Source organism: Chaetodon trifascialis, chromosome 21 (genome assembly GCF_039877785.1).
Source record: "Chaetodon trifascialis isolate fChaTrf1 chromosome 21, fChaTrf1.hap1, whole genome shotgun sequence".
NCBI classification, from domain to species: Eukaryota; Metazoa; Chordata; class Actinopteri; order Chaetodontiformes; family Chaetodontidae; genus Chaetodon; species Chaetodon trifascialis.
The window spans coordinates 18845381-19126556 of record NC_092076.1 but is presented as its reverse complement, the minus strand read 5'-3'; the positions used below and the strand labels follow the sequence as shown (position 1 = coordinate 19126556).

At 42.5% G+C, this 281176-nt stretch overlaps 22 protein-coding genes and 2 non-coding genes across 40 annotated transcripts; 11 read left to right on the top strand and 13 right to left on the bottom strand.

Moving 5' to 3' along the window:
* Positions 1–20509: 20509 nt before the first annotated feature.
* spag9b (sperm associated antigen 9b) lies at positions 20510–60867 on the bottom strand. 3 transcript variants are annotated; one of them, XM_070990069.1, is made up of 30 exons: positions 60068–60867; positions 50595–50715; positions 47279–47349; positions 46250–46353; positions 39929–40076; positions 38137–38214; positions 36387–36810; positions 35352–35445; positions 34069–34193; positions 33491–33548; positions 33069–33221; positions 32916–32973; positions 32513–32643; positions 31668–31724; positions 29287–29466; positions 28194–28323; positions 28004–28093; positions 27471–27632; positions 27186–27357; positions 26818–27027; positions 26383–26539; positions 25819–25947; positions 25650–25730; positions 25466–25533; positions 25216–25364; positions 24502–24673; positions 24249–24362; positions 23714–23905; positions 23134–23265; positions 20510–23048 (listed from the first exon to the last, which is right to left on the bottom strand). In XM_070990069.1, the coding sequence occupies exons 1-30, from the start codon at positions 60365–60367 to the stop codon at positions 22930–22932; spliced, it is 4179 nt and encodes a 1392-aa protein (XP_070846170.1). In that variant the 5' UTR covers positions 60368–60867; the 3' UTR covers positions 20510–22929. The 3 variants fall into 3 exon arrangements, with proteins under 3 accessions (XP_070846170.1, XP_070846168.1, XP_070846169.1); XM_070990067.1 differs by lacking the exon at positions 38137–38214; XM_070990068.1 differs by lacking the exons at positions 38137–38214; positions 46250–46353; positions 47279–47349; positions 50595–50715; positions 60068–60867 and adding an exon at positions 42243–42840.
* A 664-nt stretch (positions 60868–61531) lies between these two features.
* daglb (diacylglycerol lipase, beta) lies at positions 61532–69353 on the bottom strand. Its single transcript, XM_070990922.1, has 15 exons — positions 68569–69353; positions 68288–68439; positions 67688–67862; positions 67331–67598; positions 67066–67188; positions 66778–66905; positions 66557–66683; positions 66345–66428; positions 65007–65084; positions 64830–64910; positions 64183–64310; positions 63853–63921; positions 63374–63446; positions 63036–63289; positions 61532–62608 (listed from the first exon to the last, which is right to left on the bottom strand). Exons 1-15 carry the CDS (start codon positions 68661–68663, stop codon positions 62413–62415), a joined length of 2031 nt encoding a protein of 676 aa, XP_070847023.1. The 5' UTR covers positions 68664–69353; the 3' UTR covers positions 61532–62412.
* A 210-nt stretch (positions 69354–69563) lies between these two features.
* Positions 69564–69635, top strand: trnaq-cug (transfer RNA glutamine (anticodon CUG)). The gene has a single exon. It is a non-coding gene; the product is annotated as a tRNA-Gln (tRNA).
* A 171-nt stretch (positions 69636–69806) lies between these two features.
* On the top strand, positions 69807–72090 carry mrpl58 (mitochondrial ribosomal protein L58). The gene is made up of 6 exons (XM_070990796.1): positions 69807–69970; positions 70357–70381; positions 70483–70542; positions 70711–70793; positions 70974–71143; positions 71225–72090. Exons 1-6 carry the CDS (start codon positions 69809–69811, stop codon positions 71307–71309), a joined length of 585 nt encoding a protein of 194 aa, XP_070846897.1. The 5' UTR covers positions 69807–69808; the 3' UTR covers positions 71310–72090.
* Positions 72091–72489: 399 nt separating this feature from the next.
* trnar-ucg (transfer RNA arginine (anticodon UCG)) lies at positions 72490–72562 on the bottom strand. Its single transcript has one exon. It is a non-coding gene; the product is annotated as a tRNA-Arg (tRNA).
* A 603-nt stretch (positions 72563–73165) lies between these two features.
* On the bottom strand, positions 73166–84656 carry LOC139349935 (cerebellar degeneration-related protein 2-like). The gene is made up of 6 exons (XM_070991005.1): positions 84261–84656; positions 78219–78331; positions 77526–77674; positions 77276–77440; positions 76945–77152; positions 73166–76749 (listed from the first exon to the last, which is right to left on the bottom strand). The coding sequence occupies exons 1-6, from the start codon at positions 84337–84339 to the stop codon at positions 75982–75984; spliced, it is 1482 nt and encodes a 493-aa protein (XP_070847106.1). The 5' UTR covers positions 84340–84656; the 3' UTR covers positions 73166–75981.
* Positions 84657–95341: 10685 nt separating this feature from the next.
* Positions 95342–112797, top strand: sap30bp (SAP30 binding protein). 2 transcript variants are annotated; one of them, XM_070991434.1, is made up of 10 exons: positions 95342–95452; positions 96112–96221; positions 99572–99616; positions 102601–102640; positions 107316–107404; positions 109416–109507; positions 109785–109897; positions 109974–110032; positions 111254–111344; positions 111957–112797. In XM_070991434.1, the coding sequence occupies exons 1-10, from the start codon at positions 95353–95355 to the stop codon at positions 112133–112135; spliced, it is 918 nt and encodes a 305-aa protein (XP_070847535.1). In that variant the 5' UTR covers positions 95342–95352; the 3' UTR covers positions 112136–112797. The 2 variants fall into 2 exon arrangements, with proteins under 2 accessions (XP_070847535.1, XP_070847534.1); XM_070991433.1 differs by having other exon boundaries at positions 111954–112797.
* Positions 112798–115064: 2267 nt separating this feature from the next.
* itgb4 (integrin, beta 4) lies at positions 115065–144489 on the top strand. 5 transcript variants are annotated; one of them, XM_070991456.1, is made up of 43 exons: positions 115065–115083; positions 122952–123034; positions 123755–123837; positions 124386–124487; positions 124616–124817; positions 124896–124992; positions 125123–125294; positions 126268–126531; positions 126652–126741; positions 126864–126986; positions 127486–127653; positions 127760–127836; positions 127963–128171; positions 129198–129301; positions 129393–129488; positions 129662–129794; positions 129914–130039; positions 130658–130776; positions 130863–130896; positions 131001–131195; positions 131297–131400; positions 131491–131549; positions 131689–131712; positions 131821–131969; positions 132125–132304; positions 132453–132601; positions 132931–133138; positions 133789–134106; positions 134290–134462; positions 134568–134748; positions 135337–135474; positions 135555–135737; positions 135829–135957; positions 136809–136964; positions 138726–138893; positions 138988–139137; positions 139554–139688; positions 140924–141073; positions 141483–141671; positions 141805–141960; positions 142122–142286; positions 142985–143104; positions 143204–144489. In XM_070991456.1, exons 2-43 carry the CDS (start codon positions 122959–122961, stop codon positions 143332–143334), a joined length of 5985 nt encoding a protein of 1994 aa, XP_070847557.1. In that variant the 5' UTR covers positions 115065–115083; positions 122952–122958; the 3' UTR covers positions 143335–144489. The 5 variants fall into 5 exon arrangements, with proteins under 5 accessions (XP_070847557.1, XP_070847556.1, XP_070847559.1 ...); XM_070991455.1 differs by lacking the exon at positions 115065–115083 and adding an exon at positions 120057–120528; XM_070991458.1 differs by lacking the exons at positions 115065–115083; positions 136809–136964 and adding an exon at positions 120058–120528.
* A 65-nt stretch (positions 144490–144554) lies between these two features.
* On the bottom strand, positions 144555–150433 carry LOC139350221 (erythroid membrane-associated protein). The gene is made up of 10 exons (XM_070991466.1): positions 150280–150433; positions 148613–148704; positions 148375–148473; positions 148188–148295; positions 147681–147839; positions 147315–147455; positions 146984–147035; positions 146646–146672; positions 145887–145913; positions 144555–145796 (listed from the first exon to the last, which is right to left on the bottom strand). The coding sequence occupies exons 2-10, from the start codon at positions 148673–148675 to the stop codon at positions 145237–145239; spliced, it is 1236 nt and encodes a 411-aa protein (XP_070847567.1). The 5' UTR covers positions 148676–148704; positions 150280–150433; the 3' UTR covers positions 144555–145236.
* Positions 148943–155643, top strand: LOC139350220 (uncharacterized). Of its 5 annotated transcripts, XM_070991462.1 has the most exons (17): positions 148943–149540; positions 151120–151275; positions 151572–151679; positions 151948–152023; positions 152224–152380; positions 152567–152612; positions 152731–152789; positions 152978–153013; positions 153193–153245; positions 153350–153482; positions 154216–154430; positions 154524–154569; positions 154653–154718; positions 154830–154889; positions 154981–155066; positions 155292–155386; positions 155479–155563. In XM_070991462.1, the coding sequence occupies exons 2-17, from the start codon at positions 151239–151241 to the stop codon at positions 155511–155513; spliced, it is 1308 nt and encodes a 435-aa protein (XP_070847563.1). In that variant the 5' UTR covers positions 148943–149540; positions 151120–151238; the 3' UTR covers positions 155514–155563. The 5 variants fall into 5 exon arrangements, with proteins under 5 accessions (XP_070847563.1, XP_070847561.1, XP_070847564.1 ...); XM_070991460.1 differs by having other exon boundaries at positions 148943–149731; positions 155292–155643; XM_070991463.1 differs by lacking the exon at positions 155479–155563 and having other exon boundaries at positions 148943–149731; positions 154981–155435.
* On the bottom strand, positions 155602–157590 carry LOC139350222 (histone H3.3A). Its single transcript, XM_070991467.1, has 4 exons — positions 157515–157590; positions 156625–156762; positions 156396–156549; positions 155602–156313 (listed from the first exon to the last, which is right to left on the bottom strand). Exons 2-4 carry the CDS (start codon positions 156750–156752, stop codon positions 156185–156187), a joined length of 411 nt encoding a protein of 136 aa, XP_070847568.1. The 5' UTR covers positions 156753–156762; positions 157515–157590; the 3' UTR covers positions 155602–156184.
* Positions 157591–157823: 233 nt separating this feature from the next.
* unk (unk zinc finger) lies at positions 157824–166569 on the top strand. Of its 2 annotated transcripts, none has more exons than XR_011603466.1 (15): positions 157824–158177; positions 158712–158921; positions 160402–160578; positions 160678–160808; positions 162356–162491; positions 162583–162700; positions 162793–162877; positions 162975–163282; positions 163426–163491; positions 163692–163875; positions 163976–164077; positions 164183–164368; positions 164452–164637; positions 164781–165041; positions 165340–165540. XR_011603466.1 is itself a non-coding variant. In XM_070990454.1 (15 exons), exons 1-15 carry the CDS (start codon positions 158029–158031, stop codon positions 165493–165495), a joined length of 2451 nt encoding a protein of 816 aa, XP_070846555.1. In that variant the 5' UTR covers positions 157825–158028; the 3' UTR covers positions 165496–166569. The 2 variants fall into 2 exon arrangements, 1 of the variants encoding a protein (XP_070846555.1); XM_070990454.1 differs by having other exon boundaries at positions 157825–158177; positions 164452–164633; positions 165340–166569.
* A 696-nt stretch (positions 166570–167265) lies between these two features.
* unc13d (unc-13 homolog D (C. elegans)) lies at positions 167266–178887 on the bottom strand. The gene is made up of 34 exons (XM_070990453.1): positions 178774–178887; positions 177835–177861; positions 176844–176900; positions 176714–176770; positions 176528–176635; positions 176354–176413; positions 176080–176146; positions 174669–174849; positions 174534–174578; positions 174375–174446; positions 174225–174294; positions 174026–174130; positions 173721–173813; positions 173518–173618; positions 173257–173374; positions 172560–172681; positions 172377–172467; positions 172236–172292; positions 172036–172133; positions 171691–171742; positions 171433–171563; positions 170750–170867; positions 170506–170658; positions 170321–170416; positions 170029–170235; positions 169836–169910; positions 169667–169746; positions 169420–169534; positions 169033–169104; positions 168828–168911; positions 168618–168738; positions 168405–168528; positions 168076–168296; positions 167266–167391 (listed from the first exon to the last, which is right to left on the bottom strand). Exons 1-34 carry the CDS (start codon positions 178831–178833, stop codon positions 167279–167281), a joined length of 3351 nt encoding a protein of 1116 aa, XP_070846554.1. The 5' UTR covers positions 178834–178887; the 3' UTR covers positions 167266–167278.
* Positions 178888–181489: 2602 nt separating this feature from the next.
* On the top strand, positions 181490–187039 carry wbp2 (WW domain binding protein 2). Its single transcript, XM_070990426.1, has 8 exons — positions 181490–181732; positions 182873–182981; positions 183115–183250; positions 183363–183455; positions 183572–183718; positions 183842–183964; positions 184932–185008; positions 185618–187039. The coding sequence occupies exons 1-8, from the start codon at positions 181674–181676 to the stop codon at positions 185663–185665; spliced, it is 792 nt and encodes a 263-aa protein (XP_070846527.1). The 5' UTR covers positions 181490–181673; the 3' UTR covers positions 185666–187039.
* A 304-nt stretch (positions 187040–187343) lies between these two features.
* Positions 187344–192682, bottom strand: trim65 (tripartite motif containing 65). Its single transcript, XM_070990425.1, has 8 exons — positions 192587–192682; positions 191631–192082; positions 191452–191547; positions 191118–191348; positions 190060–190228; positions 189862–189951; positions 189394–189611; positions 187344–188896 (listed from the first exon to the last, which is right to left on the bottom strand). The coding sequence occupies exons 2-8, from the start codon at positions 192057–192059 to the stop codon at positions 188588–188590; spliced, it is 1542 nt and encodes a 513-aa protein (XP_070846526.1). The 5' UTR covers positions 192060–192082; positions 192587–192682; the 3' UTR covers positions 187344–188587.
* Positions 192683–193127: 445 nt separating this feature from the next.
* On the top strand, positions 193128–196810 carry mrpl38 (mitochondrial ribosomal protein L38). The gene is made up of 9 exons (XM_070990949.1): positions 193128–193223; positions 193824–194012; positions 194136–194267; positions 194364–194566; positions 194701–194773; positions 194874–194919; positions 195238–195396; positions 195764–195900; positions 196029–196810. Exons 1-9 carry the CDS (start codon positions 193139–193141, stop codon positions 196163–196165), a joined length of 1161 nt encoding a protein of 386 aa, XP_070847050.1. The 5' UTR covers positions 193128–193138; the 3' UTR covers positions 196166–196810.
* Positions 195143–216574, bottom strand: fdxr (ferredoxin reductase). Of its 3 annotated transcripts, XM_070990946.1 has the most exons (13): positions 216150–216574; positions 213780–213889; positions 211148–211243; positions 210183–210305; positions 209877–209990; positions 209668–209769; positions 208623–208730; positions 206225–206309; positions 203903–204102; positions 203637–203808; positions 203374–203547; positions 202323–202477; positions 195143–196117 (listed from the first exon to the last, which is right to left on the bottom strand). In XM_070990946.1, exons 1-12 carry the CDS (start codon positions 216229–216231, stop codon positions 202347–202349), a joined length of 1497 nt encoding a protein of 498 aa, XP_070847047.1. In that variant the 5' UTR covers positions 216232–216574; the 3' UTR covers positions 195143–196117; positions 202323–202346. The 3 variants fall into 3 exon arrangements, with proteins under 3 accessions (XP_070847047.1, XP_070847046.1, XP_070847048.1); XM_070990945.1 differs by lacking the exon at positions 195143–196117 and having other exon boundaries at positions 202256–202477; XM_070990947.1 differs by lacking the exons at positions 195143–196117; positions 209668–209769; positions 209877–209990 and having other exon boundaries at positions 202256–202477.
* Positions 197888–201853, top strand: LOC139350053 (polysialoglycoprotein-like). The gene is made up of 6 exons (XM_070991146.1): positions 197888–197961; positions 198063–198257; positions 198498–198548; positions 198620–198706; positions 198945–199102; positions 201848–201853. Exons 2-6 carry the CDS (start codon positions 198140–198142, stop codon positions 201851–201853), a joined length of 420 nt encoding a protein of 139 aa, XP_070847247.1. The 5' UTR covers positions 197888–197961; positions 198063–198139.
* A 323-nt stretch (positions 216575–216897) lies between the features above and the next one.
* LOC139349926 (uncharacterized) lies at positions 216898–219005 on the bottom strand. The gene is made up of 4 exons (XM_070990992.1): positions 218842–219005; positions 217832–218209; positions 217588–217712; positions 216898–217471 (listed from the first exon to the last, which is right to left on the bottom strand). The coding sequence occupies exons 1-4, from the start codon at positions 218915–218917 to the stop codon at positions 217328–217330; spliced, it is 723 nt and encodes a 240-aa protein (XP_070847093.1). The 5' UTR covers positions 218918–219005; the 3' UTR covers positions 216898–217327.
* Positions 219006–223209: 4204 nt separating this feature from the next.
* narf (nuclear prelamin A recognition factor) lies at positions 223210–230175 on the bottom strand. 2 transcript variants are annotated; one of them, XM_070991400.1, is made up of 12 exons: positions 229860–230175; positions 229098–229169; positions 228941–229006; positions 228402–228530; positions 228161–228293; positions 227742–227876; positions 226841–226959; positions 225890–226019; positions 225287–225359; positions 224804–224941; positions 224497–224654; positions 223210–224347 (listed from the first exon to the last, which is right to left on the bottom strand). In XM_070991400.1, exons 2-12 carry the CDS (start codon positions 229152–229154, stop codon positions 224100–224102), a joined length of 1386 nt encoding a protein of 461 aa, XP_070847501.1. In that variant the 5' UTR covers positions 229155–229169; positions 229860–230175; the 3' UTR covers positions 223210–224099. The 2 variants fall into 2 exon arrangements, with proteins under 2 accessions (XP_070847501.1, XP_070847500.1); XM_070991399.1 differs by having other exon boundaries at positions 223220–224347; positions 225890–226022; positions 229860–230156.
* A 410-nt stretch (positions 230176–230585) lies between these two features.
* cybc1 (cytochrome b-245 chaperone 1) lies at positions 230586–234047 on the top strand. 2 transcript variants are annotated; one of them, XM_070991043.1, is made up of 6 exons: positions 230586–230762; positions 231421–231508; positions 231669–231710; positions 231793–231963; positions 232046–232190; positions 232997–234047. In XM_070991043.1, exons 2-6 carry the CDS (start codon positions 231421–231423, stop codon positions 233151–233153), a joined length of 603 nt encoding a protein of 200 aa, XP_070847144.1. In that variant the 5' UTR covers positions 230586–230762; the 3' UTR covers positions 233154–234047. The 2 variants fall into 2 exon arrangements, with proteins under 2 accessions (XP_070847144.1, XP_070847143.1); XM_070991042.1 differs by lacking the exon at positions 230586–230762 and adding an exon at positions 231306–231333.
* Positions 233968–238396, bottom strand: hexd (hexosaminidase d). The gene is made up of 12 exons (XM_070991041.1): positions 238040–238396; positions 237845–237946; positions 237610–237725; positions 237279–237366; positions 236979–237143; positions 236708–236891; positions 235956–236027; positions 235635–235833; positions 235251–235412; positions 235047–235154; positions 234523–234612; positions 233968–234413 (listed from the first exon to the last, which is right to left on the bottom strand). Exons 2-12 carry the CDS (start codon positions 237929–237931, stop codon positions 234242–234244), a joined length of 1443 nt encoding a protein of 480 aa, XP_070847142.1. The 5' UTR covers positions 237932–237946; positions 238040–238396; the 3' UTR covers positions 233968–234241.
* A 30-nt stretch (positions 238397–238426) lies between these two features.
* ogfod3 (2-oxoglutarate and iron dependent oxygenase domain containing 3) lies at positions 238427–260374 on the top strand. Its single transcript, XM_070991075.1, has 9 exons — positions 238427–238616; positions 239498–239724; positions 241619–241694; positions 241823–241865; positions 242998–243062; positions 243712–243768; positions 244202–244355; positions 249646–249769; positions 259567–260374. The coding sequence occupies exons 1-9, from the start codon at positions 238549–238551 to the stop codon at positions 259701–259703; spliced, it is 951 nt and encodes a 316-aa protein (XP_070847176.1). The 5' UTR covers positions 238427–238548; the 3' UTR covers positions 259704–260374.
* A 6692-nt stretch (positions 260375–267066) lies between these two features.
* Positions 267067–268187, bottom strand: LOC139349985 (urotensin-2 receptor). The gene has a single exon (XM_070991074.1). It carries the CDS (start codon positions 268185–268187, stop codon positions 267102–267104), a length of 1086 nt encoding a protein of 361 aa, XP_070847175.1. The 3' UTR covers positions 267067–267101.
* Between the last annotated feature and the right edge of the window lie 12989 nt (positions 268188–281176).

Here is a 281176-nt window from a genome sequence, read left to right as displayed (position 1 = left end):
GCAGTGATGAGCCCATGGGGAATCCTCGCCGACTCTGCAGATCTCCTTCATTGTAAAATTTTAGCATCTTTCAGCTCATGGTTTTGGTTTTATGGCGTGCGACTACACCGTTTGGTCTCATGTCCAGGAGCGGCCTGCAGCTGTTGTCAACTAAGAAGCTCAGATGAACCCACTATTCACTACCAGCCCAGCATCAAATGACAGACAAAGTTAGTGACTAGCTGGTAAAGGTAGTGGAGCATTTTGCAGTTAAAGAGCCTGATATTGGATTAGAGACCCAACTAGCCTGAAAGCAGAGTGATTGTTAGACTTAAATGTGTCAGGTGCGTGCCAGAAATACAACTCCAACTGATTTTAAGATTGCTCCTTGTGTGTCGGATGTGCAACCATTTGCCAACACATTCATCCTATCCACTTTTTAAGTAGATGTTATGCCAATGTTTTCTTTACAGTTTGTTGCACTGCCTCCAAGTGGCCAAAAATAAATTCATACAGGATTAAAATGGACATCTTTTATATTTCTCTGGCAATGAAGCAGTTGTGACTTTGTAAATAATGTCTCTGAGAAGGAAGGGCATGTGCAGTGTGATGTTACAGTGCCACAAGATCTCTTTGAGGTGTTTGGTTGGTTGACATGTAGCTGACTTTGACCCTGGAGATCACTGTTCATGCTCCCACCAACGATGAACACTGGTTCCTTTTTACCATGACCATGGTTTTCTCTAAATTTTTCAACAAGTTTTGGTCAAGTTTTCATTCAGTCAATTAACCAAACCTTGATCCACAACAGTGGCAGATCAGAAATCTAGTTTTGGAACGTAATGACCTCCTTTGTTGTTTAAACTGGAGCTTTGCCAATGTTGCCATGTTACCAGACCTAAGCAATTTAGGTTTTAGAAGATTACAATGACCAAACCTATGAAAATGGGATCCAAATTGTAATAAATCGAAAATATCCTTCGAAGAAAGAAAGATGAAGACAGAAAGTGGAATGGAGAGCAGAATGAGGCAGCATGTGTTGATACAGTATGTGTGTTTGTGTGTGTGGAAGGGTAATTCAGTCAACTGTATCTCACCCTTAGCAACTGTCCCCACCAGAGACAAGTCCCCTCGCTGTCAGCCTGTGTAATCCTCAGCCAGTGGGAAGAGTAGGATACCATGCTCGCCCCAGCGTCATTACTTTGTGACCTGGAACTTTTTGATTGACCTCAGGGGGATTTGGGATTAAAGTGTGGTGTAATATGTGATGGGAGGCTGAAGAGGTTGTGTGTGTGTGTGTGCATTTGTGTGTGTTGTGGGGGGTGATCTGGGTGTTAAGGTAATCCTGCTGGAATCTGTATTTAAAACCCGGATGGATACACACTGATGGCCAAGCAGAGGCAGACAGAGAGAGATGATTGTGGTCACGTGGAAATATTAAGTCAGAAGTTATGTAAGAGATACATGGACATACACACCATCCCACTTTCACTATATCTCACTTTCTTTCTCCCTCTCTCTCTCACACTCCTACATGTTCAGAGTGTGCAAGACCTGAGGCGCTGAGAGAGGTTAATATACGATGACCGATCGCCATTCCAACCTACACATATACCTCAAATAGACTCAGGACTTCTAGCATGTGAATGTTCCAAGAATCACAGCCGAATGGACGCTACAAGTCTTGGAAAGATGTAATTATTCGGCTGCCTTCTATATAAGAACACTTGGAAACACTGAACAGAACAGGACTGAACACTGGGAATGACAGGTTGGTACAAGATAGAGAGTGTAATCCTGTCACGCACCAACTGAATTTGACGATGAAACTTGATCTTTATGAATTGGTCACTCTCCGGCAGCAAGGGGTGTTAATCTATTTATTGATCTCTCGCTCAGTCCACCACTTTGGTCCAAACTGAAATATCTCAACAACTGTTGGACTGATTGTCATAAAGTTTTGTATAGGCAGTCATGGTCCCCAGAGGGTGAATCCTAAGGATCATCTAACCAATGCAACCAGCAGCTCAGGGTTCATTTATCTTAAGAATTATCAACATTTAAAAAATGGATTGTCACCAAATTTCGCACATTCCTACTGACTTTGGTGATCCCCTGACTTTTCCTCTTGCGCCACTGTCAGGTTGACATTTATGTATTTTTTTTTAAATGTCTCAACAACGTGGGGGTGGGTTGCCATTAAATTTGCTGCAGATATTCATGTTCCCTTAAGAATGAATTGTAATACCTTTGATAACTGCCTGACTTTTCTTTTACCATCAGGTCAAAATTTCAGTTGTACCTTGTATTAGCAAATGGTAGCATGCATGATGAACATTACGCCATCTCAACATCAGCATGTTAACGTTGTCATTATGAGCATGTTGGAATGCTATTGTTAGCAGTTAGCTCAAGGCACAGCTGTGACTGAATACAGCCTCACAGAGTCGTTAACATGGCTGTAGGGTCTTGTTACTGAGATATTCATTTATTTTCAGCCAGAGCTAAAACGAAGCACATCTGAAAAGTGGATTTGTCACATTGATATCCCAAACATCAAGATTAGACTAGACAGCTTTGCTTATTTCATCAGACCAATCTCAAATCAACACTGAAAATATCTTTTTTATATTTTAAACTGGTTAAATCCACAGTCTTTACTGAATAAACAACCAAATACGGTGCAGTATGCTTTATAGAATTATCTTATATTGAGATACTTACTGTAGACTAATACTGTAGACAGACACAGTTCTAGATGATTACATCTGGTGGAGGAAACCTTATTTAAAGAGAGCAGAAATCGTAGGTAATTTTATGTTTTCAGGTCATATATTTTTTGTCATCCTGTTTTAAAATACTAAAGGCCCTGCACACCCATGGTTTGACTGACATTGTCTTAACTCTCAACTTAGTTTCGTGACAGCATCTAGGGTGGAACAAACGATACCTTAACTATACCCCTACTCTTATTGGTTCGTCAAGTCTGGTGATTTCACGTAATTGCCATCATAGCTCTGCCTATCCTCTACCTGAGCAGAGGTCTAATCAGCCCGAGTAAACAAAAACACCTTTGAGCATTTGAGTGAGACCATGTAACCTTGGCTAAAGAGCAGCTGCTGTGCCCACAAGTAGCAATAGTAAGATAGTAGTATTACATGTTGTGTACTTGCTTGAACTGAGATACATGTAAATCTCTGTCAGTGTCTGTCATTTTACCTCACTGAACACGAGGATGGCAGGCTCAGAATCAAAACTAGATGATAAAGTACAGTCCAACATTCTGAAATGTCTGTTTGTTGCCAATTCAAGATGTTATTTTCAGTATCTACCCTCCACTAATAGGCTGATTGGCATGCTGGGAGACCAAACAGATGGCTGGACTTGGTCAGTAGGGTCCACCATCTCTCCCACAGTCCCATCTAACTTTCTGTGGAAAATACCACCAGTTTGTGTTAATTCTAATGTCACAGATTTTAAGGTAATTAAATGTTTTTGTCTTTCTGTCTTGATGCTGCCATCAGCAGCCACTAGTTTTGGTTTGTGCTTTTCTCTCTCTGCAAGTGTGTGTGCACTGGGGGGGGGGGGGGCTCACATGCCACTTAGCAAGGTAGCCTAGTGATGCTTTGAATCTCTTACACAAGTCCTTTAGCGAGCTTGTGTGCACATACACACAGACACAGACACACACACACACACACACACACACACACAGGGATTAGGTGTCGTCACACCAAAAGGCGACCGTCATGGCCGCTGGAATGTTGACAGGGTTTCCTCATATGACGCAGCTTAAATTAGGAAAGGCAATGAGAAGGGAAGTCAGGCGGAGCTGTGGCTGAAAGGTCAAAGACACGAGAGAAGCCCTCACTGAAAGACAGCCTTGTTTATGATGCACGCAGAGCAGCTGTGCATCACAAACAAGCATCTAACCTTCCCTCAAGCTGAGGGGTCAAATCAGAAAAGAGGTGATGCACACACACAGAAGGTCACACTTTCAAATCTTATCTTTGGTTGTGTAATCATGTGCGTCAATGATGTCACTGTTTTAATAAACTTAGCAGAGAACAGCCTCCGTCTGAGCTGATAGGAGAGTGACTGCAGCTTTTGTCCTGCAGCTCTATACAGTGCTTGATATCTGCTTGTGTATTCAGCAGCAGCTCCTCTTTCTCCACTCTGCGCCTTTGAGCAAGGTGAAACATGACTTGATGGGATTTTCTATCTGTCTGCATTGGACTATCGAGGCAGCTTGTAGGTCCAGCTAACTAGCATGGATGCAGCTCTGTGTGGATGAAGAGACACAGAGCAGGGGAAGAATGCTGTAGCAGCAGGTGGATTTTAGCCTCAAACTCCACATCAGATGAGTAAAAGAGCTCCAGTAAAATCTACACTGCATTTTCCACACTGCCATCTCTGTGATTTACCGCACTCACCTTTGGGTGCTACATTCATTCTGTCATTGGCTGAGAAGCTGCTCAAGAAATACCTCACGTTGCAGTCTTCTCCCAGAAAAATGACTTTTTTCTACTCACTCGACTGCTCTCTCAAACTCAAACTTAAATCTCCTTCATCTTTCTTTTCTAACACTTTGTTCTTTCATGATTGTTGCCATGGGAGTATTTTAGGACATCACAGCCATGAGCTTTACCCTCCATATACTGCTTCCTTTTAATGTCATCTTATTCAGGTTTGCACTCATTCAAAGTTGCCCTTCGTAAGAGTAATAGTTTATCAATGCAACTCACATTTTTGACCTTTTTTTGCAACAGCTAAAGAAAATGGTGACATTGTGTCATGTGACTTTCAGTCAGATGATTGCATAAACAGTAACAAAGGAGGGTTTACAGTGTAACATGAAGCCGCAAAAGAAAGAAATCATCATGGTGATTTCAGATGAGTGAATAATATATAGATTGAATAATACTCTTGATAGATGAACGTTATTATTCTTACTTCTTGCCATAATCCTGGTATTTAAAGGTTTAGAAAACAAAAAACAACTAATCAATTACTGACAGACAAGTAAACAACAAGAAATTTCAATATATGAAACAAGAAATTTGCACTAAAAAAAGATTTGAGGCTCTTCTCAGTTTTATGGATTTGGAAACTGATTATTTTTTGTTTTTGGACTGTTGACTGGATGTCACTTTGGGGCCTAGGAGCAAATATTTTTCACCACCTATTGATATTTTATTGATTAAATGATAAATCTGTGAGTCGAAAACAATTGTTACATTAATCAATAATTTGATAATATTTACTTCCACCTGAGGCTGGATGGCCTGGGTTCACCTTGTGTCAATCCACAGCGAGTGAGAGAAACAGCAGTCAGTCGGGACCACTGCTCCATTTGCTCATAGCAGATTAATCCAGCCGTGGTTGCAGTTCATATATACATAGAGTTAATTTAACACTGGCTGTCACCTGGATTAACTCCTGAATTACATTTATGACAGACATGAGGTAAATTAGATTTCATTTTAAAGAAAAATGATCATGCCTACATGTATACAGTAACATAAGCTTTATCATCATGTACCACACAGTAAGTTCTTACAGCATAGATTTGGATGTTTCTGAAAAGTCTAAATCTAAATCCAATATCTATTAAATTATTGTTCAATTTTGAAAGAGTTATTGGTCGCTGTAACCATGGATCCACATGTCCATACATGTGTAACTCTGTTAACACATGATGTTCATGTGAGGACGGTATTAGGAAAGATTTAAGAAAAATCAAAACATACGTTTGAATGTGGTCTTGACTGTGTTTGAAGTATCAGATGAAAGAGTGGTCCAGCTGGCATGAAATGTGAATGAAATCACTTACACATCTCTAAAAAAGATGATAGATTGGATATGAGCTGCATGACACGTGGTTCACATTGAAGGAGATGAAGATACTGTAGGCCTGTGCAGTCTGTTTTGCCCTGTTTTCTCTGACCTGCTATATAAACAGAATGGTTGTTGGAGGCAAGGCGGGTCCCAGATGCAGGGGGGTGGGGTGGGGGGGGGGTGGTTGGGATGCTGCAGCAGTTTCCCGACTCCTGGAGGACAGCACGAGTCCATCTCATCTCTTAATTACTGACGTCCCTGAGACCCAGCTGGCTAATAACTGCCCCGCTACTGCAGCGGGCTGGAGACTCCACTGAGCACGAGCAGATGGAGGGAGAGAGAGAACCTCTCAGCTTCACAGCCAGCCAGAACAGATAGGGCTCAACTAGGCCTATCTTGACCATCTGGGCTAATATGAAACGCAAGGCCCATACACACAAACACACACACACTTTATTTTTGTAATAACACAGGCCATGCTACGCCCTGTTCCCAGTCACAGCTGATTTGTAAGAACATTTGTCATCATCATCCCCTCCGAACACCTCCATTAGAGACGCCCTTGTCACAGAGCCAGCAGCACGGCGGTTACCTGGTAGAGAAAGTACAGTACATATGCTGCTGCACGCCCGACAAAACAAGGAGCGGTATTAGTGTTAGGCCTATTACTGTACTGTGCTATACATGGCTTGCCAGATAAAGTAGCATTCGCACTGTAAATAGCAGTGCATTACTGTAAATACACACAGCTTTAACCTGGTTAGTGTACGTAACTGCTTTGGCACTTCTCTGTCTGGGAACATATGGGCTGATGAGGATCAATGGCAGATATGGGCCAGTATTAGCACAGACACTGACACGGCTAATCGCCCTAACTTTCTAAGATGTTCTTCTCTCTGCTGTGGACAAGCACAAACACAAACACACACACGAGCTGACCTCAATCCTCCCTCTCTGGGCCTGTGGATCCAAGGGCACAGGTCTTCTTTCAAGGCACTCTTGATCAAAGTCTGGCGAGCACACCACAGCCAAAATAGTGTGGGTTTGTAGCCAGCCAGCGACCTTTTCCCCCCCTCGCGTCCTTGGCAAGATTGAGACAAAAGAAGCACATTTATGTGAGGAGAGTCTGCAGGTGAGAGAGGAATACTGTAAGCAGTGTGAAATACTGCAAGGCTGCACTGAAGGGTTTCATCTCCATCAAAATACACACGATCCACAATATTTACAATGTGTGAACTTGATCCAGACTCTAAAAGGGAACAGCTGTCTGAAAAAATGTGACGGTAAAACTTAAGCTTGCTGCTATAAAATGTAAAGTGCACAAATTTGATGCTTGAGGCAAATCAATTAAGAATAATTAGTCCTTCCCTTTAGTGAGGGAGGGTCTTTTCCACTGCCTTGAAATGCACACGAGATCAGTTCGGGTCAAACTGTAGTTAGCAGTTTAGTTGTTGGTCAGAGTGCAGGTGATGTCACTGTGTAACGTACGTGTGTAGTCTCAAGAATAAAACATTGTTATTGTCTTTGTGTGTGCCTAAACACATACTACCATTAAAGCTGATAACATACAAAATGAAAAAAGTAGTTGTTACTTGAACTGGCTCATAGGTTTTTATTTCACTTATTGGATTTTTTTTCCTAACAACATAATGGTACTTTTATCTCGTCATCCTGAGCAGAAAGAAGTCAAACACAGAGCCAAAGTAAGCCTACCCTCTTTCATATTTTGCTACTTTGTGGTAGCAAAATATGGGGCCATTCACATTTATTCTCACAGCACAGGGTGTGTTTGTCATAGAATTCACTCAAATCACTCAAAACAAAACACCTAAAGCCTCAAAACCATCTCTTCTTCTTTCTGCTCAGCCCTCTCATAAAGAAAACCAAAGCTGCTTTCTTTGGCAGTGCAGGTTCATCTCTGCTCGTTATGCACAACCTTGATCAAACTATCAAAATAATTTATAAGACCTGGCAATCGAAGAGACAATTTCACAGACAGAGCCGCTTTTATTTTCCTTTCCAGTGTCAATCACACCTTCTGAAGAATTCACTGTTTGCTATTTCATCTGATGTCAAGTCATCTGTCAGTCTGCTGCGATTCCTAAAGCTCACACTGTTTGCCAGCCACTCTCAATCCTATCCTGAGTGAATACGACGGGAGCTGCAGGTAGCATCAAGTGCATTGCAATATGTGTTTTCAGCACTTATATCCAGACTCAGTTGAAACTGCTACCACTCATTTATATGAATGTGGTGCTTTCAACGTAATCAGCAGAATTAAAGGTGCTCTTTGTATTTTGGGTTGAGATTTTCCCATCGACAGACTCTCTAAATTGTGGAAATGACAAAAGTATAACCCCAATTCCAAAAACAGAGAAATAAAACAGAATGTGATCATTTGCTTATCCCTATTGACATAATTCTACTCAATTGAAAGCAGCACAAAGACAATATTTGTAATCTTTTACCTTTTTACCTTTTATCAATTTAATTTTGTAAATATGTGCTCATTCTGAATTTGATGAAAGTTCGGAGAGGAGCAGCTAAAGACTGGGAAAGTTGTGGAATGCCAAAAAAACACATGTTTGGATCATTCCACAGGTAAACAAGTTCATTGGTAACAGGTGATAGTATCATGATTGGGAATTAAAGGGGCATCCTGGAAAGGCTCAGTCGATCACAAGTGAGGATGGAGAGAGGTTCACCACTATGTGAACACATGATTGGATAAAGGGCTCAGAACACTTCGAACAACTGTTGTCAATAAACACAGTTCACAAGCAAATGATAACATTCTGTTTTTATTCTGTTTCCACTGCATCTGAACTTTTTGGGATTGGGTGTGCATGAGAAACATGCAGCCAGCTGCTGTGCGGCACTGTAAAGCGGGCCAGTATCTCTCAGTTGTATTGAACCGAGCAGCTGCTGCAGACTAGACAGAACAGAAGCATCATCGGTGACAGAAACTCGATTGCAGCTCACCTCGACCCACCTCACACACACAAACAGTGTGTGTGTAAAAACAACAGCAGCCAGAGTTAATGCAGATAAGTCCCATTAACCTTTGTGAGCTCACACTCTCCGTCTCTGCCTCTCCTTCTGTATCCCTGGGTCTCCACTGTCCTTCACAGTCTCTCCATCTCTCTCATGAATGTTTGATGGTGCTGCCAGCTGCTCTCTGAGTCTGAGGGCGGCACGTGTTCTTTCTCACAAACACAGGCCCCACATTGTTTTTGCCCTCAGTGGACTTTGAAAAACAAAAGCAGCATGCATGTGTTTGTATGATGGTAAAAAAAAACACTTTCATGATAAGGGTTTGGTTAAGGCGGAGCAGCATAAGTGCAAAGACAGCGCTATTTTAGGTGTATAGGAAAGTCTTTGTTTTGTGTCCAAATGCAGCAAACAACAGCGCCTCAGTCATTTCAAAAATCTTTCACAAATGAAGTGTGGGCAACTTTCCCTCCCACACAAATCTCCCTGACTGTGTTTTTGTGCACAGACATTTCATTTTCTGCAGCCTTCCTCTTCTATTGTGTGAGATTTTTTTCAGAGCGAAGCATCCTTAATCATAAATTTCTGGACAGCAGTTTGCCAAAACATATCAGTTGAGGATGGGGGGAGGCTGTTGACACATACATACAAACATTTCTAATGTGCGTCAGCGAGCTCAGCTACATAAAAGGACTAAAACATCTCTCTCACTTTTTTTTCCATCGTTGCACAGACGCAGCGAGAGCTTCCACCTATCCTGACACCCTGAGGATTCTCTGAAAGAGCCATATGTCTCCTTTGCGTCGTCACAGCAACAATCTCAGGACCATCATGCACTCCTCTCTTATCATGCAAATGAAGCAAGGATCCAGACCAGTGCCCTGCAGACAGACAGATAACACAGGAGAGACTCCTTACAACACGGACCAGCTGCATAATGGGCAACTTCTATATTATTTGAAAGGGTTAATTCATCCATGATGAATTATACACCCAAATAAAGGTGCAGCTTGCTCATATTAAAATCATTTATTGTGCATCTTTTGTATCCTGTGGACATTTATTTCATTTTCATGCTTATTTGTAAAGGGACCTATGGATTTAAGCATTTGTGGATGAGTTTAATCTTCTTATTTAAATAAACAATCAAAACTTATATATATTTTCTTAGGAGTATGGCAGTGGGGAGATCTTATTGGCTCTCCATCCAAAAGGTTTATCAGATACATTTATCACCGTATCATCCACATACATCAGAAAATGTACACCAAGACGTGATTCTGATAAGTTATTTATCCACAAACTGAAAAGAAGTGGGCCAAAGATAGAATCCTGTGATTTTCCTTATTCCTTATTGCTTAATAATTCTGGATTAGATTTGGGTTTTGTAGATTTTCTGTTTTTGTCAATAACAGCTGTGTTATCCATTTCAACAGCCCCCAGAAGTAATATACACTAAATACTGCCTTCTAAATATAAGAATGAAGAGCTATGGCTTTTCCCATCTCCTCACTGGTTTTGTCCGCTTACACTGAGCTGGTTTAGATGCGTAACGTCTAAATACTTAAGAATCTCCAGGTGGAAAAGTCTGCTTGGTTTTATTTACAAGGAGTGCTTTGGACATTGATATTGGCTCCCTGATCATTTTCAGGAGAGGAAACTGTTATAATAATTTATGAATGTGACACAGTAGCAGTTGCCAGTTTGAGGGAAATTAATGCAGCAACCGCTGCAAAAATACTGACTGAATTCATATCCTTTGAAAGGAGTAATAAGTCACCATATAACTTTTTATGGTTTGAAGTTGTTAAAACTCTTAACATCTCTCATACATGTTTGTCGAGGCCAGACTGGATGAGGTAGGAGCTGGTGTGCTCAAACTCCACCAAACTCTAAAGTCAACCTGATCTTGTTTTCTCCAAAGACAGTCACTTATGTCATCTGTCCATCTCCTCTCTAGTCATCGTCCCCTCCTCCAGCACTGTCCAGGCAACATGCAGACAGAACTGGGTCATGGCGAACCTGAGGCCAGCAGCTCCCATTACTTTCCTCCAGAGTCAGGACCTCGAGGCCTTGAATGGGAATCAAACATCAAGCTTTGGCTTAGACCACAATGTATCACCGTCAGCAGAGCTCGTCGGCAGAGCTGCTCTTAACCAACAGAGCAGTTAATATAAATGATGAGTTTTGGACTCACTCATGGGTCAATAACACATTTTTCCTACTCTGGGCAAGTGATTACATAGTGGCTCAAAATGCTGATTTGAGTTCAGTGTGTTTATGTGGGTCAAAGTTGTGCAAAGCGTTTGCTGTGGGCTGCAGTTGGTCTGTTAGTGATGGATTCAAAGGACCAAAACTTTAACATTTTACTGCCTCAAAGCAAGTGTTGGAGGATAATTATTAAAAAGCAGTACATAACTACTTTTACTGTTTTCTTCTCTAACAGAGTTAAGCACAGCAGCACCATCACAACAATTCACGAGTGCCTATACGTCATTAAGGAAATACCACGATGAGATATAATGCACACAGGGATAATAGACACATGAAAAAGTGTTAAGAAACTGTAAATGTGTACTTAAAGATGCATTTCAATCCATTTGCAAATGTTTTTGCTATTATTTGACCTCATTCTTGTTTTAGAATTGTTTTAGGATGTAAGGCGTATCATACACTGAGGAGTAGCTACTTCTTTCACAGTTGGTAAAGAACTGACTGAGAAAAGTGGGAAAACTTCAGAGAACTCCCCCAACACGCTTGGCAGTGTAGTGCACATGAAACGCTGCACATATTCAGAAGAGGCTTACATTCAGGAGCTCTCTGTAAACTGGAGCTCAAACAGGCATTGCTTCAAATATGGGAGTCTAAGTGGCCGTTAAAAAAGTCTTGTAACGTTTCCCAATCAGGTAAGCAAGACATCACTGAGACTCAGCTGGCAAACATACAACTGGACATTCTGACATGATGGTCTGTGGTCTGAACATCAAGTATCCACAAGACTCTTTACATTGTTATAAGAAGAGTTTCACTGTAAAATCAAAGGTTGCTCGCATCAATTAACCTGTCAGTCTCCTTTAGCTTATTTTTTTTTACTGGTTCAAAGCTTGTGGTCATGCTCAGCTCCCTCTAGCCATCCTGAAAAACATATTTTACACACAGTTCTGCACTGTATCTACACCGTAATACCATTTCCCTTGTCTTACAGCAAACATCCATGGAAGATAGACTTCCCTTAGACAACCTTACAAATGTCTTTCTCTGGTGACACACACAGAGGATTTATCCTAAACATTGCACACTGTTTTCAAAATAAATGCATTGCTTTCGACCTTCAGACTGCAGTTGAAAATGGAAACAGGAGAAACTGTTGGTCTTACACTAATGGGGATCTCACAGAGCCCACAGTAGTGCCTGCAAGGTTCATTTCAAAAGGGACAGAGCTTGTGTATGTCAGAGCACACAGGCCTCTTTTTTATTTATTTTCAAAAAGATATGCAGGCTGTTGAAATGCGATATTTTCATCTGAAATGATGTCTAGTCACCTGATCATTGACAGCTCTTTAGCCCTCTCAGGTTTTGTTGCTACACTTGTGAAAAGCAGTTTACAATGACAACAACCATATTCAACCAATTTCAATAAAGAGAAGGACAGAGCTGCTAACATTAGGCATTAGCATAAACCCTGCCAGCGTCCAGAAACAGCTTCTGCACACTGAGGACACTGAACCGAGCTGAACTGCTTTTATTTATGTAACCTGTAACCATACTAAGTCATGTAGGCAGATCGTTCATGATGTGCTCCTTGTTCTTGGAAGTATCACTTGGTTAGCAGTGTGGGTAGTAAGCTAATCAGTTTATGTTAGAGCAGAAAAACACTGTTAAACCCATTTGTTACACTTTATTTTCTCTCTTAGAGCCCCATAAATATGGCTTCAACATGTGGAGGAATACAAACTTGACAGGTTTGCTGCATCTACAATACTTAGATTTGCTCAACTATGATTGGACATTGCTGCTCAGGGGAGGGATTTAGCAGCTGGTTAAGACCTGGTGTGTTATAGATCTTCAAACTGATTATTCCAGTATCCACCACAATTTTTTCTGACCCACTGAAGGAGACTAAACAAGGACACAGGAAGTTGAAGTGGTGGACCAGGGGGATAGAAGGCAAAGGGCCAGACAGGAAGGCCAGGTACACACAGACACACACACATGCACACACTGAGTATTTGGCTGAGAGGAGTGTGTCTCCAGGGTCTGCAGGCCTGAGGTAAAGAGAAAGCTTTTTTCTTCTCTTCTATCCCAACTTCCAACACAGCAGTGCTCCCTGCAGGTCGCAGCAACACCTCAGTGTGAAGGCAAGGCGCATAAAAACCACACAGCAGCCACACAGAGGCCTTGAAGGCACTGAATACCAAACAAAGCAGGAAGTAGAGAGCACATTTGATTCTTTTTTTTCACCTTGAACCATATACCATGAACGGCTTCAGAGCCAGGTGTTATGAAGGACATCCATTGTGGGTCGCTGCACTGCCTTTGACCAGTCTGCCTCCTCCGCTGTGTGTATTTTTGACAGCGTACAGCGCCATAGGACGGGTCAGAGAACAAGTCAACATGGTGACGGCATCCAGGGCTCGAGTGAGTGGATACATTAGTGACTCTGTGTTGAACTCCAGTTAGCCTGAGGACCTGCTGTGGTCAGTACATCTATTGCCGTACCTCAACAGCATCCCCATGAGGACATACAGTACCACATGTGATGTGATGCGACTGTCTGTGATAGAAACTCAATAGAATGATATTCACGGTTTAATGTGGCTGAAAATGAAAGCTACAGGAGTGGGAGAGGCTCATCTCTGCTAATGAAAGGGACTTGGCCAGATGTAATATTTTGTGCTTCATGGTCATGTGGTGCATCATCATTACATTTGGTCACAGTCACACTGTGAATGACAACGCAGGGCAAAGCACCACAATAGCACTTTGTACAGCTGACAGGTTGAGTGCAGCTCTTGTGCATTCGAGCATGTGGACAAAGCGTGGAGCGGAGTAAGAGAGCAAGGGCGGCGTGTGGGAGAGGCTGAACTGGTGTGTGTGTGTGTGTGTGTGTGTGTGTGTGTGTGTGTGTGTTTTAGGGTGAAGACCCTGTTTTAGGGTTAGGGTTAGAATAAGTTTAAGGTTACTTTAAGGGGCAAGGGAATGCATTATATTGAGCCCCACACTGGGTTCGACCCCCATTGAGCCCAGTGTGTTTGGGAGGATGGTGTGACTCATCCCACCCTCTGGCTCTGCTTCTCAAAATACATCTCTGGCTCTTTTCCCTTTCTCACCTTTCTTCCCTGTCTGTTCATCTCATCTCATCAGCGCACTTCACATTTCATTACTGCAGAACCGATTCCAAATCGACTTTCCACCTCACAATGTTAAGTATGTATTTCCACTTTTTGAAGGAAGAAAGACGAGGGCTGAGGATGACAGAGAGCTAGGAGGACAAGCAGACGGGCTGACAGACGAGCAGCAGCGAGGGCAGAAAATGGAGCAAATGCTAAGGCTCATTCATCCTGACAGTGTTCATGGCACCAGACAGGGGATCCAAAAGACAGAGGGAGGACAGGCTGTACTCGGTGACCAGCATCAACTCTTCTGTGAAGGCAGCAGGGGCCGCATAGGAGGCCTCTTAGCAGTCCATCCCCAAATAGTGGCCCCTGAGCAAAGACCACAAGTTTTCACAGACTTTGGTGTGTTGGTCATCTTAAACAATATCTGAAGCGATGATTGGCGCTGACATCCTCTCTGTGTCCAGTGGACAGTAATGTGACAGCATTTGCTTTAGGATAAAATAATTTGCAAATTGACAGCACACACACTGTCAGTCATGTTCTAACATATTTACTGTATTAAAACACATCAGGTATTGCATGCACTCTCACTTGTTTTACTTGTGACAGATTTTCCAGATAAGTGGCAAAAAATATCCAAAATCACATACAAGATAATATTTTTTCAGTGCAATTCACTATGTTCCACTGCTCTGCATTATATCACATAAAGCTGCTCAGACACACAGAAAGACAACATTTTAATATAAATATAAATAATAAATTGGAAAACACATTGTTAAAGCCAGCTTTCATTTAATGTCTCACGCTGATTTTTTTTCACAACATCACAGTGAAAATAAATAAAGTTGATTGATACTGAGTAAAATATAAATAAATGAGAGCACAGGGATACAATTTTTGTTTTTTCTGGAACACTGTCAGATCTGTAGTCACCATTTTTCTTATTAAATCCAATACTTAAATCCAATACTGACACTCCTGTATTGTACATACAGGACTCATCTTTTATTATTGCACATAACCCACATATGGTCACAAGTGTAATTGCTATTATTTTCATACACACTACATCTCATCTTTAATAGTTTTCTTGTAGACCTTATTTTCCATAGTGAAAGGCTAAAAATGGTGCATCTGCAGTCAGTGCCCTCTAAAGTCTACCAAGACACCAATTTACTCTGTCACAGCAGATGGCCTTGACATAGCATGATCCTATTGAAGTTCTTCTTACTGACTGACACTGAAAACATCCATACTCTGATATATGTTACATTCATACATTAAGCACTAAACATTAGCAATTTTGCCCTTTCTGCTTGTCTGAAGACCCACTGCTCTAATATGGTGCTCCATCATTCATCATTAAAGGATAAGTGTACACACACAGTTTAGTGTTGTAGCTCAAATTCATGCATTTTTAAATTTTAAAAACATGGAAGAAGAAATGTTATTAGGCCGCTCAAGCAGACTGTAGGGATGGGATACCCTGGCCATGCTTAAAGTCAGACTGGATTAGAAGATCGATGCTGCTCAAGCTGCTCATATCTGTCTTTAAAGATGGAGCTCGAGCCAGGAGGCAATTAGCGTACTTTAGCACAAAGACTTGGAAACGGGGGGAAATGGCTAGCCTGGCTCTTTCCAAAGGTAACAAAAATCTCCCTGCCAGCACCTCATTAACACTTTTTAGACGGTGTTGATAATTCTGTCCACAAAACAAAGTATAAAAATGTGTTTTAATACCTTCTTCTTGCTGTGCTAAGCTCACTCTTCTCATGTGGCTGTGGGGCAATACATCTTATGGATATCAATACAAAAAATAAAATGGGCTGCCTAAAAGACATACAGTGTTTTTAAGATACAACTAAGGGCCTAATGGTTAATCAAACATTCTAATACTTTATAGATCAGTCTCAATCCCTCTAAAAGAGTTCAGAGAGTTTGGGGCTGCTGTGCTGTGTAAAAATCCCTCTTGCTGCTAAGAATCTTCCTCCAGCCTTGTCTTTTTATGCAGTTCTTTAATTCATCTGGAAGACCAGGGCATCCACACCAAAATTCATTTATCGACAACCTATTAACATTTACAGCTCTAGACTTACATGCTCAGCAGCTGTTAGGACCTTGGGAAATAGAATACAATCTAAATTTGCCAAGACGAGTTGTTTATTCATTTCTATGAACTAAAGGCCAGTTAAGGAATTTATTGCTCCTTCCTTCTTTTACCTCACTGTAGAATCTGTTTTTGTGCTTTTAAAGCAATACTTCAACATTTTCAGTTTGACCCGCATATTGTCTGGTATCTATGAAGTTGCAGCTAGTAACCACTTAGCTAAATTTAGCACACTGGCAACAAGCAAACAGCTAGCCTGTTAAGCTAAGCTAAGCAGCTGCTGGCGGTAGTTTCATATTCAAAAGGCAGATCTGAACGTGGTATAAAAAAGGGCATATTTCCCCCAAAATCAAGCTATTCCTTTAACACATTTGCTCATATAAGATACAGAACATATATTTTCAGAGAGTGACAGTAATAGCACAAGTCGTCAATACAATTTTAAGATTATTATTTGGCCATAATTTAGTTATCATGGCGATAACTAACATGGCAAATATGATGATGAAGGAACCCTACACCCAAAGAGGACAGGCTGCTAAAAGAGAAATAAGTGTGTGTAATCAGTGTCTCTGCAGTGTGTGTGTGTGTTTAGTTGTGTTTATGTGATGTGTGTAGGCCTGACGAAGCAGTTCAAAGCATCAGGGTGACTGGAAATGGAGAGCAGGCAATGTGCACTCAGACATAACTTTTAATATTAGAGGTTAATGAGGACAAAACAAAGATGTGTGCTGGAGCTGGAGTTTTATGAGTCTCGATAGCTTCACATACACTGTCAGCTCAGCTCTAAGTGATCTAAGAGTCTCTCTCTCTCACACACGCACACAAAGAGAGAAAAACCCTTTGATGACAGAGATGATTGTCAGGGGAAGGGGGTCCTCACATCATATAAGGACAAAAAACAGAAGGGGAGACATGGGCTGACAAAGAGGAGGCGAGAGCAGAGTGTGAGAAGAATGGTGAGAAATGATGAGGGGACAGAAATAGATGATGTGTGTGAGTCGGAGGGGACTCCAGCTGTGTGTTTTTCCTGCACCAGGGAAGACTGTGTCGAGCCAGCTGAGACGACAGCGCAGACGAGGCCTGTGACATGCAACACAGATGACAGGCTGCGTAAACACCCACTCAGAGGTGTGTGCTGTTTCTCTCCGGGAGTGTGCGTGTGCATTTGTGAGTTTGCCATGATTCATGCTGAATAGATGCGCCACAGCAAATCTGTCTTGAGGAGAAGGTGAATGTTCTGTGAGCAGCGATTTCTACCTCGTGCGTTTGCCTTCTCGTGGTGAAAATGTGGCGTTCAGCAAAGTCAGCATCCGCCTCATTTCACCACTGTGACCTTCTGTTAAATATACAAGACCTCACAAACACACGCACACACATTCAGCCTCATTTTACAGCATGTTCTTTGCAGGATTTTACCCCAGAGCAACACAGCATTACTGTAAACAGACATGTGGTATTAGTGGTATTAGTAGGTCAATTAAGCGGGAGCATCCTGGGAAGCAGTTTCCTCAACAGGACCAAGAAGTCATGGTCATGGTGGCGCCTGGATACCGACCCCCACCCCACCCCACCCCCCTTAAAACCCTGGAGTCACCATCTGGCTATCTTACATAACTGCACAGTAGACTGTACAATGGTGCTGGTAGGTTATGCAAACTGGCAGAATAGATTTTTCTCATTCTAACCAGGCAGGTATAAATGTTTCTGACTATAAGACTACGCTACACTCAATGGTATAGAATGTTAAAAGGATGCAAGTTATTAGTTACACGAAAAGAAAATTCAGAAAGCATCACCTTGATGTCCTCAGCAGGAGCTACAGCCCTGAATCTTATAATGTGGGCTGCTGAGTCCCAAAGGTTTAGATGTTTTTTTATTCTGGAGGGTTCATGAGCAGCACGGTTAAGAACCTGTTTACTGCAAAATAATCTTCAAGTGAGACAAGTTTTTAGAGGTGAAATTCTTCTCCTTCATCTTTCAAGTGACGCATTGAGTAGCTAAGCCATAAAGCACACCTGTGCTCATTTCAGTAGAGGTTTTGCAGCTGCAGTCTTGGTCTGATATGACTAGTAGCTTATGATGGCTAATGTTAGCTAAATATTGCTGCGTAACTGACACTAACTGAGTTGTTTTGTGATGTTTGTATTTGGCTATATATTATATTTAGGATGCTAAATGACAACACCCACCCCGGCCACAGCCTGTTTACCCTGCTGTCGTCTGGCAAGCATTACAGAAGTATCTGCTGCTTCTTTCCTTCACAGACGCTGCACATAGCCCGCTGTACTGTACATGATTTCTGGGTGTATATGCATAGAGGTTTGTATGCATACATAAGTAACCCTCATTTCATTGTGAACCTGGACACTTTGATTTCCCAATATGTCAAACTATTCCTTTAGATTATTTTGTCAAATTAGTGTTTTTAACATTCAAAACTAATCTTTCATGCTCAGCAGTTTGTAGCTGCTTGTATTGGGGTCTTATGGTGATCTCTGACCTCAGTTAAAGGACATGTACCTCTAAGGGTTAAAAAAAAAATTGAGTAACCCAGGCAGACCATACTGCTCTGTGTATCTATTACTTAACCTCCTACTCCACTATCATGACTGTGAGCCAGGTTTTCTCTAAAGAGCTCGGGAAGAGATTAAAGCCTCTCTATCTGTCTCTCAGCCTGCTAAGCACCAGTTCAGCCTGTACAACGGGCTGAAATCGAGGCCTTGAATAGAACAGTGGTGGACCAATCACAGGCAGGGGAGGGGTGCTTCTGTCCTTCCAGTAAAGTCACTGGGAGAACGGTATCACAGGCTAGGTCAAGCATGCCACCTAGTGTTAGTAAAGAGAGTGTTTAGGTCCTTCAGGGTGATGTGATCGGGAATGTGTGTGTTTAAAACCTGCTACTAATGATGCACTTATACTATAACATTAGGTGTTCCTTTATTTTATAGCAACAAGACGAAATAATTAACATTTTCAAGAAAAGACTCATTGAGATGGATTTTTCTACTGAGTATTGTCTCCATGTTGGTAAAAAAAAAAAATGTAATTCCTGCAGATTGGCTGTGTGATCCTCTTGTATTTTAATTGACAAACATTATTGCTGGTTAGTTTTTTCATTTTATTTAAGACATTTAAAGAGAAAATGTGAAAAATACTGCTCACTATGCAGCTGAGCCAAAGTTATTTTATTAGCTTTACTGGAACTGCATTGCATTTAAAAGCACCTAAGTTGACTGGAATACAGTCTAGTGATAGTTTAGTGACATAAACCTGGTTTAACTGGTAAAGCTTTTGGTGCGTCAGAGATTGTTTACTACGGTGCTGGAAGACTGGAGTCAAAGATGGCAAAACAACCTTCTGAAGAGCTTCAGCTCTGAAGTCCATCCCAAAATCTTAAGACGAGCTGTGGATCATTTCTGATGAAGAAAACTCACAGGCAGACAAAACTTGCCCACAAAAGTTGCTTTAATTGACTGTTAAAAATAAGTAAGGCTAGAGATGCTGTAGAAGTACAAGATGGTCTGTACCGCCACCTGGGAAGAGAGAGAGTCCCTGCCAAGTTAATGACACGTGTATGCAGATGAGAGGGCTGATGCAGACCTGTGGAGGAGGGCGAGACTCTCCATCACGCTGTGGTGGGACCAAGCTGCCCACTTGCGGACTTCAGTTTGAGTTTTTCCTGCACTAGAGCTGAAAACTGATTGCATCGGGGTCTGTGGACAGGCTGCGGGGTTTCTACTTTAAAAAAAAAAAAAAAAAAAAACAGACCTGAAGCAACCCCCCTCCCCCACCTCCTCTCCCCTCACAGACATAGTGCATAGCTGAGTAAGGTTAACCCCTACAGAACAAATTCATATCATTTCAACAACAACTGTTGTGAAAACATTAAGCCCAAGCCATTTTCATGTTTCATACACATGTAATCATATATATATATATATATATATATATATATATATATATATATATATATATATATATATATATATATATATATATATATATATATATATATATATATATATATATATATTTTCAATGTACAAAGATACATTCTGAATTGCAAAGGCTCAATCATTGTAAATAAATACTGCAATGGCTAAACTGCAATAACATCTCTCGCTTCTCCTGGAGAGAAGAGAGAGACGCACGCACGCACGCACGCACACACACACACACACACACACACACACACACACACACACACACACACACACACACACACACACACACACACACACACACACACACACACACACACACACACACACACACACACACACACACTCTAATGATGAGGACAGGCCTCCTCTGATATTGTTCAATACAAAGAGGACAAAGCAAAAAAAGAACATACCAGTGCAGTGTGCTGGTACACAGAGGCCAGACATACACCCAAATGAACATCTTGTGCACTGTACTCAGAGACTTCAGTCTCAAAGACACCAAAAAAAAAAAAAAAAAACAGTTCAATAGACTTAAAACATTTTCTGAAATAATCAGTTTTCTGTCAGGAGGGGATATCACTGAGAACTTCAAATAAACATGTACAGAAGGGGCAGAGCAGTGCACCGAAAACGAAAATGTCAGTGTTAGAATTTTGACCTCTACGTGCCAAGATAAGGATTAAATGGGGGGGGGGTGTTATATAATCCTCAGTGTAGCTGCTTGTTTTATCCTCTCATAGAACAGGTCCAGCACATTCTCCTCTCTCACCCTGAAAATATTGCATTTTCCTATTATGAAAGTCGAAAAATATATCTTATCTATACATCAGGATTTCTGTTACAAAAACGTGCACGTTATGGACACGGAGGCAGACTCCAACACGCTGCTCAAAGGTGCCATGTTAGATGAGACACTGGTACTGTTTCAGCATGTGGCAAACCATCCATCTTTAATTCTTTATCCTTTGGTAACAAACAACATTCTTTCCAGGAAAAATAAATACTTTGTCACACTTGAAAAGCCGGCAAGCTAGTCCTTTCAACCCCTGACACCTAAGGCATATTTTTAAGTGACTACAAGCTGGAGCTGGTGGGTAGACTGACAGACACCTCATGGAATATTGGATTAAATACAGGTCTGTCAAACTTTCAGCATTGCAATCAAAACTAACACAAAGGAAGGCAGGATTTACAGTATGTAGCAGCAGCTGCTGCTGCTCTTCATTTCCTAATTACAGGTTTTGTGAATGGAATTTGGCCAGTGAGTTAGGTAAGCTCCAGTTTGTGCTGATTATGTATTATAATTATATTCAAGTTACAGAGCTAAGCATCTGATTTTCTGAAAAATAATCACCCAGAGATCTTTTATCAAGATGAGCAGTCTAGAGCTAGCAACTAGCATGGTATAATGTTTGTCACGCTGTCTTAGTTTAACGTGTTAGCATGCTAATGCTAATTACAACTTTTTCCCAGCTGAGGCTGATGGGAATGTCATTTGTAGGTGCTCAGTCATGAGACTAAGTGTTGGAAAAGATCAAATTTAGACCTGATGATGGCGCTAGATGAAGAGTCAAAGGGTCGACAAAGTAATTCATTCATCCTCAGGGGGAGGGAGCCTTGTTGAATCTCTCATAGTTGTTGAGACAACTGGACTAAAGTGGTTGACCAGTCAACAAGACACCATCATCCACACAGCCAGGCTGCTGGCATGGCTGAAAAACCAGGAAGTAATTTAACAACACTGAATACTGCTCTGAGGGAGTTGCCAGAATTGGAAACAGGTTAAAAATCTTTTATATCATGTAACAGATGGTTAAAAGAGTCTTTGAGGTTTATGGGAATGCATACGTTACTTACGTTATTGAACAACTCCTGGTTTTTCTAAACATTGGTATTTATTTTTCAGAAAAATAAGATTTCTTACTATAGCTCTGTGACTGGAATGTGATGCACGAGAAGCGTTAACTGGGCTACCATTGTTACATCTTGAATATTAAGATAAATATGGGGCCATCCGCTGCTCAAACACATACTAACCAGATGAATCTAATGTTTTGCATTCAACTTTAACAAATCCTGATCTAGAGACAACGAGCGATCAGTTAAATTCATCTTGCATACAATCAAAAGCCGAGTTCTCAAAGGATGAAACATCATAAAGGATATCAGAAATCATATGATTGGCTCCCACATGCCTGCCCCAGTCTTACATTACTGAAGGGCAACAGGGGAGCTCACAGGTGATTATTTTGTTTTTCAACAGATTTAGCATCAGGTCGAGTCCAGCATGGGCACACAATAACTGAACCAAGTGAAGAAAAACTCATCGTATTTGCTGCGCAAATATAACAAAAAATGTTCAGAGTTCTGTATCCAAGAACAGCTTTAGCTCAAATAATATTAAAAGAGAGAGAGGCATTATGACAGATTGAAATTCAAATCCGTAAAATAAAAAAAATTTAAAATAGAACAAATAAGAGAAAATGACTAATAATAAAACAATGACATGCAGTTTGTGTGAATGTGTATGCACTGCTCCAGTCCTGTTTACCACTGAGTAGGCTCTCGGAGCAGCTTTTGCTTGTTTCATTGTTCGTTCAGGTTCGAGGAAGAAAAAAGTGCTGATTAAACTCGTGCCTGTGGAGGCGAGCAGACTCCTCCTCCACGGCAGAAGAGTTGAGAGAAAAGGCAAATCAGGCCTCGGGCGTCCTGAGGCCAGAGTTCAGTCCTCGCTGCTCATGACCTGCCACACAATGAGGTGGCTGCGCTCGGCTTTAGCCAGGAAGGGCTGCAGTTTCATGGGAGGGTCGTCACCTTCCTCCGCATCGCCGTCCTCATCACCTGTACAAAGAGACACCGCATTCGGCTCTAGATCTGCCGCAGTGATGACAATGACGTTTTAATCTGCTGCACGTAGCAAACTCACCCATCCTGAAGTCGATGTAGCCTTCTCCTCCGCTCATCACCAACATGGACTTGGTTCCTTCCTGAGTTGCGGCATCTGTCGCCTTGTCACCTGCTGCCTCTCCTCCACAGGACGCAGATGGAACTGTGTGACCTGAGAGCACAGAGCCACAAACTGTAAATAACACCAAACAAGTACAGATTGTGTTTTTCTGCTCCAGACCTTCTGCAGCAGACTTCATTTAAATGAGATGTCAACTCTGTGACTCACTGGGTTTTAATCTGCATTCCTTAATATGAGAAGCAAACAGGTTTTTTACATTTTATTCACATTAAATATAGACAGTCTGCTGCGAGCCATTTGCTTTTACACAAAAATATTTTTGCATATCACAAGAGTATGGCACAAGTATGGCAGCAGCAACTAAAAAGGCAATGTTTACAACACTGCGCAACTTGTTTAATGAAAAAATAATATCCAACAAAGGAGAGATTTGATACATCCAAAGTATTTGATAAAATCCAAAGAGTTTAACAGCAGAGTTAAGACATAACAGAAATTAAAAGGTCACACTCCCGAGCATGCGGCCTGGTTTGTTTACCTGGGACAGCTGTGAAGAACTTGACGGCATCTCTGTGGCCATGGAAACAGAGCTGAGCGTGAGCCATGGAGCAGTACGGAACAAATGTCCCGGCTGTCACTTTGTCACTGCTGTCATCGCCGTAGACACGAACTGCACTTCCTGGCTGGTTACCTGTTGCCTTGGTTACCTTGTTGGCGGCTGATGGAACGGCTGCCGAGAGAGAGAGAGAGAGAGAGAGAGAGAGAGAGAGAGAGAGAGAGAGAGAGAGAGAGAGAGAGAGAGAGAGAGAGAGAGAAATGGAGGAGGCAAATCAAAACAGTCAACGCTCCAGTCCACCTTCAAGACACTTAGAATTCACTTTGTTTCATTACTCAGATGAGGTCACTTGTGTGATGCTCTTGTTGAATTCATTCTACACAAACAAACATTCAGTATTCATTTTGAGCATTGGTTTGTTAGTAGTGGTAGTGAGTGGATGGATGCACTCAGAGATGCATGGCTGAAAAAATGTAATCACAACTTATATATATATATATAAAAAATGTAAACTCACTCTCTGTCAGAGGGATGGAGATGATAACTCCATTTCCAGTGCCAATCCACAGACGACTACACGACACCATAAGAGCTGTGATTCTCACAAATGAGAAGCCCAGTTTCCCTGTACCTGAGAAAAAGGTATAAAAAGCAAATCTGAGTCACAAATGAAAGTCTGTCAGCTCCTCACACGTGTTTTTTGTGCTTCACAGAGAATGCATACTCACAGAAATCCTGTTGAAAAAAAAAAAAAAAAAGAGTGAACTGACCCAGCATCTTGCTGACGTAGGGCTCGATGTCGACATCCTGAAGGTGCTGGAAGGTGTGAGCGTGGAACAGCCTGAGAGTGGAGTCCAGTCTGATGGACACCCAGATACCATCGCCATCCCAGGCCAGCTGACGTACCTGGCTGTCCTTACGGGGGTGGGCATCAAATGACTTCTGCACAGGAGGAGAGAATATGGAGATGTGAGAAAGTGTAAGAGGAGTGCAGGAAAGACATCTCGTGGCTCGAGGACAAAATAACTAGCACATGACAAAATCCTTCCTGCTTCAAACATAAGTGAGGAAATTATTCTCACTGCTTTTGGTTTCTAATCGAGCTTTCTAACTGGGCCAGAGTTCACTGAATAAGAGTATTCTCTCTCCAACTGCCAATCGCCTGCGTCGCTGCATGTCACGTGCTGCAGGTAGATACAAAATGCCTGTTGGGAAGCTGAAAGAGAGACAGAACAAAGCCTGTGCCTTGTATTAGCTTGGAAAGCTAGCAGTCAGTAAAGGCTTAAATAAAGCTAAAACTGAATCCCCAGCGATTCAGGGAAGGACACTGAATTGTGGAAACATTACGAGCTGAAGTTCAGGCAGGTTCAGTTGGGTCTGGTTTGAAAGATGTGGGTCCAGATCGGGTTTGGGTGTTTAGAATTCTAAACTGAACAAACTCATTTGTATTAAAGTAAATGAGTGTGGGTGAAGTCTTATTATACCTCTATCTTCATGGCTTTGGGCTGCACCACACAGATCTTGTTCCTGAAGCCACACCACACCTTATCGTGCACCACAGTCATGCAGCGGATGGAGTGGTGTGGTCTCCCCAAGTCCAACAGGTGGTAGTTGGTCAGATCCCACTGTCCATCTGACACAAACGGAAGTCAAGATATATGGTCGGATTTACAGAGAAACCTCACATGAGGTAGAGTTCACTTGTTCATGTGGAAAAGGTGTGCGTCCCCTCACCTACTCCTCTGTGGAAAATGGCTAAAGTGCCATCAGAGAGACCCACCAGTACACGGCCTTTCACATGCCTGTGGGAGAGAAACAAATGTTTTCTAAAACCATCTGTTACACATTCAAAGAAGAAGCAACATGAAAGAGAAACAGAGAACGGACATCCATCATTTCTTCGAATGTATCTACTTACACTATGCCGAGCACAGAGTCCTTCAGCTTTATAGAATGGAGACACTTCTTCCACTGAGCCACGGACGAGTGGACGTACACACTAGAATCAGAAATGCAGATTTCTTGAATTCTGGCCGTATACATACAGAAGTGTGCTGGGCAAAGAGAGACAAATGTTCAAAGCTCACCATCCGTTCTGTGCGCCCAGCCACATGGTGGGCAGAACACTGCTCATTTTCTGAGCCTCTTCTCTCATCAGGTCCTGCTCCTCTGCGTCGGGGTTTGAACTCACTCCATCCTTCAACAGGTCACTCTCCCTGGTCATCAAGACAGCAAGCGTTACTAGAGCTGCTGCATTGGCCCAATTCTACCTACCACCAAACTGAATAATTCCCCACCTGATGTCACAACAGTCAATAAACAAGCAAACTAAAAGGAAGTCAGATCTAGCTATAAGCCTGAAACACTGCTCCAGCCTATTTTTCAGAGAATAAGTGGGAACTAACAGTAAAACGCACACAGCCAACCAGCAAGGCAACATGGCTTGAAGGATAATGCAGTGCAATAATAATTTACCATCACACAAACATGTACCTCGGTTTCACTGGTTTCATGACAGTAAAGGGCTTTACAAGCATTTCACGTTGTTGCTCAGTGGGTTTGTTTATGGCTGTCCTGATGAAACTGGCAGTTTTATTGGAGGGACTGACTTGTAATGACGCTGTGCTGGGTAATGGGCCTCCTGATGTTACCTCTGAGAGTAGTTGGCAAGAGCCTCTGCAGTCTGCTGAGCTCCCAGCGGATCAGTGAACACGTGTTCGGTGTAGGCTCCCCTCAGGCTCTCTCTTTGGTCAGCAGGCCCTGCACTGGCCTCTGTCGCCTCTGTGGCTTCCTCTGCTGGTCTGGATTCTGTACGGAGGATCATCTCTCTCTTAATATTCATGGTGTCATTTTAGCTTTGGTATATACGATATGTTGACACAGGGATTACAGATTTTGTCCGTCCCTCACTAAAGACTGTCCTGTCTCTTACTTTTTAGGTTGCTTAGAACTGTCAGTTATCACATCATAGGAAGACAGAAGTAGGCAGGAGTGTTTCTCAGAGGTTTGATAAATTTGGGCCCTGATCACCAAGAATGCGTGCTAATGTCACATGAAAAAGGGATCAAACAGCAAAGATCTCTCACCAGTTTCTCTGTCTGTTGCTGGACTGACTGCTGTCTGAGGGACAGCTGCTGCTCCCTCAGCTTCACAGCCGACGACGGTGATGCCTCCCAGCACGCCGTCGCCACCAGCTGAGCTGCTGTTGGTTGATTGTGAGCTGCCATCTCCTGCTGGTACCGTCTCAGAGTTTGAAGCCACTTCCTCACCGGCTGGGTAGTCCGTCTCTCTCGCACCTAAATAAAAACATGCATATATAAACACAAATGAGAAAACATGCTCGTTGTGATTGATGTGATTCCTCTATGGGCCACTGAATGTCAAACAAGTTCTTTCCATACAGATGTCAGTAATAAAATCCTCTCTTCATGTGGACATATATTCATCTGCTGACCTGGTACACTGGCGATGCAGAGGACGTGGGCGTTGCACACAAAGAAGCTCTCCAGGATGTGTCCGGGCTGGTTGGCGTCAATGACGACAGCTTTAGTGGTGGACTGGGTGCTGGTGCAGATCCAAACCAGCGATGACAACTCTTCCTGCTGCCGCAGCTCCTTCTGCTGCTCCTGAAACATTGCGTGTTAGTAAGTGCTTTTGTAGCTACAGGTACCTCATGTCCTTGTGGGATGGGATATGGGGTTATAAATCGTAGATAAGTAGAACCTGCGTGTGTATTTACCTTGAGTTCATGATCCAATTTATCCAGGCTGCTCTGAGATCCTATTTTCCTTTTCGGGCTCTCTGGTACAGGCACGTCATTGTAGAACACACTGGCTCCTACGATGGAGCCGCCGTCTCTGGTTTTCCCTCCGGAGAGGTTCACACCAGCAGCACACCACAGCTGAAGATACAGTCACAGCAGTCGAATGCAATGAGACATGTATGAGATATTATCAGTGCATTCCTGTCACAAAATACATGAAAGCCATCAAGGTGGAACGGGTCATTGTTTCTATGTTATCATTACATCTGCAAGCTATCATATGACATTTATAAAAGAACATGAACGTTTCATTTAAAATATTTCAACATTGAAGTAACCTATTAAACAGAAATGTCATTAGCATCTGGCTAATACTGGGCTATGAGCCGCTCCAGTCAAACATACATTAGTCTTCCCATAGCTGTTAAAATTTTGGCAATTTAAGATATGTATTTAATGTTTAGGATGAAAGCTAATGAGATGTAGCGCCAATGAGCTGGAGGAAATACCTTCATAGAAGCATCCTTCTCATCCAGTGGCCTGAGGAAGACAGGAACAGGCAGATTCTTCATTTTACTCTCTGCCTGACCACCATTGGCCTGGAAAATGAAAAACAGCACCATTGCTCGTTTCTGTTCCAACTTTCATCACAATAGTTGCACCATCATCTGAAGAGGCCCACATCAGTCATCTCCTTACTTTGTGTTTCTTAGGCAGACTCCAGCCGTAAGCCTGCACTCTGCCGTCCTCCTTCTGGACGTGGGCTTTGACCTGCTGGTACTGTGCTCTCTTCTGTTCTCGCCTGGACACGACACTATTGGCTGCCACTCTGCGAGACAGAAAACAGCTCTCTGACACATGACACACATCTTGGGCAGTTAGGTTTTCCACTAAAATAAAAGAAACTTTGATAGATAGTGTGAGCAATGTTTTGAGGGGGACTTTCACGCCTGTAGTTCACATCATTTGGTCCACAAAAAATGATTGTTGCCTTTCAGTTCTAGTCCAGTTTGTATTCACACTGACAAAAGCTGTTACCATTAAGTTATACACACTGAAAGGTCTTCATTACTTGATTAGACTTGACATTGATTCATTGGTAAGTTTTAATGATGCCATCCTGCATCACCATCATCAGCGCTACGACCCCGATTCCAAAAAAGTTGGGACGCTGTGTGACACTTAACAACTTTCCCAGTCTTTCATTGCTCTTGTCCCAACTTGTTTGAAAAGTGTTGCTGCATCGAGTTCAGAATGAGCATATATTTACAAAAATTAATGAAGCTGATGAGTCTTCGCACCATTTCAAATTGACAATTTGTCAAAAAGGATTAGCAAATGATCACATTCTGTTTCATTTAGGTGTAACGGAGCCTCCCAACTTTTTTGGGATAAGGGTTGTGCATAGACCCTCGTGTGGAAATCAAATTGCAGTGACAGCAAATCATGCTGCACTTCAGTGCTTCCAATGTGTGTATTTGTCTTGTCCAGAGTCAAAGAGACCACAAAGAAATGACTGATTATGAGCATTATTAGTCAGGACTGGACCAGGAGCTCATATATCATATCATCCATAAACAGGGATGATAGAAATGGGAAAAGACATGAGTATTGTGTACCATAATATTATGGAGATGTTATTGTTTGGTCACTACCCTTCACTCGCAAAATACTCTGTAGGACACAAGCTCAGCACAGCCCTGGTTTAACTGCTATTCTGATGTCAGGATAAATATATGAAAGTATGAAATGGGTTTGTCTCAGCATCACATCCTTTCATTGAGCGACTTACTCCTCATTGAGGAAATCAAAGGCTTTGCTCTTGTCACTCGGTAGCTGCTGCAGGGTGCTGCTCTTCTTCTTGACGGACGGCTGAATCTGTGAGGTGGGTGCGTTGTACTTGACGTTCACCGGGGCCTCCACCGCCGGTTTCTTGGCCGCCCCGCCCGACGAGCTGAACAAACGGCTGAAACTGGAGGTGTAAGGGTGGGGAAGTGGAAAGGAAAGAGAAAACACACACAGACAAACATATAGAGGGGTGGACACAAGCAGTAGCTCCAGCGGCAAAGGTAGGGCTCAACATTTAAGGGCATAAAGGTTTCTCTCCCATGCCAACACGCCATGCCGGCTTTCATACAGGTAGCAATCACACATTGATGTGCATGTTCCTGTTAACTTGCCAAGATCCAATTGACCTGTATCCCAAACAGCAAGTATTAGAGCAGCTGTCCTCCCAAGGTACTGGAGTGCAGGAGTGCGGGAGTGCAGGAGTGCGGGGTTAATATTGTGCACTGACTAGGACGTTAGTCAACAACACAGAACACAACAGGCCTGGACAGAAACACGTTTCATTCCCCCTCACTCTACAGTACACTGCACTGACAGCTTATACACTGTATGGCAACACATATTTAGCATGTTTCTATTGAATACTTTTATAGTAGATACTCCAAGTCTGTAACTATCTATAAGCATATTTGCTTTGACCAACACATTCCACCCATATTCCTGTCTTCCCTCCCATCTCCATAGCAACCCTCCCAACACACCTCCTGCACACAGACATCACAACATCAGGCAGAATATAGAGGGACACACAGGAACAGGGCAGGAGAGATGGTGGATTTATCAGATTTTGCTTCTCTTCTACACACATCTGCCCCAGTGCTGTGGCCAAAAACCTTGCCCACAGAATGTCCTCCTTCAGTCCAACCCAAACACATTCCTTATGACAGTCAACAAAGGAGAGCCACATGCACATCAGATAATAGAGTTAGTCTTCCAGATTTAGTTCCTTCGTGAGCAAACCACTGCTTCCTCCCAATCTAAGTTCTCTCAGAGACTTCTGTCACGCTTGATGTTTAACTTTTAATAAACAATTAAGACAAATGTACCAGCGAAGCAGCTCAGATCTGAGATCAGAGCCACTGCTTGCTTGCTGGATGGTAGAATTGGGCAGTAATAAGGTATCCTGCAGTATCTAAAAATAGCAACGGTATCAGTATCATTACCGTCATTAAAAAAAAGATGCGCATAGGTCTATAGGGGTCTAACATAATTGTAGCATCGTCATGACAAAATTGAACTCTGTTCAATGTATCAGGTTGAATTTTTACTCAAGAAAAAGGTGACAGAAGTATATGCTAAAAAAATTAACCTGATCAGTTTTACAGATTTTACAGTTTTAACACAGGCATGTCCAGACACTCATTTAGGCGCACCTGGGGAGAGTACCGTTATCTCATCCAAGCATACGGAGAAACTCCTCTGTTGAAAACACTTTTTCAGCCTTTTTTCGGCTTGCTATTGTTCTTAGCTCTCATAAAAGGACAAAATGCAAATAAAACAGTAAAATAACACTTCGGGCTGCTCAGCAGAGTCCTCTGTCGGCACTCTGCTCATTCATGAGACAGTGCGCTGAAACTAACTGCGTGGTTAGTTTTTTCGGGCTGGAATATAACTTTTGACCACAAAACAGCAAAGATAAGGCATACTGTATGATTTAGCAATTTTTTTTTTTTCTGCTACTTTTTGGCTGCTAGCTTGCCGAGTTTTCGTCGCACAGTGAGGAGGCAGACATCTTCGTGATCATCAGACTCTCTGCTTTCATATGTTATCGGGCTTTAATGGTTCGCGTGAAGTGGTGAAATCAGCAGATGCCGTACCTTTGACGTGCGCTATTTTCGTGTTTTTGTTACATGCACATATAATCTCTTGGTGTAGGAATTATGTTTCGTTTAGGTGACAATGCTTGGTAGAGGCTTTTAGCTGAGTTTCTCTCCGTCATTCTGGTATGCTACAAGTTAGGATTGGTGCTTCTCATCATGTGCATTGACCGTCTGAACTGCGCGCATGTCACGCTATCCTGCAAAGTGATTTTTAATTAGTCACGGTATTACTGTATACCCCGGGAAAATATGGGGAAGGTTTGACGGTATCAAAATCTGGATACCGCCCAACTCTACTGGGTGGCTCTCCTCTGTTCAGAGTTTTTTGTCAAAATGAAGCCAAGTCAACACAGACACCATTAACATGTCAACGATTTACCTACATCCTGGAGAAAACAACCATTCAACATGGAATACAAAAGAAAAGCAAAATGAAACACAGAAACACCACAGTCGTCTCACTGTTGAATCTCAGAGCTGAAGTGAAAAGAAAAGAGGAGCTTACAACTGCCAGAGGCTGGATTTCTTCTTCTCTGGAAGAGCTGGGTTCTCCTTTGAAGCCCTGAGAGAAACAATTCACTTTGAATTAAAATGAATGCTTGAAATAGGATTTTACTGTCAGTTCCTCCGTTTCTACTTGAAACATCAAACCACACTCAGCCAGTTTTCTTTGGATAGCATAGCTTTGTATTTTCCCTTTGTGGATGCTTTATGTGTATGTGCGTGTCAAGGATCAAGGCAAGGAAGCCGGGGAATTGTACTCAACCGCAGCAGCACTTCATGATCAAATTGCAGTCATGTACAGACAGTAATTAGGCAAATTATGCAGAAGAAAGGGGAAATCAGATTTACTCAGCAGTAGCTAATTAACGCTGTTCTGTGAGCTGGAAACGCAGCAGCAAAGAAACCTCGGCTGTTGTTTCGTTGATATGCTCTCTGCATGCTGGTGTCTGTGCTACTGACACTTGGCCACAGATGGTTTTGTTGAAGAAGAAAAACCACTACAAGGGGTTGTGTGCTGTGTCTTTTTGCTGTTTCTAAAAGACTTTCGACATGAACTATCTGAGTGATCTCCTCACATCAGTTCAGTAGCTGTCGAACAGATATCAAACAGGAACTTAGCAGCACTTTGTCTCATCACATCTGCAGTATACAGCTGCTATATAACACATCACTGAGTAAAAGTAATGTGAGCTACATGTAGAAGCTTTTCTTTAGGAAACTAAGCACATTGACTTTTCTCTCTATCTGAACTGACCTCAACAACAAGCTTGTTTTATCTGATTCTACTTATGGATGGTGCGATTACAACTTATTACTGGACCACAATCCTGCCGCCTCCTGTCTCACCGGATCATCTCTGTCCATCTGACAGCCTCCTGCAGCTCCATCAGCCTCTCCTTATACTGGTTCCTCTCCATCAGGACCCTGGCCATCTCCACCCTGGTGAAGCGCTTCCTCTGTGCTGTCGGCACATCGCTCTGCAGGCACAACACCACCATGACACCACTGAACCACCACTATTCAAAACATGTGCAGCTTATACATGACGCACGCTCATGCTGACCTTTTACCTAAAATCAGAGGAGCAATATGATGGCTATGAAGCTTTTTACATGGAACAATAAAGGCTTTACTGCCATGGAAATGGTCATATTTAGAGATGCTTAAAACAGGTTCAACATTTAGGTAGCATTTCTCTTTTCCATACAGGTGTATCACACACACTCAAACATAAATATGCAGGACTCACATCATCCTCATTGTCATTCTTGACCTTCTGTTTAGCGTCCTCAAGCTCTGATCGAATCCTGCAAGGGAGCACACAAAGTCTTTAGCCACCGTCTTTGTACAGTGTACATTAAAATGCAACATGTAGACCGGTGGGCTGTCCAAAACAACTCACTTCTTGAGTTCCTCTTCTAATTCTTTGTTCCTCTCTTCCAGTTTGGTCTTGGCCTGAGTGACAGCATCCAGCTCACCTCGCAGGCCCTCCTTCTCACAAGACAGTTCATCCATGCGTGCGATCAGGTCATTTTTCACCACATTCAAAGCATTTCTATAAACAAATACACATGCATGTCAACATCCATTCTAATGTATTACATACACTAAACACAAGGTGGCAGTACTGTTCTGTTTCTCAGCGATGTACTGCAGAGGAATATTTCTGTTTTCATGCATTCATCAATTAGCTCATTTTAGCTCATTATCAATATCAATCTTTAATATGAAGATAAGCAGGTTTATACAGTATAAAGATACTAATGTGACAATGGTGGTTGCTTTAGGGTTCAGGTTTTAACTTAGTGTTTAATGAGGACTAACTTGGTCTCCAGCAGCTGGGTGTTCTCATGGATGAGATGTTCGACTTCCCGCCCCATACCTGAAAATGACAGCCCATAATGTGAAAACAATAGAAATTGCTTCATTTGCTCCAACACAAAAGGAAAAATAAAAATATTTTTCTATCCTACACACTAACACACTGTTCTGGTAGTCTTACCTAAAAAGTTGTAGTCTGAGAGTCATGCAAGAGATGATGGAAGAGGTTTATGAGAAGTGAAATGGTCTCATTTTTGAACATCTCTGGTCTATCGTATTACTGCTCCTTCACAACACAATAGCACCACTCTAATCTAAGTTCTACATTCACAAGAAAGTCACAGAGAGAACTGAAACTGAACACAGAATCAGGGACACAAATGTTGAGAATAAGGAGCTGATAAAGAGATTTGGGGGGGATTTACTGATACACACCAGAAAACTCATCTGTAAGGATGATAAAGCCCAGCAGCCCAAGAAATAACAATCCAGAGAATACGACAGGGGAAGAGAATCGTTGGTGAAAGTACAGTCTATGGTGAGATTCTAACACGACATGTTGAGAATGTGAGGTTTCTTACCCAGCAGGTCGGCTCCATCATCCACATCTCCTATCAGGTCGTTTCCTGCAGATGACAGCTCCTCAAACAGGGAGTCGGTGTTCCGGTCAAATGCTAGATTCTCTATGCCACCTTTAGTTGGTGTGCTGGATGGACACACAAGGTACAGGGAGGAAATGAGAGAGATGATCATCATGATGAAGGAGGCATGAGACTGCAATATGATCATTAACATGATCATAACACGTGTGAACACAGCTTTTACTTTTTACAAGTGGGCAGCTGTGGCTGTGGATTGCCCACCGATCAGGTGGTTGATGGTGGAGGTCGGTGGTTCGATCCCCTGCCTCGGCAGGCCACATGCCGAAGTATCCTTGGGCAAGATACTGAACCCCAAAAACTGGCCCCGATGCTGTGCCATCGGTGTGTGTAGTCATATGTACGTTGCTTTGAATAAAAGCATCTACCAAAAATGACTAATTGTAACTCCAAATTGTGACTGGATACCAACTGGAATTTAACAGCATAACATCTGGTGGGCAGTCATTCTGACTCTGAATCCCACAGCAAGACCCACACCAACAATCAACGGATCCCACTAACAAGTACAGTATGACAGACTGCAACTTATACCTCCAAGTCATTGAATTCTATAGATTTCCAAAAATGATGTCACAATCTGTGACATACTACATTCATTATATGAACACGTACACCATAGTTTATTTTTCTACGTACTAAGTTAGCTAACACTCACCTAATCTGCAGCTGATGATGGGCCCCAACTAATGCCCTATTTATTCCTCGAGTAAAGTTTGAAAAAACCTATCAGCAAAATGATATACTGGTGGTTGAGACTGGGATTTCATTCTTGACCTTTGAAACAGCTGCTGACAGAACAATCTGACAGCAGCATCTATTCAGTGGCTGTTCTGGAGCTTTCAACCACAGGAATGAAAAACAAGAGCTAGAGGGAGAAGCAGAACCCTGCTTTACTTTCTTGTGCCTGTGCAGCTGGCCAACTGCTGTGTGAAGCAGTTGTGAATGTCAGATTATCGAGTGGATGCAGCCCCACCGCCCCCTCCAAATTCGGTGTTGGAAAAATGTTTGGGGGAGGGGGTTTCCAAAATAAATCAAACCACCAGGCAAGCAGTTCAGACAGAGGATACAGGTTTCTTAAAGGCAGGGGTATGCTCAAAAACTACTTGGTATTACATGTTAACAACAACATTGAAAGACATAGATGTTAACTGCTGCTCATTTTAGTGTAATGATGAGAACAGACGTAATCATCAGTCCTCTACCTTGTTCCTCTGCAGCCGTCAAGATCCATGTCCAGCTCAGGAGTGGACTCAATGATGGCCTGCACCTCCGACTTCTCCAGGGTGTCTGTTCCATCTAGAACAAAGAGCAGAGACTCAAAACAACAGAATGAGCACACCTAACAGCAGGTAGTTAATCATATCGTCGCTGTCCGATAAAAAACACGTATCTCCACTTTTAACGATTTTGACTTTCCATTGGCTAAGGAATATTCACATTCTCCTCCAGCAACAGGTAGCATTGGGGATCCAAGTGACCAATGGAAAGACGTTTTATTACATCACATATTTAACACGTATCTCCATTGGGTGTCAGAAGTGTCCATCAATGCACGTATCTCCCGAATGCGCGTATGTCAATCTATTGTATGACAACTGTGTTCAAGTTTTCGACTAGTTAACAGACATTCACGATTGTCATTTGCACGTAGTATTTCACATATTTTCGTTCTGTACAACTCAATCCTGAGGGCTAACCGCTAGCTAACCTTAGCCTGTATATCAGATGATTTGTCATGTCCGTAAACACAGACTGTATACCGTCAGTACTTGGCAGACTTATTATAGCATCTAACGCTAGGCTAATGTTGTCCTTGCATGATGCATGCATGCCAAATGTATCTGATCAGGAGGAAACACTGCACCGTTTCTTGTAACAAAGCATCTTAATAGCCCACCGATACACGTAGGCCGAAAGGTAAGTTTCTGCAGTAATTTGTGTGGTGCAGTGTTACGCAGGAACGGGAAATTATGACAGGGGTTTAGATGATATCTTTGGGTAAATAACGTTGCTAATCACCGTGTAACTATAGGTTTTCATTTCGAGTCCTAAGTGTGTCTAATTACTGTGTTTTGGGTTTAATTTGTAAGTTAATTGACGAGTAAAACACTTTTTTCATGCTCCTGAAAAAAACGAGTTTTGGAGATACGTGCTTTTTATCGGACAGCGACGATATAGTCCTGTAAAGTCCCTAGTCTTGTGTAAACATCATAGACAAGGTGTTTTAACTGTTGTACCATCATCTTTGCGGGGTGTAGAGTCCTGACCATCACCTCCAAGCTGACCCTGCTGTCCCTCTTGCACCGATGCAATGTTCTTACTGCTCTCTGGTTTCCCACTGTTCCGGTCCAGGTTCTTGTTGAGCCCGTCTGAAACTTCCTGTTCCTGCGGGGGCGTGTCCGCAGACTTTATGGCAACATCGGAAGCAGCAGTAGACAGGGGTGTGGCAGAGGCAGACCCACTCCTGACAGTGGACACAAGACTCACTCCAGTGGATGCTCCATCATGAGGAGATAGTGGTGTAGAGGACTGTGAGTTAGCAGATGTAGATGAGGGGGAGGACATGGCGGTGTTGGATTTGGATCCACTTCTGGAGACACTTCCCTGGTTGGTTGGAGTACCGTGCTTGGAGCCTCCACGAGTCGCACTGGACAATTCATCCTTAAGATGGAGGAGGAGGGGAAGCGAGAAGTGAGATGGGGGATAATAAGGCAAACAAAAAAATGTAACTATGGCCTTCACAAAGTCAACATGTTTGTTTATTCAACATTATACTGAATTACAATTACAATGTACAAAGTATTACAATTACAATACAATGTTGTAATTGTGTATATAACAATTACAATTAGTTATTTGGCGACATACATATGAATTCACACACCGATGGTACAGCATCAGGGTCAGTTTTGGGGTTCAGTATCTTGCCCAAGGACACTTCGGCATGCGGACTGCCGAGGCCGGGGATCAAACCACCAACCCCCTGATTGGCAGAGCCACAGCCGCCCCATACAACCATATAAATCAATCACAACAACACTAAAGTGTGCTCAAGCCAAAAGTATCAAAATGCCATCATTCCATTCTCAAAGTCAGTGGAAGAAAAACTCAGAAGAAATTGGTGTTAACTAACACAATCTTAACTCAAAGACTACTTTCTAGCTTTTTTTCAGAGCTGTCAACCATGACTGAAGTTCCATGGTCAGGTCACATGATGACAACTGAGCAAATTCAAATCAGCTCAGGTAAACACAAGTGAGCTGCCCTTGCGTTATGATTCTTCAAACTCTGAAGACTCTTTCTGAGGATACATTAGCATATGACTCTATATTCCTTTTGTTAAAATAAAATTAAGCCAAAAATAACAGCTGTTAGCACCAACTGTGTCAAAGTGTGCACCTTGCCATGCAGCTGGAACTCAACACAAACACTAACCAAACCACAACATGCAACCAGGATAGTCCATCTTTCATGAAATCATATCCATTCTGGCAATCAACAACCACAACCACAGCCTCAAGATATGCATGCAAACCCTGACAGTGTTAAGAGCTGCTACATCATCTCAAATAGACCTTTTCACAAGCAGACATTTTGACTCGTCACAGCATGAGAAGCACAGATTAAACACGTTTTGGCTAAGTTGCATCAACTGTCCCAGTAAGACAGTAAGACACTCTGATCTGAGTGCAGTTATCAATTACACATGTGCTTTTCCTGCCATGACTAGCCACAGTATGTGCTCTGAAAAGGGTCAAACAACATCTTCTGTTGCTTTAAGAACAATCAATCTGATAATACAAAAAGTTCAACTGGTTCAGCAGGTGAGCATCATGCAGTTTCAGTTAGATATGAGGTATTGCCAGCATGTTAGCATTATATTTAATCACACCACAGTAAAGTCTGCAACACAGCTACTAAAGCTACTATAAAGGATAAGTTTGGTTTCCAGCGGTTAGTTTCTCCATGAGTGACAGACAGGTCTACCTGCTCCTGATCAGCCTCCTGATTGGGCAAATTCTCCTGCGAACCTTCCACTCTGACTGGGGAGAACTGTTCCTCAGACTGAGGGATATTAAAGACCTTGCTCATTATTATTTCCTAACATTCATTATTTGAAAGGAATTCAAGCAAAAAAAAGGAACTAAACTAAGGTGAAATGCACAGCAGTATACAGACATAAAAGGGTTTTCCATTAGAACTGATTGAAATGTGTCCAATACAATAAAACAAAGCTGTGTGGGAGTGAACCGTGTAGTGAGCAGTATTTATACACAAGGTGACCTGGTTGGCAAAGGCTTGCAGTGTAGATGAATGAAAGTGAATTGGATTTACAGTACCAATCAAACACTCAGGTTTCATCGGCTTTCAGCAGCCCTTTGTAACATGCAGAATTTCTAACCCTGTATTGTTCTGATCCGTTAATACCACTGGCTTCAGCCCTATAAATAGCACTGTGCCTGATGGAAAAGAATCAATCAGGACAACAACAAAGCATCTATACAGATCGCTAGGTCACCTTGAAATCAGACCAAGGAGGAAGAGGAGACTTTAGAGTTTCCATAGACATTGAGTGAGAGAGAATTCAACTCTCCATGCTGTTGTTTTCTCTTCCATGCATTCCCACCTATGCATCTCTCTCTGCACTGATGGGAGTATTTTCTTTCACATCTCTTGTCTGCGTGTATTGCTGCTATAGCGGCACTGGGCAGCCAATAGGAGGAAAGCTTCCCTCCGCTGCTATTCTGCTGATAATGGCTCTTCCCTGACCCTCAAAAAAAAAAAAGAGAAGAAAAGTACATGCACACACACAAACACACCACACACGCACGAACGTACTCCCCTTCCTATGGTGAGACAGCATGGAAGGGATCATTAACTGTAAATCTTTGGGAAATGTCAAGTCAGGGGACATAACACAAAGGCGCTGCTGTGTATCTGCAATGGGGGTGCCTGGTCAGACTTGTGTGTGCGTGTGTGCGTGTGTGTGTGTGTGTGTGTGTGTGTGTGTGTGTGTGTGTATACGTGCAGAAAGATGTACTGTGACACTGTTATTGTACTCCAGGACTCAGGCTGAGGTGCATAAAAGCAGTTGAAGATTTGTCAACCACCTTGGCTCTGCCAGTTACAAAACACAAGTCCTGATAATGAGTCATTATAAAGGTTACCAAAACGCAAACCACTTCCCAATTCTCAACAATTTCCTGTACTAGAGAAATAACAGCAAATGAATACTTATTAGGTGATCATTCATATTCATGACCAGGCCTAGCTTGCAGCATGGTTTCCAACAGCAACAATGTGAAGACACTCTGTCCTTTCCACCCTGCCTTGAGGTCTGAGGCAGGCCCCCGAATGGTACCACTTCCTCTGCTTGCTGGGCTCCAAGCCACCCAGTTACACACACATACACATACACGCACACACACGCACACACACAGGCTGCTAAAAATTCTGGACACACTGAACAATCGTCTCTTTTGGAATAGAAAAGTACTCTCTTTGGTGTTTGCATTTTGTTTCCACAACCGCTTTTAGGGGCACTGGGGATGATGTCACCAGTCTGATTCGTGGGAAGCTCTACAAGCCAACTTCAGACTTTAACTTTACACTTTACAACTAGTGATCTAATGATATAAAGAAGCCTTTCTTTTACTTTCATTCACACTCTGTGTGTGTGTGTGTGTGTGTGTGTGTGTGTGTGTGTGTGTGTGTGTGTGTGTGTGTGTGTGTGTGTGTGTGTGTGTGTGTGTGTGTGTGTGTGCATAATGGCTCATACCTTGAGGCTGGTGTTGGACCGTGGATGGCTGAGGTTGTTGAATCTCCATGGCTCAGAAGGGGTGTCCACAGGTTCCCTCTGGAGGTCAGGGGTCATACCATCTGTCCCAGGAAGTTGGAATATGCCCATGGAGATGGGACGCTCCTTCCTGAACACACAGATTAATGGAAGGAAGGATAATTCAAAAGTATAAAGGGCAATTCTGAAACAAAGGACTAAACAAGTGTTTGAGAATGGCCTGCTGGTCAACTCCCTCTTTTGTAATTGGAGTAGCTGTGAGGCTGTACTCAGGCACGTCAGTGCTTTTAGCTAAATGCTAACGTCTCCAGGCTAACCTGCTTAAGTTTATGCAGGTATAATGTTTTCCGAGTTCATTATCTTAGTTTAGTGTGTCAACATGCTAACATCTGCTAAACAGCACTCAACACAAAGTACTGCTGAGGATGATGGGAATGTCATTAGTTTACTGTTATTTAGTCATAAACCAAAGTATCGGACAAAGTGAAATTTGTTTGCCAAATTTATTAGAATTTACCCAGAGGGTAATATGAATGTGTGCACTAAATGTCGTGGCAATCTAGCCAACAGTGATCAGGACATTTTATTTATACTGCAAATATTAACTTCATGAGGGCAATTGAAGAAAAGTCAGGGGATGACCAAAATGAGTAGAATACATGATCTGGGAACAATGAATAATTGCACAAGATTTTGTGCCCATCCATCTTGTTGAAATAATATTTCATGTGACTGGATTTGAAATGCTGGTGACACAAACATGGATCAACAAAGTCATTAACAATATTCTTGTAGGTAAAATGGATATTTGCAACAAATTTTGTGACAATCTGTGCAATAACTGTTCACATATTTCTGTCTAGACCAAAGTGTTGGACTGTCCAACTGACTGACTAAAAACATAAAGAATTCCTTTGGTTGCAAAGGAGACCCTAAGCAAGGAAAGCATTTCCTACAGCAGCATGGTGCAAGAGAGCATGGGGTTTATACAGGGTAACAGAAAGTGGGAGCAATGTTACACTATATAAAAGAGTTGGACATGTTCTCATTAGTTTGAATGTTTTGACCTTCTGTCTCCATGTTGTGAGGAGGTTCCTACAGAGAAAGTCACATAGGTTATATTGTAAAGTGATGAATTAGGTTTTGACCCTGAAGTCACTTAGATGCCAGATCATACATTTCATTTACTTCTGCTAAATTAAATGGGCAGGTTGTTAATCTTTTTCAGTCTACATTTTAATGTGTTAATTTTTCGGTGCAGTGGAAGTAGATCAGTGTTATGTAATGTAATCAGTTAGACAAAACAAACTGTGACAAGTCTGATTAAAGACTTCACAGAGGTGTGTAGCAAAGACCCCCTTGAGGCCATTTGGCAGTGAAGAGGTGGGAAGAGAAATAAAGCCGGTTGCCTCATAAACTTCATTATCTCCCAAATATTAGCTCAGGCAATAACAAATTCATTTGTATCTGTCTCTGTGATGATGTACTCTGCTATATGTTATTAGAAAGTGGTCAGCTGAGAGACTTCTCACATAGACAGGGACACATCAGTGAGGACAAATATCTGTTATCATCTCTAGCCCTCATGAACCAGCTCACACTCACATGGAGATGTTCATACTCAAACTTCCATGTCACACGAGCTCTGGCCTGTGAAAGACCAATTATATCAACAAAGACATTGAAATAAATCTACAGCATCAGACCAAGCACACACCAGCAGCTGCTCTCACTCCAGTGACTTGGTATGAAAAAAAATATTTGACAGTGTGAGCACAACAATGGCGGCCACGGTGAAAAGAGCAGCCGGCACGCAGCAATGAAAAGCAGCAGCCCAAAAACAATGGACACGCCACCATATTGAGAGGAGGAGGTCACATGCAGGCCACTGACAGTGACCAATGCTGACTTTTGCTATTCAAACTGAGGGGATGAGGGAAAAAAAAAATAAAAAAATCACATGCTCACTATCAGTCCTCAGCCACTGTTTCAAATAGTAGAGATGCTAAACTAAACGATGACAATAATCAAAAATGGCTAGAAACTGTGGTTAAGTGGATATATCCAAGGTGGTGAAATCGTCCAGGTATGACTGTCGTTTTTCCCATCTCTCTCTTGACCTACTTTGAGCGTGCAGTCTCATACTGTCTGTGTATAACACACCCACATGGCAGCAACACTACAACTGCATGGCTACAAACTGGCAGTAGCTACAAAGACGCAGATTACAGCAAGTTAAGATACATTTAGCTAACATACACACACACACACACACACACACACATACATGTTATACCTGCTGGATCTGGGTAAGGAAGGTAAGGAAGGCAGGGCAGGTAAACCGCCAGTAGAGACAGAGTAGTGAACCAGCAGCAGCACTGACAGAGAGACCAGTACAGCAGAGTTGATGACCACTGCTCCCCCTACAAAGCCAAAAACAAACAGCAGCATACACCCGGGGCTCATGGCCCCCCCAGATCATGGCCCAGTGCCTCAACAGGGACCAGGAGGGTTGGGGGGCACAAACAATGACAGCAGATGAGGTGGGGGTCACTGAAGCACCAAATCCCCCTTGGCAGACCTCTGGTTGGACATCAACCACTGGAAGTCAAAGACGCTGTATCCGTCTAGCTGGGCTCTGAATACTGCAGTTCAATCGTGAGGCAGACAGAGTGGGAGCAGGTCAGAGGCAGAACAATCTGCCAGTAGCAGTCACAACAACAGTAATCCTGGTGGCTTCGGCAGCAGTGAGTGATTAAAGCAGAGCAGCAGCACACACAGCAGAGCGGTGGATCATCCACAGAGAGCAGGGAGAGGCTGGCGGCAGCAGCTCCTCTTCCTCCAGCGTCCTCTTCTGGCAGGTGGCTCTTTTCCTTCCTCCTTCACTCTTCCTATCCTCTACCGAGATGCTACGCGGCTGCCGCTGTGCAGTCTAGAACACTCTGACGCGCTCCCTCTCCCACTCTGATAGCGCCCACCACCCCTCCCTCTCTGTCTCTCCCCATCTCCCTCTCTCTTTTGGATGCTGAGGCAGCTCGTTCCATATGCCTCTTCTCAGGCTGCAGCTTATTGGCTGCAAAACAGGGAGACTGATCAAAAAGTAAGTGTGTGTGTGTGTGTGTGTGTGTGTGTGGGGGAGGGAGGTTGGCAGTGTGTCTGCATTAATGGGAGGGATAGTAAGGGGCTAGGAAATACAGGGGGCTGCCTGAAAGCACCATGGTACATTACAATACACAGTACAGTGACATTCTGCTAAACACTATTCATACCAATTGGACTGTTTCATGTTCACTTTTTGACAACCAAAGTCTGGAGTCATGCTAACAGCTCTGTGAGGTTGTACTTGAGCTAAATGCTAACATGTCCAAAATGTCATTGTTAACATCCTGATGTTTAGCAGGTATCATGTATCACCATGTTCACCATCTTTGCGTAGCAATTTAACATGCTAACATTTGATGATTAACACTAAGCACAAGTAAGTATATCTGAGGCGGAAATGTCATTAGGTTGTCAGGTATTTCGTTGTAAACCAAGACATTAGGCAAGTTAAAATTCTAAGTCAAACAATGACCAAACTTATTCCAAATTATTCTGTGGAGAATGTGAGTTTCAGTATCAGTATTTCATGGCAATGCATCCAAACACTCTGAGCCAAAAATATCAACCTCGTGGCAGTGCTGATGAAAAGTCAGGGGATCAGTCACTAGGGGTACTCTGGAACTATGGGTGGGCAAAAATATCGATATGGCAATATATCGTGATACTTTGTCTTCCGATTCAATATCGATATTCAAAATTTTAATATAGATATTTTTTCAATTAATAAATCATATTTCAGACGGGTTGTAAATCCAGTATGACTTCCGCGGGGTGTCGCTGTACCACTACCTCACTGCATGGCACTCTTCTTCTTCTTCTTCTTCTTCTCTTTTTTTGCCCTGGCGGTTGCAGTGAGGAAGTGGAGCCGGAAAAAAACAAGCCAGCATGGCTAGTAACGTTAAACTAGAGACGCCCTCGAACTTTAAAGCAGATGTTTGGAGGTACTTTGGATTCCAAAGGAAAGGAGAGACAGACAGTGAGCTGGACAAAGCGTAGCCTCTTTGCAAACACTATTTCGCTCCCATTAGATTTTCGGGTACACAACAAACTTGCAAACTCATTTAGCACGACACCACCCCGACATATTAGCTCAGCTCATGTTGTTCATGCAATGCTATGTTGTAAAATGGCACGGATAATTTGAATTACATTGTTTTGACTCAGTTTGTCCCATGAATTAACACTATCATCTGATGTACATACAACTCGGATTTTAAGATGCATAATGCCTTTTACATTTATCAGTGAACTCTGTAGAATATTGCAACATATCGCAAAATTTGGATATCGCAATATCATATTGTATTGTGACTCAAGTATCGTGATGCGTATCGTATCGTGAGGTCCTTGGCAATACCCACCCCTATCTGGAACCATGAATGTCTGTACAAAACTGCATTCAATGTATGTCCAGATAGTTCAGTCTGGAGCAAAGGAGTTGACTAACCAAATGACCAACAGGCAACACTGCCATTCCTAGAACCATGCTACATTTCCATCATGAAGACAAATATTACCTACCAAAAAGGCTGATCTGATTACTGAAGAGACCAATCAGAGGAAAGATAAGAGGACATGCCGGAGATATTGAAAACCCCTCACAATACAGCTGGAAGCCTGTCTAGAGCAGGCTCTTCAGGGTGAGAAGGGCACTACTGAGGGAGGCCACTGAGAGGCCTGGAGACGATGAAGGAGGTCCAACAGCTGAGACGGGACGTGTGCACACACAATTGCTGCCTCGGTGTTTACCAGAGTGGCAAAAAAAAAGCCACAGATGAAGAAAACATGACATCTGGGTAAGTGTTTACCATAAGCTAAGTGGATGAAGGTTTACTGGTCTGATGAGAACATGGAGCCTCTTGACCACTGTACTAAACAACTTCAACCCTTTATTTGTCATAAACCAAACACTGCACCCGAGCAGAAACAAATCCTCCCCACCAGGAAGTGTGGTGAGGGCAGCATTATGCTGTGGGGCTCCTTCTCTGCAGCCTTGGAATGCTTGTGAAGGAGGGTAGACAGCTCCATGGATCAGTCAAAAAAATAAAGGATAATAAAGAAATCAAACAGGATGAACACTGATGCTTATGGACACACAGAGGTGAACCAGCATCTCTGCTTAAATCTTGGATAAAAAACAAATATTAACCTAACCTCCTGGCTCCCTGTAGCATCATCTGCTCTGCAGGTGAGCAATCAAACACAAAGTTCATCATCCCGCTGAAGTAGATTAATGTGGAAACAGCCAAACTACAGCCCTGGTTTACACATTCCGCAGCATCCTCTATCCACCCCAAGCAACTCCAGCTTAACTCCTTCCAGCTGTTTATAATGATGGTCACCGTTCTGTACTTTGTCTTCTCCACATTGACAACATCCTCTCATAAACATTCATCTTCATTTACAAACACCCAATATCTCTTCATTTTGCACAGTTCTCATTTTAGCATTTAGCTGAAGCTCTCAAGTTCTCCTCCTTTTCCTGCATTCATTCTCTGCTTGACTTCTCTGCTGAGACAGCTTCTGACATATTTCTTCCTCTTGTCTGTAGGGATGATGTGTGTGTGGAGGTAAAACTTGCAGTGGTTAAAACTGCTGCCGTACAGGGTTGTGGACCTGGAGCATCACTCACATAACAGACAGGGGTCCACCTTGAAATTCAATTCATATTGAGCAATAAATAAAGACTTCCCAATACTGAATACATTACATTTTTCTATACTGATCTAGGCCCATGAAATCTGTACGAATGTTTTTCCCCAAATTGCATGTTTCCGTTTTAATTCTTCTGAACTCTGTTTTACAACTGAGGTATATTTAATCATCAGAGAGTGTCTAATCATGTGGTGGGTGAATAAAATGTAAACAATTCAATAAGAAACAAATCTATGAAATGAGCCTCCACACGCAGCTGGGATACACTGCGTTAGTGGGTTTGATGGAGGTTGCATTGATTGAACTGCAATTAATGGATAAGGATAATGGATAAGATATTCAAACAGAGCAAAGGCTAAGACCAGAGCTTCTGCTATGTTGGCATGAATTTTCCATTTGAAGTCTAGATGTTTATAGGACTGACTATTGACGTAGCTTTGGATGATCTCAGGGACTGTGTTAAATCTAGAATCGACAAACAGCATGAAGTGAAGGTGGTGAAGTGAAGTGGAACAAACTGCTGTGGTTCTGGTTGGCTTGTCTCACCGTGTCCTCGGTGTTGTGCTTGTGCCTGTATCTGAGGGCTCTGGAGCAGCCACTGCATGCTGGTGTTTAGTCCGCTCCAGGTGCTCCATGTAGCTGTGGATCATCTGAAAGGTATAGAACACACAGAGGGCCATGGAATGAGCAAAAATTCTGCTTGTTGATGTAAAATTGTTTTGTATTTACATGTTTCATTATTGCATTAAACTCTGAAGAGAGCCTGTACTTCACTGCAGTGTACATGTAACAGCTCAGCAGAAGTCCTACCATCAGTCACTACTATGGTCACTCACATATGAAGTATCTTGTGTCCTGACACAGCTGTGAGGTACTTACAGTGTGTTCCAGACAGCTTTTATTCCACATTCATCTTCTCTACTCAACATTATTCAGATCAGCATTGGGCTGCTGAAGCCTGACAGGCTTGTTTGGACACTGGACATCTGTTAGTGACGCATATTGAATAACAGTCCAAGGCAGACCAACGTCTCAGCAGAAACAGATTCATGTTTAGACCTCTCATGTTCGGATTCCTCTTCAACCAGCCCACGCTATTCCATTTTTCAGTTCCTTTGTTTTTCTGTCATTGACAGGTCATTTTGAGTGGGGTGGCAACAAGGGGCTCATTATCAGTGAAATGATATATTCACTGTTTCCTCTTTATATGTTCACTTTGCCCCATGCTTGCTTCATGTGTTCACCTCTAGGACTTGACAAGTTGTTTTATACCTTTGCCCAGATTTGCCTCTTTATGAATCTGTTTCTGAATTTTGCTTGTGCTTCTTTGCTCACTTGTAGTACACAGTGCATCCATATACTGTATGTATGAGTATACATTTCTCAATCAATAATTAGAATCAATTTATGAAAAATCCGGAAAAAAAATCCAAACACATCATTGGTTATTGTGTTGTAAAAAGAAAAAAAACACATGTAGTCAGTGTACAGTGTGCATTACAGTGTGAACACATGCCATGCATAGATGAACAACCTAGTGATGAACATATATATCTTAATCCCAGACCAGCATACCTCAGTGTGTCTCTGATGAAGGGCATTATACTCCTTCTTGAGCTCTGCTTCTCTCTCCTCAAATCTGTTGACTAGATGAAAAAGAGAGAAAACAATTAAAGTACACTTGACAGAACAAGCCATAGGATTGCAGCAAGATTTCCTGATAACAACAAGGAGCTTTGTCTCTAAACACCAATTGTTCTATACAAATAAACTAATGTCATTTCAAATATTCTCAGACAAACGATGCATTAAATGTCCCACAGACAAATGATTTACCCACTGGGAAACCAAAGTGTGGTGGTGGAGTGGTTGCTGTAATAACATCTCAGAGCCAGAGGAGGGCCACCACGCATCAACAAACCCCACCTGAACTAAACCGAGGACAGCTTCGACAGGAGGATCTCTCCTCTTTGAATCACAGAATCACAGCTATGAAATCACACATGTCTCCTCATCACTAATGTTTCAACCCACCTGAAAACTCCAACATTCAACTTCATCAATAGCTGATGTGATTTTAACAACAACAGTAATGTAAACATGCAAATCTATGCAAAAGACATGGCAGCTCCTTGGGTCTCTGGTTAGAGCGGTCTAGAAAGTTGCCACATTTTAATGTATGTGGTTTGTCATAATGAAAGTCCAAGTAACTTCAAGGTGAGGAATGACACCGTCTCCATCAAAACATGTACATGTTAACTCTGTTTACCATGTAAGCAAAAAGGAAAAAAACAGGTTATAAACAAGTCGTACACCTATCTGTAGAGAAACCATGAGCCTCAGTCATATCCAGTAGCATCAATGATAGTCCCTTTTTTTGCAGTGGTGATATTAGTTTGTAGTCAAAACAGCCAAGCAGTCTTGATGTGTGTTTTTTTTTTTTTTTTTCAGATGCCAGCAGGAAAAATGCCGTCTCACAGAAAAAGTCTCTTGCATATCTGTACAAGTGGCCACGCACTGAGCAACTCCTTCACAGGACCATTCCTACCTCATTCCTCACGCTTTGCAGCACCAGTCTCAGGTGCTCAACAATGCAGTATAAAATTTAGAGAAATTCAACACCTATGTGATCAGTGAAGAGCACACGTTCAGACAGCAGCTGCATAGAATGATGTAAACTGTGACTCAGTGTGGTTATGAGAGGCCTGATAGAGGAACAAGCGGTTAAAGAGTGAGGCAGAAATAATCCATGTTAGATGTAGAGGTGTGCAGAGTAAAAGGAAGTGATCCTGAAGGAAAGCCCCATATGAGAAGCCTCAATATATACTACTGAAAGAACTCATTATCATTGATGTCTAAATAAAAAATACTTGATTTAAGTAATAAATTGAGAGCCACCAGCTTCAAGCATCCTAATATGTCTGAACAAAAAGCCCAAATACATTCAGTTTACTGTGATACGTGACAAAGAGAATCAGCAAATCCTCCCATTTGAGGAGAAACCTGAGAAACTGTAACATATTTTTATCATTTTGCTTGAAAATGGCTGAAATGATTAACTGAATCCAAAATAGTTGCAGATAATGAGAGTGAGTAATGAAATAAGAACATTCATCAAAGTGTTCAAAGTGTTCTTGAGTTTATAGAGTTAGACTGTGTGTGTGTGTGTGTGTGTGTGTGTGTGTGTGTGTGTGTGTGTGTGTGTGTGTGTGTGTGTGTGTGTGTGTGTGTGTGTGTTTTCCACTGACAACATCAAACAACTTAGTGATCCAAGGCACACTGCTGCCAATTCAGCCCACTAACAGAGACAAATGGAACTCATAAACAGAAAAAGGGGAAGTGTCACATTGAAAGAAGTAAGGAGAAATTTGCTGAGAGCTCTCAAATTTTCCCTTCGGCGTATGTTACGGTCCAGCAGTGGAACAAACAAGCAGTCACACACACACTGTCAACAGTGCAGTCACACACACCATCAACAGTGCAGTCATGCACACATCATGAGGGTTTCTTCAGAAGCCCTGGAGGGACGAGCACAGCCTGAGACTGAAGAAGGACTACGGTAGGGCTGAGAAAATTGGCCAAAAATTATGTTTGATTATTCCATCTCAAAAAACAAACAAACAAACAAACAAAAAACCACACAGGTTCGAACTATTTGAATATCTATTTTTGTGGGAAAATACATACTACATGTATATTACATTAACTGTGTCTTTGGCATGTAGATATTTTATATCTACATTGCTGGACATTAAACAATAAAGAAATCTTATAATGTCCTATACTGTGTTGCTGAATTAATCATTTATTTTAGCTTGACATAAATTTCGTTTTCCATCAATCAAAGTGACGTGAGTGCAGTGTTTCCAGTTAGTGCCAATGTCCACGCATCCTGGAAGACTTCGATATCCCGGACAAACAGCAGGTACTCTATATAAGTATTATCTGATTATTCTCCTATTCTCCCATGTTTTTGTGTCCCAGTGACTAATGAAGACAATACTTTTTGAAGTTTCTCCAGTATTCAGCGAGATTGCTGCAGCCAGCAGCCATAAAACGAGCTGCATTGTCATTTTAAGTGTTTGCACACCACGTCCTCTAGAGGTGTGTGTTTTTGACTGTTCTAATAGCTGTCAGACAACGTAATGGAAAGGATCCCTTCAGAGACACCTTTTTGTTAAAGAGTAAGGCCCTAATTTCCATTCACAGAAACAGTCATTTAATCCCCGTGAAACACACTTCGTTCAAATATAACAGAAACAAAATAAAACCCTCCAAAACCATCTTAGTTTGTCTTTCACTGCTCCACCAATCATCACTGACTCTGGATTGGTTGAAATAAAGTCTTAATTGAGAAAAAGAGGAGTGGACAACAGAGAAACGGTGAAAACGGCATGTCACGGCGTTGACAGCTCGAGACTACACCGTCCGTTACTTTCACAAGCTCTTTCCTACTTCAAAGACATAATGATGAGTCACTTTTTACATGAATGCTAAAAATCTGCCAGCTTTCTAAAATTCTCCTGTGCTTGACCCAGAAACTTTCGAGGCTTGGAGCATGTTTGGTCTATCCTGTTCCAGCTCATTTGGCAGACTTGGCAGGCAAACACTCATAGTATGTTACTAATGGCCTTTGTTCGGTAGGGACATGGGAGTCCATCTGCCCTCTGGCACATCAGGCTAACAAACAGTCACAAGACCCGAAACTGTCGATTCTGCTCAGAGGGATGCTGGCTTGTGCATTGGGGTGTGTGTGTGTGTGTGGGTGGGTGTGTGTGTGTGGGTGGGTGTGTGTGTGTGTGTGTGTGTGTGTGTGTGTGTGTGTGTTTGATTTTCCAATAATAGAGTCAGTAAAATAAAAGCTGTTTGTGACACCGTGCAATGGACTTACTCTGATCTGCATAGTTTTTAGTTTTTAGCTCTAGTTGACGTGTGTGTGACTCCAACATCACCAGTCGGCACTGGAGTTCCTTCTTCTCGCCATCCTGGGAGTCTTCAAAGACAATGTACCTCTGGAGATAAAGACAGAAAAGAGGGGGAGGGAACAGAGCATTTATTACCAAAGCACTGAAATGAGCACAAGAAATCTAATGTTGTGAAACTCCCAGTGAGGGATGGAGAAGATGATTTGTTTATGGTGGAAACAGAAGACAGAAATGTCACAGTTCCCCTCAGCCAGTGTGACATCTGCTCAGCCCTGGATGACCTCACAATCATCTCCATCTATGGCACCAAATTTGAGTGTGCATTAAAAAAAGGTGAGGTCTCAAATGGAGATGTTGTGAACTAAATCCATTTGTGTGTGTGTGTGTGTGTGTGTGTGTGTGTGTGTGTGTGTGTGTGTGTGTGTGTGTGTGTGTGTGTGTGTGTGTGTGTGTGTGTGTGAGATAAAGATCTTGTCATGCTAGCAGTGTTGATATCAGTGGAAAATAGAGCACACCGTATCTGTCTCCTGTTCATTGTCATAGTCACCTAACCTTTCTGCTCAACAGGTGCACAGCGTCTGCTTCCTTACAAAGGCAACAGCAGTTACAGCTACCACACACACACACACACACACACACACACACACACACACACACACACACACACACACACACACACACACACACACACACACACACACACACACACACACACACACACACACACTTTCCTGGCTAAGTTAATAACAGTTGATTGTGAAGGTTGTTTTTTCAATCTTCACAGCAGCTGTTGTCACTGACCTCAGTCTTTCTCTCAGGCGATCTTAGATGAAAAACTGTTTTCATAACAGGAGGGACTGGATAAAATATCACATGAGATTGGGGATGCACTCCAAACACTGTCATGTAAAATAAATCATTATGAGGATAAATCAGTGGTCAGAGTCAAAGGAAAAATGGACTTTTAGGGCTTCAACTCAGCTGCCCAAACTGTCTCCTGCCACTAAACCACCATGCTGTCCCAATCTAATCCATTTAATGCTCGGTTAACCACTGCTCCCTGATGGCACTTTGTACTTGGTGAAGAAATTAGATTAGAGGAAACCTTAAGGAGCTCTGGAAGTGGGTCTCTGAAGAGAAAAATACAGTGATAAAGTGAGGATCAACTAGAACAAAGTAAATGCTGTTAGTGACACTGAATACACTGCCAAAGGACACTAAAGTACATGAAAAATAAGCTGGTGTGTGAAGTAGAACATACTGAGGCAAAGAAAAGGAATGAATGAATGTAAGCAAGCCAACATGCTCACAGTGATGCTAATTGGCTGATGTTCAGCAGGTATGATTTTTACTATACTCACCACCTTGGCGTAGCATGTTAACAGGCTAAAATTAGCTAATTAGTGCTGGAGCTCAACAGTTTTGCATGTGTTTGGTCAACAAACAAAGTGACAAATTGAAATTTTGACCTAATGATGGCGCTAGATAAAAAGTCTGTAAGAGCAATTGTTTGCAATTGGATGTTGTTGTACTTTGGTCTGAGAAGAAGAAGGTCTTATTCATCACATTTTTTTACACACAACATGCAGTTGAGGAGGAAACTGTACACGCCATGCATATGTGAAATTCCATCCCGCTATTTGACCCATCCATGCCGCGGCAGACCAGGAGCGGTGGGCTGCCAGTCGACCAGCGCCCGGGGACCAGTTCCTTTTTCGTCACTCTTGCATGTTTTTAGTGGGTGTATTTTTTATGGAGGATACAGGTGAGCAGGTGAAACTCCACACAGAAATTTTTCCTCAAGCAGCAGGCACCAAAGGCATGGTGGAGGACACGCCCAGTGCCCACAGCGAGATTCAAACCGGGGACCTTCTAGCTGTGAGGTGACAGTGTTACCACTGAGCCACCGTGCCACCACCTGAGTCGGCAGCCCACTATGAATGAGCACATGTAGCTGATGTTTTCTGGTTTTCTTGGTATTCTATGATAGTCGAATATTTTAGGGTATTGGACTGCTGCTCTGACAAAAAACAAAAAAGTCATCATGGTCTCAGGAAACAGAGGAGAGATCATTTCAATAATTCTGATAAGAGAATGAGAATTGGACATGTCTTTTTTACTCTCTTGGTTTGTTGGTTTCATTATCGGGAGCCCATCTATTGATACCCCAGGTGGTAAGCTGAGTCAGGGGTGTGAAGACAGGCAAGACCTTATCACGCCTGCAAACACACAGTCTTGTGATGTGTGTGCTCACTGTGGACAAGAAGCCCTGGGCTCAGGCCCTGGGAGGGGGGTGGGAGTCATCTGCAAGGACACGAGGATCACCTGAGCGCCTTGTTACAAGCAGCCTCTTCTCTGTACGCACGTCACAGTGAGACTGGAGGTGTCTAACAAAGGTACATCGTCAAGATGCTTTTGTGAACTCTCTCCTAAAACAAGGCCTGGTTTTATTCTTTTCTTTCAGTCACTGATGGACTGAGATACTGTTCTCTGCCTTTGGGCTCTCAAAACTATTTCCATCTAGAGGGCTTCCATTTATCATCTTTGAATGTTCTCTTTATTAAATAGCATCTAACAAATACAAACAAGATAACAGATTTTGCCTTATTGTGATACTTGAGGTGGTCTGCATGAATAGCACTGAAGTGCGCATTTTTTTCAAGTAGAAAAAGAGGGAGTAAAGGGAGGCTATCTGGACTGGGGGGTGAGAGACTTACAGAGGGCACAGTCATGTCTGGAAAGCCCAGGGAGCATCTTAAGAACTGAGGCATAGTTGGTAATGCAGCATTTTCCATGTAAATCTGCTAAGAGCATTAACAAAGCACTGGGCAAGACTACAGACGGGGGTTCATAGTGGGGGGGTGCCCCCTAATCTGCAACTGTATGCAAGTACAACACAAAGGCAAGCTAAATAGTTACAGGCCTTAGTTTCTGATCAGTTTAACTGCTGACAGGAAAAGAATCTGAACACAAGGTTATATTTACATGAATTAACGCCTCAAACCACTAACACACTGTATGGATGACACATACCGACACCTCTCATACTGGATCAACACATTCATCAGAACAACTCCTAATGTCTTCCCGTCACCCTGCTGCTCATCATATGACCCGGGAAGGAGGCTTGTGCGTATGACAACGCTCCAGAGAATGAGTGTGCCAGCGTTTGAGCGTGCACTCTTCCCCCTATGCTGCCTGTATAATGCTCCCTTTGTCTCTGAGTGCCAACACACACAAACACATGTGGCTCCAACACAAGTGCAAGCACACCCACACAGACAGGGCTCCGCTGTCTTGGCACTCAATTGACAGAGACTGAAATTAACTCCTTTTAGTGTTTTTTGGCTGTGGGTTGCTACTGGGACAGTTGGGGGAATGGGGTGTGTGAGGCCTTGGTCATCTGACCCAATAAACTGCCTGAAAGATCACTTCAGTGAGCTTGCTGGGATTACGTCATTATAATGACATGGCTGATGATATGGATATTATAAACCATGCAACCATTTTTGGCAAGAAAAAACAGAGCCTACTGGAATCTGATAAACATATTTTCAATGGCTAAATAACAAACAAGACTAGAGTCTACAAACATGCTGACAGCTCTGTGAGACTGCACTCAGGCCCAGTGAGACTTTGAACTAAATGCTAACATGTCGACATGTTCACAATGACAATGCTAACATGCTAATGTTAGCTGGAACAATGTTTACCATGTTTCCATCTTAGTTTAGTTATTTAGCACTGAACACAATGTGCATGTACTTGGTCATAAAACAAATTACTGGAAAAATAATATACTGACCTGATGATGAGGGTACATGACAAGTTTAAGGATGACTGAAGATACAGTTCATCCTGAGGGGGATATGAATGTCAGTACTAAATTTCATGGCAATCCTCCTTACAGTTCTTGACACATTTCACTCAAAACCACAAATGCCAACCTCATTTTGGCACAAGACAACAAGTCAGTAATGACCAAAGTAATTAGCATTCAGCATCTGGGAACCACAAATGTCTGAGCCAATTCATCCAGCAGATGTTGAGATTTTTCACCGACTAAATGAAAACCTTCTACCTACCTACAAAAGGGGATCACCAACACCCTGAGGGTTCATCTGCAGGGCACCATGGATGTCTTGTACTAAATTTCAATTTCAAATTACAAATTTCAACCTCCTGGTGGTGCTACAGGAAACGCCAGGGGACCCATAAAGTCTGGGGATTCATCCACTGGAGACCATGACTGTCTGTATAAGATGTCATTGCAGTCCATGCAAATGTTACTGAGATATTTCATTCTGGAGCGGTGGACAAACCAGCTTTGCCATTCCTGAAACCCTCAGTCAAGGTTCTGTCTTTCTAATCCTTAGGCCACCATTTTGCTCATGTCACATGAGGCTATGCTACAGAATGTTACCATTTCCCAATAATCTTGCTCTGTCTTTTAATAGATCTCATGTAAATGAGGATCAATCAGCTGCCATTATGAGCAAGTAGGCTGTGGTCTTTTCCAGGTCAGCAGACAACCCTGACTGGACAAAAGAACTGGGGGAAGTGTTGTTTTTCCCCAAGAATTTCCTGCCTTGCCTTTTCCTCTCCTCTGCTGAGACAAACTGCTAAGAGGAGGTATTCCTCTGGGCTTGGAGCAGCGAAAAGCAGGACTTGGCTCGTACAATGGGTTTGTTTGGTAAGATTAATCTGCTTATTTGCTTCTTGAGTGACTTGTCACGCAAATGAGCAGCTTAGTAACTGAGTCAGTGCCATGCTGCTCCTTTGCCTCCATTGAGCACAGTTGTGTTGGTGTTGGGTCTTTGCATTTAGTCTGAGTGGGTTATCGATTTTGGCGATGACGATTAACCTCGTCACAGCTGTCTGAGGGACTGAGGATGATAATGAAACAGAGATGTGGAAAAGCTATGCCATGTTGGGGCCGATGTAGAAATTTGCAAACCAGTTTGATATTAAGCTAAGTATGAGACCAGACCAGAAATATCGAGTTTTACCACCAGGTGTTGCACTTGACTCAACCACTTCTGAGGGGAATATAGTAAGAGCACACACCACAAACATGACAACTGACACGATGTGTGATTTGGTTTTCAACTGATGAACGACTGTTGTTGGGAAGCTTTTATTGCACAATAACATATCCTTGCTTCACCTTTCTCTCCTCTGCTGAGTGTGGAGGGTCATAGCTCCGCCCTCTCTGAAACACAGCAGAGGAGAAACTAGCACAACCATAAATAACAGCAAAACGCCGTAAAGTCCCTCACACTGAGCTCAAATAAAAAGAGCGCATATAAATTAGGTAAAAACAATATTATGCTAATCACATTGTTATTTTGCTAATTATTAATGCAATACAAGTTGGATTTAGAGCCGCTGGCACAGGTTGCTGTTGTCAGCTGCATCTCAAAATGACTGCTGATCAGTCTGTTCCCAAAAAATCAAACCAGTTTCAGCTCATACACAAATCAGAAACCTAGCCAACCCTAGAGTGTGTATGTTTGTGTGTCTCTACATGTGGGTGTGCACACACAGAATTTACAGGATTTCTGCATCTGGTATTTGCTGGACTAGACTGCAATGGACTCCACAGAAAAAAAAATCATCTGTCTTACTCCCCACCAACAATGATATTCCACCAGATTTTCTAATATATTTTCATTTTGTTATGCTGCAGGACTAACTAAATAGTTATTTTACATTTTGCCTAATGATCTTTTCTAAGGTATCTTCAGTAAACTCCCAAAATCTAGTAGTTATTTCCAAAAATCTCTGGTGCACAATGTCAAGTTTCTGTCTGAAGCAAAAGTGACTTCTTTCAGATAAACAGAAAAAAAATAAATAAACAAAAAAAATTAAAAAATTAGACAGTACAGTATGTCCAAGTAACAGCAGCCACTGTGCATGAATGAAGCAGCACCTACAGAAAGTCAAACAGCACACACAAGAAAAATAAGATACTGCTGTAGACAGAGCATACATAGAACGTAATAATCTTGACTTTGCAAGACAGCTCAAGACATTAATATGAAGTGTGCATTCTGTGGAGAGCTCAGGGAAATTCGTTCTGATTTTGCCCAGATACAAAACTGAGGACTGAACAGTCAGTTCATACAGTACCTGACCTCATTCTACATGACTTTGGAACAATGTGTTGTGTGGAGTCACTGAACGTGGAAGGAATCCTTGGTCTGTGTTTTATTTGATCAGTTCAAGTGTTACAGTATATTCACCTACTGCAATCAGAAATCCACACCTATGAGTGAGAAGCCAGACTTTTCAGAGCTGATTATGACAAGCTCCGCATTTCATATGCAGTATAATACCAATAAAAAAAGCTGTTAATATGTAATGCCTGTAAAATTTACAAAGCTTTCATTTAATTATGGATCTTCCTTTAAACCACCATGTATCAATATGTTTTGTTTCAATAAAGTCTATTTTAAACATTTTATAGATTACCTATTTAAATAAACCTATTAAAATAAAATGCAAACATTTCACTAATCCTTAGCGTCACATACCAAGACAAAGCAAGCAAGTCTGAATACAATGGTTGGTTTAGTGAACTACACTGACCTCTCCTATAGAGAGGATGCTGAGCCAAAGGACGACACCTGTGACATGAATTCAGCATATGAATATTACTGATCACACCAACATGAAAGCTAACTGGTTGCCTGGCTGAGTGACGAATTAGTTATAAAGGGGATGAGGTATTTAACACACAGCAGCCAGAGAGAACAAGATGAATGTAGGCCCATAGCATACCAATGGAAAGTCCTGTGTGCACAGGTCCATCGAAGAGCTTTAACAACATGTTAGGACATGACTTAAATTATTAACACACTGCTTTGTGACCTGTTGTGTTGTCATTCAACATTGAACTGTCAAGTCAAATGTCAACAACTCGGAATAAGCTGAGGAGCGGCAAAAACCACATGTACAAACAAGGTACTGTGATTTACTAATCCAGACTCCTACAAATAAACTGATTAATTCATTGGTGGGTGTTATCCTCAAATGTTTACGTTGCAGTGAGGTTTGGTCTATAATAGTTCAATCTCTTTTTCCAGTCTGAGGTATAGTGGCCACAACGGAGTTTGCTGGGATTAAATGTGTAAAGGCTGGAAAAATAACAGACCAGATTAAGTGTAAAGCCCTGCATTCGTTCAGGGTTGTTAAAGATGTTTCAGTGAGGGGCTGCTTGTGTGTAAAATGCCCAAGAACAAGAGCCAGTGAGGATTAATAGAAGGAATACTGAGGTTTGAGCTTTAAATGTACAAAAACATGCACGCTTGCGATAATGTCTCTATTGTAATATCAATACTGTGACAGTATTTCTATTGAAAGGATAACAACAATTATAGAGGATTTAAACTTTTTTTAAGATTCTGTTTAAGTTTAATATTATGGAAACAACTAGTTTACGCTTTATATTGTGTTTCTTCTTTTAAAGTCTGTCAGTAGCTCTTCAACTTCAAGTCCTGCATGCAGTATTGATCATCGGCTGAGAAGTACAAACCATGTATTCATGGTCCTGCCGCATAAGCATGACATAATACTGTACATGTAAGATTCACACAGCAGTTTTCCTCCTGACTTGTTTCAGATTAAAAACTTTGTTAATAGTTAGAACCAAATGGTTTCAGTAACTGTGACTGTGCAGATACTCAACTGTCTGTGGCAGCAGTCACACAACATAGTAATTTCAAAATAAAGCGTATAAATGTTTCACAATCTGAAGAGCCACATTATAGCATTAATAAAACAACTTAATATTTAGCTGAACTTTCCATGAAAGAAACGCAGAAACTGCAGTCCATCACCACCTGGACAACAAAAGTTCTGATAAGGTGATAAATACAATTGCCAGTATAGAGTAAACGGTTCAATGACCAAATGATTCTGCTTACTATACTTCTGTGTTCTTTCAAGGCACCTCTGTAGAGGTCTTGAATTTTAAAAACACCATGACCACTAGTTGTTTGATACACCTGGTTAAAAGGAAAAAAAGGCTTCGGGACTGTTGTGCTTTTTAAGACCATCTTTGCATCATTATAGAGATATTCTTTCCTCTATTGTACACAGGTATTGCTTTGTATCACAGATGTTTTGCAACCAATCTCTGTCACATGTCTCATCGGGAACCCCGCTAACATTGTCACTGTGGACAACTTATTGCGATTACTGTAATAGGAGTGACTTGGACCTTTGGTTGAAAGGGCAACACATTACTCATACCTAACAACAGGTAATGACAGTGGGAGGGAAAAGGTGCACGTGTGTGTGTAAAGAAGCAAAGCTGAGAGTTATGGTTTGTGCTAATAGGCTGCTTAAGCAAAACACATAGCACTTTGGATCCTGCATCTTCTATCTCATCAGTGTGCCTGTTGCTACCACGGATTTAACACAGGCTGAGTGTCTGTCCATTTAAGACTGGATCATCACAAGAGCATCACCACAATTGCATACACTGCAGTAGAACAAAACCAGGACCAGCCCTCGCCGAAAAATGATGTAAACACTAACATTAAGGGAAGTTTCAACTGAGATCTAGAGTGCTGGTGTGCATAACAACTGCAAATGTGTCACTGTCCAAACACAGACTGCATCACAGTGATGAAGTAATGAAGAGCATGGTAATGTGTCATTTGGGCTGAATCAAATGAGAGGCTAGTGAGGCTGTCATTAGTCATGAGGATGAACGTGATCACTGAGATTCACATTTGGATTTATTGGAGGTTGCAGAAAGCAGCCACCTGACAAACCAATCACTGACTGGTTTGCATATATCTGAGGCTTGACTGAAAATGAATGTTGAGGTATGACAAGATAAACAGCAGTGCTGCGCATTAACCTTGATCTCGCATCAACTGTGGGTCCAGGGAGTCGCTGGCATCCATGGTGACATGAACTTGCAGCCAAAGTACAGCGCGTGCTTCAGAAATGATATTTGGGCTCGGGCCAATTGTCAGACCTTGTCTGATGGGACGGTGTTTTTAACCTCTTTCATGAATTTCCAACCTATCAAGCAGTGATTCTTTAAACAACCATTTTCATTTACAGAGAACGTTCGCCTGTTATTGCCCCAATTTTCCTCCGCCAAAATGCCCGATAGTGGGCAATGGCGAGTATCAACAAACAGTTTAGAAAGTGTAATTATTCCCCAGTAATGTGCTTTGTGGGATGCTGTAAGTACACCGAATCGAGAAATTGTTTACATAGTTCATAAAAAGCACTAATTCGTGATTATTGAGATATGATGTGTAGTTGATAAGCATCACAACAGGGAATTTCCAGATTTTTGAATTGGGTTTCGTCTGACATTTCATCTTTTCACGGCAAAGCACATAATACGATCCTATAATCTTTAATCCGGGTTAAAAAATTAGTTTGGCAGTTAACGTTATGGGATGAAACCCACCTCCTCTGCGTGTTTTCTCAGTGCTTTCTCCCGTTCATACTGGGTAACGAGTTGCTCGTTGTCTTCCTTCAGCAGCTCCAGCTCCACTTCGTGCTCCTGGTTGACAGCGAACACCGAGTCCAAGTTCTCCAGCACGGCGACGACCAGCGGCATCAGCTCCTTCACTACGTCCTCGTCGTATTTTTCGATTAGCCGTTCAAACTCACGGTATATTGAGCTGGCCAGACCTGAGACCCGCTCGGACATCATGGTCGAGTTGCCCGTGTCGTCCTGATACAGGACTACGTCGTCCAGCTCCATTTTCTTGCCTCCACTTGCACTTATTTCCCAGCTAACGTTAATGAGCTAGCCGCAAGCTTCAGCTGGCCAGAGGCTGTCCGCCTTGCTACTTTCAGCGCAACAAAACGGTGTTACTAGAACATAGCTCGAACGTTGTGTCTTGTACAGAAGATATACTGTACTTCATAAGCAAATTTTGTGTTTCTTAGTCGTATGGACGGCTGACTTTAAAAAGCTTGCTAGCTCAGTAGCTAGCAGTACTGAAAAGTCTTTACTTGGCTCCTGATTAGTTTCCCTGTCCAACAGATGAGCTCCTGCTGCTGCCTTCAAGTACTGTCGGAAAGACGGAGAGGACACGGTTAAACGACAAAGCAAAGTAGTAAACTGCAGAGAGAAAGAACGTCAAAGTCTATCTCAGTAGTGACTGGATATACTGAAGATCAGCTTCGTAATTTTAGGAAAAGCCAAAGGCAAACGGTGCACACGAAAAAAACATTAAAATGTTGAAAAAACGTCGGAAGGTTACAGTATCACAGTGTAAAAGTAGCGGATGGATGCAAATAAACACTGAAAATGCACAGCATCAGCTCAGATTTTTAAAGCTAAAACAGTAATTTCATCTGCCCTGTCGCTTATATATAGCTGTTGAAATGTGACGTTTAAGGGGCGGAGAGCATTAACAACTGATAAAAAGACATAGTTTATTTGCAAGTATATCTTCATATAAACACATAGGAGTGATGAGTGCTTCTAATCATTTTATATTCTACTTTTGTCACAGTTACCTGGCAAATTCATTTCAGTGTCGAGGCAACTATGATATTTTACAATCCGCAATGAAATTGCCCGTGGATAGAATAGGGATTTTACGAGGATCACTTGAAGATGTCATGTGTTAGTGACGGGACGTCGCGCTTACGTCACATGCTAAACAGGGCTGATGTAGGATAGAGTAAAAACTGAAGCTAATCCTTGGTGATCTATCCGTTGGAGACATTTCATAATTATGTCCACCCCTCCCATTGACTCATATGGCTTTAGTCAAGAGATGAATCCAATTTTTTCTCCATTTTAAATGTTTCTCAAAATTTTGTTCAGATGCATTCAGTTCAACAGGTTGCTGAGGTGAGGAACTGTTAGAATAGTAGTCCTCCTTTTAGCAAATAAAAATGAGGAGATGAAGAGTGTGCTTCACAAAAGCTTTTATTTGCATCAAGGAGTCAAATGCATTCTACTGAGAATGTGAAACAGTTATGCAGGCATCAGTTGATTGAAACTTTAATGATACATTACCTGAAAAAAAAAATGTTTATATCCATGGCAAGTAAACAGGTTCCCACAAAATGTATAAGTACAATCTTTCTACCTCTTACGGCTATCATTGACAAACATCATGCACAATTCAAGCTGCATTGCAGAAAATGCAGATCAAAACTCACTGTAAACACAATGCAGTCAGTAACGGTTTTCCTGTTAAGCGATTCTGTTGACTTGTTTTCCTGTAATGCATAGGCACTGTTCACCCTGATGTCTGAAGACATTCAACACGAGACAGACTAACACAGTTACTACACAATGAAGACGTAATGCTTCAGTCCACATTTTGAGGTAAAAGTTACCCCTACATCCTCGCATCCTGAATCAGACTGCTCTTCAGTCCTCCTCACAGACAAGGAAGACAACATGGGACACTTTCAGTGACCGGGGGCAGCTTCTACCAGCCGTACAGCACACGCACAAACATAAAATGTAGAACACTGACATCACAGTTAAACTGCAGCACTGTCAAATATTGTATACAACGCACATTCAAAGATCATGGCATAAAGTTGCTCATGGAGTAACTCAGAGTTGAAATATCACAAATTATATGAATTAAATAATTAAAAGTGCAATTTAACAAAGTACTTGTGCTCCAACACGTTCACGAATCAGGTTCATTCATGGAGATCACAACAGGTCAGTTTCTATGGTTTCACATCTTCCTTTACCACTACAATCCAGCTTTCAAATGCAGAGTCTCGGAGCACACACTGTACATTAGGAGTCAGTCTGTATGGTTTGTTTCAAACAGTGTTTTGCTGGCTGTTGCTTAAAGACGAAGGGCAGAGCAAGAAGGGCCTCTCACTGGTCAGACTGCTGAGTGCCCGGAGCACAGCGTCAGGCATGTGATCTGCAAGCATCCTGGGACTGATCAAAATGCTCCTGAACGCCATTTCATTGGACCAGTCTGCACGATACCGGACCTGGGAAAAACACGATCTGAGGAAAAAGACAGATACAAATCTAACTCACAATTTTAATTTCAGCATCTGGCACTCAGCTTGTACAATAGGCCGGTGTCTGCATGTATGAGTGTCATTTGAGCTAAGGGTTTGGAGAAGGTTAGGTGCTACATATTTAACCGTCTTAATTTCACCCTAAATTGGCCAGGCTGATACACTGGCCGATGTTAGCTCATTGCAGATATATCAGTCATGGCCTATATGTGAGCTCATATTAATATTATTATAATATCTGACATTGTTATCGGCCTCGCAATTCATGTATGGTTGGGGTTGTGGAAGCGTTCCTGACATCCTGCTTCTAACTACCACTAGAGGGCACACATCAACTCTTGTTCCTATTCAGCAGCTCATGTTTACTGTAAATTTATTGTTGTGAGGTGAACTGATCACTGCGCACAGACCTCCGTGACGGCCCGTCCTCTGTGATATGAAGAATGCGTCCGGGCAGGAAGAGAGGTAAGTGCGCCGCCGTGTGGGCAGGCGAGTCGTCTGACGCCAGGCTCTGATAGGATGACGAGTGGCGAATCATCAGCGACTCCTCCCCCAACAGCGGCTGGCTAAGCTCCTCCTCCCTCCTGTTGTCCATCTCAGTCGGGAAGTCGTCTGGGTCTCCTCCAAACAGCTCGTACCAGCACCCCTGCAGCAGGATGCGGTACTGGAACAGAGAAACGGCTGAAATTACTGTGTGTGAACTAACATGCTAACATATGTCAAAGGCTTAAGACTCTTTTTTTTTTACCTTGGGCTTATTGCAGTTGGAAACTATCTTAAGTATCTTTCTCTTCAGATCCTCCATGTTAGGAATGCTCAATCTGTACAAGAAGAATGATAGCAGAGTGATTGAAAGAGGCAAGACTGCAAAAGGAGAGGGCAGCTTAAAAAGAACAGAGGAAAAGGGAGCGTGTCACTTCCACTCATTTTCTCTTTCTCCGTGCCTGTAATAACAGGGCAGAGCCAAATATAGAGTCTCCATCACACAGCAGTCTATAATAGTCTGTGCGCCACAGCACAGTCATATTGGCCTTTTCAAGAGTCTGCCCTGCTGCTGACAGACAAACATATGCACCTTCAGTGATCCAGTGATAATGCCAACAAACCAAACTGCTAGAAGGACCTAAACACTATCAATATACAATATGCATTCATTAAAAGGTGCAGCTTTGATTAAACAACAGTCTATAATGGCTGTTAATATCCAGTATAGAGGCTTTGTCTTACCTGGGGACCAGATCTTTTCCCAGCACAACTGAGACCACAAAGTCTTTGGAGTAATCAGCCAAGGCTTTACTGTACACAACAAAACACAGAACAGAAAGTTACAACAGAAGGTGTGTCAAATAATTAACAGCGCAGATGTGAGTGGGCAGTACATATTTTAAATTAGACCAGTGAAATCACACATGTGATAAGGGTCAGATAAGATTATGTATTTTGAGATTATTTTTAAATATGCATTTGCATTTAAAGTAACACTTTTACTTCAAGGCCAGGGAACCAGGTCAGGTCTCTCCACTGTTTGCCAAAGTGTTGCTGTACAGTCTGCCCTACCTCAGGAGGCCCCCTGGTGGAGAGAATGAGTAGCACTGCAGAGTGGGGAAGGAATTGCGCAATAAGATAGCGAGTAGTGAGGCTGTACCAGCACCCAGACTGTGACCAGTGATGACCAGCTTATACTCCTGTAAACACAGGGAACACGTGGAAACATACTCATGATTATTCATTAAGTATGTCCTCTGCAAAGTTTATGTTATTTACTGACAAATATATCTCATGACACAATATCACAACTTGATGAGAAGTCCATCAGGAAAGAAATCGAACAACCACAACAACAACAATAACAACAACAACAAAACACAAGCAAGGAAGTTTGACTATATTAGGATATATTAACTGACACTGTTATACAGAGAGAATTGCATTATTTATAGTTTATTCCTCTTGTAGACTTTAAAAGTGTACCCTCGAAACCTGACAGAACATGGCTATTCTGTGTGTGTTAGCCAGGCTAATGGAAGAATACTGTGTAGAAAGCAGAGTTGTTCTTTTGTTTTGTTTGTTTAATCAGAGGACAAATGCAAATCAGTATGCTGCTTTTTCCTGCCTTATGAGCAGATTTGCCAGCTGGGATGGAACTGAAATAAAATGCAGTGATACCTGCTGCAGCTCTTTCTGACCCTGGTTACACTTCTTACCGGTGCAATGGAGAAAGCCTGGTTGAGGATGCCATCGTTGACCAGCTTCTTGTAGATGTAACCTGCCGCCTGGCTAATGCCCTGCAGTCAGAGACACAGATGAAAACACATCATAAAACCTCCTACCTGAGACATCTACAAAGACAGGTGGAGAGCTTTCTTATAATGGGCACTGACCTTGTGAGCATAGCAGGCTCCAGACACTCCCTCTATAGGCAGGTTCTCACACTCAGCAGACAGGTCTGTCAGGACATCCTGCAGGACAGACACTGTGTGAGATAAACAATAAACTGGGAAACTGATTACCCATCTATCAGACCTCATATCAAAGGCGCAAAGCAAAGGCTACACAACAAATATTTTTTTAAGTTTTGAATGAAATCCTGTGTTGGGACAAATGTTTCAGACCTGTAAACGAACATACGAAGGATTATATTTCATTCACAGCTGTTTGCAAGTGCAGGCATGCACTGATGCACCCGAACACACACCCTCATTTACTGCTCACTCTCACTTCCTACTGACGTTGCCTTTTTCGATGTGAGAGCTATTTTCATTTCTTTTGAGGAGCGGCTCACGACATCAGACTATGAACTCTTCTATCAGTTACCAAGTCTTTCATACAAACAGGGAAGTGATTCTGAATATTAAGAGGAAATGGGAGGAGAACAGCAAGCATGACAAAAGCACAGCAGTTGTACAGAAAGACAGTTGAAAATAATGCCGTAAAAAAAAAAAATCTAATTTTACACATGTGGACAAGTGTCTGATTCTCTGTGTAGTAAGTATATTTTAGACTTCCCGGTAATATATTTTGGAGACAAATGTGCAACTTAAAAAACAAATCAACAAATACACAAACAAATAAACAGACAAAGAAACTAAAAGCAAACATTTACAAGAAACACCAACAGTAAACAGCACAGAACATGTCATAATAAAAAGAGATAATTAAAAAACACACACACGACCAATCAAAAGTCTGGAATCTGCTCCCACAAAGGCCAGTCACCTGGCTGAGAGGAAGACTATACATGTTTTAATGGTCATTCACGCTTTCAGGTTGTGGAAAGTCCTCTGCGCGACTAGGTGTTATTTTGTATGAAGAGTTCGCAAAAAAGTAGTGGTTCAACCAGAATGACAACTGAAAGGGCAGAAGAAGGCAAAGACACCTCTGAGCTATGGTTAAATAAGAAAAGAGGAAATCACCTTTCATTAGTAAAAAAAACCCTACAAAATTAGCATCGACATCTGTACAGATTTAAACAGGAACAGCTTCCTGTTTCAGCGCCAAGTCCACAGCAATGCCTAGAGCAAGCTGAAATCACAGGTGTGTTGCTTTAGCTAAGCTGTTTTTAAAACTTCAAAATACGAGCTTTGCGTAGGTTTTAGCACTATTGGAACTGGATCTCAGAATTTCAGTTGAACGTGTCACGGAGTGACAAAGTCACAGAAAACTATTCCCACAATCACACCATTGTGGTTCAATAATGATTCAGGATCAGTTCCACTCACCTTCAGCGACAGCGTTCCTCGAACAGCCACCAGAACGGCCTCTCTCTTATGATCCAGAGCCACGAAAAAGGGGATCTCATAGATCTGCAACAAACAATGTTGATGAGCGGTTTGACTCACTGAGCCTGTCGGACAGGTGCAGAAGAATAAAACAGAGGAAACGATGAACACAGAAGTCTGCTCCAGACAGGGGCAACTCGTGAAATGTCTACCTGGTTGTGGAAGCTGACGTAGATGAAGTCTCTGTACTGCAAACCAGTGCTGTGCAGGATGGATGAAAAATGACAGCCGAGGTGGTCTCCTCCAACAATGTCATACTCAGCCGCACGACTCCTGCAGCTGATACACACATTTTGATTTGGGTGTGAATGATATTACAATTTATCTGTCTGATTGGTACCACAGACCGGGATAAGTCAGGAGTGCATCTCACCAGTCTCCACTCAGCTTGCAGGGTGCAGTGAGGAGGTTGGAGTAAACGTACATGGGCCAGCCATAAGCTGCTGCAGCAAACTTCATGCAGTGAGCTGCTTTCTCCAACTCTGTCTCCAAATCTTCTCCCTTCAAAGGGTAAAAGAGACACAAGCAAGAAGAAATAGTGAAAAGAGAGGATTCTAGTTTAAAGACTTGACTTCAGAGTGTTCTAGCAGCTGGTTCACCAATATTTGTGTCTGCTACGAGGTCATCTGTGCCTACGTGACCAGCTGACTCCTGCACTTACGATGGGAGAAGAAGGGCTGTGATCGACCGTGACCTCCGGGTCTCTGCTTTGCTCCATCTTATCCTGCTCCTGGTGCAGCAGAGCCAAGCCAGCTGCTATGTCACTGGGGACCAGGTCTGTGTCCTGCAACACACACACACACACACACACACACACACACACACACTCAATTAGTCTGTCTTGGTGTTTTCTATGAATATCACAAATCTCCTAGCTTCCAGATGTGAATGATCAGACAGACAAAGGCAGAGAACGTGTCCCTTACAGAGAAGAATCCGCTGAAGAGCTGAGCGATGCTGGAGAATGCTGCTCGGTGGCTTTCATCCTGCGGCAAACAACAGCACAGGAGGCGCAGCCTGCTCTCCCACACCTTGACAGCCAGGGTGCGAGCTGTGGAGAGGAACTGGGTGCTCTCGTTGCTCTCCAGGTCTCGTACTCCCAGCGGCTCCATGGCAGCAGGTTGAGGACGGGGATTGCCCAGTGGGTCAAACACAAACACCACGCCTAACCCAGTGAAGAGCAGGATGATCCAGCTGTTGCGACACAAAAAAGAACGATACTGGACCTCTTCAACAAATCATAAAACAATGAAACTGTGAACCAATAGCCCGAAACAACCCACCTGGCAACCACTGCTGCAATGACAGCACCAACTGTGGCAGGATCACAGCCTTGGCTGTCATCAGACACCCAGACAGCTCCCAGACAGGCCCACACGAGCTCAGGGATGTACAGGAGAGCTCGCAGGTACACCAGCACAGGGATAGAACGGCGTGGGCCAGGGTTTGTAATGGTCCCTGAGAAACAACTATAGATGTCAGTGTAATCAACAAAATATATGCCTGTACTTTGCAACTGTGATACAGCGGAAAATTCTGATGTTACACAGAACTCCAGAGTTATATCAGAATGCCCTTAAGGAAGGCGATGAAACGCTCATTTTAAGTTGCTAAACAATGCTAACAAAGGGGCACTTCATGTGTGTACACGCTGTTGTGTGTCTGACTCAAGTTCAAGTTGTGTTATGTAGCACAGCAACTGTCTTGCAAACTTCCTGCATATGTTATTGCAGAATAACCTGTATTTTGACACTGCTGCTGCTGGCCAGCGTTATGTGAAAGCCACCCACCACTGCAAAAGACTGTTCATGTCTAGTTTATCTTTACATATAATGCTCACTGAATTCCAAGGCAGGTGGCCTTATAACCCACAACTTACTCACCCTGGGCACTGACGTAGACAATAGCACACAGTGACAGGATGATAAACGCCAGCACAACCAGCAGTCCAACCAGATAGCTGTGAAGAACTCCTCTACCATTACAATCAAAATGCCCCTTGTGGTAAGTGAACAGGATCATGGTACCAATCCACCTAAGAGGAAAACAGCAGCAGAGAATAGCGAGAGCAGAGTCAATGGACGTTATTACTTATGTGCAGTTGGACGTCAGGTGGCCTAAGTCCTAAGTGAATCATGGACATTAATGAAGGTAAATCACATACCAAAGTACACGGACGAACAGTTCAAAGGAGCCGGGGAAAACAAGGTCGTCACTGGCGATCCCCCACCGCCGTCCAAACATCACGATTCCAGGCATTTTGCCGATCAACAAGCCCAAATACCTCACACAGATGGTAATTAACCTTCTCACCACTACAGAGTGGATAGGATTCTCTTGAGCAATGGACACTTGGAGTCATGCATGACTTAACTGACAAAGCAGCACCTACAGTGGCTGACGACAAGCTTTACTCATTGCACACATTCTACTCCCCTACGTTGCTTAACTCGCCTAAACGATCAATGCCCGTGTAAGAAAGCTACACGCTAATGTTAAGATGAATATTCAAGCAAATTTGGGTGTATATCAGTTAACGTTACCCAATTTAACGTTGGGTGGGAATGCCCAAGCTGTTATTTTGATATCACGGACAGTTTTGCGGTTTTTAGATCTGCCAACGCGTAGCATACTAATATTAGACAATGCTAATGCGGCTATCGACAGCCAAGAAAATCTATACCACTCCGTTACTAGCGTTAGCTGCTAACACTAGCTACCCAGCTAGCTAAAAATACTCTTGATATTCCGACCAAATGAGAACTAATCCCGCAGGACACTACTAATGTTAAGATAGTAATACATAAACACCGTGCTTACTAACGAACGTTAGCTACCTATTAATCTCAGCAGTTTAGGTAACGTATAACTTAGCCAAATGCAGAAAGCTGGTTTGTTTTGTTGTGCTGAAAAACAAGCAGTGTCCGTCCGCTGATGGTACCCTATTGCAACAGAGGCTATCGCACGGGAGTTCCCATATTTTCTTACTCTTTATTTTTAGTGAACGTACAAACGTACACGAACAGCGCTCCTCTTGACAAATACCTTGTTGATTTACACATGGCTGCCATATACTATACTGTAAAAAGAAATTGTTTCTCACACGCTTAGTCACCGTATTTCTAATATTATAGTTTAGCGGTCTCATCGGAGCAGTGTGGTTCCATGGTGTAATGGTTAGCACTCTGGACTCTGAATCCAGCGATCCGAGTTCAAATCTCGGTGGAACCTGAATTTTTCTTCTTGTCGTCATTGTTCAGTATTTCATAATGTGATATATTATAACAGCTGCACACACGCTTATGACCATTCCACCGCCCGCACAAAAGATGCAAGTGTGGCTAAGCAGCAGCTACATCACGTGAAACCTTTGCGTTAACTACCCGTATCTACGTCAGTCCAATATGGCGGCACACATAGTACAACGGACATATTTACTTTGCTGTAGAGCAGGAGTGAACGTGATTCCACAGCATCTAAAACTAAGGAGTGTTGTTATAGCAGATGTTAGTAATACTTGGCAGCTGAGTGTTGGTTACGGGACGCGAGGGACAGACACCATACAGGTGAGTTAAACATCACTAACAAATGCAGCCACCCTTATCTACTGTCACCCCCAGCCAAAACAGAAACCTTGTTTTGGGGAAAAAATAATAACCCCGCTTAGATAAAATAAGTCACACTAAACTGAACTGAAGAGTCAAAATGTTCTGGCTCAGAATCTACAGACAATGCAGAGGTGAAAATGCCAGGATGTGCTGACTTCACGCAGTACTAAGCTTTTCTCCTCTCAAACCTCCAGAGGTCATTGTGGCAATGTGGTCAGTGTTGTGAATGGAGTTTGACATCCCCTCCATGACAGAAACTGTGTAAATGTACTGCATCATACTCTGGTGATGGACTTACAACCTAGATCTACAGTAAAGCAATAGATTTATTTGTGCTTTTTCAGGACGTCCATGTGCACATTCCAGTGGGTAAATATACAAATATATATTCTCTTATGCAGAATAGTAAAGTCTTTTCATTCTCCTTTTGTATGTTTCAACAACATATTTCTTCTCCTCCTGGCTCTTAGACCGTTTGAGAGTATCTTACAGCAGGAGCAGTGGTCCTGGTGGTCAGAACGTCAACAAAGGTTCCCAAAGATAATCCTAATTATATAAAACAATGACCGATCTTTGGTCGAGAACAGCATACTGTATGTGCCAAAGTGACTCTTGACACCTTATACAAGGCCTTGAATCTGGAATCTGCTCTGTCATGCACAGCATATTCCTTTGTGTAATGACCTCTCAATCCACAGTCAGCACAAAAGCAGAGGTCCGATTCTATGTGCAGACAGCAGACTGGATCCCGGAAGATGTTCGGCAGAAAATATTTGAAAAGGTTTGTTTTCAAATGCTGTGCAATCAAGGTTAAAGCATGAAATGTTGATTACAATTGAATGCTTTTGTACACAGTCATATTACAGTAGTTTAAATGACCTGTGGATTTGCTGATTTTTGCGCCTGTCATTTTGAAACTGTATTAAACTCAAGTGTACTCATTTTCTGCTTTGTGGTACAGAACAAAAATCGCATCAATAAGGCTGGGGAGCTGCTGGTGACCTCAGAGCTGAGCAGGAGTCAGCAGAGAAACCTTTCTGATTGCATCCAGAAGATTTCTGCCATCATAGCCGAGGCCAGCGAGAAGCCACATGAACCGACGGCAGAAGACGTAGCACTCAGGGCAAAGAGGTATTATCCAGTGGCAGCACAAATTGTGTTTCTATCCACATTGATCGTAAATGTGCCTTTCATGTGAAATATGTTGTGCAGATTGGAGAAGAGGAACCAAGAGCGACTCAACCAGAAAAAGATCCATTCAGCTATCAAGAGGAGCAGACGAGTGGATTTTGACTAACTGACTGTAACATTTGTATCTCCCAGGATTGTATTGTCAGTAATTGCATATCATTTGTATGTCCAGTGTTTATTATGTTGTCTTTAATATTCTGTAAAATAAAATTAAGTTGCAACATATTTCTGACTTAACAGTTCTGAACTGCTCTTACTGGTGATCTGTGATAAAGGCATCAAATTCTGTGCCTTGCATAGGAATTTTAGCTGTATTACCACAGTAAACATATTTATCATACTCTATTGCATGCTTTATTGTAATAGCTCTTAGCCAAAATGGTGACCTTGTTGTGCATATTCAGATGTGTGTGTGTGTGTGTGTGTGTGTGTGTGTGTGTGTGTGTGTGTGTGTGTGTGTGTGTGTGTGTGTGTGTGTGTGTCTGTGTCTGTGTGTGTGTGTGTGTGTAGATAGATAGATAGATAGATAGATAGATAGATAGATAGATAGATAGATAGATAGATAGATAGATATACACACAACCACTTACTTCATGTATAACCATTTAATATTAATTTCTTGGCACTTTATTTTTTTTCTACATACTCCCCATTCCAATTCTACATATTTTTACCCCATTTTTTTAAACGTTGTTGTATATGTTTTTAACTCCGTCTATTTTCAAACTGTGTGTAAGTACATTTAGAGGAACAAAAAAACACAATCAAATTAATTTTCTGAACACACGTGGCCAGTACTGATTCTGATTCTTGAAGTATGTGATGAAAATGTGAAGAACGACGTGGAGTGCCGTTATCCTGTCAATGTAAGACAATGGATAAAGGGTCAAAACGTTTAGCAGAGGATGGTTTCGATCCATCGACCTCTGGGTTATGGGCCCAGCACGCTTCCGCTGCGCCACTCTGCTCTCTGCAATAAAGAGAGGTAGAATTCTTATTTGACTCTTCACTTCGTGAAAATGTATTGGAACATTTTTAAATGCGCTGTATTGTTTCTATCACCGTACGCTATCACTTATCACCGATTAATTTAAGTTAGCACAACAGTGGCGTCAACTTAGCTAGCTAACAACAGTCGTCATCTCGATGCATGATGATGAAGTGTACCTGACAAATTACGATTTCCTGACTGCTCACTTGCCACATACTGTGGGTTAAAGTCGCAATTCGGATACAATTTCATCTGCTTAAAAACACGATTTTCACATTACCTGAATCACAAAATGCGACCACGAAGGGACTCGAACCCTCAATCTTCTGATCCGAAGTCAGACGCCTTATCCATTAGGCCACGCGGTCAGATTGACGAAGAAGGAGCTGTGTAAGGTAAAAAAAAGAAGATGCGCGAATATGGGTTTCATGTTTTAGTATTAAATAGAGTTTCCCCATATGAGTCGTAAACGCTCGGCAGGCAGATGAAAACGTGCCCTGGCTAGCTGCTACTTCCGGTCTTGCTGTGAGCGAAAAGTTCTCTTTTCAGAAATGTGGGAGATAGGGAGGAGCAGAGTAAACTCAGAGTTAACTTCCCATGAAACAGTTCTGCTCTAACGCCACTTAATACTCAGGTTGCTGTGGATGTGAGCAAACAGACTTTATATATATAACTTATACTCTGTGTGTGTGTGTGTGTGTGTGTGTGTGTGTGTGTGTGTGTGTGTGTGTGTGTGTGTGTGTGTGTGAGTATTGGTGGCTTCTTTCATTAATATGGATTATTCAAGTCCTGCGATGACAGCATCATTGTAAATGAAAATATTCTGAGGAACATTTTTGCATAGTATAAATGTTCCCTCATCCTACAAAATGAAATTAACACAAGAAGATAACAGGAATGTGTCCTTCCCTGCACATTGTTCTTCCATTTCCTGAGTCAGTGTCATAAACAGCGAAGACAACAACACAGAATGCGTGTATCAATGCTTTATTAACAGGGTAAAACAGGTCTTAGTTCAGTAATGATGTGAACTAATACCAGAGCAGACTAAACCTTTATGTCAATATCTTAACTAATAATACACACATTTAAACTGGATCATATAAGAAAAGCAAATGAAATAAGTTTATTCTGACAGCTTGTTAGTGACATCCACAAATAGGCACTGAAATAGAAAAAAAAAATCACACAAATAAATACACAGGTACAATTTCATATTAGCTATCCTAAATATGCAAAAGATGTGGCATCAAACATTTGCAAGTGCAATAGGTAAGACATTACAGTACAGAAACCTCAAGAGCCTTTATGATAACAGGCCCTGGTTTGGCATTGTTTTGTCTATGCTAACACATATTCCTCCCTTCACACACTTGAATCATTCGAAATAACCTAATGACCTAAAATGCACTTCGTTCACCACAGCTGTCAAACAGAATTTCATTACTGCAACTGCAAATTAACCAGTATTTCATCATGAGGTAACAGATTCCTCCGTAATATCAGGACCAGGTTGCAGACAAACATCCATTCTCGACTCTTTTATGCACATTAGCCTCAAACACGAGTGTAGGGTCCCTCAGGTGTCAGCTGTGCCACTTGTGAAAGGTTAGGGGCTACATCTTCAACGTTGCTAAAGAATCAGATATAAAATTAGCTGCAATAACATTCATTATAACAAAGGTTTCTACATAGAAGGTTACCCAGAAAAAAGGCATAGGTATTGTATATTGTGAAAAAAGGTGCAATATGTTTGCAGGTTAGTTTATAATTTGGTAAGACTGCTAGGTATTAGACAAAGCCCTGGTTTGAAGCCTTATACTGCTTACAGTTCTACTATACAGTGTGTCTGTGTAACTATAATTAGAGTCAGTCTCAACACTTGTTTAAAAAAGCTCCATAGAATATTTCCCCACTTGACCTTTTTTGTATAAAAGGGATCCACGGCCCTGTGTATTTTTAATGTCCATGCTGTCTTCATTCAGACGCCTTTATTTCAATCCCAATGACAATCAAGATCCTCCATATCTTTTTACTATTTGTCATTGACAGATCTGTTACTCCAACAAACAAAAATGCTTAAACTGCATAGGGTGCAATGCCATTATTAGACATCTCACCATCACAGCCTTCAAGATGGTTATATTCTGTATGATGAGTGCCCATAATGCCCAGGAAAGAGTGAAAACAATCTGCAGAGATTGTCTTTTGCAAGACAGCAGCTATTTAGTATTTAGTGGGATCATCACTCCTCCACATTCAAATCACAACAGGCACAACTATCTAAACTATAGCCTACACTGTAGATACCATCACTACTACAAATAAATGCTTCCTGTATCTTACTATTTTTTTTGCCCCAGTGGGCTGATGTAGTCCAGTTGAAGACACACTTCAGTACTCACAAGAGAGCTGAAGTGACTTAAACACAGTGGAGGGAGAAGGTATTGATTTTATAAATGTAAATTAAGTTTCCAGTCTGGCTTCCTTTCCTGAAGTTAGCATCCCTTTACACATGCACTCCAAAGGCATCCGAGCATTCTGACTAAAAGAAGAAAGTAAGCACAAGTGTTCAACTTTGCTTCAAAATAGTTAAACATTTTAGGAAATACCCTTATTTGCTTTCTTGTTGACAGTTTGATGAGAAGTTTGATACCACACTCATGCCTGTGTGCTAAAAAAGAAGCTACAACTTGTAGCCAGTTAGCTTGCTAATCTAAAAACGTCACACCAGGGAAAGAGCTAGCTAGGCTCTGTCCAAAGCTAACAAAACCGATCTCTTAAGCTCCCAAATTAACAAGTTATATCTTGTTAAGTTGATTCATTCAAAAACAACAAAAGTTTGTGGTTTCTGCTCCAAGGAAAGAAATAGTCTGTTACCTAGACATAGAGTCAGGCTAGCTGTTTCTCCATTTCCAGTCTTTATACTAAGCTAGGCTAACTGGCTGCTGGATATAGCTTCATATTTACCTTACTTTAAGCCTTTTTTATCGAACCATTAGGAAAAAAAGCTGTTCCTTAAAATCTCTAGATAAAAGGGTGAGGCACCACAAGCTTTAGAAAAGCAGCAGTAAGGTCACAGAGGATAGCGCAAGACAGTAGAAATGTCATCCAGACTAAAGGCCTATTTCAATATGGAACAGTGTTCATTTGTATAGCAATGTTTATGTAATGAGAGGAGAACTATTAGCACCTCGAGTTCATTCTAGAGACAGCCGGCACTGTGGCCTGAGAGGATCAAACTTTGTCTTTCTTACTGCAACTATACAAATGTTAGTAGAGTCCATTATAATAAACATAACCAATACAGCTCATGTTAGTAGGTGGACAGATTTAGATTTCAACTCATGTTTTCATCGGAGATGCAGTTTTATAGTGTTTTAGTGAAGCTTTAACATTTAGTGCACTTGTGAGGCTCATGAGAGGCCTATTGCTTTATGTTACTGTGGTAGGTGTCTAAAGTACTCAGGCAATGAAGCCAGTATATATTTAGTAGGAACACTGAATTCAGACTAATTCTTAACAAACCATATTTCATATATACTGCATGACTGAATTCTGCTAAGTTTTAAAATAGCCTTGATGACATGCAAATCAGATCCTTGTGTATGCTGGAAGGTTCCAGCACTCTGAGTAGACCTTGACTGAGCTGAACTGTACTTGAATTTAGCAGTTTTTGAAATAGCACATTCTATAATAATCTTTACACCAATCCCCATTCTCATACTCCAGCACTTAACACTGAGATAGTACATAATGGTCCTCTCTAGAGCCAATCGGCGTACCATTACTGTTTACTAGATTTGCCAGATTTGCCAGACTTGCTAGCCTTAGCAGCTTTGGTAGCTTTGATGTCCATCTTGGTCTTCTGGATACGAGAGAAGATCTCCTTAAAAAGGGCCTTATACTCTGGAGTATTCTGTCCCAGCCTCTTATCCACCGCCTCCACCTGCTTGCTGATGCTCTCAATGGCCTCGGGGGTGGAGGGTGACTGGGTGGGGGTGGGGGGAGGCGCCGGGGTGGGGCCCATAGCACAGTCTTTCATGGACGGGTCTCGTGAAACGGGTCTGGAAGTCTGGACACCGGCGTGACACAGGCTCTCCTCGTGGCGCCTACACTTCCCTAACAACTCCTCATATTTCTCCAGTAAGGCGTGGTACTGCTCATCCACCTCCCTGAGGATGGACATCCCCCTCTTCCTCACACTGTTGGCGTGGAGAGCATAGCTGCCTCTCCTGCGGCCGGACGCATCACGCGCTACAATGGCGTTCAGGGCCGTGTCACTGCAGCTTTTCCTCACAGGGCTGGACTCGGGCAGAGTCTCCCCTCCCACACCTCCTCCGCCTTCAGTCACCTCCCTCACACCTCCTCCTGTCTCCCCGACCTCCATCTCCAGGAAGGTATCAGTCTCTGGGGTGCTATTGAGGACAGTCTGGGTAAGAGCAACGCCATCATCCTCACTACTCAGCAGGAAAGTCCGAGCCCGACGTAGCTGTTGTAGCTCCTGTAGCTCTACCTCCAACTCTCGCACCCTCCCCTGGCAGCTCTCAGCATCCTAAGAGCAAAGACACACACAATTTCACAATGAGATCTCATGTTATTCTGACTTCAATCACCATAATGCAGAATCCAGTTCCAGCACAGAGGTGTGGAGCCACGCTAGGTAGAAAATGTACTGCTGACCGGTGTATTTTGTTATACTATGTTGACAGAATGTGAAAAAAATTGTGTGTCCAGTTCTGCAGCTCACCTGCACTCGTGTCTGCAGGCGGGAGAACTCTGCAATGAGCAGGTTGCACTCTCTCTCCACACCCTCCCTTCGCCCCCTCTCGGTCCGCACAGCTGCTCGTAGAGCCGACACCGCCTCCCTCAGATGCTGGTTCTCCTCTTCAAACGGTTGAGACTTCACTTCCACGGAAAAACTCTCAGCCCTGCCCACCACAAACTCATCCTCATACCTGACAACAAGACACACAAACATACATCACAACTTCAGACCTGTGTATTTATACCGAAATATATCCAATTCATACCTAAAGATGTTCTCCTCTTTTACAGGCTGTGGAGCAAAGAACAAGTACCTGGGTGCTGTGCAAAGCTCCCTCAGGCAAGGGAAGGAGTGGATGGTCTTGCGTCGTTCCCTCTTCTCCCTCCTGACTCGGAGCTGCTCCATGGAGCGAAGCTGCTCTACCTGCCCTGAGAGAGACTCCACCTGGTTCTGCAAAACCTCAATGGTCCCTGTTAACCTGGTCCAGGAGGAAGGGTAAATGTTTAGGAGGTAAAAGAGGAGGATGAAGGAGCAGAGTTAAGAGAGCTTCGAGTCCCACTCACGTCTCTATCTTTTGCTGCGAGTCCTTGCTGTCCATCACCAGTGTGTGGTTGGTGCGTTCCAGCTCTCTGGCTGTCCCGTCCAGCTGCTCGTACACTTTGGCATGCTGCTCATTCATGTCCCGCAGGACCTCCAGCTGCTTGGACAGGTACTGTGGACACACACATGCAGGAGCCAGTTCACATCTCTAAGAACAGCAGAGGAGCAACGAGAGGCTGTCCCAAAACTTTCCCATTTATGTGTCATTGATATGATTAATTTAGCAACAATTTATTAAGATTTGTTGCCCATTTTAATATCAATTAATGTGCTAATTGATTATCTAACCACTTCTAAACCTCATTCTTGATCGTTGTCCTTTGTCTTATTAGTAAATGTTTATTATTAAATAGTATTATTAAATTAGTAAATGTACCATTTCATTGAGCAACAGTCTGCATGGCTGTCTTGTTCCTCCATCTAAAACTTCATTACAATTCTAAAAATAGGACTGAAAGCACTGCAGATCCTTCACTGTCTTATTATTAAAGGGAAACTCCCAAATGTCTTTTCTATTAACTGTGCTTAATTGAATTTATGAAATTAATTCTTAAATTAGATACAGATTCTAAAAATGAATGATTCTAGATAATGATAAAGGCCCTCTCTATGCTTCCCAACCTTCCCAACCTGTCTTTAGCAGGACTCATTCAAACCTCGATCTCTTGCACTTGCTCTTCATTAGTGATGTACATCTGCTGCAGGGAGTCCTCCAGCTCCTTGTTTCTCTCCAGCAGAGTTTTACCCAGCTCTGCTGCCAAGTGGAGGTCTGGAAATTGAAAGAAATTGAGCAAGAGATGAACAAAAATGTTACAGGTGCAGAAAGAGAGATACAGATGCAGAAGAACATGTAAACAAAGAGGAAAGGGAAAAAGAAGATGAGGAAGGAAATGGAGTGTGGATGGAGTGGATGAAGAAAACAGGCAAGAGGAAATGGTGGTCGAGTGGAAGACTGAGGGGAAAAGAAGGGGGAATTTAATCTCACAGAAGAAGCCGTAATGCAGCCATGCAATTTAGATTAGCCTCTGCTACGATTAATGGAGCACTCTCTATTCTGCTCTATTCTATTCTATTTTAGGCGAGGTTACAACAGGGTCTGGAGCAGAATGATCAAAGTGTCCATCACATCATTTTAGTCCGCACCAGACCAGTTCTATTATAGAAAGAGGAGAGCAGGAGGACAGAGAGAAAGGACTTCTGCCTGCAGCATGTCCCCTGCAGGTCCTCTGCTTTCTGCTGACTGAATATGAAGGCCAGAGATTGGTGCCAAGATTATTTGGAGAGACACCGCTCCACTGAGATTAGGCCAGAAATAAAATGAAATTCAAGAAGCTTGGATGCGGGAGACATTGACTAAGGCAGGCAAATTTACATTTAATGTGCTAAATAATAGTGCGTTGTTGACAGTGAATTTCTGTCCTTGGTCAAAAAAGCAAATCATGTTCGACACCAGTCACTGTTCTGCGTTTATTGCACCTGAGATGAGTCACTGTCAGCCTTCTTCATTCTAACTGTTTGGGTCTGAGTCAGCAAGATGTGGTTTGTGTCCTATCAGAAAGAAAGAAGGGGCTAAAGTGAACAGCCAATATTTCTCATGTAGTCCTGGCTCTGCCTTTAATAATGAATAGTGATCACTCGGATGGATGCCAACTCCCGACCTGATCACTGCAACATTTACCGATCAGTGCAGCTGTGCCATGTTGGAATGGATAAATAGAGAAATCGCACACTCAACCATTAACTCACATGGATTTGCTGAGGATATTCAGGTATGGCAACACAGACACACAACCAGAAAACTGTAATCTTCAGATTAGAGTCACCTTACAGACACAGAGTGAAGTGCCGTCTGATTTAATGTAAAAAATAGTCGACTGATTCTTTAGTTAATGAACAGAACTGATCAAAAACTACTTTGATTATCAGTAAATTGTCACATACTAAAAGTTCCATCCTTCCATCCTATATTTGTTTATGTTAATATGCTAAAAATGATATACTGCAATGAGATTTTTTCAATCCAGTTTTATCAAATTGAAATATTGGTATTAGCCTCAAATATCCAGCATCAGTCCGGCTGTATTTTCCAGTCGCTGTATGTGTTGAAGCCATGTTCCTCTTCTACCTGGCAGTCCTGTCCTCACCTGCTTCAGTCAGACTATTGAGTAGCAAGCTCACCATGCGTTTGCCAACAGCTCCTTGTGGATTAATTCACACACTTCCCCCTGTGCTGATAGCTTAATGAATTCCTGCGGGGCCTCGCTGTCTGCAGCCGAGGTACCACTGAGTGGATGCAAACAGCCAGCTAAGTTCTCAGATGGCACCAGTTAGCGACAAAGGCTCTGTGGAAATAGTCCACATCTCAAAGCGTGGAATTAAAATCTGTCTTGGTGAACATGAGCAACCTATGGCATTTTATTCCATTACCATGTAGGCCCCAAAGGCAACAATTAATAGCCTTCCCTCTGATGTATTAAGATGATGACACAAAGTTGGAGGATACACAGGAAATGATTTGGCTAAAACAACGTTAGTGCAGTGCAGATCAAGAAAATAGTGCCAAAAATTGATCATTTCACAAAAAAAATCATGTATTCTGAACATGCAGTGGTGTCATGGTCAGTATAACATCAGTCCAGCCAGCGTGCCTCTCATAAATAAACTAAAAAGAATTACATAAGTGGAGCACATGACTGAAAATTAAGAACAAACTCAAATCTCATCCAGCCTTGAGCCCATCTGACACATCTGAAACCAAACTGCAGCTGAAAAACCTGATAACCAAAACTCTGTGTCAGTGTCCACAATCTGCTGTTGATTCCTCTTTGGCTACCAGAGGAGGGAAAGTCAGCTGCACAGCCAAAAGCCTCCGCGAGAGGAGGATACAGGGGAGGAGGAGGAGAGCCAGTCGATACAACTCACTGCACTACCAAACAACTTAGCAAGTCAATACTCGTCACAGATAACTGTCTGTTTGCTCCAGACAGACCTGAGGCTTGACGCACACAGGATGAAAACCACTGAGGCCGCAACTGTAATCACATCACGTATGACAGATACATTTCCTGCATGCTCCAGAAAACCAGCTGCAGCCAGCTGAGAGTGTGTTTGTGTGTCCAGAGAGCTCTTTTCACACAGTAAACATGACGGCAATTTTGAACTCAAGGTGACCCTCCTATTGAATATGTGATTTTAAGAACCTCGTGGACATGTGTGGACATGCAGACAGGCATCATCATGACTACTCTGCATGTGAGCTCTTCTACAGGCAGTGCTGGATTTGGTGGATACATGTCACCCATGAGGTTGACTGGAATGTGGAAAACAAGGCTTCTCCTCCTCCTCTGTTCCTGAGTTGCAGACCTGACTTCTGTCCATAAACTGCCTTAATGCATGATGTCCATCTTTATGGTCCGCACTGTGACCTTTGCTCTGTGACACTGGGTGCGTGGGTGGCACAAACACTAAGTATTAAGCTGTAACAGTTGAGGAAGCCTCTCGTTAGATGTAAGTCAAGCCAACGAGCCCCCAGTCTCAGCTGCTAGAGCTGCGTATTTTCTACTTGGACTTGGGCCAGCAGAGGCTCTGGCTAACGCTCAATAGGCCCAAACAAAGACGCATCCTAACTACATGTCTGCGCCACTCCTGTTTTTCTGCTTTAAGAGTTGAAATGTGAGCTGTAACTCCATCATTACATCTGCTGCATTCCACAGGGGGACTGTGCTGTCCAAGTCTGACATCGGCTCAGTGTCCACGCAGATCGAGAGCTGCATTCTCAAACGCCTCCTCCTGCCAGGAGTTAAAGAAGATTTATATAACTCTCATGTGTTTCTGGTGCATATGTAGCTCCCATCAGCAGCTACTTAGCTTAGCCTAGCACATAGACTAGAATCAATGTGGTACAGCTAGCCTGGCTCTCTCCAAAGGAGGAAGTAAACTGCAACTGGCCAGGAAATAGTCAACCCCCGCATAAAAGCACAGCATGGCTTTTTTTCCATGTCAGTTTTTGTACAAATCTTTGCAACACTATTGATTCCAAAGCAGAAGCTTAAAGCAGGAGCAGAGACATGCTATTTTAGGGTCGCAATGAATGATTATTTTCAGCCTGATCACTTGGACTGAAATGTCCAAAATTCTGAAAAAAATACAAATCACAACATCCCAAAGCCCGAGAAAAGCAGCAGAATCCTCCCTCTCGAGGCTGGAACCAGAAAATGTTTGGCATACTTTCAGTATTTTGGCATAAACTGATTAAACCATTATCAAAATAGTTGTCCAATATGTTTCTGTTGATCAATTAAACCAATTAAACTGTGTTTGAGCTCTATCCCATACTGAGTAAATATGTTAGTACTCTTTTCATTCCTCCATGTGTCCCCTCTCTCATCAGCCTGCCAGTGATTCCTGCATGACAACAAGGTACTGTAACACAATGACAGCGGTCATCTCTCTCTCTCTCTCTCTCTCTCTCTCTCTCTCTCTCTCTCTCTCTCTCTCTCTCTCTCTCTCTCTCTCTCTCAAGCATTTGTGGCGTCCTGAAATGTCGCACGACGAGAGATGAGCTCGGGCAGTCAGCACTTTGAAGCACAGTGCTGCTCTCAGAGGTCTGACCTCCTCTCTGCTCCATCAAACACAGAGCTGTCTGCATGGACGCATGCACGCGCGAGGACACCAGCCATTTTGGCTTTTATCAATGTTTGTCCCGTCTGCTGCTCACTCTTTTACACTGAAGATCTATTTTTATCCTCAGGTCCACTGGTGTGTGACAGGGAAGAAGCTGTCCAACAAATCCATTGCGTCATGACTGCAGGTGCATGTTTGCCTGTGCACACATGTTCTTAGTCAAGTAAAATCACTGCATCAGCACTACTTCTTCTCCGGAAATGCACCCTTATAATTGCTTACCACGAGGAGGAGTGATTGAGAGATGGAGAGAGGCAGGAAATGGAGCAAGTGGTGCTGAAAACAGCGAGGAGTCTTTGTCTGTGATGAAGGTTTTCAAACTCATGGAGCAGCTGTGTGTATCAGCCTGAGATACATGTTTACTGACTTTGTTTAACCCAGACTTTAAACTCCAGGCGCTGCAGTGCATATTCAGTTCAGTGCTATGTCTCTGCAGATGTTTAGGGCACAGCAACATATAAAGTGTGACCTCATCCAAACCGTACACGACTGACTGTTATCAGTTCCCCTGAACAGGAGCAGAACAAGCAAGCCTTCATTTATATGGAAACGGGCTGATAGCAAGCCCATCTGGCACTGCACAAACATGATGATGTGTGTGTATCAGACAGATTCACTCGCAAAGTTGTGATGGATTAACTGGTGCTGTTTTCCACTGTATAGAGCAGGTGGCCTGAATGGAAAGATGGAGGTTAATTAGCTGACTGTGAATTAGGTTAAAGACTCAACAGTGAGCCCTCCTGCTGGCTTGTTTTTGAGATTTAGGATTTTTCCTTCCTTTGCTGAGTTAATTCAACACTAGCTGGCTGACATCTGCCAGCTATTTCTTCTTCTTCTATTTCTGCTGCTTTTCCTTGTCTTAACATTAACACATGTCATATCTTTGGAGTCTTGCTCAGACAAAATGGCTTCAGCTTGGGATCTATGAAATTGTAACGGGCATTTGACATGGCTTTCTTATTTCTTTTAGAATCCTAAAGAGTAATCAGTGAATGGAGAACGGACAGGCGTCTGTTCTTAACAATAGTTCACTGCAGTTCTAGTAAGTACAATGTCAAATCAGATGAAAACTACAGTGTAAGGCTGTCTCTCCACAGCCTGATGGCAAATATTTATATTTCACTAATATTTAGACCTCAAACAATTTAACATGTATAACCTTTCAGTGACAAACACAGCATCTCGACGGCATGTCTTTGTTCAATTTCATATTTGTAGGTGTATGATGGGAAACAATCAGGTGGATAAACCTTTACCTTTTTTTGTTTATGCTTATCTTACACTGCTGTAATATTATCTTGTGTATATCAGCCTAAAACGATGAGTAAATGCCTTTAAACCAATGAATTCACTTGGCTGCAGTGTACAGAGCGTTCTGTAATAATTAAGCTCTGTAGTATGAAATCGTCATGCTTCATGCTAAAATACTGAGGAGAATGTTTATCAACTCTTCCCAGAGCCCAAGGTGACTTCTTCAGGTTCTTTGTTTTGTCTGACCAACTGTCCAAAACCAAAACATGTTCAATGCACAGTGATGTAAACCAGCCAACAGCAGCATAACCTCACTTTAAGATGCTGAAACCAGAAAATGTGCATTTTGCTTGACAAATGACCATTAATCTGTGGTCAAAACTGTTAGTGTCCGATGTCATGCCAATCCAGTCATCACTATTAGTTCTACAACATATACTTATGGGACATAAATGGCCTCGTCATGTGAAATGTTCCAGTGTGACTCCAGCCTGCTGGCAGTGTTACTGAGGGTCTGGAACACTGTCTGATGCTGGCTGTCTCAACACAAGGCCCTGCTTGGCAAGCTTTCAATGCATTGTTGTCAGAGATTCTGCTTTTTTCTCTCGCCTTCTCCTAAGAAGCTACTTCAGTGTTAACTGAGGAAAGACTTCTCCATGACATCTGTGCCGTGTCTTTACGTGACAGAGAGCCTTTGTTAGGTGGAGGCCAGCTGACCGGCCGGCGCCACCAGCTGACAGTGAGGATGCTGCGGCTTGTCTTACCCTGCTCCAGGTCCTGCTGGTCGTACCACGGCTCTTCTTCTTCGGTCACGAATTCCTCCATTCTCCCTGAGTTTAGCATGGATGAAAGCAGCAGAAACAAGCCCCTCTGTGGGAACAATAGAGCTCAGGATCCTCCAGAAGGCAGCGGTCGCTCCTTCCAGTCGGAGCTCAGGCAGGGAGCGTTGTGTTGTGGCTCGACGTGTTTCCTCTTTCCTTCCTCTCCTCTGTGTTCCCTCGGTCACTCCCACCTCTGCCTCTCATCCCCCCACCGTCCAGCAGCGGCCCATCCCGGTGCTCTGACCCGCTGCTGCTGCCGCTGCTGCAGAGGAGCCTACAGACGTGGCAGCGATGTTGCAACAGCAGCGCTTCCTCTCTCCCTGTTATCAGCGGCGCCCTGACGGTGCCTTCAAGTGCTGCTCGTAAACCGCTACACTACACTACACTACACTACACTACACTACACTACACTACACTACACTACACATTTGATTCCAATCGACGAGCTTTAGTTTAAAAGTCTCCCCTCTTGATTTCGACATGTAAAGACAACATAACATCATTAACTCTTCCCATTCACTGTAAAGGCGTATCTGTGGAAAGACAACTAAAATCGAAACAGCAAAAGTAAAATTTCAGACAGCTGTAAACGCAGCATTCCCTCAAACTCTCTTGGATGCCTCATGTTAAGGGAGGTCTACATGAGAAAATTATAGAGTAAATCTAACAAACAAGATGTTTAATCCTCAATGACGTTAAACAGTTTGTTTGTTTGTTTGTTTGTTTGTTTGTTTGTTTGTTTGTTTGTTTGTTTGTTTGTTAACTAAAGCTTAGATTCTTTCAGCTAAGTCACGTGTCAACGACCTGTGTCAAAAAGCAAGGGGAAGAAAGTAACAAGTACATTTATTTATTCAAGTTAATTTTTGCTGCCTACTTTATTTTTATTTCCATGTTATGCTACTTTATTGGCTACTTCTACCGCACTACATTTTAGAGGTACATTTCGTACTTTTTACTGCATTTTTTCTTAAAGCTTTAATTATTTGTGAGACAAGACAAGTGTCTGCACTGTGGCATTGCTACTTTTACTTCTGCTGGTGATGTACAGCACGTCTGCGGCAGTGATGCTGGGTTGTGATGTGGTGGTGTTTTGTGTCAGGGTGGATGGGTGGATGTGCCACTGCTGAAGCACTTTTCAGAATCACAACACCTCAGTTTGTTGTATGGTATATTGTGATATGAATTATGCATGCAGTCAACATGAGCACATCCGAGCGGAGAGTGCATTGGTAATATGACTGTAATATCACTAAAAGGTCTGGGGTTTTTTAGGTCCATCTGGGTTATGAAAGACAGAATCTGAATCTGAAGCAATCAGCTGAGGCTGTTGATGATTGGATATTTTTCTAGTCGTGGAAATCAAAAAAACTAAGGAATCATCCAAATGCATGCTCTAAATCTGATGCTTGATTTGCACTTAGTAGTGTAAATACTTGAAATGACTACAATATATTCTTCTACAAAAATCCTGTGTCATTTAATCATGAAATAATTAGCCAGAGTTAGAGTTTTGACATTGGAAGTGAAATCCTCTAAACTGAGTAAAATTTTGATTTGAATCAGGAACTGTCTCATCAAACTGAGTGAACGCGACTGTAAATCTGATCAAGCACGAGACCTCTGCTTTCATCAGCATAAGGGTTTCTGATATCCAATGCCACACACAGACACAGTACACCCAGCCCCAGCTGCACGTTCAGTGAATGGAGTGCAGTGTAAACAGCATCCATATGTTTTTTTTGTTTGTTTGTTTGTTTCTTTTAGTTTCTTGGGCCTTCCCTGGGAGCGTGAGAGACGTGCAGCTGCAGACATTGCATTACGTGGCAGCTGACTGAACTCTGAGTGACTGCTGCAAAAAGGTTCAGCTCACCTCCGCTGCAAACAGTGTTGTGTGTTATGTTCACCACTAGAGGGCGGGCTCGTTATTCATATGTGCCACAATACAGTAACCTTTCATGCATCACTCCCCGTGCACCTCACAGCTCCCTGCTAGCTAGTTAGTATGATTAACATTTCACAGCTCATATATTATGATCTCTCACTCTCTCAATGAAATTAAAATAATTGGAAATGACACGTATTATAATATAACTAGCCATACTGCTTTGTTATACATCTGCTCAGTACACTCTGTGGAAACACACCACATTTTCACCCAGTAAAAGCCTCTCCTGTGTCATAGTTCTATGAATGGAAATCTTCTTAATCAAATCTTCCACCTAATTAGATGAACTGGGGTGGAGACATGTTGTTAGGCCTTGTGATACAGGAAGATCAGCCTGATTTTCAAGCATTAAAAAAGACTTTTTTTTTTTGTTGCTCTAAATCATGAAAAATTTAATAAAATGTTCTTATATGTGTATGAGATTTATGTTCCTGTGCTGCTGGCACACAGTGAATCTACATTAAATCTTCCTGGTGGTGTCATTCATCTATGAATTTATTTAGAATCCACTGACATGACTCATCCACACGTCCATTAGTTAGTACTCTTTTTGACAGCATGACAGTCTGATTGCGGTGGAATAAATTGATATGCACAGACTGGCATAGCTGCTTTATCAATACCAGCTGTTGTTTGTGATGACTGGAATGGAACATTTTTTGGGTGCAGCAGGGGTACGTGACCTGCACTGGATTCAGTTATTGTTCATTAGTGTGTTGTGTAACAGTACGCGGCATGATGTGTAATGTACCGTAAGCGGCAGACATTTCAGAAGTGTCACTGTCCTCCACAGCTGAATCATTCACACACATATGAACACACATGCATGGCTATATTGCCTAACTCTGGAGAAGAGTTTGACCAAGAGAGAAACAAAACTTGATTGAAAACAGACGTCAGAGCTCAGAATTCAAAGCAGCTTTGTCTTAGTAGAAAGCAGATGAAAAATGATCAGTTTAGTGGTCCAAATGGAAAACAATGTGTGTTGTTTACCCTCCATACATGTATCATCAGCCTGACTGTGAGTTAATGGATGAGCTTTTTGCAGCTAATGGTGCTGCTGTGGTCAAAAAGAACTAGAAGGAATATGGCCTGTTTTATACTATAGCAGTATAAGTAGGCGTATTAATATCGTAATCCTGCTGTTAACACTGAGTACACTCTCTTTACCTCTCTCTCTCTCTCTCTCTCTCTCTCACACACACACACACACACACACACACACACACACACACACACACACACACACACACACACACACACACACACACACACACACACACAGATCTCAGAACTTTACACAAAGTTCACACTTCTGTTATTCACATTCAAGCCTGTACCACACATAGGACACACACACACAAAAGAATCACATATCCACACATTATATTCATGGTGCATAACTATGCATCACAGATGTTTTATTGTTTCTAAATTCATGTAGGTTTTATTTGACAGTTCCATAAGCAGAGCAGTGACAGTGTCAGGGGTCACAGGGTCATGCTGCACACTGAGTCTGCCTAAAACAAAGCCTGAATGGAGACTGTCTCAACTGGCGTCCATTCACAAGACTTTCCCCGCATCCTCTCACACAGGGGGCAATGCAAATCAGCCTTTTGTTGCTCACTGTGCTCCCTGCTTACTCATAAACCGCAGACCTTTTTCATCAACGTCAATGACATGCATCAATCTTATCTTCTACAGTTTTTAGAATGGAGATGATACAAGAATTTCCATCAAGGATGAGCTCATGTGTGACCACTCAAAGGCTGAATTTCATACTTCCAATCTGTCACTGCTACAGTTAGCACATTTTTAAGGATGTCAAACCTTGTTGTTGTTGTTGTTGTTGTTGTTGTTGTTGTTGTTGTTGTTGTTGTTGTTGTTGTTGTTGTATTTGGCACATTTCTAGCTGTGAGAAATTCTGTTGCATCCAATAATGAATGTGCTGAGGAGTCAATGAGCAGTGAGCATCTGTAGCCCAAACACATCCAAAAGGAGCCTGAGTGACAAACTAGCTACAATCAATAGCTTAATGAATCATGTGATCTCACATGAAACACGATTTAAAGAGGCTGTAATTGATATTTTTGTGATAGCAATGGTTCAAATCACTATGTGTGATGTGAATGTTGTCGCTCATAATGATACTTAGCACCTAACCCTTCAGTTTCCCTCAGCTGTTCGTAGCGTTTCAGCATCTTTCAGCTCATTGTTTTGGCTCTCCACCCTCAGCATCACTGTTTTGTTTGACTCTCACCGTTCTCATGGTGTTGTAAGCGGTTGTTTTCAGTGAAACAGCCTGCACTACCTAACCAACAACAACCGGCATGTTCAGTATACCACAAGGCCCGGCTTAACATCATCTTTCAACAGCTTCCGCTTAGACACACTTCCCTTTGAGGAACTCTGCATAGTGTTCTCATAAGTTTTGGGTGATGAGTAATAGCCATTTGTGGATGAATGGGCTTAGCCTGGAAAGTCCAGATATCCTCTAATGCATGCAAACACACACACACAATTGTCTTTCATCAAAGCTTACACCAGCCAGGCTACTATTTAATAAAATATACAACAACAAAGGGTAAGGAACAGCCTCATTGTTCTCTCTTTCATTCTTTACGAGACCCTTTCCGTAACACAGGAGACTCCACCTCTGGTATGGATGGAGGAGGAACTCGCAGGGGGAAAATCAGCCTCCAATGGATTTATCATGAAATGTCTGTTGTACAACTTCCCATGTGTGCACATGGAGGAAACAGGAGAGAGTCGACAGCAAATGCATACGTACGTGCTTGAGTCAGCTGGCAGGACACCAGATGGATGCACGCACGCACGCACGCACACACACACACACACACACACACACACACACACACACACACACACACACACTCACTCCCTGCTCCTTTTTAGAAGGAGCCTCGTCTCCACGGTGACTGAAGACAAAAAAGAGGCCCTGGCACAGCTGGTCTTTAGCAACCAGAGAGAGAGAGAGACGGGGGGGTAACAGTGAATGGGTGTTCAGATGTACAGACAGGACAGAGGGTGAGGGGGGGTGGGAGACAGGGTAAGCAGCAGTGAACAAGCCGATCTGAAGTGGTTGGAGGGGGGAGAAGCTGGGAGGAGAGAGAGAGGGAGGGTGAAAGAGGAAGAGAGGAGGAGGAGGAGAGGGAGGAGGTACACACACTCTCTGAGAACAGGACCTCGTCAAAGTGGGAGAAAGTGAACACACACCGCAGGAGGAACAGTCAGTCAAACGGCTTCATATCTGCTGGAAGAGTCAAATTACCTCCAAACGTCCAGTGCTGGTCTCTCAGTCCAAACCAGAGCAGGCTAATTCGATGAGGAGCCTGAGACCAGCAGGCACCACAAACAAACTTCAGGAAAACGAATGAGAGGAGTGAGGAGAGGGGGAGGGTGAAAACAAGAAGGAGTGGAGGTCTGTGAAACATCATGCAGCTGAGTTTGTTTCTCAAGTCACAGAAGAGCTAACAAGTGGAAACAGTGACACTCTTTCACTGCAGAGGTAAGAGCCTGTTTTTGGATTTTCATGTTACCATCAGTGTATATCAATGCCATCTTTCCACTCGTCTGCATACAAAGACAGTTCTGCAAGTAAAGAAAAACAGCCAAGAAGGTGTTTTGAAATCTGTTTCAGTGACACAAACTTCCAAATTAAACACAAAGACATGACTGTCTTCTCAGCAGAGTGAGGTTTCTGCAGCATGTGCTGCTCTCTGAATGTGTTCTGCTAATTGTGAAACATGATGTGGGAGTGCAGTGCAAGGACAAAGACAGGAGCTGCAGAGCCGAGAGGGCCAGCAGCAGAGGTCAGACATTCTTCAGCCCAACTCTGGCAGGTGGTTGAGATTTCCAGCTGGAGAGGCTTCCACAGTTCAAAACAAGAATGTAGCTTCACAGCCATGAAAGGAAATGTACGTATATGAAATAATGGGAAGGGATTTCTGAAGAAAAGAAACTTGTATCCAGTGGACATACCATATTTCTGTACTAGTGTTATCAGGAAATTTGGTTCTTCCTGTATGAGCTGCAGACTGTTGTTTCATCTCTAAACCAAAACACTGAGACAGATGCCAACCACAAAAAAGAAAGAAAGAAGAAAACGTCTTCGAGGTCTTATGTTTGGTGGCACACATACGCTTCCTGAACAAATGAATACACCGAGAACTGCAAAATCCAAAACCATTTCCCTTTGTTTAATAATGACATTATATAGTATTTACTATAGTACACTAGCCTTTATTTGTCATCTAAAAGTAAATAAAAATCTGTTTTGATGAACCGACGTGTTGGTAAGTTTGTCTGTTGTTCACATAAGTAATGAGGCTGTTTAAGCTGTCTTTGGATGACGTATTTAAATCTGCTTGATTTGAAATTATTTTATTTTATTCATTTTGATATAAATTTTGATAGTAGATGCAGGGACACCTAGAAAATCAGATATACATTGAATACCCAAAATATCAAAATAAAGTTTATGTTCTTACTCAGACTAGTTCAAAGAGAAACTGCAGAAAAATCTAAAAGAACACACTTTGTTGGTGGACACTGGTAATCGATATACATTGTCTGAAGATTAGTGCAGCATCTGCAGTTTTTGCATGTTATCTGTTTTAAAAAGTTTTATTTATTTGTTTGCTTGCTCGCCTCCCTGTCTTTTTTTGCATAAAATAATTAGCCCAAAAAATGCATGAAATAAGGGATTTTAAAACTTATCGCAACTTTACTACTTCTGAAGTTACTGTTCTCTTCTTCTGTATGCTAGTAATGTACAGCTTAATATAGTATGTGTTATAGAGTGCACAGGATTGGTATTCTACTGACCCTTGTTCCATTTTATTTGAAGTTATATGATAATAAGTTAAAGAAGACAAATACAAAGCATACCCTTCTCTGTTAGTCACAATATATGAGAGGCTTGACCCATTTATCAATTTAGCTTATCATTCAGTCACACATGTTGCATTCAGCATTTATCTCTGATGACTTGCTGTCTCCAGTGTCCTGCTCTGTTGTCATGTCACAGCCCTGCGTCCTCAGCTCCTGTGCAGCCTGCCTAGTATCAGCCTGCTCGATCTCACCCACGCACAGCTGCTGCAGTGATGATGACAGGCCTCAGTCTTGAAATGCCATGCCTGAAATAGTCTGCCTTGTTTATAATTAAACCGAACATGCAGGACGGTGCCTCCTGTGTGTGGATACAAATGTACCCCGGCTGGGGCAGGGAATCACACTGTGTCCACAGCCACACACAGTGGAGACACATGGTGTCTCCACACACACCTACATGTAAAGGAAGTTAATCAGTGGGCTAATTATGGGTGCTGATATGTAATGAGTGAGAACTTGCAAAGAGCCTAACGTATTTAGGGATAAGGGGCATACTGCATATGTTCCCAGGCTTCAGGGTTAATTGCAGGGTGGAAGTACAAAACTGCAGTGGTGAAGGGTGGAGCTGCAGATGAAAATAACTTCTTCATTTTTACTTTCAGAGCATCTCTGCAGTGACAGTGTTCATTCATCGTATCGTCATGTTTCTCTTTTCAGGTGCAGTGGCGTGTGCTGTATGAGGGCCTGTTTCCCTTCCTGAAAGCAAAACCTGAGCCGTTTTGACGTATCTCTGCGAGGGATTTGCATCGGAAAGTCAGCATGGAGGTGGAAGAGGAGATGCTGGAGATTCTTCAGAAGGTGTGGACCAAACTGCAGGGTCTCCCACAAGCCAGCCCTCTGGAGCTGGGAGCCTTCTTTGTGCTCATCCTGTTTGTCGGTGAGTTTTTATCTGTAAGAGGGAAACCCTTTAAGCTAGGTGTAAACAGGATCAGGATCCATTTACTTTTTCAGTGAGTTCAGTATTTACTCTCCTTTTAGCTCTTTTTGAGCTCCACCAACGCCTCAGGGAAATATCTGTCTCTGTCTATGTTCATGAGGTATGACGTAGATCACAACAGGTTTATCAGGGCTTTTTTCTGCTTAAACCACCTGCCTGCTGCAGCTAGAAGCAAGGTGAGAGCAGTGAGTGAATGAAACCAAAATAATGAGCTGAAAGAAGCTAAAACTCGTCTCAGAACTGAGGGGAACTGCAGGGTCAGGTGGTAAGTCTCTGTTGGTTTATCCTTAGAGGTGACAGCTGACCCATGGTTTGTGTAAAATGATAGGTTAAATATGAAACAAAACTGTGGCCTTTGCTAACCCAGCTCTTACCCCCACCCGTGTGTCTGCCCCTCCTGTCTCTGCTTTCAGCCACGTTTCTCTTCATGATCGTGCTGTCCTGCGTCCACTGCTGCTGCTGTGGAAAGCCAAAATACCAGGCCTCCAGGGTGCAGCCTCTCCAGCCTGTCTGAAGTTGAGACAGACTCTAAAAGTAAATACAACTTCCATCCTTTCTCTCAACCTCCACGTAATCACCCACATGATACATCACCTTTATTTGCAGTTAAACAGGAAATGCTTTTCAGGGTCATCGATTTCTTGGAGAAAATAATCAAAGGAGATTCATCAAGAGAAGGATGGGGACAAATTTCCATGATAATTTCAGGACTGGGATAAAGACTGGATCCCCCATCCAGACAGCCATGCCACTGGAATCCACTTAAATCAGCAGAGTGACACACGTCATCACAGACCAGGACAATGAAACACTGTGCGGAGGCCTTTTCCAACAACAAAAACCTTACAGTGGAGCAAGGGATGAGAAGATTGAATAAGAAAGCTGATTTGTGTTTGAATGTCACAGCGACTCTGTTTTTGCAAATGAACTGGTTTGGTATCCTGTTGATGTTTATCAGGAATGTGAAAAACGACATGCAAAATGTTCAGACATTCCACCATGTGTATGTGTAAATTACTTGTTGTTCCATGTTTTCAGCAGAAGCTTGTCGGTGTATGAAGACAGGGCGCCCTCTGCTGGCCAAATGAAGATGATTCTTTTTCTTTTTCTTTCTTTTTTGTGCCAATGGAAAACGTGAGCTGTTCATTGTTTAAAATGCAGGAGTTAGAAATGTCTTCTTTGTATTTACTGATGCAATGCAATATTGCATTTGTGGGTGTAACTGAAATGTAAATGTTCACAGTAATAAAAAAAACAAATTGAATACTGACTTGTTTCTTTTTATAGGATCACATGTTGAGGTTTAACTGTCTCTGAAAGCATGGTACAATCCCCTTCTAAACACTACATATGTGTGTTCCAGTAACTGAATCTTCTATGCACCAAAATAGGATTTTAACTCAATGACACCAGAAAAACACAGCACTGCTGTTTGCATACCTTATCGTGAGAACACTCCTTTGCTCTACCAGTTCATATTTTGAGTAAACATTAACCAGGAGCAGTTGCTTTTACATTGCCCTGCCCACACAGAGCAACTGAAATGTGTCACCTGGAAAGCAGAATAGCAGCGAGTGCAGATACAGACAGCCTCCTCTGAGCACAAACTGAGAGTAAACTGCTATGTTTGGGCTGTTGTCAGACACTTCCAGCGCTGCGAGTGGATCAGAACGGCAGCTGAAACCATCTGTTCTCACACACTGAAATATATCCACACAGCCGGGAGTCACTGAGCCGTGAGAGGATCATTTTGTGGGACGTGGCCATGGAGAGGTGAGTTCCTGAACAGGAATGTGTTGGGTGACAATGGATTTTAACATCAGCAGATTTTCTAGAGAGCATGCTGATAAATACATGTTATAACTGTTTCAGACAATTGTCATCAGTAGATAATGTGGCTCCACTCGTTCTATAAAGCATTTTAGTGGCAACTAATGGTGTCCATTAACAGTATCTCATCAGTTAATGTCCACTTTATTTCTCCATTTGAGCTTTCTGGTTCATTTCTCCGTATGCAGTGTACCAGAGGCACAGAAACCCACCGTGTCACCTGAGGACTGGGTGGAATGGTTCCTGCACCGGGTGCGCCAGGAGCCGTGGGCACTGGGTGGTTTAGCGGTCATGGGGCTGTTTGTGCTGACAGTTCTGTCTCTGCTTATCTTCGCTCTGCTTTATGGATGCTTCTGCAGCCCAAACAACCAGAAGAAGAAGTCGCAGGATGGGGTCATCTAAACATGTGTGAAGGGAACTGACTCACGCTGTGAGATGAATATTGACATGATGGAGAATTTGTTCTTTGGGTCATTTTCAAGATTTGGTGGAAACTGGACCCTGGATTTTTCACTGTTACATATACTGTTTATTTAACTCTTTTAATGGTGGCTGTTTCTTTGCTTTTTTTCTGCATTTGTGACAACACAGTAAACAACTTCTTTTCAGCTTCATTTTCAAATGTAATTTACTCATAGTGATACTTGATATGATTCTTAAATACGCAGCAGTCTCTGTCAAACATTTGTACAAAATCAGTGATTTTCTAATGTGTTTTTTTAAAACTACCGACATAATAAAGGTACAAGTAAGAAGCATACAAGTCAGTGATATTGCAGGCAGTCCAGGTGCGTTTATAATGACTTTGTTTCTGTGTGTAGTTCATGCCTGCTTCACAGTGAAATTCCTGCTGTTGAAACAAAGATTATTTGCAATTTTAATCTTTCATGTAGATATGTTTAAATCTTTGCTTCATCAAATTGGTGCCTCATTATCAAGAAGCTGAAGATGCATCATGTGTCTATCAAATTTGAAGGCTGAAGTGCAACAGAAGTGAAGGCTGGGTTGGTGTATGAATGGATGTGATTGTCTTTTAAATAAGACTTTTTTGACTTTTGATTGTGTAGAGAAGCTTCTGAAATGATGATTTTGTCCTCTTAGTTGTTCCTTCTGGTAGTGGGACAAAGCTTTCTCCTTTTTTATTTGAATAATTGTCCTGTTTCGGCTGTATAGAAACAGCATATGGTCCGAAATGGAAAACGTATATACTTAATTGATGTTTATTTATTAACAATGTTCACATTAAAAGTAATTTGGGGTCAACACTTTTTCTTAAACCAAACGACAGGCCTACAGCAACACCAAATAACCATAAGGACTACATCTCCCGGTATTATCCTGGTGCTACGCAATGCAATTTTAGTGACGTATTTACTCTGCGACCAGGCGTTTATGCGACACATACAGCGATGGCGAGCGGTAAGAAGAGTGCTCTGCTCTCCTCCTTGGCAGACTATGGAGACGATACAGACCCTGACTCTGACCCTGACCCCGAACTAGAAGAGACAGGTATGTGTTAAAAATTAAATAATTTCAATAGTTCTAAGTACATTGGCGAAATACCGCCGTCCATTGATATGCGACTTAGCCCGTGTGTTCATGTGGTAGCTAACGTTAGCTTGTAGCTAACGTAGCTACTTACAGAAAACCGTGAACGTACAAAGTTGAACCAGATGTAGTTATATCAGCAGGGTCTTGTTGGTTTTTGTTTTGGGCTTGTTGATTGTTTCTCTCACACAATGGATGTAAATGTCTCAGTAACAAAGGTTTTTTGTTTTGCTGCAAAGTTATTGGTCTCACTTCTTAGCTCCCAGTCCCACAGATTAATGTAATGTAATATTAGATTTATTTTTAAATCATGAATACTTTGCCACAGTGTGTGTGTGTGTGTGTGTGTGTGTACACGTATGTATGTATGTATGTATGTATGTATGTATGTATGTATGTATGTATGTACTAAAAGTACGTGGCTTTAAATGGCTTTTTTGTGCCCTCCTGTTGCCCTGATGCAGTGCTCGTGGGTCAGACAAGCATTAAAGTTGATTCTGAACCAAGACTTTCCTCTTTCAGTGCCTTCTGCCAGTGATCCTGTTTACTTCTACGTCATCTGACATCTGCGCTTAACTTGTGTTCCCTTTATCCCTCTGTTCCTTCGTATCTATCACTAGGGAGTCGGGGAGGAGGTCTGGTATACAGCTATGGTGATGATGAGCTGAACCGCACTGAGGGCGCAGATGACAAGGTGTCTGGAGATGAAGACAGCAGAGAGAGCAACTCGGTCAGTATTAGAATTCAGAATTTTTTTAAAACGTTTTTCTCGCCCCCACTGAAGTGTGTTTCAGTGTTTTAAGTGTCACAAAAAGCAGAGCGCTGGGTGTGGTGTTCATGATTGGATTTAAAATGACTGATGGCCTCTTATTTCCCCCCTGAACTCTGGGGGGAAATAAGAGGCCTGCAGGATTGCACCAATTCTTTTGTGAATGTGAAAATAGCTGCACTGTACTCTAGAGCAGACAGGTATTCGTCTTTGTGTGTAATCTCCAGAACAACATGTGGAGCGCACTGGTATAGTGACAGGGATCTTGTCACCCCACCTCCTTTGACATAATGAGGTCTAGTATTGCAAAGTCTTTGGTTTTGTTTATCCAAGATGGTCTTAATAATAATAATAATAATAATAATAATAATAATAGTAGTCTATTTATTCTGCTATTACATTTAACCTGGGCTGTACTGTTATGCATGAAATGGTAGTCATGCTTATTTTGTTCAACACTGAGATCTTGATTTATTATTCCACGTGTTAATCCTGTATTCATCCATTTAATCAAATAGTCAAGTGAAAAATCTTTGTGTCCTCTTAAATCTCAACATGTAAACAATTAGCATGTGGCTCCTTAGAAAAGGCAGTTACATTTGGAGATTTGCTGCTACATTTGGGAATGTCACCTTGGGCTTTACAAAATTGTGATTATTTTGTTTATAGACCCAACAATTCATTACAGATGAACTGATAATTAAAACAATCATAAGATGCAGCCTTATGCTCAAGCACTGAAGCTACAGACAAAGCATTTATGATTGACGATGATGATTTCTAGCACAGCCCAATACTTCTTTTTCATAAGAATGGGTCATGATTTTGAAAGGTCATTTATTATTGAATAGTTTATTGAAAAGTTTATGCGACTGTTGTCTGAAAAAAAGATTGTGCAGGTTCATCAGGTATTGTGGGAGTAGAATGGTCAAGTGGTTCACAGATATCAAATCCTATTTTTGCTTGAAATGCCTGTCTCTGCTTTTTAACTTATAACTTATAATTACATTCATTTTGCTCACCTTACAACTATTTGTCTAGATACACAGTTTGATAATTTGTCCATGTACAATTTACATACAGTTTACATGTATGAAGTCGTTAAAATATTAGAACTACATTGCAATTAGGGATGCACATGGTTAACTGTTTAACCGTTAACTGATAACAGGAACGTTAACCGATTAATACTAACGGTCAATTTTGTTTTTTAGCTACGTAAGTCAATCAACTCATGGGGGCATGTCGAGTTCGTAAGTTCGTGGCTATTACAACGGACTGCTGGACCGCGCTCACAACTGAGAGCTACGTGACAATTACATGTCACTATATCGATGAGTACTGGAAAGTTAATTCTGCCGTCCTGTTAACGCAGAGCATGCCAGGTAGACACACAGCTGATAACCTCACAGCTAAACTGGTTGATGCAGTGGAGACGTGGGGACTTAGTGGGAAAGTGTCTGCATGCGTCCACGACAACGCGCGCAACATTGTGGCAGCCAACTCTCCCGGACGGGTCAGCTGGGACTCGATTCCCTGTTTTGCACATACACTGCAGCTGGCGGTAAATGACGGATTTAATGTGTTTGTGCCTCGTGTTATTGTTGCAGCGGGGCGGCTTGTCAGGCACTTCAACCACCTGCATGCAAGGCACTGGAGGCCAAACACGACCAAATGCAACTTTCGAAGCACCAGCTTATTGTGTGCAATTACACACAAAACACACGTTACATTGAATATTATTTTTTTATCTCCAGACACGCCGCGGGTCGTCCAGGTTTACAGTAAAATGGTTCGAAATGAAGCCGCATCATCCAGATAAACATTGAGCTCCATCAGAACTGTTTAACTGATTTCAGAAGCGTGAATCAGAACACACAATTAAAGAAATCACCAGCGCGCTCGCTCTCGACATAATTTAAAAAGCAATAGGAGACGATTGAAGCCTACAGTACTGTTAATTATCTAAATCTTGTAGCTTTTTTTTTTACATTTTAGATGAGTAATCTAACTATTTGCCGTCATTGTAAATCCTCAGTTCGGACCGAACAGCGCCGAGTCAGTGACTCTCTGATTCCAACCTTTCCTTACATGGAAAGCCTTGTCGGAATGGTGGGACGTTTGTGAGTCGGAATAGCGGTATTTCGGGATGGTGATATCTCTAAATGGCAGTATGTCGGAATGACGGAATGTCGGAATGGCAGCATGTAAGGGCATTTAAATCTTATTGGTTAACGGTTATTAATCATTAACGGGCATCGGTTAGCGGTCATAAAAAAAATTTAAAATGTGCATCCCTAATTGCAATATAATGAATCCTGTACAACAACATAACTGCCTCCTCAAAAACCATGCAACTGAATCAGTGCATCTCTGATACAGTGTCAATAACATTTAAGCATGAATTTTACACAAAGGACACACTCTAAGTTGTAGTAGTTTACGGTGAACTGGGGTTTTAAATTATTCTGAATTCTTCAGACAGACAAACACTTTGACAACCTTCCACAGTGTTGGACAGTAATGATGTGTTCAAAAGCTGATTTAGTGTTGTACTTTCTTAAAGTTGGGTGACCCACAAGAGAGTTATCCTCAGCGTTAGTCCTTAATATGGGTCAGGGTCCAAAAGCACTGAATCCTACATTTCCCACAATGCAACTCACCAGCATCAGCCTCCTAAATGCCCACTTCTTTCAAACCCCTTACCTACACATTACAATGCAGGTTTTCTTTTAAAAATTTGAAGTCTCAAGTCCAAGCCAAGGTGACCCTGGGGACATCATCCACTGGTAGCTTAAAGGTTACAGTGAACGCCACATAGCTGCTACCAAGTTTGTGTTTTTTTCATGTAATACCCTTCCCTGGCCCCCTTTTTCTGCCGCCTCTGCTGTCCAATAAAGGACATAAATAAAATAAAAAAAGTATTTTTAAGAAACTTCTTGCAGAGCCACAAGAGACATTATACAGCTGCTTTCACAGAGGTGTGACCTCATGACGAGCAAACTGACCATCACGTGTAAAATTGGTGGATAGCCCTTTTTAAGTTACTTCCGAACATTCCAAATAGATATTTGTGCCTTTGTTGAAGGGCTTTAAGGCCTCTGACATGTTTCCTAAAATGTGTGGAATGTTCCTTTAACTTAACAAAGACTTTGTATTGCTAGAACCAGCTTCAGGAGGGTTGAACAGTTTTGCAGTCAGTTGTTGGGTGCTGGTTGTCATCCGGTCTGTACTGCTGCTTGGTTCCCCCTTATGGTCTAATGTCCTTTTGATCCTTATGGTGTTAACCTTCTGCATTTTTGTTTTTATAGGAAATGGACGAATCTGACGAGGGGAGGGACGCAGATGATGTTGAGGTATTTGAACACCCACCTGGTGTGGGATGGATTGGATTTGGAAAAGGATCAAGCCTGATTCATTTCATTTGTTTTGTGACTAACCACTTTTAAAGCTGCCGCCACATGCTATAAAAGAGCCTGTTCACTAGATGGTGCTGTGGGTTTTTGTTTGTCAGACGAACGTTCAAATAGCAAATGAGGCTCTTTAGTCGGGTAAGACCAGGTCAGCCGGGTTGCTTGACTGATGCATCTTAATGTGAGTCTTAAACTTCACCTGAAGTGAGGCGCTCAGCCAACAGTGTTGTTTTTCAAGGCACACTGCTCAGACTTGCACGCCATACTAACCCCGCCCTGTGTGTGTATGTGTCTTAAAGCTGTGCGAGCTGAACAGCATACCAGCTTCCTGCTGCACTGTTTGGTACAGGTCAGTGAGGAGAGAGAGAGGCACAAACATAACAAACAGAAGCCATAAAATTCAAGGATTTCTGCTCTGTCTGAGGATTTGTTTTACTACCAGTCTTTGATTGATCAGAATGTGATAAGTTTTGCCTCTTCAGTATGACATGTCATGAAGTAAAGATAACAGCACTGGCTGTGTAAGCATTTGGTGATATGTTAATTGGAACGTCATGTGCGTCATGATGTGAATTCCCAATAATGCGTTACGACATGCGGAGGATTAATCCCATTTCCAAGGAAGTCATGCAAACGGTGTTGTTTTATTTAGCCCCCAGTATTTGACTGACACCTCATATTTATTGTAGCCTTTAGCAGCAGAGGACTGATGTTTAACCTTACACTCCGTGTTTTGGCTCAGTTTCAAATCTATTATTTGACAGAAAGTAAGAGAATGTTTATGGTAGCTCTCACTCTGTCCTCCCACTTTATTGTTCTCCGTTGCAGTTATCTTATCTATTGACTGCGAGTGGCAGCTAGTTGGTGTTTTGATACAGTTCTGTGTCACCACACAATACTTGGACCTGCTTTAGCTGGAGCGATTGAATACTCAGGAAGTCTTTGAAATATTGCTGTAGCCCTTCACAAGGTTACACTGGGAAGGAGCTCCGGTTGGACAAATATTGTTAATGGGGTGTTGCAAGATTTTGATTGGCTTAAATTTTGTTTAAACATTCACAGTAAGTTGGTGGAATTGTCCACTGGATTGCAGAAGGTGGAGTGATTCAAGTGTTTGTCTTTTCAGTATAGTTTGGCAGCAATTATACTTTGGTTTATGACCAAATAACTGCAAAACTGACGCCAGCCTCAGCTTTACTTTGAGTCTAGTGCTAATTGTTAACAAACTAAACTATGATGGTGAACCATGTAGATATTACACCTGCCAAACATCAGCATGTTAGCATTATCACTGTCAGCGTGATGATGTAAGCATTTGTCTCAAAGCACCGCTGTGCCTAAGTACAGCCTCACAGAGCTGCTATCATGGCTTTAGAATCTGAGGCAAAAGAGGTTCCTCAATCAGGACCTACTGTTCTTGCATTTTCTTTATTTTGTAATAGAAAAATAAATACATGCATGCATGAGATCCTAAGTAGATGCACAGGGCCCCACTGGTCTACTCTTCACATAAGACTTGGGTTGTCTTACAGTTCTGTAATTAGAAAAAGAACTAATTTGGTGTTAAAACATGTTTATGGGGGCCATTTCATAAGAGAGACGTATGCTAACAGAAGGATAGAAACAGCTGTAACTTTCAGAGGTAATCTAATACAACAGCCCTGCAATAAAGCCCACCATGATGTAAAGGAACAGTCTGTTTTTGTTAAGACTGTTGGAGGTATTTATTCATCTCCATGGTGATTTTGAAGGCTATAGTTTGTGGTGCTGTTGTGTTGGACTGCATGACATTTGATCCACTATCATCAAAAGGATAAATGCGTAGGAACGCGTGAAGAAAATGGTCTGTTGTAACTTCTGCTTTGTTCGAGTGGTTGCGAATCCACGTGGCTCTGGTGTTTATATACGGCAGACGGCGGGATGATGTGTAGAGCAGATGCACAGCCTGAAATGAGATGACAACAGTCGTGGTTTGGTGGTGAAAATAGATTATTACCTTGATTTAAAATGTTGCAGGATACAATGTGTTGTTGTCAAAATGTGCCAAAAAGGGTGTTCTCAAGGTTTGATGGCAACAGTCACACATTGGAAAGAACAGCTAAATGTTATCTTTTTGTTTCCACACATTCTTTGTCACTGCCATGCCTCGCTGGTATTGTTGATGCTTTTAGCAAAGTGCTTCTGGTTTGATCATTCCTTGAGTTTTGGTTAAGGCAGCTTGACCTAGAACTGAACTTAATCAAAATTCTTCTTATTCAGAAAAACCTTGAAGCTTCTGAACTTCCTCAGATCAGTTAAATGAAGAGTGTTTTGTCTCTCTGCTGTGCCTCCATGTCTTTTCCTCCACCACCACCTCCTCCTCCTCCTCGTGATTTGGCCAACTTCAGGACAATTCTTTGATGTGCCCGTGCAGTTGCTAGGTGACAACGTGATGCCTGTGAATAACAGCGCTGTTCCTTTGTGCTGAACCTGCGGTACGCCCACAGTGCTGGCACAACAGGCAGCATATTTCAGAGGCTGTACAAGACTCCTCCTCCTGCTGTGCTCAAGCATTCACTGGGAACTGCCAAGATTTACTATTCTGGTTTCTATCACTTCTTAGAAACTGTTCTCCTGTCATCCTCTATTCTGTGTAGTCTGTTGTATTAGCGCCTATTTGATTTGTCGATGTGAGGTACAAGTGGAATCAGCTTTTTTTTTTTACCCAGCTCCACATCTCTCACAAGAACTGCCAGTTCACCTCACCAGCCCACTTGTAATCCACTATAATTAAGTATATCCAAGCTGGGAACATGGTTGGATAACATCCACCACTGGTGTTGTTAATATTTCCCTCCACCATTGTTAATGATTGCACTCTCCTGCCCAGAGGAGACCTAAATATCCCCTGTATCTCTCTTTTTCTCTCTTCCCTCTTCTTTTTACAGATCCCAGAAGAAGAAAGAAAGGACCCCAATGAGTTAGTTGGTGAGTACATATTCACTTATGCATACACACATATATTTAGCCCATTCTTAGAGGATAAGATGGCACTTAGAGATCCCATGAAAAGACCAAAACCAACAATGAATTGATCCTACTAACAGGTGTTGTGTGTGTATCCAAAGCCTGACTTACCTCACTGCTCTGTGCCACAGAGCTCCATTGTTGTCCAAAAGCTCTTAAAGACACACCAGTGAGCCACACTGTTGCTCTGACTGACATGTTCCTTCACTACCACGAACGCACACACTGTAGTTTATTTCGAGTCAGTCCTGCATGTGTATTACAAGGCATCTGCAGGTCTTGGAAAGTCGTCCCTCAAAAGAACTCTAGAAGTTATTAAAAGTCATAAAGAACACGTTACATACCCTTTAGAGAACACTGCTGCTCGCTACAGCAGCTACAAAGCTGCTGCTTAGCTGGGTTCAAGACCAAATTCTTGCTGGAAAATGCTGAAAAAATGTGAATTGATAATAGATAATTCTAGGCCATATTGTCCCTATTGATTTTCCATCATACTTGAAATGTGGTATTCAAAAGATCTTTAAAAAATCTTGGGCTTGGGCCTGAGTACCAGATTGCAGGGAAGTCAGAGAGTATTGGCTTTTGTCTTTGATGGCAGTAAGGTTATATAACACCCTGTTATGGACGATTATGCATCTATAGTAAGACAAGTATATAGTAAGATACTCAGACTCAGACACACACTTTTTATTGTGTAGCCTGGGTGTTGGTGCAGTAAATGAATCACTAACCAGAGGCAAAGGCCTCTTTGTCCACTGAGTGACAGATGCTTTATGAAGGTCTAACCCAGGGAGCTGCAGTGGTAAGTGAGTAATGACTGACCTGTACAGGTGTGCAAGTGAGCATCAGCTCAGACAGGATATGAGTGATATGGGGAGCGGCGTTGGTCACACCAGTCTGTTAGGCCGTTCTCTTGGCACCAACCTTTCCCTCGCTGCTGTTTGTTTAAATGGGCCCACAGCTGGATGCACATGATGGCACAGATTATGCAATGATGCACTCCATCATCATCTGACTGCTAAACACCTGGAAAACGGTACATATAATGATGTGTTGCAAGGGGGGGGGGCTGAATCTAATTAAAATAATATGATTGATTCATAGATAAATGATTTTTTTACACCCCTGCACCAGTGACAGCCACAGCCAGGGGCATTGTGTCTCTCTGTCCCCTTCCTAAGAACACACACTGTATCTCAGAACTGCTCCAGGAAATTTTTGGCACAAACGTCCACTTGAACTCGAGGATGATCTGCTAAGATTTTGGTGCTCCAAGGTCACTGTAACCACATGAAACACATTTTTGAGTCAAGAATTTGTGTGCTAATTATGAAAATTTCACAAAAATGTCTCACAGGATAAAATGATGACGTTTTATATCCAAAACATGCACGTAAATGCAACTTGACAGGTTGGCGGAGGTGTACGAGTGTGAGGCAGTAACTCTGGTTTTGAAAGGAATGTCTCATGGGAGAGAGGGCAGCAGCTGAGTGAATTTGTTGGCTTCTGCCCACAGATTTGCTTCCTCCATCATCATCCTCACTTCACTCTTCTGGTTTGTTGCAGCCAAAAAAAGAAGCCGCTAAGGAAAGGGAAATGCACAAGAGCAATTTTTAGTTTTCAAAAAGACCACCACCACCATCAGTGTTCTGTAGTGGAGCGTAGTGAGTGACTCATAGCTTCGGCACGGACACTTGGCATTACCGCAGCGGAGCTCGGCTCCTCTTTCTTGTCTGTCAGTAAATGTCACAGTGCGTCTGGCAAAAGGCCTCTCGTCAGCAGGCTGAAGACAGCTCTTTGTCTGTTCGCTGAAGAGACACACATTGTCTCTCTGACCAAAAAAAGCCCCCAGGGGCACAGATTGTGACTTTCTGTCTGTTTTCCGAGAGGACAGATGGTGATTTTGCTGCAGAATATAATCTTTTCTCTGTGTGTTGCTGTGTCTCCATGTCGTTTCTGACAGTGCTGCTGTTCCATGAGAATGTTCCTCTCACACTGAGCTGAATTATAAACAGGAATATTTATTGCACAGGCAGTGATTTATTCACACTTTCTCTGCTGCTGTGGGGGCTGGAGTTTATTTTAATGTTTAAATTAGAGTTTGTCCAACAAGGCTACAAAATTATCAGCTAAATCTCTTGTTGTCTAGAGTGGATTAGTAGGCTTCTACAATGCTAACACTCTGTTGCAGCTACAGTGTGTAATTATCTGTGACAGTGTGTGTGTGTGTGTGTGTGTGTGTGTGTGTGTGTGTGTGTGTGTGTGTGTGTGTGTGTGTGTGTGTGCACGCCTGTGAGTGAATTAAATGAAATACCAAGCTGCCACTTCATGCCTGTGACTCATTAGACTTGCCCCGTCAGGTTTTTTATTGTTGGAGGCTACAGTATTTTCTGTGTTTTGAAATATGAGATGTACGACTAGTTAGATGCATGGAACCATGTAACTCCATGTAACTGTATGCCTGCACACTTTCTGCTGTCAAAAATGTGGGAGCCTTCATACATACACACTTAGCAGTACTTATGCATCTAACCAACAAAGGCAACGCCCTACCCACATTGACGAGGGGGGGTGGGACCCAGAGTCATATCAGGGATGTAGCAAATGCAGGAGCCCCTGCTCCTGCGCTGAACTTTCCAGACGTGAAGAAGATCAGGGTGGCAGCTCAGTGTCCATGTGTTTGGATCTGTGGTCCCACTTGATCAGCAGACCAAGGAAAACAGCAAAGACAGTGAAGGGAGGTACTGCTGGAGAGAGTGCGTAGAGGATAGCATCCCGTCTGCACACAAACGCAACAGCTGCATCTCTGGCACAGTCCCACACACAGAGGTCGCTGCACTGTGGACTGTGTCAACAGACGTATGGTAGCCATCCTGTAGAAACAGCAGGCAGTACAACTACTACACCTCACAGTTTTCCATGGTTGTGCAACCAATGTGTTTCAATTGGTTACAAAAGTATTCCGTAGATTAAGACGGATAAATTAGCTGGGAAATATATTGGATAATATTTTTTACTTTTTGCACATATATTGTATATGCCAGCCAATAAGTACTAAGGAAATATAGTCCAGAAGTGCCAGTGGTTTGTTTGAGGTCATTTAAAAACTGTGTCTCTGTTATATAGTTTTCTGACCACAAACACTGTCATGATTATTTTTCGCCTGGCTGGCAGCATCGTTCTTAGTGTGGTAACGTTGGTCTGTCTCTCATTCTGCCAGTTATCTTATTCACAGTGAAATTTGATCCACACATTCATGTCTCCTTGAGGAGTAATTGTAATCATCTGCTGATCCTTTGACTTTTTATCTCGTACCATCATCACTTTAAAATTTGTCTAAAAGCTCAGACTTCCTCATCACCCTTGGATGTACTTTGTGTTTAGTGCTAACTTGTAGATGTTAGCATGCTAAGCTAAGATGTTTAACATGGTAAATATTACCGTAGAAACATCCGCGTGTAAGAATTGTCATTTCGAGCATTTTAGCATGCCGGCATTAGCATTTAGCTCAAGTTTTCTACTAAATTGTCCCGCTCACAATTTTTTTAACAAGACAAATTTAAGAGAGCCTGGTTAAATATTGTTTGTTTATGTAAACTGTAAAAATTCAAGATGGATTTGGTTAATATATCAAAGTTCTGCCTTCAACATGTGTTATTGGTCAGGCTATAGCATTGAATTTTCATAACCAGAATGAGTCTGGGGTTTATTGACATTGACATTGTGAGGAATGTTGGCAGTCGTAACTTGCAGTGAAAGTGGACGACTACTCTAAAAACACCCAAAGTTCTTAGATACAGCACATCGCAGATAGCTGATACTCAACAGTGCAGGAGTTATGTGATTGTGGAATTTTCCTGTGATGTTTTGTGAGATGAAGTGTTCAGCAAGGCTGAGCTAAAAGACAGCACTGCAGAAAATTATCATCTCATGTACTGTCAAGTTTCTACTTGTTGACAGTCTGTGCAGAATGTCAGAAGGTACGAGCTCCTGCTTTCACGCGCACACACAGGCACACATACACTGCACACTCAGCTTGCAGCACTTATTCAGAGCATGATTGATAGCACTGAATGACTGTAAAGACTATCTGTCTGACTGGGATAAGAGCGACACTGAAGGAATGCCTGGCCTGCAGTCAGAGAAAGCAGAGGGAGACAAGTTGAGCAGGGAGAGCAAAACAAGGGATGGGTCCAAAGGGAGGGGCGGAGGGAGGGAGGGGAGAGGAGCCTCCCTTCTCCTTACAAGCCCCAACAACAGCCACTCCCTGCCCAGGACGTGCACTCCTCATACCACACTGCCCTATAAAACGGCTGGTACACATGCAGGACTATGGTGAACGACAGGGGGATGCTCAGGAATTCACCAGCAGTGTTTTCTCATCACACTGTGAACCTTTCTTTCATTAACTGTGGTGGATCTCCAGTGCATATCCATATCCCACCTTCTTATTTTGTCATTTATTCATTCAAACACAAAGAGATCCGGCTCTCCCGCCTCACTACGTTTGTGCAACAATGGTTTCTTAGTTAATCCTTATTCGGCGTGTAAAGACCTGCAAGACAGGGCAGAGAGGGAAAGCTGCTCAAGTGAAAACATATAAGTGCTCATGTTTATGTTTCTGATTTCTTGCCAGCTCTGTTCTCAGAGAAGGTGAGGAACATGTCACCCGATGAGATCAGGATCCCCCCTGAGCCCCCTGGACGCTGCTCGAGCCAACTACAGGTAGACACACCTCCACTATGGTATAATCATTTAGACATCATAATCTATTCCTGTAGCACACTATTTATTTAAACACATCATACTGCCACTATCATCTCGTGTGAGCAGTTTATATCACCACCGAGGCCACAGTTAGGTCTGCTAATCAGACCAGAAGAGAGGGCATGTGGGTGAAGCTGGGCTTGTGGGTTTCTGGGAGCTTAATAGAATGGTCCTGGTCCCCTGAGTTGTGTAGTTTAGCATGTCTGTACGCTTGTTTTATGTGTTGGATAAACACTTTCCAGGTAGTAAAGTCATCCTGTTAAAAGATTAAGACTTGTCATCAGCTCCTAGAGGGGGATGTTGGTTTCATAAGCAGACACACAGTCTGCACATGTGCAAGGTTTAGAGTTTGAAGAGTTAAAGTATGGAGGACTAAAAGCAACCTCATCCGGAGACTAGCCATCTTGATGCAGTCAAAATAACCTGTTCTCCACGCCAAGTGAATCATTTAGAAGTTCCCCTCGTTCCCTCTGGGGTTAGAAATAAATTCTGGTGGCTACATAAATTCTCCCCTCTGTAATTAAAGCAGCACACAGTGTCATCTTCTATCAATTTAGTATCAGCAGCACTGCTCTCTTTCTGCCTTGCTGTTGTGCAGTTGAGGCAGGCCAGGACACAGGTCTGACTTATTAAGTGAACAGCTCATCAATAATACCCACTGGGCTGACACTCCTAGCACCCATCCGATGAACAACTGATGAATCACCTTCACCAGAGCAGCCTGGGTAACCCTGCCCTAAGGTCACGGTGCAGAAGAGAAACACGTATGCTTAGAATGCCTTTCGAATAAGTTCCTTATAGTTCGTTGGTTTTTTGCTGTCATTTCACCATTTGCTGGAATGAATCCACTTTATGAACAGATTCCAAGATGCCTTTTGCAATCATGTCCTTGAGATTAGAACATGAGGTGTTCTGACTGCCAGAATCCATTAGCTCTGGTCTTCAGGGAGGTAGAAAAACAACAACAATGTTTTTTCAAATGCCTCAAATGACCTGTGTTTACATCTACCTGACGAGGACCCCAGGTTGCTGTGTGTGTCTCCGTCAGAAGCAAAAACACGTTTTAACAAATGTCTCTCCATCATGACACAATTGAATTTTATGTGTGAAAGAGTGGCCTTTTAACCGATTAGTCAACAGACATCGATCAACAACAATTTTGAGAATCTATTAGCTTATTTATCAACAGCAATGCCAATCAGTCACAGGTATCAGCTGCTCAAATGTGAGGAGTTAAATTGAACGTTTGTTAGTTTTATATTGTAGATTGGACAAAACAAGCAAGTTTTAGTGTGACTGTGGAATACATCTTTAGTTAGTTTGTTTTAGTCATCACCATGGTTACTCTGTGTCGTTTGACTGCTTGTAGTGCTGCAAGACTACTAGCAACCAAACATTAGCATTAGCATTTGCAAAATGTTTGATAGGAGGTCAATGCAGGGGTTTTTTTTTTACCTCAAGGATGCACATTTTGATGTTTTAAGACATTCATTCAACATTCCCTTTAACTAAGTAGTTTTTGTGCTGAAACTGAACCAAATCATGGTCATAGCGGAGGCAGATCAGAGGCCACTCATATCACATCACTTGTAAAGGTTTAGGAGCGCTGAGAATCGATAGGGATGTCAAATCAGAAAACACTTGTGTTGGGTTGTTTCAGAAGGCAATACTAAAAAGGACTTTAGCAGCCCGGGCTACGTCTGCCCGCTTCGTATGGCTCAGTTGAACCTGGTTGTCAAATATTTCCTAAAGGTATCAGAGACTTCGTATACAATAGCTCCTTTCACACTGACCCTTGCTGGAGCAGAGCTGATGGTGTAAAGGTGTTGTTTATTTGAGGACACTGACAGTGTGTGCTGCCAAATGCAGAGTGTGGAGGAGGTGGACTCGACGTGGCTTCATCTTCTAACAGTGAGGGTTGACCCGCTGTCCTTGACTGACTTGTTTGTTTGTTTGTTTTTTTTAACAGGACAAGATCCACAAGCTGTACGAGAGGAAGCTCCATGGAGATTTTGACACAAACAGCCACATCCAGAAAAAGAAAGAGTTTAGAAACCCAAGGTATGCAGCTCAGCTGAGGAACGCACCCAAACCAATCAACACACTCACACACACACTCACACACACACACACACACACACACACACACACACACACACACACACACACACACACACACACACACACACACACACACACACACAGGTGGAGTGCTATTCACACATGATATCAGGTCCACTTTTTAGTGTAAACACCTACAACATCATCAGTTTTCTCTGTCTGTGAAACAAAATCAACAGCAAGTGTCTCATGAGGTTTTTCTTTGGTTCTCTTCCAGCATTTACGAGAAGCTCATTCAGTTCTGCGGTATAGATGAACTGGGAACTAACTACCCAAAAGATATGTTTGATCCTCATGGCTGGTCAGAGGACTCTTACTATGAAGCTCTAGGTGAGCCACTTTAAGTTTTCTTCATAGCTCTGTTCAATTAGAACTCAGTGCTCATCCATGTGTCTCATCCTTCCAGCCAAAGCCCAGAAAGTGGAGATGGACAAACTGGAGAAAGCCAAGAAGGAGCGCACCAAGGTGAGTCTAACCCAAAAAAACAAAAAAGAAGGGGGGATTATCCAGCGTCAGTTCTGCTCTGTTTGCGTCAGGGGCAAGTCTCCACCAGCTGCACTTCATTTCTCTTTTACCTTCTTTATCAAACACGTGCAGAACGCAGAAGTCAGCACTGCCAAGTTCAGCTCTCATAGCTGCAGCTCAGGCCCAGCCCAGCAGTGCCTGTTAGTGTTCTTCATCTTCAGCACAAGTTCACTTCAGAACACCTGAACGTGTCTCCCTTTGCCAGCCATTTTCACTTTTTGCTATTTACCTCTGAAATAATCACTCAGAGGTAAATAGCGTGTCAGCGCTGGGACTGAATGGTGGTGTCTCCTAGCAACCTGCACACATGGTCAGAAAACAGCATGATATATGCTGCTATCATCAGCAGCATCATGATTCCACTAGCTGCACCTAAGTTAGAGACTGGACTTGAATGAACATGTAAATGACAGCTGCTGTCTTCTGCTCTGCTGAAATGTAGTCAGTGGTATGCAGGCTACAGCGCAGTTAACACAAGAGGACGAAGATTGTTCATGTGAGAATGAAAGCAGACTGAATGAATAATTTTCTTCCCATCACTCGAGAAATACTGTCAATGTGCCCCTGAGCAAGACCGCCAACGCCACATATCCTCTAGTTACACATAACATTGTGCCGAATAGTTCAAAGCCTCGGAGCTTCATTCACAACGCTGACATTCAAATTGTAAATCAACACTGGAATGCTGCATGGCTTTTTTTTTTCATACCTATTCATTTTGATTAAAAACTGTGTTTCTGCACAGTTGCAGATAAAGATTAGGCTATTTGTAGGATTAGATGCCAGTGGTGGCTGCGTAGGATCGTTTCTGACTCTTATGATCTAATTTCCAACAACTCCAGATTGTTATGAAGTCCAAAAGTCCAAATTTATTTAAAAAAATGTTATCATCTCCAAATTACACATGTTTTTATCCAACAAATTTTCTGCTTCAGTCCATATTTAGTCTTTAACCTTCCAAAAACAACATTTTCACTGTGGTTAAAAAGCTCTCTGGCTTGCCGTACATGAAGCCTGCTGCCTGCATGTATTTATGTTGACAAAACTAATGAGTTTAATTTGTTAAAGACAGTTGATTTAATATAAATGTACTACTCGTTTCATTGCATTAAACAGTACATGGAATTAAACCAGTGCTCGGATATTGTTTGTGTTTGACAGATTGAGTTTGTCACTGGGACTAAGAAAGGAACCAACCCCTCCAGCACAGCAGCCTCCACTACCAGCAACACCACCACCACCACAGCCACAGGTAAACATCCAGCACTGCAGCACCTCGCAGCTCGAGTCGTCTGAAATAAAGCACAAGAAAACAAACTTACATTATCACATTTCGATTCAAATGTAGCTTCACTGTTATTGGTGCACAGAAATACATGATATCATCTTAAGCAGAAATGTCCTCTAACAAGAAGCTGATTGAGAATATAATATAACCTTTATGGAATATTTAGAGGGCAGAGATTCCAGAAAGCCATTACTTTCACAGATGGGTGAAGCTTTAGATTAAAGGAGCCCTGTGGAGTTTTCTGGAAACAGAAGCTATATTTAAATTCTGCATTTCTCCCCAGAACACACAGTGTGTGTCCTTGAAGGCGAACAAACATGTTGAGTGTGCGTCTTACCTCATAAACATTTGTGCAGGGGATTTAAAAATAAACATTTTTAATTGTACATTGTTTAAATCCATGTTTGCTAACCAGCGGTCTTCATCGGGGCCTGCGTCGCTACGTTTGCTGCTGTATTTACGCTGGCAGCTGCTTTGCTTGGCTTGTGCGCGTGCATGTCTGTGTTCATGCGTGTGCAGCCGGTCGTTTCACTCCTGAGCTCACGTCACTTGTTCCTCTCCTCTGTCTGTCAGCAGAGGCCCAGAAGAGGAAAAGCAAGTGGGACTCTGCAATCCCTGTGACCCTGGCCCAGCCCACCATCATCACCACCACCGCAACTCTACCTGCTGTCGTCTCCGTGACGACCACCGCCAGCGGCACCAAGACCACCGTCATCTCTGCAGTGGGCACCATCCTAAAGAAAGCAAAGCAGTGAACACAAACAAGGGGCGGGATCGTGTTGGTGTGTAAGCAATCGAAACAATGACCAACATGAAGCTGGAAGAGCTGTGTGGTCACTGTATGTGTAAAAAGTTGCAGAGAGTGGACAAATGAACCGACGGACACTTGGTGTACATTTTTATATCCGACCTGCAAATGCTCTCTGCTCCACGTGGACTAATGTAAAGACTTTACTGCCTTCTATCTCTGGGATTGTATCTGCACTTCTGCATCACAAAGCCAAATTCACAGTTTGGTGAAAATGCTCATCGCTCTGAGAATCTGAAAGTGTGCAGATCTCACACTGATGAAACCCGTCTGTCATTCTTTTTTTTTTATATATATGTTGGCAACAGTTGATGGCTTAAAGCAGTTGAAGAGAATGAGAGTGTGACAATGGTTTAATGAGAAGAAGGGTCCCAAACAGACCTGAGAGAGATATCTGAAAATGTTATTTTTCTATCCGTAGTTCTGGTGCAGTATTTTCATGCCTCCTGTACCAGTTATGTGTAATAGCTCGACATGTGCATCTTTTTTTTCAGCTTTTTTTTTTCTTCATTGGCATATTGACATCTCTATGGTAAGATTTTTTTTACACTTGTACATGTATAGATGGTAAGGTGAATAAATGGTTCAGATGTTGCCTTTTCAGATGCACCGTTGCCTGTTTTTGTCATTTCCACTGAGGACACTTCATACCGAAAGTGAAGGCTTCTTCTATGTGTGCAATCCAAAACTCCTCAGACCCGATGAGGACAAAAAAAGCTTCTGTTGTTTCACTCTTGTAACAAAGCTTTACATGTGTGTTTTACTACGGAAATGAAAGGACACTCCTCTTTTATTGGGAACAGGCTCTGTTGACTGCAGCCATTGGCCTGAATCTGGGCTGAAGAATCTCTTTGGCTCTCATGCTGGCATCCACACACTGTCTCTGGCTTTTCTCTTAAGGAATGCATATGTGCTCCAGGTGGAGTTTTGACATTATGCTCTTCCTCACCTCAGTCTCCACATCTGTGTGGGGAGTGTTGAGAGGTCAGTGTACTTCTGAAGCACCGCTCAGGGTTAAAGTGGACCGTGTGAGTAGGCCGGAGTTCCCCATAGACTTGTGCTTAAGTGAAAAGAGTTATTAAGAAATTAGAGCCCTTCCCACTTGTTTACTGTTACGGGCTGCAAATATTTCCTTCATAACCTTTCACACTGGGAGATGATAACTTTGGGTGCAGTCTTTTAACTAAACACTGAAAATATGCAGATTACTTTCTTAGCTCAAATTCTGTTTATGGAAACCTAAATCCCAGTGATATTAAACTCATAAGAAATGCACGGTGGCTGGCGAAAAGCTCTGACTTTTCACTTTGGAGGATTAAAAAAAAAAAGAAGAATCTCCAGTGTGACCTGGGTGTGATACTGGACCCTACAGAGTGTTTAGAGAACAGACTGAATCATTTACCACAGTTGAATCATACACACATTTGGCTGCTGAGCCATTACAGTAGTCATCCATTTGGTACAGTAAATGAACAAATGCTCATGTTCTTCCTCCGGAGCGCGACATGTTTCTGCAGATCCTGGAATTCAAATCCAGCACTAAAAAATCTGCATTCCCTCATCAAGACCTCTGACATGTTATTCTTACTCGGCATTCAGGTTTGAAGCCACTGATGCTCATCTGCCAGTAAATACTCTCCCAGAATGACTGAGGATGGAGAAAATACAACGTGTGTGCAGCCTATTGGATGTAGTTCAGGGTACTCCGAACACCGGCTGCTCAGATATGTACAACTATAAAATAGTTGTAAACCCAAATGCTGCTGAATACGTCAAAGCTAAACATTACCTGTGTTCAACAACTGCAGCAGATGTGATAGAAAAAGTACCACGAAGTGTGATAAAGAGTGTAAACCGCGTCCAACAGGCGCACAGGATGTCCCTGGAGGAATGTGACCTGATGATTCAGACTGCAGGTGTGTGTGTGTGTGTGTGTGTGTGTGTGTGTGTGTGTGTGTGTGAGTGCGGGAGCGGGAGCGGGCGTGCGCGCAACTTCGCGGGCGAGCCCACGAGACACACCCAGTGTACAGCCTGTACCGAGCAGGTCGCAACTTTTCCCCCATCAAACTCTGCACCAGCCCGCTGTCGTCACAATGATTGGACTCACGCAACACTTCGAAGAAATATGAACAAAATGTTGAGATATCGTAAATTATTCCCGCAGGCGCTTGTGTGTCTGTTGAGTTTATTGTTAACCATTAGGGTAACAAGGTGGGTGAACTTAATAAAAACGTTATATTGACTTTATCATTCTTCATTAGCTACATGTTTGTCATCATAAAGCCTGCGTCATTAAAGCTATGGATAATTAGCATAGCATTCTGTTGCGGTTTGTTCTGACATACGACCCTCTCTTGACTAAATAAACTCTACATTGTCCTTATCACCCTTTAGGACATATTTGTTTATAATACCTAATTGAAGCTAAATAGTTAGCATGTCATTCTGTCTCCGTGTAAAATACATTGTTACTGGCGTGTTTTCGTCATTCATCTCATACTGCAACTCTATTTGACTGAATAACCAAAACATGTTTGATTCTTGGTAAAGAAATGTCGCCGGTGTCCTCTGTGCTGTAGTAGACATCACTCCAGCAGATTTATTGGTGGAAAAAAAAGAAACCCTCATTCATAAGCACTGAATGAACTCACTGATCCAAAAACAGTAGTTTTTGTCATGTAAATTGGCGAGGGGTTGCGCACAGACTGGAGCGACAAGTGACCAGAGGGGAGCAGAAAGTGGAGGCATTCTCGTCGGGCTTTTACCGTGAATCCAAAAACTTGAGCAATTCTTCTTATTTTGGATTATTTCGGTCTCCCCACAGGGTGCGAGGAGAGAGCAGCTCTGTGGTGTGTGCCCATGAGTCCAGTTTACATCGACAGCGTTTTGTTCACAGTAAGTCACGTCTTATGTCCGCAGATAGGACAGATAGTTCTGGTGGTCCACCTATAGATTTAGGCAGTAAATGAACAATTAATTTCACCTTCTGCATGAAGTAAGGTTTCTCTTGAGTGTAGACAGGAACAGCTTTGTTCAGTAAATAAAGTATCCATAAATGTTTTAAATGGGGTTACTTGATACATTATGATCCCTGTGGTCTGTGTGTTTTCTGGGAATTGGCACTGATTGTCCCAGACAACAAAAGTTGTTCATTCAACTCTGAGTTTTCGTCAGAAATTTTGACAGTATGGTTGAGATAGAAAATTATACTTTAAAATCAGCAGCAGTTTATATGCTGAAGAAATGTCATTGAATCAACATTGGATATTTAATCAATTTTCTCTCAGTGTGCCTAAAACCAGTGTTGCCACCAAAATATTGTCAATGAAAAGAGAACAGGGGGACACACATTTTCACATTTGAAACTTCTCCAACTGCCCCACCATCTCTTCAAGCCAGAGCATCCTGTGGAGAAACAGGTAAGTTTGAATCTTTTAACTTAGCAAAACAGATGAAGAAGAGATGAAGTGATGGCTGTAATATTTGACACTGATCTAGCATAAAATAGTTAGCTCATAAAAAAAAAAAAAAAACGTACTGCAGACTAAAATTTACAAGTTCTTTAGAAATTTCCTGCTGGCTAGATTTTTCTAGCCATTGTCGTCCTGTCTTTACAGGTTGTGAGTGGTTATTATAAAGTGGTCGTATGTGCTGCAAGAGAAATATTGCCAGCTAGCATCAGGCTAGCTATTGGCATGTCTGACGTTAAAATAGTGTCTCGCTTTCACCCTCATGCTTCCGCTTAAATTACTACCAAGTCATGTAAGATGTAGTACATTGTCTTGTATGCTGAGCAATTTGCCAAAATTTGCTAGGTTAGCAGCAAATGTAAAAAAAAAACAAAAAAACAACAACCTTGAACACAATCAAGGTGTACTGTTAAACATCACCTTTGCAGGTTGTGCTCAAACAAGTAAAATGATGTGTCTGTTTCGATACTGTGATAAGCTAACGCAAAGTGTACAGATCGTTGGTGTTTGACTTCAAGTGTTTTTCTTTAAAAACAAAAACTTTGTGTGAGTTCATCACCAGGATTTATGTGAACAGTTTCTACATTTCAGGCTGTGACACCACCCGTGACACCATTGATAATGGTAAGTGAAAATACACGTTTCACAATGTTGTGTTATTGAGAGCTGCTTAAAATGCCCACTTTCCTGAAATGCAAAGTCATTTTATACAGTATAATTACAATTATGTGTTTTCATAGGGATGCCAGAATCCACCTCAGGCCAGTCCCACACCATATGGTCCCCCACAGGCTCTGATAGTGGTACATTATGAGGATCAGCAGCCACATACTCATTCATCTGTTTGCACCTGCTGGCTGCACTCAGGGGAAGCACTAGTCTGTCAGACTTACTGTGTGGTCGACAGAAGGCTTTAAAGGAGACTGATGAAATACTGCATGGTGTACCACAATAAACTATGGATCATATGGATTCCCTCTTTTAGCCCCAGTAAGATAAATTACAGGATAATTACATGTGGTTTTATTCATTTGGTCTCAGATTTGTTAGCAAGAAGAACATCATCCATACTGTTTGAAATTTTAGTGAAGAAATGTTGACACCTGAATACTGACTGTAATCAGTAATGTGAATGATCGTCTGTGTGCTGACCATCAAAAAAGGTCATCATACGTCATATATAATTAGGATGGAAAAGTTTTCATATCCATTAATGTTACAATCTGTCTTTGATTTGTCTGGGTTTATTAATCTATTTTTTTTTTTCAACATTTTTAATCTCTTCTGCACTAATCTTCATCTCAGTTTTGAACTATTTTCTTTTTCACTGCAGCACAAAAAGATATCGACCTTCAGTGATTCAGGTTCTCATTTCATTCATTTACTTTCTGAAAATGTTTATGAGTTCATTTTTTTTATGACAGCAAAAAAAAGTCTTGAACTTTCCATGTGAAGAACAATATCATGTTGTACAAATGTCATATAAATAAAGGAAACATGAAAGGAGCTGGTTCCATATGGTTAATTAGTGTAATATTATTTCAGTATATCAAAATCTACTAAAATAATGCTTTCAGCCTAGTTTCAATGTCAGGCATTGATGTAGATTCAGTATTATTGTCTGATAATATTCCACTATTGATTCCATCACATATCTGCAGGAGAAAGCATAGAATGCATTTTATGGTATTATAAAATAGCAGACTTTATTGTCTCTTCCACATTTACAATAGGCATAACTGTGCTGCTCACATTCACTGCTGGGAGTCATTACCTGTGTTTACTGAAAGCTCAAATCAAGCATGAAAAGTGCTTTGTTTCTCGCACTCAGGAAACCCTTACAGAAAAATGATACAGTAGGTGGGCCACTCCCTTCCAGCTCCTCCACCATGTGCAAGGGCTGTTTAGACTGGCATCACTGCTAAAGTGTCAGCCAGGAAAGCAGAGAGGGGGGAAGAGTTCTTTCTGCAGAGGTTTTGTTCCCCTCGAAAGAAGTCGGCCATTGTATCAAACCAGACCTTGTTACTAGGAGCATGACTGCATGCCTCAGTTCAGATAGCCCACTGTGCTACGTGCTTTACAGTGAAGAGGAAAAGGCACTTTTCCCATGAGTCATGTTAACCCCTTGACACCCAGACGTGTGTCACAGGTTCACCATGGGTCTGAGTCTGTGTGAGTCCTGTTATAAACTGTCAAAGACTGAAGCATTGCAACAGAGATTGAGATCAACCTTAAACACCTGATGTGTGGTCTGCTGGAGCCAAGAGGAAAGGGCCCCTCCCGAGAAGTGCTGACACTAGCCCTATCTGGAACTCCTACTACTTCCTTTGAAATGTGATTGTGCTGATTATCAAATTCTATAAAATAGCACCTATCAGACAAGAATGCAACACAAAGAAATGTATCAAACAACATAAAAATAGATGAAGATAATGATAAATGGGTTAGTTAAAGGAAAAGGGTGGATTTAAAAAAGGTGGTTATCTAGAGGAAACAATTTGAAACAAATTCAATCAGTTTCATCATTTCTGTGAATCCTGAATTAAATCAGTGTCTAGAGATTCCTGGTCCACAGGAAGAATTAAAAGCCGAGTTTTGAAGGAATGTAGGGATGTAAGAGGTAATAGTTTGTCAAGTGACGAAAAGACCACAAACATCACCCTCATTCCAAAACAGACATCCAATGATGGGACATGAACATAGACTGAAAGGTAAACCTTTTCTGCATGGACAATATTTCCCCATGTTTTGTGTCCAAGTGTCAATGGCGACAGCAGTCTTTAAAATTGGTCCACTATTGAACAGTCAGTCATGAAACAGACTGCAGTCTCACCCTTCAGGGCAATTACAGTAGGCACCATCAGTGTGTGTCCACTAAATGTGTTTGCTTTTGCCTCTGACAGGCTCAGGTTGTTATAATAACTGTCTGACAACATTGTGGAAAGGATCCCTACAGAGATAAACCTTTTTGTTCAAGAGTAATCCTTGTTCAAGAGCTAATATCGCTACCACTCTCGCCAAAGCCACCAGACCCCATTTACAGAAAAATGATATCATTGATATGATATCAAACACACTTCATCCAAACTCGACAGAAACAATTTAAGACTAAAACCGTTTTGGTTCATCCCTCCACTGACCCAACAATCACCATCTTTGTTTTGGTCAAAATAAACCCTTCCCTCTCTGTCTCTCCTCACTCAATATATCTAACTCAACCATGTTTTCGCCCACAGTAGACGGGTGTGTTCAACAAAAAGCGTCTAAAACCCGCTGAATGCTACCTACCCAGCACCAAATGACAGACAAAGCTAGCAACTAGCTGGTGGACATAGCAGGGCATTTAGGAATGTGCCAGATAGTGAGACCAAAACAGAGCAAAGAGGAAAATAAATGAATGGCACTTTTGTCAGGTGGACAGAAACATGACTTCAGGTCAATGCTAAGGTTGGTCTGTGTCTAAGCCACTGTTCGTTAGCTCGTTTGCCATCGAAACTTTATAAGCTGAATATATATCAGCGTTGTGTTTGTGTGTTTTCTAGGTGAATGGTAGGAAGCACAAGTGTTCAGCAGGAAGTATTGCTTGTTTTAACCATGACTGCAGTATTCCCTGCACCGTAACCATGTAGTGTTAGTTGTCTGAACTCAAACCAACTCTAAACTAGTGGTGACAGATCAGAAAATGCTCACTTCATTTGTGATGCTCATTTTGGAAGGAACTGATAAAAGATGTAACTGGCCATATCTGAAAATGTTGGTTTGGAAGGCGATGATAAATAACCTGTTTTGTTGGAGGACGGATGGAGGACTTGTTGGACCTATAAAGATGAGCTGATACTTAAACCTGTGGGCCTTTAGCTGTGGGTTAGTCTCCACAGCCTAATCGACTCCTGCATTGTCAGCTCCCTTGTAAGAGGCTGTAGAAAGACAATTAAACATAGTGAGCACAAGGATTGAGTGTCAGGGTCACTGTGCGATCCTGGTCCCTCTGCTCAGGAATGCAGAGGGACAGATATTGGAACTGAACATCCTCTACAGAGCGAAGGGAGTGGCTTTACCACCAGAAAAGGAGAAAGAAATATGTGGCAATCATAATGTTCATATCAAGTAGAAAATGTGCCCGTTAGTATGAGAATACGATTGTGTAAACACCAGTCACAAAGCTGTTTCCCATAGCCTGTAGGCAGTGTTCTGCTCTGTGTGCCACTCCCAAGAGCCTGGGAGGAGGCCATGGAAGGAGGGGCCTGGCTCCTCGCTCTCAAGCCCACACAGGTGAACTCCTGTTGGGGTGGAATGCAGCAGGGAGGAGGCCTTGACACACAGAGGTGTGGGGCTTTTAATTTCTAAGAGGGTGGGGAAGAGATGGAGGTACAGGAAGGGAGTTAACCCTCTCGTCACACCTGCTCACCTTGATAGGGAAGGGAGAGTGTGTGAGAGCGAGTGTGTGGGGGTGTGTGTGAGTGCACAGAAGCTAAAGGAGGGATCAAGTCACAGCACATACTCATATTCACTCAATTGCTCCGAGTCTTACTGTCTCTCATATCTCTCTCTCCGGCACACACTTAAAAGCTCTCGCACACACGCGGAGACACACACACACACCCGACTCAGCGGAGTTTGAGGGCAAATAAGTCAATATTTGACCAGGCCAGACTGTACAGGAAGGAAGAAACAAAGACAGAAAGGAGAAATTGGAAGTCTCTTCTTTTTGGAACTTTGAACTTGGGCACGAGGACTTGAAGAAGTTTTTTTCACAGGTGGATACAAGCTTTTTCCAAACTCTTGGGTCAAACGAAGCAGAAGGGAACTAGTTTTTTTCTTATATATTGGTGGACTTTTGGACTCGGACTGGGCGAGAGCGCAGTAAGAGGTTTGTTTGTTCAGTAATCTCTTTGTGTCCAGTCATAAATTTCCGAATGGCACCATTGTTTTCACTGCCCTTCAGCTTTAACGTGCTCTTTTCAGCCTCATAATATGCGCTGATTATTCTGCTGGTTTGTATTTGTATGACTTTTGAGCAAGGTGAGTGAAGAAAGAGTGAGAAAGTTAAGTGTGTGTTATGTAACTTTGTATCTCACCATGAGGTTTTAGAATTACATGCAAGACTGAAGACTGAGCTCTGGACAGATTTAGATTTAGCTTAGTGCCTTTTTTTTTCTTGAATCTTTTTTTTATTATTAGTTTCTGCATGATTACACACATCAAAGCAGAGACTACAATATACCACAGGTGAAAGAAACTGGATTGCAACGGCCAGTAGAGAGAGGATTCCCAGTGTTTGTATAAGCAAGGTTGATGTTGGCTACTGCTTTAGAAATGATATCAAACCCACAGACCTGCTGTGTTCCTTTGCTTTGAGTTCTTTGGGGGTTTTAAGGAGGAATGCAGTAATAGCTTCAAAGGCTGTGATTTTACAGGTGTGCACCTGTGATTTAACTTACTGTCAAAGGCAGGTCCTTAAGCCTGACCCCTAAATGTGTCACTGAAGACCTCCACCCCTCAGTGATGATGTCATGACAGGGGTCAGACACACACCCAGCAGTGGTATGCTCACCTGGCAGGCGTGCTGTTGTCTGCAGAGACAACACAGCTTTGAACTCAGAAAAAAATGTGCTGTCTTTTTTTGTGCCACGGCGGCATTCAAACCAAAGGAAACGCAGCATGAATGACTCCGTTCTATTTTCTGTCTCTTGGAAGCTATAATTTGTGTCTCCCACTTTATTGTCAGTGTCATAAACGCTTGTGTGCTTTTGATTTTGTCTGAGACAGAGGAAAATACAAAGTGCTTCTTCTCCACTCAGCTCATATTCCATGACTGATGGTGAAGTGTGGAGGATAAGAGCTGGTCTGTTCTGCTTTTTCCCTGACCCATCACAGTCAAGGAGACAAACAGACACCTTGTGGCATGAACTCTCTCTCTCTCTCTCTCACACACACACACACACACTCACACACACACACACACACACACACACACACACACACACACACACACACACACACACACACACACACACACACACACACACACCTGTAGTCAGCTCAAGTTCACAGTGAGTCACTAAGGTGCCTTTCCCATGTGTTGTTTTCAGACTGTGTTTTTAACTAGGACAGGTCATTCTCTCGCCTCAAGGAGAAATTCCTTCTTGGAGTTGTAAATCTTGAGAGCACAAATCATCATTTTTTGTGTTCAGTTATTTGCCCACTGAGCCAATTACTGAGACATTTCATGCCACATAGTGCCCTTTGTTCACTCTCCACCTCCTGTCTTCAGTGGAGATGGTTTTTGTGGCTTCCTGTATATCAGATTGTTCTCTATCCAAGATTCCAGCATAAAATGGTGATTTTGTTGTGAAGTCTATGAGTGCTGCCCGGAATATTTTTATGTCCCGGCCTGTATTGGTCCCTTCCTATTATGATGCTTCTGTCACATTTTATCATGCCTCAACTGGCTCATTATAGTGTATCTCTGTCTGAAATTAGCCATATGAGAATACCAGTTGGTACCAATTCATAACTGTATGGAAGGCATTACTTAGGATAGGATAGGATTAAAAAAAATATTTTTTAGGGCTTGTTTCACCAAAATTATACACAAAAAAGAAAAAAGAGGTATCTAGCTATTTTAATTTCCCAAGTTTTGAGATCTCAAAACCTTTTTGAGATTCCTGCTTCTGCTGTGATACAATGAAAGTTGGACAATCACATTCAAAAATCTATTTCCACAATCAGAGACCCATTACTACATAAATGATAGACCTCAGTGTTAGCAGTTTTCAAACTGTCTGTTTCTTCTGTAGAAAGTAATTTCAAAGAAAATTGTGGATGGCATAAACAGCACACAGAATTTTCATTTATCTCCATTATATTGGGATGTTGGCAGTTTGGGTTAATAGTCCCTTTAAAACTGTATTTTAAACATACCTGAATATTTACGTGTTCAAGCAAGTACAAGTTCTTTGGAGAATAGGTTTCAGCTATTTTTTGAAGAGGATTTTTTTTTTTTTTTTTTGAAAAGTCTGCCCATAGTTTTATTTTCTGACAGCACAGTTTCTTCCTCTCAGTTAGCAGCTCTTTTCACAAACTGAGGCAAAAGTAAGGGGATTGTCTGGGCCTGTTCACTTTCTCCACTGAGGGAAAGTACAGGTGGTTCAAGTTACGCCTTAGTCTGCAGACATTCACTGGCGGATGAAAGTCCTTCTCTCTGCCTTTTTTTCTTTCTCTCTGTAACAGTGTAACAGCTGCATTGTATATGTGCAGATATGAATGTGTTTGTGTGCGTTTCTCTTGCAGGAAGGAGATGGGGAGATGGATGTTACATCTCTCAGTAGGGCTTGGGCTTCTAGCCGTCCTGTTGACCTGCTGTTATGCTGAAGGTGAGGAGCCTCAGAGTCATAATTAATAATCCTATTCAACTACAAGTCATTTATTGACATCTTATTTTGTGGACAAGTAGTAGCCTGAATAGGATTGTTGGCCAGGTAAATTAAGAGTGGGTCAGTGTAACTTTGAATCAGAGTTCCACTTAACGAATACTCATTTGGTTGATTGACAGTAAATAAATCAACAATTATTTGTGTTTGTCATTAATCAAGCAAAAACCCTATGAAATGAAGAGATTTACTATTTTCACTGTTTTACATCAATAAATATGGAATTTTTGGTGTTTTTTTTGGGGGGGGGGGTGAATCAATTTCTTTCACTAATATCTGCCATGATATCAACTGAATAATTATTTTTTTAATCCCACGTATAGATGACATGTTCCTTAATAATAATCCTTAAGTGAACAAAGCTCAGTTCATCTGCTGTTTTAAAAACATGTGTGTATGGCACACAGTAAAATATTCCTGATGGCTACAGTATATGATATGTTCTGTATGTTTGTTTTTCTATCTTTATTAGACCTTTTTGTATCACTTTTTGGAAGCTATTGGTTCTATCAGGAGAAAATAAGATGTTGTACCAAAGTCTGTTTAGTGCTACCGCAGGTATTCTAGCTATGATTCATGGGTTTGAGTCTCACTTTGTTGCCTTTCTGTGACTCTGACTCTTCCTGACACTCCCCCCTCCTGATCCCCCTCCCCCCCTTACAGTGAACTACTGCTTCGCTTCCAGGGCCAAGACCTGCTCAGAATGCCTGCAAGCTGGGAAAGGCTGCGCCTACTGCCCTGATGAGGTGAGAGCACAAAACAGCAAGACTATAAAGAACTGGTTTCAACTCTGTCGGCCTTGAGATAGATCACTGGGACTGTGGCGTTCCTCAGGGAGAAATGCTCCCCTTTGTAGCGTAGCATGTGCTTGATAAGTATTTTGAGTCTTGCAGTAATTTGTCCTTGTGCAAAGTGCTAGCATTTCTTTCTTTTATGCATTTATATGTCCTTAACTCAGGTCAAATTACCATCTTTTTTGGGACCTTTCAGCTGCTTGTCATGGTCTTCATTCTAAGATGTAATTTGGTTGTTGTCAGACATAACTCACAACATAAGTACGATACTTCAGTCATGTAACAGTAGTAATAAGAATAAAAAACCAAGCTTTAATTGAGCTTTCAACTGCATCTCCTCGTCTTCATCAGCTGATAGTTTGCTACTATTTCCAAGGTGCAGAATTGACCTTCAGGCTCAATTTAGAATTTGCATAAAACAAAAATTATCTTTTTATGATGTCTCTGCAAGTTAATGCTAAGAAAGCAAAGCTAACTTATCAAATTTCCTGTTGGCTCAGACCTTTAATGGCCCTCGCTGTGACCTGTACGAGAATATACTTGCCCATGGCTGCACCGCTGCGGCTGTAATCACAGCTCAGAGCAGTATGAAGATAGAGAAGGTAAGTCTTCATCACCCTCATTTCTCTTGCAATCATTCCGCCTTTTCTCTAGTCTTAGATTTATTTCATTGCCTCAAATCAAAAAGTATGAAATCCTAACTTCACATCTGTATGTTTGTGCTCCAAAGTCACAAATCAACATGCAGCTTCAGCAGTCTCAAGTGGCTCCAAAACAGATGAGCATGACCTTTCTGCCAGGAGAGGAGAAGGTGGTGGATATGGAGGTTTTTGCTCCAACCAAAGGCCCTCTGGACCTTTATATTCTTATGGATTTCTCCAACTCCATGGCTGACGATTTGGACAACTTGAAGAGGATGGGCAAAGAGCTGGGTGAGCATCTTTGTATTGACGGTGTCTTGTGATGACTGTCAAGTAAGTTGTGGTGGTAATACTGATGCTTTCCCGTAGCTACTTTGGTGGAGAAGCTGTCAAATGACTACACCATTGGATTTGGAAAGTTTGTGGACAAAGTTATCGAGCCCCAGACTGACATGAGACCCTCCAAGTAAGAGAGAAAATGGGACACCAACACATTGAAGAAAATTAAGCACATACATAACGCACTGTAATTTAAATGTACATGCCATTTCCTCTTTCTCTCTCATCTTTTCTCCATCCTCCTTCCACCTTCTCAGACTGGCTCAGCCATGGCCCAACAGCGACCCTCCATTCTCGTTCAAAAATGTCATCAAGCTGACCCAAAACGTCGATTTCTTCACCAGTGAGCTCCAGAAGGAGAGAATATCTGGCAACCTGGACGCTCCTGAAGGGGGTTTTGATGCCATTTTGCAGGCTGCAGTTTGTGGGGTTAGTAAGAATACTAAATACAAAACAGATGTTGCTCTCCCTAAATTTGGGTGGCAACAATACGCATGTGGCCAGATGGTTGAGAGTTTAAATCCCACATCCAGAAATGTCTCCCATTCCTCTTTCAGAAAACAAAGGCTGAATCTTTTAATTCTCTGTTAAAGTCACTCCATTTAACTTTTGGAAGAAAAGACAAACCAGTTTTCCTGTTACAAATGAAGTGGTGAATTTGAAAAACAATGAACATTTGTTCAACTCAGCGGCTTTACCTGCAACAGCCTTACTTGGTCTGGTAAGCTTATGGTGGATGATGCTAGCTAATGTTAATGTTGCGTAGATCTATGTTAATTGTAATGTAATGTATATTGCTGTATAAGTCAGTTCACCAACTTTATGCCTCTTCTCTACTGCTGCAAGTGTTACACTTTGTTTTAGCATGTTGCAGATAAACATTTCAGTGCTTTTAGTTAGAAGAAGCAGCTTTTTAGCTTCTTTCAGCCAATTGGTTAGGTTTTCTGGACCTGCAAATGTTTTGTTTCACTCTCATTGCTCACATATTTTCAGCTGCAGCTTTAAAAACAGAATTTAATTCTTGCCCAGTACCAAATGACAGACAAAGTTAGCAAGTAGCAGGTGGACATGGTGGAGCATTAGCAGCTAAAAGGCCAGGAGTAAGGCCAAAGCAGAGCTGAGAGGAGAGTGAATTTTGGATTTACATTTGGTCACAAACACAAGCCCATATAAATACAGTCTCTCTTTATTGCCACTGCATCCAGGTGCCCAAATAATTAGATATTGCATTTTTAAGAATCTTAGAAATGAAGGGAAATGTAGTATGCTAACAATAACAATAGTCACATTTGGCCACAATAACTGGTGCTCAGCAAATTTTGCAACCTTTGATTTCTTTTATTTACATATCCTACTAACCACTGTTTCTTCTGCTCCCCTTTGATTGGTATTCTTATTCTAGGATAAGATCGGCTGGCGCAAGCACAGCACCCATCTCCTGGTTTTCTCCACCGAGTCAGCCTTCCACTACGAGTCTGATGGGGCTAACGTGCTGTCAGGCATCCTGCCACGCAACGACGAGGCCTGCCACCTGGATGAACAAGGCAAATACACTGAGGACATAAACCAGGATTACCCTTCAGTACCCACACTGGTCCGTCTGCTGGGCAAACACAACATTATCCCCATCTTTGCTGTCACCAACCATTCCTACACATACTACAAGGTTGGTGGGCTTTAGTTTTTCAGCTTTCATTGAAGTTATAACCCATGGTGTCAAATTTTAGGTCAGAGTTAACTAAGATCACAGATTCATTTTTTGTATTGTGTGTACTTTTCTGTTTAGAAACTCCAAGCATATTTCCCCATTGCTGAGGTTGGTCTTCTGCAAGAAGACTCATCCAATATCCTGCAAGTCATGGAGACTGCCTTCGAGGTAAAACATCACCTGTCCTGACAATTGTCAGGTGGTAGAATATCTTTTTTTTCTTTTCTGTTTGTAATGACTGGCGCTCTGTGCAAACTTTTGTTTGCTGATGTTCTCATTTGTACTTTCAGAGCATTCGTTCTAAGATGAGCATCCGTGCAGAGGACAGACCGAAGGCCTTTGAGGCACAGTTCCTGTCCACCAGTGGAAAAGTTGCAGAATATGGGGACTTCGATTTCAGACCTGGAGCAGTAGTAAGCGGAAAAATTTAAAATTTTTGTGGATTTAGGAGACCAAATGTTGGCTTTTATAAGCTGATAGCCCTTACTTAGATTAATATTTTATGCTTACAACCAATAAATTCATTCTTGTAATTTTGTTCAATGTGTTTTTCTTTGGCAGCAATAGGATTTTTAGAATTAAAATTACAAATAGTCTACACACTTTGCTCCCTGATAATGATACTGATGCATTTAAAGGGGAAAAGGAAAAACAATAGATACATAAGTAAATAAGTTAAGACACTTATTAATTAATTACATGGAAGAAACAAACCAAATAAAATCAGTTAGCTCAAGTACCTCCTGCAATCATAAGCAAACACCTAGATAATCATGAAACCTCTAATTCTGTAAAATGTAAATGTGGTACAGCTGGAATCTGTAGAAATCGTGCTGTTGTAAATGATATGTCTATATATCCAGTATTCCTGGTCTGACCATGTGTGCGCGCATGTGTTTGTGTGTCCTCCAGGGCAAGTTCAAGATGCGGCTCAAAGCCCAGCGAATGATTGACGAGAAGCCTGTGTGTCAGATGGATCCAAATGAAAAAGAGGGGACAATGAGAGTCAAACCTACAACCTTTAATGCTGCCGTCAACGTTAAGGCTTCGGTTTTGTGTCCAACCTGTGACTGTGAGAAGGTAGACACACAGATTAACACTGAAGCATGCAAAAAGTCGAGATTAAGTCACTTACTCACACTTCTTTGAAGTAGACTCATCCCATTGTCTGTTATCTGTCCGACAGACAGTCGTCCCTAATGCACCCAGATGCCACGGCAACGGAGACCTGGTGTGTGGGAAGTGTCAGTGCCACGATGGCTGGTGAGACTACACCTACAGTACTAATTCTTAAAAAAACCACCATATTTTTATTGCACCTCTGCCAAGTGACTGTTTCAGACCCATGGATCCAATAAAGTCTTATTTTTGTCCATGTGTCTCCTTCAGGCTGAGTACATTCTGTAACTGCTCAGCAGCTTCTTCAGCTCTGGTCACCTCACAGTGTATAGGGCCAGGTATGACGGAGCCATGTTCAGGCCGTGGAGACTGCATGGAGTGTGGAACCTGTGTGTGCTACAACCCAGATCAGTTCGAAGGACCCTACTGTCAGTATGATAAGACCCAGTGTCAAAGACACTCAGGCTTCCTCTGCAACGGTACGGCAGTTTGTGATTGATGAATTAATGATCACGGTTGTATGTGTGCATGATGTCAGTATCACCACCTAGCACCCTTGTTTCATCCTGTACTGTCACATGGAGAGTACTCTTTGCATAACTTCAAGGGCATATGATTTGTTCCAAAAGTGTGTGTGTGATGGAAACTGTATGAATTTATGTCCATAAAATGTCATATACAATGCTCTTATAAGCTATTTCTATACATAAATAATCCAGAATTTATCAATTCATAACACATTATGAAGAAAACTGGCCATCATGCTTTCCAGTATAATAGTAGTTCAGAAAATACAAATGGCTTAATCAAAAAAAAAAGCTACAGTATGAAAACTGTGCAGTACCTGTACTTAAAGGAATACTGTGCAGGATTGTCCTACAAAGAACAGAAAAGTACAGACTCTCTATCATCTCTTGTGACCCACTAGAAGTGTGTGCCAGTGTATTTATCTGCAGAAACCCTGCTCTCTGCCTGTATGGTCTTCTCATTTTGCTGTGGTTGGGATGTTTTTTGGCTGCACCCTTTTGTCCATTTGTGTGTAGCCTCCAGCCATTAACAGCACACAAGAAACATCGGGACTTTATAAAAAAGTAGCATCCAGATGTAAAACGATAAGCAGTGCGCATCCAAGGCGAAGGTATGAAAATGCCAGACACAGCGCAGAGAACTGTTTGTTTACCAACAGAAACAGACAATTCCCGCGTAATATACCTTTAAAATTACATATCCTTTCATTGAAAGGAAGCTAATACTTAATAATAGTTGTAAAAACGGTAAAATGACACAGTTCAGTGAATAACTAAAGCTAAAAGAAAAGTTTCAATAACACTATGGTACACTACATGTCCAGCACCTGACAGATAAAGTGAGCTACCAGCTGATGAACACAGTGGAGCATTTCTCAAGCAAGTTGGCAAACAGATTTCTACTTGGACCACCTCACCACCACCATTACTCACCACAGTGACAAAACAGTCCAATCTCATTCTTTCTTGTCCTATCAGACCGTGGCTCCTGCGTTATGGGTCAGTGTGCGTGTACTGAGGGCTGGACGGGCAAAGCCTGCGAGTGTCCCAAAAGCAACCAGACCTGTCTGGACAGCAAGGGCGTGAGTAGAGCCCATGATTTTTGTTTGTAGATGATGTTATTGTGTCACTTTAACGTCACCTGGTGCCTGACTGTGTCTTTATCCGTCCCAGGGTGTCTGTAATGGGCGAGGTACATGTGTATGTGGCCGTTGCCAGTGTCCAAACTCTGGTATCGAGATGACTTCAACCTGTGAGCCAAATTTCCAGGTGTGTGGATGTAATATCTAAATGTGTGTGCTCTGCCTCAGTGTATGTCAGAGGGGGTATATATTGGTATCAATTCTTAACTCCAACACAATTTCTAGTACTGTTTTTACTACTACTGCTGTCCTACCTGACCCTTGTGTGTGTTTATGTGTGTGTGTGTGTTTGCTGTCTAGGCCCAGTTGGGCGTGTGTGAGGCTACGAGGAGTTGTGTCCAGTGTCAGGCCTGGAAGACAGGAGAGAGGAAAGAGAAAGAGGAGTGTGATAAGTGCCCCTTCCAAATAACCATGGTGGATGAACTCAAAGAATGTAAGGACATACAAAAGGAGCAAAATGACTGGGATTTACTTTTCACTGGATAACACTGACACTGTAGTTGTAAAGCCTAAAGACACGCAATAATAGTTCATATGTGCGTATGTTTTCAGCTGAGAAGGTGCTTGATTCGTGCAGTTTCCGTGATGAGGATGACGACTGTACGTACCACTACACCGTAGACAACCCCAAAGACCCGACAGTTAAAGACTTGGAGGTTCAGGTGCTCAAAAAGAAAGGTGAGCTGCAGCTTGGATATGTATCCCACATGCTCTGTGCTCTCATTTCAGCAACTGATGTATCATTTATTGAAATGCTCAAAATAGATATTATATGTGATGCATGGCTTTAAAAGCCCTCAGCCAGCTTCTTACTAAAAGCAATGGGGTTTTACATGAAGACACAATTTTCTGCCAAAGTTTAAAGTGTTTGGTTATATCAAATGGAAGATGTCTGTTTGTGCTCCTGTCTTTATCATCGTTGTCTTTAAGAAATGCAGTTCAATAAAGGAAAATAAGCACAAGTCCTGTGCACATAGACAAGTTAATTTTATTTATATACCAGATATCACAAAATCACAAATTTGCCTAAAAGTGAGCACCACAAACAAATTTCATTCACCTAGACTGCACTGGGGTAGCAGCCAGGACAAATTAAAACCAAAAATAGATCATGCATCTATCCAGGCACCACTGAAATGCTCACTGTCTGAAAATACTGGAACTTTCTGAAAGCACCAAACAGGAAGTCGTCACAGTGACTTTAGAACAGCAGTGATGTGAGCTTAATCTGTGGCAGCAGCGTTCTGTATGAACATTGCATTTCTAACTTTATCTACTTTTGTGATGAACCTTCAGATTGTCCCCCTGCGAGCCTCCTGTGGCTGCTCCCACTCCTCTTGTTCCTCTTATTATTGCTGGCACTTCTGCTGCTGTGCTGCTGGAAATACTGTGCCTGCTGCAAAAGCTGCTTCCAGGTAAAAACACTCACATTTACACCTGGAAATGACAAATATTTCTAAGTGTCAGTGGAAGTAAAGCCCTCTGTCTTTTCTTGACACAGAGCTGTCTTGCCCTGCTGCCTTGCTGTAGGAAAGGTAAGACATTTGTTATATTCCACGTCACAGTATTGCTTTGCCACCATTATCCTCCCCCCTGGGACCATGTTGAATAGGAGTGACTTATGTTGTATACTCTCCAGGTCGCATGGTTGGTTTCAAGGAAGATGAGTATTTGCTCCGCCAGTCCCTGCTCACCTCAGACCATCTGGACACACCGATGGTGAGGACTGGCCCACCCAAAGGAACAGATGTGGTTCGCTGGAAGGTCACTGATAACGTACACCGAGGACCCAATCACCCACAGGCTTTGATAAAGCCCAACCCTAAAGAGTCAAGTGAGTTATCAAATGTTTAAGGAGCAATAAACTGGCCTACTGCATTAGATAATGAACGTTAAAACTCTCTGTTTTCTTTTCATGGTTCTTTCCCCTTGTAGTCCAGTTCCCGATTTCCCTCCGGCTAAACAGGATGTTCTCTGAGAACCTCTCTCGCCCGGAGTCCAGAGACGCTGAACAGCTCCGCAAGGAAGTGGCTGATAATGTGAGCATGTTTTTGTCTGTAGGTGGGTACATGTACAGGTGTATGAATGATGACTGTATCACTGACTGCTGCATTTGTGCTTTCATTCAGCTAAATGAGGTGTACAAGCAGATTCCTGGAGCCCAGAAGGTGCAAAAGACCTCATTCAGGTAAGATGCGTTAAACCTACATGTCTAGTTACTGTGCATACAGTATGTCCCTTAACAGACCTGTTTTTCATAGTCAAAACAAAAATGGAAATGAAATATCTATTATCTCACTTGTTAATACCTGTTTTGGTTTTTGCAGAATGCAGAGAAATGCTGGAAAAAGGTACCGTTCTTATTGATTCAATACAAGACAACACCAGAGTTTATTGTTTTTTCAAGGACCCTGAAGTCACACATGTCTAACGTCTTCTGCTTCTCCTGCACTTCTCAGGCAGGACTACACCATCATGGACACTGTCTTGTCTGCTCCTCGCGGCAGCTACCCTGACATTGTCAAGCTCACTGAGAAAAACGTCCAGTCCGGAAACTTGCATGACCTCAAAGTGGTGCCTGGCTACTACACTGTTGCCACAGACAGAGGTGTGTGTTAATGATTGGTGTGTGTGGATGATGTGAAAATTCGAATGTACAGTTTGTAGTAAAGTTAAGCTTATCACTCTCTAATCTATTGAGCATCTTATATTTTTATCAGCCTTGCCATAAATCTCGTGGTTTTATCTGCTCTTCCTCAACAGAGGCTGCAGGAGCCATAGAGTTCCAAGAAGGTGTGGAGTCAGTAGATGTTCATGTGCCACTGTTCGTCAAGGATGAAGACGATGACAAGAAACAGCTGCAGGTGGAGGCCATGGATGTGCCCCTTGGAATTGCTGAGATTGGAAAACGTTTGGTCAACATCACCATAATCAAAGAGCATGGTGATGAATCTCAGATTTTATTTTGCTTGAAAATCGAATTGTGACAGCTAATCAACTCATCAGAGCTCCCATGACCTGAACTCATGGGAAAGTGTTATGATCTTCACTGTGGATTGCTCTAATGGATTCTGCCCCTCCTTTTCCACAGCCACAAGTGTCTTCTCATTCCTTCAGCCGGCCTACACCTACAGCAGGCAGGATGGGGTGGCCAACATCCCAATCAGCAGAGAGATCATAGAAGATGGACGGACACAGGTCACCTACCGCACACGGGACCTCACAGCCAAGGATAAGAAGGTGAGTTGGTGGCTGTGTGCTCATACACTGCCCTACAATTAGCTTGCTATTGTTTTTGTATACCTACAAAAACTAATTTTGGGTTGTTGCCTATGTTGATTTGAATTATACTTTGATTGTATAATAAAAATGCATCATAGTGTATTGAAAGAAGTCCAAGATTTTAGCTTTAATAGATCTTGGCATGGTTATTTCAACCCTAACTGAAATGGATTTGACACTAGGCCAAGTGAAAGGGCCTTCAGAGTCCAGTTTGTAATGGCTACTTAGGTGTGATACAGGTCTACTGTAGGGCTGCATTCCTAACCTGTTCTTCCTTTGTATTTTAGGACTATGTGACAGTGGAAGGAGACCTGATCTATGGTCCTGGTGAGACCCAGAAAACAGTGCCTGTTCGTCTGCTGGAGCTGGGCGAGAAAGATGGCCTCCTGGAAGACAAACAGGTCAAGCAGTTTGTTATGGATCTCAGCAACCCACGGCAAGGCGCCAAGCTGGGACGCTACCCGAGAACTACTGTCACCATCGCAGACCAACCAGGTGAAAGGACATCACTGTGTTTTAAAGGTGCAAAGTGTCAGATATGGCAGGAATTTTAGTTTAAAACATTCACAAAATGAACCAATATTATGAACAGACTGTGAAGAAGTAATAGTTGCTGAGATATCTGCTGAAGTTAGCATGTTCGATAGATGTGAAAATATTCTAGCTCTAGACGCTGCTTTTCCACACTGGTTGACTTACCTTCGTCTCACTCCGCTGTCCCAGTCTGCCAGGTCTTCCTCGTCTGCAGAGTTGGAACAGTGGTCAGAGCTGCTGTAAATCATCTCAGCAACAATTGTGAAACTGGCCTCTTTCAGCCAATGAGGCTGCCCACGGTGTAAACACCAACAATTCAACAGTGCTCCGAGCTCTCGGTTGGGACTCCATTCAGCTACTAGCTAATTGTTGCTCGACTAACTGCGGAAACTAGCTAACAGCAGCTAGTAGCTACAGTCAAAGATAGCCACAGCAAAGAGTACAGTGAACAGCAGTTAGAGTTTACTTTGGTAATATGCTGCCTCCTATTTTTTGGAGTGACTTTCAACAGGTGTCCGGTTCTTACACATTATACCATTAACCTTGCTCCCAACCAAGTCACTGATTGCTAAGGTTTCTTCTCTTCCTTCCCATTATCTTATTTTGTCCAGAGCCGAGTGTGATGATGTTTAAAAAGGGCACGCAGAACTTCACCACATCTGACCCAACCTACACCATCCCAGTGGTCCGCACTCGCAACCAGGACAGCCCAGCCACAGTGAAATGGCGCACCAAGAAGGCTCAGCGTTTTGAGCTGACCGGCCCTCTAAAGTTTGCCCCTGGAGAGACGGAGAAGAACATTGTGATCGACCCCAGGTCCCACCCTGGCCCAATCCAGCCAGAGACCTTCCAGCTGGAGCTGTTTGATCCAAGTAGCAACGCTTCTATTGGGGAGAGGAAGACCACTCTTGTCAATGTTACTGATGGAGGTAAGTCACAGTAGTTGTCACAGAAAACATGTAACTAAAGGTAACATAAAATGGCATTTGTAGAGCTTCTGCAGTTGTGACATTTAAGATTTTATATGATGGGAGAAGGGATCATTCCCAAACACATGTACTGGTATCTTGTAAATGTCTGTTTCACCCTCTAACTTCTTCCACTTCCTACAGTTTCCAAATCTCCAGAAATTGCCCAGATGCAGCAGATGGGTTTCATAAACCAGAAAGCCAGCTCCCCTAGTGGTTACCTTCCCTCCCCAGGAAACCCTAAGGCCAAAGCAACTGGACCCAGAAACATCCGCCTCAACTGGGACCCACCACCTGGCAACCCCATGGGGTACAAGGTACATCAAATCTACATGTTGAGGAGCTTCAAATGAATCAGTAACTATAATTTACAATAGTCACTGTATTTCTCAAACACTGTATCTGCCTTTCCTGCATTGTAGGTAAAGTATTGGATCTATGGTGACCCAGAGAAAGATGCCCAGGTCATAGATGTGAAGACTCCTCAAGCTGAGCTGACCGATCTCTACCCTTATTGTGACTATGAGATGCGAGTTTGCGGCTACAATGCAATGGGGGATGGCTACGATACAGACGTTGTTACCTGTCAAACACTGGAGGATGGTAATTATTAAGAATTCAGTTAGCTGCTGTTCATAATTGGCTTTGTAGGAGACCAGGGTACACCATTGTAATGTGTTAGCCACAGCTTGAAACACTTTGGTAATATCAAAATCAGTTGCTAGGAAACAGCCTTGGCACTGACTATGTAGAAATGAAGTCATTGCAGCTTCACAAGCAGTAGCATAACTTTTTATAAGGAGGCAAACATATTAAAGTGAGCTGCCAATCCTTTGTAACATAGAGTGCATTTGCGTGCTCCTCAAATGGTCCCATTTCCCACGTTGGGAAATTGTTTTTCCAACTTTGATGTGTTCATGAGCTTTTTTCTGTATTAGGCCTACCTCCTTTATTCCTCATGCTGAACAGTTACAGGTCACCCATTAGCAAGCTAACTTTAGTTTTCGTCAGTTAACTCAGCTGCAACAGTTATACCTGGTACTTACTCTGTATCAATATTTGGTACTACTCATCTTTACATAAAAATGAGTTTGTTTGGTGCAACCACAGTGAAGTGTAAATCTGCACTTGGTAAACACTTTCATTAGGTTAAGTTTGAATTTCCAAATGGTTTGTGTTGTTCTTCTCCAGTGCCTGGTGAACCCGGACGTCTGGCCTTTAATGTCATTAGTCCAACCGTCACTCAGCTCAGCTGGGGAGAGCCTGCAGAGACCAATGGCAACATTACAGCGTATGAGGTCATCTACACACCCATCGATGAAGAACTGAGTAAGAGTCCAGTCTAAAAAAGGAAATTCTCTACATGTGCGTTGCATAATTTTCATCATTTCCCAATGTTCTTCTCACAGAGCCAGTGGGTGCTGCTAAGAAAGTAAAGATTGACAACCCCAAGAAACGGATGCTGTTGATTGAGAACCTCCAGAATGCCCAGACCTACCAGTACAAGGTCCGTGCCAAGAACAGCGTGGGCTGGGGCCCCTTCAGAGATGCCACCATCAACCTGGCATCACAGCCTGCCAGACCTCTGTCCAGTAAGTCAGGGGCAACCCCCCCCCCCCAACACTTCCAGGCAGTCCGTATTCCCCTGAAAAGAGATTTATGTTCCTGTCTTTCTGTCCCTAGTTCCCATCATTCCAGATATCCCTATTGTGGATGCAGAGGCAGGAGATGAGTATGACAGCTACCTGATGTACAGCAATGAGGTGCTGAAGTCCCCCGCAGGCTCCAAGACACCCAGCGTCTCTGGTGATGGTGGGTACCCAGAGCCAAAACTACAAGCTACTTATAACAGCTGACAGTGTAAACTCATTGTGCTTTCGCTCTATTCTGATGCTTTTTTGGGTCTTGAAAGATGTGTGTGACTTCCAGAATGTGAGCTGTCACTGTAAAATGGATCCAGTTATTTCAGTCCACATTGTCAGTGCACCCAGGCATCTTGCTTTGTTCTTGTAGCCAAAGTGTTTGACCCAAGTGTTTATGCAAAGTGTGCTGTGGTGTCATTGTCTGGTCAGGAGAGGAAATGGGAAATCCTTACCAATTTTGGTCAGATCTGTGCAGTAGGAAATCACCCAACTTCAAACACTCCTGAAAACCTCAGGATGAGAACGCCTCTCCTCCTTTTTTCTGTCTCTCTCTCATTTTTCAGTTTTTCTGTGTGCCATACATATTTTTCCTTAGTTTAGAAGAGTGGTATTAAGGAAGGACTGTCAGAGTTGTGAAGCTCAGGGATGGCATCATTCTCATGGCTTTGGCTTTTTTTTTTATCACTTCCATCTGGCAGACAAATTCTCCTCCGGGCAACGCCCCAGTCAGGCAGCAACAAAATCTGCTTCCAATACATCCCCAGATATCTACAATTAAAGTGCTTTATGGTCACAAACCGCTAGCCTAGCCTCATTAAATCTGACCTGACTCTCCTGCTTTCTGCAACTGTTTTTGTGCCCTCAGTCAATTTGCTAATGTGGCTAATGTAGCTCCTGTATGTGTGTGTGTATATATAGATATATAGCTTTTGGGTAATGTATAGTAAGACCAACCGTTAATACTTGGCTGCAAATCTATCCTTGGCCTGCTTACTTCTCCCTTATGACCCTGAATACAAGGATGGAAATATGTCAAGATGGTTGGGTCCAACCTGGATCTCCGTAAGGTGTCATGGAAAAAGCGAGTGGACATCATCCCCAATCGGCTCAGCACAGACACAGAGACGAGCTCAGATGAGGCCCCCCACCCCAGCAACACCCAAACAGCCCCGCCAGGTGAAGACAACTCCATCAGACAGACAGACAGACAGACAGACAGGCAGCTAGCATGCCAGCTATTATGCACGGCCTGTCAGGTGCCCAGCAAGGCAACCAACGTTTCTCTCTGCCTTCGTGATTTGATCCTGTCAGAAATATCAACAGTCTAATAATTGACTTTCGGGCTTCAGTCCTTGTCCCCTTGCCTGTATTTGGCACCTATCCCATCTCTCCTCCTGCCTCCTTCCCAGAGAGGAGCACTGGCATCAACTGCCCCAACTCCAGTTGATGATCAGGAGCAGGCTTTTCCAGGTGCCTGTCTCTGTCTGTCCTCTCTCCGTCCCACTGGGGCGGTAGTGATCTGGAGGAGGCTTGTCGGGTGTGTGTAAAGGCTTAATTACTGTGCGGCTTCTTAATTAACTGCAGGCTCATCTTTGCAGGGCAGTTTCAATGATGACACCTTTCCTTGCAGTTGTTAATTGTTTTTTCTTGCAGCTGTGTTTGTTGTCTTCAGATGTGTCTTTTTAGGTGCAGAGCACTTTGTAGAACTGGTTTGTAAAAACTCATTCTTTCACATTTAGTAGGCTGCAGATTCTCCAAAAGGGAGCTGTTTAGCCAGTATCAGACCAGTTTCCCACATGCTAAAATAATAGCAGCAACAGCATTAATGTCACCACCTACAGGCAAAGAAAGTTCAAACTTCTGCACTTTATCCCTTGCGCCACCTGCAGGACATGTGTCAACCCTGTATTTTTAGCCATGATGGATTAAGGGATGGCAGTGTCAGCCTGTCAGTTGGTAAACCTGTTTCGTGCAATCTGAAATATCTCAACAATAGTTGCAAAAGTTTGGGCAGAAAGTCATGGTCTCCAGGTGTTGAATCCTAATGACTTTGATGATCCCCGAGTTTTCCTGTCATGCCATCATGAGGTTAACATTTTTATTTTATTTTATTTTTGTATGAAATGTCTGAACAACTATTACATGGATTGCCATTAAATTCACTATATTGTAGACATCCCTGGCACTCAGAGGACAAATTGTAATTATTTTGGTGATCCCTTAACTTTTCATCTAATTCATCTAATTTATCCAGTAAAATATCTCAGCATCCACTGGATTGATTTAGTATTAATCCAAATGACTTTGGTAAAATGTCTCAACAAAAATTGGATGACTTATTAAATGTGGTACAGTGACATTCCCATCCGCCTGAGCTTGTGTTCAGTGCTGCTTAGGAAATTTCATCTTAATGACATGTGAGACAAATATACATGCCACTATACATGTTCCTGCCGCCTCTGAGGATGCTGATGTTAGTATTTAGTTAACGCTGCTAATGTTGCTGCAGACTCTTAGTCTTGTTTTGTGTTTTTTAATTTTACATTTACCATGTGTTATCTAAAATAAAATCATTAGCAAAATAATACATGTGACATAGTCACGATACAACTAAAACAACAGACGAAGAAGAAAAGCACCAATTTTAGTCAGTGCTTCAATTCCAGAAGCTATTACTTTGCTTGCCTGTAGGTGGCGCACACCTGCCAGTTTAAACAGTTGTTGCTTTATGTGTAACCTGTGTGTGGCTCAGGCAGGACTGGAGCTACAGGTCTGACACTGCTGGTGCCTCCTCTCTACACTGGCTGGGCCTGGTTTCGGGTGCTTGACATCAGTGGCACTGTGTTGTTCCAGTCAATGTCCGGATGCTTGAATGCTAACTAAGTTTCCGATGTTCTGTCTGTTGACATTCCTGGCTTCTTTTGTTGTGTTTTGCAGATTACACGTTGAATGGGAAGTGGGACCAGAACTTCCTTTTCCCAGGGGGATCAGGGACACGCAACATGTCAGCTTCGTCCTCTCCTATGTCCACTTTGAGCTCAAACTACAGAGGGGGAGGCGGCTCCTTTACCACAGAAACAACCACAACCTACATGTCCGGGCCAGGTAAGATGGATGTCGATAAATTGCTTCAAGAGAAATTCACGCAAAATATCAAGATGTAGTTAGTCTTGTTCTTTATCTTTCTCTCTGCTTGTAGGAAGCTCTCGTAGACAGGACATGATCGGAGGTGGAGTACACACATCAGAGGTCATCATGAGGAAGCGCTCGGAGAACAGAGGGTATACAGATGAAAACATCCGGGACTCTATCGTCATGGGGGATGTGTCAAGCAAGTTCACAGATCTCGGTAAGCTTTAGACCTCAGCAGTGGTTTGAATCTATTCCAAAGTAAATGTAAAAGGACCTAGCTTGGAGTGCAGTATTTGGGATGCCTCGGCAGGTAAACTGCAGGCGCATGAGGCCGATGGCTTGGACGTGGGTTGGGGCTGTTGGCTGCACAGCATGCTTATCCACACTGACTTTGCAGGAGCTATGCTGACTATCGCTGTTTCTCCCTCCCTCCCTCCCTCCCTCCCTCCCTCCCTCCCGCCCCCCCGCCCCAACTTTGCTGTATTTGTTTTATTTTACCTTTTTCACTTCACTCTCTACCTATCCACCTCCCCCTCCTACTGTGCTGCTTCCCTGGTTCTGTACCCCTCCTCCTCCTCCTCCTTACCATCCCTTTATCCTACTCCTCTGCCCCCCTGCTCAATGCGCCGTCAGGTGGGTTCGGCTACACTGGGATGCAGAGCAGCTCTCACAGCCAGTTCAGCTACAGCCTGTCTCAGGGTTCCAGGGCCAGGACCCAGTCTTCAGACGTCAATGAAGCCCTATATAATCTGGACAGGGTGCTCCAGGGTAAGTCTGCCGCATACAAGCATGAAGGCGCAGGATGTGTTGCTCGGTGTGATGGGTAATGCACCCCTCGTCAGTTAACTTTATTCCTGCTTATGTGTTTGTGTCATACCTCATCTCATTCTCTCATCTACTTTAAAGATCTCACCTGCTGTCTTATATGTTTTAGCCACCACAAATCACTTATATTCTACATTATTTGCAACCATTTTTCAGACCATACCATTTGTTTTTAGTTGAATTTCTCTTTTGATCAAAATTATGTTAACATCATTTAATAATTCAGTGCTGGCAGGTTTAGAAAACCTCTTGTTGTAGAACTCATGGGTGCTGCGGCATCAGATATGTGACAGTAAGCTAATGAAAAGCAGTGCATTCAAATGCTATGTTGTCGACAACTTGAAACCAGAACAGTGAACATAAACAGAATGTAGTCATTGCAAAGAAACTGTGCTTACTGAGCAGTGTAAGCATATATTTACAAAAAGTGACAAAATGGATTATACTGTCTGTAAAAAGGATGAACAAATGATCACGTTCTGTTTAGTTAGTTTTACACAGCATCCCAACTTTTTGGAATTGGGGTTGTAGAAGCTAAAGATCCAGATATTTTTCTTAGGAGTCGGTAGAAACCAAAGACAGAGCTAAAAGAGAGTGAATTTTGGACCGACAGATGGCCAGAAACACGATCAATGTTAGTGTTATTGTAATGTCTGCTGAATGTGTAACTAGCCAACTGTTTGCTAACCTGTTGTCATGACAACTGTAGAAGGTGATAATATGTCAAAGGTGTGTCTACAGCCTGTTCTGCTGTCTATAAGTGGCCACAAAATCAGTTAATGCAGCTTTTAGAGTGCTTCAGTTTCACAAAGAGGTCAGAACATCAGTCTGTACTAACAGCTGCGTTATAAACCAGTGATAATGAACCTGGTGATCAATGTGAGGAAGGAGCAAACTGAAGCATCTCTTATGTCTCTGCAAGTTTCAGACCAAATCAATCAATGCAAAGAAATGGCTGTCTGGATAAAAGAGTAACAATCAGAAACTTTGAAAACATGATATGCTTTGAAAAATGGTAATGCACTGTATTGTATATGCAATTTTTGTGAGTTAATGATGATTAATATCTACATCTCTGTCTTTTCACCCTTTATCCTCTGAGCCTAAAGAGACGCAGTCCATGTATGTCTCCACATCCAACAGTACTCTTACTGCTCTCTTCCTGTGTCACCCATCAGATGCACGACTTTCTCCTGGTATTCCAGACACCCCCAGCAGACTGGTGTTTTCTGCTCTGGGTCCCACTGCCCTCAAAGTCAGCTGGCAGGAGCCCCACTGTGAGAAAGACATTCTGGGCTACTGTGTTCTCTACCAGCTGCTCAATGGAGGTAAATGATTTCTGCCAGGACCATTTATTGCATCTTGGATTGGTTTTCTCCTTTTCTGTAATAAAGAACTGATATTTTTCAACATTATGTTACAAACAGTGTGCAGCAGGCATGTGACAGAAAGCAACCTGAGACATAAAATTAAGAAAAGAACATGATAAGCACATGTGCTGGTTTCTAGTATATGGAAGCAAGTGATCAAGGTGCTCTTTAGTTTGGTCTGCATACAGCAAAAAAAAATGTAACATTTAAAAATCCCATTCAAACAGTTTCCTGCATGCTACACACTGACTCGTGTTTCAAGTTAATGCTTGATTTTGCTGTAATAGCTTAATTGGATCTTTTTTCTATGCATCTCATTTTTGAAAACGCATCGCTGATGCTTAACAACATGTGTGCTCTCCTGCAGGTGAGGTGAAGCGTGTTAATGTGACAAACCCAGCAGAGAACTCTGTGATCATCCAGGACCTGCTGCCCAACCACTCCTACCTATTTAAGGTGAAGGCTCAGAGCGAGGAGGGCTGGGGTCCAGAGAGAGAGGGAGTCATCACCATCGAGTCCGCTGTGGACCCCAAGAGTCCCCTCAGCCCCATGCCAGGTACTGGTTCTGTTCAAGTATGGTCACGACTTCTTGGATTCACCCACAGACACAATGAGCCTGCTTTTATGTAGCGACCAGAAGTTCAGTGTCTCTCATCATATCCTGTCACCCGTCTCATCTTTCACTGAAGGCTCGCCGTTTACTCTGAGCACTCCCAGTGCCCCGGGCCCGCTGGTCTTCACTGCCCTGAGTCCTGATTCCCTGCAGCTCAGCTGGGAGAAACCTCGTAAGCCCAACGGAGACATCCTGGGCTATGTGGTCACCTGCGAGCAGCTGCATGGTGGAGGTAAGGCTTTCAGGAAAGAGTACATCACTTAAAAACATTCCAAATGAAAGAGCATTTTAAAAATACATTCATATAGCTGCTTCTGTGCGTTCCTCATAAGTCTGTTTGTGCTTGTTGTGAAAGTATGTTATTTCTTGACCTCCTTTTCTTGTTTCCTCCAGGAGACGTGCGTTCCTTCCAGGTGAACGGCGACAGTGCCGAGACCAGTCTGACTGTCCCGAACCTGACTGAGAACATTCCCTACAAGTTTAAAGTCCAGGCTCGAACCACACAGGGCTTCGGTCCTGAGAGGGAGGGCATCATCACCATAGAGTCTCAGGATGGAGGTGAGACGAGGAATCCTGTATCACAGTAGCTGCTGGAGTCTGAAATGGTCATTATGCCTCACAATATGATAGTGGGGATGAGTAAAAACCATGCTTCTCAGGGCCTTATGAGTAGTGGGATGATCATTTTCAAACTAGAAAGATCATTGTCCTAAAGCGAGGAGCCTGAATGTACTTAAAGCCAATCTGCCTATTAAACTATGAGATGTCCTCTGGGTGGTGTGGACATTTTGGCCTGAAGGGACACTCGAGCAAAGCTTGACGAGTGTTCAACAAAGAAAGTGTTCATGCTCTCAGGGGAGTGAATGTGCTCAGAAAATTTCAAGGCAAGTGGAAATTTTGACCTGATGCTGGCACGAGAGAAAACATACTGGGTCATGGTCCAGGGTCCGTGAATATTTGCAGCCGGATTCGTGGAAATCAGGCCTTAAGATTTTGACATTATGTGTCTCTTGTTTGACCTGAGACATTTTGACATGACCGTGGTACTGGCCCTCTGTGTACTGAGGCTATTCATACAAAAGTCCACAGCAATCTGGCAATCTGATGACCCCAAGGCCTAAAATACAGTCAACATTTGACTCAACATTACATCATCATCCATCATCATCCATTTCTACCTTTCCTCTCACTTTCTCATAATTGTGACATAACCGAAGACTAACATCTGTATTTCTTTCCTTCCTCGCCCTCTGTAGGTGCTTTGTCTCAGTACAACAGCCAATCAATGACAAGGAGGGAAGTTTTCAACATGCCAACAGAGGTCAGCACACGAACCAACGTGTCCCACAGCATGCTCAACGACCCCTACTTCTCAGGTACAAATTTAGCTCCAGTTTCTCGTCTTTTCCCCTGAAAACACTGATAGAATATATATATAGCTATACACACTCATACCCTGTGCCCTTTTCTAACAGAAGGCATGATGATGACGACCTCGCAGCTCACGGAGACCAGCGGCATGGTGACCCAGATCACCAAGGAAGTGGTTCAGAGGAGCGTCATGGGAGGAACCACAGTCACAAAGAAGATGTTTTATGAATCTTAAGATCCTATTTAAACAGCAACACCCAAAGGTCCAACATGATGAGGAATCATATCTGAGATTCTCTTTTAAAAAGAGTCGGCTTCAGAGTGCTCGCACGCGCTCAGTCTACGTTTTTATGTGTGTGTGTGGGTGTGAGATTCTGTGACCAAAAACCATTTCATGTAATAAATAGATGGAGAGGAGGCTGCTCTACCATGTCTGTTACAAACTGTCCTACTTTCCTCCATAGATGAGGTTTATTTTAACATTTGCATTTGTTTTCAGTTCTTCTGATGTATTTCATTCCAGTCTGTGTGAGACTCGGCTCCCTCTGTTGGTCAGGTTCTGGTAAGACATGCTGGGGCTTTAAATCAGGCCAGCACGGGCCAGTAATCTGACTGCAGTTCAGTAATCCAAAGTGACCTTTTCCCCTTGTCTCCCGTCCCCCACCTGTCTGAAAGAGACGGTTTGTCAGTGTGTTTGAGGTGTGTGGACAGTTTCAGATTAAATGTCCCCTGTCCTTCTGTTTGAGGTGCGTCTGCAGCAGAGATTGGCCGGAAATTGCTGTGGATGTTTCATCATTTTCACCGAAGCGGTCTCTTCCTGAGTGTTCATAGATTTGTATTATATTAAAGTGTGATAAAGCATATTTAATACTTTTTAAGATTTTTACTTAAACAGACTGACATTAAATTTAATGCCAAATATTGAGTTTCCACGAACACAGGTTGATGCTTGTGTTCATTTATTTGCCCATTTCCTACTGATAAAGAGAGAAACGATCAAAACTGTTATATAGAACAGGTTTTTACATTTTATACACAAAAATGTGGCATTCTCTGCTTCAAGTGGATACTTTTCATGTTTCCTTACTCTGCAAGGCCACTGTATTTGCATTTTGAGTAGATCACATTCAAACTTATTACCTTATAGAAATGGTATGTAAAGACAGAAAGATTGTATTTGTTTCAATGCGAGTTCTGCTGTATTTCGGCTACTCACTTTGTCAATTTTGTAAAACATATTCTGAGAGGATATTTTAGTCAGAAAAACCCAGTTAAGAAAACACTCGGTTAAGAATTCACGTACGTTTGATCGTATTGTTTGTTGTGTCTTCCTTTTTTTGCATCATTTCTTTTTCAGTATGTCAGTTTTATTGCACTTAATAAAGATTTGAAATAAACTCGTGTGATATTTGAATTCTTCTCTGGATCTGTATGTGAGCACTTCAGACAAGACGGAGCATTTCCACTTCATTTATTGATGTTTGGTGGGAGAAAAGCACTGATATCTCAATATTGTACACAAACAAAAACACAGCTGCAAAAACAAGCTCATGCCTGAAAATGTTTGCAGGAAGCTTGAGACAAAGAAGCGAACAGAGAATTAACTCTTCACATGCATCAACGCAGCTCTGAGCAGCTGCACTGAGGCTCTGAGCAGCTCGCCGCACGTCCTTCATGGCTTTATAACATATGTGAAGTTTTTCATCTACGTAATAAAAAAGTCATAAAAATACGTTTTCCTTCTCACTGCGCCTCTAGTCTGGCTGTTATTCACTATATGGTTCCTTGGGGGTGTTTTTGGGACTCGTGAACCTCTCAAACCTTATCAGACGCATGAATGAACATTTTCATTGAGGCTAACGAGGCTGACCCGACAGCCTGAAAATATTCATCTTTAAAACACACATAGTAAAACACGGTTCGTCTCCATGAAGGCAGAGTAACAGAAAGTGGGATGCGGAATGATGGCGGTTCTTGTTCCTGATCTCAGAAGACAACCCGCACAAAGAGTCACACTCTTAGTCCACAGACAGCACACCTGATTCAAACTCACTAAATAATGGACCGGAATAAAAGCGCACACTCTGGGGGTTGCTGAGAGTCGGGACTGAGGAGTAATTGATGTGTGTTAAGCGGTTCAGTTCCAGAGGCAGGGCCCGGGGCAGAGGCACGCCTGTCTGACGTCTGCAGGCCTTATCGCCAGCTCTCTGACCACCTCCACAGTCCCAAACACAGGGTACAGTTCCTCTGTGAACTTCTCGTTATATGTGTACAGGTGGGAGCGCTTCTCCACATCATAGAAGGACAGCTGGCCCTGCTCGTAGTCCAGGTACACCCCAACTTTCCTGGGCACCACGCTATGTGAGAGCGGGGTGGTGGGCACCGTCAGGGCCTTCAGGTCTGTGCCCCTCTCCAGACGCAGGGTCAGGTAGCCCGTATCTGTGTTGAGTGAGCGGAAGCCCTGCCTCACCGCGGACGCCTTGGCCACCCCGAGCCGCCAGTCCCGCTCACCCACCTCCACCTCCCAGTAGTGGCGCCCGGAGTCGTAGCCCTCCTGGGCTGCGGCGCACCACCAGCCGTCGAAGCGCCGCTGGCACCGCGGGGCTTCCCGACGCTCCAGGCCGCACCGCATGCGCTTCTCATCGCTGGAGATGAGCAGGTCTGGGTTGGCTGAGTCCGGGTCCAGAGTCACTTCCTCTGTGTGGTTACAGACAAGGAAGGAAGATTACAAAGTGGAAAATAAGAGAGCAGATAATGAGGAACAGATGACTTAAACGGTGTTCATACCTGCAGCATCACAAATCCAGTTCCACACTGCAAAGAAAAAGAACAGAAACTCTTTAAAGACACTATATTCAAGATTTTTATATCATCAATAGATCAAATGAGTGTGTATGAAAGGAGTCGCTTATCATGATGAACCCAGAAAATTATCACCTGATAAACCTTGTGTGATAAACCCAGTGTGCACCACCTGCCCAACACCAACCAGCAGGTGAACACAGAGCAGCGTCTCGCTGCTAAAGAGCCAGATATTTCCCACAGGACATGGTGGAAACGACCCCAAATGAATGCTAATGTGTCTGCTGGGTGTGTAAATAGCAAGTCAGTTTACAGCTTGTTTCTGTGGCCAAAAACATCCATTAACTCAGGTTTAAACATCAATGAATAGACTTGTGATTTATCAGGCAATTATGCCAAAGTGAGTTATAGAATTGTGTTATATTTGCTAAATAACTGATCAGGTCAGTAAACTAAACTTATCAAATTACTGACATTATGGATCTCCCACCAACCCAAATTTACAGCTGTTGAAGATTTCTATATATGACTAAACTGTAAAGAGCCAGTGACAGATGATTAACCAACCGACCAGCTAGTTGAGTAGTCATAGTATAATTAGTCAGAACAGACATCAGAAGTGAGCCAGCTCAGGTTAAAGATATAAGATGCAGCGGTGTATTTAAAATGTATTTAGTGGTGGGTTGACACATTGTTGGGTAACACAGTGATTCAGTTTCAGGGTAATGCAGGGTTTCTACTCACCGCTGTGGGGGATGTAGCGGACAGCGTCTGAAAGAAGAAAGTGATTAGTGTGATTAGAAGGAGACAATCATCACCCAAATGCCTCCACGCGCTCCTTTCCCCACCTGCTTTCACGCACTATCCTTTAATCACATATCGATCGTGATTAGATCTAATGACTCATCAAGTTTCACTCGTGCTGAAGAGGTTGATGAAGTCGATGCTGCTGCTGTATGCACACATGCTTCTCACTGTCCTGACTGCTCCCTGACTGCTTTAGAATTAGATTCTTTTTTAATGATTGCTCTTTATCTTGAACACTTTCCAGAGTTAACGAGAGATATGCTGAATGCACTCACCAATCTTCTGGCTCCTCTGCTTTCTCACCAGCCACTGCTTTGTCACGTCCTCCTAAGCGCGCGCACACACACATAAAGGCAGACAATAAAGACAATGCAGGCCGCGGTGAACAATGAGATGAAGAGATTAGCCTGCCTGGGTGTCATGCAGCAGGTACACATAATGCTTCACACTGTTTACACTACTGACCTGACTGCATCATGCAAATGCATCATGTTTTCAATGCATTCAGCTTTTCCATTAAATTCAATTAGCATGCTGCTTATCCTGTCACTGGTGACAGATTCAAGTGGAGAAAATATAATCAAACATTGTGACAGACGTCCTGACCTTGACGGGGCTGTCGGCATTCAGCACGGCCAGCATGATGAGCTCCATGGCTGGGAGCAGGGTGGGCAGACGGCCCCTCTTCCACTGGAACTCCAGGTCGTCGAGCATCATGAGCACGGGCTCACCCGGCCAGACGGTGGGCTGGAAGGACAGTGAGCACGGCCAGTGTTAACTCAAGTGTTTAACTTGTGATCATAGCTCCAGCACGGCTCTGAGTATGATGGGATGATTGGCAAGGGCAGGGTTTAGCTTAATCATCTTTATCAGATGCACGGAAGGAACTGGGTCAGACTTTAATCACCAACCAGCCACCCAGAAGAAAAAGCTGGCACACGTTACGCTCGACGTCCACCGTCTTCTCATCACCTGAGGTCTGCTTTTAATCTCCCGCGTCCAGTCCATGATGACTCTTTTGTGGGGCCCCATGTCGCACTCGCCCCCTGCCTCCAGCATGCACAGGAGGTGTCCCTTCCAGTCTTTCTTCTCTGGTTTCTCATACTGGTAGTCACACAGGATGATCCTCAGCTGAACAACAAACACACACGTTAAAGCAGAGCTGCAACCATGAGTTGATCCACAGAAGCACAATCAGCTACTATTTTTTAGAATCGGCTCATTTTTGTGCAAAGATGGTGAAAAAGTGCAGTTTTATATCATATTAAATGTAATATCTCAGGGTTTTGGAGTGCTGGTCAGACAAAATGAGACATCTGAGGACGTCAGCTAGGACTCTGGATGGACATGTTTCACTAGTGCAATCAGCAGATTAATCAATAAAAAGAACTGGAAGTTGCAGCTCTACATTAAAGCAAAAGCAGAACATCCAGAAACCAGCTGATCAAGCTATTGATGACATGAACAGTACACACATACCTGTACACTCTTCTCCAACACACCAGCCCATTCCACAATGAAATCCCGACACACACTGGCCGGCCACACGTCCTCACTGGTCCAGATGTGGGCGAGGATGTTTGACCTCTGGGGCGAAAACAGACAGTGCAGATGACACGTACTGTTCGTCTGTGACAGAATAAAAGCACAGAGAGGGAGAGCTCACCTGGCAAATTTTGTTGAGTTCTCGGGCCAGTTCCATAATAAACAACTGACTCTCCACCAGCGGCTCCTTCTTCTCAAGTTTCACTCGCTTACGAGACTCCTGGAGCAAAGAAACAGAAGATAAAAAAGAGGAAAAATATGACTCGATGCACATTTTGGAGCAAGGTGCACAAAACGCAGCACTTGCAGCAAATACTGCACTATCACACAGAGAACAGAGAACAGCCGTATACCCATACCTTCAGTCGGATCTTGAGCTTTTTGGCCGGCTCGATAAGGAACTGCAGGCAGTCCTTCATCATGCTGGCAGCCGGAGAGCGAGGGAGATGCCCTGTGGTCCAATAATAAAAAGCTTTAGTACGCTGGCACTCACTCTGTCAAGAGGCTGGAGCTGAAGTGCAGCTGACTGGGCTCCCGTTGTCCACACAAATCGATGAGAGAGCAGAAATGTGGAATTTCTCAGAGGTAGCAAAAGGTATGTATGTGTGGGGGGGTGGGGGGGGGGGGAGAGAGAGAGAGAGAGAGAGAGAGAGAGAGAGAGAGGGGCACTGCAGGACTTTCATCACAGCTCTGCACTGGAAGTCCACAGAGAGCTCATTATTAGGCACTCTGAGCTATCATTAGGTGAGGAGGAGGAGGAGGAGGAGGAGGAGGAGGAGGAGAGAAAAGAGGACCCACGCATTGGTAGAGGAGTGAAAAGACACAGCCCACCCACTCAAAGCCACAAGCTGAGCTGCAAAGAAAGAAACAATGTGGAAACAGGCGAAAAATATTGCACAGTAACAGGATTTCCTGACGTGTGTGGGTCGATGCATCTTGATCATGGCCTTGAAATTGGAAATTTATTCCCAAGGAAGTCTGAGGCAGCAGCACAGAGCTCTTTTAAAGCGCTGCGGAGGGTGCGGGGGATTGTTGGACCAGATTGCTGTTGATTCAGCAGTCCGCCCCTGCACGCCACTTTGATGCGCTGAGGGGATTTACTGTTCTTTCTGCGATGTAGGGCTGGCAGCGGAGCCAAAGGATGCTGGCACTGACTTTCCAAGGACTGAACAGCATATATGCTTTTGGGAGTTTGGCAAAGACATTAAGCTGAAGGGTTGACAGACGAGGCTGAAAGTTTGCCTTTAAGCGAGCAATTTCAGACTCACCTGTGAGGACTGATGAGACGTAAGTGAATCATTTTCAGTCAAGTCAATGCAAGTGGTCCATGTTCAGCCCAGTGAGGCCATGACACGTGTTTGAAAGAGGAGGACATGCAGAGCTGGTTAAGTCCAGACATTATCTCTCAATCTGGAATACGTTTCAGAGCAGATAAGCTGGGGAGATACACCACTGGCTGAGTCCAAGTGTGCAGAGAGGTGTCCACATTTTCCCTGCTGGTCAGGCTTGATTTTGGGCAGTGAGGGCAGGTACAGAGGAGCTGTGTGTGTGTGTGTGTGTGTGTGTGTGTGTGTGTGTGTGTGTGGAGAAGAGCTGGAAGATTAGAATAAATCCAGGATTATCACCGGTGCCATTGCTGCACAGGTAGTGACTTTCTATATTGGGACTGACGGACCTTTCTCTGCCTGTCAGCATCAAAACACAAACACACACACAAACACACACCCTCACATCCAGGTAGACAGGTGATGTTAGGATAACACAAAGACCGCATAGTTTTTGGGTTGTTTTCTGTCCGCCGACATCAAAATGTATCATTTAGGAAACAGGTTAATGTTAATGTTAATGTTGCGGATGAACTAGTAAACTGCCCTCGTGCGCACGAGGGTGTGTTATCCATAAAAGGACAACAGTAGCTGTCAGGCAGACAAATGCTTTTCTTTAATGACGCCCTCTGCCGCGGCACAGTCCAACCGCTTCCCTCTATCAAAATGAACGATTTGTGAGACAGAAAATGAAGTCTGACCTTGTTATGGGAGAATTTTCCTTGCCGCGGATAACTTTACACGTTTCCTCCTTGATGTTTCCGCCAAACTCGGACAGATTCAGTACTCCGCCATCCTTCAGGGACTCGCCGCTTTCTCCACTCTGCAAATGCGGCAGGACACACGGAGCGCGCGCTCTAATCTGCCGCCGCCTGCGCTGAGCTGCAGTCTGAGGAGCAGCCGCTGGAGGGCGCCATTGCTCAATATCTGTTCGCGGGATCAGAGCGCTTCAGAGTGTAATTAGCTGCAAGAAAACAGAAGTTAATTAAAATCAAGACTTGGTGTAATCAAGACCTGTAGAGAAGGAAAAAGATTCTGTTGTGTCTGAGAACTACAGAAAGCAGAGACCCCAGGGGACGAGTTCTTTTAGATCACTTTTTTTTTTTTTAAACTTATTCTACTGTATTTTTACCTAGATTTTAATATTTTATTGTGTGGTTTTGTGCATTGTCTTTATTTTCATTTTCATCGCCATCTTGTTTTACATTCATTCTGTTCTTGTAATACACTTTGAACTGCAATTCCTGTATGAAAGGTGCAATACAAATAAAGTTTCTTCTTATTATGATTGGAGTTGTATTAGAATTAGAATATTAGGATTTGGAAGTACCACTGCAGGTAACATGGCCTACAGTGAGTCTTTGAAGGCAGCATGGGGGTTTGTATGTTTGGAAACAGAACAGCAGACGTCACCATCGTCAATACACACTCACTATCTCATGCATTTCATTTCAGGGAGCATCTCTAAGCCGTTAAAGCCCTGAAAGCTGTGAGATAATATATTTGGCAAACACAGTGTTTAATCGCGCTGTCTGATGCAGGTGCTGTGGAGTGGAAAGGTGTGTCGTAAGATACACGGAAGTGTGATAACCATGTGATCGCCGAGCTTGATGAGTGTATTGGCAACGGCAGCCTCCGATCACAGTTGTTCCCCTTCAACATGGCACCGAAAGACCCTCTGCTCGGCACTCTCAGAGGTAAGCATCCATGAGAAATGCGTCATGCAAACGTGGTTTTACTGGATCGATAGTTCAGCTTCAGGTTGATCGTCCGGTTACGCACGTTTTCCTGCCAAAACAAACGACTGTCTGAACCTATGAGCTCTATTTTAGCTGCATTGTTTTTCCACATGAACGACACCTCAAACAGATCTTTTATCTCCTGCTTCTCTTGTGACACTGTTGATGTGTGAAATGGCGATGATCACGCAGCTTGATGAAAATGTGGCCACCGTCATCCACTGCCAGTTGTTTTGTTTTTTCCTTCCTCCCAGTGTGTGTGTTGAACCTGCAGTCAGATGGAGAGATGGTGACAGACACCAACCCTCACCTCGCCTCCTGCTGTGAGCTCCTGGAGCTGGTGCTGAGGAAGGGGCTGCAGCGTCAGTATCACCATTATGTATTCCTCCCCTGAAGAAAAACAAAACATATTTGGACGTAAAAATGCATTGTTCTTTACCAATACATTGCTAAATTGCTGCAAGTTTGTCATCAACAACAACATATTTTGAGACATCAGTTTGTGCTTCAGATGATTTTATTGGTGAAAACACAGTATTGTGAGGCTGAATTTATCCTAAGAACAACTGGAGCGCTGCATGTGGAACATGCTTGTGCAGTATGGACTGAGTGTGTGTTTGCTGTCCCCAGAGCCAGTCATCAGTCTGGTACACAGAGACTACTGGCAGTGTTTTGAGCAGCTTGCCCACCAAGACACCTGCGGCAGGTAACACCATCCTGCACGTATTACATGCTAGGAAGAAACATTTGTAATAAGTGCTCGGTAATATGTAATACATATGATCATAAATACACTGTTAATGTAAAAACGTTGGTGCCTCTGCTGATGTGTGTGTGTGTGTGTGTGTGTGTGTGTGTGTGTGTGTGTGTGTGTGTGTGTGTGTGTGCGTGTGCATGTGCGTGCAGGCTGTCTGCTCTGTCCTTGGCGGTGGAGCAGACCAGAGGCTGCGGGAAGCTGCTCTCAGCTCAGGGCCGAGGCCGCTACCTGCTCAGGCTGGCCCTCGGCCGCAAGGCTTTGCCACAGTTCATCACACACCTGCTGCACACACCCAGAGTCCTGGAGGTCAGATACATGGAGCGGATACTGTGTCTATGATGCAATATATTGAGAGATCTGTTTTTTCCCGGTTCTGTTTGGTGCTCTGGGAAAAGTGTCCACCAAATATGCCCTTAGAGTTGGTTGAAATGTAAGTAAGTCTCTCGAATCGACTAAAACAGCTTTGGTTCATACTGTTTCTCTCCCCTCCAGTGGTACAGCCCGGCAATGTCAATCCTCAGGAATGAGGAATTTGTGGGTGAGGCTCATTACTTGATCTCATTGTTTCCACTAAATACTGATTAAATTTTGAGGAGATTCTTGTCACTGCTGCCACTCAGCGTCCAACATCAACACCAGTGTTCCCCCTCTTCCAGAGCCTTTCATGTCACTGCTGCTGGTCCTGTCCCACATGGAGTTTAAACTGGACATGAAGGTCAGAATAATGCTCTTAAATATTAAAATCTGCCATTGTGCTGTCTGGCCGTTTCCCATCTGTTCAAGCCATCCAGGATCTTCCTCCAAAATATAACCTTGACTGCTTTAATGCCAACTATCATTTGCTGAAAGCAGCTATTCTTTCAAATCACTACACTGATAACCACCTCTGGTCTCTTTCCACAGAATTGCAGTTTTCTAGATGAGAGCTGGCTCCTACCGGTAAAAAACAATGATTATTGTTCAGTCACTGACGACATCACAGTGAGATTATTATGTTTTAGTGGCCAGTGGAATTTCCTGATCCCTGGAAATGCATGGGAAAATCTCCGAAGACACATTGCAGTGAGACAGTGGATTTTGGACTATAAGAGATGTTAATTGTTTGTGTGTGGTTCCAGGTGTGCGAGACATACGAAGTTGTGCCCTGTCGGGAGGTAGGGATGGTGCTGAGGTTTGTATCTTCCTCTACAAAGAAATGCCTTCAAACACATGCTCACGAATGCATCTGTCCAACCTGCTGCATCGTCTCCCTCCATCTCTCCATCCGTCTCTCAGGTATCTCAGTGGGCGCGTCTTTGTCCTCGACCTGATGCCTGGTGGTCAGGCTCACGTCGACAAGTTTATCTGTCCCGGTGACATCATTGATGAGATCAACGGGACCTCACTGAGGAATTCCAAAAACGGACAGGTATCCTCAAACATGCAGTGTTATGTATTAAAGTGGTAACCAGTAAGATTACGCCTCTTTCTCTGTGTCAGGGTGGTGCAGCTGCTGTGGATAATAGCTGAGGTCAGGCACACCACATCACAGAACACACAGGAAGCTATGCAGTGAACTGGGCTTTACATTGACATTACACTGGACCTTTTTCACAGCAGACATATGTTTGACGTAGCAGGAAAAGCAAAGGTGTTACTGATAACATCGAGAATGACCCTGAAAATAAAGCAACGATGTGGAGTTCAGTAATCCTTAATTTTATTATTTATACCTGTGCTTTTCCTATTTCCCTAACACGTCAGACTGACTTATGTGTGTTGGTGTGTGCAGAGTCTGCTTTATAGACATCTTCCTGATTCTGTTGTTGGTTTTGTGGCAACAGTCAGGGTGGAACAACTTATACTTCATCCTTTTTATTAGTACATGTAGTTTGGTGTCATTACTCAGCTCACAGTGTGCTTCAGATGATTTGAAGCCCACTTAGCGACAAGTGCGGCCCTGTCATATTAGCAACAGGGCCGAAACTGAATTCTGAGGTGCAAAAATGTACACACATATGATGTTGTACCTTTGACAAACCCTATAAGCATTTGCATCAGTCAAAAATCTGCCACTCTCCAAATTGTGTCTATATTTCCTACAGCAGCCTTAGAAGTAGCTGTACTTACGATGTAGTGATGCTACATCTCTATTTTCCCAGGCAGGGTTGGTTTTGTCTCGGCTGAAAGGCTGTCCTCTGTCCATAAGCGTTCTGCGATGGAGGGCTCAGGATGGCACAGTGTATCGACCCCTTATCAAACTCCTGCGGGCCCTGAGGGTGGAGAACCCCACCCTGCAGCTTGGTCCCGCTCCCTCCCAGCAGTCAGCCATCAAGAACCAGAGAAGCTCTCCGTCACAGTGTCTCAAAGAGGGGAGGCAAGTTGCTTACTAAATCCTTAATGATATTTAAGGAACGTTTTTCCAGGTGTACCCTTGACATTAAGACACTGACTCACCTCTCCTCAACAGGATTGTGTACATAGTGCAGTTCTTGGGAAAAACAAACATCGGGATGGTAAACAATCAGTTTTGCCTTATAATTTAATGTGTTCAGTATGCGTGTATACATACATCTCTCATATCTGGTCTTATTCTTAGTTTGGAGGCAAGGAGGTGCTGCAGCACGCCATCCCACAAGTGTTGCAGAAAAACCTGCCTAGCAAGGTGATGAAACTACTCCCTCTCCTCAAGGCATGCTGGCTGTTAGACTTGACTGTTCTACAAAACATGTGTCAGTGTCAACATGCACTCAATCAGTGTCATTTGCCCCCATAGGAAGTGCTTTTAGATATGAAGGAAACACATTTGACATGCACAGACAGAAGAAGTAAACTGGTAAGTAATTGCATGACTGAAGTAATAACTGGTGTTCCCTCTTTTCAGTTGCTTGACAAGGACCGTTAACATGTGTTCCATGTTTCCTCAGGAGCTGTTTGAGCATCACTATCCAGAGATTTCGTGTGTAGGGAGGTTTGGTCAACCAAACTACACAATATTTGCATTCTGTGTAGCGTAAGTATCAAATTTCCATAACCTGCCATTGACTTTGCAGCAAATACTACAAAAAAGAAAACACTCTGAACAGGATTGTTTCTATCATACCTCATCCATACATCCCTGCTGATGTAGGCCTAGTATTTGTCACTCCTCTCCCTCAACATGTGATGTAATACCCTAGTTTGTTGTCATTGGCTGGACCCAGATGTCATCTAAGCATATGATTGGCTCTGTTCACAGAGACTCCCCAGAAACCCCTCAGTCCACAGGATTTTGCTGTGCGGCATTCAGAGCCAGCACCATCACAGAGTGTGAAGAGATTGTCTGTCGTATTGGTGAGGCACAGCATACACACTCTTACATAATTGTGATTTGTAATCCATTAATTATTCAGACATTAAAATCTTGTGTTGTGATTTTCTTACAGCTACTGGTTTCAAGCATACTGAATGGTTTGTATGATAGTCATGCTTCATGTTTGGTTGTAAATAAATGTAAAGCACTGTCAAATCGGGCACTGCATTACTGTCTGAATAACACAACTACACAATTTCTACTCATAAAGACCTTTAATAGAAAGACATCCATGTGACAACATTTTCATAAATAGTATTAAATGTAGCTGCCAAGATTTTATGTTGAAAAACATGTAAAAAGCAGTCCAGAAAAATACAGGGGATCTGCCATGCTCCTCATCACTGAGCACAGACTACCAACCGTAGCAGCTAATAGTCTGACACTGCAGTGAGACCTGCTGAGCATGGCATGCTGGCATATTGTGGTAAATGGAAGATGGGCAACAACCCTGGACCCCATGGAAGAATTCATCCTCACTTCAAAGACAACTCCATCCCCAGAAGGAGTTTGATACTCACATAGAACTTGAAGGGTGGTATGATGGCTGTGACATGTAGTAATGACTTATGATGGAATAGGCAGATACTCCTGCTACACAACATTTCCAACTATCCTACATGTACCCTGGTTTGTGGAATGACTGATTTGTCCCAGTCTAAAAAATACAAAACTCAAAGAAAACTTATAAAAAAATACCCAAGAAATAAAAATGTCCACAAAAATGGTTAAGTATGATAAATAGGATTATTTGTCTTGACAATGCTGTCACTAATTGCTTAGGCTCTCTCCCCCCTTATCCTACGAGCCAGCTGGATGTCTTTGGGCATGATTGTGACACGTTTGGCGTGGATGGCGCACAGGTTGGTGTCCTCAAACAGACCCACCAGGTAGGCCTCACTGGCTTCCTGTTGAGAGAAAATAGCTATGCTCAATAATCAAGGTCACAGACTCCTATTGCCCTGATGTTTACTTCCATGTCACATTTACCTGGAGAGCTCCAATAGCAGCACTCTGGAAGCGCAGATCAGTCTTGAAGTCCTGGGCAATTTCCCTCACTAGACGCTGGAAGGGCAGCTTGCGGATGAGCAGCTCTGTGGACTTTTGGTAACGACGGATCTCCCTCAGAGCCACGGTTCCAGGCCTAGACAACAAAGCTTTTCAGTGCCTTTGACATTTAAAGTAGGCCATTTTGGACGGATTTTATATTATGACATACCTGTAACGATGGGGCTTCTTCACTCCTCCGGTGGACGGGGCGCTCTTCCTCGCCGCCTTGGTGGCCAGCTGCTTCCTTGGCGCCTTTCCTCCAGTAGATTTACGGGCGGTCTGCTTGGTACGGGCCATGTCGTACTTGCTAAATACAGCAAAAGAACCTAGATTAAAATCGTTGACGATTGTCCAAATTGTAGCAAATGTGGCCACCAAATATGCCCTTAGTACGAATCCGGGCTCATTTGTCAAGCTAACATGCTAACCTAGCTCACAACATAGCTCCCCTCCCCCAGGTTGTAACCACTGGGAGTCGCCGGGTTCGCTCCTGTGTGCGTTATCAGTCTACGGCGAGATCTTAGATAAAGTCACCGTAAAAACGACTCAACGTTGATGTTTGCTTTGTATTTAAATTGAGTCACGACCAACTAATCATGTTAGAGATTGAGGCCCACTGCAACCAGAAGACAGTCACGTTAACACACTCGGCGGCTCAGACAACCAGTCTTTGCTTTTCGACTTCGCCATTTTCACAGCTTCTCATTTCACCCCCAGGCGACATTGCCTCGACTTAGCTAAAGCAACTTTAGCTTATATATACGGACCGTATCTAATAGATAACTTTGTAAGAAATACAGTCAATCTAGACGGCTAATTCTGGCCAACCTTTTGCTTATTGACTAGGTCTTGTTTCACTTTAGGGACGAAACAGTGACGTTTAACTAGAGACGTCAACGGTAAGAGATTCCATTGTTCTATTTTTAGCTAGCGTTAGCAAGCAGACAGGTTAGCCTGTTTTGCTAAACAATGTCTGTAATTAAAAACGTGCTTCCCGGATATACAGTTAACAAAACGAATTAACGAACATTACCGACATAGAAAGACAATAACATTTACCTTTACGATGTCGCTGATAAAAATAATCGGTTGTCAAATTGTCCGATGTTACCTCACGGAAGGAAAACGAATTGTGTCAGGAGGGGGTAGAGGCCGAGTATTAATACTTTTTGGTGACGTCAAGCTCGTAAACAACTACACGCTCATTGGTTAACCTTCCAAAGTGGACCAACGGTACAGCCAATAGATAAGATGCAGCAAAAAAAACGTAAAATCAGTCGCCCATTTTCCATGTTTCAGGCTTTACAAACAAGTTATATGTTACTCTGTAATGTATTATCGCAGTAACAATTTAATCTCGTATGTCTTTAATGATCTGTACAATCATTAGTTAAGTTGTGATTGAACTCCATGTCCCATAGTTCCGTGTTGTCCCTACTTGTCCCTTTGCTACTACTTCCTCCTGCCTTGCGCAAGCTCACATCGTAGTAGAATGCGGATTTCGAAGCTAATACGAATAGCTAGCCAGTAAGCTAAAAACAAGGTTCTTGTTGTTAGGCTTTAAACGGGTAAAATGTCGAAAACACACTCACAGCCCCCGTCATCCTCGGCAGCGACGACTACCGGGGGGCCCTCCTCGTCCTCCTCGTCTTCGCCCGCAGGGGGCTCGACATCTCCCGCAACCGTGTTGAACGTGCAGCCCGAGAAACCTCAACATTACACGTACGTAGCTAGTTAGCTGGATTAGCTAGCTAAGTGTACACAAGCTCACGTGTAGTTCCGTATACCACACCACAGCTAAACTGTATTTGAAAAAATGAGTGAATGATAAGCTTCATATTCTTTAGAGCAAGCTTGTTCAGCGACACTGTGCGTATTAACCGGAGCAGGTCTCGGGAAAGAGGCCTAACGTTACTCTCTTAACAGTAGCCATTTCTTTCAAGCTTTGTAGCACAGCATAGTTCAAGTTCTGTATTTCTGAATGTCTCTCAATGCTGCTTAAAGCTGCTACTTTAGTTACAGCAGTATACATATTACTGTATATTAAGCTTTTCGGGGGAAGATGTTTACCACTGTACAGAGAGTAATGTATTTGGCATTAGAGTATGACAAATAGGGAATGCCTAATAATCACTGTAAACAATAATATCAAATGTACTGTAAATAGATACGATTGTACTTAAAGTAACTGTAAAAGACAGTAACACTGTCCAGAAATGTATTCTCACTCTCTCCTTGTTTCCCTCTCCCTCCCAGATATCTGAAGGAATTCAGAACTGAGCAGTGCCCCCTTTTCGTACAGCATAAATGCACACAACACAGGCCTTTTTCCTGTTTCCACTGGCACTTCCTAAACCAGCGGCGGCGCAGGCCCATCCGCAGACGGGATGGGACCTTCAACTACAGCCCAGATGTTTACTGTACCAAATATGATGAGGGAACAGGCACCTGTCCCGATGGAGACGAGTGAGTGCAAATGAGATTTCAGTGCTGTGCCAGACTGCTCTACATTATGTTTGCATTCATTAACATGGAGCCACACATTTAACATCAAAACTCAGGTTTGTAAAGGGGAAGTTTTATTGTTGTTATTGGACTGAAATGCATAACTGGCCCCACTGTATTTGGGAAGATGATAATGATGGCTGATTGTAACACATTTGTGTAAAGAACACGCTGTTTCACTTTTTGTAGTGAGTAAAAGATCACTTGGCCTTTTGTCAGAAAGGTCAAACTCAAAATGGGTTAATCTTGCTGGTGTCCAAAGTATCGTCCCTGCCTCATCTCTAATATTTGTAGGCCTTTTACACGAAATTGCTCAAGTCAGTCACTAGAATGTGTAGAGCCTCGCATGGCAAAGGACTTTTTCCAACTCAGTGAAAGTCAATGAAGGAGTGATTGAGGATACTCCCTGTCTTCAATTGTAAGTCAAGTTGAACAGCTTGTGTGAGTAGTGTCTGATGCATAGTCTTTTCCAGTGAGCGTTAGCATCTGAACATAGCCATTCTCTCACTCTGTGGGTCACTTTTAGGCCAAAAGTGAGCCATTATGGTCTTTGTGGCGTTCCATTGATGTAGACAAAGGTAATGTAAATGCAGGAATGGAAGTTGATTGAGGGTTAACCTGGGATGTCTTTGATACATGTTAATGAACCATTTGGTAGTGTGTTATGTGAACATTTCATTTCCAGCTCTCGTCCCAAAATGCCTGGTTGCAGACACAGAAACTCACCATTACACAAAGGAGGGAAGAGTTCTGAAAATTTATAAATGAAAAGTTTAGCTGTTGATTGCTTTAATATATATATTTTTATGTGGTTTTGGTGTGGCAAAAACCGAAATATTCTGTAAATGTTGTATAGTTGGAGTGTTTTACAATGAAACTAGTACATGGCTTATCTGCTGCAGACCTTGCACTTGTAGAGGGCCAGTGCTCTGTGCAGGGCTCCTTTGGACCTCATGACAGCAGGGATTGAAGCTGTGCAGCTTGGTATCGTACAAGACTGTTGTGTTGTGAACTCCAGACATTTATATATACAAGCTTCTTATTGAAGTCATAGTTGCATCTGTCTTTTATATAAAAAATACTGGCATGTAAAATACAGTTGCATACAGTACAAATGAAATGATTAGTGCAATAATTTATTAGTCAATTGGCAAAACATTAATTTTCAAAAAGTATGTAATGTTTGAATCACTTTTCAAGCAAAAATCAACCTTCTTAAAAAAAGGGTTTCCTTTGTTATATCATTGTAAAAGAAAGTTTTGGGGTTATTAGGTGGATTGTTAAAGGTAAAGCCATTTATTGATCAATCCAGAAAATAATCTGCAGATTAATCTATAATTAGAATAATCAGAAATTGCAGCCCTGGCATGTAATATACTGTATTGTCTTAAGTTTGTATCAGTGTTTTTTAAATGTGATTTTCTGTGTGTGTGTGTTCCAGATGCCCATTTCTGCATCGGACAGCAGGTGACACAGAGCGCAGATATCATCTCCGCTACTATAAGACGGGATCATGTATCCACGAAACAGATGCAAAAGGTCACTGCAGCAAAAACGGCTCCCACTGTGCCTTTGCACATGGATCACATGACCTGCGCAGCCCTGTTTACGATATCAGGTGCCCAAAGAACTCCATTGTAACATGCAACCAACCGACCACATCAGTTTCTGTCTGTGTATCTGTGCTTCAGTTCCTTTACGCTGTGGATTTTCACAGGGAAGTGCAGGTAATGGAGTCTCAGGGAGGCTCGGGGGCCACAGAGGGAGGTGGAGGAGATGGACAGTCAGGACAGGCAGCAAGTACAGCCCTCATAGAGAAGATCCTGAGTGAGGAACCACGCTGGCAAGGTAAGTCTGTGTGACCTGAAACAGAACAGCCCAGTGTTAAATTCACACAAAGTGCTGCATGATGAGGAAATATGATCCAGAAAAGTCCAGTTTTAGCAACAGATGTAGCCTTGTGTTTCTTTCTTTCTTTCCTTCTTGGCGTAAACACAGCCTTAATTAAAGCCCAGTTTCATGCGACACATTTCCAGCTGTTGGGGTATCTCTCGCTGAAACACTGCTCATGATTGGTTGTAAAGAGGCAGATATTTAGTGCAACTGTATGTAGGGATGGGAATTAATAAGATTTTAACGATTCCAATTCCATTTTCGATTCTGCTTAACAATTCGGTTCTTTATCGATTCTCTTATTGATTCTCATTTGGAAAAAAAGGAAAACAAACAGGTCGATTAGCATCAACTTTGTTTAGTTTAGAAGTAACATGACCTTACAAACCCAGCAGTGAGGTCTTAAGAGGCCCACAGCCTAGGGCTCCTCGATGGGGTGCCGGGGGGTCCCCAGGAAAATTTAGAATAATAGAATAGAATAGAAATTCAAATTCTACTTTTTAAAAGGATATATGAGCTGAGCACTCAAAAATAAAACTACGTCAGCCAGTGACTAATACAACCAAGTCAAGTCCAGTGGAACTGTGCATTGTGCAATTCTGCAAACATTAACTATCTAGCTTTCAACCAGTCCTGACAGCAGGGGCAGAGTCTCTGTCTGGCTCCACCACCATAGGGTGGCATTATCCTTGCAGGGGATGGGGGGCAGGCTTCTGTACAGCTGGATCTATTGATCCACTCAGAAGCTAGACATGAACTGGAGTGAGTACTGCCAGCCTCTGAGCCAGTCAGACTCTGTCTCTCGCCGTGGTCATCTAAATGTATGTATGAGAAGGCATTCATGTAACGTTGACACTTAGTAATAACAGGTTTTACGATGAGGCAAATGGCGCTAACATAATAGGCAGTGTTAGTTACTTAGTTACCTGCAGTATTAACAGCAGAGGACATGCTAACGTTGCCACTGCTGCTGGGTTGAGATTCACTCCGGAGCGGATCAAAAACGTGACATTCATTCAAGTTATCGCATGCTGTGTGTGCAAATGTTTCTGCATATTGGTAGTATTTCCTCCCTTTGATGAAATATCCACTTTGCAAGTATTGCAAGTTGCCCTGTTGTCATCCTTTCTCGTGAAATGTAACCAAACTTTCGAGAGTTTGTTTTCGAGCAATGCACATTGCATAGCTTGCATAAGCTACGCAGTGTGCATTGGGTTAGGGTTCTCAAAAAGAACCGGTTTTCGATTCCCATCCCTAACTGTATGGCTTGTTTTCTATTGTGGATTTATTGCGTGAAAAGCACAGTAGCATTGACAATGATTTTGTGATCATGGGAACTATCTTCTTCATATCTTCAGATCAAACCCAGCTGAACCGCCTGCTTGTTTCTCTGTTTGGAGGATCTTCTGTCATTTCCTCTCTAATATCTTTATGTGATGACTCTTAACCAGCTCACCATCCGCTTGCCTCACTGTCTCCTTCTGTGTATTCTAACTCCTTAGATAACAATTACGTGCTGTCCCACTACAAGACAGAACTCTGCAAGAAGCCGCCGCGTCTGTGCCGTCAAGGTTATGCCTGTCCATACTACCATAACAGCAAAGACAGGAGGCGCAGCCCACACAAGCACAAATACAGGTGCTCCATTACATCATCTAAAAGGGAAACATTTGGAGATCTTGTGTTGTTTTTGCCTGATTGTGTTGCTGTTTTGTTCTTGCCGTCACAGAGCGCTGCCGTGTCCATCTGTGAAGCAGAGTGAGGAGTGGGGGGATCCCAGTAAATGTGAGGGAGCGGAGGGATGTCAGTATTGCCACACAAGAACAGAACAACAGTTCCACCCAGAGGTTTGTCTGTTTCAGCTGAGAGCTTGAAGAATCCAGCCCAGAAATCACAGGAGATTAACATCAGTGTGTGTTGATTTGTCACTCCGTCACAGATCTATAAATCCACGAAGTGTAATGACATGCAGCAGTGTGGCAGCTGTCCCAGAGGGCCCTTCTGTGCCTTTGCTCATGTTGAAAGTAAGTCCCCACAAGATATTTCCAAGCGACCATCTCAAGATTCATTTTGCAATTTAACATTCTGTTTTTTTCTTTTGCTTTTTAAAATCTCCTCCAGAGCCCTTTGTTCCAGAGGAGCCTTCATTCCCCACCCCAAGCTCCCCTCCACCCCCCCGACCTCCAGACCCTCTTCCTGCCCAGGAGACTTCTTCAAGTCCCAGCAAACACAACATGGGGTCTGGGCCCGGTTCTGGTTCTGTTTCAGACCCCTTCTCCCCATCTGCTGGGTCATGTGTTGCCGAGCAGGGACTGCTGGGGAGCGTTTTGTCCCTGTGTGAGGATGGGAGTGGAGGAGCGGAGCCTCTGTCTCCTTGGGCAGGAGAGGGGGGGTACTGCAGAGCGCCTGGGTTTGAGAGAGAGGATCAGGTGAGAAAGTGGATGAAGAAAAAGGGCGACATGAGCTTTTTTGAGATGCCATGAAATTAAATGACATCATCTCTTGAAAGCGGCAACTACAAAGAGGCTTATCCTGCATGGCTTCCTGTCATCACTTTTATTTGTGTCTGCAGGCAAAGCAAAGGAGTTTTGCCCTTGAGCAGCGCAGCAGAGAACTGGCATCAACGCAAAGCAAACAGGTACAAATGCAACCTCAAACGTGAGGTGTTGCTGGTTTTTTTTTTTTAACATTTTTATGCAATCTAAAATGTTTACTGCATACTTTCAGTTGCTTCACATATTTTGTATCTTCCTTGTAATAATAGTCTTGCTACATGGACACATGAGTAAGCCAACTCCTATTCTCTAAATAGCACGTTGCACATTGTTTCTCCTTCAGGACTTGTTAGTGTTTCTGCCTGTGGGCAGCCCTTTGAGTCTGTCCTCCAGCATCCCCTCAAGTCTGGCCGCCACACCACCCAGCCCCGCCCCTCTCGGGCCACCAGGATCCAGCATCTCCTCAGGCATGAACGCTAACGCCCTGCCCTTTTACCCCACCAGTGAGACCGTGGAGTCAGTTGTTGGTTAGTGAAAATGCGTCAAAATCTGTTGTTCACATTTTAATCCAGTTAAAATGTCTAAATGGAAATGTGACACATTGTTCTGGTGTTGGATGTATTGTAGAGTCAGCCCTGGATGATCTGGACTTGAATGATTTTGGTGTGTCGGCGTTGGAGAGAAGCTTGGAGAGCAGCTCTGCTCTGCCCAGTGTGGGAGTTATGCTGGGTATTTCAAAGACACAAGAATGAACACACAGAACTATGTACAATGTCAGTGTAATAACACATCTTTTAGCATCACTCATACTCATTTGTCTCTTTGCCTTCACAGGAGGTAGCCAGTTTCAGAGTTCTGCCCCAGTCAATATCCCAGGATCCTTTAGCAGCTCTGCTCCTTTTAGCTCCCCTTCACCATCTCCCCCAATCAGGCCACACGCTTCACCATTCTTCTCTACTCACCTGTCACAACCTGGCCAATCAGAAAGCACCTTCTTGGGACCATCTCATAGCTCTTTAGGTTTGTGGAGTTTGATTCAAGGACATCAAGTCTTGTATTAAGGGATAAAATGATTTTGTTCAAATTTCTACTTTTCTTTGCAGGCCTGAATGGTATGAGCAGTAACATCTGGGAGCATTTTCCATCAGGCCAGGGTTCCCCTGGTACACCACCCACCCTTCTACCCTCTGGCCCCTGTGCAGATACTTCCAGGCTCAAACAGGAGCTGGAGGAAGCCCATCGGGCACTGAAGCAGTGGGGTCACAGCTGGAGACACACAGCTCAGGTAGGTAGGTAGCGGGGCATTTGTGCATGCAACGCTGTGACATGGCTGTTTGAGTCCGTGCAGTGACCTCTATGTTAATGCATATTGCAGTGGCTGGGGATTATTATTCCGGTTTTGAATGAATATTCTGTGTTCTGCCTCTTGTAGTCATGGGCTGCGCTGAAAGCAGATGCAGAGGAGTCCCGTGCCCATGCAGCACGGTTAGCCATGGAAGCAGAGAGGGCCAGACAGGCTGAGGAGGAGGCGCAGAGACAGGCTTCTCTCCTGCAGGAGGCGCTGGAGAGCTTAAGGAGTGGAGACAATCCCCATCTAGCACTGCATCAACTCCAGCTACTACACCGACTGCCGTTGGAGTCAGTCCTTAGTTTGCAGGCTCAGCTGTGTAGCTGCTTACACGCTGTGGAACAGGTAATACCACAGACTCACAACTTACATGTTCTTTAACCAACCTAAAAACCTGGTGAACCTAAACTTACATGGCATTAAGCTAAAGTTAAGCTAAAGTTACATGAAAATGACCTTCAGCTCAGCCTTGCTGGCAGAGCTGCTCTATTTTTTTGCACCCACACTAGCTTTGTTTGACTTAAATTGTTTTCCTCTGCTTACAAAACAGTGGTGAGCGCCCTGTGTGGTCCCTTGAATCATCCCGGTCTCCCAGTTTAAGGTGTAAGTTTGAGGTCTGAATGTTTTCTTCTGTTTTCCAAAGGTGGTGTACAGGAAACAGAGACAGTGCTGCGTGACGTGTGGAGAGCAGGGCTCAGTGTCCCTGCCCTGCGGCCACGGACTACAATGTGAGAGCTGCTCCACCTCCACAGAGTGCCCGCTCTGCCCCGAACAGACCCTGGAGCAGCAGCTCTCTTGACCTCACAACCCACTCGGACCACCACAGATTCCAGACCAGTCAGTCCTGATTCCACAGATACCAGCCTTTGATTTCAGCCACCATTCAAACTTATGTCGAGGTCATTTTCTAACGTGGTAACCACACAAGCACTGATCTGGTTTTGTATTTTTTTAGATAATGTTTACTAAGGAAGGACCAGTTTATTTAGACAGGTCACAAAGTGAAAGCCCTAAATATTTAATTTAGGATGAATCATTTTTCCAGTGTTACCCATGGAACACCCTTACATTTTACTAGTTATTGCTCTTGACCACCAACACTGTTCTTCACCACTGTTCTTGATTTGTGAAAATAACTCAAAAGACCTGCTGTTATTGCTTCTCTAACGCTACTATGAAACATTAACATACCTAGTTCTGAATCACATTTTGATACATTTTAAAGCATAAGCTTGCCTTCATGAAAACATAATTCCAGAGTGTTGTCTATCCAACTGGATAATGCAGTTTCTTTCCAGGAATAATGACAGCAAACGCCACGGTCCTCATAAACCACAACCCTCATGCTCTAACTGAGAAGTATTTTCTACTAAAGTGAACCCACTAATTATGTATGCCGTATAGAATGAAGTATAGCTTGTGCTCATGGATGAGATGCTTTGTGACAACACAGAAGTGAATGTAAAACTACAACTGCCTTCTTGGCTGAGGTCTAAGTGATGCTTGGTGGCCTGGTAGTATCACTCTGCTGTGTGTTTACATCCAATTCAGGGTAGCATGAGTAACTGCATCACAATTTCTGGAAAGAAGCAAACATGTTTATGTTGTCTGACTGCAGAGATCTCAAAACTTTCTGGATGGATGGCAGGGCAGGTTAGTTTTTATTTTTGAAGGTGATGAGCTGTCTTAACTAAATGAACAGGTCTGACTGAAAACACTTAAAAAGGTCATAGTATTTAGTTTCATCATATACTGCTACAGCCAAAAGGGGGCCGTCATACCAGTCTGCTGGTAGTGCTTGTTTAGATATTGATTTCATTTTCTTTTTTCTCTATCTTAAATTTAAAATTGTCAATTACTGTTGAATAATAGCAAAATATTAAAAAAAAAAAAAGTAGTAATATTTGTTTAAATTGACAACAGATGGCCTCTGTTAAAGCACTCAGGTTTTCTCTAATATTCTTCGATATGTACTGGAAGAGGAAAGCATGTAAACACAATCAAGGCAAATGTACTCAGTCAACTTGTGTAGTCTTTAATTTTTACTTTAACGCTTTTCATGTAAACTCAAACATACACATTTTTGTTAAAACTGGCTCATTTGCTATGTGTAAAATCAACGTGTGACAGGTTTCTCTGCCAAAATTTTTACATTTGTAGTAATCTTTGACATTTCAGTTTGTCAAATGTAGTCTAATGTGTGTGTGTGTGTGTGTGTGTGTGTGTGTGTGTGTGTGTGTGTGTGTGTGTGTGTGTATCTATCTATATATATATAGATATCTATATATATGTATGTATATGTATATATACACACAAGTTAAGTGATGTCATACTTATCTCTTGCACTGAGTAGAAAAAACATCAGGAAGCAGACCGTAAAGGCTTTGAGGTTTAAACGCAGGTGTGAAAGTGTCCATGATCACTGTGATGGTCTCCGGTAAACCCATGCTCTGCATACTGTGCACACACACAACTCATCCAACACCAGTGTTTCTTTCTGAGTGGATTTTTGTCTTTGTTTTTGGTACAGATCATTAAAACAAATTGTATATTTTTGGAGGAAGACATGGTCTGTGTGTTTGTTACGCTTGGTTCCCCTCCTGCGACTGTTTCTCTCGCTGTCTTCGCTTCTTCACGAAGGCCTGAACCTCTCGCTCTCCTTTCCTGGACTCCAGTAACCTCAGAATGCTGTCCTCTGGAAAATGTACATATTGAAACAAATTCAGGATTTGCAGGATAGGCACACCATCACTTTTCAAAATCCTTTGAAAGACAAAACTGCACCAATATTGCATGTCTTAAACTTTGACAGTTTTCATGCCAATAAAAGGCCAGAGTTGGAGCACCTATAAAAAGTAACACAGTCAAGCTTTTACCAAGGTCGTCAAGGGGTAGTGTGACAGGATACATATTGGGTACAAACTTTCCATCAAACTCCAAGAGTACAAATTAAAAACTGAATAAAGTGCATCCTGTTCAGTTGTTCAATCTTTTAAAGTGTAGCATTTAAAACCACAGCTGCCCCGGTGCCTGGAACCAGCAGGACTGTGATAATCTCACTGAAAACATGTTATGAAATATGCAAGAACAATATCAAATATGATCAGGCCCCTAAAGCAGCATTGCTGTAACTTAGGAAAACATATTAGCATACAGTTACAAATTCACATGGTCAGCAGACACAGAACATCAGCCTTCATTTGGAGTCGTCTTTCTGGCCACCTAACAAGTTCTGTTTTCGCACACATCTGGGGCCAGAAACTATTTAAGTACAGGAATACTGTATACATTACACAGAGAGTGGGACGGAAAGGGTCATTTTTGCCCAAGGCCCTTTAGCAGGTTAATCCACTGGTGTTAATCCAGTGATGGATCATACCATTAGGTTTCGGATGCATCAGAGGCAGTCGAATCTGAGCAGGGATGGCGTCTGGCTGTGTGCTGAGTCCGTCTTCTTCCTTTCTTCCAGCAACTCCTGGGATGGCCTTGAGTGCCAGGAAGGCCTCGCCTTCAAAGTCATCTGTCCTCAAGGTGTCGTGGTCCAGAACTGTCACAACCAGGCAAGTACCCTGAGTCTGGCACTGATCCAGGGACACCAGACTGTAATATAAAGGAGACAGAGAGCAGAGGATGGAGATACATGAGGTTAGAAATATCAGCAAAGCACATGGCTGCACAGGTTCACATGTGACAAGAGCAACAACTTACAATTCAAAGGCCTCATCAAAAAGGGGGTTGAGATCACAGCTTTTGACCTGAGTGCACCGAGGCTCTACCTCAGGAAAAATGTGGTTTGGCTCCAGACACAGCTGCACAAATGGATCGCTTAAACCTGCCAAAAGCATCAAAGCAGTGAGTCACCAGGAAAGGTGACGCAGCAGTTAGCAATGCACATTCTCTGCTTGCTTAGCGTGGTCCTACCATTAGAGTCCATTGGTAAGAGGTTGACTGCATTCAGCACCTCCACTCTGAGTCTTTGGTCTGACCTCCTGTAGGATGTGAGGAGGGTGACTGCGCCATATTTTTCTCCACTGTACACGTTCTGTTGCACATACAGGAGAAACAGACAGAAAGTTTGAACAACTAGCATGAGTTTGCCAAAGTCTGAGAAGCATTTTCTGCAGGCCTCACCTGCTCCCATATTTTCCTTTCAAGGAACTTCTCCATGAGCTGCCGGCTGCTCAGAGAGTTGTGAGTCAGGTGAGCTTTGAGGACCTGGACACAGGGGAGAAAGATGGAACATGTTCTCGTTTTCATTTTTTTTTTCTGCCGAAATGTAGGCACAGAACAAGGTAAGACTCAATGACATGAATCCGCTCTGGCTTCAGTTACTCACCTTGTACTCATCAGAGTGGAGTGCACTCAGAGGAAGCCCGTTTCCCTCAGCATGGAAGCACTGCTCCAAGCACTGAAATTCACACAACAGGAAATAAAGTGTACAACGTGGCTACAGCCCCCCATAAACTCCAACATGTTGGTTTCACATGTCAGTTTTTGTGCAGATTAAACAACTAAGCTATAACTAATTAGCTGTATCCCAGTGCTTACAGTCTTTATGCTAAGCTAAGCTCTAGGGTGTCCTGGCCAGAGCTTCCTCTCAGCAAGAAAGCACATTTCCCAAAATGTCAAACTGTTACTGTCGGTGGAATTCTTTCTAAGCTGAAGTGTACAAAAGCTTTCTTCTGCCCTGGTAGTCAAGACAACGGCATGGCTGCGGACCAACCTGCAGAGTGTACAGCAGTCTCTGGCAGAACACCATGAGCCCATCTTGCTGTGGATGCTGAGTAGCCACCTGGTGGAGGATCTTCACTGAGTTATTCCACAAAGGAGTCAGGAGACTGGACATGAGAGAAAAAACTGTGACATCGCTTCATGCAGGCTGAAATATTGGATCGAATCAACATGAGTAACACATGGAACCATCAGAGCTCACAATGAAAGAACTGTGAGGTGATAATCAGGCTTCGAACCTGTTGAAGTTCTCTTGAACCAGGTTTTCATTCATGTACTGCAGCTCTTGCTCCAGGTAGGCCATCAGAGGTGCTGCAGCCTAAAACAGGGAAGAGAGTGGAAATCGAGCATACGTGTGATATGAAAGGCATCTGTGTTTGTGTTAAGCTGGCAGTGATGGTCACCTACATCCTCTGTGGACTTGGAGGGAAACCTCCGCCTGGTTGACATGCTTCTGACATGAGTCTCAATGTCTGTGTTTAGCTGATGAGTCACAGAGGGCAGAGGGACAAGTCATGTTGAAGGGTTTTCTCTACTATACATCACCATTTTGTTTTCAAGAATTAACTGATGATCGAAGGTTAGATTTTGAATGTCACACCTTTTTACTAAGAGTGTCTAAAGCAGAGCGAATCTCTCGGCCGAGGACGCTCTGGGCTTGCTGCAGCTGTGAGGGCAGAGTGTTGTTGAACTGGCTTTCCCCAATGACATTTTGGGTTCTGTCTCGAAGCCCAGTCCAGTTCAGCTGTGTAGGAAGTCGGGTGAGCACTGACCTCAAGTGCTCCAAGTCATTCACCACCACACACAGCTGCAGACAGAGGAGAAAGATTTGAGATGTGTGTGACGTAGCATTAGAAGCACCTCCTGTAAGGTTTCTCCTGGACTGTGCTTACCATGTTGATGGCGCTGCCGTGGTCGGAGTTCTCAGACAGCACCCTGACCCTCTCCTTCAGGATGAGACAGTAGTTCACCACAATCTTACACACATCCTGACAAAACACAGAAAGCAAGACCACTGTCAGCTACTTAGACCAGTGACTGACCAGTATAGCATCTGATCAAGACCATGTTAATGTACCTCAGTGAGTTTGACCATGAGCATGAAGGCCTCCTCAGGGTCAGGCCAGGATAGCTGCTCCCACAGCTGGCAGATAGGCTGGATACATGCCACCAGGTCCACTGCTGAGGAACTGTGTTTTATGGGCACGGCGCCAGACTGCAATGGCTGGAGCTGAGAGGACAAAGCCACACATATCTTGATAATGCTACCTGAAATAAAGAGTGTTTATCGTAACAGCAAAGCTTCAAAACATGAGTGTTACCTTGTCTACCTGCACAGCCCTCTCCACCCTGTCCTGAGTTGTGGTGAATGCCTGGTTCAGCCAGTAAGGCAGAGCCTCTCTGAAGCCCTCTTGAAAGTTTGTCAGCTCAAGTAATCCCCTGAAACAACAGGAAAAGTAGTTGCAGTTGTATCTTGTAGAGCAATGGGATACTTGTATCCCTATGGTGCTTTGCAGTCTGCAGGTGGTGTTTGGAAAGATTGTGGAGTAGCTCAACTTATTAGAAAAGAACAGAAATTGTAATTTGATTAAACAAATAAAAAAGCAAAATAATAATAATTGGTGTGATGCTGATCTTTAGTAAATATATTGTCACAATAACCAGCAAGCTACCAGCTATGACAGGCCAACTGCACAGTACAGGCTTCCCTCCAACCTGTGGCAAGCATGTAATGAATGGAGAAATAAGTGAAATGGAAATAGCAAAAGGTAACAACTGAAATGTGTTCTTCTGAAAGTAATCACTTCCTCCACTACAAGTTCTTTCTCTAGGAATGCAAACTTTTTTTTTTTAATTTTTCTTAATAACTTCTTTAAAATCAGTTGAAATGAACAAGTTTGGAATATGACAGGTAAGGTCGATATGAGAGGTACCTGAGCTCATCTGATAGGTCAGTGGGGAGCTGTCTGACAAACAAGACCGGGAGTATGGTGTGATTACTGACCTTTTCTGCAGGAAAGCCTTGTCTTTGTGGATGGCCTGCAGGCTCAAGTAAACAGGGAACAGGCTGTTGGCCAGAGCCTGCTCCATCTGACCTTCAACCACTGATAAGGCTTCCCTCACCTCCTTTGCAAGCTATAGAGGAAACAAGTGGAGAGAAAATGAGGTGAAATGAGGCGAGTCTGATTAAAAGGAAGCTTGTCAGGGAAACTGGAGGTTAAGGTGGAGGCTGGGCACTCAAACAGTTCTATTTGCCACTTACCAGAGAGTCAAAGCTCTTATAGACAACAGTGAACACATCCACCTGCACAGCACTATAATGATGAGAAAAAAACAGATTGATTATTACAAGAGCAAAAATAGTCCTTGTGTGATTTGGTTTGCCACTCCCCAATGACCCCGAAAAACATGAATGATGGCTCCATTTTATTTAAGTGGGCCAGTCAACCATGGCAGTAAGCCAGCCCATACCAAACTAGGACCCTGGAGCTGACAAACCTGAATGGAATGCAGCCATGGCCAATGTTAATCAGTTCCACCTGGATACACCAAAAATGTCTGGTAATGGAAAAACGTCAGTGCTGATTGTCCAGTTGTCCCACCTTACCTGACAAACACCCGATTCCAGACATCCTTATTGTGTTTTATGTCTTCCTGCACCTCCCCAATCAACCTGAAGAGGGCGTCCACAATCTCTGACAGGTCCTGTGTGCCAGCATGGTGGAAAATAACATGACTTCAGTACTGTGGCATAAATGGAGAAAGCACATCAGCCTGGATTTAAATACAACATGGGCCTGTCTTTACCTTTGTCATTGGCTGATGTAAACCCTTCTTGATGTTAAACCACTCCTGTGTACCTGACTGATATAAAATTAATAATATAAGTTTAATGAACACTGATGATACACACACATTGGTAGCAGTAACGATAGCATGATTGCTGACCTGTATGGCATCTTTAACCTCATCATGTAACTCAAACTGAGCTGGGTTCAGTTTCTGGAATGCCCGAGTCTTACAGATCTGGACCAAGATTCTGAAAAAACCCCACACATATTCACGTGTTGCTTAATCTATGTCTTTAATTAAAATGTGAGCAATTATACAAACACACATAACTCTGTGTACCTGAGCAGTGTGTGTAGTTTCGGAGTTGCACAAGGAGTTGGGGGGAAGATGTCTCTGTATTTGGCCACCAGACACAGTCCGTACTGCAGGAAACCATGAAGAGAGTCCCCAAGTTCCTGTTTCTGTGAGCAGAGTGCAACACCTTTCTCAACACTCATGCGTGCTTAGATATTAACTCCTGGTTTCTTTTTAACATTTCATTAAAGGAACCAGGAGAATCTGTGTGAAAGACCTGTCAACAGTCTACAAAAAAAGTGAGTAGCAGTGGAGGAAGTATTCAGATCCTTTACTTAAGTAATCAATCCATATCAAAATACAAATCAATGCAAAAATACTCTGTCAAAGTAAAAGTACAGTAAAAGTTCTGTGTTCAAAAGTTAGGTTTTTTAGAATATAGACTTTCTACACTTTTTATAGCCACCACATACTTTAAGGATTATTATTAACAGAAACATGTAAGCATCATTTTAATATTATATCTTATCACATAAGTAATTTAAGTGTATGTTGAATCCTTATCTGCAGAGTAGTAACTAGTAACTTCAGATGTCAAATAAATGTAGTAGAGTGCACTATTTGCCCCTGAAATGTAGTAAAATACAATTATTAAGCAGGATAAAATGGAAGTACAGTACTTGTACAGGACAGAAATCGAGTAAATGTACTTTCCATCACTGCTGTGAAGGAGCAAGTATACCTGTTGGTATGGCAGCTCCTGCTGGTGCCAGTGGTACTCTATACTGGTTAGCTGCTGGAACAGCACAGACGAGTCCACCTCTAAACTCTGGTACAGCTTACTGTAAGCCACCCACTTCCTGTCAGTGGTGCACACATCCACAAACGAACTCAGCAGTCCAATAGAAAGACAAGAATGCACTTCAGTCTAAACACTGTTTAAACACTGGTATACTCTCATAAAATCTGCTATAGGTCTGCTGGGTGTTAACATGGTGCTTACGCCAGGTCCTGAAGAAAAGGTGAGAGGTCATTCTGCGTAGCATAGAGCTCCAGCAGCGTCTGGGCCTCGCCACACAGTGCCCCTTTCCACGGAGCAGAACTCTGAGAGAGGCCAAACAATATGCAGGAGTTAAGAAGAAAGAAAGAAAAGCATGAGATACAAACGGGCTTCGAAGAAGAACTAAGAGTGCGCTTGTCCTCTACCTGCTGCTTGGAGATGTAAGCCTGGACAAACTGCTGCAGAATCCCACAGTAGTTGATGTAAGCACTGCGACCGGCACTCAGCGTCCCGTCTCTCTGTTAGTCACAAAAGATGATCTTGAACGTCTTACACCACACACTTGTTTCTTCATACTTGAACACTGGTGTGTTTAACGTCACAAGAGGCCAGACACCACCACCTGATATTTTAACCGTCCACAATTTTCTAACAGATGTTTTCATGCGTAAATGCTACATAGGTACATAAAACCAAACACAGCGTTAGAGGATGTGAATACACTTTTCACCGATTTATGGATGAACTTGAGGTTCAGGTGGCACTGGCCTCGATCTGGGTAGGTCTCTGTTCTGGGCTCCAGATTGTACCAGTTGTCCTCAGTACAGTGGAGATCCTAAAGCGAGATGACACACATTATTATGTGGTTATTAGACCAGGAAGGCAGTGAAGAGTAAAGTAGCAGATGTGAAAATAAAAATATTTACTACCTGTAGTTTAAGGACAACCTTTCCCAAAAAGTCATCTGTGCCTTTCTCCTTTTTGGCCTCCTTGATCATCCTAAGAAAGTACAAGTGGAAAGGTTGACCTGCTTTGCTTGGTGAGCTGTTTGTGTGTGAGTCACACGGAGAGCGCGATACCTTCGTAAACTGTTCAAGTTGGTTTTGATCTCCTCAAGTTTCTGAGTGAGCGAAACCTCTTCGTCCTTATCCCTGAAACAGAAATGGCCTTGTTAACCTGAATGTAATAAAGAGGAAGACTCAAAGCACAAACAGTCGAGCGCTGGGTGTTTTCCTCACCACATCTCGAGGTGGAAGCTGGCGTTGGTTATGTCTCCGAACTCTCTGAACCAAACAGAAAGAATTTTAAGAAAAAAGACATTTCAGCCTGGTTCACCTGACATAAATACACACATCTGAGACACACATACTCACAGGATGAAGGTTTGGTTCCAGATTGGGTTCAGAGTCTGCTTCTTTATGTCTGTCTGGTAGATTTTGTCATCTGACACAGCGTCTTTTACTACAGATTTACAGGGTTTGGCTCTGGCCTGCCGTGTTCGGCTCTCCTCCTCATCCTCCAGTATGGTCAGCATGCAGTATGGGTCACTGAAACCTGCTCAAAACACACAAGAGCTCTGCGCTAGACTCAAGCCTCAACATTTATTCAAACAACAGAAGACCATACACACAGTTGACAAGGAGTGAAAGTGACGGCAGAAATGTCCACAGGAGAACCGAATGTTGCCTGGAACACACCCAGATAGGGAAACACCTCAAGCAATTACATTTCATCTATGGAGTCACTTTCAAAATGTCATCTGGAGAGCCAATTTAAAGTGCTAAATGCTAATTTCAGCATGCTAACATCATCACACTGACAATTTTAGTTTAACATGTTAGCATGCTAGATTTGCTAATTAACATTAAACATAAAGTACAGCTGAGGCTGGCAGGAATGTCAATAACACTTTATGTGAAGGTACACACATTAGCTAGCTGCTTATTAGCATGCTTATAGTAGCATGTTAGCACTTTATTATCCATTATAAAGCACTTATCAATGCCTTATTCTGAACATTAGGGGGTTGGGGTTATTAAGGGCTGAAGTTAGATCATTAAGATCATAATTCATGTACAATAACTTCTTTACCTACTGTCAATAAGCAGTAATTAGGAACTCTTACTATATGGTCATGTAGAATAAGTGATTATTAAGTGCTTTATATTGACTAATTAAGAGCCAATATGCTACTGATATGTATGCTAATAAGGAACTAGTTAATGGTGAATATGTGTATCTTATCTTATATAAAATGTCACTAGAATGTCACTAGTTTATTTGGTTAAAAACAAAAGGAGTGGACAATTTGAAATTTTGGTCTAATGATGGTACTAGAAGAAAAATAAGTGCACATGAATGCCTGTACTGAAAGTCAATGACGATCCATTCAGTAGTTGTTGAGACATCTCATTCTCCAAAGTCATTGGGATACATTCAGGGAACAATGAATGTGTCAATCCACTGAGGAGATGTTGAGTTAACTGTGGCTAGCTGAAAACTTTGAACTACTGGTGGCACTGCATGAAAAGTCAAGGGATCCCAAAGTCATGAAGAGTCATCCTTAGAGGACCACGAATGAATGTACCAACATCCATGACAGTCTGTCCAATAGTTGTTGAGATGCTTCACTCTGACCCAAAGTGGTGAACCAGCCAGCCGATAGACTGAAATAGCTTTCCCTAGAGATCAGCCGCTAGTGTGGCTAAAAGGGGTGTAGTCTCAGTCATCACATAATAGAAAACTGTCAACTGTAAGGTCTGCTGAGGTAAGGCAAGAACTCACCACTGACGTCTTTTCCCAGAATTCCCTTGGCTTCCTTCACAGTGGCCATCAGGCAGTATACTGGGGGCTGTAAGGGTCAGATAGTTATTTAGATACTTTCATACTCAGGAATCCACTTATTGCTGACACATGCACATGACATAATTTTTGCCACTGGTAACCTAAACGGAAGGTGGTGGAAAGTTAAGCTGCTCAGTATGAGTGCCATAAATAGATATTAGGGGTCTCTAAAGGCGCATTCATTGGAACAAACATGCTGACTTCCTTTTCTCACCTCTGTGCTCTGTACTTTCTCCATCAGACTGTTGTGCTCTGAATCTGTCATAGTGAAAGCCTGGTAGATATGACAGATAGAACGAGAGGGAACAATCTCTGTAATCAGTCATACACCACTTCACAGTCGTGTAGTTACAGATGGTGTAAGATGGTGAAGCTGAGGAGTTTATACCTCCTTGATGTACTGGTGAAGCTGGCTGTCTGTGAAGGTATCCGTTGATGAAGGGCTACCCATCTTGTGAGTGATGGTGTACAACAGCTCCTTATAAAGAGGCTTCAGCTTCAAACAGAAAGAAACAGTGAGAGCTCAGCTGGGAAAAAGCATTTTATGTGAAGTGCAGCAGATGAGGGATGATACCTCCAGCTCCTTGTGTCTTCGTGCTTTCTCTTTCGGGTTTTCATCATCCTTAAAATCCTAAAGGATGAGAGCAGTACATTTTCTCTGTGATTCTGTCAGATATTCTAAGGTTAAATTTGAGGTCACTTACCCTCCTTTCTCGCAGTTTCCGCGTCAACCCAAATTTCCGTACATGGCCAGGCGACAACTGACAAGAGAAGCACAAAAGTCTGCCATGAGTAAAAACAGATACTTAAAGGACTGCATTAGTGACTTCACATGTTGTATCTCATTCAGTATCAGTCATGAGTACTTAAAATTACTGTTCCAAACCATGCTGTGGTGTAAATGTATTTTCCTATTTTCTGAACAGCCATTGATTTCCATTCATTTCCATACAGTACATAATTTAGTTAATAGACTCTTGAAACTTGCTTGAACAGTAACAAAATCCACATGAACTTGATGTTTGCTATAATGAATTACACACCTGAACTGAAATGAAATCTTGTATCTTGAAATCATGTTATGGTGCTCAGAAGGTGAATCTTTGAACCCCACAGATCAAAGTTTTAACTTATCCACTAAAACATCATCAACATCTAATGGATGTATGCTGCAACATTTTGTACAGACATTCATGGTGCCCAGAGGGTGCATCCTGATGACATTGGTGATCCTCTGACTTTTCCTCTCTAAGGCCACCAGTAGATCATCATTTGTCTTTTGAGGGAAATATCTTGACAGCTATCAGGTGAAATGCTGTTAAATTAATATATGTCCCCCTAGGATAAGTTCTAATAACTCTGGTGATCCTCTGACTTTTCCTGTAGCGCCGTCCTCTGATGACATTTTGTCTAATTTGTCTAAAACTTTCCGTTTATGACCAAATACCAGCTAAACTAATGACATTCCCATCATCCTCAACTGTACTTCATGTTTACTGCTAATTAGCAGTTGTTAGAATACTTAACTAAGATGAGAAATATGCTAAACGTCGCACCCATAAAACATCAAATAAGTAACTGAGTCGTGAAAATAAGGAGCTACAACTTGCAGAAAGACTGGTTTGGTCCATTGACACAAAGACACACTGAACAAATTAAAGTGCAAGGCTACAGCAGGCAGCTGGTGTGTTTTACCTGTCTGAGTCTTGTTAAGCCATGTTCCTGGAAAACAGAACATAAGGGTGCTTATGGTTAAATACAGGGGATCTAATAATGATTTCAAAGTACATAGTTCAATCAAATCAAACTAAAACAATCAGTTATTAAAAGGTATTTAAAGGTGACCTCATCTCTCCATCAGCTCTTTTTAAGAATGTGCAAAGACCTTTAGATAATTTCATTTCCATTTCAACAACAACCATGTTTTTCTTGATAAGGCCTGCCTCTGTAAGGGACTTCCTCTATTGCTGATAATGTAGACAACGTAGAGGCAACAACCTACTGAGAAAAAAACACCTTTAAGGGAATGACAACCATCCTAAAAATAAGTATGCAAATACACATATACTCAACCACATCACACACACAACTGCTGTCATTACATTTGTGCATATTAGAAACATTGGAAAACTGTGTCACTGTGTGCTCAAAACATGGCTCAATCAACCTCCTCCAAACGTGCTGACCACCAACAATTGCAACACATGCAGAAGCGCACTGTACGGCTGTGTTCATGCCAAATATGCTCCATTCTGCGTCATCTGTTCCATGCATACAGTACATCCAAAACAACTCTGATTCATAGTCACTGCACCTTGAAATAGCGACTTGGACAGCATGACTCAGTGATCGGGTGCAATTTTTAACACGTATGACAATTTTAGTTTTGAGGATTTCACAAAAAAGACAATTATCAGTTAAATAACAAGCAAACAAACAAACAAACAAACCAAAAACAAAATACCATCTGAATGAAAGGAGATAATATCTTCATGTATTTGACAGCATCTTCTGTTTGGCCATCACAGCAGCACTATGTAAACTACGTGCTGAGTAACTGGCAGAAATGGAACAAACATTTTGTATATTTCAGACATGTCAGTACAGTTTATACAAGCAATTTGTAGTCCATACCTGTTCAGGTGTTTGCAGCAGATTGTCTCCAGTGCTGGTGGGCTCACTTTCACTTGACATAATGATGCTAATATTTGACAGCGAGACTGCTGCCTGGTAAACTGGTGTGCTGCGTGTGTGTGATATAGGGAAGCTGTGTGTGAGATGTGCTGTGATGAACTATCACACTGCAGCCGGAAGTCATCACTTCCTGTTGAAGGTGGTAACGTCAGTAACAGTGTCTTATGACTTTTTTTCATCCAGCGCCCTACATTTTGTCTGAATACAAAGGAACAGACGTCTCTCTGCTGTGTTTGTTTCAGCATGCGGACCTGAACACACACACATGCACATACATACACACATTTCAGAAATCTATATCCCTGGTGCAAATCTCACGTGACACATGATTAAGTGTGGCTGACTGAGGTAATGAAACTTTATGTAACATGAGACCACAGCAGCACACCTGTGGTTAGCTCTACCTGTGTTCCTGTTCAAAAGTGTGTTTACTCCATTATACTATTATGGTCACTGCATTAAAAGTCATTGTCTGCCAGAACTTTAATATGGATTTACAGACATACAGACATCTACATCTTTTTCCTATAGGTTTTCTATTTCTGTATTTGTATAGTCAAACCTCTCGACATATTTTCTATGAATATGGGACTGTTGGTTTGGGAGTACATTTTCTGATCCAGAAAGATACATACTTATATAGTATATACCATATAACAAACTCAAGAATGCAGGATTAGCTGGTGAAAGTCTTAAACCCCAAAGAGACATATTTAAGATGTAATCATGATTATTTGTCACACGCTATTTCACATTGTTTGTACCTAAGTTGACTTTTCTCTTATAGACCTGTATGAAAAATGGAGTGAACACCAACATCCGTATATGTTATGTGGTATTATGACATATTATATGTTTTGTACCATTATTTTTTAAATATACTTTTGTGTTAAGGAGTTTAGCTCCCTACCGCCACACTACTGTACAAAAATGTGTAGTGCAAGTGTAGTATTGATGTAAAACAATAGAAACAGTAGATATATACAGTAAATGTGAAGTCAAAATTCTTAGCTGTCTAGTGTACAAAAATACATTAAATAGAAATAAATTCTCAAGCTGAAGCTGACACAAACAGCTTAATTTGTCAGACCAACAGTCCCAAATCCAAAGATATCAAATTTACTGTCATGAAAGAAGACAACCAGCAAATGCTTGCTTTTAAAAAGCAAGAAAAGGTGAAATTGTGGCATTTTAGTACAAAAATGACTTCAATCAATAACTTGATTATAAAAACAGTTGCTGAATGAATTTTATGTTGATTGACTAGTTAAATAAAATTGTTTCAGCTTTAATTATGAGCCAAACGTGATTGTAGTCACAGGATGGATGTCTGTGTATGAGCTGTGCTGTGTGACTGAACTTATGTTCAGTGCAATGCTGCCACATGCTAGAATTTAGATTAGCTGATGAATAAATTATAATAATAATAAATTATAATATAATAAATTATGCAGTACATCTGAGGCCCAGGTATGATGTCAGTGCCTGATGGCCTCTTCTGCATGTGAACTGAACACTCAAGCAATAACGACAGTTACGTTACATCATGTGTACTTTACATAGAGAGAGTAGCTACTACATTTGACCATCAGTTTGAGCTAAATGTGACATTTACACAACCTACTGTATGGTTGTTGTTTTTTTTTTTGCACAAAAAAGTCAATTTCAGTCCTTCACCACTTTGTGGTTGGGATGGTGTGTGTGTGTGCGTGCGTGCGTGCGTGCGTGCGTGCGTGTGTGTGTGTGTGTGTGTGTGTGTGTGTCAGAGAAAGACAAAGAGAGGGCCAGACAGACAAAGACCTCCACTATTGTTTGCCAGCCCCCATCACGAATTTGCATCTTGTTGCATCTTTCGTAAGCATGTGGGTACTTTTGCAACCTGACCACTCTCCTTCCCTTGACTCATTCTGAGAAACGCCGATCCTTACTGTATGGGGCATATGCCTCTACTGGGTATATACAGGAAATCACACATCAAAACAACAACGACTGCTATGAACCTTGGCTTTTTCTATGGCAAAGCATTTGCTAAGCATAAAGTACTTCTTTGCACCTCTGTTTGGTTTAATATTGTCGTGCTGGCCTGAGACTCATCTGGTGCAGTAATTGGAAGGGATTCACCATGCCCACGGGAAATGTCACCATGCAATAAGAATCAGCTTTATTACAGATATACAGTGAAGACACACACACACACACACACACACACACACACACACACACACACACACACACACACACACACACACACACACACAAAGTATAGAAATGTTTGGTATGCACAATTGTCCAAATACAGATAGAAATCACAAGGATAAATTTTATGTAATATTCATAAAGAGTTTACATCTCATGTAAGACTTTGCCTCCCTTTTTTTGTTTATTAAAAGAATGTAGAGCATGTGCAGTGAGTGCATTTAAAATACTGAGTGCAAATAAAATATGCATGGGTTGTATAGAAAGAAAACACAAACACACATACATGAGTTAAAAAACATTTGTGGCGCCTCTCTTCTTGGCAAAAATGTCAGTCCATGCCTACTTAATAATAATAATAATAATATGGTATTTCTATTACACTTAAAGCCACTTTTCTGACTTTGTCCTGTTTCCAGTAAACACCTCACATTTTCGAGGATTTGTGACGTCACGTGGTGGGCGTTTCACGCGTAAGGCGGAAGAGCAGGTGCAACAGCAAACCTTCAGCATTATCACAACAACCACTATCGTCTCCGAGGGAAAGGCTGTCGAAGCTGCATCAAGGCCCGCAAATACGTCTTCTGATAGAGGAGCGCAGCCTTTAGTCCTTTTGTCGTCGGAGAGTCTGGAGGCCCGTCGCCATGACGCTGAACCAGAACAACTCCGAGTCCGGCGGAGTCATCATCAACAACAGTGAAAGGTAACGGCGGCGGGTGCAGCGGGCCAGCCGTTAGCTAGCAGGTACCACTCTGACAAGTTTCACGCTCCCTCCGCAGAGGAGGTCGCAGCCAACTCATTTAGACAGAAAGACTCAAAAAGATGGCCCAGCGAACTGGTGAAGATACTTAAAATGTCATGTGCTCGCTCAAATTCGACATTTCTAACCAATACTCAAAGCACAACAGCTTACTGACGCTAACTTCATTGAAATGACAACTTTTAGCATCTGTTAGCTTAACGCATTTTGCATACAACTAAAAATGCGTTGTGTTGGCGATGGCGAGCACCGTGAAGCTGTCCCTATAACGTTATTTACCTGTCATATGGTATATCACTGACAAGACCAATTCCTCTTAATCAGTGCAACTCGACACATATGCACATGAATGTTACCAGGCAATCACCGCCATAATGATATTTATAACGACATATGTCTTAATGGAGCATTGCGTTGCATTTGCGGAACCGGGTCTGGGACTCCTAGCCCAAACATGGCCTTCAACCTGTTATATCATCACTGCAGTCAACCGTAGCAGGACTCACACGTGATTACGCAAATGTTTACTTGTTTTAAGCGTTATGCTTGGACGAACTTGTCGAGGGTGAAACGTAATTGTAGCAGTGTCGTGCTGATGAATTGCTCACTGTCACCATCTGCATTCGCTCTGTTCTGAAAGGTTTCCTTTGTCACCTCAGAACATGAATTGACATCAGTGGCGGGTTCTTCTAGAACATGCTGGACCGTTACATTAAACCCATTAGAGCTCAACCAGAACCAGTTTTAAGTCCCGTCACTAGATGGCATGTAAGCCTAATCCTTTCAGTACAGTACAGTACTGAAAGCATCTGATGAGCCTGTTTGGTAACTGGGCAGTTGCACAATGACCCAGTGAGCTCATCTCATTTGATCTCATCTTGTTTAGCTGTTAGGTCAAAGATTATGAAAGTGGTGCTTGATTGATACTGTTAATCAAACAGAGCGCCATATAAATAATGTAGAGTTGTATTTTTTGTATACTGATAATACGATGTAATAGAAATGTCATAGAAAAATGTTCTTTTTTTAATCATCAAATTGGTCGTGTAATGTCCTGTAACTGTGGTCTCTGTCTGTCCCCAGTGTGTTGATGAACCATGATAACGTGGAGCTGGTTTTCTGTGATGCGGACAGTCTGCCTGAAGCCTTCAGAAAGAGCAAGAAGGGCAGCATCTACCTAACTCCATACAGGGTGAGAGAGTCTTAATTTAGCCACAGCTGATTCAGTGCTCTCACTGTTGAAAGCGAGTATGCAACAACCTGCAGAACTCTGATCTTATAAGGTTAAAGGGGGAAATTGATGACATGGTGTTGTGCTCTCCCAGGTGATCTTTCTGGCTAAAGGACGAGATGCACTGCGCTCCTTCATGATGCCCTTCTACCTGATGAAAGGCTGTGAGGTCAAACAACCTGTACTGGGAGCCAATTACATAAAGGGAACCGTCAGCGCAGAGCCTGGAGGTAGGTGTTTAAGTGTGTGTCACTGTGTTTCAGTTAGAGTACGCATGAATATGCAGTGTTCAGTGTCTGTAGGTTGTTCAGCACTCAGTAAGCACATGGGTGTGTCTAACAGGCGGCTGGGAAGGCAGCGCTACGTTCAAGTTCGTCTTTGCTGCTGGAGGAGCTATAGAGTTTGGCCAGTACATGCTGCAGGTGGCAGCTCAGGGTATGGTAACAGATCAACACTAAAACTATCATAAGATTATTGTCATGGTACATTTTTGGCTGATTGCCCTCCATTGTCCTCATTTTTACGTTCTCCTCCCGTGTTATGCCTTGCAGCATCAAGAGGTCAGCCAGTGACGTCTGGGTTTGGTGGATGCCCCTACATGGCCAACGGGGCCTACGCTTTCCCTCCTCCCCCTGCTAATGGAATGTACCCTGCTGGACCTCCACCTGGCTACTCCTACCCCAACCCTCCTCCACCAGGTAGGGCCTGTAATAATTGCTGTTGTTATCATTATCACCTTGAATCCTTGATTCAAATCTCTTTTGAGTCTTGTGAAAGCCTTCACTTGAGGTTGTTTAACCTGCAACTCTGTGCTTGTCCAGGTGGATTCTACCCCAACCCCCCAGCGTTTGATGCCTCTGCAGCTTACATACCTCCTCCTCCTTATTCTGCTCCGTTGGGCCAGCAGCCCCCACATGACCCAGACCTCCCCTCCTCAGCAGCAGGTGAGTTTCTCCTGCAGCTCTCCGAGTGATTTGTCACTCGATGGTGATTGTTCTAGTTCACTGCAGATGAACATGAAAATGTGAACAAAGTGTTTATAGCTGCGAAGCCTAAAACTTAAAGCCACTGAGGGGCTGCATAGACGGGCTAAACATAATTGACGCGCTAGCCGTGCACCGCTTCGTTGTGTCTTGTGAAATAAAAACATCCGACGTCTTCTTCTTCTATTTTTTATGGATTATTTATTGCTCACCGTTCTGGTCTTCAATGTGTTACATGCAAGAGTCCAACAACTAGTGTCCATCAAAATCCATAAATCCAGCAATCACAAATACACCAACAAAACTTCACTCGGTGTGGCGTGCCGGCATTGCGGTCAAAAAAAAACTATTTGTGCTCCCACCGTCTAGCAACACCTGTTACCTGATGAAAGGTCTACCTAAGTAGGCATGTGACCCAAAACACAAAGTGACAACTTAGTGTCACACACACACACACACACACACACACACACACACACACACACACACACACACACACACACACACACACACACACACACACACACACACACACACACACACGTTAACCCCTTGAAAATGGCCCTTACAGTGTTGCTTCAAGAAGCTTACCATGGGAACAGAATAGCCTTTGCATGCTATGAGCATGTGTATTAAGAAGCTTGAAACAGTCAGCAAATCTGATTTGGGAAGGTGATTGTGGTATGGACTGACCGGTGCGTGTTTTGAAAAACTGAGGAAAAAAAATCCCTCCACTCCAGATAGTAGTGGTTAGTTTTATTGGATGAAGCCACAGAATAATGGCTACTTAATGTTCCTGCTTTTCCTTCCCCCCTCCTCACTACACCATTCTTCGTACCTCAGGTTCCGTTAGCTTCAGTCATCTCATAAAGCCCAGAGATTAATGGTAAATCCACGTTTAACGAACGCCTGTCCGTCTCTTTCCCAGCGGAGGCCAAAGCAGCTGAGGCAGCAGCGAGTGCTAGCTGTGCCACTCTGCCTCCTACACATGTGTACCTGCCACAGGTAAGCTTGTAATGTTGCTCCACTCAGCTTTCATTTCATTCATTCAGCTTCATATTGTTTCCAGTGAAGCGACCAGCTGCTTCGTTCTAAAGCCTGACTGACTCTCAGTTTTCTTTCTTTAACAGATCTATGATAGGCCCACATTGGCTGATAAAAAATTAATCAGGCTCTACTTTGTTCCATAAATTTAGCACCAAACTCACCAAAGAGTTCTTCCTTTAAGAGTGTAATATTTTTACTTTTATTTGAAAATGTTTCACTGAAACACAAAATTGATTGTTTTGATAATCAATCACTTCATCAGTTACTGTATTTTTCAAGCAGTTGCGATGTCCACTGCCACATCTACTTGCCATAACAGGCGTGACTTCCTAAATGCACAGCTTCTCCATGTCTCCAGGGCATGTTTGCTGCCATCTTGTCCTTTTCATGGTGCAGAAATGTGTTGAACTCATCTTCGCCGCAGTAGACTTAAATCCTTTCAATGCATCACGTAGTTTTCTTGCAGTTTGTTTGTGACGTGTTGTGTGTAAACATGCCTTTACTGTGCTCAGAATGGATTGTTGTACAGTGCTGTTGTCTCAAACCTTATCTCTGCCCTCTCCACAGGACAAGCCTCCTCCCTACTCTCCTCCAGAAGACAAGAAGAACCAGTAGACGTGTGGGATCTCACCCTCACTCCTCTCTGTCCCCTCTAATCTCCATCCTACTGGATCACCTTGTTTGTCATTCCATTAACTGGACATCGGGACAACCAAAGTTTTCCTTTCTAACATTATTCCCGCTTTCTCATCGTCCTGGTCCCCTTCCAACTTGGCTCTTTTGGTTTCACTCTTTTCTCATTCCGTCACTTTCCTGTCTTCGCCTGTTCTTCCTTTTAATGATTCATATATTGTAATCATTCTCCTCAGAAGCACCTTTACTTGATGAAACCAGAAGTATTGGTAGCAATCTTTGAGAGAAACGAGAAGACTGTTCTGACCAAAGTTGTCAGGATTTGGGGCTTTTTTTTTTTTTTTCAATTTAGCTGACAAAAACTTTGTAACCTGATGAGCTATTGCAGCATTCATTGCCTTGCTGGTGTCCCAAGAATCATACCGCCACCCTAAACTTTAGATTCAGCTCCGCGGTGAAGTTCACTTATAATTTTCTATGACTGACTATTAAACAAGACTGAATTGGATGATGTTAATTACTTTGCTAATCTCTTCAGAGGCAAGCTGAATGCAGTGTTTTATTTTTCTATTATTTGTGTGTACAGGCTTTTAATATGTAGACTTTTAAAGAAATGCAATATTTTCTCAAGAACACTAGCCTAGAGGAAAACTAGCTTTTGTAAAGAGGGCAGATTGCAGGTTGGCCGGTCTGCTTCGACATGTTTTAGTGGATGAGAGGACCACAAAGATTAGAGCAGCGTGCAGCCCCAGCAGTCAATCCCTGATCCTGGATTAGAGCAGAGAGGGACGAACTGCCAGGAGGGATTATCTTTATAATATACAAGAGCAGAGCAGTCACCCAGTGATGTCACTTCCTGTTTTGTCATGTCTCAGATCGTTCGAGAACACTCATGGTCAGCCTCACCGCCAGCGCGCTTCACCTTTCACTCTTCTAACGTACATTACATTAAACATTACAGCAACCGAACAAGACCATTGGAGGATTCTGTTTACTTTCTGTGGTCGTGATCTGAACTCTCCAGTTTGAGATCAGTCTTTAAATCTGATGTGCGCTCCTCAGCATCTGAGCCTCTACTCTTCCTTCCTCTATGGTCACTAATCTATATACTGTATCTGTGGCACATCTGTGGCTGATTCTTTGCACTTTCAGAATGCTATGCATCAGGCGCCTCTTTGCTCTGTCATGGCTGTGTGTATAATAATAATAATTAAGCTCTGTATTTATTTCAAACTAATTTATTGAATAATTAATGTAAAATGGCTCAAATAAGAAAAACAAAGCATGATCTCAACTAGTGCATGTATGCAGTGGATTGGATTTTATTAAATGGATCTTGATTCATGTGTAACAGAACTGTCTTCTTCTATTGCTATATCACACATTGATGGGTATTCCACTTTGAACACAGCATATTGCATTAGGATAATTAACAAACATTTTCCAGAGTCAGCAGGAGGGGTTATGTTGTTCTTGAAATGTGCTTTTCCTTTCTCAGAGTCAGTAGTCCTCGTCTGTGCTCTGGGCAACTTGTGCAAATCCACAGCTGTTTCCCAAAGACTGATGGATGATGTCCTGAGCCTCGAGTACCTCAACATTCCAAAAGGTCACAGCTACTGTATGCCCTCTAAGTGCTCATGATTTAAAAAAAAAAGAAAAAAAAAAAAAGGCCAAAGCCCATTAAAAACCATTTGTACAGTACAGTAGATTCCATCACAACATGATCAGCATCACAGGTTTGAGACTGTACAGGCAGGGCGACTTGTTTGTGCGTTCAAAGGATCCCAGGCTGATTAAAAAATGGCACTCCGTTTCAGTTCTGTATTTTCAGTAGTAATGTACAGCCCGCAAAGATGGTTGGTTTGGTTTGTCCTACATCACTTATGGTACAACAGGGCGCAGGGGTAACTGTAGGGCAGTACAGGGCAACTGTACTTTAAGCAGGATGATGTCACATAATATGAATTTCTGTTCAGAGGCTTATTGCCCTGAAGGTACCACATTATGAACTGGCTCCCATATCTCCCAAGAACACTAGTTCAGGTGTGTATAATTTTTTTTTTCTCAAGGCCTCTACTTGAACTTAAAAATTTTAATTTTCTAAATTCAAGTATAACCAGGAGAACTGCCGGACAGCTTCGCAGACAGCTTGGGCGATACTGTAAAGTTACGCAGTTCCTCAACATATGGCTTCTGTTTCTGTCTGACACCCTTTAAACACCAGCCAAAGTGCACGTGCGCCACTCGAAAATCTGCGTTACAACACATAGAGGATACTGAAAATAATGCAGGAAGAGTTGTAGTCCAGCACAACACGACAGAAACCGAAAGCACTGTGCTCGTCTGCTCCCCAGAAACACTCTGCTGTCTAACTAATCATGCAGCATACAGCAGCATGGCCTCAGCATGGATGTGGATTTTCTGAATCACTGTATTGAGTCACATAATGAGCCTGTAACCCTCCTGTAGTACACGAGTACTGCCTCGCAGTACATTTCGTGTAGTACAATCTGTCATTCGCAGTTGAGGATAAGGTCTTTCCTTACCTGAAAGCAGGTATCTATTTAAAATTGACGTTTATTTCAGACATTGAAGAAAATAACAAACCAGTATGTAGTGCTGCCCTCAAATCAAAACCCTCAGGGCCTTTAGAGTTTGTGACCGTTTCCTCAGCTACATTATTGTCATGTGGCAAGAGATCATGAGAATGAGCCAAAGCCAGGTGTACAGATTGGGGGCAGAAAGCCCATCACAGTCAGGTCTTCTGATTAAAACAATGTAGGAACGTAGTCACTGTAAAGAAAAAAGATTTTAAAAAACTCCTAAATGGTTAAGGGGGATCCTCTATGAGTCAGCTAGTGCCCATGTTTGATAGTGCTTCCTCGCTTCTCGTTACAAGTCGGTTCATGTGGAGCAGAGGGTGATGCTGACCCCCTCTCCAATCCAGCAGGCAGGGAACAGCTCCTGGGTGAAGGCACAGTGGAAGGCATGCAGCCTGGTCTGGCCGTCTCCGTAGTAGGTGAGCGTCCCCGCCTCGTAGTCCAGCAGCATGCCGATGCGGCTGTGCTGGGAGTGGCCGGCCAGAGTCTCCCGGCGGCCGTTGTGCCAGGCGCTGAGCTGGTGCTCGTCCAGCTGCAGGCTCCAGGACAGTTCGTTCATACCCACCATGCACCTCTTGCCCTTTTCCTTCCTGGGGATGGTCTCATAGGTTACCTGTCAAGAGGCGGGAGAGATGGATGTGGGTGGACTGTGTGCAGCGCAAAGGTCAACATTTTAATTTGTCCAACATTTTGCTTCATGAAAAAAATCTGAAAACAAAATGAATACCATTCCCATCAGCCTCAGCCGTATTTGAGATTAGCGCTAACATGGTAAACATTATAACTGCTTAACATCAGCGTGTTCGCATGCTGGTATGCTGATGTTAGCATGCAGCTCAAAGCACCCCTGTGCCTCAGCATACCCTCACAGAGCTGCTTGCCTGGCTGGATTCTCTTAGATTTAATTAAATTTGCTGCTGTAAATTAAGCGCTACTTTGATATGCAGTTACTGTTGCAGCTACTTTTCAGACTGTGTGATTAAAAATGTCATTAAAAATCACGCAGTGGTTCCTCTTCAAACTGGATTGGCTAATCTTCCTGAGTATCAGAACTTTCAGGAGCCGCTCTCAAAGCTAACAGTGTCCAAACAGAACATCAGGGTGGTTTACCCCGAGGTAGGCCCAGGGCTTGGACACCTCCAGCTCCCAGTAGTGCTGTCCACGGGTGAAGCCCTGAAAGCAGAGCACCTGCCAGGTGTGATCGAAGCGGGCTTCATGGGCTGGGACAGGGCGTGGCCCAGAGGTCAGGTGCTCCGCCCTTCGGTTCTCCTGGGACAGGAAGAGGTGCCCATTGGCCGTGCGAGGGTCAAAGGTCAGAGAGCATCGGTCTGTAACGAGGCAGCAAGAAGTCAGGCAGATTGAAGCAGGAACTGATGTCTACATTGTTAGCTGGCATCAGTCTTCATTCTTTTCTGTGGAAACAACGCACCGTGTGACCTTTGCTATCGTCATTTTTCAGAATTAATGTCATCCAAGCGCTGAAGCTTTTTCCCCTGCTGCAAAATATTTATCATGACCCAGAAGACCAGGTACATACTTGGAGCAAAGATGCAGTCTGAAATGTTAAAGAGGACTTACAAGCACTGAGGCCTTCCTTCCCGCCAGGGTGGCACGGAGCAGCTGGACTGGGAACCACAGCTAGAACCGGCCTCTTATCCTGAGGAGAACCTGGAGACCATTGATAAGCTTAACATAAGAGCAAAGATCTGAGAACAGACTGATGGCAAATCAAGCTAAATGGCTACAAAGGGAACAGCAGTCCCAAAGCCAGCTCACCGTCTTTGTCCTGACCCACAGCGGTGCTCACAGCTTTCTCTAAGTCCTCAGACACCAGCTTGGAGACTCGCGACAGGACGTCTGTGACGCTGTTCAATCGATCTTGAAGGTTCGGCGTTACATCTGTGGGAATATCCTTGAGACGTGGAACTTCTATGACCATGGATTCCTGTGAAGACATGCATTTCAGAAAAAGACTTTGATGATTGAGTGGATGGTGATATTTGAGTTTCTAGATGTGGTGGGCAGCTCATTAGAAACACCTCTCGGGGTAATACAGGCCAGTACAACAAATACCTTCTACATAAACAGTGCTGTCAAAGCACAAGAAGCAATTCCCTTAGTTTCAGGTCTTCATCAAAGTTCTGTGTCCTTTAGCTGCTGAAAGTCACAGAAACGACACAAAAGATGCTGTATTTGCTGCCATCTAGCAGTGGAAACATTTGCCTTGCTGAATGCTCCATCCCGGCTGTTGGGTGTGGTCAGATGTGCAAGACAGTTGAAAATCTCCACACACAAAGCTGCTTTGAACCATGTCTTTGTTCTGAGGCAGCTACAGCACAGCACAGAGCGAAAAGCATCCGTTTCCAGATATCTCACTGTTTCTTTATTGTTCTTTTTCAGAGTCTTGTGAATCTGCCAGAACAGCTTGGGAGTTTCACACTCAGAGTGTTTGTGCTTGTTACTCTCCTGCATTACAGAAAAATAAGGACGCAGCATATGTGAACTACAGAAGGCAGTACGAAGCAGCTGACCCTCAGCTGGTTTTAGCTCGCCAGGTAAACAAGGGTGAGCAGTCTTTCTTCATCATATAAAAAGCTAGTGAATGCAAAACTGTTCTGCCACCATAAGTAAGCAAGTGAACACACTCAGTGGGCTCTGAACTCAAGTCATGCTTTTCATGTTACGAGACAAAGCATTACTTATAGAATGAGCAATACTCATTTCAATCAACCATTTCCAGCACATGCATAAAATTACGTAAATGGAAACACGGCTACAGTTACACTACAGTCTTTCCATGGAAGCCAGATGAATGACAGCGCAGGGGTGCAGACCTTGATGAGCTCTGTATCAGAGAGGTGGTGTACAGCTGCTATCTGTCCCTGTCTCTCTCGGAGTATCTTGGAGTGCTCCTCGAGCTCAGCTAGCCGCGCCTCCGCCTCACTGATAGCTCCTTCTTGCTGCTCCTCAATAAAGAGCTCTACAGCCTCCTGCTTCTCAGCCAGTATTTTCATCAGGGTGGAGAACTTGACACTGACCCAGGTGGAGGTCTGCTGAAGAGTCACCTGTTGATGGAAAACACAGAACCATATGCCTGAATTTGTAAACACAAATTCGTTTGAAGAATAGTGAAACCTTAAAGCTACTTTTCACATGAGAAAGCTTCACCTTCGCTTGATTGATATTCTCCGCCAGGTCTTTAATACTTTTTTCTGTCTCTTCTATGAGTTTCCCCACCTCCTTACTCTTCCTTTCCAGCAGCAGCTGGAAAGAAAAAATAACCACATTGAGACAGCAGGCTTTACATAGTCACAATGGACAGTTGTGGTGGCATTGTATTACTGTACCTCTTGATTTTCCCTTTCTGCTTCCAACAAGACCTTATCGTGATTCTCACACTCAGAGATGCCGCACTCACAGCACACAGACGTTCTGTCCTGCCTGCAGTAATAAACCAGTGGCTTTTTATGGCGATCACACAACAGCATGGCCCTCGCTCCCTCGCTTCCCCGCATGAGCAGCTCTCTGCAGGAGGGGCCGCTGCTGTTTGCGGCCTCAGTCAGGACTGACAGGGACACATTACGCTTAAGGATGGGCCTTGTGTCAAACTTCTCATTGCAGATGGGGCACTGAGGTCCAATATCAGACTTGCTTTTGGTGTCCCAGTACATGGTGATGCAGCCCTGACAGAAGGTGTGACCACAGGGGATAGTTACGGGGATTCGGAAACGGTCCAGGCATATGATGCAGGTCAGGTTTGAATTCTGAGACTCCATTTCTGAAGAAAGAGCTGACACCTCTGAGGAAAAAGAAGAAGAAAAGGAAGAGGTTGATCATGATGGGACAGAACTCCACCATATCGATATATTACACCAGTACCACATAATGACAGTAATGTAACTTATGAGCTTGATCTCTCTGTGTTAAGGGATTAAAATCACATTTTAAGTCCCGTTTATAGAGACAATTTCAGACAAGGGCAGAAAAAAAATTATATTGCCAATATTTGATAGTGACAGTTATCAGACTGTGCCACGGCAAAGCCACGGTCAAGCAGCGACACAAGGCTCAGTCCAAACGGTAACGTTGGCTACCACACATGACCAACTTATCCAAGTGGAAGGAAAAGCTAAAGCTAGCTAACGTTAGCCTGGAACCAAGTCATTTCACGTTAGCTCGGACTCCTGGGGACAAATAATAGTCAAAATATTAAAACAGTCTCTTGATTTAACTGTAAATTAGGGCACATTTTTATACTCACCGACTAGATATAACCCAAAAATGACACAATATTAATTCTTACCACTTCAACAGATACCGTTTCATTCGTGCACAGCATCTATGTGAACACTGAATCTCGTCAGATGAAGCTTCCCTGATGACGATATACGCAAAAATGATGCCTTTAGGTGCTGTCGGGAAAATGGACAAAAACCAAACGTTTTAACCGAACCAATACGGCTAGCCCGTTACTACCTGTGATACATGTAATACACGTAACGCTGAATTGTTACGGTGTTACATTAACGTGCAACAATATATTAATGATAATGAATATGATTTTGCTGTCACACCGTAATGTTACAAAAGCTGTTGAGAAATTTCTCACAAAATCCAAAAAGTGCAACGTTACATATTACATATTGTACAGTAATGGTAATGTGAATGCCGTAAAACTAAATAAACTATGATTATACTAAAAAGTATAGCTTACCATATATCACCATTATTCTCTGCCACTATACTACGGACAGTCGGTCCTACAAAAAACGACATAGTTAAACATGCACGGACTTGTTTTGCTCCTCTCGGCTACCGTAGTTTCGAAAACGTCGAGGAAAAAAAATACTCCAAGATGGCGCTGCGCACGGTTTGTGCTGCTACCTTGCGAAGTGGGACAGATTTAGGGGTCAATAATGCGAGGACACTTGTTACAACAGGTATTGTACCGTTTTTACTCAATTTCATAGGGTTTGCATTCGGAGCTTCGTCACCGAACGTCAGTATTGCATAAAGATCTCAGGATACGGCTCGTGTGAAGCAGGCTCCTTTACATGCTATGAAGAAAAACATGTCACCAAACTCCAAGGAATAATGTTACTAATGTTATGAACTTAGAAATGCAGTGGTCGCCAGCGGGAAACAAAAGAAGATACGTGACCTAGCTTAAGAGTAGTAACTTTCTTTAATAGTGTCACCAATGATACGGTTATCATGTCACATATTAGCATTGACAATAGCATGGTTTGAGGAAACATTTAAAAAAGAACAGGAAAGTCAATTCAAGTACTTCCGTATGTATTTGGTGTATCTCTATAAATTAACAAAAATTAACAGATAAAAAAATGTTTCAATTAGGCTTGTATCACTCCCCTTTTTAAAGGTAAAACTATCAAATATTTGAGGGGAGTTTCGCATGCATACAAGATGCCCTCTAGGTAGCCTGGTGACACTGCTGGCAGGAATAAGCAGACAACATGACTTTTTTTTTCTTCTTCTTATGTCACTCACACACTATTGTTGCTGTTTCCACGTGACAGCGTTCCTCTGCAGACGGGCACGTCCTTTGGGGCCAATGCCAAATCAGGAGATTGACCATAAGAACCTGGAGTCACTAGAGAAGTATCGCAGCTACGGTCGTTACTTTAAACATGCCGAGGAGGCAAAGAATAAACCTGCCTGGTGGAAGACGTACAGGGGCTACGTGGAAAAAGCCGATCCTGAACACGGTGAGAAGTGAAGGAGCCATGGCTGAGTGGGACTGGTGGTGTCAAAGTGGTCAGTCAGGGGTTTTATTTCATCGCTGCTGAGAACTTTCACAGTTCGCGGTTTAAATGAGACTTCTGTTTCAGGAGCAGAGCGAGTGGACATTGGACTGCCATACTGTCAACCCTCCAGGACCAAAGAACTTGTGAAGAGGAGGCAGGTGATGAAGGATAACAAGAAGAACATTGAGCTGGAGAGGGCTACTCGTCTGCGCACCTGTAAGCTCACGCACACTCACCATGAAGCAAATGATTAAGCTTCAAATTGATGTGAAGAAATCGGTTCAGTGTTTTATTTTCTTGTTGTCCCACCAGTTAAAATCCCTCTGGATCAAGTGCAGGAAGTCTGGGCTAAGAGCAGCGGTCCGTTTGATATCATGAGACTGGCAGAACACTACGGGGTCTTCAGAGATCTCTTCCCGATGGCGTATTTTCTACCTCAAGTCTCACTGCACATCAGCTATAGCCAGGACAACAGTGGTCAAGTGTATTATGGGAATCGGCTGACGCCAACTGAAGTATGTTGAAGGAACCTCACACATCATTCCCTGCATTCTGTGTCTATTTTGCTTTTAATTCACTCTCTTTTGCTCTGTTCCCACCTGTTAGGTGTCTTCTCTAACTGTCCTCTTTGCCGTGTTTTCTTCTCCAGGCAGCATCTGTCCCTCAGATCAGGTTTGATGCGGAGGAGGGCTCCCTGTGGACTCTTCTGCTCACCTGTCCAGGTCAGCATCAGCTCTCTGCTTTTCAGGAACGAGTCAAAAGATGATCGATGAATTCTCATCATTTACAGGCTGTCTAAAATCATTTTTCCATCTTTTTCAGATGAGCATCTTCTGGATAACGAGGCAGAATACATCCACTGGCTAGTGTGAGTATTGAAGCCAGTGCTCTTATTTGTATTTAGAAAAACACATGTTGAGCAAGTTGCCTTTACAGGGAGGTTTAAAAATACAATGAAAACCTTTAAATGACATGCAGACATGGCAAGATTTTGGAACATCACAACTAGCTTGGTTCAACATAGAACTTACACACGGGTGTGCTGTGTAAACCCGAACCCTCCACTGCATATACACCAAGAACAGGCTTTTCAGTGATGCAGGAGCCCTTTATTCAGGAACAGTATGAATACATGCAGTTTTAAGATTGCTTAACCTCTTCTGCCTCAAATGATCTGTTTCCACAGAGGGAACATACCAGGCGGAGCAGTGCAGGCCGGGGAGGAGCTGTGTCACTACCTGCCCCCCTTCCCTGCCAGAGGAACAGGCTTCCACCGCTACATTTACGTCCTCTTCAAGCAGGAGGGACCCGTCAACTTCCAGGAGGATGCCAGGCCGTCACCATGGTGAGCAACACACTCAACATGCAGACAGGAAGCTGATGCTCTTCACTTTATTTGGAGTTGTGGTATGAAATATAACCAAATCAATTATATATATGTGTATGCTCACTACTGCATAGGATAAGTTCTAAAAGAAACTTTTCCTTTTCTTGACTGTAACCTGTAATGATGAGCATGTGTTATGGGCCTCAATCACCAAAACAAAGGTTGCTGGTCAGCCGATTTTATTTCCTTTGGACAGAAAATACTAATTGTTTGCCCCTGCCGTCAGCTGTGGTGAAATCTGCCATTGAACTGTAGTCACATTAACGTGTGTTCATGTTTGATGCAACAACCAAGACACTCAGCTTGTGCTGTCTCTCCTCTCTAGCCATTCTCTGATGGATCGAACATTTAAGACGGTGGATTTCTACAGAAAGCACCAGGACCATCTCACACCTGCAGGCCTGGCCTTCTTCCAGTGCCAGTGGGATGAATCTGTCACCAACACCTTTCACAACACACTCAGTGAGTTTTCTGGCCTTCTGGCTTTTTGACAAAAACAAGATGAAAAGGTCTGAATTGGGACAAAATGTTTGTGAGGCCATTGCCTGTTCGTTAATAATGAAGCCTGTCTGTTGCATCTTCCCCTGCAGACATGAGGGAGCCGGTGTTTGAGTTTATCTGGCCTCCAGTGTACCACCCTCCGCAGGTCAAGTTCCCTCATGGACAGCCCCTGCGGTACCTGGACAGATACAGAGATGGAAAGGAGCACACCTATGGAATATACTGATTATGAGACACATGCTCACAGAAAGGAGAAAACGCACTTCCTTGCAAATGAGTACTGATGTATGGCATATTTATGTTAAATAATAAAGCATTTTTCAACTGTGCTGAGACTGTATTATGTTTACATCTGCCATGGAAGTTATGTTTTTGGTCCTGATTGATCATTTATCAGTTTGATAGTTGGAAATGAACAGCAGGGCATTTCAGCTATTTGTTTCAATATAATTTGGTGGACAGTTTTGGGTGAAAGAACTACAAGGTCTGGAAATTTTGAACTCAAAGTGAAGCTCAATTGATTTTACATTACAGCTGTATCGATTTTAATCCTTTTTGTCAAGCTGTCCAACATGAGACCAACAGAATTATTGGAGTGCAATGTTAATTTGTGGAGGACTCTTTAGTGAAAGAGGAAAAACTCCTGCACTCTTAGTTCCACTCCTAAATGTAAGAATCTCTTAACTTGGTTAAAAACTCTTCTGAGACATGTTTGGAGGGATTGTTCAAAATATTACCTGAAGCAATATGTAGCATTTAGAACAGAGCAGTTATACTCTGCTATTTGCATTTGAGCTGAATTGACATTATGCTACTTTTTCCCAGGGGTGTCAAAAACATCCGAAATAAAGCTGACACTGGTTTTGTTGGCGTCATCTTTGTGCACACTTTTCAATTTGGGACTAAATTCTCCTTCTAAAATCGCTCTGATGTAGCTCCTCGACCAGCAGCAAAATTTACTTCATCCTCTTTATGTTTCTATTTCAGCTAATTTAAAAAGGCCCAATTTATACATTTCTATACGCTTTGTAAATATGTTAGCTTGTTGCTAATTTCACATGGGAACAGCCAGGAATAGCCTGACATCAGACTGAATAAAGCTGGTTGTGCTTATGGTTTTTGGTTTCAAGCAGATTCCTGCTTGTTTCTCATCATGCTGACCTTTGAAATACCATTCAGATATGGCATAATAACGTGGTATGGTAAGTTGCCAGGGTAACTACATCTCAAATTGGTGCACTCTGCATTGACGCTTGTTGAAATCAAAGGTTTTCCACCTTTCAGGGATTCAGGACTTCGTCTGACTGAAATGGAGAACACTGTCAGATCCAACTCAAGCTTCTTACTCTGAAGTCCAGCTTTTACCTTTTGGTATAGGATTCAGGGCTCCTCAGTATTCCTGATTTAAAATGACCCCTTTCATGTGATAAAAGGTGGGCAGCATTTCAGTGGAGCTGATTGAGGTGGAGCTACAACTGAGTGGTTTAAAGCTCCCACTCAACTCATGTGAAGTGTCAGATAAATATCAACCATGAAGTAAAAACACATGTCCACCGTGGACACTGGGCCTGCAGCACATCAATCACATTCTGCATCAGTAAAAATGTTTCACGTGTAGGTTTTTTGGACAACATATGTATTAGTTAGGGACCACTTTTATTGGATTGCACACATACTGTACAAGACTGAAACTGAAGTCAGTGAGCTGTGGTCATGCTGTGGCCCCAGTCTTGAATGGCTGCTATGCATTTTCCAAACCGCCAGATGTCGCTGTGCTTCCTGACTTTGAAGCCCCACAGCTTGCTTCAAATTGCTTCAAATTGCTTTGTTTTGGCATGGACGTTGGCTCACATAAATCCCAGCATAGCTCTGTCCTCATTCATCCTGAACAGGTCAGGGCTGTTAATTTTGTGTTGTCATCAGCCTCCTAATTACAGCCTTAGTTGCTTTCATAACTGTGTCAACAGGAGGGAGATCTTTGAAAACTTAAGTTTTCCCTTTTGATGGAACTTTAGACCTAAGGTTGCATTGCAAGAATTGCACTTTAACAAACATCTAAAACAAGTAATATGAAATAAATAAATCCAACATCCTCAGAGCTATCAGAGAGAATTGTTTTACAGGCTTGTCACAGGAAGGGCTGAATCTCAACGAGCTCTGAAGGGGATTAGAGCTGATCAGCAACAGCTGCGTCACCTGCATGCTGGCCCTTTTTAAACAAGGCATGGGACTCAGAGAGCATTTTCTCCTTGCATCAGAAACAATGGGAGCTGCCTGGGACCTGCTTTTTTGTGTGCTGACTGCTTGGCTTGCCACAGGTTTTTATATTCTTTCTGTTTCAAGTTTGGTTAAATTTAGGTTTGGTGGTTGTGGTTAAGAATTTGGTGCTGGAGTATAGTGAATTTAAAAACAGGCTTTGGTGATTTCAGGTGATCATTAGCACACAGTTTGCTTTGTCAGAACTCTTAACTTCCTTAGCTGCTGTAAGAACTTGTGCTATCAAACAGCACAACCATTTGATTAACAAGTGTTCTGTCATTGTGTTCTTGTTTTTCCAGTTGGTGGGACAAACAAAAGAGATGATCATGGGCTGCAGGATACAATGGAAGGTAAGAAAACTTCTGGCAGAATCCTTTTGGAGTTTTTCAAACTAAGTCACTTGATTTCCTTTGTACTACAGATCTGTCTCCCAATGGAATCTCTATGAGGAAGGCCTTTGCACTGCTCCAGTCAATGGAGTCCATGTTGGAGCGAGAAGCTAAGAAAGGTGAGCAGGTTTCATGAAATCCTTTGTTAAAATGCAAGTTTGTTTAGAGCCTTGGTCTAAGCCTCACAATGTGGTTTATCAAGCTTTCAGGTGAGTGCTTTCTTATGCCATTTTATCACTTAGGAGCTGAGAAGCTGGCTGGAGCTTGAGTTTCAGCTCTGAAACATTTGTCTCTTTTGGTAAAAATCCTTTCTTGGTCAGAAACATCCAACTGCTTTTGTCTACTGTCTTCTTTCAGTGCAACTGGAAACCAATGAAGTGGAAGCTGAGGCATCACTTGGCCACCTGAAATTTGTGCAACAGCCCCATAAGAACCCAAAACTGGCCAGCGACAACCTGACGGCCAGCGACAACCTGACGGCCAGCGACAACCTGACGGCCAGCGACAACCTGACGGCCAGCGACAACCTGACGGCCAGCGACAACCTGACGGCCAGCGACAACCTGACGGCCAGCGACAACCTGACGGCCAGCGACAACCTGACGGCCAGCGACAACCTGACGGCCAGCGACAACCTGACGGCCAGCGACAACCTGACGGCCAGCGACAACCTGACGGCCAGCGACAACCTGACGGCCAGCGACAACCTGACGGCCAGCGACAACCTGACGGCCAGCGACAACCTGACGGCCAGCGACAACCTGACGGCCAGCGACAACCTGACGGCCAGCGACAACCTGACGGCCAGCGACAACCTGACGGCCAGCGACAACCTGACGGCCAGCGACAACCTGACGGCCAGCGACAACCTGACGGCCAGCGACAACCTGACGGCCAGCGACAACCTGACGGCCAGCGACAACCTGACGGCCAGCGACAACCTGACGGCCAGCGACAACCTGACGGCCAGCGACAACCTGACGGCCAGCGACAACCTGACGGCCAGCGACAACCTGACGGCCAGCGACAACCTGACGGCCAGCGACAACCTGACGGCCAGCGACAACCTGACGGCCAGCGACAACCTGACGGCCAGCGACAACCTGACGGCCAGCGACAACCTGACGGCCAGCGACAACCTGACGGCCAGCGACAACCTGACGGCCAGCGACAACCTGACGGCCAGCGACAACCTGACGGCCAGCGACAACCTGACGGCCAGCGACAACCTGACGGCCAGCGACAACCTGACGGCCAGCGACAACCTGACGGCCAGCGACAACCTGACGGCCAGCGACAACCTGACGGCCAGCGACAACCTGACGGCCAGCGACAACCTGACGGCCAGCGACAACCTGACGGCCAGCGACAACCTGACGGCCAGCGACAACCTGACGGCCAGCGACAACCTGACGGCCAGCGACAACCTGACGGCCAGCGACAACCTGACGGCCAGCGACAACCTGACGGCCAGCGACAACCTGACGGCCAGCGACAACCTGACGGCCAGCGACAACCTGACGGCCAGCGACAACCTGACGGCCAGCGACAACCTGACGGCCAGCGACAACCTGACGGCCAGCGACAACCTGACGGCCAGCGACAACCTGACGGCCAGCGACAACCTGACGGCCAGCGACAACCTGACGGCCAGCGACAACCTGACGGCCAGCGACAACCTGACGGCCAGCGACAACCTGACGGCCAGCGACAACCTGACGGCCAGCGACAACCTGACGGCCAGCGACAACCTGACGGCCAGCGACAACCTGACGGCCAGCGACAACCTGACGGCCAGCGACAACCTGACGGCCAGCGACAACCTGACGGCCAGCGACAACCTGACGGCCAGCGACAACCTGACGGCCAGCGACAACCTGACTGCTCATAAGAAAACTGTTCAGGAAGACAAAGTGGGAACACCTAAAGGCAGGGAACTAGGAACCCCAGTACACTCCAGTGAGTCCACATCAGGGTCTCGCATGGTCAAAATGAGAGTTCGTCAGAGAAGAGGAGTCAGGAGGAGCATTAAAAGAGTTCATTGAAGATGTTTCTGCATGTACTGGGGTTTTATCTCTGCTTTAAATAAAACACTAAACTGATTTGTGTCATTTTATATTTTTTTTTTTTCCAGAGATTTGCACAGATTATACCTGCAATGCTTTCCCAGTATTAATGTTCAAGATTTGAAATGTTCTAATTTAAAGCAGAGGAGCATTATGAGTTTAAGTTAAACATGCAGTTGCATCCATTCCACTGAACTGTTGCTGCAGTCAGGATGTTAACCAGTCTACCTGGCACAGGAGTCTTGTCAGAATGTATTTATAATCTGTGGTCAATGTTTAATTGTGAAAATGCCCAATGGGGGGTGGAGAGATAAAACTAGTCAGGCTTTACCCATCTCAAACTATGGTATTTTTAATTGATTTGAAAACATGTGAGACTTGTGATCTTCAAGGATAACTTACAACATGGCAGTGCCACTTTCATGTTTGATTAGGCACATAAAATCCTTGGGGACACAGTGTGCAAATATCCAAATCAAAGACTCATGTCAATACATAGTTCAAGTACCTTGGTGTTTGTGTATCAGTATTGTGCAAGGTTTCTGTTCAGTTCCTGTTGTCAGCAGTCTTCAGCTGCTTGGCAGCATTCAGAAGAATCCTAGACTTTATTTTATTCTTGCAACATATTAATTCCTGCTCTAAGTTGTTTTAAGTCAGTCAAAATCTTTGCAAATAACCAGAGGTGTGTCCTCCTGATGTTAACAATTTTTTATATCTCCAACTCAAAGTACAGCCTAAGCCAAAACCCACCATGTGTGACATCTAAGATTACAAACAAGTAAGAAGATACACGCCTGATTCCAAAAGTTAGGATGCTGTGAAATGTCAATTTAAAAAGAACACTATGATTTGCAAATGTTTTTGACCTATATTCAATTGAATGCAGTAAAAATAAGATTTAAAGTTAAGATTTAAAATTAAATATCTGAGATAGACATCAACTGATCAAACTTTGTAAATACACATTCTGAATTTCTTAATCTGAAACATGTTTCAGATAAAGAATGCAGCATCACCTGAAGGATAAAAAAGTCATGGGCATTTAATTTGGGGTTTCAGCCTTGCCCCCTTCATGCAGACATTTCTTCATGACATTATTGTTTGTAGATGGTGAAATACCTAAATTCCTTGCAATAGTGTGTTGAGAAATGTTCTTAAACTGTTGGGCTATTTGCCCACTCTGTCTTCACACAGTGGTGAACCTCACCCCGTCCTTGCCTGTGAATGAGGATGCCTGTTTCACACCCTGTTACCAATGAATCTGTTTACCCGTGGAATGTTCCAAACAGGGGTTTTTGGAGCATTTTATTAAATATATTCAAAATAGACAGGATATTATGAAACATCATATGAAGTGTAAGTGTAAAAAAGATTTGTGAGCATATAGTTTGTACTCTTAAACATATACGTACATACATATTAAAACAGTGCAATACAATAGGTTCATGAATGATAGCCTTCATTAGAAAGTCATGTTTTGAGAAAAGAGACAAATAATCTCAGGGTAAATTACAGTACCCACTACTTTTCAATGTGTACTCTGTGTACAACATGAATCAAGTCTATGTTGAGTACTTCATAATGCTTTTTTTTCTGTGCCCATTGTCATCAGTCAGTGATGCTCCCATCAATGTGATACTGCAACATGTACTCAGTGCCCAGTCTTCACCTGTAAACAGCCTCTTGTCTTCAGTCACTTTTGAGCCACCTGCAGCATCTCCTCCACAGTCAGTAGTTTTTCTCGGGGTTTTCCAGTGGCTTCACCCCGATTTATCTCCACCCTGTCAATCTTCTCCCAGTCTGAGAAAATCACTGGTCTCACTCCTACAGACAGTAACATAAAAACCACATTTGGCTATAGTTTAATGACGTGTTTTTAAGGCCAACAAGCCAAATGTTACATAGATGTGAAGCATGTCATGAATAGATTTGTGCTGAACTGTGTGCAGCTGTGACATAGCTTTTATTTTAATTCATCAAGATACCGGAAATTACTGTGAACTAACAGCACAATCACATTCTTAGAGCTTGAATCATGATGAAAAAAACATTTTTCTTTCCTTTAGGAAACATCTCTATGAGGAGCGTGTGTATGTGTGTGTGTACAGTATGTGTACTTGCTGTAATAATACCACAGGTACATGAAATGAAGAAGAAATTTGCAATGAAGAAATGTAGCCAAGCCACACTCTTTTAGCTTTTAATCAGCCTGACAGCACTGTCTGAGAGAGGGTGACATGTTGGCATTCGGTGTGATAGTATCCAGAGAGTTGTTACATAACAAGAAACATTGCCTCATTTTCACATCATGATAATAGTTGTGCAACATACTCTTAATTTATTGTTGTGTGATACTATCAAGTCAACATGGAGCACAATCTCAAAGGGTTTTTCCAGCACCTGGTTGGATCTGTGCCACGAGAATTCAGGCTGTTCTAGGGTCAAAGGGAGTTCCTACCCAGTATTAGAAAGGTTGACCTAATATGTAAATAGCTTTCTTGTAAACACTGCTGTATCCTTGAGGTCTAACAAATGTACCGAATGCACTTCCCTCCTTCACTTGCTCACCTTTTACTTCTCTTTCTATGATCTGATATTGGAACCACAATTAAAGTCCCTTATGACTCTATTATGACTAAACAGACAAATATATCCAAGTACAGGTCAGATAACAGGGCTCAACAGAAGGTGATGAAACAGCCAAAGGAGCAGTAGAGTACCTCTCTTTTCCAGCAGGCCACTGATGCTTTGTGAACCAGGCCTGGCAGCAGACACGTCCACTGTTCCCGAGTCCATGTCCTCCAGTAAGGATCGTGCAGTGTCAAAACTATTGTTCATCGTTGTGGCTATCACCCCAGTGGGGCCTGTTTTCAGCCAGCCACTACAATATAGACCTAGAAAGAAAGATGGATTCACTTAGTTTTTTTCAGTTACAGGTTTAGCTCGCTAAGCGGTCTTGTTGTTTGTGGTATTTACGGAGTACCTCCAGCTTGCTGAACACGACCCATGCTGTTTGGCACGATGGCTTTGTGGGAGTCAAACGGCACTGATGGATCAATGGGGAGGCTCTTGTAGCCGATACTGCTAATGACGAGGCCGCAGGTCACATCCTCCACTTCTCCAGTGAGCACTGCCCGGGCTCCCTCACCTGAACCCTGCTCACACGGAGGTAGCCAACATTAACCAGGCCAATGAACTAAGCAGCTGCATGTGACGGACTTCTTATTTTAAAATCCAAAACCTGTTTACCTCCAGCCTGTTGACAGCTAGGCGGATGCCAGCTGTTCTGTTGTTGTCAGGGTTGGCCAGGATTTCAATGGGGCTCCGGAAGAAGCGAAAGGCCCAGGAGCGGGAGGCCTTGCTTCGCCTCTCCTGCTCCTTCTCTCCTGGGATCTCCAGGGCTGTCTTCAACATGAGCTCTGTCAGACGCTTCCTGGGTCGAGGCAAATCTGACACAGCACAGAAATATTTGCTTAAAATGAGAATCTTTCGGCTTTGAGATCATTTCTGATCCCAAATTTAAAGTGCTTACAATCTCTACGCTGTGTATTTGTCTATAATGTGGATGTGTGTGTGTGTGTGTGTGTGTGTGTGTGTGTGTGTGTGTGTGTGTGTGTGTGTGTGTGTGTGTGTGCATTAGTTGTAATTTCATTACAAAAACCGACAAAATTCGATGTTTTCATTTCATTTCACCTGAAGCTCAATATCAGCAGAGCCGATGAGCTTGTGTTGGACTACAATGCTTCAGAAATGGATGCTGCTGTGGAGAATCTACAAACTGTAAAACGTGGATGCTTCACACACATCTTCAACCTGGCAGCACAGAAGATCTATAAAATCACCACAATTTCAAGGTGGACATCCAAGATTAGTGTCATCAATTCAGTATCTGACCAAATGTGGAATATAACAGTCTGCACTTCTGCTCCTGATTCATGGAAGTGAATAATGGCCAGAAAACATTATGATGTAACAGTGAAGTTGACCTTTGACCTTCTGGATATAAAAATGCCATCACTTCTTTTTACCATTCTCATTTTATCCTATGAGACACTTGTGTGAAATTGTTTCATAATTCACGAATGAATTCTTCATGGCCAAAAATGTGATTTGTGTGGTCACACAGATGTTGAACTTTTACCTTTGAACACCAAAATCTAATCAGCTCATCTTTGAATCCGAGTGGAGATTTGTGCCAAATTTGAAGGAATTCCCTCAAAAGGGTTCCTGAGAGATCTTCTTCACGAGAATGGGACGTATGTATGTTTGTATGGACAACCTGAAAATATAAAGGCTCCAAAGTCTTCTTCACTAAAAGAGCTGTTACAAAGACTTTGTTTACTACAAGTCATTTATTAAAGACTAAAATAGACCAGAAACCATAGACCAGAAAGCTGATGGCTCTTTTTAATTAAGACATTAACTTTAAGATAAGCCTTAATCCAACTTCTGATCTCAGGACTAACAGTATACATAGTTGGCAAAATTAACAGTAGTACATATATGCGTGTGTGTGTGTGTGTGTGTGTGTGTGTGTGTGTGTGTGTGTGTGCTTAAGTGTGTTTTCATCTGAGCATGTGTGCCTATGCTGTAAATGCATGCATGATCTTGTGACTTCTGCCATTTTACTAAATATGGAAAAATGTGTAGGTGAGTCTCTGAAAATGTGTGAACATGCACAGACGTGAGTGAATGCTAGCTATCAAAAACCCATACAAGAACCTGCACACAAAAACGTCAGAAGTGATGAATGAAGTGAAACCAGCAGTCTTTATTTTGGAACAATGTTTAAACCCACTGGCCTTTGTAAATTTCCTGTAAGTGCATTTTTTTGATGTGCTGCCGCAACCACGAACCAGTCACCACTGCAGTGCCGCTAATATTATCACTGAAGGTGCAAGTTTAGAGGCACTGACAACAAGACAGACAAAAAACACCAGGTTTCTGATCACCCTTCATTTACTGCTTATCATGTTTCACAGAGATGCGATCAAGGTTCTCATAATAAGCCATGAACAGAGGCAAGGTGACTGTTATCGCTATAAGATGGAACATGCTCAGCACTGTCAATGTCATGTCTGCAGCAAGGACGATGACCAACCAAAAGGTCATTGGGACACGGACAGCATATGGCCTTAACCTGCAGTTTGTTACACCAGCAGAAAACCTTTCGGAACCACCCAACATCTAACACCAGCTGTGTTTCTTAAGTTTCCATTCACCTCACTGTGTATGGGCTATAGGTCTCAGTATGGTATGTTCCGGGTGTTAACCACAGCTTACATTACTTTCTTCCTGGTGACATTTTCAACAGTTTCTGCATTACTCAAGCTGTATTTTTCTTAAACTCAGTTATTTTTACATGTACTGCTAGTTTGATAAAAGAAAAAAACCCTCACAAATTCTGTATGGCATATTAAAAAATATGTTACTGTATGTGGAAAAATGAAGAATAAAGTTTGAATGTCCACATCTTCCATGTTCATGAATAGAGCTGACTGATAAAGCAGGAAAAAAGAAGTGGCATACTCAAAAGGAGGTAAAATACTTCAACAGAATGTCATTTCTCACCTTTAACAGCCTCTGTGACACCCTGAAATTCAGCTGCAACCATCTCAGGTCTGGTGTCCGGCAGGTTCACCATTTCTCTGAGCTCCTGTAGACATGAAGAACATAAGAGGGATGCTCTGTAGCAGCCTCTGTACATGTTGATGAAAATGGACAGACTTTTATACATATGATTACTTCAGCTGTGGAGTGTACAAAGAAGCCATGACTGTCTATAACAAAACAAATCATCTGGCAAGAAAGGATTACTTTTCCAAAATTATGACAGAGAATGCTGAAACTCCAGAACATTATTCTGCCACATTGACCGACTGCTCAACACTGCCCCCACCAGTCCACTGTTCTTTGCACCAAACTGAAGAACTTGCATCGTTCTTCACTAACTAACTCAAACAGGGTCAGCATTGCTGCAGATGTGAACACAGATGAGCTCCATAACCACTGTAAAAAAATGTAAACATGGGAAAAACGACCTGTATTACATTAACTGAGCTCTGAGTCTAACTCGTCTACCTCATGTGTTGATCCTGTTCCTACAGCATTTTTAAAGCGGGGGTTCAACAGTGTTTGAAGTCGTGTCTTGACAATTGTGCTTAAAATAGCTGCTGTAAAACCATTACTAAAGAAACACAACCTGGATACTAACACACCTTTTAACTACAGGCTGATATTCAACCTTCCATTTATCAATAAGATACTGGAAAAAATAGTTTCAGTGCAAATTAATCTCTTTCTTAAAGAAAATAACATTCTGAAGGACTTTCAGGCTTTCAGTTTTAAGAACCACACCACTGAAACTGAAAACTTTAGCTAAAATAATAATCAGTGACTTCAGACCAATTCTGATGAAAACAAGGTCTAAATTCTTGTCCTTTTAGATCTACTGTAAGTGCAGCATTTGATAGGATTGATGGTGATATCTTAATCATCTTGAACAGTTGGTTGGTTTTTCTGACTGTGTTAAAGTGGTTTCAAACAAACATCAAAAGTTTCACATCAGTCTTGGAGATCATGTGTCTGAGAATCATGAAATCTGTTTTGGGGTTGCACATGGCAGCTGCCTGGGTCCATTACTGTTCTCACTATACATCCTGCCACTAAGTGATGTCATTAGAGAACATACTGCATGTTTCCATAGTTATGCAGATGACACACAACTGTACATCTGTGCTGAACCAAATGAGTCATAGACTCCTTTACTAACAGTGTTTTGGCAATAAATAAATGGATGGGCAACAACTTCTTGAAGGCCTGACAGCCTGCCTTCTCCCCACCAGTGAAGGAGCTGGCACGTCCCAGCCCACAGGGAAAAAGACTTGAGAGTAGAAACAGTAGGTTCTGCCTTCCCTCTCTGTCACACAAGCACACAGTCACATTCTTTAACAATAATGAAGCATCTTCCACAGTCACATCCAGACCTAGTGTCAAGGGTGCAGTCAAAAACAACAAACAACAAACAAGGAAATAAACAATTTGGGGCTTTTACCACTCCTGGGAGAGGCTATGGCTTCCCTCAGGACGTGGGCTGTTCGTCTCTATAAGTGGAAAAGCATGTCATGCATGCCCAGCAGTTAGAAGTCACAACTGTGCTCTACCTCTAGATGGCCCCACAACAAGATTAGTGGGGAGTCGCAGGGCAGACGCCACCTGTCTCTCTCTAATGAGGGAGAGATGGACAGCACTCACAACTTCATCCTTGGTGCTGAGAATGCTATCACAAGGACACAGACTTCAGTTTGTTGTCACTTCCCCCTTGCTTCTCAGGGATAGTATGTTCCCAGGCTCAGGGGGAGTCGGCTTACGTTCTACAGGATGAACTTCTCTCACTCTTAGAAAAGAGTAATATTTATAGTGCTCCTCGAACTGAGTCAGAGCGGCTTTTATTCTAGGACTTTTCTGGCTCCCAAGTGAGGGCGGAATGGCATTCGCCCGATCCTCCATCTTCAAGCTTTGAACAAATACCTCAGAAAAAACAAGTTCAGGATGCTCACTCATGACCACAGACATGAGTTTGCCGGGCTGGGGCAGAATATAAGAGGGTCGGTCTGTGAGGGGTCTCTGGAGCAGGGGTCTACAGCGGTTCCACATAAATTGTCTGGCGCTCTTTGCAGTGTTTCACACCCTGAAACATTTCCTTTCTGTTTCTCAGTGGGCATCATGTTCTGCTCAATATTGCTCATTCAAATCTCGAACGTTCCTGCATTATAGAAAGTGTTTGTGGCTTTACGTGACATGGATGTAGCAATCATCAGCCAATCATGATATCTCACTCATGCCACTCTGAGAACCAGAGTTACGCAAGTAACAAAGTTTTTTCTCCTGTTAGACTTCTGATGGCTACTGATGGTGTGTTTCCAGATCTTAATAAGAATTTGCAATAAACCACAGTTCTGATACACACCTTGATTGTGCAAGCGACCTGTATGGGTCCTCTTCTGCCAACAATTAGCACCCTGCGGACCTGGCTCTCTACCAGAGCCTCCAAGGCTGCCTGGGTGATGTCAGTCTTCTGCAAGAGAACAGGAGAAATTTTCAATTTCTGAGGGGTTATAAAGTTGCTAAATGTTTCCAGTGATATTCCAAAATACTTTCTATATCGTGTTACTTCTGATGCTGCATGACCACAATTACATGAAGAGCTGGAAGTTGTCTATAGCTGTCAACATGTCGCTGGTAAAGTGACATCATGTTCCATCAGTTTAATGGAAGGTAAGGTTCTGTAGGCGGAAGTCTTTTCTTTGTCTAAACAGTCAGTCTCACAAACCAGTTCTCTTTTTTCAGAACAAAGTACTGCAATATATCAAACATGATGCTGACACACAAGACAGACAGGCCTTCAGGGATCTTTCCATGGAAGTGTATCTACACGTTTACAATATTATATTACATTGTCATATATTCCCACATCAAGACCGCAACAAAGATGGCTTTTTACTTTTTGTGTGCGTTGCAGCCAGATTTAGTACCGTACCAGATTTGCCCAAACTCCTAGTTTTTCAGTAGCCCACATGTGGAACACCAAAAAATTCTGAAAATCATTTGCAGCTTCCAAAATTTTGATCTACTCTCTCTCAATCAATCAAACACTGGAGATTTCAGATGTAGGTGGAGTTTGCACACAAGTTGTCATGGCGATAGCTTAGCTGTTATCACTTTAAGGATGGAGCTGCTGTCACGTGGTAGGAGGTGGTCTTTATCTATAGAGAGGGGTGGGGAGGATGGGTGGTGATCTTTTTACACAGACAGGGTTGCAATTTGTGCTTTGCCACACTCAATGAATTGACACCTTCATATCTCTCAGATCTCATCATGCTATAAACAACAACACATTATTTGCTTAATTATACTTCTCATTTATATGTTTAAGACCATGCTGTGTGGTTCATTGGCTTTTTTGCTCTACATTTAATACTTATCTGAAATAACCACGGCTGTGTGTTTCCCACCTTTAAAATGTCAATGGGAGACAGCAGGATTCTTGCTACATCCAAGGCCACATTGCCTTGACCTAGAATGACTGCTGTTTCACAGCTCAGGTCTGGACTCAGCTGAATGGAAGAGATAACAGAAACTGACACAGAGATTTGATGATAAAGAAAGAAAAAACAGAAAACGATAGTGATCTGACAATATCTTCACAGAGTCTAAGGCATACCTCTCGACAGCTGGGCAACCCATTGTACCACCCCACGAAGTCTTTGGCAGAATACACACCAGCCAAGTCTTCTCCTGGCACCCCCATTGTCCTATTTCCCTCTGCCCCATAACTCTACCATAAATATACAAAAAACAATGCGTAAGGATGCTTACACACACACACACACACACACACACACACACACACACACACACACACACACACACACACACACACACACACACACACACACACACAGAGGACAACTTTTATATACAGGTTATTTTGCTGTACAAGTGCTACGATGTGTTTTCATATTCTTACCAGTACAACTGCATGGTAGGCTTGCTGCAGTTCCTCAATGCTCACATCCTTCCCCACATTCACATTTCCATAGAAGCTACAGCGTGAATGTTTGGCTGTCTGTGTGAATGTGTTGATGACGTTCTGATGGGAGGAATAGATCAGGATTATTCAAACAAAAAGACTAAAAAGTGTTTTATAGTTCTTATTTAGAACTGTGGTGTTCCAAAGTTGCTGTTTGATGACCATCTGTCATGTCCTTTTAGGACAAAACAGTACAGTACTTTAATTTCCTGCATAATAAACACTAAATGTGTACTTAAGTACTTTCAATACTTTAGTCTTATTACATGTTACACAGTGAACAACTTTAAAGCACTATTATATTTTGGGAAATATGCTTGTTGACGTTTTTGCTGAGATTTAAACAAGAAGATTCTGTTAGCTTAGCTTAGCATAAAGAATGGAAAACATAAAGATAAGCTTTGCATAAAGAATAGAAACAAAAGGAAACAGCTAGCCTGCCTCTGTTCAAACATAAAAAAACCCCACAAACATCTGCCCACCCGCACCTGAAAAACTCGCAACTATACTGCTGTTTTCCATTATCCGTGCCAGTTTTCAGGTATTCAAGATAATTATCAGTGTAGCTGACTTGCAGTCTCGTGCACGTACTGCTACAAGGATTTAAACAGGTTTGTCTGGGATTATGCCTGAGTTTTGTTTTTACGCAGCGTACCAACTATTGTAATCAGCACACCTGGAACTGGAGTCTGCATTTTCTAAAAAGGAGTCTGCATTTCCTAGAAATGATCATGATCAGAGAGGGCAAACTTGTCATGTCCACATTATGAAAATCAAAGCCTGCAGCCTGCTGGCTAGGTGGCTACTTTAAGGCTGCTGAGAGCCCTGCTCTCATACTGTTAATATCCAAAGCGTGTAGGACGGTTATCTGTTTTCTGACACATCTTTATAGGATTAGAGACCTTGACTTCGGGATGATCAGGGGCCACCCCGAACCTGACCAGGCCAAAGGGTACAGGCAGCCGCTCATAAATGTCCACCTCGACATCTTGACGGGCCTGAGAGGATGAGAAGGACAGAGATACATAACATGGAAAATGGAATCCTTTTGATTACAGCTGGAAATATGCAATGATTGGGCAGACTGTGGCCCTTTAGGCAGAGTTATAGAATAACATTGGTGTTTCATGTGTTTTAGTTTTAGCCATGCTAGCAGTGTGGCTCTAGGGATAGCAATGTTGGTGTGTTGGTGAATCCTGCTGTGAACTATTCTTTTAGTGGCACCATGAGGTTCCTGTTTGTGGCAAATGTTTCAACAACTACTGGAAAGATAGCAAAAAAAAATTAAGTAGACACATCCTTGTTCCCCTTAGGGTGAACTTTGGCAATTCCTTAACCTTAGCTCAGGAACACTTCAAAAACCATTGTCTGTGAACACAGTTCATCACTGCATCCACAAATACAAGCTGAAACTCTGCCATGCAAAGAGGAAACTGATATATAAACCAGATCCACAAACGCTGCTTCCTTCACAGTCAGACTGTGAAATTCTTTTTGAAAATCATGAATGCCACGTCCTCCAGGCTAAAGAGGAGGAAGACCATCCAGCATCCATTAGTGCACATGGCATGGCTAACATTTGTGAAGGCTCCATTAATGCTGAATATCATCTACGGGTTTTGGAGCAAAATATGCTGCCAAGAAGGCGTCTTTTTCAGGGAAGGTCTTGCTTATTTCAGCAGGACACTTCCTGACCACATTCTGCATGTACCCCAAAAGCATGGCTCCATAGTAAAAGAATCCGGCTGCCTGCAGTCACCCACTGAAAAGGTTTGACGCATTATGAAACATAAAATAGGACAAAGGAGCTGAAATCAAACATCAAACCACAATGGGAAAACATTCCACTTTCTAAAAGACAGCAGTTGGTCTCCTCAGCTCCCAAACACTTACAGAGTGTTGTTAAAAGAAGAGGTGATGCAACAGAGCGGTAACTTTTCAGAAACGTGTTGCTGCCATCAAATTCTAAATGAGGATATCAAACAATGAAATTTCTCAGTTTCAACATTTGATATGTTCTCTTTGTACTTTTTTCAATTTATACTTTATTTACATGTTACATGTGTCCCTTTTTTGGAAACAGGGTTGTAACAAACATATCCACTCAGCATGTTAGCTTTGTCACTGTGAACATGTTAGCTCAAAATAACAGTGTCCAACCTCACAGAGCTGCTAGCATGGCTGTAGATATCCAATAAACCCCACTGGTATCTCGAATTTAGGAGAGGAAAGAAAAGAAAGTCATGGTGATTCATCAGTTAAAGATGCAGCAGGCAAATTTGGAAAACACTAAATTACACACAGGTATTAAAATACATCAGCTGAATTTTAGAAATAGGAATTGTGATTGATGATTTGTGTATAAAGTCTAAGAATAAAGTTTCACCTTCCTTCTCTCTTATTTTATTTATGGCAGCTATTTCATGTGCATGGATTTGTTCTGTTGTCAGTTCTTTACAGATTTACTTTAAAACATTCTCGTGTTATTTTAAGTTCCTACATTATATTATGCATTTAGAATGAATATGGGCACAAAGATAAAACAAGGCTAGCTAATTCTGTGACACGAGAACATCACTGCAAAAAACCCAAGCAATATTTAGACAAACAACTTGTAAACGTTTCGCATAGAAAATTATGCAAGGAGCTCAAGGAGCTTGGTCTACACAAAGCAGTCTGCAAGTTATTTCCTGTCCTACTTACAGCAGGCCTACGAGGTTGAGACTATGAGCATCTATCTAAAGCATCAACTGAAAGCTGACAAGATCCAGTCACACAGGGTGTGACAGGTGGAGCCAGGTATTGAACAACGAGGCAAACACCCATTTGTCTGTTTTGACGGGATTATTTGTTCAAGGTGGGCCTGTCGGCAAAAGACAACATGCAGCCAGTCAAAACTGTATGTCTTTAAACTAAGACTTAATGAATATGACATAATCCTAAAGATCATTTGAAACCACCATAAAGAATTAAATGTACACTGTATTGCCACTGTTTTACATTGGGAGTATTTTCTTTGTCCATCAACAAAACAATGATAATTTATGATAAACTATTAAAAAAAAGCCAGACATCATACTACCACCTACAATAATATTATAATAATACAATATACAACAAAACAATCAGTGTGAAGGTATTAAAAACAGTCTTAGAATGGTGAAGTTGATGTGATGTGATGTGATGAAGTTGACAAGGATCACAGTGCAGTAGTAAAGAATGCAGGTACATGAGTATGATGCCTGTTAGGATTGGGCAATATGATGAAACCTTGAAATAATAAAACTGCCAACACTGCCAGAGATTTGGCAGCTACGTCTTTAATAACTTTGGGTTACTTTGCTATTAGAAACAATGACTCAAATCAGTGATTTGTCCTTTGTTGTTCTGTTTTGCTTATTCAAGTATCTTGATTTGTCAGGTGTTTACTTCATCTGGTTAGTTTATCCATAAACAGTTTTGAATTCTGGACATGTTTATACTGTGATAATCCTAATGCTTACATTGTACCAACACTGCGAAAACAGGAAATACCTTGATTAAATGCTGGGCCGTGTAGAAACCTGCTGGTCCACTGCCAACAATACACACCTTCAGCTTCAGGTTACAAGAGGAAAAGCATGCCTTCCCAGGTCCATTTACGCCTAAAGAATCAGCAGCAGCAGAACTGGAATTATAATCGCACTAAACAGGAAGGTGTGAACTTGAAACATCTGCTTGAGGTATAAAGTAGCAGCTCACAAACAGCCAGGGGAAAGGTTAGCAGTAAAGGCAAAGGCAAATTAATTTGTACAGCACAATTCATACACCAGGCAATTCAAAGTGCTTTACAGAAGCATAAAAATACATGAAATCATAAATAGAAAGTACATTTCAAGGAAAGAAAGAAAGAAAGAAAGAAAGAAAGAAAGAAAGAAAGAAAGAAAGAAAGAAAGAAAGAATATAAAAATAATAAAATAAAATAAAATACATTTAAAGGAAAATTAAAAACAGAAGCCACTAAAAGACAATAATTTAGCATTTAGAATGATTAAAATCATTGGGCAAATATATTTACTTTAAGTAAAAGCTGTAGCAAATAATAATGTTTTCAACCCTGCTTTAAAATAACTGGCAGCTGGTGCAGACCTCAGGTGTGCAGGGAGAATGTTCCACAGGTGAGGAGCATAATAACTGAGAGCTGCTTCACTTTGTTTGGTTCTCATTCTGGGAACACACAATAGACCTGTCCCTGATGACCTGAGAGGTCCGGATACTTCGTATGGAGTTAATAAATCTAGAATATATTTTGGTCCTAGACCATTTAATGCTTTATAGACCAACAGTAAGATTTTAAAGTCTATTCTTTGACTCACAATGTAGCAATCTGAGGACTGGTGTGATATGGTCCATTTTTCTGGTGTTTGTAAGGACTCGTGGAGCAGCATTTTGAATCAGCTTGCCTAATTGTTTTTTTTTTTTTGTTTAGGCCGGTAAAGACTCCATTGCAATAGTCCAACGTACTAAAAATGAATGTATGAACAAGTAATTCCCTTAATTCTGGTTATATTTTTCAGATGGTAGTAGGCTGATTTGGTAATGAGCTTTAAATTGTTGTTGTTAAATTCAGGTCAGAATCAATAATTACAGATTATTTCTGGCTTTATCTGTTGTTGTCGGTGACATGGAGTTAAGGTGAGCACTGGTCTTTGACCTTTCATTTTTTTCTGTCTTAGCTGCATTATTGAAGAAAATTCTGGCACATCCACTCTTTGATACACTTACTCAGTGAAAGTAAGGGACTGTAGTCATGTGATGACACAGAAATATAAAGTTGTGTATCATCTGCGTAAGTATGATAAGAACTATTAGGATGCTCCATAATCTGAGTTAGGGGCAACACGTAGATATTGAAAAGAAGTGGTCCGAGAATGGACCCTTGTGGCACCCCACATATTATCTTTTTTCATTCAGACACATGCTCATCAATTGACACAAAGTAGTCTCTATCTTGTAAATAGGATTTGAACCAGTGTCATATAGTGCCAGTAAGTCCCACCCACTTTTCCAGCCTGTCAAGAAGTATGTCATGATCAACTGTATCAAAGGCAGCACTGAGATCTAATAATACTAAGACTGAAGTTTTGGAAGCAGTATTATTCAGATGTATGTCATTTAAAACTTTGATAAGTACAGTCTCAGTGCTGGACAAAATCCAGACTGAAATGCATTAAAAAGATTGTTCTGCATCATGAAAGCATGTGTTTGTTGAAAAACAACCCTTCAATAATTTTTCCTAGAAAGGGAAGATTTGATATTGGCCTGTAGTTACTTATTACTTAAGCATCCAGATTAGTCTTTTTTAGGAGAGGGTTTATTACTGCAGTATTCAAGGTCTGGGGAAACTGACCAGACTGAGGAGAATTATTTACTATCTGCAACACATCTGGAGCTATGCAATTAAAAACATTTTTTTAAAAGTTTGTTGGCAGGGTATCAAGGCAGCATGTTGTGGATTTTAACTGTGATACAGTTTCTGTCAGCCTTGTATGATCAAGAAGGTTAAAATGTGCTAGATTAACTGGAGAACAAGTATTCATAATAAAGGTGTCACTACGGCGAAGAACGGATTGCTTCAGTTACAGATGGAGGGAGTTGGGCATAAAGTTGTACTATATCATTTTTTTGCTGATATAAGTGCTGGGTGGTATATTGGGTATATGCCGAATGACTGAGTGAAGTCCTCTTGTTAAAGCTTTCGGATATCTTCAAGCAAGTGTGTAGCTATGTCGGAAGGCAACTTTGACAAATAATAATTGACCCAATTTTGTACTAGGTTTGGCGCGTGCTGCCTCGATACAGGAAACAGAACACTGACAGAACTGGAGCGACATGTAAAGCGTTAGATACAGCAGGGTGTCTCACCATCATGAAGTCGACTTAGCCATGTACTTCTCGCTGAAGTCCACAATTTCAGCCCGTCAAAAAGCAGTTTGTGGCCGCTCATGCTGTCTGGCTTCAAACCAAAGCTTTCCTGTTATTTGGCAACCAGCTCTGCATCACTAACAGGTACCTCTGCTTTGAGCTTTGGACACTCAGCAGGAGACCCAGAGCCAAGGTGAAAAGCGTTTGTCGTTCCTGGGTAGTGTTCGCAGGCTGCACGTTCTCAACTAGCAAACAGGTGCTAACAATAGCTAACTGGTGCTAACAGTTAGCCACATGTGCGCGTTTGGAACGGCGTTAAATCTATCATACAAACATGAACTTTATCACATACTTACAGTATTATCATATCAGTGTTATGATAACACTGTTTTCAAGGCTGCACATTGTGTTACACTCGCAACAGTCCGTGGAACACCGACGGCTCAGCACATAGGTTCCACATAAACACGTACATCTTTACATAGACTTTTAAATTAATTAGCTCTTTCACTCTGCAGAACTACCATTGAGTGACAGCTAAATATCTTCCTGTGTTTTAGTGGAGATTCATTTCTCGTGGACTAATCCAACCTGTTTGACAACACCTGGCTCTGTGCCGTTTTGTAATGTTGCAAAGTTGTCTCCATAAGCTGCAAATCAGAGCATTAAGCATGAATGGTGCAGCACTAAGAAATTTTTTATAATTTTTTAGGGTTTTACAACAAGACTTGAAAGCAACAACAAATTTGGGAAAAGCTTCAATTTAATGTTTACATCAAATCAGACATTAAACTGTGGTTAACGTGTTTGAAAAATCAACATCTTTGCGTGCGACACAGAGGAAAATCATTCTGAAAAGCACACCAGATCAAACCCACATGTAAGGCGCACGTACAGTAGAATAACAACAATACATGCTCTGCAGTTTTTCTTCACCAATGCTATACACATGCATCACACCTGTACACTCCACATCAGCCAGGATGTGGTAGCTCAATCACCTTTCTGCAAACACAGTACATATTTGTATTTAAAAGGAAACGAAGACGAGAGCAAAAAGTGAGACACTTCGGTCCTTGGTTACAAACCGTCTGTGCGATAAATTTACTGTGCAGCCAACACTAATTTTTCCAGAGAATCTTCACATCTCATCATCACCATCACATCGACTCTTAGCATTACAGAATGCCTCTGAAGTCCAAAGTGCTTGCAGATGTGGTCAAGTAGGGACAATACTGATCTCTTTGCTGATGGCTGACATGTTGAGGCCTGTTAGGTCTGCATGGATTTACAGCTCTGGCAGGTCTGAAGCGCTTTTTAAACTGTAGGAACACAAAGAAAAGATATCAATGGAAGCACCGTGGCATTGTATGATTATCTTGATGATAATCTTTGCATGATTATGAGAGCAGCTTCATTTGCTTACAGTCGTACTTACTCGTTTGCGCCTCACAATCAGTGTTCCGATGAAGAGGACTAATATGCCAGTAAACGCTGTCACACTCAAGGCGATGAAGATGAGATCCCCAATGTTGTTCTTGCATTGCTCCTGGGGATCTTGCTCTGTGAGGTAAAATAGAAGAGGAAGAAAGTTCAATCAAGATCAGGAGAAGTTAGTTAAAGGTTGCTTTGACATGAATGGAGAGTGTTTGAACTCAAATGATGGGTTTGGTTCTTTCCACCTCTGACAATGATAACAGTGCCACTGCTGGACAGTTTTTCTTGATTCGCCGTCTCTGAATTGAAGTGTATCCAGCTGCAGTAATACCAGTCCGTATCCTCCAATCCCAGCTGAGACAGCTGCAAGGTGAATCCATAAGTGACTCCATGGCCCTTTCTGGTCTGCTGGTCTGGAACTATGTGAATTCGGCCGATAAATTCTGTAGCTATAGTATTCTTGGTAACTTGTCCATCATCCAAGTCCAGGAACACAACGTCCCTGTTGTCATGGACACCCCTTTGTAGGTAGAAACCCATTGGGTTAGGTAATGATGTGGAGCATGTGATCTTAGTAGATGAGTTGACTCTCACTTGAGAGATGGACAAGGGATCTTGAGAAACTGTCAGGGAGAGACGTCGTTACTGATTTTTCTGTAGCAAATTGCTAAAATACTGTGCTCTGTTAAAGATTAAACCAACTGCAACCTTTTTGGCTTGCCATTTTTTACAATAATGTAGTGTCTCACTGGACATTTCAGACATCTATGGGTCGTTCCAATTCCACCAAAAACTTCTCATATGCTGTCATTTAAATAGTTGTTTTGGGCCCTATCTCTAGATGGGAACCACTGAACTAAACTACCTGCAGTATAAGGCAGCTAAAACTAGCTTCACCTCCACCAGGTGCATTAAAATGCTTTGGCATCCATCACAGAGGCTGTTTTTCTTTCTTTACTTTTGATACTTAAAGTATATTTTGCTGATAAAATTAGAGTAATTAAGAACTATTTTGAATGAAGGAGCTTTATGTATACTTAATTATTGTATTAGTAGTTTTACTGAAGTGAACAATCAATAAAAAATAACTTTTCCATTACTGCAGACACTGCTCAGAGGACAAAAACAGGATGAGGCTGCAAACAAACAGGAAAGATGACTCAGACTCACCTTTAAAGACATCTTCAATTTTTCGCAGCCTAAACCCAAAAGTATCCATTTTTTGCACATATTTCCCTCTAACACACACACTCACCTGTCCAGGTGCTGAGTATTACCTCAGCAGGTATGCAGAGTAACCCCAGCACACAGCTCCACCAGTGGGCTTTCATCGCAAAGTTGGGCTGCAGGCAGGCTATCACAGACCCAGCCTCAGCCTGACTGACTGACAGGTCGACTGTCACATGAGTGCTAAAGAAGGGAAATGTGGTGTACAGAGGAAATGTGACACTGACTCTTCTTGTTACTCGATGTTAATCAGCTGTGTGTGGGTGTGTTTTGTTCTGTTTCAGATCAAAGACACAGAAGTGCTTGTTACTGACAAAACTTTATTCACAGAGACGTTCCATCACCCATAAGTGTTTCACATACTGCAGCTGAGTTAACCCTGAACCATGATCTACACACTCAGGACATGCAGCTCACGACATCACTCCATTCACAGTGTACAATATCACATTTTGCTTTATTCTTACTTTGCTCATTTCTGCTGTTGAATGGAAGCCTTTGTATTGCACTTCCATAAAGTTCTGGACCTGTGAGTGACAAATAAATATAAGAATAGATGCATCAGAGACCAAGTTCTCCTGATTTTTAATCTCTAGTCTGGGTCAAACTGCAAAAATGCTGGAGCTTACATTTCCTATAATGCAACTCAATTGCATCTAAATGCCCATGTTTTTCAACAATGCATGTAACACAGGTTTTCCACTGAGATGACATCATCAGTGTTGTTGTTCTCAGCAAGGGAAGTCCACTGATTTTACACATCAGAGGCCATTTACAGGTGCTGGGGAATACTACTGCACATGTTTTATCAAGTCTTTTGTGGCTCCAGAGAAGCTATTGATAAATGTCCTCAAGTGAAGTCACGCGTGTTAGTGTCAGCTGGTGCTGAAGACTGCAAATTAGAAAATGAGACTGACAGTGGTTTAGTACTGAGAAGTACTGTAGAATCACATCAAACCATCAGATCACAAGAGGTCTTCCTCCTTTCCTTCCTTCTTGATGCATTCCATTATTCTTCTGCCTCTGGTAGCTCCAAGCAGGAAAAGGGCAAAAACAAGGATGGTGAAAACACCCATTGTGGGAAATACTACTTGATGCACATCACTGTCAGGTGCTGGACTGGGTTTATCTGGCAAGATAAAACATAATTATCTTAACATGGTTTAACTCGCTCCAAACAAGACTTTCAGTTTCTAGAAATGGATAATAATGATGAGCACATACATTCATACATTTGTTAGAAGACCTTAAGACAGTGAAATCTACTCACCACCCGAGCCAACAGTGGAGTGCTGTGTAACCTTTACGTTGATAGCAGGTGATTCACCCATACCACAGGGTGTGTTCATGTGAACGGTGTAATTTTCCTCCTCCTTCACATCTGAGATGGTCAATGACACGTAAGTGAGACCGTCCCATTCACTGTTGTATTTCATTGAAACATTTGGCCATACTTTGCCAGTTGTGTTATACCACAAATACTCTGAACCCGTACAGTTCAATACTGAGATAGATATAGTGCAGTTTAGTGTCACCAGGTGTCCAGATTGAACTTCCACTGTTTGGTTGCACTTCAATGACACTCCTTCATTAGACACACCTGGATGAGAGTAAAGGGCAAAAAATTATTCTCTTCTTTTTTTCCTCATAATGCATTTGTAATGCACACTATGTTATGTCCAACATCCAATCCAATATAATAATATACTTTTTGGTGATGATGCACTGCTTTGGAGTAAAGAAGCAACAAAGAGCAGACAAATCCACAGGCAGGACATCCTGGAGGTTACACTCTTTTCAGAAACTGGAAACAAAAAAAAAGATATTAAGAATGACACGTACTGTCATCTGCGTTAAAGACTGGGGAATGGGGAGACATTTAGGAGGCAAGTTTGTTTTTAGTGTCACACTTGTTTGAATAATGTCAAATCATCTTTTATGTTCCAATTCTAACAACTTTAGATCCTTCCTCACCCTGCTTTCCTTGTGCCCATCTGAGCAAAAGGATTAAAAGAACATTTCATCATGTTAGGGACATGTGCTCATCTGAAAAATGATATTCTTCCCATGTCTGTAAATAAAATATTGACCCTGCAGATAGTTTACTCAGTATAACACTACAAGCTGTAAATACAACACTGGCCTATTATGACCTTTTAAAGTAGATATGACTAACATGTTAACAGACAGTTGCCTGTTTCACATACAGCAGACTTGGAGCAACATTATCAATCTGCTACTTTGCTCCGTTTTGGTCTGGAATAGCTCGTGAGGGAAATATCTGGCTGCTTCAATATGTTCCAGTGACTAATTTTAGCTTTCTCTTTTCAGAAATACATACAAAAAAATAATTAGTAAGCGGTCAAAAGAATTATCTAAAAGTAAAAGATGAAGAGTTTCAATAGTTCAGTGGTTAAACAGTTGAAATAATTTGCTAAACATAATGGGAAAAAATGCAAAATAATTAGGTAACTGTCACAAAACTGTAAGCTAACACTTAAAAATTAGCGTTATGTCACTTACTTTTGTTGTTCTCTGCTGTCCAGAATCTTGCTTGTAGTATGTACGTGGCTTTGGATAAAAGCGTCTGCCAAATGGTTTATCGTAACTGTAACTGATAAACGGTTGAAAGGTCCAGCTTCAGCCACTCCAACTGGTAACACTGCAAAATGCAAAAATTGACAAAATTGACCTCAACATGGACAATTCAACTGTACGAACGAATATCGTAACAAAACCATGAGCTTCTGAGTGACTCATTAACAGCCTCAAGTGCAGAAAAGCAAATAAAAACACTCTTGAACTCACTTTTCCACAGAAGGACGGGTACTTACCTGACGAGGTGCTTCTTTCTGATCAGAGCATCAGGGAATGACTGAGACAGCTGGGACAGATTCCAAGATTGTGACAGGGTGAGAAAGGAGTTGATAAAGAAAACACTTTCACTTCCGATACTTTGCAAGTGAACATTAGCTCTCTCTCTTGGCATCGTATCTGAACTATGAGAGAAGCCTCTGGCTTTTTGACCACAGTGCAATTAGTGTAATGACAAAACAACACAACAGAAAATGGAAGCATCTGCTCTGATGAGCAGGAAAGTACAGGTGAGAGGTCAGCAGCAGGTAAATCCACGATAAATGAATGAGAGAGAATTCACATGTGTATTAAGCTCAATATTATTAGTAACAGTGTTAATGAGCAAATCAATAGCCAAAACTAAATGTTTTGTTTTTGGTGGGAGGGATTTTCTCACCACCAAGCTCAATTTGCCTACTGATAAAAACCAGAAGAGCAGCTCACCCCATTTCTGGGTGTTAGATTAGATCTCTTATTGTGTTGGTCTGATGTGGCAGATCGCCTGGTTTCTGTAAGGGTTTAAAGGAAATGTTAAGTAGGTATGGGCACAATGGGCATCGGTGTCTTGCTGCAAAATCAGTTGGACCTATGGACACAAATGAAATTGAAAGTGAAGTGAAAACATCATGTCTAACTGTGGAGGCCAAAGCAAAATGTAGATATTACCCACTGCAAGAAAGCATTGTGTCCAAAATGGTGACCTTTGTGTGGATGCCAGTAAACCACTAACAGCAGCAGCTAACAGGGATCAAAACAAATATTGTTTTAGATGAATCCATTGTTCCATCCGTTCCAAAAAAGGAACCATCACAATTTCCAAAAGCTTAAGGTGACATCTTCAAAATGCTTTTTGTTGAACCAACAATCAAACATCCAATGACCAATGATATGAAAAAGAAACGAGGAAAGCTGAACCGGCATCTTTGATTGCAGCAATTTAATGATCAATACTGCTGATTGGAGTTTCATTTTGGGTCGACAAATGAATTGTACAGCACTACGATTTGCACACTGTACACACCCTGTTTTCTCACAGACTGTGCCTCCAGTTTTCAGTCATGGGCATGTAGTTTCTTTCAGCTTGCTATGATTTTGTGCTGTCACGGTGAAACTGAATGAAATGACAACATCATCCACAGAGAGTCCACACTGAAACGAAACAACGCTTCATTCATCATGTTTTATCATCATCATGTGGGTGCTGGTGGCGTGTCCTCCACCATGCCTTCAGTGCCTGCTGCTTGAGGAAAAAGGGGCCTTTCTGTGTGGAGTTTGCATGTTCTCCCTGTGTTCACCTGGAGTATCCTCCATAAAAATACCCCCACTAAAAACATGCAAGGAGATCACCACCTGACCAATGGTGATAACTGGGAACTGGGTCCTCGGGCGCCGCTGTCGGCTGGCAGCCTACTGCTCCTGGTCTGCCGTGGAGGAAGGACTACCAGGATGGGCTAAATGCAGAAGAAATAATTTCACTGTAGCATGGCATGTGCATGTAGTGTTGTGTTGTGTGATTAATAAAGTGAGTCTTCTTCTTCTTCTTCTTCTTTAATTCTTAGCATGTATGTTGTATTTTACAAAACAAAACAAAAACAACATACAACTTAAAAGTACTAGTTTGTGGAATGGGAACAAAGTGACAATACGAATGAAATCTTCCTGTACCATTAAAAAATAATAACTCTGATTCTTCACTGGGATGGATAAAACAAACACTGGGCTGATAGTTACACATTAGCAAAAACTGTCAGGTTATCATGTGTTACTAAAAGACCTTTAACCTCTTGAATCACACAGCAGCCTTACTTTCCATTGACAGTAACTGTTGAGGGAAGGCGGATCACGCTGTTGCATAGTTATCAATGCGTTTGCCGACACATCGTCTTGTCTTTCAAGGAGGAACAGTGGAAACAACTTTAACACAGAGTAAAACAGCAGGTTACATTTGGAATACATTAGACTTCTCAAATGTACATTCAGCATCCACAAATTCAGCTTTGAGCTCCAGTTTTTAGACGTTTTCTCAGTGGCTTATTGCTCTGGAAATCAACATAAATAGATCACACTTGCTACAAACGTCCTTGTTTCCCAGAACAGCTGGTGGATCAGGTGACTTACGTAACGTTCTTGTTATCTGCAGCTTACTGATATCAGTCTGCATAAAATGTTAAAATGTTTCTGGACTCTGGACCATCATTCATCCATAGGCTCAGGTTTGGCACAGGATCCACCAGTTTTACACACAGACATCACCCCCCTGTGGCGAAATGGAAGAAGTGCTTCTCTGGTCCGTGGTGCACCATGGTCCTCAGCTTGTCTCTCGTGGGGCCAGCATGAACGATTAGATGGACACGGAAAATCAGAATTGTCCTAGAAGCAGCCTCCATTCAACGTCCATCATGTCCTCAGAGTTAAACAACCCCTTCCTCCTCACCACTGCATGTGAGGGGGCTGTGTGTGGCTCTGACTCTGATTTCTGTACTGGGTATGCAGGAGCGTGCTGGCCTGTGGGGAGTCCTGGCCCTGCAGCCAGTCTTGATAGAGGGTGTGCAGGGCGGGGTTGACCTCTGGGAGTCGGACTGGCAGGCTGCTGTAGGCCTCCTCCATCTGCTGGACCAGGGCTTTGTCCACCCGGCCCCCTGCCTCGCTCTCCGCCTGACCGCGGCCACTCAAGCACCCTGAGCAGACACATGGGAGACGCAAGAGGGACTTACACCAGCAGATCCAAGCTGACGGGTAACATTTCACAGAACATTTGTCGGACTGGCAGAATTCAATTCTAAATCAATGAACATCTTTACGATCGTGGTGGTAGTTGTGGTGTTACCTCCCGGGCAGGACAGCACCTCCACTAGCTGATAAGGCACGCGTCCCTTTCTCATTCGGTGAACCAGGGTCTGGATGTTCCTGAAACCATAGACGGCAGCAAACTGCAGCAGAGTTTCTCCATCCCGCTCCAGGGTCACTTCCTGGAAGTCCCGGTTCCTAAAGGACAAACACACAGGAGGCGAGTTTTCACACTTGACCAATATGGATGAACTATTCATCAGGACAGACAGAGCTGGGGAGTGAAGGGTGCGGTATAGACTTGCACTGGGGATACAGCAGAATCTCAGGGCCTCAGTGAGTCTCACCTGAGGTTCTTGTATGTGATCTCATGGACGTCCAGACCAAAGAGCTCTTTGGAAGCATGCTTGAAAATGTGTTCCAGAAAGCCTTCAGAACCTCGGCCCTCGTGCCTCACCAGCGCCATGTCGTCGGCCTCTCCCAGCCTGCGGTGACAGTATAGGCGACTCTGACAACGACTTCCTTAGCAACTCAATGAAAATATATATTCGGATGCTACTGTAAACAACATGCAAATTGGATGGACAACATGATAAACAAGTGCGTTGAGGGCAGATGTAAAGCAAAGCATTGATAAAACAGCAAAGACACTGGGTGAGCGTGGCTTTAATATAATTATTAAATGCATTACTTGGAATATTTTGACCTATCAAAGAGCACCATGCCCAATGTTTCTGCTCTGAAACCAAAAAATCCTGGTACTTCGAATATGTTAACTCTTTGTCTCACCAAAGGTAACTGATAGCATGACCGCTAGTCCAACTACTCACACGTGGTCCAGCGGAACTGAGTCCAGCTCCTCCACTGACACCTTCCTCTGCTCCATCAGGCAGTAGATCTCCCCTGAAACATAAAAAAATAATCCATGTCACTGTCATATCTGTATATATGTAGCAGCAGATGCAGTTCAAATGAACAGGAGGAACGTGGCCTGATCAGAAGTGATGCTTTCTGATGGCAAAATGCATCTCAAACGGATCTTGACACAAACACATGGGTCTTAATGGGCCAGAATAAAAAAGGATTTGGATCCTGTTGGCCTGGTGATGCGTATAATATGTACATTTGAATTTAGCCTAGTTAGGACTTTTATGTGTAATGTCTGGGGCTGGATCTCCACACACTTTTCAAATGGCTGAGACTCACCACTATGATGACGAAAAGACATTTAAGATCATATAATGATGCTAAGACTTGCCTAAAATGAAACATAATTAGTATCTTCTTTCTGTATATACACGATGGGGATGCTATAAGACATCAAACCTCTGTATAATAAAGGCTATATTTAACATAACCTCGGGGTCGGAATAACCTCTAATATTATGCAAACACTATTTGAGTGTATGTGTGTAAGATAAAGAGGACAGAACCTGAGGTGAGGACACAGTCCACATCCCTTGTCTCCAGCAGGCTGTTGTAAAACTCCTCTCTGACGGCCTCCAGCTTCTTATCAAAGCAGGGAGCCACCAGCACATGGTAGATTTTCTCTGGACTCAGCTTCTGCTGGGAGACACGGCAGGAGGAAAAACAACATGGCACGTGAAGCATGCGTGAAGCAGTGTTCAGCTTTACCTAGTGTGTGGCCACCCGTGACAGACAACTGCAAACAAATCTAACACCTATATTTAGTTAACATCTGGACAGGACAGAGCTATCGACACTTCCTTATTTTAAAAGATACTGAACTCAGAATATCCCCTCAGATTTATTTTTAGGGGCTGTGCACTCAGTTGACGTGAGGCTGCTGAACTGAAACTTTGCTGGTCTGAAATAATATTTGTCTCTGATTCAGGATTTTATTGGTACACAGACCACCTACATCATTTTTCTAAACAGAATCAGAATCCTTTATTTATCCCTGAGGGGAAATTGTTTTTGTTGCAGTGCTCCTTACAAGAATAGAATTAGAATAAAAGAGAGAGAACTATATATATAAGAAGCAAATATAAAACCAAAATATTTATATTGAGAATATATATATAAAGCAAAATATACCACAAAATATAGAACAGAATATAAAACAATATATATATACTGAGAAAAAATAAACAGTATATACAAACGGGTGTGCAAAGTAATACAAATGGATGTGCAAGTTGAATTTGGAAAAAACAGTATATACAACAGGAAAATGTATACAACAGGAAAATATATACAACAGGAATATATACAACAGGATCTGTCAATCTGTCTGTCAATCTGTCACCTCCAGCTTTTACGATGCTGCCACTGTACCATCAGGCCTTAGCGTTGTCACTGCTGTGCACGAGGCACCACGCTCAGACTAAATGCATTTGACTCCTCTGACAGGAAACACTCACCTGCTGCTTAGAGAAGTAGTCTTTGACCAGGCAACCCATGATCTGCTGAGGAGACCTGGCTGTGCAGATATGAGGTGTGACCAAGCTGCCCAGGACACGCTCTGAATAACGGATCCACCCTGTTAAGACACGCACACACATTTATAGTAGAAAAAGTCAAAAATAATGCAGACAGAAATACAGTATAACAAACTTTATTCTACATGTTGTCCAATACATTCTTAAATGCTGATGGAACCGTTCTACTTGTATAATTCTAAACTTTTCCATGAGATTCCAAAGCCATGACAGATGTTTTATTCCTTCCTGGTTTGCTAACATACATCAACTTTGGCTCTGGGAAAATGTGATGAACAGTTTTCTAAAAATGTAAAGACCAATGATTAATCAATTCCTCCAAAGAAATAACTGACTGATTAATGAATGCAAATAGTTGTTAGTTGTGTCCCTACAATAATTATTCAAATAGCTTGGTAGATCATCATGTGACCAGTGGCAATCCTACAGGCTGAATGAATGGATGTCTATACATCTTTCCTTAGAGAAAAAAAAAGTCGCAAGAAAGTCTTGCTGTTCCTATCTCTGACGAAGGGAGTGGTGAAAGAAGAGCTTTCTATCTTTCCCCAGCAGCACGCCACTGCTATCTCTACTTCCAAAACAAGCTCTGTCTCCCTCTATTTAGCACACGGCATGCAAATGAACTGTCTGTACAGTCAGAAACCTGAGGAGCAGCAGCAGCAGCACAAATAGTCAAACAGGATGAAAATTGGGGGAAATATTAGGTAAGAGAGTCGTTCAGCTGACAAGAAAATCAACTCTGACAGGAAGGGAAGAAAAAAAGTAAAGAGGGAGAGGAGAATATGCTGGGAGAGAGGGGTGAGCAGGAAAGGGGGAGTTTTACCTGGGCAGGAGGAGGTGAACATGGGCAAGGCGTGGGAGTCATGGTGCCTCCTGCGATACCTCTGAATAAACTCCTTCTGACTCTCTAAGATGCTGAAACCTGCTGCCAGAGTGGAGTCGAACACATACTGCACTCCTGCAGGGAGAAGCCACACACATGAGAACAGAGACAGAGGAAGTGGGGGAGGACGTAGAGCGTATATGACAAATACCGACGACTGGGTGGAAGCTGCTGCACACAGGTAACAGAGAAGTGTCAAGTGACATTCTCCATCTGATCTGTTAACACTGGACATGCTGCCCAATAAACCTGTCATTTCACTTGGGGAAATAATTAAAACAAGACTTCCAAAAACTTCATGAAAGAGCACTTTAATACGGTGCCAAGATGTTTTGTACTGTGACAGCTACGCAGCTCACCTAAGCTCTTGAGGAAGCCGCAGAGCTTCTGGGCAGCGTCAGTGATGTCCAGACCAAACTTGACGGCAAAGAAAGGCAGAGACTGCGGACATATCGACGCTACCAGCACCTTGTGCTTTGACACGTCACACGTCTGACAGGGGCAGAAAAACAATGAGGACAATGTAAGGTATTGTTGAAAGTGTAACAAGACAACTCTTTGACTTTCTTGTTTCAGAGGCAGCTTAATTGTGCGTTTCACCTTATTGAGTGCCAGAACCCTTTCCACTTCCTCCAAGCTCTGCTGAGAGATCTTGAGGCTTTCCTCCTCTGATAGACAGCCATCACAGGACAGACAGGCACTCAGCAACAACTGGGATCCTTCATGCACCTTAGGGGAAAGAAGAGGAGCATGTTAGATGAAGGGTTTTAAAAGAGACTAACCTTATATTTCAAATGGTATTCCAGTGATTTAGTGGCAGACTTCCACAGAGTCAACTGCTCACAAACAGATCTTTATAAAGAATGATCAAAATTGAAGCTACGACAGAGGTCAAGGCATCTTGAGTCACTGGATCCTTCACTTCCCACAATGCAACCTGATAGCATCTTTTTTTAAACCTTCCATGCCTGCTGACATGTTTTGAAGTGCACAGCTCCAGTTTGTAACGAAGGCTCTCTGTTATACATTTACGGTCTCTAAACTGAAGCTGGCTTCACAGTCAACTCATGATGATGTATAAAATAGGTAGAGCTCAGTCGATAATACGTGAAATTGCTGAGTAAACATGACGACATTACCTGTCCATTGATGTCATCTCTCTCGTCGTGTGAGTTTGCACCATTATCACTCTGCTTCTTGTTGCACTGTGAGTGGAAGAGCAATAAATACATTTGTGACTGACAGCAAAACAAAACTCAGCATGTATAATTCACATGTAAGACAACAGAAGTTCACCTGTTTGGTGCAGTTCTCACACTTCTCCTTGCGCTTCGCTATGTTGACCTCTGACATTTTCCTTGGGGTTATCTGCAAATTGAAGGTGACATTTATAAACAGCAGCAGCATGAGCTTGGCAGTGCTGATCACGTCCTCTCAGCATGCTTCCTCTGAAGCCCTGGCATGATGAGTGTGCCTGCAGCCTGCTGCTGTGTGTCCTTTTGACAGCTCCACCCTCCTCTGACTGTCCCTCCTGTCCTATCACAAGCAGCCCTGCTTATCATAAACACAACAGCGCTATGATGGTGGGAAACTGGCAATGAACAAGCACCCTGTCATTAAAATTGAAACGGATAATGTTAATTACATACACAGTGGAAAGAAAAAAAGCCACAATGGCCATTACAACACATTATGATCGCATGAGGGGGAACACGACAAGTGTGGGCTGGACACTATGATCCTGAACATGCGTATGTTATGAATACATTATGTCACTCTCCAACATGCAAAACACGAACAATATTATAATACAGCTCATGAACATTTCAGCCCTGACTAGCTAAAAACACGTATGCTTTGTAACACAATGTATAACGTGAATTATCTACGCAGAAGTTTATTTCAGCCAGCTGTCCGTTTAACAATATGTTACTGCGCTACAGGCCTGTCCTCTGCTGACGGCTGATTCACACAATGTGTTGGTTTAACTGTGTGTTGGTTGAACAGCATGTCAGGCCCCGTGTTAACATTACAAGGTCGAGTATTAAGGGAACTCACCGGACGGTGTCTATGTCAGTGCTCTCTCAAGACAAAGGCATGGCCAAACTCCAGAGGACAGCCAGAGGAGCAGCCAATGGTCAAAGCAGTACTGATGTCCAGCACAGCAGGTGAACGCAGCATTTACTCAACACTCTTCAGGTCGAGTCCTATGTGGGTGGTGGGCCACTGCTCGCCTCAACCTCCGCGGTTATGTCACAATATGCAAACTAGTGCTTAGAAAGGCGTCAGGGCTTCTAATATTCAAGCCAGTCATGTCGGTACACATCCGACTCCATTGTGTACCCCGGTGAATCTAGAACGCATGCGCACATGCACTTATCTTCTGCTCCGGAAGCTTTGACTTCATTTTTCCTCCAGCTGCACGGTGAGACTATTAAAAAGTGTTTCTCTTGACTTTGTCGCGGCATAAAAACAGAAAAATATGATATGTCATCTCTTATAACCCAAAATTGATCTGGAAAGCTTTCCTGGTAGGATGGCCAGATTTTAAGGTTCAGAGAATGGGACAAAATGAGATGAAATGTGGTTATTGTCAAAATAATGGTAAATACAAGGATAGTTCAGTACAAAACGAGAGAATTGTTGTTTTTCCCAATCTCCCTTGTGTTGTAGAAACTGGAAAGACTTGCCATTGTAAATAGACCACACGACTAAATACATTTTTCTCGTAAATCGATGCGTTTTAAGCTTTTATTTTGAAGGCGGCGGGAAAGCGAATCGTCCAATCTCACCAGACGGATCCAGGAAGGAAGTATCACCCATTCAGGACAGTTGTTGCAATAGCATGAAAAAACAAAAACAAAAAAAAACTTCCTCATAATTCAGTGCATGTGTTTCCTCGTATAAATGCGCTTTTGCTAAATCTGTAAGACGACTCACAGAAAGAGAGAACAGTTTAAGGTAAGTGATGTCGCATAGTTCGTATATTTATACAGTTCTGGTGAGAGTGTTCTTATCCATCACATCCAGTCATCATTTACAGCATCTGTATTGTTTTTTTGAGGGGTTTGCAAATCGATGTAAAGGGACAGTTTACCCAAATCACAAAAATAATTCAGAATTGTTAATTTCTCCTTTACCTCTTGTGGTATGAAGCTGTGCAGGTAGTTTGGGTTTTGTGTGCTGATGTGTTGAGATATCCACCTGAGAGACGTCTGCCCCCACCCCAAAACAATGGAGATGAATGGAATTGTGCTGCACAATGTGCTGCAAAAAGTCTGTTAATCTCCCTACATAAGCTTTCAGATTTCATTTTTGGCACTGTTTCTTCAGTTGTAGTTTTATCTGCCTGGGCCCATATTTACTTTGTGGTAATTGCAATTAATATGTAGAAATATTTCAGTTCTTTGATAAGCACGAACTTCCATTCAGCTTCACTGTACTAGGATGGCAGCTGAAAGCTCAGACATAGCTCAAAATCGAGCTGCATCAAATCCAAACTGTCTGCATGGCTAGAGACCAGTGCACAAAAGTAAGAACATATGTGTTTTGTGATTTGGGTTTATGGTCATGTGAAATGGGCTTATATAAATAAATATGAAGCGCTGCATCTGTTCAGATGGGATACATGACAGTCGAGGAGCACAGCCTGACCCTGCTCCACCTGAAGAGATCACCAGGCATTCGCTCCTGGTCTCTTCTTGTTGGTAAGTGTGTGAGCAATTGTTCATACAATCTATACGTTCAATATGCCAAGCTAAGTCATCCTCCACCCCGTCAGTATGTTCAAACCCTCTCATTAAAACATCTCCTCTTACCTCTCTCTGTATTGCTTGCAAAATAATAAGCCTCTCATTTTAATTGCAGGTGTAGCATCTGTTGGGTTGGCAGCAGCATACTATAGCTCAGGTGCACAAACTACATTTATGTCATGTGTTGACTGTCCACATTTGCTTTCTGCTGCTCATACTGCTTTTTGTGGATCACACAGATAGCATCTTCTGGAAGCTTTTCTACGTGACTGGCTGCCTGTTTGTGGCCATGCAGAACATGGAGGAATGGGAGGAGGCTGTGTTTGACAAAACCAAGAACCTGATTGAACTCAAGAGCTCTAGCTTGTACACTTTAGTCCTGACATTGTGGAGGAGGGGCCAAGAAAAAGGTCAGTCATGCTGCAGAGTGGCCTCCTCAGGACAGTAGTCAGAATATTAGACCTTCACTTTTATTTCTTGTCTCTCTCTCAGTTGTGTTGGACCTGGCGCAGCTGTGTGACGTTTGCGTCCAGGAAGAGAGGGTTCGCTATTTGGGGAAGGGTTACCTGCTGATGCTGCGGCTGGCTGCAGGCTTCTCCTACCCTCTGACTCAGAGTGCCACCCTGGGGGGACGCAGGTAGGTATCTGCTGCTGACAGTTCAACACATAGAAGTTATTTTAGTGATCACATCCTCTTTGATATATTGGTTCTGAATGTTTTCAGCAGCAAACATTAAATGTATTTGCATTTTTTGCAAATAATTTTTGTTTGATATACCACAACATAACGTGATGGAACCTTTAAGACTATGCTTTATTTGCCTGTGTAGTAAACTAAAACACACTTGATGTTACCAACAAATTAAGGGTGTCAACCAGGACTGAAATCTTTGGGATTTTAAGGTTAAAACTGCTAGAAAATCAATATTAACGGTGTTAACGATGGATCAAATGTCTATGCATAATGTGAAAGGTAACTCCATTTGCAACAAACCCACATATAATAACCACCTAACGCTTTTCCCCTCAGCTCTATGGAATGTTTCAGCCTCTTTTTAGGTTTTACTTCCCACGAATTTACTGTTTTGATTCATTCTCAGAACTCTCAGCAGCCTCAGTTTCAGCAGCTCTAATAAACTTCCCAGCACCTCTTGACAGGCACAGTTCACGACTATCTGAAGAACACAGTGGAGCGTTTAGCGCTGAAAGAGTCAGATATTTTTCTCAGGAGTTGGTGGACACCAAAACTGAGCAAAAAGCAGTGTAAATATTGGACTTACATTTGTCAGGTGGCCAGAAACATGAGTCAGAATGAATGCTAGTGTTGCTCTGTGTTTGGCCTTTATGTAGTTGGAAGAAAAAAGCAAAACAAATATGCTTCATAGAACACAAAATAACACACTTTATCCCTGTTGTCCCTCTGTTCCGTCTGTGACCTGCCAGTGATGTGGAGGCAGTGGCTGCATTGCTGAAGCGCTTCCTGGGGCTGGAGGAGCTGCAGAAACGCAGGCAGCAGGAGGACCAGGAAGAGTATGGAGAGGAGGAAGAGGATTCTTTGGACAACAGCAGTGATTCAGACGTTGAAGAAGACGAACTCTGATCTCTGATTTTGCAACCTTCCTGTAACTGGTTGGCTAGGGGCATGATTGCATCACAGTTTAGTCCAGGTTTAGTTACATGTTGTACTATTAGCATGTGCACGTAACACCCACTGTCTCCTTACAGACTTCCTCTCTTGTATTTTTTTAATGTGTCAGGTGGGGTCATGGAGGCTGAGGGGCAGTAGTTAAATATTTTTTATTTTATTTCCATGTGAAACAAGCTGGAGGAATCATCAGATTAAATGTTTTGTCATGCAAATGTTTTGCAGTTTAGTCAGAGTTTTCTAAACTAGTTTGGGGACGTGGAAAAAAGAGACTTTTTCTTTCATTGTACTGTAACTGTAGCTCTCTGTACATGAATGTCAGGCCTTACCCTTTTTGACCTAATTACTATTTGAGAATACACTCCAGATTACAGATTTCCTGTGCCTTCCTACAGAACTCTAATAAGTGTTTATGTTTGCAAGTCAGTGGAAAGTGCTTTTCCCATAGTTTTCTGAACCACCCAGTTGATAATCACCTTTTGCATGTTTATTCATACCCAGTCCACAATCCAGATGAATGGATCTGCAAACTGTTATCAAGCATGAAGGATTCTCACGGCTCAATCGAATTGTTTGTGAAATGCTTTGGCCTGTGGCCGTTCTGTCTTTTAACATTTATATACTTTTTGTGAACCAAAGACTGAATCTCAGGCGAACACTTTGGTGCTTTGGTTAAACTGTTTTTCTCTGTGTGTGGAATCAGGGCTGTGTAACGGCTCACAGTGAATGTCAGTGTGTTCTGGTCTGCTTGAAAGAAAAGAGTTTTTTTTGTTGATTCATTTTATTGTCTTTGTTTACTTTGATACATTTGCAGGAATTATATAAAGTTGTTTTATATATAAACACAAAGTCCTCTTAAATATTATTTCCTTTCTTTGCTACAATTGGTGCAATTTATATACACCACTTTGATTTTGGGTAAGCGCAGAATTCCACAGAAAATCACTCCTGTTAATTTCACAACAGGTTGCAAAAAGTTAAGACACCAACTTTGGAATTCATCAAAAAAGCAGTTATGACAGACTATGAGCTAGCAAAATATTCTACGGCACCATCTCCTTCACACATGCTCTAATTTCCTCTGTTATCCTCTGTAAAGGGGCCACTACAGGGCGGACGTGTTCCTCTATCCACTCCTGGGCTGTTGAATCTGGGTAAAGACGCACCATCTGCTCTCTCACAGCCTCCACCTTCTGTTGTAGTGTAGTTAAAAACCTGAGGAGACAGGATGGACAGGGTTTCTGTTAAAGACTGAACAAGAGTTCTTACATTTCCGAAGGTCGAGGCAGCATGCAGAGTCTGTAATCTAACAAAGCATTCTCACGTTGATGCTTGGCTGTGAATCTGCATGGTGATGAGGGGGGTTACCATCTTCCTCTGTCGGTGGTAGGGGCTGAACCATCCTCTTACAAACCTGCAGTAATACAAGCGTACGGTCATTGGGCTAAACAGTAAGTTAAAAAAAAGTATTTCTGCAAAAGTTAAAGTTCAACATTTTTGGAAATACTCATTCCATTTGCTGCAGAGAGATGGCACCACTTTCATATCTGTATGCTAAAGCTAAAGCAAGCAGCTACTTAGCTTAGCTTAGCTTAGCGCAGAGAGTGGAAGCAGGGGGGAAATGGCTAGCATGTTTGTGCCCAGAGGTAACAAAATCTGTCAACTAGGACCTTTGAAGCTCACGAATTAACACAAAATTTACACTAACATGAGGGCATGGCTAAAATTATCTGTTTTCAGTCTTAATGCTAAGCTAACTAGCTGCTGGCTGTAGACATGAGAGTCGTATCAATCTTCTCGCCCAACTCTCAGCAAGAAAATGATGATGAGATGCAGCCCATAACTCACATGTCGTTTTCAAACAATCGGATGTCATCTGAGTTCAACAGCGAATTGAGCTCCACAATTAACTCCGCCAACCTCCTTCCTGGGAACAGCGAGTCGTCTGCAGTAGTCCTGAAGGCCACATGGAACAGAATCAGATTAACCTGGACATACATGCATGCTGTACTGTGACAGTGTAGTACAGTTCATAAAACTGTTGGACCTCACCTCTCCATGGCCTCTACCTCCACTGAGCAAATTCCCAGTCTCTCAGTGACTTTGCTTTGAGCCTCAACATTGAACTGACCATGGTTGAGTGTCTGGACACATGCGGCTAGTGATGGAAGAGCCAGAGGCATGAGCTCACACAGCACTGACAGGTGGTCATACCTGTATATAAAATAATGGACCATGTCAAAGCTCCGTGTTGACTGCATATGTACAGGAAGAATCCATGGTTCATGCTCAGCAGAAAGCTCAGCAACCACATACACAGTCCTGGATTCAAACTTGTAATCATCTAGTCATAAGTCTAGCCATATGCCCTTTAGGTTTCACCACCTCCAAACCAGCACCTACAAAGTAGAAAAGAGAAATTCCTCTGATACTTACCTTTGCCAACCTGTGATGGCGATGCCCTGAAGATTTACACCAGCAGATAAAGAGCCAACCACCTTCAGCCACTGCAAATGGTTATCCACGTGTCTCTGTGTGCAGGGCACACAGGTGTAAACACTGGTGGAGCCTTTAAAGGAGCTGGCCACCCACAGGTCTGACATACCAGCACTGCAGTACTTCTCCAGCAGAGACACTAGACATGCAGTTAAAGAATATACATCAGCACTGACAACGCTCTGCACATGTTGCAGACTGTTTGATAATGTAGAAGAGCCTGATGTCTGAATACTAATTTCCATAGCATACAGTTCCTACCAGTTTTGTCCACATCCAGATTAGGGCTGTAGTCCCACAACATGGGCTGAACAAGTCCCACTAGACCACTAGCTGTCACATGGATAACAAGAAGAAAAAAAATGTTACTGTTACTATTTGGCTATCTACACTTAGTGGTGGAGGTAGTGTTTATAGATTTTTCTTGCTGATGCAGTGATGCATAAGCAGCATTTCATTGCTGTAGTTGATCAGTGAAACAAATTTTCATTTGAAATTTTTAATTTTCATTAAAAAATCTATTTCACTGTAGTTTCATCCGTAGCAAAGCATCACATTCTACTTGATTATGTAAATGTACATGTATATGTAAAGTAATATCTACATGTGACATTAAAAGCTAGATAAAAAGCTATGTTCCCCCTAATGTAGATGCGTAGAGGTATAAAATAAAGGTAAAGTACAGGTCCCTTAAAAAGTAAATGTACATGCTAAATCACACCACTGTCTACACTGCATGCACATGTAATTCCATGCTATTCTGCATCAAGTCATAAATGATATCACGCTGCTTCTCTCATGCAGTGTCTTTGTAAGCTGCCACTAAATGAGATCTTAGTGTCAAAAAGCTTCTAAGCAACTGACTTTAGCTAGTCTTTCCCAACACCTTCACCTCCCTCTTATGATGCTTTTAAAGTCAATCAGAAAGCCTCCTTAGAGCAACTTGACTCTTAGTTACATTACATTTCAGTAATCTCCTGGTTTAGTAGGAACCATCTCTATTTCCTCTTCACCTTTTAGTGTGTCCTGGCTCATGCCTCTCATCATATCATCCCACATTACGATGGTCATGTGAGGCCATGTCTCCTTGACAGCCTTGGCCACCTTGGTCACGTGACTCAGGAAAAGCTGCTCCACTGTTCGTCCAGGTGAGGCCAACCACAGTTTGGATTCCTCCCCTTCGCCGAGGATGTATACCTTGAGAAGTTGGAGGTGACGACATGAGACAATTAATGATCCCTTCTGCCATAACTAATTAACTGTTAACAAAAGACTAGACCTTACCTCATCTGCTCCAATGTGCAGTGTGTTAAGACCCGGGTGCAGCTTCACCACCTGCCTCAGCATCTCTATCACCAGCCTCACCCCATCCTCTTTGTGGGGATTCAAGGTACCTACGCAATATGGCACCTCTCTGAGGCTCCACATGGGCCGATGCTTCAGCACAAACTATGATAGAGAAGGGATGGCAGCAGGTCATTGAGACAGTGAGGGGCAAACGCTGATGCTGAACACCACCTGAAAACTAAGCATTCGTGGTTATTACAAACAGCCATAAACAGGAGAGCAGAATGGATGCCTCACCTCCATGTGACCAAATGTCTGCACAAGAGGGATGACCTCCAACCCCTTAGATTTTGCAAATTCCTGCATAGACAGTACCTCTTCACGGCTGCAAATGGAGCACACAATAAAAACTTAACTTGCTGAACCAAAGCATTTTATAGCACACTTGGACATTAAGTTTTATCTCCCCCACCCAGGAAGGATAACAATTTTACTACAGGATATCACAGCATAATAAGGAAGATTAAAAAAAACTATCATAGCTAGCCCATAATAATCAGGAATAGAATCATAATAAACTAAAGAACCATAATAAAATCATGTCTGGTGTTTACATCCCAAAGTGCACCTGTAAGCAGGCTGTGCTGTGGCCTGCAGCAGCTTCAGCTCCCCTTCATAAGGAAACATGTCCTCATACTCCACCAGCAGGCCGTCGACTCCCAGCTGAGAGAACAGCTCGATCAGCTGAGTCGATGCAACACACATGAGTGGACAGAAGACATGAATAAGTACATCTAATAAATACTGACAGGGGTGGAAGTGCTGCAGGAGATCACAAAGGATGCTGCAGTGTGTGCTCTTACCTTGTGAAGATATTCTACTCTTGGAGGGGCCCCTTTCAAATCCAGGTGAACCAGCTTCTTTCCCTTGGGCCAAGGTGGAGACGTCATTCTGCCTGCTACACACTGCAAGCATGAAAAAAGCTTCACAGTAAGAATAATATTCACTGGTGTGTGTTTATGTTTGTTAATGATCATTAGATCATTTGATTCACTCACCAGGGCATTAGCAAAAAAGCAGAGATGGGATATTAGTGAGGACTGACACTGCGAAGAGGACGTTGTTTAGAGGAAGATCACTTTTTCTGGACAATAAACGCCACTGGCTACTCTCCTGCAAATACGCAAGATAGGTAATCGATTAATTTAGTCTAAGCGCGCAGAGCAATGGATGGAAGAATGGATGCTACGGGATGGAAGAGTTAAACGTTTCTGAAAATGCAAAGCATCAAAGACAAGATTAGGACTCTATTGTAGCCTAAATTTTCTGCTTTTGCAGCTGTGCGTTGTAATCGAGCACAACTGGTCATGGACGTGGTCCAATGGCAACACTGCTTTCTCTTCCGGAGAGCCAATGGGTTGACCGATACGTGCCCACCAGGAAGTGACTGGAAAAATTCAGGTGACGGTACAAACAGTTGGCGGGGTGAACGGTATGGTTAGCCAAGGCAAGAAGAACTGTTTATGAAGGTGTTTTGTAAATGCTCACTGTCGCGTTTTGAATCGAAATGGCGCTAATGCGATTGAGAAACACGCAGGCTTCGAATGCCACTGAGATAGAGAAGAAAATTAAAAGGTAAGTGAATAAAATGATGCTACTGTTATGCCTGTGTGGAGCTGAAGAGGGCGAAGGGAGGAAAGGTTGTGCTCGCCAGGTACTGTCACACGAAGAAGGAGAGAGACGGCTGCAGACACAACAGACTCAACCCAAAAACATGCTAACGCGTAACGTGATTTAACAAAGTGTACCGAGCTTTAGTTACCACTGCATGTCACACAGGCCTGATGGTGTTTAAGGACGAAAAACGACGTCACCACCACCACCACCACCACCACCACCACAACAACAATAATAATAATATTAAAAACCTAAATGCCTAAAATAAGAATAAAAAACTTATCGTTAATAAATAAAATAAGGTATATTGAAATCAATACATTGATGAAACAAATTAGTTAAATAAATGCATTACTAATACATTGTGGTAAATAGATCACTCTTCAATTTTTTTTCTACATTTCTGTATATTAACATTTAATTTCTTTCTACATGTCAGCTTTTCTGTATTTTTTTCTGTATTTTTCTGTGTGTACATTAATGAGGTTGATGCCACTAACTTTACTTTTAGTTGATCATTTGAACAGATTATTTATGACATGCAGCAAACTGTTTAGAAATTACTTTTAGCTATTTAAAGTATTTGTCCACTACTTAACTAGCTAATTTAACCGTTTAGCCATTGCTTTATGCGTGTATATATATGTATATGTATGTATACACACATCTTTTTCTCATATATTAAGCAAATCATAGATTCTATTTTTTCAAATAGTTGAGCTCCACCATGATCTTTCCATGTACCCCCCAGCCACAGCAGAAGTCCCCTGGTTTGAGGGTTAGAGGCTGGGGACAGTACAGTTGATCATCTGAACCTTTTTTCTGTCTTGCCTTGTCAGAGGTAATGCGCTGCGGCAGGGATCTGCGTGGAGGGGGTCCCGAGGGCCTGTGGCTTTGCTGTTGCTCGCTCTGACTGTGTGCACACCGGCGATGTGGCTGTACATCACCTCTCTGGACAGCGACGTCACAGAAACACTGGTCAGCCAAGGCGAGCTGGTCTCCCCCCAGCCCAGAGTCTACACAGTCCAGTGCTCCAGTGACTACGAGAACTACAAACGCTATCCAGGTGAGGCTCTCCCTCTTGCACTGCACTTTGTCCGGCAAGTCAGCTGACACCTCTCTGCTGTGTAAACATGACTGAGACGATATAAAGCCAAGCCTACTTGATAAATACCACGTTAACCCAGTGGCACCTTCCTGGTGTTTGATTCTGCTCTGTCTTTCCGGTTGTTTTACATTGTATAAAAGTGAGAAAACACTGTTCTCTTAAACAACATCAAACTGAATTTCTGTTAATATCTATTAGCATCATAACAAACTCTTAAAACAGGAACATAAAGTAGACTTCAAAGTTTGATTTGATACATAATGAAATTCTTTCAGTCAAAATTTTGGAAAGTAAAAGCATTCAAACCATTTTATCCTTATTTCTGAAACTGTCAAACAGGCACTGTAGCACAAACCTACCAGACCATAATAATACTCCTTGTATTGCAGAATTGCAGACACAGGACTACCTGAAATTATGGTTGAAACCAGTGCGTGGCAGCACATGCTATCCCACCAGTTCATGCACTTAAAGCCAAGACATCTCTTACACACCTCAGCTTCCAGCATAGAGCTGAGTTCATACATGTGTGAAGTCACTGTGGTCAGAGCAGTGATTGACAGCACTGATGACATTAGTTACTAAAACAAAGCGTGAAGGTTTCTTCTCGGCCCTGAAAATACTAGTTTGACTCAGAAACCCTTTTAGACGCAGGATACGAAACGTTGCTGGCTTCATTAAGCTGTGAAAGTGTCAGCTTTTTGTCATTCATATACATATTCTATATAAATGTAAACCAAGACACAACAAGTTTATGGCCCTGTGATCGTTGATCTGACACGACGACCATCGAAAAAAACAAAAATATTGTGTAGTCTGATCCCGGCATTAAGATGTGTTTCAGTTAGTCTTGCGCTGCTGTAGTCTTTATGTAAATTCAATGGTAGCCTGCGATGCATATCCACCTCCATGTCACTGATGATACAGACTGTGCACCTGTGCCCAGCCTGACTGCAGTTCTGCTGGGCAAGGCTAATGATAGTGAGTAGTGCTGCATTAAGCTGTTATTTTCAGTATCATTCATTCCTCCTACTAGTTTCTCAATTATAGTTTAATCCTTTGGCCTGTCTTTGGTTTATTTGGTAAATAAGTCACGGACAATAGTGAGAAATATCATTACAGTGTCCTGAAGCCTCAGGTGATGTTTTGGATGCCTCATCCAACCAACAGTCCAAAACCTGGTGTTCAATTCACTTTAACACAAGAAAAAACAGCAGGAAATAATGAGGATGACCTGGAACCAAAGGATATTTTTGTTGAAAAATGCCCTGACCATTCAATCAATTATCAAGAGTTGCAAACTTTTTCAGCTGCCATTAAACTGGCATTTATTCACAGTTCATACCAATGTGCTGGAATGAGGAAATTGGAAATGAATAATAAGAAAATATGCAACATAAATATTTATTATTTTCTTGAAATGGAAGGATTGATTCCCTAAAACACAGAGCACAGCTTATTTTAATGGAAAGTATTCCAAATGTACCAGATAAAGCTGTCTGCTTGTCCTGTGATATTTGAAAGAGTTTTGACACTATCCTCTGCAGGAAGAAGTGTACAAATTGGAAATTGTCTCATTAGACATGCAGGCTGCCTGGAGTTCAAACTCCATTCAAACTTGTCTCCAGTGTCTAAAGAAAAGACAGCGAGAGACTCGATGAATAAATAATGCTCATCACAAGTTGGATGGAAGCCTTGAATTTTGTGCCATTAATGAGCCGAACTCCAAGAAACTCCTTATCTTGCACTTTCTTTCTCTGCTACAGGGCCCAGAGCCTCCAAAACGAGAGCAAACTGCACCAAGACACTCTACTGTTATCTTCAAATCCTCTCTCGCATGTCTCTCTCCCAGGATGCACCCCTCAGAAGTGCGGCCGTGCAGTCACAGACAGCGTGGTGACGAGGGAGGAAGCTCAGGTCCTCAGGAGGTAAACACTGTCATACAGAGTGCAGCGTAGCTCCTGCTCCTCTTCTTCTCTTGTTGTTTTTCCTGTTGTCTTCTCTCTCTGTGGTGCAGCTGAACCATTTTTAAATGCTATCTGTCTCTGACACACAGGCTAGCTGAGAGGGGGCTGGCGTTGGCTGGGTCAGAGGGAGGGGTGAGTGCATCGCCAATTTAACTTGTTGGAATAAATTAAGAGGAAGGCAGAGATTAAGACGTACGCGGTTAGTGTTTGCTTGACTGAATGTGAATCTGTTTATCTCTTACTGGGTGATCTGACTCTTTCCTCAGGGCTTTTGTCCATGTGTTTTTTTTTGTCGGTCAGAAAAGTGCTGGCAGGGCACTGGGGATGGCGCTGGGATAAAGCGGTGAGAGAAAGAAATGCTGCATGGGGGTTTTATTTCTACGACAACAATATCTTGACAATTTTTAATAATTTGCTCTCAGCTTAACAAGAGCGCTGTGGTTGTATAAAACAACAGCTGAGGACAAGAAGGCATCGTGTGTGTAGTTTCTGTCTGATATACCAAAAAGCTCAGGATTTTCTTGGTTACCAGGGTGACCAGCCTCACCCCATCTAATGTTTGATTGGTTGCCCGTTCAGAGATTTTCAACTAGAAGTGCCTGGGGCGGCTGCACAGAAATGACGAAGCGATCTGAGAAAAGACGCTGGGTGCAGCACTTCTTCTGTAGGTGACGGCGTGCTGCAGCTGTCGCTCTCTCCTCATTGGGCACAATTGACAAAAGGCGGTCAGAAACGCTATATGGACATGGGGCCTTGCATTAATTTCTAAGGACCTGAATCTTTTTTAAGGTAAATTTAAGAATGTACCCTGCTGTAATGGACCTCTCCTGACACTAGGAGGCATCCTTGCACAATAAGCAGCGCTCCAGCCTGCTGAGCTGCTCTGGCAGATGAAATGTGGACTCATATATGGATGTCCCCAGATTGCCCTACCCCCTGCTCTCTGTCCCCAGCAGGCCTGGTCCTCAGCCAATAAAGGAACTGTTTATGAAGTGATAAAACACTTAAGTGAGGGGAGGGGAAGCAACAGGAGGACTTCTGAGAAAATGACTTCTTCTCTGGCTTGTGAAAACTGTCCCACAGGAGTTGACAAGCAATAACAAGTAAAGGGCAGAGTGAGAATGCCACGAATAGGCCACACAGGGAACAATGCCGGACGTTGAAATAATGACTGTGCCATGCGTTTGCATCCACATCCAGCGTTTATTTGTCCCGCTCATTTGTCATTCGCATTAATCCCTGTTTTTGCTTTGACCCCATGCAGGCTTCCATTCTGGACCTGCACTCTGGAGCGTTGTCGATGGGAAAGCAGTTTGTCAACATCTACAGGTGGGAAAGTACACCTTTTCTTTCTTGGTTTTCTGTGTGTCATCACTGTTTTGTGCCAGGAGAAATGACATCCTGCATAATGTGTAAAATTTGCAGATATATATATACATGCAGGAAAATCAGTCATCCGTCTTCCAGAGGCTGGTCCTTCTGAGCTGTCTCCTCCAGGTCCAGTGACCCATACGGCCCTCATTCATCACTGCCAGCAGAGCCCAGTTTTATCTGGATCATCTGCTCCTCTATCCTTCTCCCCTGTACCTCCTCCCCTCATTCATTTCTCCCTCACTTTTCTCCCATCTCTCTCTCTTCCCTCCGGGCATGTGCCTGACACGAGATCCTCAGGGACCATCTGGCTGATTTTAATCAGGAAGTGATGACGATAGCACTCCCCCCCTTTGACCCCCGCTGGGGACTTCCTTGTGTGAAGCAGTCAGACGTTTACTATGCTGTTTTTGGATGGCTGGGTGGCACACCGTCTGGGTAATGGTGCACTGCGCCGTGCCGTGAAACGTTAATTTATGCTAACAGATCCCGTCTCCTCTGCTCTCTGCCTCCCCTCTGCTGTGTCGGTGCTTGTGTTTGCGTCTGCTCGTGTGTCTGATTGGTTTTGTCTGCATCGCGAACTGTGTGCGGAGGGATGTGGCTGCAGGTATTTCGGGGATCAGATCGGGGATGTGTTCACACAAGAGGATTTCCAGCTTTACAGGTGAATAAGAAGCTTTAATAAAGGTCGAAAAGTCAGCCGTGCGTTTACTGTGTATTTTTAAAGTTTTACTCCAAACTATGACACCTGACAATTTTTTTAAAGTGACTCACATTCAAATGACAGCACTTTGTCCACAGTAATGACAAACTTAATCACTTATTTTAATGCCTCTGATAGCATTCTCTTGTGCTGATTCTCAGCTCCTGGATTATTGAATGTGGCAAACTAACTGAAGAGAGATTGAATATTGTCACAGACTATTTGCTGGTAGCCGTTAAAGTCCTAAAGTGTTTGTATCAGTCCTCATAAAGCTGAACTGAAGTTTAAGTTGAAGTTGCCCAATGCTGCTCACTGCATCATGGTCATAAATCATGCTTCCTTGGTTATTAAGTCACATCTTTCATTCTGACACATGTCTGTTTTTCACCTTTAGAGACGTACGTGGGCGAATCCAGGCAGTTATTGCTGAGACGTTTGGTTTGGAGCCGACTCTAATGTACCTCACCAAGCCCACTTTCTTCTCCAGAATCAACAGCACGGCGGCCAAGACCCAACATGATGAGTACTGGCATCCACACATCGATAAGGTAACGCACAAAAACAGAGCCACGACTCGTAGGGAAGCCCCGAACTAGTACGCTGGGTTGTATACGGTGTGACATTGACTTCAGCAAACAGATAAAGTATCGGCTAGATGTAACCCTGAGTCTAAGTTTTAGAATTGGTACCAGTAACAAAACATCAGGATTGGAGTGTTCCTAATGGCACGGCCAAGATCTCATCTGCTCCCATTAAATGGGCTGATAGGAATCATCCTGATATCTTAAATGGATTAGCTGAAGCAGCGCTCTCAGGTTATCAGTCAGTCTGCCTTCCGACCCTCCCTTATGTTCATGAGTTTTGGGTCGCGACTGAAAGAATTTGATTACACAGACAGGCTGCAGAAATGAGAGAGGATCATGTGACTTCTTTGTGTGTATTTCTTGCCGGAGTTACTTCCTGTCACTTTTTACATCTGAGGATGGCATTTGAATGAACACTGGAACGTCTCGTTGATTGTTCTTTTAATGATCCAGTGATTTTAATAAACTTTTTCAGCAGTTTAAAAACTGGATGTCTTAGAAAATGAATCTAGACGTACTGAATTAAGTCTCCAACCCTCTCCGTCTGACATCAGAAACGCAGCGCTGCGAGGCTGCCGCCAGCGGGACCCGAAATCAGATCAGCCGCAGAAAATGGAGGGATGCATCTTGATCATCTTCAAAATGAAAGATGTTAGATGTTTTGCTTAAATATTGATCTTTAGAAAATAAGAAGCACAGTCACTTTATCTGCACCCAGAAGATCCACTTTGGTTCTCTTCCATTCCCTTTAACTGTCAGTTCAGATATGGAGCTACAGCATTTTTTTTTTTTTTTTTTTTTTTTAAGATCTTGCTGAACCAAAAAATGGTTGCCCTTAAATAATTTCTTCAAATAAGTGGAATTTTCCTTCAAGGCAGCTTCTTCATTCCCTCTAGCCCATGCCTCTGTTCTGCTCTGTAAACCGTCCACATCATACACCATTCATTCTTTGTACATATTCATGGAGAGCAGCTTTTTTCTGTCACTGCTTTAATCTTAGTCTTTCGCTGTTCGTTGTCATGAGACGTTAACGTCACTCTGGGATTGAAAGAAGACCTCGAGGCCAGTTTTAAACACATGGGGAAAAAAGTTTCGATGTTTCACAACTTTAGTTAAAACATGAAAAATTCTTACAGTGGGTCACTCTTGAATTGGTAGAGTTCTTCTGATTGGGACTGCATCTGATCTTATTTACTGTTTCTTCTCATTGTGTTAGCAGAAGGCTCATAAAAATCAATGCAATGATACAGATGTCATCCCTGGATGTTGTTTTTGGAACGATTTTTAAACTGTCGGCCTGCAGCCATTATTTATTGCCATCACTCATAAAACTGTTGAAGCGTCGGTCTCAGTATTGATCTGTGTTCTCTTGTTAAATAAGAAGAGAGAGAGGACAAGAGACTGACACTTTGTTTATGGTATTTCGTGGAACATAGCTTGTTTGCATTTGCCTTCATATTAATATTTGTCATCTCATCGTCCCTCGCTGCCCCTTGACAGCTGGAAATGTGTAATCTGAAAGGACCCACTTCTCTTCCCCATCTGTCTCTGTCGCCATTATAGAGCTGATTGGCAAACGCAGCCCTCATTTGAATGGAAATGGACCCTGATGTCTTCGGTGGTGAATTTTCTCACCATCGATCATACCGCTGATACGGTGTCACAGCACCAGTTGTCATATAGCAGCGCGGAAAGTGTCTTTCATCCCCTTCATGGCATAAACTAATACAGTAATCATCCCTGTAAAATATCCTCCTAACCTGGCTGGTTTGGAACTACAGAACTATGAATCAGTTCGAGAACAGGGAAGTGGAGAGTCACCCAGATTCACCCAGGCGTGCACCTCAAATTTCTTTTTTTGGTCTATTTCGGGGGAACCAACCCTTTAAAGCTGCAATAATAATGTTTTGTAGCGTCTTTTAGTGCATTGTTTTGACCTCTTTGTGCTCATCAACCACAAAATGCAACAGTTTACATTAAAGAAGCTCTGAATTCTCCCTGCTCAGCACAACAGTAGACAGATAAAGTTTGCAACTAGCTAGTAAACATATGCTATGTTTCCTCCTCACAGTACAGCACGAATCGACTCAAACTTACTTTTCTCTGCTTCGTTGTCGAGATAGTACCCCGTCACTGTAGGCAGGACTCTGAGCTGTTCGACAAATCGACACAGAGTGAAACTACCCGACGTCTTCAACGTGATGACTCCCTTTAGTTATCCAGCAGTTGGTGAAGCAGCAGTCTTACTGCTGAACTGACAACTTCACAGTCACTCTCTGCTGCCCAGTTGTCTGCTTGTTGATGGGGAGAAAAAAAAAACAGCTAATGCCCGTGGTGGGTGCTGATTATTTACCTGCGAAGGACCACAGACAATGCAGGCTTCTGCTTACACACTAGCAATATTGTTGTTTGTCTCGGTGCATTAATCTTTGATTCCAACGAGAAGACAGCAGCTCAGCTTTGTCTTTGTTGTCTCACCAAGCTGAAGGGTCCTCTAGAAAACAAACCTTGAAACTTTTGACAGACTTATGCTGAATGAACATTGATTCCCATTTGTCATAAACACAATAAATGTATAGTCGTGACTTGGTTGTATTATATCCTGCTTTTCTGCTTAATGCTTAAAAGCCTAGATGCAACAGTAGACTGTATAAAATGTGGCAGCAGCCTGCAGTTTCACCTGTCGTGCCATCTTGCTATTGACTGCTTCTGGTTTGTCATTTGTCATTTGCTGATGTTGTAATCAATGGGTTTGTCCTGAGAGGCTCCTGTACTACAGAGCTCATAGAAGTGTATTGTATATTAGGCCTCATTTAATACTTTATCAATCAGGAGTTGAATAAGGTGGATAAAAATCGCAGTTATCGTCTCATGAGTCTCCTGAGTCCTGCTATTTTATTGGACCTGGGATACTGTCTTCTGGTTTTCACACCCACTTACTTGTATTAGATGGAAGCGTTATTGAATTAGTGTGTATTTGCTGGGATGGTGCTCATTAGGAAGGAGAATACAAAATAAACTCAGTTTTGTGGTAAATTTCATATTGTATTATTACCTAATGCTCAAAAAGTAAAACCAATTAATTTGCTCATTTCAGAAATGTCATAACAATTCATTAATATTGCCGAGCCTGTTGTGCAGCATGCTGCCTCATGTTAGTGCTGCTTTAACATCATGCTCTCTTCTTCTCAGTGCATCTCAGCCATCGCAGCTTTTTCTACTTTGTTGTCTCCCTCTGCTGTTGATGGCATGACTCACTTTGTAATTTAAAGCCCGCTTGGCTTTTTAACATGCCCAGAACAAATGTTACACTTGTAATCCAGAGCATCTCAGTTATCACCTAAAAGGCAGATGCATGTATATGAGACATTAAGGCAGGTAGAGACAGTCTTCCAGAAAATACACACTGATAATTTATATTAACTAATGCAGTGTGCTTGTAAAATTGTAGAGCAGCTCTCAGCAGCGTTTCTTCCTTTGAGCTACAACGAGTAAGTGTCTTAAATTGCTGTTTGACTCTCTGAAAAGAAAGATAAAAAAACGCATCTCCTGTTCCTTGTCAACACACTCTTTGATGTTTCATTAAGGCTACACACAGTTTGAGCATGGTGGGCTCGTGTGGATCTTAGCATCTCTTATTAGAGCAGCACAAACAGCACATTTTATTTTGCATAAATGAAGTTCACTGCATCTTCCGACAGGACTCCAGATTGCACACCTGCCTTAAAACAACAATCCATTTAGTCGCATAAATAGTTACACCACTGGGTTTTGCAGGCATTCCCACATTTAATATATGAATTTGGGATATTCTGAGGTTCTTCTTTGTGCAACAGCAAACTATTGATTTCTTTTTCAAATAAAAAACTCTTTAATCTCTTCAATCAGTCCCAAAGGTGCAGACAACACATCGTGTCAGGAGTCAGCAGCAGATGATCCCATGAGAGAGGGTGATGACTAAACATTACTGTTTCCCAAAAGAATGGCTGACTCAGTGGCCACAAACATGAGGCTGAGGTACTGCAAGGACAGGGAAGCCATGTATTGTAGGCTGTGTTAACAGTTTGTGCTGCACATAGTAGAACCTTTACAGTATGAAGAATAAAATTTTGATCATGATGCAGTGCGGAAAAGCTTTTTGGAGCTTCTGAAATTAGTGTTTAGGGTTTCTCGGAATAATCAACTATCAAACCACCAGTTGACACTTTGCATCGTTTTAGGCGAATCGATCATCTGTGGGTTTAACGTGGTGCAGTGGCGGTGCATCTGCAGCAGATGTGCAGCTGAGGGTGCTGTGGGTACTTGTCATAGATATCATTCATGATTTTAACAGTGTGCAGTGAAGGGCAAGCATCAGTTTGTTCTGCGTTATGTCACGTTAGATAAAGAGAATTTAAGGTATTTAGAGAAAGAAGGAAGCAGTTGTGTTGTTGCAGTCAAACAGCATCTCCAGCTGAGACAAGCTCCAAAAGCATTGGATTCTACATTTCCCCCGATGCATCTCGAGAGGGTCTCTTTGTCCAACACAACCTGCCTTGTATCTGTCCACATCTTTCAATCTCTGGGCCCTGAATTTGTAGTGAAGGCTTTTGGCATCATCTGGATTTACTTCCTCAAACTGAAAGGAGCCTTGAGGACAATCTACTGTTTTCAGTTGAATTTTTCTGGATCAACTGATTTCATAGGCTGGGTTGTACTTTCTATGACAAGTAAAATAACTTTTTGTGCCAAATACATTTCTGAACCTAATAGCCAGTCACTGATTTGTAGAAAAGGTAGACGTTTGTTTAAAATGCTTGTGCTCTTAACTGGGGGCTTCATTTTTTAACCATGCTAGTGGCTTAGGGAGGGATGTTTTCTGTCAGTCCACCACTTTGGTCAAAACTGAAATATCTCAACAACTATTGGATGGATTGCCATGACATTTGGTACAGGATAAATCATGACAGCTAGTGATTCTTTACATTTTCATGAAGGACCATCACAAGGTCCAAATTTTCATTTTACCAATTGCATTGGTTTGTGAACTAATGTCAACCCCATCCACCTTGGCTGAACTTTGTGTTTAGTGTAAATTACTAGATGATGAACATGGTAAATTTTTATACCTGCTAAAAATCAGCATGTTAGCATTGTCATCATGAGCATGTTAGCATGTAGCAGTGGCCTCACAGCATGGGTGCTGTCTCATGGTCTTTTCAGTGTTTAGTGAATAGTCATGCTTTAATGCAGGTATGGTCTTTCTCTCTCTCAGGTGACTTATGGCTCTTTTGACTACACCTCACTCCTGTACCTGTCTGACTACGGCTCTGACTTCACTGGAGGAAGATTTGTGTTCATGGACCAAAATGCTAACCGGACAGTGGAACCACGCACAGGTAACCACCAGCTTGTAAAGACTAAATCTGTCTGACGTAGTGCCATGTGGTGCTTTTCCCTGCTTCAGAAGCCCTGATGCTAGATCTGCTGAAAGGCAGGGTATCGTAAATCCAGACTATCAGCAGTAACACCTGGTAACCCCCGGCTTTGTCTATATAAGCCTGTTAATCGACACTTAAAGTAAGTGATGTAAGATAGATAAAGGATTTCATTATCACAGTCATGCTTAAAATTATAATTGCTGTACTGGGCTGCATTAGGGAACCTGGAGGTGGTTTTAGCACTCTAAAACGTGTAGCAAAGTGGGCGTAATCCTCTGTAAGTGCTTAATCGGCAGCATAGACTGCTGTACAATGAAGGTGCAGGGGATTAGGCTTTACCTTGCTTATACCTTGAGGGTTAAACATAACAACGTCGTGATCTCGTAGGAAATGCACTGGTCTGTCTTTTAATGCAGTCTATATGTGTATAGAATATAAAGAAAAAATCAGTCAGACTGTGATTAAATGAATATTTTAAACATACAATTGCAAAAAGCATATGGCAAAATCTACATTTTCTGGGGTACCATGGGACTTCAGAGGCAAATGTGAAGCATTTACAGTAAAAAAGGGAGAATTTTATCAGTTTTCTGTGGAGCTTGTAGGAAATCAGTTTCTGAGCTGGTCGCTTTAAATGAATGCGCCATGCTGAGTTTGTTTCAAACATCCATTGAATTGAAAGGTGACTTTTCTGCCCTTTAGCTCGACTTTTTTCTGCTTTTTGACCATGTAGTCTGTTTCTACTTCATTTTCCCCAAGCCAAACACGAAACACACACACCTTTGCAGTATTTCTGAGCTCAAAAACATCATTAAAGAGTGATAGAGGCAATCTGGTTTATGTACGGAAAGTCAAAGAAAGTTGTGGAATTTCACATGAGGGCCAAGGTTGGAATGTTCTGTGTTAGTCAAGTCAAGTGTTATTTATGTACTGGAGCCCAAGATCATAAATTTGTCTCAAGCCTTCAAAGTCTGTACCCTCAAAAAAGAAAAACAACTCTGCAAAAAGCAGGGGTGAAGGAGTTTCAGAGTAGACAGAAGTAGCAATAGCCATGTTACATTATGGAGCAAATTAATCCCAATTTGTTAGTGAAGTGAATGATGAAGACAACGTATAATGTTGATTAAATATTCAGTTAAATAAATTAAGGCCTGGCACAGTGAAATTCCTCCACACGTGAAATAGGTGGTGCTAGAAGCTTGGAGACATAGCGACTTCTTGTAGGGGTAGTTGGTGAACTGCTTTAGCTAGTGAGATAGCTAGTAACATGCTCGGCAGTTGGGAACATGCTAATTTGCCAGCAACAAAGCTTTCAAAGCTAGGTGGCTTTCTAACTTGTATTTAGCGGTCTAACTGGGGCAGGGCAACGGAGGCAGGTAGCAAGCTAGCAAGCTCCGTTACTAACCAGCCAATAGGTTAGCACAGTTTATTCAAGAGATGTACTTGTACCATTGACTTTTCTCTCACATCTGATTACAAGCTATGCCTCTTTCTGTGGAACACTTTGTATAAAAGTGGAAACTTGGCACTGTCAGGATGCTATTGTTAACCATAAGCTGCTAGCAGCTTATCAGTGCTGCAAATTTTCATGTGATTTAGTTGATCTGCTGATTGCAGCAGTTGCATTGAAACATAGATTTTGCTTTAGCTGGTGGTGTGACCTAGACTTTGACAAGTTTCAGGAAAATGTTGAGTGTAATATAAAAATTCAGCCTCCCTCTTGAATCACATTTCCCTGCTTCCCTCGGTACGTGGCGTCTGTAAACGGTGTTGCTCCTGGAGAGCGAAGGCTTAGTGAACCTGTTCAATATGGAAAACCTCTCCTGAGCCATTACCTCTTCCTGACACCATTGCTTCCACTCTATCATACCTGACAACAGACCATCCCCTGCTGTCTCTGTTCACCTTGTCCCTTCTTTCACTTTTTCCCTTGCAGCTCTTCCCACTTCCCCTTTATCTCACCCAATGTCCATCATCACCTGCCTTCTAATCCAGCTCCTTTGCCACTTCTAATCAACAGCACTTCAAAAAGGCAGTCTTCCTGCCTCTTTCCTTGCCTACAATTTTTCACTTTTCCTCCCGCTTCCCACCCCTCAATGTCATCCATCTTGGCATGTTTTACTGAACTCCCCTTGTGCCAGTCAGACACAAGCCTCTTACCCAGTGAGTGAGCAACAGTGAAGCATCATGTCCTGGGCCACTGACATTGTCCTATGATGGAGCAGTGAGGGACATTGACTGAAGGACATATGCTAATAAGGAGTGACTGCAGCTTGCCTTCCACGTCATCCCCTGAGACTTGTTTTTGTGAACTGCACAGCCATCTTGCATCAGTGAAGTGAGAATAACCTCCATACAACAGAGAGAATGGTGGCAGCATGATCTTAAACCCAGTGAAACCTGCTGGGTGAGGAAGAAGAAGAAGAAGAGGGATGGGATAAGTGAGAAGTAGGGCGGCTGCTCTCTCGTTTTAAGGTCCTCCTTGATAGATTTCTAATCCTCAGCGGTGTCGGCGCATGAGAATGTAAATATGACAGACTCGTCAAAGCAACTGATGAAACCCAACCACGGTCACTGACACCTGTCACTGCGATTTTTATTCGGAGAGGTGCAGCAAGTAGGAGACACAACAAAACCCCCATGCATAATGCATCAATAATCCAGATCATTTGTTTGCCTCTGCTTAAACACACCTCACCTCATTGAGAAACTCTTTGAGCGGCATGCTGGGCAGCTGACTGACAGGTTTTGACTTGGTGTGAGTCTGATCCTCACATCTGGACGGATGATTAGTTCACTGACATAATCATGGCTCATTGACAGTGACAATGACGAATGAAGTGTAATTATAACACCAGGAACACAATCAGGACTTGGCTGTCAGAGAGAGCAAAAGTCAAAAATGTAATGACAGCGAGCACCAGGGGGACGGAGGTGGAGGTGTTGTTCAAGTCGCGGAGAAAGTAAAGAGGAGGAAAAAGAGCTGAGGATTAGAGAGGAGGCAGTGAGATGACTGATGGATTTGCTGAATGTGAATGCATCTCCTATAGGGCAAGCGGAGAGACACTATGGAGAGTGGACAGGAAATAGCTGGGAGATAGATAAAGAGTAGATATGTGACAGTGAGATAAGGTGTTTGGCTAGGAATGGCAGATACAAACAGAGCGATTGAAGGACAGAGAGTGAAAAAGCTTGTCTGTCAGTCAGAGGAGCCGACAGGGGTTAACCTGCTCGCTTAGACAACCACGGGGGAATTACATGACCTCAGCTGGGCTGCTGCCTTAAACCCAGCAGCTTGACCTTGGTGGCTGTGCAAACATACAGACAGTGAAAATATCTGGACTGACTCTTGGTACATGGCTGGTTCTTCCTGTTCTGTCTGTGTGCATGCATTGTAAAAATTAGGGTTGCATGAATGAGTGATGTTGTTATTCTCAGTTTCCACCTGAAAAGTTCAAGCTGACTTTTTTTTTTTATGTCGCCCCACGTCATCTACCTTTAACTTTGTCCCAGCCTCCTTAGAGACACCATACAGACTGAGTGATTCATCCTCCACTAATTAATTATGAAGCTGGGAGTAACGACAACAATCGATCCGTTGACTGGACAGTGTCAGTGTGTTGTGCACCTTGTGACTGTGCTGACGGTGTTTATGGGCGTTTCGCTCGAGCAGCAAAGCTTGGTATTGGGATCAGATGAGTCATGCCCCTTAGCATCTTGTTAGCATTGCACACTCATCCTGCCTGGGTCTCTGAAGTTAAAGACCTCATTAAACGCAAATCAGTGATGTGTGGCAGTTATTATAAGCAAAAATAGACTAGAGGCATGACTTGAAGAGCAGGAGATACTGTTGAAATGATGACAAGGATAAGTAGTTTCTCAGTGATCGCAAGTAGTGTAGCAGTAAATTCCCACTCTGAAGATAACTATTACCAGTCATGATTTATGACACACTGTGGTGTTCCTTCAGTGGATTTCTCTGACAGCATGTCAACTGGTGTTTTAAGTGCTCAGGCACTTTTTTCCATCAACTTCCTGTGAATAGAATTTGAATTTCAGTAGATAACTTTCCTGTCTGGTCCACTTGTTTCTCTGTCTGTTCAGATATGGTTGCTACCCAGCTCTCCCTCCGTTCACTCAAAGAAAACCTAAAATATAAAATACTGCACATAAGCTGTGCATGCGTCATGTTCCATTCACTCCACATTTAAAGAGTAATAATCACTTGAAGGAAGTGATTGGGTACCAGTCATTACATGACTTTTCCTTTCCCAGAATTGGCTGTTACATTTTGTCCTTTGTCAAATGTGATCAATACAATCACTGCTCCTGTCCATGTTTGTGTTGGTGATGAAGATTTTTGTTTTATCTGCAAGCATTTATGATCATTTTCTATGGGGCAGCTGCGGCTGAGGTAGAGTGGATCATCTACTGGTCGGAGGGTCGAGCCCCACCTCCTCCTGTCCACATGTTGAAGTGTCCTTGGACTGAACCCCAGGTTGCTCCCTTCTCACTGGGGATGCAGACGCCGATGCATTCCTGATGGCCAGCCCCAAGCCCTGATAAATGAGGAGGGCTGCTTCAGGAAGGGCATCCTGCAGCCTATGCTAAATCAAATATGCAGGTCTCCATGCTGGGCTAGGTGGGGCCTGGTCTGGTGAGCAAATGACCCCTGCCAAAAGAAAAAAACTGTTTTCTCAAGCCAAGATCTTCTCCTCCAAAATGGCAGTCAAAATGTCTCACCTTACTTTTAAATCAAAATGTTAATGAACCCCCTCCAAACATACATATAACAGAAACTTCAACTTTAATATCAGTGAAGTGAATCTTTGGGGTTTGGACTGTTGGTTGGAGAAAATATGATATTTCAGTACATAACACTAGGCTCTTTTGTGATGGACATTCTTTCACTATTTTATGACATAATGTAGATTAAATGGTTTGTTAATTAATTAAGAACAATATTAGGCTTGTTAACCAATAATAAAAATAATCAGTTGCATCTCTGTATACACACATTTACAATATGGAAAACAAGGTGGTTTTCAAGACCGTCTTGCCAGTTTGATTTTTCAAGACTTGTTGAAAACAAGCTGGTCTTAAAAGAGTTCTATACGTCTATTACACTGCTTGTGTATAACAAAGAAAATGTATGGATATCAATGCAGCAGAACCAGAGAAGTCCTCGGTTTTTATTCCAATCACTCTTCTTCCTTGTTATAACCTGGTGTCTACATTACCCACAATGCAGGCTCTGACTTGAGTGACATCACTTTAGGACATTTATCACACTTCTACTTGGTGGACTTCCAGCTGAATGATTCTTTCTAGTGAAAATTGAAGAATGTGTCCTGGATTACAGTCAGATGTCCTGAAAAACTATTCAGTTCTTATCAGGATGTGAGATGAACCTTCAGAGAATAAAGAATAAATCTAAGCCTTCAAGATTTCTGGCTGTCTGATGCTCCACAACAGCGGACTGCATTTAGACAGAGGGAAATTTGTTGTTATGAGCAACTCCCGGTTATGTTCTGGGAGTATTATGGGAGAGTTCCTGAACTCCTTCTGATGTGTAAACAGCTGAGAACAGCAACAGTTGTTCTGGATTCTCAATTAGACAATTAGCAGAAATCCTGCTGGCCACCGTTGCCTTCAGTAGGAAATACCACACCTTAACTCTTTATCCGGACTTTTGGAGATGTTGACGAGGATGGAACCTGACAGATAAACAGACATTTGTGAACATTTGAGAGCTATTTTCCGTTCCCCCTCAGATCCTGCAGGTCAGCCAGCACAGAGGCTCCACTCAGGCTCACAGTTAGACCTCCCTCAGCTGATGACACACTGAAACATATGCGTCTCTCCAGAGGTATTCTACTGGTCTTTATTTCTAACAGATTTCTGGACCTCACTGCTAATGGAAGTCTAAATGTGACAAGGCCAAGTGGGGAAAGATTTAAATTAAACTATACTGGTTGACTGTAATTGGGATTCAGCCTCTTAAAATAGTTACCTTAAGCACTCAAACACAGCCAAAGGAAGCCTCCACAGAATGAACCACAATATTTCTAAATCATCCCCCAGATGTAAAATAGAGACTGGGACCCCTGCACCTGGTTTGGATGTGATATGAGAACGTTGCTCATCCAGCCATGTCCTGCATGGACACTGCTCCCCTCTGCTTTTTCATTAGAGGCAGCGTTTATTCAAACGTATTGATTTCTGGGAACCTGAGAACACATTTCCTCTTCTATGTGGCTTAAGTAAACCGTTTCGTATATAGCCTCAGTAAAATAGTTTATTCTCTAAATAAGCCTGGGCCTCTTCAATATCTACTGAAGTAACTTGTGTATTATTTGGCAAATGCCACAGTTAGATGCAGATTTCTCTTGGCTTAGCAAAGCTTATCTTGTGCGTTAGAGAAGGAGATCCTGACTCAGGCTCACTCCTCTGGACTGCTCTGAAAGTTAACACTTGTGCCTAACAGGAGGACTTGATTCATTTACAAAGCTACAACTTCACCAACTTCAAGCAAGGAGGACTACTTTGAGCAGAGAACCTGACATCGCTGACTCTGGGATGACCTATTGTCATTTGCAAAAATTAGAAACCTAAAGAAAAAACGCAAAAAAATAAATATGTTGAAACTAATATAGTAGCCTCACATATGCAGAACTTCAGAACAGAACATAGGCCTGAAGTACAGTTTCACTTTTGCTTGATATTGGTGGGAAATGTATTTGCGTAATATCACTTACTGTTGGGAAATACACGATAATGTGAATGCAACTCTCAAATAGGATATTTCTGCTGTAATTTGAAGTGTTTAAATAAATATAGGGAACTTTATTACAATCCCAATTTGTGTTAAACATAAATAAACAATAACAGAATGCAGTCATTTGCAAACAAACTGTTTACCAACAACAGTTTGATGAAGTGTTCCTCAGCCCATGCAGTAATATCCTTTATCCAATCACGTGATCACAAAGTGGTGAACCTCTCTCCATCGTTACTTGTGAACAACTGAGCCTTTGCAGGATGCCCCTTTCATACCCAATCATGATACTATCACCTGTTACCAGTGAACCTGTTTACCTGTGGAATGTGTTTTAAGCATTCCACATCTTTTCATTTCAGTCTTTAGTTGCTCCTGTCCCAACTTGTTTGTTTCAGAATCAGCATAGATTTACAAAAATCAATGAAGTTGATGATGTCAAACATCTATTGTCTTTGTAAAAAAGATGAGTAAATGATCACATGCTGTCTTATGTTTTACGCAGCGTCCCAGTCATTACCTGTTGTAACTAACTTGGGACATTAGAAGTAAGTCGGGGACATCTAGCCAGGGGACATGATGGTGTTAGGTAAGGAAAATATCAAAAGAAGCTAAAACTAAACTCACAAAACTAAATGTGTCAAAGCTGATCTCATAGTGTGGTATAAGATGTCCTTACTGTTCCAAACCTCACTGAGACCTGCGCACACAGAAGTGTCTCTAGGCTTTCCAATAATGTCCTGTAAATGCCCTGGAAAGTGATTTCTGGAAGAGTGTGAACCCTGAAGAGTGAATTCCTGGGTGAAAATCCCTCCATTGTGTCGCCGCTAATCTGCACTGCTGACTGTACAGAATCTGCTGGGCCCTTCACAGTAAACACTGGAAATGTTATATTGACAAGTGCAAGGGATTATTTTCCAAGATTATCTCATTGTGCACTTATCTAAAGCCGTGCGACTAATTTGAGCCCTTGAAAACGCCCTCCTTTTCAATTACATAAAACAAGCAGACCACCACTTACTGTTTCGCTGAGCACACTCTGTTTTTTTTGTCCGTTCATTTTCTTTCTTCTTCCCATTCTCTGGGTTCTCAGTGTAAATTCCGTTGTTTAACTGATTTCCCCTGACATCCTCATCTACTACCCTGCCTTTGGGACCCCCCCCCCATACACACACACACACACACACACACACACACACACACACACATGCAGTCCGTGGAGCAAAAGTTGAGCAAACAAATGATTGCAGCTTTTTATTCATATTCACATAATGAGATAACCCCCTCAAAAGGCAAAGAAACTAAGTTTTGTAACAAGGGTCTGGAAACTCTAAATATAAATCTCTTAATTATGAGATACATCCAGAGACTAAATCTGTAAACATTAATGCAAATGTGGATCTAAGAGAGAGGAGGCTGTGTTTAGAAGGAAGCAGACTGGCTGGTAAAAGGCAATGGCTCATTAGCTGGCCCAGCGAAGCAAAGCCCCCGATAAGAGAATTACCCCGAGGCAACCTCACCAAATGCACTCTGTGTGTCGGTCCAAGAAAGAAATGTTTAAAAATATGTGTTAATCAGACAGCTCAAAGAATGCATCTCAGCATAAAGAATACGCTGAGTGTGTCCTTATGGCCACCTTCTCTCTTCAGGGTTCATCCCTTGTGTCCTCTCCCCTCATCAGACTGCCTTCACTTCCACAAGCAATACCTGCCCAACATTTTGGGGAATAATCTCATTTACTGTCTTTCCAAGACTGAGATGAGAACATTATCTCTGCTCTCATGGCTGTGCTTTCAGTACTGAGAGCTGGAGTCAGGATGAAGAGGCTCAATTAATACGGTGTATAATGCTTGTTCAACCTGTGCAGGGACAGAGACGTCGATTATTTGTGATTCGAGGGGGTCTTGCTTGTTGTAGCCGCCTCATGACGAACAGCAGTTTAGCTGGAGTTGGGATGCGTTTAGCCTAGCTTAGCTTAAAGTTTGTAGGCAGGGGTGGAAAGCCAGTTTGGCTCCATCCAAAGTTAAAAAATACTCCTACAAACACAGTGTTGACGTTGCTCGTTTAATCCGTACATGGACAGACATGTCAATGTGATCATTTGTCACTTTAGGGGGAGTTACACATAGCTGGAGCTTTTTCTTGGCTAATTGCATAGCTTAGCATAAAGACAAGGTGCTGGGGGAAGCAAAAGCTCACTAATTAACCGTAATTTATCTGTGTGTTTGAAGAGAGTGTAAATGAGAGGGACAACATGTTGAGCTAATTCTTGACAAGCATCAGTATAGCTGTCGTGATCAGATGTGGAGGCAGGAGGAGGCCAATCAAACTGCGCTGGAACTTCAGAATTATGCCTACCAAGAATGGAAATGTTGTATCTCCATGTTTAATTGCACATAAACAGAAATGTAATGATTCATGATTTTAGGCTGAGTTACATGGTGGAACAGATTTTTGGCAATCAGCTGCTGTGACGTGTGGGATCCCAGAGTTTCTATCGAAAAAAGATCGAAACCTGCGCTCATTGACCACAATCATTCTCCGCCTCTACAACACATTACTTCACCTAAAATAACAAAATAACAGCTACATTTCTGTTCATGTATGGGTGTTGGTAGGTGCTGCCTTCAGTCTTTGTCAGGTGAACCATGTCCTGACTCCAACTCTGTACTTGAGGTACAAACATGTTACTGTTGTGAATCACATTGCCAAGAAAGCAATAAGTACATTTCTCAAAATATCTTTTTCTATACAAAACAACATACAATGTAGAAGTCAGTGGGCTGTAGAGGTGAGGGTAGGTGTGTTTTTAAACAAACCAGCTGTGTTCCCCTGCAGTCCTGTACGTACTGTGATGCAAACACTGATATCAGTCATATCTCAGTCCTAGAAATAAAGCCAAACAAGCATATTTCCCAAAATGTTGAGCTACTCCTTTAAACTGTGAGTCCCTCTGTCCCTCTCCTTCCTCCCTCAGGACGAGTCTCTTTCTTCTCTTCTGGCTCGGAGAACCTCCACCGCGTGGAGAGGGTGAGGTGGGGGACACGCTACGCCATCACTGTGTCCTTCACCTGTGACCCTGCACATGCCATCTCTGACCCCGACCTGCCCTGAAGCACCCATGGGCGACAGCGTTGCCCCCCCGGCTCGGACAAGTCCTGCAACACAGAGGGAGAGAGGACCAAATGAGATTTTATGTGGAGCTTTTACTTACTGGAACTCTGTAGCTGCATGGTCGATATCTGTCATGTTCCTTTATGTACAGATATTGACTCGCTGACTGATTTTGCCACAGAAAAAAGGCCTCTCCTCTGGAGAGGTGTTTCCTCATTTGTTACTGACCCTTGTATTTTTTATCTAATTTTTCTACAGCTGTCGCTTTTGATATTGCACCGTTATAATTGCTGACATCGGGCATGTTCCGCAGTCTGCTCCTCTTGACCGTTGGGGCGGATGGCTTGAGCAGAGATTGCCTCTCGATTGAAACAGTTTCAAAGAGGCTAAAGTGGGATTGTGTGTTTTCTGCACATCTCGTCATGTTTTTCATTTTGAGGAGAGCTGTCAGTTCCTTGGAGAAGAGATATAAATCTGGTGAATCACCCACTGAGTCAGCCTTTCAACACGAAGTCCCTGCTCATACTCGCCCCTACCCATGACCCAGGAGGTGTTTTCTTCTAAGAAGAACCCTCTGTTTGCTCAAGAGTGATTGCTCTTTCTAGTATGTTACCATTTCCTTCGTTGTGGTCGATGAGGATGGTTTGAAATAAAATACTGACAGAATGGGAAAAGCCCTTGTGTCTTTGCCTCATGTTTAGCATTCAAAGTCTTTTGTCTTTAATCTGTTTTCTCTGCAAAAAACATTATTATTAAGGAACCAGTACACTTCAGTAACCAGATTCATATTCAGTTTTCATTAAATTAACCAATATCGTTCTGGTGAATACCTGCATTGATTGTCTTATCTGCGCTTTCTTTGTGAGCTAGACTCTTGAGGAATTGCTTGATTTTCTGAGCACCATCATCCGTTCAAGAAGTCATCGTGCTTGCTTTTCTTATTTTCTGCACAAGTGCCCAGAACAAGCCGGCGTCTCAATTCCCATGTCTGCTTTGTAGATTCTGGAGTTTGAGCCTTGAATGCATCATGTTGTGAATATCATGTATGTCAAAAAAAGCGATTTCAACCGTTACCTTACAAGATACTTAAAATGAATTATTCCTATTATTATTATTATTTTGACCCACTGGAGTCAGTGGTACTAGCTGACCACTGTAACATACTATTACATAATACTACAACACAGCTATTGCTTATGTACACATTCAGTAGACATGGAACAACATAAGCACTTCTTATATTACTGTGTTTTGTTGTACAGCTGATCTTTTGTCACAGAACTAACAACAGTAAAGCCTTTTTGTGTACACTCAGTCATTTGACCCACTGAATACTGATTAGTGCAGCTTTAAAACGTCCTAACCACACAATAATAATGGAGCATTGACAAGAGTTTACTCACTGATCCAAATAAAGTATAGATGTAGCTACAGAGCCAACACTTGCAAACACAGAGGGTGACTGCTTTCTGCTGTGCTCCAGACATAAATCCCACATTTACTTTGACGTGCGACTTCACGTCCACTGCAAACACAATGACAACTCCTGTGCCTATAGCAGAATATCGCTCTTCTCAGCTCCTGAGGGACCTATTATCACATTCATTAGTGTTGAGAGAAGCATAGCGGTAGGCCTACATGTGGAGAAGGGCTGTGTGGGAGGAATACCAGCTTTTGTGAAATGACTGGTTTTTGATGTATTATGGTAATATAGCAACATGCAGACTGTATAAGCATCAATGTGACAAGGTCGCTCATGCCTGCCACCTGTCAAAGTGTTTAATGGACTCAGATAATGAGCAGAAACATGAAGTTGGCGGGTAGTTTTCCCATCAGAGGAGTCATTGATCTCCTGTAATCTTCATTGCAAAGGCTCTGATCCCTGTTATTAAGCACACAATCATTTTGAATGGCTTGTGCGATATTGATCTGCCAGGTGAGAGCATTCTTTAAAGGTCTAAATCTTTTGCCCTCTTTGTTCATCATCCTTTTAATGCTGACAAGATAATGATTTCTGTTTCTGCTACAGAAGAAACTTTTCTAGAACTAACTTGTCTAGAAATCTGTGTTGACCCCACCACCTCAGAAAGACGTCAATATCAGGAAGGCCCTTTAAGTTTTTTAAAGCATGGATTTGACTCTTGGCTCAGCCTTGCACCCTCTTAACTGTTGTTAACTTGCCTGTCAAGTCTGTGCATGACATATTAGCAGCTGACACTAATAACAGTGGCAGACTTTACACTAAAAATTTAAGTCATTTTTGAAACAACTTCAGACAAAGATAGACAAAAGCAGACTTGTTATGTGAAGCTGGTGACCGTCAATTCTGTCTGTTGAAATAACAACCAGCTAGTTAGCTAAATCAACTCATATTAACTCCACAAAGTGGTTGAAAATGTTGTCTCCAGCTGGCTTTTTAATGCTTCCAGCTATTTTTTTTTAAAATAGGGTCTTAAATGCTATATGTGCTTGATGGTGACTAATATTACGATAATGGTGAGGATTAGGGGACCATGGAGATAAAGGGTTAGGGTTAGGGGGTTAGGCACCATTGTTCTTGTCTTACAGTGTAGAACCAGTTGTAAAATCAGACTTGTATTTCATTCTAAAATAACCTTTTATCACTGCTGAGAGAATTTTTTTTAAATTTCATTGAATCATTTTCAAACCGTTCACTTTTAATGCCATGAAAGGACAGTGCTTTATGATCAAGACTAAGGTCACCTTATGCTAAACAGAAGGTGTTTCACCATTGTAACGCAGCCTCAGATAATAAGTTTGGACAGGGCTGCTGGAATATAAACCTCCCCAAACTCAACAAAGGCCAGGATCAAATCACAAGCATTACCCTGAACTACATGTTTACCTGGAGAAATACTACACAGCAGATGTGCCACAGTTAACAGATTTTATTTCAACATAACCTCTAATCCTCAAAATGTACTAAAATAATGATATGCTATGTCTTGGCCTTGAAAGTGTATGTCAGGACAGGCATGGTGAGGTCAGTGTGCTTACATTATTATTACCAAGCCTTTGGCAACCATAAGCAATTCTAAAGGTAATCTGAACAAATACTGCACTCATGACACGTCTCCCTGCATAAGCTTCTATCATGATATGAGCTAAGTAATTAATTACCCTGTGTCTGATTGCCAATGTTATCACAGTAACTTATGCCACAGCCCATTAAATATCAGCATCCACAAGGCGTAGAGACGAGTCGGACTCTGCTGACTAGACTAAGCCCCATTTAATGAAACTATTGGAGGTGTCTGTCAATGTAAGCAGTTAACAAACAGCTAAAAATCCAGTTCAGTCCCACTAAGCCTGCGAAGCTAATGTAATATCCATTATTCAAAATGTCAGTCTAAAAGAAAACAATACAAGGTCTAAACTGCATGGTGCAATATAACTCAGTTTCTCAAAGGGATCGTGTGTGGCCTTGATTATGCATAAAAAATGGAAGGAAGCTTATATGATTCTTCATGAGAAAGTTCTTTTCTCCGCTGGGACTCAAATGTTTTCATGTACTTGATAGCAAATATCATAGCTGACAGGTCACAAGCTGAAACACTTACACTGTTTTAGATGGAGGTCAAGTGCAGAATCATAACTTGATTAATATTAAAACTATCAACTCAAACCTGTACTATTAGCTGTGAAGATGAAAACTTCTGTCCAACAAAGGTGACATGACAGGTGCCTCTGGTTAGATTTTAATCACACCTGAAGAGACGACAAACACCGGGAGTGTGTTCTGTCATTTAAAAGTTACGACTTCCGACTGTGAATATTATTAACACTCTCAGATGTCTCCACGGTGAATATATCATGTTTAATTGAAACAAGTTTATATTTGTCTATTTTTACACCTCTGTTGTCACGCATTAAAGTGGCACTCCACCAATTTAACACATTAAAATCAGTGTATTAGTCATGAGGCCTAGAGCTAGGTAATGTTTTCTATAAGCACTTTCATATACATTTTTTCTAAGTGCTTCCAAAGGTAACTGGACTGTTTTGGTTCTAGCAGATGTTTCACCTCATATCCAAAAGGCTTCTTCAGTTCTGCAGTTCTAGAACTAGAACTTAGAAGATCCATGACCTGGATGAATGAGAATCTTCACAGACTTATATTTCTTTACATCCCATCAGAAATCAATGAACAGCTCGTAAAGAAATTTCAAATGATTAAAACTGCTATGATCAATATTTTTATGTTAACAATTGATCAAATGATGGGCGCTCAGAGTGCAAACTCACAGAGGAGAACCATTCGACCCCGCAGTTCTCAGATGTGCTGATTGAGCGACTTGCTGGTGAACTTAGTGGCGCATTTAGCAGCTAAAGTTAGAGTTAGTGGAGACCAAAACATATTGTAAATATTGAACTGATATTCGCCATGTGGCCAGAAACATATCTTCATAACCTGATGATAAAACTAGTTTAACTACTGAGGCTATTTCTCTATACTGTATATAAGCTCCCTCTATGGGGAATACAGTATTGCATTGCAGCGAAGCTATAAGTGCCGCTCTGCAGCTCACGGATGAACAGATTTTGTCAGCTCAAACAGAAATCAACAAATCCCTTCTCAATTTCTCATGAATGTTGAAAGTACGCAGCCATAAGATGATAAATCTCAGACAGACCAGGCCGTATCTGTAATTTGCATAGGATGAATTTGCATAAGAGTTGACAGACAACATTGGGAGAAGCAAGAAAAAGAAAGGAAAGGCCATTTTATCAGATCTGTGCTGTGACTGTGTCTGTCAAGCACCAAGGGACTGACTGCAATGAATTTATGCATGACTTTGTGACATTTGACATGCAAACACACCCAAAAGTCCAAGTGCACCAAAGTGTGCAATTCCACCTGGGACATTAGTTCGAAAATGTCACGGCTGTAGATATCATGCAGGCAGTATTCATGATTATAGAAAATCTGACACTGAGGATGTTTTTCTGTCAGAGCGCGCTTTGGAGAAACATAGCGGCCGAGTCCACACATGCATAATGCAGTACAAGCATCCATCTAGCTGTATAGACGCAGGTTGTTTTCCAGTCGTGGCCTGGTGAATCTAAACAGGGCAGAGGAGCTTTACAGCAGATGGTCCTGTGAGCTGAGAAGACTTTAATATGTCGGATTAAAGTAAAATGGCTTCCCTTCAGGAGCCATGCTAATTAAAGAGTTATAAACTCTCCATAAAACATGAGGTGTGTCACTCATTAAGATACCTGCCAAAAGGAACATCCTGAACAGAAGGGACTGTCACCTTCTTCTCGGTACATCTAACGTGTTTTTGGATGCTGGTCAAATCAAGTGATCATTTCTTGAATTAAAAGCAAAGTGTGTAAAGCACATAAGGGCAAAGCTATCACAAAGTTCCAACATGGCAGAGGTGTCTCCTTCAGGTAAGTAGACCACAGTACTAGTTAACAGAGCATTCAAAGCTGAGCTGGAACACGCCGTCGCAGCTCTACATGTTTTTGGCTCTGAGTTTACCACAGTGGTGGAAGAGTGTGTGGGAGGACGTAAGCAAATTCAGTGAAAGCGTTTGGCCATGCAGGTGGGGGTTGTTTTTTTCATCTCCTGCCAGAGAACGCCTTTGAGGTACAGATGTGGGCTCACATCAGTTCCTCTGAGCTAAATTCACTCACAAAGCAAAACACCCATCTGGCTTTACTCTCCATGTGACTGGTATGAAAATAGACTATTTTGAGCTTAAATCAGTGATGGGTTGGTAAATAAAAAGTCAACTTATTGCACAGGACCACCCATTTGTAGGGATGGACAGGGCAGGACAGTCAACTGTCCCGGAGGCCCCATATTGGTTTTGATTTGATCTATTGCAAATTTGTTAGAGCATTTGTACAAGGGATGTTCCATCCATCATTTCCCTGATGTTTAAATGTAAATCTCAGCATGAACAGTCTAAGAATAAGAAAACACTCAAAAAGGTCAAAATTGGTCAAAATTGAATCTATAAGGTTAACTGCAGTTTGGCAAATTATTGCATAGCCAAGAGCCTTTTGACTCATGTCCTTAAAAAAACAAATTGTATTGTTAATTGTGTTGAAATGTGTGACACTTTGTGCTGTGCAATCTGAACACTGCGCATTAGCCTGTAATTTCTATCTATCTATCTATCTATCTATCTATCTATCTATCTATCTATCTATCTATCTATCTATCTATCTATCTATCTATCTATCTATCTATCTATCTATCTATCTATCAAATAATAACAATTTAACCGGCTAATTCAACCTCTAGGCTGAACTCCTATGGTGCATATTCCAAATAAAGCTGTCTTTAATCAAATAACCACAAACAATGTATTACTCCAGCAGTGTTTGCACTGGGTCAATGGGAATTTGGTGCCAGGGTATGTACACATTGTACAAAAGACAGTCTGTGCCTGATCAATGCACAAGTGAGCCCCAGGACAAAAATGAGCTGTGGCTCCTAATTGAATTTTTATACTGCTATGTACAGGGGCCCTAAGAGCTCAACGCACTGCAGCTTAAGAAAACATGTCTGCCACTGAAATGTGTGATATTTTGATTAACACAAATTTGTTTGAGATCATGGACCATGCACGCATATTAGATGCTAATTAAATGCATTAAGACTTCATTTGGACAAGTCCCCCCTCAAGACAGGGCCTCAAGAAACTCGAGGAGCCACCTAAGGGCACTTACCAGCTAAGTTTGAAATTGTTCCTCAGTGGTGCACATTACCAAATCAAATCACCACAAAATAGTTGCCACAGAGACAACCTGGAGCTGTCTAGGGCTCCTGGGTAGTTGGTAATCCATCTTTTGCAAGTGGGGAGTCGGTAAGGATTTAACAGCACTTTCTTTCTCCAGGACCACCTAGGGCCCCACTGTTGCTCCAGGTTAATGCTCCTGCTGCTAGTAACAGAACTTAAATTACTTTCCACAGACTCTTCTTATATGCTGTCTGTTTTGAAAACACTACTTTAGCTTTAGCTGCTGCAGAGTTGTATTTCAAATAAAAATGCAAACTAACCTGCAATCACCACTGTAGCTCTCCATAGCAGAACCAGTGGATCTTCTGAGGGCGAAGAGGTGAAGGCGTGTAGTAGAGAGAAGTGTAAGAGGGCTAATGGGGCTCAGTGGTGCTTGGGGTATTGAAAACGGCCAGGCATGAATGGAATAAATAGGTTTCCTCTGACTAAAAAAGGATTTTAATTTGTCTAGAGAACAGCTGCTTGACTGCAGGCCAATCCATACAGAAACATGAACGGTGAGAAATAATAAGGCTGTGACTTTGTCAGCAGTGCGCACAGGCCTGTGCGTAATGGGGAGGTCATCACCCACCTATGGCGGTTCCACAAGCTTTTTCTTCTCTTCCACTTTATTCATAAGTCACTTCAGTGTTCCCATGACCAGCGTCTCGGAGTTGAACTCAAACTGATTGCTGGAGGACGCAGACTTCCCCCACGAGTAGAGGCTGGGCGGCCGCTGCTTGAACGAGGACGTGTACCTGTAGAAGCTCCTGTGCCGGTTCTTCAGGTACTCCCTGTAGTTCTTGGTGAGCAGTGTGTAGAGGAAAGGGTTTATGCAGCTGTTGCTGTATGTGAGGCTCGCCACCAGGTAGTTGATGCAGGTGTGCGTCTGCGAGGCCAAGCTCAGTGGCTTGGTGTGGTACAGTGGCAGCAGCTGCCAGATCCAGAACGGCAGGAAGCACGCCCAGAACACCAGCACGATGGTGAAGATCATAATCAACACTTTCTGCTTGGGGGAGCGCTTCCCGTCTCTGCTGAGCACAGAGTTGCGCTGAGATTCTAAATAAGTGCGGGCTAACTTGACGTACAGGTAACCAATAATGAGCCCCGGTGCCATGATGCTGGTGCCAAACAGGACAGTCACGTACACTTTGTAAGCCAGGGGCGCCCAGGTGGGTGCGCACATCCTCTTCACACCCCCGTCCGGCGTGTTCTTAGTAGTCTGGGCAACCATTATCATCATGGGCACAGTGAGGACCAGAGAAAGCACCCAGACGCCCCACGCCAGCGCTTTGCGATAACTCTTAGAGCGTTTCACCGTGTCCAGCGGCTTGGTGACGGCCAGGTAGCGCTCCGTGCACATGACTGTGAGGGTGAAGATGCTGGCGTGCATGGTGAGGAGGTCCAGGCTGAGCAGGATGCGACATCCCACATCCCCGAAATACCAGTCCTTGAGGAAGTACGTGGACACCACGAAGGGGATGGTGGAGAGGTAGAGCAAGTCCGCCAGAGCCAGATTGATGATGGAGATGTACATAGAAGTGGCGAAGCGGATGGAGTGACACATCACCACCAGGGTGTACACATTCCCCGATACTCCGATGATGTAGACAACAGACAGAAGCGTCCCGAAAGTGGAGGTGATGATGAGTTCATGATCCACGGTCCCGGAGCCACCGCCGACCCGCGGCGGACTCGTGTTTAATTGAACAGTATTGTTGTTCATCGCTCGCCGCGATGTTCTCTGCTGGTGTTCTCGTTGTGCTCCGCGCTCTCGGACAGCCCTGGAGAAGTTTGGAAAGATGCGCACTGGCACGGCTTGTGTCTCGCCTGTGCGCCTCTCCGCTCACCGCCCGCTGCTCTTTGCTCCTGACGTCACCGCCGTACCACTCACCCTGAAGAACTTATATCAAAAATGTGTACAATTTTCAACCAGCTGAGGAGTGCGTCTGTTTTCAGCTGCGTTGAGATGACAGAAAGGCGAGTGCAGGGGAGGAAAGAGGAGAGGATGCTCTCACTGAAACACGTGCTTGTGCAAAAAATGTGTCATTAAAAGTTTGGTAAGCGCTGATACGCACCTGATGCCACAGCAGAGTCAAACCTGAAATTAACTTGGGAAATGTTAGTCAAAGCCACAAAAGAGTTAATTTTACGTACAGACTTGGCCGCATTAATTACTGTGAAAACCGCTTTTAAATATCTCAGTTAATCTCCAGTGCGCCATCTTCTCGCTGCAGATGAGACTGATAATGATGAGCTGACCCAGCGGAGATAATTAATCTTTCCTCTCTTGCACTGACCACACGCATTCTGCACTGTGAGAGCTCACACACTGAGCTCCTGACTCTGTGCCAGGGATCCAGTTCCTGCATCTCAACGTCACCACGACATTAAAGAGCAGCCCAGTGACTGACGCGGAGTTCTGCAGGAAGTTCGGCGAAAACGATTACACATGATGCCCATTTGAAGCAGAGGTTTTGAAATGCCCGTGAATAATTTAAGAGTTTCGCACATTAGTGTGTTTCTTTTATGGACGTGTCTGTTATTGCTGCAGCATCAGCTCAGAAAGCCGGTTCAATTCAGGCCCCTTTTGTCGATGCAAGCTTAGTTGTCTTTTATTTTTAAGGAAAACGCTTCTGCATAAGAAACAAGTACCAACTGCTTTGCCATTAGATGAATTATTTGTTGCTGAGATAAATTTGTTCAGAATTTGAACCATTAATGCATCCAGTGAACCCATGAGGAAGAAAAACATGGAAGCAGTCACACATGTTCTCTTAGTGTCTGACAGCATCTACACATTATTCCCCACATTATTCATAAAACTCACACTTTTTTTCATTCAGTGGTGGACTTGCCCCTCTTGTCTTCCCAACTTGACTAGTACATTCTGAGCCAGCTATCATGAGCCAATAATCTTTCCCAGACAATGTAGGTGTCCTCAGACTCATCCATGCACGTGTGATTGATCTCTGAGACCCTCGACGATGCGGTACCATCCATCCCCAAAGCGGAAAATGACTCCCTGGCGCTCTGTGTGAAGTGTGTGTGTGCATCAGTCACAGTTTTAGTTTCAGAGCAGTGCTGCAGCCAGAAATATACCAGTCATTAGTTGGGTCATGCACTAAAAGTGCAGTGGGGAAAGGCAAGGGGGTAAAAGAGGCAACAGTTAACAGTGTGACACCCAGAGTCTGTCTGTGTGATGTGTGTTTTCAGTTGTCACATTCTTCTTCCTCCCTCCCACACACACATACTCACACACAACTCCTCCTGCCAGATAAATAATTGAATCAGATGCCAGAGGACATGACTTCCAGGATAAAATTGCCCCCCCGTGCTGGCACAGCGAGTACATCACAGGAACACTTGTACTTCCTTTGATCTGGGGTGGCTTTGCACTTGTCAGGCTGATTCTTATTTTAATCGGCCTTTTAAGACGTTTTAATCTGAACAAAAGCAGATTGTGTAAAAGGTGAACAAAGGTAAGGCTGGTGTGTTACATCACACTCTGTCTCCCTGTCCTTCACATTCTGCTAAGGACGCTGCAGATGAACATGCTCTCATCAAAATGTGTGTGTTTGAGGCCTCACATGTGCTGGATGTATTTCTTTTCTCAGGAAAATTTTTAAAACACATTAACAAATATTAAAAAAAAAAACAAAAAAAAACAAAAACAAAAACAAAAACACCCCCCATATACACACACACACACACACACACACACACACACACACACACACACACACACACACACACACACACACACGCACACACATTATGCCACCCAACAGAAACAGCTGTGCGTATATACAGATATACATATACTGTACATAAACATACATTCACAGTTTATAACAGCATTTGTTAAAAAGCTGCACTAGACATTAACACACAGGACATTAACGTGATGTGAAAGTTCACTTTTTGCTTTGTCTGAACTCAGTTTTACAGAAACAACTCTAAATAAACCTGTTCCTTTGAAGGATGTGAAAAACGTGTTAGCTGCTCCTTGCTACCAGCTAACAGAACACAAACACATTGTCAGACAGAATCATAAAGTGAAAAGATATTGCAAATCAGTGTGGTTATCAGACTGGTCAAAAACTCCACACAGAACCTTTAGTTCTGTTTACTTTAAGAAAATACTGTTTCTGAAGACTTTTGCATACGTGTTTGAGTTCAGTTTAGTTAACTTACTTAAATTGCTTACTTTTTTGGTGAGGGTTACATATTCCAAATCCATTTCGCCAGTGTTGTGCCACTGAAACTGCTAACGGCTGTGCTGTAATGCTGATGAGATTGTTTCATGATAAAAGCAAGCCACAGACCCTGCAGTGCAGGAAGCAGGCAGAAATTAGAATACTGTTATTCCCAAGGCCTCATAAATATGGGACAAGTGTTGTATGTTACATAGTCTGCCATTATAGCTGAGGCAGAGGGATAACGTGTTTTATTTTTCCCATGTATGGACTGAATATGAGGGCAAGCGAATACGCATTAAGGTGGATTTGAATGGAATGAGGCACACAAATCATCGGAATCGGGGTGACAGGTCAGAAGACGGAAGGGAGGGAGCAGGAAAAGAAGAGTGGAAAGTGATGGGAGAAAAGAAAGCATTTGCAATGAAGAAAGATTTCTCTGGTAAAGAAGCGAAAAAATGTCTTTTCTATCTGCACAAATGAGAAGTGAGAGAAGACTGTGTGTACAGAGCGGATCTGTCTCTAAGATGGGATGGATTCATACAGGAAAGGCCAGGCTCTATTTTCAGGTACTGGAAGCTTGAGAAGTCTTAAGCAAGGGGTGAAACATTCAGCAAGTTCTACCCAGAAGCAAGGGAGGGGAAGGGTATAGCTCATATCTGAATAATTATGTCAAAATAATTTCACTGTACATTAGAAATTAAGTTTCTGCTCAGGAGATCTCTGACTGACTGACAGACGCTGTGGAAACAGTGGGAAAGAAAATGGCATTACTGTTGCTGCTTCTGTTGAACTGGCGAGGAGAAACAACATCTGGTGTTTGATCATGCAAGACACACACAGCGTTAAGCAGCAACTGCCACAGATGGAAATTAGATGAGGTGTTTGATACATAATTTACATGGTGCTTTGTATCCAGATTGTTGAATAACAGGAGTATAGATGAAGAAAGTCATTGGTTTTTTCCGCTGAACTCATTCTTGTTCTGGGATTGATTGGCCACTTGTGCTGCACATTGCCCACAGCGTACAGAGCTTTATGAGCCATGAGCGGCCGCTGTGTCATGAAGTGATCTGTTAATGGGCTGAAGATGTCTGGGAGATATCTGTGTATATAAATGAGTGTGTACATCCACTTTTTTATGCCTCAGTTTGCATGTAAATGTATGTAATCATGCAAGATCAAAACTGCCCCATTTTTGTGCAGTAAAAAGGATTTACTGCATATTTTCAGATCATAAAAACGTGCAGCATACAGACTGATTGGACTGCTTATGTTACATAACCTCAGAGTTACAATATCTCAGATAAAATGCATGTTTTCCTGATTATTTGTGGTTCATGTTGATGGTGCATGCCTAGTTTCCATAGTGATATTCAGTGTATATTTGTCCCATTATGAACGTAGGGATGCATGTAAACAGCTTATCCCCAAAACAAAGACCTCAGCTGATGAGTGACAGCCTGAGACTTGGCCTGTCAGCGAATGACAGAAAGAGGCAGAGAGGTGCCAGTGTGTGTGAGGGAGTCAGTATGTGTGTGTGTGTGTGTGTGTGTGTGTGTGTGTGTGTGTGTGTGTGTGTGTGTGTGTGTGTGTGTGAGACATATTAAAGGGCAGTGGCAGCTGAATTTGGCAGGGTCATGTTTACACGCTGGTAGCAACTCTCGTTTAGTTGATTGCTGTTACACACAAATCAATGTCTCCTGTCAGCGCTAGAAAACTCAGTAATTTTTGACCTGATATTAAATCAGCTTGTACCTTTTCAGATAGTTTTGCCACTCTGTGGGTCACTGCATAAAAAAAAAGTGGCAGGCGACAGACAAGTTTAAGCAATCTTTGTAGGAACGCTACATGGCTCAACATCAGCTTCAATATCATGTGAAAAGCTTTCTTATTTACTGGTATCATTCGGTTTGCTCTTTAAAACAACTGAATTGTACCACTTTGAAGTCCTTTCCTAGCTGCCTATTTTTACAGGAAACACAGAAATGTGCACTCTGCTTGATGTTTCATGGGAACTTTAATTTGCACCACAAAGGGCTTAAATAATTTTATTGAGAGAGTCCAATTCCTGCATAATTATACATTTATCCATTTTTCTGTACCTGCTTATGCTGTTCAGAGTGGCCTGGAGTCAATCCCAGCATGCACTGCGTGAGACAGTACTAACTGGATATGTATCACAGGCCTGACACATATAGACAAACACATTTACTGTCACATTACACACTTTGGCAATTTAGTTCATGGGAGGATAAATTCTTTACAATTAAAAATGCATTGTTTTTATCCTGTGTCATTAAAAAAACCTTTGCAATCTTTGGAAATAAATTTGTGCCAAGAGTTAGATGAGAAAATCAACACTAATCTCATGTCTGTTCATTAAATATAAAGGCACAGTCAACAGGTGGTTAGCTTAGCTTAGCATAAGGGTTAAGCAGCCAGCATAGCTATGTCCAAAGTTAAAAGAAATCTCTAAAACTTAATAAAAAATTACGTTTTTGTTTATTTATTTTAGGGATTAATCCAAATAAATATAGTTAGTGAGTTTTGAAGCTAATGCAGGCTGATTTAGTTTACCTCTCTACAGAGCCAGGCTAGCTGATTCCCCATGCTCTCAGTCTTTTTGCTAAGCTAATGCTAATCGCCTACTGGCTCTGGCTTCATATTTTACATGATAGTGATATTGATCTTCTCATTAAACTCTTGACATTAAAGTAAATAAGCACATTTCCCCAAAATCTGTTATTCCTTTATGAGTCTTAACAATGACGTCCCAGCACCAACAAATCATTTCTGCATTGCTTTTGAGGGCTGTCATCCACCTGTGACACATGCAGGCCTGCACATACCTTAAGTATTCCTTTCCTGTATTAGGCTTTTTCTTTCTATGGTGATAGCTTTTTCATTGTTTTTTTTTTTTTTGTAATTAGTTTCACATTAACGTTTTGCCTGCTCAACTCTTTGTCTCTTGTCAGCTTTTTGACTGACCATCCTCTTAGCGCACCATTTCATTGTTCTCCCGCTGAGTTGGATCTCACTGCTGGACCTAATCGGACTAATTCTAGATTTTTTCCCCAGAAAAAAAAGGTGCAGATCAATGCATGGCTAATGTAACTGCTGATTCAAGTACCTCTTAATTCCTTGATGTCCTTTTTTTTTTTTTCTCCTCACAGCAAGTACTGTGTGCTAACTGAACGCCACTGCTGCTCTGCCTGTGTTTATTACTGTACTCCACATGATTCTCACTACAGTTTAAGTGGCAAATTGAAATTCAAATACTTATCTATTCCAATTTATACTTATACAAAGTTACCTCTATGTGTCTAAAGGCGTTGATTCGTTGAAGCCAGTGGTTCAGAATCAGGATGACACAAATCCGAACCTCTGCTTCACAAGGGAGACTATGAATAACAACAAATAAGCACTGCTACACTGTGCTATCTCCTTGAAAATAGGGGTGGACTTGAAATTGAGGTGCACAGAAAGCTTGTCCAAACAGATCCACTACCTCCTGTTTGTTTCTTGCTCTCCACTTGAGCATACTGAACTGAACCTAATTCCAGCTTTGCACCATCATAAGAAAATATTGACATACACTGAAGCTAAAACCAGGGAAGAGTATCAAAGCAGTTTCATGTGACATTGTGCATTGCTCATGCGACATCAAAATGTGGATAAGCAGGTTTAAAGCTATCAAACTAACTTCAGCCTGGTCTCTGGCCTGCAGTGCAGGGGTGACTTTTTGTCTGATTGGTCTATTTGTCACGATTTTTCCTGACTTGTACAAACTCTGAATGATTTTTTTTTGCCAGCAAAGTACAGCTCTGATTAATTTGGCACCACTGCTTTTTTTCCCCTGAAGCTTAATATCCTAATATTGCATTTCACAAAATGTCATAATTTTTTGCTCCTTATTTCAGGTGAGGCACACTGACTTCACTATTAAACGCTGTTATGTGCTCATCTACTCCCATGTGAATTACTGGTAGAATTTTTTGAAATGTTCACTAATGACTAATAAATGTGACTTTTTAATGCTTTTGCCAAAGAGACAAATATCATAATTGGTACTTGTAAATACCAGAATAATGTGATTTCACCATTATGGGGTCTCACAATAAGCAGGTAAAGTGACACTGAGGTTATTATTCTGTCCAAAACCTAAGCATTTGCATCTTTCTAAATATTTTGCTAGGCTTAGGTTTGACCTGTTTCTCAAAAGCAAAAGCAATAAGTGTGGAAAAGCTTTTGGATTATGTGTTAAATCAATACATTTAAAAAGTGCTTTGGCACACACTCACACACACTCCGCCAAACAGCAATCCTCGCTTCTCTTCCCCCTCCCACGGATCTGACCTGAGATGAATGGGCTAAATGCAACACATGGACGGCAGCAATTATCTGCAGGATTGTCTCATTTTCCTTCACACAAACAATTATGCCATCAGAATAGAGTTTGAAAGATATAATCACATATGGCGAACATGAATGCATTTAGTTACATGTGCACTAGTAATTATGTATTACAAAAATGTATGATTATGATTCATTCACGAAGCACCACCACTTCTAGCTTACTTAAAGACCCCTTCCATCTTTTATTATGTATATTCTATATTGTGTAATTATTTATGTCTGAAAAGTTAAATTATCTTGCTAAATGTTGTTATTAAAATACATCCAGGCTACTCCTTTTACCACACTGAAAAAACAGAACCTCAGAATGTGCAGATATTATTCACTGAAGTCCATGTGTTAAACTCGGATTTAACATGAGCACTTTCATTACACTTTCCATGCTAAATTTGGCTTTTGAAGGCCATGACAGCATGGTGACTGCTGTGCTACATACAGGGGCCCACAAAAAGTATTCTTTTTCAAATGCCTTACACAATGGAATCACAGAGAAATTAGGATTTTTGCCAAAAAATCCTACTTTTATAGGACATCTGGTCTAGCGTTTCCTGGAAGGCATGTGGGACCCTTTGAGACAAAGTGGAGGAAAGTTTTACGGTGAGAACAAAGTCATCATAACCCACCATCCCCAGCAGGATGCCTGGAGGTGGCAGCACCAGGCTGTGGGGATGTTTGTTTGCAGTACTGTAACTGTCACTTGGGACAAGATTTGTCTTTCAGCACTAAAACAACCCCGCACATAAAGCTAAAGCTGCACATGAAGGGCTTAAAAAAAATCAATATTAATGTGCTGGACTGACCAAGTTAGAGTCCAGGCATCTGTGGCTGGACTTGAAAATAACTTTTTTAACCTTATATCAGCTCCTGATCTGCCTGTGGGACCCTAACACCATGTGGACCTTTCAGTGGCTGCTAGTGCATGTGCATGTGTTGGGAGAGACTCTCGTCTTAACTCGGCTTTTTGGTCATCGTTTCCTGTAGTTAAAGTAATCCAGGTACAATCAATGGCAGAGTATATGATTGAAATGACAAAAACATAATGTCTCCCTATGTGAAATACAGTGTGAGCTTTTTTAAAGGTCAAATTATGACCAGAGCAGGGGTGGGTGTTCAGGGTTAACTCACTTAAGAATTCCAGAGAAGAGAACAAATTACAGCATCCAGATGTACAAAGTTGATACAGATTCAAAGGTGTAACTGCTGCCAAAGGTGCATCTCTTGAATACTGACTTGAAGTGAGTGAATATTTATGCAATCAGCGTACTTAAATCAGATCAAGCTGTAGAGATTTATTTTCATTGTCATTTTATTACTTCTCTTTAATTTTTTTTTTTTAAATCAATTTTTAACTTTAAAAACATCAAACAAGACTGAGTTCACAGCCAGCTGTGGTTGTACTTAGTGGTGTTTTGAACTAAATGCTAACGTTCACATGCTAACAAGCTCACATTGTGTTGTACTCACAGTGTTTACATGCTGATGTTTACAACACAATGATGTCAAGCCACGTGTTCAAAAAGCTTTGCAGCTAAAATCAGAATTCTATCCACCGTACAGCATTGTAAAATGTGGAAACATGACAAAATGACCTCTTACGGGCATTATAAGGAAGAAAGGAAAGACTTTGTGGAGTATAAATTAGATTTTTTACCATGACTGTAGGTAGCTTTCAGGCTTTGATAGAAGATACTGAGATATGTCTACTGTCCTGACTGAGGTCAGATGTCACCCCATGTCTGGTTATCTAGAGGAGGAGCGTTGGTCAGGCTACTTAGTTGAAGATAGGGCGAAGGCCTGGATTTACAATGTACTTGTGTACTTGTGACTTTTACACTTTTACCCCACAACGTTCCAGAGGGAAATAATGCACTGTATACTGCATCATATTTACTCAACTTGTGGTTCATGCTTTGTCTTATCTACAGATATTTTTCATTTTTTTAAATAAACACTCAGCATTTCACTGATGTTTTTTCTTCAACACACCTTACCTACAATTATGGGAAAGATGTTATTAATCATCTCTGCCACACTCACCTCTTTTCACAGCCTACATGTTCTGCCTGTAAGACTCACATTTTATAATGGCTTTGTTCGTCATCTGTGATGTAAAAATATCAGATTTCCACACAGTCAGAGAAATAAAAAGTGTGTCCTGGTCACAGATCAGTTATAAACTCCCAGCATGCCACTTAGCACCTTGCCTCTGGGCTGCAGACAGCGCTGTCAGCTGAGGAGTCACTACACTGCAGTAGGGCAGGTTTATCAGTGTCTGCTTCAGAAGAAGTTTAGCTGACTTCTCTCACATTCATCACCAAGGCAGAGAGCTCCAAAGCAAACAGAAACAAGATGTGCTGTGCTACCCTGCACTGTGCTGCCCTCTGTTTCCATCTGTTGGTTTTTTAGTTCAGTCATTTTGAGACAAGACTCAGTTTTTAGAAGTTTACAGCCTGCCATGCTGTTGAGGTGCAGCGATTATATAGACAAGTTGACTGAGGAGGTTCTTGACCGCTGATTTGAATCATCACCTTTAACGGAGCAGCCTGAGTCATGGAAGGTTTGAAAGTTTGTTATATGTGGTCCATTCATCAATGTAATGCACCCTAGAAAAGTTGCTGGCCTGCTAAACTTGGAAGATGACCAGCTGGTCAGTCTCCAGGGTTGTTCTGGGTAGAACACTTTCATCTGGAGCCCTTTGGTAATTTATCTGTGGCACTGATGTTTGTAGTTTCAAATATAAGATAGAAATTCCTTTGGAAGACAAACGTTGGTCTCAGAGTTGATTTCTTGCTGGTCCAGTAGGTTTGGGTGAATAGAAAGTTAAAGCTCACATACATCCATGTGGTTGAAAGCTTAGAAACAGATTAGATGGAGCTTGAAGTTGAGATTAATTTGTCACACAACAGGTGCTGTCTGTGCCGGTGTGTTGGAGTGTAATCTCCAAAGGCTGGCTGAGCTGCTGGTGTTAGCAGGAGAGCTCTTTATACTGCTCCATCCCATTCAACTCCCAAATCTAAACTCTCGAGTACTCAAGTTCAGACTTGGTGTACACTGTAACGAGAAATGTCTGTCATGGTCTGTCAAGGCCACGGCTAAACTCAACAAACATGAAGGCTGTACAATAGAGCAGTGGTCCCCAACATTTTTTGCGCCAAGGACCGGTTTAATGTCAGACAATATTTTCACGGACTGGCCATTGAGGTGTGGCGGATAAAAACATCAAAATAAAATGATACAACTGTCTGCCCCTCTGCTCTCTTTATACATCGATGCTCTGCCCCCTAATGCTCTTTGGTCGCTATGGTAACGTTTAAACATGAACAGATACACCACAAAAATTAGTAAAAAGTGCATGAAAAACCTAACTCACCTTAACGCAATTGTGTCTCAATGTCTTCTGCTATTTCCTCAATGCGCCGAGTAACGGTGCTAGCCGACAGAGGCACCTGTGCTATCTTTTTAATCGCATCCCCTCCTAGAAGTTCACGACAAATGTCTTTAATGGCGGGCAGGATCAATTCTTCACCAACAGTGAATGGCTTCATAGCCTTAGCAATACGGTTAGCCACCAAGTATGATGCTCTCAGTGCACTCAGAGTATTTGTTGATGTGGTGGCCCTTAGTAATTGCTTCTGTCCTTCCTGTTCCCGCTTTTTTCGTTCAAAAAATTCCGAAGGCTTGTCTTTTAATTCAGGGTGCTTGGTCTGCAAGTGGCGAAGCAGTTTTGAAGGCTTCATTGCCTCATTAGAGAGTCGATTGCCGCATATAATGCAGAGTGGGCTTGGTGCGTGGGAATCACCTGTTGCGATAAATCCATATTTTAAGTAGGACTCCTGGTACTGTCTGTTAAACGCAGCTTTCTTTCTCTTTGAAGTCGTAGGCTCATCCTCTGCCTCCTCACTGGGCCTTTTTCCCCTAGCTTGACTGCAAAATTTCAGCGGCAATGTGTCACGTAACCGAGATGTACCGGAGAGAAACCTCATTTTTCAAAATAAAGCATCGTTCAGACTCAGACAATAAATAAAACGGAAATAATGTGAGTTATTTATTCTTTCTGTGCGGCCCGGTACCGAATGACCCATGGACCGGTACCGGTCCACGGCCCGGGGGTTGGGGATCACTGCAATAGAGGAATGACAAGTCTGTCCTTCACTCAATACAGAGCCTTCATATCTGACCAGGCTCATCTGATTCTCAGAGGATGTTTTCTTTCTAGACTTAAACGTCACTTTCAGAACTTGTCCTACCACATGGAGTCTGGCTTTGTGAGACTGTGAACAGTGAATACACTGTGGAGGTCTGAAAGATAGACCGCTGTATGAGGTACACTCTGTCCTTAAACGCTGCACTTTGTGTGTGCCACTCACTCTCAACCTTTGGATCAGATCGACTACCAGTGGGATATTTGTGTTCCTCTGCCCCTGATGGAGACTGCTGTGGTCGATGCAATGGGAAATGACTGCATGACTGGCCCTTAAAAATACCAATATCTGGCCATAGTTCGAGCACAACACTTTTTTTTAAATGTTTGTCAGGACTATTGATTCATCAAAAATTGCTCATCAACAATTGATGTGGTGCTCATAAAAGACCTTGTCATTTTTGGACCTCCTGGGAAATCTGCTGAAAACGTTCCTCACTCAGTCAGCTGTTGCAGCATGCAGGATAAACAGTGGAGCAGATCATCTCTTCTGTGTGACTGATTGTTACTTATCATGGCCATAAACTGAAGAAAACCTCTGTTGCTCCTCTGTCTGACCAGATGAATACATTTTATACCTCATCCACATGATGAAAATGAAATGTAACTCTACGGCGATGTTGAGTTGAGAGAACTGCTCGACTCTTTTCTCTGAACTTCTGTGTCAGTGAGAAGAAATTAAGCATTTCTATAGCCTTCAGTTGGTACACATCTGTCTTGCCATAAAATCAATGTGGGAATGGCGATAGAGCCTTCAGCTGGAAGTGACTGAGCTCAGCAACTCCAAAAAATAATAAATAAAAAAACAACTGCATAATGCTTGGACTTAAAGCTTTTCAGACTGAAGCAAAGAACACTATCAGTACTCTTCAGGCTTTCTAATATAAACAGTGAGACATTACAGAATACAACAGAATTCTGCTGAAAAGTAGCTTAAAGCTTGGTTTGACTGAGTGTCAGTGAACCTGTCATCCTGTCTGAGTGATGCAGGCTCCAGGTCAGTCACAGAAAGCAGTATCCCTCCATGTAGCACTTCAGTTTTGTGGTTTGACAACTCAGACTGTATTGTCAAATCACTTTGGGAAAGCTCTGGATGTCTCGGCAGCTGTCCTCTGACTGAATCAGTAAAGGTCATTTCAGTCAGGAGCTGAGTGCATGAGGAACTTGTTTTAAACTCAGCCATCATGTCTAAATAAGTGGACTGAAGTATCTCAAGACCCACAGGATAGATTAGCATGAACTTTGGTGCACATATTAATGGACCCCAGAGTAGAATTCTACTGTCTTTGGTGATGCCCTGATTTTTCATTTAGCACCACCAACAGGCCTATATTTCACCTACCCTGTAAAATATTTCTCAGGGAGACCAACTCTCATGCACTGACCACGAGACTTATGCAAGTCCATTTCCTGACTTCCATCTATTCGCAATAATTTTGTAGTGAGGAAAGAGGACGCTGACAGCAGACGGACAGAGACAGACAGACAGACAGAGCAGCAGTGACTTATTCAGAGCATCAGGAGCACAGTGAGAAATATACACAAAAGTATTATACTGTAATTTATTCCAATGCATGCTGTAATCAGTCAGTGGCTCTTCTGGCAGCAGCATCTCTTCTATACCAGCCAGGAGTGACAGGGAGTTACTATGGTTATGAGATGCTCTGTGCCTCTGAACCTTCTCGTTATTCTTTGCACTGAAATCCTGAAATCTAGTAAAATAATGTAATATTACATTTTTAGTTAACATTATACAGAGTTGTCTACATGCTCTTTAGAAACGCCCCTGGAGGTGAGTGTTACAAAATGAAACCATCATGTCATTATCATGAGCTAGTATTTATCCCTGCTCTTATTTATCAGACAGTGCCAGTAATTTAGCTACCAAGGCGTCAG

Excerpts from the sequence above, each read along its gene's own strand:
- trim65 (XM_070990425.1), bottom strand. The coding sequence starts at position 192,059 with ATGGAGTCTCAGAATTCAAACCTGACCTGCATCATATGCCTGGACCGT. Across the intron at positions 190,229-191,117 it reads CTGATACAGAGCTCATCAAG|GAATCCATGGTCATAGAAGT; the intron begins GTCTGCACCCCT and ends ATGTCTTCACAG. Across the intron at positions 189,952-190,059 it reads TGTGGGTCAGGACAAAGACG|GTTCTCCTCAGGATAAGAGG; the intron begins GTGAGCTGGCTT and ends AATGGTCTCCAG.
- wbp2 (XM_070990426.1), top strand. The coding sequence starts at position 181,674 with ATGACGCTGAACCAGAACAACTCCGAGTCCGGCGGAGTCATCATCAAC. Across the intron at positions 182,982-183,114 it reads TCTACCTAACTCCATACAGG|GTGATCTTTCTGGCTAAAGG; the intron begins GTGAGAGAGTCT and ends GTGCTCTCCCAG. Across the intron at positions 183,456-183,571 it reads GCTGCAGGTGGCAGCTCAGG|CATCAAGAGGTCAGCCAGTG; the intron begins GTATGGTAACAG and ends TATGCCTTGCAG.
- narf (XM_070991399.1), bottom strand. The coding sequence starts at position 229,154 with ATGTCAGAGGTCAACATAGCGAAGCGCAAGGAGAAGTGTGAGAACTGC. Across the intron at positions 229,007-229,097 it reads GTGAGAACTGCACCAAACAG|TGCAACAAGAAGCAGAGTGA; the intron begins GTGAACTTCTGT and ends TTCCACTCACAG. Across the intron at positions 226,023-226,840 it reads ACTACTTCTCTAAGCAGCAG|CAGAAGCTGAGTCCAGAGAA; the intron begins GTGAGTGTTTCC and ends CGTGTCTCCCAG.
- unc13d (XM_070990453.1), bottom strand. The coding sequence starts at position 178,833 with ATGTCAAGTGAAAGTGAGCCCACCAGCACTGGAGACAATCTGCTGCAA. Across the intron at positions 172,468-172,559 it reads AAACTACACACACTGCTCAG|AATCTTGGTCCAGATCTGTA; the intron begins GTACACAGAGTT and ends GGGTTTTTTCAG. Across the intron at positions 169,747-169,835 it reads CCTCCAAGTCCACAGAGGAT|GCTGCAGCACCTCTGATGGC; the intron begins GTAGGTGACCAT and ends TCCCTGTTTTAG.
- spag9b (XM_070990069.1), bottom strand. The coding sequence starts at position 60,367 with ATGGAGCTGGACGACGTAGTCCTGTATCAGGACGACACGGGCAACTCG. Across the intron at positions 27,633-28,003 it reads AGAAGGATGCTTCTATGAAG|CTGTGGTGTGCTGCTGGTGT; the intron begins GTATTTCCTCCA and ends CTGTATCTTCAG. Across the intron at positions 25,731-25,818 it reads CTGGGCGCACAGAACGGATG|TGTGTACGTCCACTCGTCCG; the intron begins GTGAGCTTTGAA and ends TTCTGATTCTAG.
- ogfod3 (XM_070991075.1), top strand. The coding sequence starts at position 238,549 with ATGGCGCTAATGCGATTGAGAAACACGCAGGCTTCGAATGCCACTGAG. Across the intron at positions 241,866-242,997 it reads TGGCTGGGTCAGAGGGAGGG|GCTTCCATTCTGGACCTGCA; the intron begins GTGAGTGCATCG and ends GACCCCATGCAG. Across the intron at positions 243,769-244,201 it reads GAGGATTTCCAGCTTTACAG|AGACGTACGTGGGCGAATCC; the intron begins GTGAATAAGAAG and ends TTTCACCTTTAG.
- LOC139350220 (XM_070991460.1), top strand. The coding sequence starts at position 151,239 with ATGGCACCGAAAGACCCTCTGCTCGGCACTCTCAGAG. Across the intron at positions 152,613-152,730 it reads CAGGAATGAGGAATTTGTGG|AGCCTTTCATGTCACTGCTG; the intron begins GTGAGGCTCATT and ends CCCCTCTTCCAG. Across the intron at positions 154,570-154,652 it reads GAAAAACAAACATCGGGATG|TTTGGAGGCAAGGAGGTGCT; the intron begins GTAAACAATCAG and ends TCTTATTCTTAG.
- LOC139349985 (XM_070991074.1), bottom strand. The coding sequence starts at position 268,187 with ATGAACAACAATACTGTTCAATTAAACACGAGTCCGCCGCGGGTCGGC.
- LOC139349926 (XM_070990992.1), bottom strand. The coding sequence starts at position 218,917 with ATGAAAGCCCACTGGTGGAGCTGTGTGCTGGGGTTACTCTGCATACCT. Across the intron at positions 218,210-218,841 it reads AATACTCAGCACCTGGACAG|TTTCTCAAGATCCCTTGTCC; the intron begins GTGAGTGTGTGT and ends TCTCCCTGACAG. Across the intron at positions 217,713-217,831 it reads CACTGTTATCATTGTCAGAG|AGCAAGATCCCCAGGAGCAA; the intron begins GTGGAAAGAACC and ends TTTACCTCACAG.
- mrpl58 (XM_070990796.1), top strand. The coding sequence starts at position 69,809 with ATGGCGGCACACATAGTACAACGGACATATTTACTTTGCTGTAGAGCA. Across the intron at positions 70,382-70,482 it reads CCATGTGCACATTCCAGTGG|ACCGTTTGAGAGTATCTTAC; the intron begins GTAAATATACAA and ends CCTGGCTCTTAG. Across the intron at positions 71,144-71,224 it reads GTAGCACTCAGGGCAAAGAG|ATTGGAGAAGAGGAACCAAG; the intron begins GTATTATCCAGT and ends TATGTTGTGCAG.
- mrpl38 (XM_070990949.1), top strand. The coding sequence starts at position 193,139 with ATGGCGCTGCGCACGGTTTGTGCTGCTACCTTGCGAAGTGGGACAGAT. Across the intron at positions 193,224-193,823 it reads GAGGACACTTGTTACAACAG|CGTTCCTCTGCAGACGGGCA; the intron begins GTATTGTACCGT and ends TCCACGTGACAG. Across the intron at positions 194,567-194,700 it reads ATCGGCTGACGCCAACTGAA|GCAGCATCTGTCCCTCAGAT; the intron begins GTATGTTGAAGG and ends TTTCTTCTCCAG.
- unk (XM_070990454.1), top strand. The coding sequence starts at position 158,029 with ATGTCGAAAACACACTCACAGCCCCCGTCATCCTCGGCAGCGACGACT. Across the intron at positions 163,283-163,425 it reads GGTTTGAGAGAGAGGATCAG|GCAAAGCAAAGGAGTTTTGC; the intron begins GTGAGAAAGTGG and ends TTGTGTCTGCAG. Across the intron at positions 163,876-163,975 it reads GACCGTGGAGTCAGTTGTTG|AGTCAGCCCTGGATGATCTG; the intron begins GTTAGTGAAAAT and ends GATGTATTGTAG.
- cybc1 (XM_070991042.1), top strand. The coding sequence starts at position 231,310 with ATGGCTAGAGACCAGTGCACAAAA. Across the intron at positions 231,509-231,668 it reads CTCCTGGTCTCTTCTTGTTG|GTGTAGCATCTGTTGGGTTG; the intron begins GTAAGTGTGTGA and ends TTTTAATTGCAG. Across the intron at positions 231,711-231,792 it reads AGCAGCATACTATAGCTCAG|ATAGCATCTTCTGGAAGCTT; the intron begins GTGCACAAACTA and ends TGGATCACACAG.
- daglb (XM_070990922.1), bottom strand. The coding sequence starts at position 68,663 with ATGCCTGGAATCGTGATGTTTGGACGGCGGTGGGGGATCGCCAGTGAC. Across the intron at positions 66,429-66,556 it reads ACGTCAGCTTCCACAACCAG|ATCTATGAGATCCCCTTTTT; the intron begins GTAGACATTTCA and ends TGTTTGTTGCAG. Across the intron at positions 65,085-66,344 it reads GAGGAACGCTGTCGCTGAAG|GATGTCCTGACAGACCTGTC; the intron begins GTGAGTGGAACT and ends TCTGTCCTGCAG.
- sap30bp (XM_070991433.1), top strand. The coding sequence starts at position 95,353 with ATGGCGAGCGGTAAGAAGAGTGCTCTGCTCTCCTCCTTGGCAGACTAT. Across the intron at positions 95,453-96,111 it reads CCCCGAACTAGAAGAGACAG|GGAGTCGGGGAGGAGGTCTG; the intron begins GTATGTGTTAAA and ends ATCTATCACTAG. Across the intron at positions 107,405-109,415 it reads GCTGCTCGAGCCAACTACAG|GACAAGATCCACAAGCTGTA; the intron begins GTAGACACACCT and ends TTTTTTTAACAG.
- LOC139350053 (XM_070991146.1), top strand. The coding sequence starts at position 198,140 with ATGCTGGCCCTTTTTAAACAAGGCATGGGACTCAGAGAGCATTTTCTC. Across the intron at positions 198,258-198,497 it reads GACTGCTTGGCTTGCCACAG|TTGGTGGGACAAACAAAAGA; the intron begins GTTTTTATATTC and ends TTGTTTTTCCAG. Across the intron at positions 198,707-198,944 it reads GGAGCGAGAAGCTAAGAAAG|TGCAACTGGAAACCAATGAA; the intron begins GTGAGCAGGTTT and ends GTCTTCTTTCAG.
- LOC139350222 (XM_070991467.1), bottom strand. The coding sequence starts at position 156,752 with ATGGCCCGTACCAAGCAGACCGCCCGTAAATCTACTGGAGGAAAGGCG. Across the intron at positions 156,550-156,624 it reads AAGAAGCCCCATCGTTACAG|GCCTGGAACCGTGGCTCTGA; the intron begins GTATGTCATAAT and ends TTTGTTGTCTAG. Across the intron at positions 156,314-156,395 it reads CTGCTATTGGAGCTCTCCAG|GAAGCCAGTGAGGCCTACCT; the intron begins GTAAATGTGACA and ends TTCTCTCAACAG.
- fdxr (XM_070990946.1), bottom strand. The coding sequence starts at position 216,231 with ATGAGCGGCCACAAACTGCTTTTTGACGGGCTGAAATTGTGGACTTCA. Across the intron at positions 213,890-216,149 it reads GCTAAGTCGACTTCATGATG|GCGTAAATGGACCTGGGAAG; the intron begins GTGAGACACCCT and ends CTGATTCTTTAG. Across the intron at positions 204,103-206,224 it reads TGTCACAGAGGCTGTTAAAG|ATTTGCCTCGACCCAGGAAG; the intron begins GTGAGAAATGAC and ends GTGCTGTGTCAG.
- hexd (XM_070991041.1), bottom strand. The coding sequence starts at position 237,931 with ATGACGTCTCCACCTTGGCCCAAGGGAAAGAAGCTGGTTCACCTGGAT. Across the intron at positions 235,834-235,955 it reads TCTGGATGTGGACAAAACTG|TGTCTCTGCTGGAGAAGTAC; the intron begins GTAGGAACTGTA and ends CTGCATGTCTAG. Across the intron at positions 235,413-235,634 it reads GCCATCACAGGTTGGCAAAG|GTATGACCACCTGTCAGTGC; the intron begins GTAAGTATCAGA and ends TTTTATATACAG.
- LOC139349935 (XM_070991005.1), bottom strand. The coding sequence starts at position 84,339 with ATGCTAAACTCAGGGAGAATGGAGGAATTCGTGACCGAAGAAGAAGAG. Across the intron at positions 77,675-78,218 it reads AGCAAGTGCAAGAGATCGAG|TACCTGTCCAAGCAGCTGGA; the intron begins GTTTGAATGAGT and ends GTGTGTCCACAG. Across the intron at positions 76,750-76,944 it reads GCCTGCAGACACGAGTGCAG|GATGCTGAGAGCTGCCAGGG; the intron begins GTGAGCTGCAGA and ends CTTTGCTCTTAG.
- LOC139350221 (XM_070991466.1), bottom strand. The coding sequence starts at position 148,675 with ATGATGAAGGACTGCCTGCAGTTCCTTATCGAGCCGGCCAAAAAGCTC. Across the intron at positions 147,456-147,680 it reads AGATTAAAAGCAGACCTCAG|CCCACCGTCTGGCCGGGTGA; the intron begins GTGATGAGAAGA and ends CTGTCCTTCCAG. Across the intron at positions 147,036-147,314 it reads ATGCCGACAGCCCCGTCAAG|GAGGACGTGACAAAGCAGTG; the intron begins GTCAGGACGTCT and ends GCGCGCGCTTAG.
- itgb4 (XM_070991456.1), top strand. The coding sequence starts at position 122,959 with ATGGGGAGATGGATGTTACATCTCTCAGTAGGGCTTGGGCTTCTAGCC. Across the intron at positions 132,305-132,452 it reads CACCATAATCAAAGAGCATG|CCACAAGTGTCTTCTCATTC; the intron begins GTGATGAATCTC and ends CCTTTTCCACAG. Across the intron at positions 134,749-135,336 it reads CTGTCAAACACTGGAGGATG|TGCCTGGTGAACCCGGACGT; the intron begins GTAATTATTAAG and ends GTTCTTCTCCAG.